The 211,924-nt window shown below is 38.1% G+C and overlaps 5 protein-coding genes, 1 long non-coding RNA gene and 1 pseudogene across 16 annotated transcripts in view; 2 read left to right on the forward strand and 5 right to left on the reverse strand.

Annotated features, from left to right (window-relative positions):
* Positions 1-15,981: 15,981 nt before the first annotated feature.
* LOC113657752 lies at positions 15,982-27,028 on the reverse strand (annotated as a pseudogene).
* Positions 27,029-27,198: 170 nt separating this feature from the next.
* Positions 27,199-44,935, reverse strand: arhgap45b (Rho GTPase activating protein 45b). 4 transcript variants are annotated; one of them, XM_027169770.2, is made up of 23 exons: positions 44,694-44,935; positions 43,078-43,474; positions 39,406-39,549; positions 39,162-39,246; positions 38,048-38,120; positions 37,816-37,873; positions 37,549-37,683; positions 37,106-37,167; positions 36,687-36,797; positions 36,299-36,379; positions 34,666-34,833; positions 34,414-34,551; positions 33,771-33,988; positions 33,031-33,152; positions 32,333-32,431; positions 32,117-32,218; positions 31,590-31,753; positions 31,249-31,437; positions 30,998-31,135; positions 30,403-30,641; positions 29,790-30,027; positions 29,580-29,682; positions 27,199-29,482 (listed from the first exon to the last, which is right to left on the reverse strand). In XM_027169770.2, the coding sequence occupies exons 1-23, from the start codon at positions 44,784-44,786 to the stop codon at positions 29,205-29,207; spliced, it is 3,435 nt and encodes a 1,144-aa protein (XP_027025571.1). In that variant the 5' UTR covers positions 44,787-44,935; the 3' UTR covers positions 27,199-29,204. The 4 variants fall into 4 exon arrangements, with proteins under 4 accessions (XP_027025571.1, XP_027025572.1, XP_027025570.1 ...); XM_027169771.2 differs by having other exon boundaries at positions 44,705-44,852; XM_027169769.2 differs by lacking the exon at positions 44,694-44,935 and adding an exon at positions 43,971-44,597 and having other exon boundaries at positions 33,798-33,988.
* A 1,497-nt stretch (positions 44,936-46,432) lies between these two features.
* Positions 46,433-68,353, reverse strand: tjp3 (tight junction protein 3). 3 transcript variants are annotated; one of them, XM_027169958.2, is made up of 31 exons: positions 68,096-68,167; positions 59,501-59,557; positions 59,084-59,208; positions 58,280-58,382; positions 57,849-58,113; positions 57,570-57,673; positions 57,283-57,472; positions 57,089-57,167; positions 56,903-57,003; positions 56,526-56,604; positions 56,337-56,437; positions 56,089-56,173; positions 55,385-55,482; positions 55,180-55,267; positions 54,049-54,125; positions 53,897-53,960; positions 53,639-53,724; positions 53,462-53,534; positions 52,675-52,739; positions 52,312-52,375; positions 52,068-52,224; positions 51,869-51,977; positions 51,073-51,292; positions 49,945-50,144; positions 49,679-49,774; positions 49,508-49,581; positions 49,190-49,400; positions 48,655-48,755; positions 47,742-48,260; positions 47,609-47,646; positions 46,433-47,503 (listed from the first exon to the last, which is right to left on the reverse strand). In XM_027169958.2, exons 2-31 carry the CDS (start codon positions 59,546-59,548, stop codon positions 47,368-47,370), a joined length of 3,756 nt encoding a protein of 1,251 aa, XP_027025759.1. In that variant the 5' UTR covers positions 59,549-59,557; positions 68,096-68,167; the 3' UTR covers positions 46,433-47,367. The 3 variants fall into 3 exon arrangements, with proteins under 3 accessions (XP_027025759.1, XP_047666200.1, XP_027025758.1); XM_047810244.1 differs by lacking the exon at positions 68,096-68,167 and adding an exon at positions 65,078-65,215; XM_027169957.2 differs by lacking the exon at positions 68,096-68,167 and adding an exon at positions 68,201-68,353 and having other exon boundaries at positions 46,434-47,503.
* On the forward strand, positions 59,217-63,348 carry LOC113657835. The gene is made up of 3 exons (XR_003444249.2): positions 59,217-59,373; positions 62,261-62,367; positions 62,786-63,348. It is a non-coding gene; the product is annotated as an uncharacterized LOC113657835 (long non-coding RNA).
* A 2,269-nt stretch (positions 68,354-70,622) lies between the features above and the next one.
* On the reverse strand, positions 70,623-117,350 carry si:ch73-63e15.2 (protein strawberry notch homolog 2). 5 transcript variants are annotated; one of them, XM_027169649.2, is made up of 33 exons: positions 117,154-117,349; positions 105,023-105,185; positions 104,408-104,481; positions 99,340-99,448; positions 85,898-86,032; positions 85,573-85,656; positions 85,098-85,197; positions 84,832-84,992; positions 84,298-84,431; positions 83,960-84,050; positions 83,686-83,829; positions 83,438-83,555; positions 83,244-83,349; positions 83,006-83,159; positions 82,323-82,499; positions 82,117-82,214; positions 81,842-81,924; positions 81,461-81,646; positions 81,094-81,215; positions 80,838-80,969; positions 80,557-80,692; positions 79,983-80,095; positions 79,176-79,247; positions 78,978-79,086; positions 78,775-78,843; positions 78,538-78,681; positions 78,348-78,442; positions 76,667-76,759; positions 76,287-76,418; positions 75,923-75,999; positions 75,600-75,787; positions 74,786-75,148; positions 70,623-72,717 (listed from the first exon to the last, which is right to left on the reverse strand). In XM_027169649.2, the coding sequence occupies exons 2-33, from the start codon at positions 105,128-105,130 to the stop codon at positions 72,662-72,664; spliced, it is 3,963 nt and encodes a 1,320-aa protein (XP_027025450.1). In that variant the 5' UTR covers positions 105,131-105,185; positions 117,154-117,349; the 3' UTR covers positions 70,623-72,661. The 5 variants fall into 5 exon arrangements, with proteins under 5 accessions (XP_027025450.1, XP_047661702.1, XP_047661706.1 ...); XM_047805746.1 differs by having other exon boundaries at positions 70,623-75,148; positions 117,154-117,350; XM_047805750.1 differs by having other exon boundaries at positions 70,623-75,148; positions 117,275-117,294.
* Positions 117,351-126,639: 9,289 nt separating this feature from the next.
* On the forward strand, positions 126,640-133,461 carry hapln4 (hyaluronan and proteoglycan link protein 4). The gene is made up of 5 exons (XM_027169686.2): positions 126,640-126,782; positions 127,946-128,063; positions 129,048-129,410; positions 130,223-130,525; positions 132,342-133,461. The coding sequence occupies exons 1-5, from the start codon at positions 126,774-126,776 to the stop codon at positions 132,695-132,697; spliced, it is 1,149 nt and encodes a 382-aa protein (XP_027025487.2). The 5' UTR covers positions 126,640-126,773; the 3' UTR covers positions 132,698-133,461.
* A 6,919-nt stretch (positions 133,462-140,380) lies between these two features.
* The window catches only part of ncanb (neurocan b), a 93,575-nt gene continuing 22,031 nt past the window's right edge, over positions 140,381-211,924 (reverse strand). Inside the window, exons 2-15 of one of the 2 annotated variants that reach the window (XM_047810437.1) lie at positions 210,669-210,742; positions 203,303-203,704; positions 201,262-201,436; positions 201,016-201,143; positions 197,874-198,167; positions 196,610-197,350; positions 190,846-191,901; positions 174,947-175,060; positions 159,589-159,702; positions 151,891-152,049; positions 149,687-149,769; positions 149,036-149,180; positions 144,332-144,514; positions 140,381-144,152 (exon numbers count right to left, since the gene is read on the reverse strand). In XM_047810437.1, the coding sequence (XP_047666393.1) occupies positions 144,034-144,152; positions 144,332-144,514; positions 149,036-149,180; positions 149,687-149,769; positions 151,891-152,049; positions 159,589-159,702; positions 174,947-175,060; positions 190,846-191,901; positions 196,610-197,350; positions 197,874-198,167; positions 201,016-201,143; positions 201,262-201,436; positions 203,303-203,704; positions 210,669-210,741 (3,786 nt within the window). In that variant the 5' untranslated portion in view covers position 210,742 and the 3' untranslated portion in view covers positions 140,381-144,033. Of the gene's footprint in view, positions 144,153-144,331; positions 144,515-149,035; positions 149,181-149,686; positions 149,770-151,890; positions 152,050-159,588; positions 159,703-174,946; positions 175,064-190,845; positions 191,902-196,609; positions 197,351-197,873; positions 198,168-201,015; positions 201,144-201,261; positions 201,437-203,302; positions 203,705-210,668; positions 210,743-211,924 lie in introns of both variants that reach the window. The other variant, XM_047810436.1, reaches the window with a different exon arrangement.

Raw genomic sequence — 211,924 nt, forward strand, 5'->3', positions numbered from 1 at the left:
AAACAAACGTGTAGCCAATGAGCAGAAAGGGGCGGGTCTTGTCAATATGCGGCGGTGAGAGTGTTCAGTGCACATGTGAAAGCGGTTTTAACATTGACATGGAGGATAAAAACAAAGAAAGAAAGCGAATAAAGGCTTACGATAAGGCCAGAAGTAGGACCCGTGTTAGTATAGGATCAGCTTTCCAGGGCTGGAGAGAACTGAAGGAGCAGGAAGTTGGCCGCATATTCACAGATTGGAGTTTACCGAGTCAATAACTCCTGAGCTAAACGCTGTTACTAGCACAACACGGTTGTAGCTGCTTCTTTACAGTACTACGATAGAAAAGAGGTGTTAATTATGTAGTAGCAGCTTTTAGCTCAGGAGTTATTGACTAAAATGCCACTCAGACCCTTAAACTCAGTACTACTGTTGTAAAAAAAATCTTAGTAGAAATAATTAAAGTATTTTTCCTTACAATACTATAACCGATATAAAGTATTAGGCCTTGCAAAATATTACAATTGCTGTCATAAGACATATGTGGGCGATGTTGTAGGCCAAAGATGTTTATTGTAATCATAAACTTGGTAAAAGTAATCAGATCCGGGGCTGTCAGGCCTAGTCAGTCCGAGCACATTTGTAATAACAAATACAAACTTATGTAGAATGGAAAAGACCATGGTTCTCAGACCTTAGCTCATAGCGATAATTTGTTATGTAGAATGGAAAAGACCATGGTTCTCAGACCTTAGCTCATAAATTATTATGGAGAATGAAGAAGACCATGGTTCACAGACCTAGGCCCTGAGAACTAAGGGGATTAAAATCCATAAATGGGCATATGGGGGAAAAGGTAATGGGAAATAAGGGGAAATTAGGTCAGTGTATTTAGAAAACATAGGAGGTGATTCCGGTAAATAAGGTGATCTGGCACCTGGGACTCCAAGAAATACTGGGAACCAAAGAGGAGGCTCCTAGGAGTGCCAGGGTATATATTGAGAAGATATCTGGGGTTCGGGGGCTGAGTGTGCGCGTGGGAGCGTGTGGGCGCGTCTGCGTGGGCGAAGGCGAAGGTGTGTGTCAAATTCTTCTGGCCGGATGAAGGAGGCAGCCCCGCGCTCGTGTGTGTGCGTGCGTGTGTGGTGTGTGTGCGTGTGTGTGTGGTGTGTGTGCGTGTGTGGTGTGTGTGGGTGAAGGTGGGTGTTTTTATTTTTGCAAGAACGTTGCGAGAGTTCTTGTTTTTCTTGATTGATTTTTGCATGACATGCTCTTTTTGGGGGTTTTCATTTGTTACTTTCAATTTGGCAATTTCTCTTAGAAGATTGTTGGCTGATTGACCACAATAAAGAAGTTTGCTAATTCTCATCCAGGTCTGAGGAGTTTTCTGAGTGTTTTTGTAGTAATTATAGAGTTAACAGTTAAGTCTAACTAAAACAGTTTTTAGTAACCAAAAAGTCTAAGAGAAGAGGACACCCTGTGATGTGTCGGCTTGGAGACCGGCTCTGAGTTATGACATATTTAATGGCACCCCAGATGGGACTTCAAAGGGGCTAGCGTGATCTGCGTCCGGGACCAGGACCACCCTCTCTGTGCTATATAACTTACAGCCGGGACTGAACTGGCAGGTGGAGAAAACGCGTTGATAATGTACGGTAAAGTGCATTGTGTACGGTAAAGTGCAAAGAATACGGTAAAGTATTCAGTATTGAATGTACGGTAAAGTGCATGGTATTTATAAGTGTTTATATACGTGCACGTTATCATCATAAGTATACGGCGATAAGTGCACATTCATAAATATACGGCGATAAGTACACATATTCATACGTGTACACCATAAGTATACAATACAATAAGTGTACGCCATAAGTATATGATACAATAAGTGTATGCCATAAGTATACAAAGATACGTGTACGGTGTGTAATGTGTATGAATTGTTTATGTGCACGTGTATTTGTGTATTGTCAAACTGAATGACGATTCAGTTTGATGTGTTATAAAGTACAAGCAATTGTGAAGTGTTGTATGGCACTTATAAAATCTTATAAAATAAGCTGCAACGGAAAAAAAGCGCTAAGTAACACAAGCAGAACATCCATTTATAATAGAGAACCGTATGGGACACAGAGTGGTACACTGAGTGAAAATAAGATTCACCTGAATTAGGTGGCGCTAGTTTACTTACTTTTAAACTCTTCCCTCGCTTCATAATTTTCAATATTTTTTCATAAATCCCCAAGGGTCCAAGAAATATCAAAGCCTTTTAATCCAAATTGCTGTGCTCGCCTTACAATAGTTATTTTTCTGACCGAAGACTGTAAACGGAGTTCACTCCCGTCCATTTTTTTCGGCAATAGGTGCCCGTAGAGCAGAGATAGACAGCTTAGAAGCCAATATCCAGAACACCCTCCGTTTGTTTGGCAGTTGGGCCAGCCGGTAGTAAGTAGCGAGACCCTGATATCTCTTTAGCCAATAAGGAGACAATTCCAACGAGGAGCGATAAGGGCAATCTGGCAAGGGGCCAGCTGTGCCAGCTAGAGCACTGTGAAAACAGTTATGACTGTCTGTTATGACTTAATTCCCAAGCTGTATCGCGCAATCCTAGAACACACGCACATACACACAGAACAGCTTTCCTGAGTTTTTTCTCTTTTTTTGTGAGCAGATGCCTAGTGGGGAAAAAACATTCATATAAAATCCATTCTTGGGCCTTTTTGACTTCATAAATCGTTTTTGTTGGGGAAAGTTTTTTTAGCCCCTATGTTTTGTTAAGTTATGTTTTGTTATGAGTGTTAAACCAGGAGTGTAGTTTGTTATTTTTTATTATTTTTTTAGTTATATGGATCTCATTAGCTGAAAGTCTACGCAATCCGCTAGTCTTCCTGGGGTCCACACATATGCATCCTCATACATACATAAAATCTGGTTTTAATTCATAACAGGACTAGACATAAATACAATATGATTTATAATTACATTAATCAAGACGTATATAAAAACCTAATGTAGTGTTTTTGTTTCAGTAAAAGAAACCCTCCATTCCAGCCTCTGTAACTCTGTGCCAGTAAGGCCTAGAATCACCCTGACACTTGTATCTGTAACTAAAGATTGTTTTTTCCAATGAGATTGTTTTTTTATCTCTGAGTGTCAGAGTTTTTGGGAGCTGAAAATTTGGAGCATTATCTAACCGGGTAGAGTTACATGATGTTATAAGTCGTTAGATGAGACAATTACCAACAAGTTAACAACAATTTTATTTATTTATTTATTTATTTATATTATTTAAAAAATTTTTTTTATTTATTCTTTTATTTTTTTATTTTTTTACAATTTAACAACAATTTAATTTTTACAATTTAACAATTTGATTATTTATCTAAGTGATTTAACTGGTAGTTTATTTGATTGATTAGTGAGTTAATTAATTGAATGGATCAATACTTGGTTGGGTATGTAATTATTTGAATGTGCAGTTGATTGATTTTAATCAATTTGAATTTAATTTTGAAATTTAATTGATGTTGTACTTATTGGACTTATATCCTGATCCTAATATCTGCCTTGTCTTTCTTGAGAATTATACTAGAAGGAATCCTGCACAACCATGTTTATCAGAAAAAGAATAAACGTTCAACTGAAATAGTCAACAGTACACAGAAATCCAGAACCACGTGACAGTGCCATGAGGGCGAGTCAAGGGTGCATGATGGAGAAAGGTAAAAGTCTAATCACACCAGCTGCAATTGTAATAATAAAGCACAAAGATGCTGAAAATGAATAAAAAAGTACATGGCAAGAACGGACAAGAGGAGAGTTGCAGTGGCTTGAAGGAGGGATGTTTGATGAGTTAAAATGTAGGAAGATGAAGGTAAGAATAAAATGCTGGGGAGAAGTAAAAAGAGAAAACATGAGAAATTTTTCAAATTTTTTACATTTTAGTAAGTTTTTTAGGAAAATGTTTTGTAATATTGCATTGTTGGGCTCTGCTAGGAGCAGAATTTCTGTACTTGTACTCACTTTGTCTGATCAGGTATACAGAGCATTTAGGCATTCATTTGCAGGGTTGATTGCTTAATGTGCATAATAGACTAACTGAAAGAGAGATCTACATATTATCCAGCATATCCATTTGCACCTGTTCCTGAACAATGCAACAGGCATCACCTCAAAATTCTGCTACTTGGGCAACACTCATAAAGAATCTCAGGATCGTTTAGTTAAATAACAAACAAAAAACTACAAAGATACAGGGAGTTTCAGATACTGCTCTATATGATGGAGTTTCAAATAGCACATAAAATGTATTCTTGTGTGTAATTATGGTCTAATTGAAAATAAGTATAAATTTAACAGAAAAGCACATTTAGAAATGAATTACAATGAATCATCTAACCCAGGGGTCGGCAACCTTAAACACTCAAAGAGCCATTTGGACCCGTTTCCCACAGAAAAAATACCACAGGAAGCCACAAAACCCTTTTGACATCTAAAATGAAGAGAACACTGCATATATCGTTTTTTTTTTTTACCTTTATGGAAAGTATAGAAAAAAACTGTAGTGTGTTGCATTTATGAAATAAATTAACTGCTACCGATTAAACGCAATTTTATTTCTGCAGGCAAACAAAAATATTTTGAACAGTTTGAACTAACCTTAAGAAAAAAAACGCTGGGTTGAAGGTTACTTTCAAATAAAATGTTTAATATATAATTGAGTCCTTCGTATTCATGACCAGGGCTCTCAAGTTTTGAACACAAGCAAGCATGACTTCTCCAACCCCTCGCTTTTTTTCATTGGTTGCTGCGTTAAATCTTTCCCCGATAGTGCTATTTTCTGATTGGCTATTGTGTAGCCTCTTTTTTGATTGGCTGATAAGTGTCAGGCTCGACTAAGAACTGAGACGCGCTTGATTCCTGCCCGGTTCCATAGAGACAGCGCTGCGGCTTAATAAATATATGATAAATAGTCAAAAAGATTTTCTGCGTGAAAATATGATGTGCGGCGGGAGAGCGTGAGAAAAGACCCAAATGCGTGACTGTCACTCTCAATGTGTGACACTTGAACGCCCTGCATGACATAAAAAATTTAACTTGCCGGCTGCAGCAAATCAAAAATGCGCCTATTTCTGTGTGTCGGATTTCGCAAGTCAGCAGTTATGACGCATATTTTGAGCGACCAAAAAAAAATAAAATTAAACACGGTTTACTTTAATGTTACAAGAGCATCATGATCTTAGAATTTAGAATTACTAACAAAAATAAAAAACTTAAATTAAATATTTATTTTCCAAAGCTACAGGGAACCGCAGCAGAGGGATGAAAGAGCCACTTGCGGCTCCGGAGCCGCGGGTTGCCGACCCCTGATCTAACCGTTTATGATGTGAGTAGTGCAGTGTCCTTTTGTAAGGCATAGGGTCCACTTTGGCCCAAAGTTGTAGAATTACAGCATGGATATAACATGCTCTAGTTTTCCAAAATAACTAAATATGTATGTGTTCTAGACATTGTAATAAACACAGAAAAAAGTTGAGGAATTTGACGAATCTTGACAAAGCCAGTCATGGGGAAAAAAATTAATAACTAAATTTGTAGGTAGGGTGAGTTCATGGCCAGGTGACTGGACAAATAAACAAGGTGGTGTTGTAATTCTGCAACAGTGGGCTTTACAGGGTTAAAGGGAGAACAGAGTAAAGAACAGGAGTAAGAGAAGGCTACAGCCCCACCCTCAGGTGAATGTGAGGAGCAGCTCCAACCCCCATCTTATAACGAACATTACAGATCCGAGTACAACGGGATCCATCAATACAGTTGGGAGAAGGAAGCGAAAGCACGTGAAGTAGAACTGGAGATCACAAGCGTGCAAGTCAAAGGGTTAATATGACAGCTATCAACAGGAGAAAAAGACATGAAAAGAAGACACGAAGAATCCAGCTCCCCTCTCCCAGATGACCAAGATAGAAAGTCAAAGGGAGGCAGGCACACTACGTGCCTTGGACGTTCATGGACATAACTGGATTGATACAACGGTTGCCAAATGTGTGTGAGGGGGCACAAAGATGGATTGCCAGATTTGAAGGGCGAACAACCGGACAACTCTTGGCCATACTCGCTCTGAAGGCAATCCTATGCCAGACCGTAGGAAAAGCCAAAGTGCTGGAAACACTCAATAATGCTGGGTTGGAAAGAATGGCTGACGATCCAAGGGGAGACGGAATAGCCTTCGGCCCATACAGGAATACCCTATGGAATGTGCTAAGGGATATTTACCCAACTAAAGCTGACCCAGGAAAGGTGGAAAAGATAAAACTGGACGAGGAAGAAGGAATTGCTCAATTCAAACTGAAATATCAGGACTCCTGGAGAGAAGAGATGGGAGCACCCTGGGATGAGACACCGGCAAGCATGACACTGTTTAAACTCGTGTTACGCACTCCCAGTGGATGTTCAGGATCAGCTGGAAACAGTAGTGGGCCTGAACAGTATGCCATGGGCCACGTTCGAAGCTAATGTAATGCAACACACAGAGCTACACAGAAAAAAGGAAACGGGAGGCAAAGAAGGTTGCAGAAGATTTAGTGGTGCAATTGCACAAGGCGCAGCTGGGAGAACTAGCAAGAAATAAACAAGAAAGCCATGAAAAGAAGAAGAAGGAAGATAAAGAGTATGCCTCAAAACAGGCGGCAGTCATGGTGGCTCCAACCGCTGCTCAGGCTGTGCCACCTCAAAATGGAGGAATAACACAGCAGCCTTTGCCCTCAGCTATGATGCAATATCCAATGGGATATCCAACGAATTATCCCCTGAATCTTCAGTATGCTCCTCAACAGCATGGCTGGGGACCAGGCTGAGGTTGAGGAACAAGAGGACAGTGAGACAGTTGCGCAATATCTCCATCGCCTCACTGACATACAGTACACAACACGCACAGCGGCCTCATTCCCCTAGCAGGATAGGAGGGGGGGAGTGACAGCGTACAAGGCACACTTGAGAAACAGTTTCATGAATGGACTGATTCCAGAAATATCTGACAAGGTGAACAACCTATGCATCACGTGGGACACTGGAAAGCTGAGCCTCATCATACAACATGCTCTGCATGCAGGAAAGCTGCAAAGACAAAGATACATAAAAAATATGACAAGAATACTCGGAATGGAATTCCATGATTACCTTACATACATCCGGATTGCTGTGAAGCTAGAGGACCATGGAAAACAATATGATATCAACATGGACAGTATGATAATTGGCCAGCAAGGAGTAGCTACATATGCTGTACTCCCTGAGCAGATTCAAGAATGGTATCAAGTTGGAGATGCAGTCTCCCACATCTCCCTGATGATTGGGCGAGGTTTTGAATCCAAAGATTTAGGGCCTATGATGAAAGAGGCAGAAAGGGTAGTGAAGTGGAACATGACTAAAGACCCTAGAGTACATATGTCAGAAGATAGAGATTTTAAGGATAGATTAGGGGACAATCATGTTATCATGTAATCATACACAACCATGTTAGTAAGTCAGCAAACAAACATAAATTCTAGTAAGAGTAGAAGTAGAGATACAGATGCCACAGGTGGCAGATAAGGAAGAGTTAACAGAGAAAGAAGTAGACGAAGCACTAAGTCAAGTCCCAGAGTAACTGTGGACTAAACATGTAACAGATGTAGGACTAGTTAAGTCAGCAGGATTAGCAAAAATACAGGTTAAACCCAATGCACCATTACTTTATCAGAGACAGTATCCATTGTCTGAACAAGCAGAGGAAGGGATAGGACCAACTATTAAAGGGCTAGTGGAAGCAGGAGTTTTAATCCCCACAAAAAGTCAGTGCAACACTCCGATTTTTCCAATCAGAAAGCCAAATTCAGATAAATGGAGATTGGTACATGATTTAAAGACCAGTCAATCAAATAGTGGTGGCTGTGACCCCAGTGGTCCCGGATCCACAAACGTTATCAAATATTCCAGAGGGAACAAAATGGTATACAGTAATTGATCTGTGTTAAGCATTTTTTTGTGTTCCAGTGCACCCGGACTCTCAGCACTTGTTTGCATTCACATATTAAGAGCAACAAGGATATTGTGAAAATCCATCGATATTCAACCAAGTACTGACCAGAGATCTGGTGAATTTACAAATTGAGAGCCTGACTTACTGATTTGTAGCCAATCGAAAGAGCAATGAGTACAGGATTCAATAACAGTACTGAAGGCCCTAGCAAACAATGGGAACAAGGTTAGTAAAGAGAAGCTACAATTCTGCCAGAGAAAGGTGGAATATTTAGGACGAGTTCTAGAAAGAACAACACGAAAAATATTACCGGCTCATGTACAAGCTATACGTGATGCACCACAACCTCAAACCGTGCACCAGATGTGTCATTCCTGGGCATGGCAGGGTTTAGTAGACCATGGATATGCGATTTTGCCTTAAAAGTACAACCAATTAGAGACATGATAAAAGCTGCAGATCAGGCTAAACCCAATACACAGCTGACATGGACACCAGAAGCATTAGCAGCATTCGAGATATTGAAATGCAAACTAGCCTCAGAAGGGTGATAATAGACACTATCAGGAAAAATTGGTGTATCTAGACTGTGGCAAAATTCTTGTGTAGAGAAGTAATCCCGAGGTTTGGTATCCCAGATCAGTTGAGTTCAGATAATGGACCTTATTTTTACCGTAATCGAATCACTTGCACAAGCGTTGTGCATCAAACATAAGATGGGATGTGTCTATCACCCAAGCTCACAAGGAAGAGTAGAAAGAGCCAACGGCGTGTCGAAAGAGAAAATTGCAAAAATATGCGCTAGCACAAGCCTGAATTGGCTACAGGCTTTGCCATTGGCTCTGATGAGAGTGCGTTCGCAGACAAACCGTACAACGCACTTGACACCTCATGAAATGGTGACAGGCAGGCCGATGCCTGTAGTATTTATGCAAGGACCCTATAAGGGCCTGTCGCTGGAACAAGTGGAAGGCGAAATATCAAGTTATGAAACACATTTAACCCATGTCCACAGACTCTTATATCCACAGGTGTTTCTACAGTAGGAGAGCCATATAACCAGGTAGAAGTAGGAGACTACGTGTACATCAGAACATTCAAAAGAAAACATTGGAGAGAACCAAGGAGAGAAGGACCTTTCAAAATAGTGTTAGCTACTCCCATAGCAGTCAAGGTTGAAGGTAAGGAATATTGGTATCACCTTAATCACTGTAGTCACGCGGCAGCTGTAGCAAACACTGGGGAGGAGCCCTCAACCTCAAAGACAGAGCAAGGAGCCGTCAACGTCCACCCGCCAGAAGACTTTGAGACACTTGACTCCTTATTTTAAAACTAAAACTGTGAAAGTGCACCTGTAAGCCATGGTGCAGTTAGCCTTGCCCCGAAACAAGGGCAAAGTAGATAAACTGATAGATAAATCCAATAAAATTTATAAACAAAATAAGGACAGACAAACTGTACAAATCTTTTATATGGCATGTGTGATAGGAGTACTTTTGAATCTGGCAATCACACAAAATTCTTTCCTATACCTCACAATCAGGCTACACTCATAATGACTCACTGCCCTATAACATTTCCAAATCAGGCTCACGGCTCAGACATAGTACAGGCACAGGTTCCGCCACTATAGGAGGACGCACAGTTTTTCAGGGGAAAAGCTCCTATCCCGTAATAGCGGGAATTGACAGTACATCAGCCAAGGCCGCTATTGAAAGTCACATGAAGTGTGCTCTAGGATTATTCGCCCATGCTAGCAAGCAAAGGAAAGTATTGAATGGCACGTTGTATTTTGTGATGTATTCCTTTGACTACACTGGTCCCTTTCCGGCAGTAGTTTCAGACCCAATACAGTGGGCGAAAAAACAGTCATCGTCCCACTACACCCTGACTCTAGAGATTCGACCAGGGGAAGCGACCCAAGATCCAACAACCAGCATTGTTGTCAATGGCCAACCTGCCAGTGGTGATGACGGTGGACAGTTAATCCATGCCTTATGGTATTACAGTCTCCATGCGGACTCGGTTTGTTCGTCCTCATTGCAGAAAACGTTATTCCTTGAAACATATGAAGTCCATGTCTACGTCCCTGCCTGGAGTCCTGGCTTTCAGTTTCACCAGGCAAGCAGTAATTTCTGGGCTGAATGTGGCAGTTCTGGCAATAGTGAATGCGAAACCCGTCGCTCCAAAGTGCGGCGGGAATATGGGGCACTCCAGGATTACGTTAAAGTGGCCACTATTAACCAATACCATACTACAGATGACGGCAGTGTAATATGCCATGACCGGTCTAATCAAACTCCCTATGTAATACCTATTAGAGGTGTGGACGAGTGTGACAAGTCCCCATATAACAATACATATTTATGTCCTGCACTTTGCCTGTTGGGTTCAGCAGCCAGAACACATGGGCCGAAATGGATTGGCAACATAAGTAGATCTTGTGCGTATCAGCTGGTAGCCTCGCCAATCCCTACAGATATGACTGTTCAGATGCGGCTTAACCAGAAGTTTCCACTATGTATTAAGTCAAGGGGATCAGTGTATGTCGGATTAATTGGATCGATCTAGACTGCGTTCCCACTGCTGGACGAGAACAATAGTGATTCGGACTGGAACTAGTTGCGCATATACAGGAGTGTAACATATTGGGGTGTGTCCCTGTTTATCTGTGTCCCCTATGTGTGTATATCTTTCATAAGTGTTGTGTACAGATGTACACGAGGCACCACAACCATTACTGGTGGTGGCCTTAATGCCTTAAATGTGGGGAAAAAAACTGAATCCAGACTGACTACACACAAACTTTTCTGTACATATGCTTACGTAATGCGTGTTGGTATTTTGTGTCTACTGGTCTATTGCCTGTCTCTGTGTTGTCTGTAAGGCTTTGTTGCAGGCCAAGTCAAACTCGTGGAGTGACCAGAGACAAGTCCAGCGATCCCTGTGCCCGGTTAGAGGCGAGCCCACGAAGTGTCGCTTGTTGCCTTGACAACGCTCCTGGTTACTGCTACATGTGCATCCAACTGGACACCAAAGATGTGCGACAAGGTCTACAGGATATGCAAGGGCCACCCACTTTCATGGACTCATGGGCAGGGGTGATGCGGATGCGGTTATTCCCATAACTCGAGCTTTCCACGCTTATCGCCACAAAGACATTTGGGGATCCCTACGTGCGGGCCGTCACATTTGGGCCCCCTTGCCACAGTGGATTCAAACCATGCATCACAATCACTACTGGTGGTGGTCGTAGGGACAGCTAGTTCTCTCATGCCGTGAAATTGGTCTTTGTTTATTTTGTCATATGTTTATGCTGTATGTTTCGGTGACCCTGGTGACAAAAAGGAAAATTTTTCACTGTCGCGCTATATATGCGGGCAGAGTGAGAATTTTCCCTCAAATATGGCATCTAGAGGGTTTTTCGCTCACTCCTGGCTCACCTTCTGAGAAAGAGCACGTGTGAATTGTGGTCATTGTAGTGGAGTAATGTTTTGTTTAATGTTATTGTGTTTATGTTTTATGTATTATGGGTTTTGTTTTCGTTGAGGAGGAGTAATATTCTGTTTTGTTATTGTGTTTATGTTTTATGTATTATGGGTTTTTGTTTTCATTGTGGGGGAATAATGTAAGTTGTTGTAAGTTGGGGTAGAGGTCGTCGCGATTAGATAGATATATGGGTATATAGTGGAAATGACAAGGTAGTCCAGAACACTGCAACATAAGTTTGGTGAGACTTTACAGTCTCACAGGGGGGAATAATGTTGTAATAAATCTTAGTAGAAATAAAGTATTTTTCCTTACAATACTATAACAATGTAAAGTATTAGGCCTTGCAAAATATTGCAATTGCTGTCATAAGACATATGTAGGCGATGTTGTAGGCCAAAGATGTTTATTGTAATCATAAACTTAGTAACAGTAACCAGATTCGGGCCTAGTCAGTCTGAGCACATTTGTAATAACAAATGCAAACTTATGTAGAATGGAAAAAACCATGGTTCCCAGACCTTAGCTCATAAATTGTTATGGAGAATGAAGAAGACCATGGTTCCCAGACCTTAGCTCATAGCGATAACTTATGTAGACTGAAAAAGACATTGGTTCACAGACCTAGGCCCTGAGAACTAAGGGGATTAAAATCCATAAATGGGCATATGGGGGAAAAGGTAATGGGAAATAAGGGGAAATTAGGTCAGTGTATTTAGAAAACATAGGAGGTGATTCCGGTAAATAAGGTGATCTGGCACCTGGGACTCCAAGAAATACTGGGAACCAAAGAGGAGGCTCCTAGGAGTGCCAGGGTATATATTGAGAAGATATAGGTTGCGAAGGTGTGCGGGCGCATTAACGTGTCCGTGGGCGAAGGTGTGTGTGTCAAATTCTTCTGGCCAGATGAAGGAGGCAGCCCCGCGCGCGTGTGTGCGTGTGTGTGTGCGCATGTGTGGTATGTGTGTGTTTTTATTTTTGCAAGAACGTCGCGAGAGTTTTTGTTTTTTATTGATTTTTGCATGACATGCTCTTTTTGGGGGTTTACATTTGTTACTTTCAATTTGGCAATTTCTCTTAAAAGATTGTTGGCTGATTGACCACAATAAAGAAGTTTGCTCATTCTCATCCAGGTCTGAGGAGTTTTCTCAGTGTTTTTGTAGTAATTATAGAGTTAACAGTTAAGTCTAACTAAAAGAGTTTTTAGTAGCCAAAAGGCCTAAGAGAAGAGGACACCCTGTGATGTGTCGGCTTGGAGACCACGTGTCTATTGTACAATAAATTATGTTAGTGGAGGGGTGTGGGTGCCCACATCAATATTTGTTCAGGGGGCCCCGAATACTCTAGCTCTGCATCTTGGATATAAAGACACACACTTTCACTTTCTGTCTAACTTTTTTCTCCGCCCTTGTTTTGTATCCGTCTGTATGTAGGTTATTGCTGTAGTTAATAATGACAACACGTTTCAACACATAAAATACAACTTAACAAAATCTTAATAAAAATCTAATCTAAAAATGTGCTTTGAAAATTCCGCAATTTCGTCAAATTATGTGGATTATTTCAATAAACAATTTACAAATTAACAAGCTGTTAGATTAAACGAGAACAGAATCAGTCACCCCCCCCCCCCCACATGCACACTCGCGCACACAAACACAGACACACTCACACACTATCTCTCTCTCTCTCTCTCTCTCTCTCTCTCTCTCTCTCTCTCTCTCTCACACACACACACACACACACACGTAATTATATATATTAATTAATATATAATAATATATATTAAGTAATATAGTAAGTAATATATTTATATTTGAATTCTTTTTAGTTTGCTTTACACAATTACAATGGATTTCTTTGTACTATTTACCCTTGGCATTATTATGTCATTCTACATAACACAACAACAATTTATTGTGAGCATGGACTTAATCTTGTCACATTGTGGGTTTAGTCTGAACTGAGGGTTTGCTTTACTAATGTCTCACTTCAATACAAAACAGATTAAAGTTACAGTGACTTATTGTCTTCCTCAGCATTTACCCCTTTTTCACATAATGACATTTTCATTTTTATTCAGTGAGGGAACTTTGCTGAATATCTAGCTGGCTTTTCAAACAGAAAATAAAATAAAATGTATATTTCCGGTTGGTTAATCCTGTGTCTTGCCCTGTTCATTGTAATCATCTCACTGTAATTTTTGCAGAAATACATGAAACGTCAGAGCCGAAACGTCTCATTGGTCAATCAGGTAGCGCTTCCTTTATGAATATTAATGAGGCTCCCTCTTATGTCTAACAATTAAAAATACAACATTGAGTCGAATGTTTTCTGATGGACCACGTAATTTCCCTTTTCGACCAGGAGATGGCAAACATTTGTTCGGTTTCATCAAAACAGTCATCAGAAGCTGAACTTAAAACAGTTTATTGATCATATTTAATTTTTCAGTAAAACTCAGTGTGGACTTTAATTTTATTAATATTTGATTAGCAACAAACATACAAATAAGTAAATAAATAAATACATAAGGTATTTAAAATAAAACTCTACAGCACTTTAAAAAGGAATGTGCATATCTAAATTTAAACAGAAACAGTTTTTTTTCCTCATTTAACAGATTAATACATTTGTAAATGTTTTAGAGGTGAAAAGAGTGTCCGACAGCATAATCAGTTTGAAGTATGAAATTGAAGGGGTGATGTTGAATGTCGTCAGTGGTTATGCTACACAAGTAGGCTGAGAGAAAGTTAGAAGAGCAGGAGAGATTGTGGAGTGAGTTTTATGAGGTGATGGAGAGAGAGTATTCCCTAATGGGAGAGAGAAGTGATTGGAACAGACTTCAACAGGCATGTTTGTGAAGGGAATAGAGGTGACAAGGGGCAGGTTTGGTGTTAAGGAAAGGAACCTAGAAGAACAGATGATGGTGGACTTTAGTTAACACTTATTTCCAGAAGAGACAGAATGTAGAAGAGGCCATCTGAGCGAGATTAGTGACTGCAAGGTGGTGGTAGGAGAGACAGCATCAGGAGGTGATGTGTAAGATGTCTCTGGTGGTCAGGAAGAAGAGGATTGGAAAGATAGAAAAGAAGTGGTGTAAGAATGTTGTGAGGAATTCAAACAGAAGCTGAAACAGGCTTTGTGTGATCAGGAAGAGCTTCCAGCTGACTGGGAAACAACAGCAGAAGTGACAGGTAGGAGGGAGCTATGTGTGTCGTCTGGAAGGAGAAAATAGGATAAGGAAACATGGTGGGGGATCAAGAAAGTACAGGACAGCATTTGAAGGAAGAGGCTAGGAAAAGTGGGATGTAGAAAGCTGTTTTTATCTAGATTGCACAACAGGTAAGAGAGTGAGAAGGTGCCTGAGGAATATATGGGTGGAAACAGATGATTCGCTGTGGCGACCCCTAACGGTAAAAGCCGAAAGTAGAAGACGACGACGTTTGTGAGGTGAAAATTCATTCAGTCTTTAATTATAGGAGAGATGATCAGTGGTGCTGAATTTTTATCATTGCCAAATAATGTGTAGGGCTTTTTTGTGTTACCAAAAACAGCTCTGACCCATAAAGGCACCTCGGCAGGGGTGCTATGGTATTTCAACCCAGAAAAACATTGCCGGAGCATCACACTTCAGAAGCTTATCTTCTTTTCATAGTGCATCCTCATGTTATCTCTTCCCCAGGAAAGTGATGTACACACCCCTGGCCATGCATATTATTTAAAAGAAAACAAGATTCATCGGACCAGGCCACCTTCTTCCATTGGCCCTTACGCAGAAAGCTATGATGCACTGTGTTCTGACTCCTTTTCATCATACACAATTTGTGCTAGAGTAGCTCTTCTGTGGGATTGGTCCAGCCCAGATATCATTCATTCCCTGCATACATCACTGAGTCTTTGGACCATTTTTCATACGTACTAACCACTTCATACCAGGAACATCCCACAAGAACTGCTGAAACTCTGACTCAGTTGTCTAGCCATCAGAATTTGGTTTTTGTCAAAGTATATCTTATAAATTTGTAGCTACTCTCACTATCCCCTTATCCCACATTACCCTTATGTTTCCAGATCTTGTGCTAAGAAGGAATGTTACCTTCTGTTATCTACCTACCTCCTTCCACATATAAATGTTCATATGAAATCCAGACAACCTAAAATTTAAGTAAAAGTTTTTGACCTGCTGTAAAAAAAGTATTAGTCTTTTATAGTAAATTATAGTCTTTTTTATTTTATAAATATAAAATGTTTATAGCCTCATGCATGGCTGTTTTGTGACTCTCTGTTTTAAAGGTACGTTTGACATGATGTGATTACAACAGTTTGTAAAATTTGCATCTTTAATCATTTTTGCTTAAATCATTTTGCTTGGACTAAAAGTAGCAGGTCCCTAAGGTTATTAGATATTATTATATTGTTAGAATATTTGGCCTGGGTAACTGTGCTCTATGGGTCACACATGTAGTACAGTGCAAGACAGTGACACACATAAGTAAGGAAGTAAAGTTTATTTATATAGCACCATTCACAGATAAAATCACAAAGTGCTTTACAAAATATAACAGTAAAACTTAAATGTACAATAAAACGATCTTACAAAGTAAAAAAGAGAAATTTATAGAGACGATAAAACTTCAACTCTAAAATAATAAAACACCCTACAACAGAGATGAAACCATAAAAGCCCAGTCAGCTAAAAGCTTGTCTAAATAGGAGTGTCTTCAGTTGCTTTTTAAAGGAATCAGCAGAAGCAGCCACACGCAGCGACGGGGGCAATGCGTTCCACAGTCTGGGGGCCACAGATTTAAAAGAAAGATCCCCCCGAGTTTTAAAATGGGTTTTAGGGATCACAAGCAGATTTTGACCTGATGACCTCAATGCTCTCGAAGAGCCATAAGGGGTCAACAGCATAAGGCCTCCCTACTGCATACCATCTTTTCCATCTAATAATTATTTACTCTTTAATATGAATGATTAGATATTTCTTAGAATTTTCCATTACTGCAGTATAAATGAAGTCATGAACCCATCTGCCGCCTAGCCATATTCTTACCTGCAGCGTAGCACATGAACTATTGTTGCACTTTTTAACATTAACATCATGCATTCGGGGTTAACAGGAACATCAGAATTTAAGTTATCATTCAATTTTTAATATACCAAAGCAAAAAAGGTTTTGTTATTTAATTATAAATGTCACTGAATCTATGGGCCGAATTAAGTGCTTCAGTAGCATCTGATGCTTATATGAAACAAGGGAATGACAAACAATCAATATTCTGGTTTAAAAGTGGTATTAAGAGCTTATAAGAGTTTTAATATGCAATAACCTCTTAAGACATTATTATGGTATCGAAGGAATAGGTTCTCTTCCACTTGACCGTCTGTGCGCTGGTGATCTTCCCATGAAGAATTGCACGCCAAACACATCAGGATTGTCCATTCCACAGTGTGGGTTTCAAGACAAACCGTCATAAATCTATGGGATGACACCACTGACTGCCAGTAGGCCACAGGAGAGGATTGGGAAGGGGAATGGAAATTAAATGCAAGGTCTACAGATATTTCAGGATATCTCTTTCTATTCCCTGAAAAATATAGACAGTCAGCATTAGACAGAGTTATTATCATGCTGTATTGAAAAATTACTACAAATTTTGAAATAACATGCTAGCTAACGTTAGCCTATTTATATGATTTTGTACAGTGAATTAATAGTAAGTGTTAGCCCGCATACTCCCAGATTGGTAACTACCATTTGCTAGAGGGAGATTGAGTTGCACTGGGGGATTTGCCACTGAACTAGGAACAAAATACATTTTTGTTGTTTTTAAGTAGATAGCTTCTGTCTCAAATGTGTTTTGTGGTCCAGAAAATCAGAATATATGTTCTACTTACAAATGGATCCTTCAGTGGTGAGTATCTCTTCACAACCTGGCCTAGTCGGTTAATGAGGAACTGCACAAATCACAGAACTGTCAACATTTCCTCTGAACCAAAAGAGTATTTAAGGAACTATAAATGAACACACTAAACTACAACTGATTTTCACTGGTAATTAGTTTAAATTACTAAATCATCTAGAAACAATGATTCCTCTTGTGAGTAGTTTATGTAATGTCCCTTGTGCTAATATAATATGCTAATATCAGTTTAAGATCAATTATAGGGTGCATTTTTTAAAAGCTAGACTGTCTCAATGTACAGTGTTTACTATACTGGGAACATATTTGCAACCCTGCCCATTGATCACTATCTTTATCCAAATGAGGCAGTTGAACTCTGTACAGAAGGAAGTTATTAGTTTCACATCATCGCTGGACTTCTCTTACAGTGGACGTTCTCTGTCCCACATTAACACTCACAGTTTGTTTGTTATTATATGTTATAGGTTAAAAGTATTTCTACCTGAAGTGTCTTGCCTTAATTCACCTTAAAAAGTAAGATAGATGTTAGTAGTTACTGTACTCCAAAATAAGCAAATTAAATAGGAACATACCTTTGTGAAATTCCATTTGATTCCACTGGGAATGCACAAAAAACATATTTTAGAGCCACCTGGTTTATGGAACAGTCATTACACAGTGTCAGTGCGGAAGTGAAGAACAAAACTTGTTCCAGTATTTAATGTGTGGTGTAGTGAAGAGGATTGGTTCTTCCTAATTGATTGCGCACCCCCCCCCCCCCCTGATGTTTTTATCCGTCCCAATGGGGTTTTCCTTTGATATGTCATAAGTGCCAAACATATGGCTAATCTAAGCTTCTAATCTTACTCATGAACTGCATTTATAATCAGTGTTTAAAAATAAAAAAAATTAAACGTATGTGCTTCCAATTCAGCAATACATTAGTCATCTCTCTATTTATCTATATGGAAAATACATACATCTGTCTGAAAAGTGCTGACTTACTTTCCTAGAAATCCTTCACCATTTGGTTGCTCCTTTAACCACTTCCACAGGCTATGAGCTTCTGGTCCGTTTACATTGATCTTGCTGAATAAGTCAAATTGCACAATGAAGGATTTCGCATATTGTTTGATCTGTTCATTTGTACCAGGTTCCTGATTAATAGATGAAGAGGAAAACAGTCACTATCTTGTCAGACAGTAACTATTAACAAAATTGTCAGACAGTGATAGTGAGTTTATTAGAAAAGCTTGCAGGATGATTCAAAATGTTAAGTATACATATTATGCATATTATGCATATAGATTTACATATTATGCATTATTCATGTCTAATGTTATCCTTACCTATTCTTTATACACATCAAAGGGAAAACCAACATAAAGTATGTTGCCAGAACAGCTGTAATTTGACATATTTCTCTTGGAGGTGTGTAAAGATTATAGAAGCATTTATAAACTCATTATACCTGGTTGGCAAACTGGTTGCATGGGAAAGCTAGGATGGATAAACCTCTCTCAGCATACTTGGCGTGCATCTGTGCAAACTGAGAGTAGTTTAATGGGGCTTTGCCTCATTTGGTGGCAACATTGGTGATGATAACCACCTGACCTCTATAGAAAAAAAAAAACAGTGTGGTGAAAAGCTCACTCACTCACTCACTCACTCACTCACTCACTCACTCACTCACTCACTCACTCACTCACTCACTCTTCTGCATTTATATGTTTACATTTGATTTGTTTCTACTGCTTGATCATCTGCACACACATATACCTCATAAAATAGACTCTATTATATTTTTAAACTGCAGTGACCTTGTATATATTGCATTGTTTTCCTTTTATCACACACTCAAGGCTTTAGTTTCTGATTTTTGGCACTGTTAGGTCACCACTGCAGTCCAGTGACCATGTGTAACCCTGTCATGTGATGTGGTGTTTCTTGCTACTTTACAAAACCAGTGGTAGGCTAGAATTCTGCACATTTACTAACAGTATAATCTCTCTCTCTCTCTCTCTCTCTCTCTCTCTCTCTCTCTCTCTCTCTCTCTCTCTCTCTCTCTCTCTCTCTCTCTCTCTCTCTCTCTCTCTCTCTCTCTCTCTCTCTCTCTCTCTCTCTCTCTCTCTCTCTCTCTCACACTTTTCCATGGTATAATAAACACCATATCGATGCGTCTTTGTTTCTTTCTGCTCTTCCTCAGAGTGCAGTCTTCTCCACCAAAGAGGTTTCATCTTGTAGAAAATCTTTCTGTTGCAGTTACTTAACTTACAGTTCCAAATTGTACACAGAAGATAATCTTAAACACAATCTGTTACAGGTCTGGACATGGCTGGGTAAAGTACAGAGTAAATGACAAGTAATTACTGAAATGATAAATAATGTGTCATAATCATGCTCATTTTAAAGTGGATACATTTTACACATTTTACTAATCAAATAAAAGTAAAATAGAAGTTGATCATTTTAAATGTAGTAGTGTTCATGTATTTTACAGTAAAAGTTGAATGTTTTCAACTAGTATGCATTTTCTTTGTCTTTTTGTATGTTAACATTTCACCTACTTGTATTTTTCCAGAGACACTTTGTTGCCATCAATATCTGTGGCAGTGAACTCATAAATAGACGTGGCTGTTTTCCATTCCTCCACTTGTGCAGACTTGGGAAGAAAAGAAAGACGAGAGGTCATAATTATAAAGGAAGTAAAACACACTTAAACTAACACACACACACACACACATGCACGCGCACACACACATGCACACTCACACACTCACACACACACACACACAAAACACTCAACTCAAACACACACACACACACACACACACACACACACACACACACACACACACACACACACACACACACACACACACACACACACACACACACACACACACACACACACACAAAAAAGGACTATTTATCTCCACAAATCTCCTGAACCCAATGCTACCTTTAAGTTCCTCTTTTAAAGGTTACGGTGTGTGTTATTTTGGCACTTAAAGTTCTCTTTTATGTTATCCCCTGTATGATATTTATTGTCTCAACTACAAACTGTTTCATGTGATGCAGTGTGTATCGATGCTGCATAAGAGCTCCAGGGTCCAGTGTTTGATCCTGTGCTCAGGTTACTGTCAAGTATAGACAAATATACAGGTGCTATTGACATAATATACAGGAATTTGTGGTCACCGGGAGGCAGAGTTCAGTAAGGTGACTGCTCTACTGAGGAACACCTACTGATTACACTACTACTAAACACTCTATAACAGTCTAATGATTACACTAATTTGCCCCAGGTGTGAATGTGTGTTTCAACTCAATTCAATTTTATTTGTATAGCATTTTTAACAATGGTCTCAAAGCAGCTTTACAGAACATGAGAAACATAATACAAGTAATGTAATATTATACAAAGATTTTTAACATTTATTTAAATGTGCTCGTAGTTATCCCTTATGAACAACCTTGAGGTGACTGATGCAACTGTGGTGAGGAAAAAATGTTGGGTTACTTAACGTAATCCTCGGTTCTTTGATAACAGAGTGAGGTGTTTCACTATGGGAATCGCTTTGGGCGTGACTAACTATGGAAGCTCTTCTGACACCACCTCTGTCTTTGACAGACAGGCCAACCTGCGACCAGACTCCGCCTTGCCTATATCAGCCAGGTCGACCCCTGTCTACGCCATTAACAAGATTTCTTCCCCTCCAAGTGCAAGGAGGGAAGTGCTGGTGAAACACCTCACTCTGTTATCAAAGAACCGGGGATTACGTTAAGTAACCCAACGTTCTTTTTCTAACTTCACTCAATGTCTCATTATGGGAGATATAGACAGCTCCCGGATTGCACCCATATTACTTTTTCCAAACGGGTACAGTAGCACCGGCTCCCAGCACTGCGTATGCTAAGAGCGGCTCCGAAACGTCTAGCCTATAGAATCGCACAAACATATGCGGCGTTGCCCAACTCGCCGCCGAGCAAATGTCCAGAACGGAAACTCCTCTGAGTAAAGCCCACAATGTGGCCATACCCTAAGTGAAGTGGGCTCTCAAACCCTTAGGGGGCTGAAGACCCCTGCAACCATAAGCCACAGATATCGCTTCCACAATCCAGTGTGATAGCCGCTGTCGAGATAACAGCTTCCCTGTGTGAGGAGTAGCCCAAGACACAAACAGCTAATCACAAGTTCTGAAACCAGCTGTCCTGTCCACATACGCCTGAAGAGCCCGCACCGGGCATAATGCATAATGCTTCTCCGGAGAAGAAAACAGTGGAGGATGAAAAGCCGCCAGTTCAGTAGACAGGCAACTATATGCTGACTCCAAAACCTTAGGCACAAAAGCAGGGTTAGGACGAAAATAAACTTTAGTGAACCCCGGAGCGAATTGTAAGGAAGACGGGCTAACCGACAAAGCATGTAAATCACTCACACGCTTGGCTGTCACCAAAACCAGGAGCAGTGCCATCTTAAGAGAGAGATACTTAAGACTCACCGCCTCTATTGGCTCAAAAGGATGTTGAGACAAGGCTTCTAAGATAATGAGCAGATCCCATAAAGGAACCATCCGCCTAGACACCGGCCGTATGCGGCGCGCCCCCTTCATAAAACGACTTATTAAAGGGTGCTGGCCTGCCGACTTGTCACCAAAACCTACATGGCAGGCTGAAATAGCTGCCAGGTACACCTTAATGGTGGAGAAAGCCTTCCTTTTATCAAGCAGATCTTGGAGGAAGCATAATATATCCCTAACAGAGCACTGTTAAGGGATAATCACTCTCCGCCCACACCATTCTTCAAAAACACGCCATTTATTGCTATAAAGAGCGTGGGTAGAGGAGGCTCTCGCTCTCTGTACAGTATGTATAACTGATGAGGGCAAGCTAGCCGCATTCAGATTCCACCTCTCACGGGCCAGGCCCAGAGGGCTAACATGTCCGAATGAGGATGGTAAATCCCCCCCCCCCCCCCACCTGAGACAGGAGGTCCCTCCGTGGGGTGAGGGGCCACGGCTGCCCCGACAATAGTTGAACTATCTCCACACATTTGGTAAAAACTCTCAGTCCGAACGGTATAGTTTGAAATTCGTATGCTGTGGGATAAATATATATGTGGAAATACGCGTTCGCCAGATCTATCGTCACAAACCAATCGCTTGCGCAAATTGATCGACAGCACCTTGTGTGTCAGCATTTTGAATGAATACTTTCTGAGGTGCTTGTTTAATGCACGCAGATCCAAAATGGGACGGAGGGCTGCGCCGCCTTTCTTTGGAACTACGAAATAACGGGAATAGAAGCCCTGACGGCTTTCCTCCCCGTGTACCAATCTTATTGCCTGCTTGTGCAGGAGGGTTTCGATTTCGGCCGTCAACACACGAGCCGATTCTCCCTCGCCCACCGACACGATCAGCCCGTTGAAACGAGGCGGTTTCATGGCAAACTGGAGTCTGTATCCCCGTGAAACTGTTGCTAAAACCCACGGATGAACCCCGTGGCAGAGAGAAGGCCCCCGTACACTTCCACCCCGCCATCGTCGCGCAGTGATGACATCATCACATGCATCGTGCGGGCTCCCGCTGACGGGGAAGTGAGCACTGCCCCCAGCGGTGGGACTGGGGGAGCGCATTTCATGTCTTTGCATTTTCCGGGGTTTTTTTAAACATATTGCCCTCGGCTGTTTGCCTGGCTGCGACAGTGCAACATTTATTGTCATGTTTCTTGAACCCGGGAGCATATCACCCATCAGCCCATGGCTTAGCTGCGATAATGCGTTTTATTATCAAATCCCCTGTGTGTGTTAGTGCTTGGTGACACCGCACATGGCTCTGACCTCCCTCTCTTCCCTCTCTTGGAGGAGAGTGAACATAATGAGCCCTTATCAAACTCAGAACAGAAGGGCGAACTCCTGCCTTCTTCTCTTTGCCGGCGGAGAGAGAAGTACCGGGGAAAACCTGTGCGTCAGGTCGAACGCTTTTTCATCCTTTCCTCGGGGTGGGGCGGACGGTTCCTAGCTGCAAATTAATGCTTTCCCCAAGGTCCGTAGTCATCCGTGCGCGGTCGCTGACCGAACTGTCTGCTGTGAGCAGGTCTCACAGCTCTCGCGGTCATTGGCCTCCCTCTCGATGCTGCAGCTGCTGGGAAGCCCTGCCGTGTCGGCTGAGAGGGTGGTCACTCCACCTGCTTGCGTGGCAAACAGAGGTGAAAACTCCTGTTTTCTGAGGGTGCTGGTTTCATTTTCTCTAGAGCAGGCCTGAATAAGCCCTTAGTCGGGTCGTAAGGGGCATTCATCACCTCCGCTTTCTGAGCGTCGCCCAGGCCTGACAGGTTTAACCACAGCACTCTCTCACCTGACATGGCCAGACCCATTACATGGCCGCAGCCCTGAACCGCACCGCGTGAGGAGCGCAAAATCAGGTCGTTCATGACACAGATTTCGTCCCAGAGTGCCAGGTTCGGTACACCTGAGTCCAACTGCTGCCCCATCTCCTCCAAAATCTCCGCTTGATATGCTGACAGTAAAGTCACAGCATTCAGCAAACATACATTTACATTACATTTACATTTACGGTATTTAGCAGACACCCTTATCCAGAGTGACTTACAACTGAGGGTTAAGGGCCTTGCTTAGGGGCCCAGCAGTGGCAGCTTGGTGGACCTGGGGTGGACATACGGACTGCCCCCCATATTTGTACATCCTCTAAAAGGTTGCGGCAGTCAAACTGCGATGAGGAGGAAACAGATTGTCGATTCGGATGGAGGTGATACGCCACCGAAGGCTCCACTGCTGGGGGTCCGGCCAACCCCAGCTCCTCCATCCCCTGAATCTCCACCATTGAATGTCCCTTGGTGGGGAGCTTACTCTTAAAGGGCCGAATCGGTTGTGCTAGGTGGTCTAGACTGTTGGACTGGGAAGGCGGAATTGTCTTCCTCCTCTTTGTTGTCCATGCCCAGATCGAGGAGGTCAGAGTTAGCATCACCGGCAATGACGCACAGTGAGCGCATGTCTGCGGGTCCGCTAGCAACGTCAGAGCGTGCTTCGGGCCCATACACACTATGCACATAGGATGAGGGTCCCTGCCCGAGATGGTAGCTCCACATGATAATGGACAAGGACGGGATACAGCGTCCTTAGTCATCCGGAAGAAAGCGTGAATGACGTAGACAGGGGTCGACCTGGCTGATATAGGCAAGGCAGAGTCTGGTCGCAGGTCGACCTGTCTGTCAAAGACAGACGTGGTGTTATAAGAGCTTCCGTAGTTGGTCACGCCCAAAGCGATTCCCACAGTGAAACACCGAGCGAAGTTAGAAAAAGAACTCCCTTAGATTGTAAAGGAAGAAGCTTTGAGAGGAACCACACTCAAAAGAGAACCTCATCCTTATATGGGTGACATTGGAGGGTGTGATTATAAATATACAGTCTGACAATCGTGTATTGATCAGGAGGTTGTTGCGATGATCTGACTGTGTTCTTGGCTTATACTCAGTGTTTACGTTTACGGGAACTGGCAGATGACCTTATCCAAAGCAGCAATAATTTTTATCTCATTCACAAACAGGTGAGCAATTGAGCATTAAGGGCCTTGATCAGGGGCCCAACATTGTCAGCTGGGATTCAAATTCATAACCTTCTAACCAGGAGTCCAACACCTTAACCACTAGGCTACCATGTCCCTTAAAAAGGCTTCAGATCCACCTCGACCCTGGCCAGATTAAAACAGTGACTGCTTCCATGTGTTCCTTGACATCATCTTCCAGCAAAACTACAGGAAAGTCAGAATCCAAGACATTGAAAAAATGTAGGTAATCTGGATTCTACTGCCTATTTTTACACCATACTGGATTCGGAGGCACTTGTAACAAATACTTAAAACAGCTAAATTGAGGAACCTTTTTAACCTTCCTATTTTCCCTGGGTCTTTTTGACCTGGCTGGAAGGTTTTTGACAGGTATCTGTCATAACTTGGGTTTTCTTCCACATATTTGCCTGAAATTTAACAGGATTGTTCCAAATTATGTACTTTGCACGTAAAATTAATTTTGTCTATTATCGTTGAACTATGTGTTCAGACCAATATATAATTTATAATTTGCGTTTTGGATCCGCTTGGGTCATTTTGACCCGGCCACATTTAGTGGGTAAATAGGTCACACTTTTGCCCTTTTCAGCGCAATGAACATACATACAGACACACACACAAACACAAATTAAGTTTTATTCACATGAACTTATGGCATGTTTTTGAGTGTGTGTGTGTGTGTGTGTGTGTGTGTGTGTGTGTGTGTGTGTGTGTGTGTGTGTGTGTGTGTGTAGCCTGTTGTTGGTTGATCAGATGACATCAGGTGGGCAAAATAGATATTACACACAGAATGGTAATAATTGTAGAATTTTTGATTTATAAGCATTCAAGTCAATTTGGCCTGGAAAAAAACAGGTTTTATTATTTGCTGACATTCAAAATGGTCAAAATGGTTTCAAAACAATCTCCTGCCCTTGAAATATACCAGCCTGTAATTGTGCATCAACTTTTGTGCCTCTATAGTGAAAATAATTCAAAATTTCTGGGTTTTTTTTTTTTACTAGAAAATGAGGCATTTCTGTATATAAATAAGGTTTATTATACCAAATATAATTTTTTGTTTTTTTTTGCAAAATATATGTTAATATGTTGGAAACAAGTTAGACTAAAAGGGTGAAAAAAAAGGCTATCATATATACTTGTCAAAACAGACAAGGTGATCAGCGCTCGTAATTTGTATAGGAGGACAACAGGAGGGTTAAAGTAGGAAGTCACACATTATCTGATTATTCTCTTCAATGTTATCAAGGCTATCGAGGGAGACTGCAGGGTCTCATTCAGGATCACATTCATTTACACTTACTGATACCTAATAAATGTTTAGTAGAAACTCATTGTCATTGGTAGAGACCATGAAATCATGAGATTCACTCGTAATTTTAAATTCAACAAAATTCCTAGAACCACGATTTTCACCTGTAGCATTGTAAACAAATGTAATTAACAAACAATTAACCTGATAAATAAATAATATTGACATGGTCACCTGTAGTGAAATAAGAACAGATGTAATGTTCTGACACTGGAGCAAACCAGTGAAATATTTTTCTGGTCACTTTCCCTCGGCTGTTCTTACTACACTTCTAAGCACACAATCACAACGCAAATGATACTAAATTAGAGCCTTATACTAATTATATATGAGGAATTTCTAAAAGTGTGTACAAAATGTTTTTGGTAAATGATTCTTGACCCTACAAAGAGTGCTCTTAGACTTTAATTCTAAGCGTAAACAGGTTTTCTGTTCTTTAGTCATTACAGTAAAGAATATCTAGTGTAAATGTGAGAATTGTTGTGCATTTGTTCTAACAATAAACAAAGTTGAAAGTTTTCTTTCGTAGAAATAGTTTAAAAATACATCCTGGCTAAAAATTCCCAGCAGTGGGTAAAGTTTAATTAAACAGAAAACACTAACCTTTTTGACGTTTCTGAAAGCCATCAGCTCGTTCAGGTCAATGACCGATTAGGAGGAAACACTATCTGTGATTCTTTGTGAACCACTATGTGATTCTTTGTGAACCAATTTGCATGAGGTACGTTCCTCCCTATAAAAAAACAACAACCTCAAGTCCTATATTTTAAAATACTGAGCGAACAGTAAAGTAACAAAAAATTAAACTGCAAGTAATATACTCCAGTTTAATTTTGTTATATAATCAGGGTGCCAATAATTCTGCATCTGACTGTGTGTTATACAACAGCATGACATGCTTAGTGAAATCATGAGTTATTTATTTTTTTTCCATCCCAACGTCACAATGTAAGAACTTACATGACAAATGTAAAAGAAGAACAAATTAATATTTTAGTCAAGCGAAAATGTTATGGATTAAACAATGACGGTGTAAATAAGTAATAATGATGATGCCACATACACTGCACATGCTCTTAATACAATATCAGAAATGACAGTTTCTGTTGATCTGCAAGAGATTTCACTCGTTTGTAAAGAACAGTAATGAATAATGCGTTTTACTTACAACATTACACTCAGTTAAATATCCATGTTCATTACCATTCTAGATGGATGTGTGATAAACCTGGACAACACACAGTACACTGACAAACAGGAAAAGAAGGAAATTTACATGGATAAAAGTGACACACTGAAAGCATATCATGTTCATGTGGTGTTTAATATCTGAACACCGCATTATTTCTGAGAAAAAAAAGACAAATGAACCCAAATAATCTGGCTCTGCTTTGACAGGTTTTGATCCAGTTAAAAGACTTCTGGACTGCTCATAAAAAAGTATCTGTTATCAACTCCAGCGAATGTTATGCCATGGTGAAGGTCTTCAGCTAAACTACAGCAAAACCGTGAACAAGGAGGGTGGAATTTATACTGCATTCACACTGGCAGCAAGACTTTAGCGTCATGTAGCTTGCTAGTTGCCATCGTTTCCCTGATAACATCTGTCTGACACAGTCTGGCAGCACAAACTACATACAGATCTATGAAACAACAGTCGAAACAAATCATAAAAAGATCTTCAATTTTACAAAAATAAAAATAAATAAATTATGTATTACCCTAAAAATAAAATAAAAATAAGGAAGGGAAGTGGTTGAGTATAAACTACATGCATGCAGATAATCATTGTGTATTAGTATCAGATTATACATAAATGTTTGTTTCTCCGATAGTAAAAAAAAAAATCCACCCTGGATCACTTGCATACAATTATTTATAATCAATATAATTTTTTCCTAGATTAGCAAAACTGCTGTGCAACTAGCTGCTGATAATGGGGCTATCTAAACAGAGTGATACAGCATGGTGTTAGTCTGTGCATCTCCTTCATCTGCTCACTAATACACTCTGCTCATACAGATCAGTTATTCCCTCAGTCAACACCATTTTACTTGTCATCTTTTAGAGCACTAACTATCTGAGTTGCGTCTCTGCGGTCACTCAGTGTCATCTAGCTGATCAGAGCCCCATCCGACAGATGAGCACCAGAATCACTGATCATATAAATATTTCTATATAAAGACATTTCATATGTTTCATCAGGGTGGATTTTTCTTTACATTTTTCTGTCTGGTTAGTTGAAATCACTCACTGTTCTATGTTGGTGCATCAAACACAAGGCTGTACGCACACAGGATAATGGTGTAGACTGAGTATGTGCCACTATTCTTTAATAGCCACACACACATTAGTAGCCACAGTATTTTTGCTTCAGATTTGCTTCTGAATTTTAATATTCATTTATTCTTCGACAAACTTTTTCATTTTGATCACCTTCACACTTTGCGTTGTGGTTGCTTCACTTCCCGTCATGCTAAATCAACTCTCATTGTAAATGAATTACCTCAAGCTGCTTTGTCATGTCGCCTCAGTGCCAGTGTGAATGCAGGGTTAATATTAGAGTTTCAAACCAGCAGCAGTAAAGCAGGGACGAAGTGCAATTTTAATTTCAAGCCTGTATTGTAACCATAAGCAAGCCACGATATGTTTGACTCACCACACATGTTAAAACAAAGCATCATGGAAATGTGCCTGTCATCCTGCATGTAACATCTGATATAAAACAAGCTTGTTAGCTAAACTGTAAAAATAATATTAAGCTGTAATTATATCAGATATCTTGTAAAGTTCCTGGTTGGCAGAAAAGTACTGACTCCGAAGCAGATTTCTGAAACTAAGGCCCAGGAACTAGTTTCTGTGGTGGAAACATGCTTAAAGTTCACGAGTTGTGCCACACATCTCTGTGGCTAATTATTGTCAGACTGGTTGATGCTGAGCTGTGCAAACGAGCTCGTTGGTATTACATCTGGACTCTCAAGCTCAGGAGGCTCACTCTCAGGCAATGCAGGAGGTTCGCTGTCTGAACCCAAGTGATTCTGGACCTCTGCAGTGGGAGGGGTTACTTCAGGATCCTCATTATTGATAGTGGAGAGTGTCTGTTCTTCAGTCTCACCTCCTTCCTCCTCCAGCTCTGAGTCAGAATCCAGACTATGCTCCATGGATCCCAGTGTGCCTGTGGAGCCCTCTAATGGAAAACAACATAAGGAGAAAAACACCTCAGGAGATGAACAATAAGGATTTGTTACAATGTGAAATTCAGAAATTCATCCTAAATACCTCACCTCGTCCCACATTTATCTTGTCTGCCTCGGTTCCTCCATGTTCTTCAGGGTGATCTGTTTCATCGTCATTTGTACCCGAGTCCTCCCCATCAATACTGCTCTCCTGCAAAGGAACATCACAAATTCAAGTGCGCTTTCATTGGATGTCAGTGTTGCTTTTGTATGGGTCTTATTTTAGAGATAAATATCAGTGGTGCTTCTTGCACACACCTGCTGCAGTGATGGCGAGTGAACCGTACAGACACCTCCTGTACGATTTGACTGAGAAGGGAAGATAGTGGAGTAAAATACAATGAGTGTCTCCACAATGCGGGCCTGATAAGGGTAATCCACCAGAGAAGATAGGGACACTGTGGCCCCTGAGGGCCGGGGCCGCATCAATGATGGCCCAAACACAATGCCCAGATTACTGGGGCTCATCTTATTGTCCTCTTCCAGCTCAGCAATCCTACAAAGTGAATAATATGAATTATTTAAAAAAAATCATTGAGCTTGTTACATGTTACATCTAGAGGTTACAGCAGATTTTCACATACAGTAAGTATGACAATGAGGATAGGTTCAAATGTACACAAAGATGTAACTTCTTGCTTCAGACTTTCAGTCTCATCTCTACAGACACTAAACTCTTTATAATATCACAAAGTAAACTGTTTATACACTTCGACCCTGCAACACATTTTGAAGTGTTTCAGAATATCATAAATAAGTAGTATATTTTACTTGTGGCATGATTGCAGATTTAGCTTGTGGCACGATTGTGACACAGAGGATAACACTTTTTTGAGCATTTATATATATATATATCTATAGAGTATATTACCTGCGGAGATGGCGCGCAATGTAGCGCAGTGTGGTCATGTTCAATTTGGGCAGCTCAGTGAGGAGCTCCTTTAGTCTGTCCACAAGGTTCAGAAGTTTAGGGTCTGTCTCTGGACCCAGATCAACCAGATCAGGTCCTTTCCCAGCCTCGGGCCCCTCAGGTCCCACCAAGGCCAGGCTTTCCTTTGCAAGGCCCATTAGACTGTTATACAGGCGGAAAGGCATGATAGGCTCTGGAAGCTGGACAGAAGTACAAAATATGAATTATTATATTTCAGTGTTTATGTATATAATTATATTACATGTAATAATGATAATAAAGCAGAGAGAAAATCCATACTTAATATTTGAGAATTATATTAATATATAGAATTATCTGTTCTGGTCTTTGTTTAAAATAAGACACAAGTTACTCCTTGGCCTTATAGTTATTTGTTCTTTATGTGACAAAATTTTGTAGAAGGAATTAAAATTTAAAATGAATTTTTAAAGCAATCAACCTGATAATGACAGAAATCTTCGGGTCCATAATTACGAAAGTAAACTTACAAGCTTAGGTGAGTGTAAAATTAGTGTGATAAAAATAACAAATCAACCTGTCTCAGATAGAGCTTAAGCACGTTGCTGATGTCATGTGGAGAGGATTGAGACAGCTCCACAAGCTCCTTGCCATTTTCAAAAGCCTGGCACAATTTCTCCACCCTGGTTTTCACCCCGTTCACCCGGTAGATGCCCTGTATTGGGGGAAAAATGAGGGAGGAAGAAGGGAAGATTTAGCAGGAACTTTTTGTAAACTGTACAATTAATTAATCAGTTACAAAAGCCCTATCACCGATTTGGGTCTCACCTTCATCCTAAGTGCTCTCCTTTCAATTTCACATGTGCACTTCTTGATGATGAAAGGAATTCCATCAGAGCTGCTGCTGGACACCTGGGAGAAATCCTGTCCGAAGAGCTGGAGGCGGCCCTGCAGTTTCTTATGTCCACACTGGATGGCCAGAGTCTCCAAACAGCGTTTATGGCAAGCCAGGAAACACTGCAAAATGTCAAAGCGCAAGCAAAACACTAATTACTTGTGTGCATAATCAACTATAATCAACTCACTCACTCATTTTCTACCGCTTTATGTAGAAGAGAAAATAATAGATTGCCTAGGAAGATCTGTTCAGCTAAACACCCTATCCTTACCTCCTCACATTCTGCCCCCTGGAAGTACACATAGCTGTCACACTGCCGGCATTTTGCTGGAGAGCGAAGTTTGCGCAGGCGGTGGGTTTGTGCAGCTCTGGATAGGCCCACACTTCTAAACGGCCCAGTCGGCACCACAATATCAGGCTCGATGCCATTTATATCTGGAAGAAAATGTGACAAAGATGGTCAGAACTAAATACATTTTGGGTTAGACTATAACTATGATAATACTTTAGACAAAAATACATCACTTTGTAGTATGCTGAATGATTAGTCTCAAATACAATGTACTATTAATATTATATATACAAGATATCGTGTGGTTGAGATCACAGATGCATGAGAGGACATTTCTGCAGCACCATGAATGTGTTTAACCCAAATTCACCCTTCAGGATTACAATCCTTTGTGATACACACAACAGCAATCAATCCAGGAGTCTCTCTATACATCATACATGTGTAATACTAGAAAAATTACAAAATAAAAAAATCATTACAACTGCCATAATATTCAGTCTTACTGGAAGATTCAAAGTTGGCCATGCCCCCATCTTTTTCATCGGCGTCCTCGTTTGATGACATAGTTCCTGTGGACGATGTTCGGGCGATTTTACTGATGTCACCTACAGTGAGATCACAGTGTGTGAGCACAATCTTATACTCCAAATGTTGCATCTGTGTCTTTTGTTGTCTGTTAAGTAAACTGAAAAGTGTCAAAACCTGAAATCTGTGTTTACCTGCACTGTTGGTGGGGGACCCAAGGTCATTTCCTCCGACAACAATGTCTGAGTCACTCACGGTGGAGCCCCAGGATTTGTGAGTCATGTGACCACGTGCTGAGGGAGTGACAAGCATAACAGATTATACCTCATGTGCTATGAGATATCAGTGAAAAAGAATGAGATGCTCTTTTTTCAGTCATAGTCTTTATTTAGTTTTAGTTCATCAAGTGTGTTCAAGAAGCCTAGTATAATAAAATGTCATCAGAGTATATCATGACACTAGACATAAATACAGTGGGGAAGAATATATATATATAAAACACTGTATAAATGGTTTCAAAACTCCCACCAGCTGAAAAAAGGCCACATTAACTACAGTATTAGCCTATTTGCCTGAAGAGCTAACATTTTGTGAAGAAGGTGTTGTTACCGCAAAAGTATACATAAATTAAGCTCTTTTATTATCACACTTTGTGCTGAGGTCTACTGCATGAGTAAGTTATAGAAACAAACCCAATTTTAAAATCACTGGTAGGGGAGAAAAGTTATTTTGTTGGTACACTAATGAATGAAGTATTCGAGGCACATTTTTTCTCCACAGATATAATCAGTTACATACACACTACATTTGATGATTATTAAGCAGTTGTAATGCACAGCTAAATGAATAATCCAGGAATTGTAATCTCAACGTTGCCTTAAACTGCACATACCTTTCCTCTGCTCCTCTTTCTGAGCAGTTGCGGGATCGTCTGTGTCTCCAGCTGTGACTGTCCCCTCAGAGCTGCTCGCAGCATCAGTATTGGAGCTGTCACTGCGCACTCTGGCTGCCTGACTATAGTCAAAACCAAAAATATACAGTCTATCACACCAGTTCACATGCTAGTACGCTTTCAAACTATTTTTGTATTTTTTAATTTTACATGTCATCTTCTGTTATGACTTCCTTGTTGGCCCACATTTACATTTACATTTCATGTACACCCTTATATCCAGAGTGACTTACATTATTTTATTTCAATTTATACAACTGAGCAATTGAGGGTTAAGGGCCTTGCTCAGGGGCCCAGCAGTGTCAGCTTGGTGGACGTGGGATTCGAACTCATAACCCTCCGGTCAGTAGTCTAACACCTTAAACACTAAATAAAGTCTCCCATACAGGTCATTTAAACTATTAATGTATGTGGAAAAAGAATACAATACACAATATACAATACACATTAAATATGGTTTTGAAGACTAAGTATCTTTCAATAAAATAGTCTTAGAACATCTTTTCTGACCATAAATATACTCATTTGTATAGCTACAAATATTTTATGATATCCACGTAAAAGCAAATTAAACTGTCAAAGTACTATGTACTATGTTGCTTGCTAGCTTTTAACTTTTAGTTTTGAGTTTTAGTTCTGCAGCTAATGTGATAACAGTGTGAAAGTAGGTTTGACTTTACTGCTTGAACCCTGTGTGTGACACGCACTGGCTGCTGGAGGCACAGTAGGGCTCAAAGGTGTAATGGACCTCAGGCTCCTCACTCATCTGCAGCTCTTTGACATGTGTGGCGTACTGCTGTCCTGGATCGTACAGCTTACTGCTCTCACACAGTGTCTGGTAGTGCACAGGCAGCCCCACTGTCTGCATATGCATGATCTGGTAGTAGGAAATAGTGGCCTGGAGACATAGGAGAAATTAATCATAGCACTTTACAAATAAAACTGAAAAATAATTATTTCATGCTTTATTTGTAGACTCACTGCTTTCAAGTATACCTTAGATAATATACAGTTAATACACTAGATAAGATACTACATAATTCAGTAATTATTATAAAAAAACAAAACTAGAGTACTATATAGTGACCAGGACATACAAGGTACTGTAAGGTATGTTGACCTGTCTTGCTAACATTTTACAGAGTAAAACCTTTCAAGTTTGTTAATCTCAACTTGCAACTAATAGGTGACATTTAGGCTAAAGTTATATTAACCCTGTTAGCAGACTTGTATACATGGTAAGTATTTGGCTTATGTTTGAAATATTTTGCAAATCTTTTTTATATCATAATTATTAGACAAACCCTACAGGTGGACACTCACAGAGCGGAGGGTCTGGTCACTTTGCTTGATGACCTCCTGGATCTGTCTCAGCACTGTAACCTTTGTGTGCTCCAGCTCCTGCTGCTGCTGTGTGGCGTCTGCAACACACACACGGTATGTGGCCTCCGCTTCCTCTGCCTGAAATGTGGGAGACAGGCAGGCTGATGTTTTTCATCATATTAACTACTGCATTAATGTTACTGTTTTATATAGTGACACTACAGCCTCGTGTGCGTTGTACATAAAGCAAACCTTATTGCGAGCCTCTTCCTCTAGACGCTTTTTCTTATCCACTGCTTTGGCCGTGGAGCTGCTGCCCTCCTCCTCTGCTCTGCTAGCTGCCATCTTGGCCTTCTCATATTCCTCATAGCGGGTGACATAGACCTGCTTAGCCCGCCGCAAATTAGCCTCAGACTCCAACTGCAAAAATGTGATCCCATTTAAAGCACAATCAAATCAAAGCCCATAAAGTTGTGTCTTAGTCTGACACAGCTTGTCAAAGTATAGACAAACAACAGAAAACAGCACCTACAGGTTTACTGTTACTATGTAATCTAGATTCTGATACGCAAATCAGAAATGCCCCAATCCACCTTTAGTGAAGCTGTATCATACCTGAGAGGATGTGTTGGAACATACTGGAGATAACTGCACATAACTGAGACTGAGAGCTGACACTAAAATACAAAGTAAATGATTTTGTTCCACTGAATAATATAACAAATATACTGTACATTCCTCTCTGAAAGCATTGCAACAACTATTGCTATTTATGCAAGACATTCTTTGTTTCAGATCAAAAGATGGGTATGATATGATCAGAAAGTCAGCATTAATTTCCTGATATTTACACCGAGACATTTTAAACAATTTAGTACATGACATCTCTGTTGGCATGATGGCATACCATCCAACTTTTTTGGTGAGCTAATGTATTGGAACAGAGAGTCAAAGTAATTTTAAGTAAATAACATTTAGTGTTTGGTTGCACATCCTTTGCTTGCAAAAACGCGTCAAGCAGCTGGTGACATCACAAAACAGCTTCTTTCTCAAGCATTCTTGCTTATACTGCAGCTTCGTTTTGTTGTCACTTGTTTTGGTGGTTTCTCCCTTCAGTCTCCTGTTCTAGGGTTAGGAGGTGAACTGCAAGCTAGGTTGCGAGACATGGCAGGGTCAAACAAAAGGTGCCATGTTCTAAGATGTATAAACACAGTTAAATATAAATATTAGTAAATTAGTGTTTGTGATAATCTCATATTCTTCTTTTGAGCAAAATCAATCAAAAATGTGATTCCTCAGACCAGACCAACTTCTTCCATTGCTACATGTGCTCCAATTTTGATGCTCACATGCCCAATGTAGGGACTTCAAGTGGTACACAGAGAACAGCATACAGTAAATGCTCTCACAAGTCGGCAGCTACAAAAGCCCCAAATGCAGCAATCTGAGCCTTTGGTGCCCATGAACACTGTGTTGACTTTCCTTGGAACACTTTTAATAATACTAACCCAGGCATACCAGGAACACCCCTCAAGACCTGCCAGTGTGGAAACGCTGTGACCCAGTTGTCCAGCTACTGTATCATCTTGGCCCCTTTTCACTCAGATCCTTACTTTCCAAATTTTCCTGCTTCTAAAACATCAACTTTGAGAACTGACTTTTCAAATGCTAAAACATCCCTAGCCATGACAGACAGATGTTATTTACTTCACCTGTCAGTGGTTTAAATGTTATGGCTGTCATAGTTGGGTGAACAGCATTCACCAGTCAGTCATATTCAATTTCTTTGCCAAATAGTAGAACAGCATCAGAATTAGATAATCAGATCTTCTGGGGAACTTGCAGTGGCCGGACGATAATAAGATGATAATACCACAGGTCTCACCAGCTTTCTCTTGGCTTTGAGCCACTGTTCCTTCAGCTCTTTTCGTTTCTTCTCATGCTCCTGCTTTCTCTGCATCAGAGGCTGTAAACAGAACAGTTTACAAACAAGCATAAATGTCATCCTTTGCTCAATATTCATCTCACACACACACACACACACACACACACACACACACACACACACACACACACACACACACACACACACACACACACACACACACACACAGAAAATCATCAGTCATCTTCTAGGTGTCCACCTTTAAAGGTGTTGATTAATATGCTTTAATAATGGGAGTGTTTTGTTAATCCAATGCCTAGAATAGCACAAATATTAAATTTAGCATTTTTTAAAATAAAAATCACAAGCAAATGTTTCAGCTGTGTACCTGTATGAAGGTCTGGCTGTACAGAGTGTTTGCAGCTTGCTGTATTGCTGAACTCTGCTCCAGGTCCTGCTCCAGTGCCAGAGAATATATGGAGAAGAAAGGCATGTGTGGCTGGGAGATGAAAAAATAAGAGTAATAAAGAGTCAAATACCAGTTTGAGTCAGTTTATTTTATACTACAATGACACTGAATGAATGATTCCAACTGGTCGGTTGGTGTTAACTCATTTTCTTTAATACTGAGAAAAAGACAAGAAAAAGGAAATATAAAGAATGTTTTTATGGGAAAATAAAAACCTTGAGATACTAACACTCCAATTTTTCTTAGGCTGCATCGCCTCACCTTTGCTAATCAACTGTTGCTGATTATTTTCTCACAAAAGCCTGTACTTAAATCCTTAAATAAAGACTTTAGCTTACCTGTGTGATTGTTTGCTTGCATGTCTGATAAACCCTTTGGAGGCCTTTGGAAAATTCCACCTCTGCAATACAAAACATATAATATGTAAAGTAATTATATTCAATTCAAGTTTATTTGTATAGCTCTTTTTACAATTGACATTGTCTCAAAGCAGCTTTACAGAACATAAACATAGAACAAAAGGTTATTATAAAGAATAATATAAAGATGAATAGAATAAAAAATTCAAGATTAATATTAGATATATTTAGTTCACAGTGTGTATGTATTTATCCCCGATGAGCAAGTCTGAGGTGACTCAGGGAGCAGTGGCAAGGAAAAACTCCCTTAGATGGTAAGGAAGAAACCTTGAGAGGAACCAGAGTCAAAGGGAAGAACCAGACTCGATATATATATATATATATATGCCACATGATATTAAACTGAAACATTCACATCTTACCAAAAGAGATGCGTTTCTCCACGTAGCCAATAAGGTCCTTTATGTACTTGGAGATGGCCTTAGCATACGTTAACGCAGAGTCAACTCCACCTTCACTGCGCTGCAGAAGGATGTCGACCTCCTCAGCTCTCATTGCTGTACACACACACACACACACACACACACACACACACACACACACACACACACACACACACAGAGTTTCAGTCTAAACAATCACATATAGTCATGCTTATATTGAAAAGGGAACTGAAGTTAAAATAATACCCAATTCAGAGTCGTGTGAAGTCTCCATACCAGAGATTCTGTACAGGTTCTCCATAGACTGGCAACACAAAGAGAAATTACAACCATACTTTCCAGAAAGTTCAGTTACATTTTCTTCCTATGCTCACACACACACACACACACACACACACACACACACACACACACACACACACACACACACACACACACACACACACACACACACACACACACACACACACACACCTACCTTGCTCTTCTCTGTGGGTAGTACTGATAGAAGAGTGCTGCTGTCAACCTCTCCCATTAACAACTCTGAGACACTGAGTAAGAGGAAATATAGTGAGGGGAGAATATAAACATATACATTGCTCTGTGTGCTCCATACACCACCAATTTTCTGATCCGAAACAAAAGGGTTTCATGGCATTATGAGTAATCTTGTAATTTTATTTGTAGGCCAAAATGACAAATATGACTAAAAGTGTAACAATGTGTGAAACGGTTGTAAAGTTCAATCAAAATAGTTCTTATTTGGCTGATTTCATTTTATCACACTGTACAGCACCGGCTAATAAAATAATAATAATAATAATAATAACAACAATAATAACAATAATAAACATTATTGTTATTATTGTTGTTATTGTTATTATTATTATTATTAGTAGTAGTAGTAGTAGTAGTAGTTGTTGTTGTAGTATAATTTTTTTCACAATGTACAATACTGGCTATTATAATTGTATTATTATTATTATTATTATTATTATTATTATTATTATTATTATATCACACTGTACAGCACTGTACATAATAACAATACTACTACTACTACTACTACTACTACTACTAATAATAATAATAATAATAATAATAACATTTCTGAGTCACTGAATACAGATCTATCTATGTTACAGATAAAATAGCATTGTGTTATAATAATGGATATCATAATAGAAAATAAGTGATGAGGAAGTGATTTACAAACAGCAACTGATGCAGTGATAATAATCAAACATCTGATTTTTTTTTTACATTTTTTTTTGTGGGCCAATTGCTGAGAAACAGAAGAAAGCCACGACTCCACTTCCTGTTATGGCACTAGAGCTACAACCTGTATCAGTGAAATCATCCTTTTTTCGACATATACAGTACACACTTTTACTCATACTGCTAAAAAGTGCAGTGTGTTTGTACAATGAAAATGCGTTTATTTCCATTTTCACACCACAGTGGAATCCTCACACAGCTAATCTTACTCCAAAACATCCTTCCAAATTGAAAAGGGAATACATTTCAAAGCCCCCTTGATAAGATTTAAGTATTAGATTAAATGTGAAAGTCTTGACAAACAGATGACTTACTTGTTGCTGAAAGCTACTGCAATGGTCTCGATGGCTTTCTCAAAGTCCTTTTTGTCTGTTTCATTGCAGACTTCATAATGAAAGCCTGAAGATAAACCAATATCTTAGAGATATTACAGAGATTAAAAAGAAAAAAATCTTCCGATAATACCCTGTGCATTTGTAACGGCTGAAATTATTTCAATAATAATAATCATATTTCACCGGCTGGCTCTGAATTCTAATGACTAAAATTTCATCTGACCTTTGACCTGGGAGATGAGTTTGCCGGCGGCGGTGAGAGTCTCCACTGTGTTGAGGAGTGGGTACATGTTGATGATTTGACGCAGAATCCGCAGCACCTCACCCAGACACTCGTGGGCCAATGGACGTCGGTTCTCCCGTTTGTCTGGAAAAAAACCAAACCCACATGTTACTAAGTGAGAGCAGCCGTTTTATACGAGACAGATAAACAGTGACTGCATAGCTTTACATCTACACCTGTGAATCACTATGTTTATGTTACATTTCAGTGGGTGGGTACTTCTGCAAAAGTTTTGTTTTTTTCCTCTGAATATTACAAATGAATAGATCAAAAGCAAGGATATATTAGAGAATATTTAGATCAGAGTTTGGAAGCAAACTTTTTTTTTTATTTTTTATTATTAATCTCTTAATAGTGTAGCATTGTGGTGCAGTAGGTTGTCCTACAGTCACACAGCTCCAAGATCCCATCACTGATCCTGAGCTTAGAATAATGTCTTTGAGGTGTTTCACATTTTCTTTCTGTCTGGTCCTCCCAAAAAACATGGACGTGGATTGTGGACACTATGTAAATATATGTTTATGGGTGTGCCCTGGATCTGTGGTGTCCCAACCAGAGTGTATTCCCAATAGTGTATTGCCCATGATACGTGCTGTGCACAGATAAACTCTGGGTCCTCTGTAACCCTAACCAGGATAAAGTGGATAGTGAAGATGAATGAAAGCTGGAATAATATCTATACCATGATCTCTTTTGTTATAATTTAATAATAAAGGAAGATTTGATCAATTCATTTTATATTAAGGTTTTTTAAACTTCTGCTCTCTGACTATATAAGTGCTAACTTGACTTGACAATTTCTCTCAATGATAAAATTCCAGGGCGATAAATTCCAAGAATGAGGTTATGAAGTGACTCCTATAGATCCAACAGTGAACAAAAAGGCAGACTTGAATAAATACATGTGTGATGTGTGTAGGAAAAGCATTCAAATTCTGTTTGCAGAATTGAAGTAAGAGTGGGAAAATGAAAGATGAAGTAATGTGACACCACAACACAATGCATCATGTATTGATGTAAAAAGAAATGCTCTAATACAAATATCTGGTGCCACGTGATACTGATCTGGGCGTATTTCACAATTTATGATGTCACTAAAGCAAAGCGGACGATAAACTGCACTTTATGATACTGTCAAGAGGATAAACTACAGCGTGTTCATCACTATAAAAGAATAAACATCTTGTGCTTTTCACAATACCAGTAATAAAGAGTAACAAGAATAAAAGCAAGAACATGGAAAGTTTTAAAGAAGCTGACTACCTATTTTCTACTGATATAATAATAAATATGTATCTGTGTTCTAACTTGGTCTAAAATAAATGGCACTGACGCACGGCTAATTTTATTTGGACATTCTATGAGTACGTCCTCATACAGCATGTATAGCCAACAACTGTTGATTAAGTGGAAGCACATGGGACACTCAAGTGACAGTGTGAGGCACTTTACACAAGATCTAAACCACATTTAAGTGTGCTGCAACACCTCGAAAAGCCACTTCCTCCTCTCTACACAAAGCAGCAGCGTATACTTCCCCCTGATCTGTCAAAACAACACAGCCACTGAGGCAAAAACAGAAAGTTAGTCAAAAAGGAATGAAGGAAAGCAACATAACCATTCAAAAGCTAATTCTTTGATTCATCTTTTTTTTATGTAAATGCTTGTAAAATTTTATATATATAAATACATTTATATTAATTAACATTTTCCACACACACACACACACACACACACACACACAAAAGAAAAGCAACAACAAGGTTGGAATGAAGCGCTGTTAAAGTTTCGTTTACATGAACCTTGTAAGCCTTCCTGATGAGTACGCAGGTGTGAATATGTAGACTGAGAGTGATTCTGACAGAGAGTACAGCTTCCTGTTTGAATGTGGTTTGCCACAGAAATTGTGCTCAGAGTAACGAACGGAAACTCAAGGTGCCTTCAGACTGAAGCCCTCCACACCATTTTCCCTCTTCAGTCAATCATGTGAGGAGTTGCCTTAAGCAAACTCTGGGACAAAACATCTTTTGTTATATGTATAAATAAGAACTGTTACAAAGCTGTAATGTGGACTGATGGTAGTCCACCATTTTGTCCAAATCCACCATTTTGTTTCAACCTAAATATGGTAAACGTGTGACCAAATGATGTAGAGGTGACAGCTAAGAAGCTGACAGACTAGAGTGCGACATCATGATAAACTGACACAATAACCAGACACTGGGAAGGCAATAAATGATTATTAATCTGTATGTATAAAAATGTAAACCATCAAAGTCTAACCAATGCAGTTAGCTTACATGCTAAAAAGGTTAGCTAGGTTACTTGAACTCTGCTGGTAAAGCTGAGGTTATGTAAAATATTCAGCTAGGACTAACTTTTAATACAGCTTAAGAAACTGATTGGGTTTCTCCTTTTTATTAAAACTTATCAATTATCGCTTGATAAGTTATTATCAATTGTTCCACTATTGTTCACTATGTTTCTATACTACAGCAAATTGTGATCCACGTTTTGTTTATCTTAAGTTGACTGAACATACAGTATGTCGGATGTGATAGACAAACAGGGACGATCTGAGGAGGTCAACCTTGCACCTTACAGGATTTAAAAGGGTTACGGTTATGGTTAACTGCTCTTGTGTCACACCTTCAGCTGCGTTTTGTCCGTACCTTGACGGGTCTGAGCTGCTTTTGAGGCACAAGCTACACGATATGGTTGGTGGTTTTCTTGTCATGGTTGAATGGTGTAATGCGGATTTATTCAATTTTATTCACAAGTTGAGCCTTAACCTTATGATGATCGAATTTCACACTGGCCTATAAAGTCAACAGTAACAGCATTAACTAAAAGTTAAATGTTAACTACATCTATCTTTACTAAGCTTGCTTTTATTTCACTAGAACCTCTGATCCAGCTAATCAAAAACAAACATGCTCAGTACTATAATAAGGCCAGAAACAACTACACTAAAACGGCAGTAATATCGCACAGTAAACATGAGATATTTTGCCTAATTATTTATTTGCTGAATTATTTGCCTTTGCACATGCTAAATTTGTCTCTCTCTGCTTTTGTTCATTGCTACAAGCCATAGCCTATGTTAAAGTTTTTACATGCACAAATACTGAAAACTTATATATGTGAGTCGTATCACGTAAAGGAAGGAAATTAATGGACAATTATGATAAGCAAACCACATCCTTTCCAGCTCAAATTACACAGAGAATGACAAATAAAAGAGCTCTACTGTAAAAATGGTCTTAGTGCCCTCTTTAGAAACAGTTATGCTCTATTTCTATTAGTAAGCTGATATTTTTACCCAAAGATAGCAGACTCAGTCCTAAAGCTCTTTTAAGAAACTCTGTGCCATCTGCTTAAAAAATCCTCCCAATAAGCAGAATAAGAGACGGCTCTGCCTTACTCAATTTGTTACCAATAAATATAAATGTAAATCTAAATGAGCTCGGCATTCTTAGAAATAACCGGTTATGCAGAAAGACTTTGTGTTACAAGTGAAAAAAGACAAAAAAAAAAAACTGTCAACTTGGACAGTTACAAGATGTAATCCACATCCTGTTTTACCACCCACATCATTTACATATATCTTACCTTCCAGAACTACATCTTTGAGTTTCTCCACAGCCTCAGCAAAGCGAGCCACGGAACGTAGCAGTGGGGGAATGTCCTCTACTTCGATAGCTATCGGCATTTCCACTGCCTCGGTCTGAGGGCTCTGGGCGATAGCAGCCCGGCCTTGGCCCTTACTGAACACCCAGGATTGGATCGGGGAGCCCGCGGCGCTGGCATTGCGACTCAGAGTTGTAGGCCTCTTCAGTGTGCCTGCTGGTGACGCACAACCCACCAGTTTTCCATGTGTGCCAGACGCAGTGCCTGAGCCTTCCACTGCTGATGGGCAAAGACTTGAGGTGGTGGAGAATGATGCAGACGAAGAGGAAGAACTAGCATCTGAGCCATCTTTTCGAGGCTGCTCTTGAAGAATGGACAGCTAGGTTGAAAGCAAATAAGAAAAACTGATCAACTAAAAGTGTGGAGACAGTAAAAAAAATATTATACTCAAAACTGTTTTGAGGAACTTGTGGTTCTGTAACCTTAAGACATTTGTGCAAATGGCAGAAGACAGCTGTTGGTAAACAGACCTTATTTCACAAGTACCTATTGAGTAATACTGTGGCCTGCTTCCTGTCGCACCCTAAATCTCACACAACACTCAAGTCTTACGTTTCTACGGCAAAAACAGCAAAGTCTAAAAGGAGCACAATTCTGTATCAATCCATCTTTAAAAAATTACAAACAGCACAAATTAACACACAAAATACACACTGAATAAAAAGATGATGTGAAGAAACAGCCTATAAGAGTATAAAAGGGTAAAACTATCCAATTTGTGTACAATCCAGAGTTTAAATAATGACTTACAAATAAATGATTATTTCATTATGTTAGTTAAAAAAAAAGAAAAAACACTGAATAAAAGCACCTACTTGTTTTAACCACACATTGGCTTTATTGGGCAACAGATCCAGTTTTGTTTTGCTCTCTACTTTCTTGACTCTCTGGACCGTTGAATACGGACTGTAGCTTGCTTTGGAACCTGTTCCTTTTTTTAACATCTTTACTTATTTTTTACTTCAGATAACGGAATAACAAAAACGTAAGAACGAAAGTGTGTCCATCTGGTCAAGTTCATCAAATGTACTTGCACTAACGGCAGAAATGAAAATAATAGTCATATAAATTCACATTTGAGTTCTAAAACAAACACCAGAATAATACATATGTATTATTAAATACGATTAAAATTGTTAAATATTATTGAAATTGTTCCTTCGAGTCTACAGTCGATGCGTTTACTTGAAAATAATAAAAATCTTCATATTGTGCTAAGCTAAGCTAAGCTAAGCGGCTAATATTTTCCCCAAACGACGCCATAGCACCATTTAGCGTAAAGTTTTTTTCACTTCTACAAAACAGATCAACTACTAAAAGACGAAAAGAAACTCAAATCCAAACCACTACGTTTCTGTTTTACAACATTTAAAGATAAATGAGTAGCGACGATCTCGCACGGTACTGAGGCGTCGGAAACGTTAATTACATCCCAGAATACGCCACCTCTGGTAACTATGGTGATGCACTATGTATCCCATACTGTTTAGTAGGCTAGTATGCGCTTGAGTGACAGGAGACTAAAATAAACGACTTACTGTTGACGAACCGTGAGGCGACGAGTTTCCGGTCCGGCTCTTCTTTGACACGGAATGAGTTTTTATCAGTTCTCTTCTCTTTTTGTTGAACATTTTATTAGACCTTGACTAATTTCCGTCTCAGCTCAGTCCCCCATGTCAGAGCTCTTAACCTTATTAATGATGCTGCTGCTCGCTCGTGCACTGCTTCAAGAGTGCTGCTCTTAACAGAGGTTCACTTTCCTGCATCACAGCTAAAACACATCCGCTCTGGATTTTTTTTCTTTCTCTTTGAAAGACAAGTTAACCACGGTTGCCAGATATGATTTCTGTACCCCTTTGAAATCATACTGTTCTATTTAGAGTCCCCTAAATTGTATATAAACAGAATCTGGGGTAAGGATCCCATTATTTACAAATAGTAATGTATAAAAAAGAACAATAAAACACTAGTAAAAATACACGTTTTTTCCCCTTTTCTAATAACAATCAACTTATAATCTGTTGGCATCTATAATATTGAATTTATTTACATTTATATACATTTTACAGAGTATTGCCAAGATTATGTTCAAGATAAAGGAATAAAGCACTAGGATGCTGTTATAATCATCACAATAATCATCCACCATCCTATAACTGATGTTCTTATAACAGCGTTGTAAATATTATATATATATACCACAAAAATTTGGGGAAATTTACAATTTTCCATTTATCACAGAGGGACATGTCATGATTTTTATCTATTTATTGTCACAAAGTTTTTCTGTTCTCATGCACGTTATAGAGAGTTTGACTCCTAACTCTAAGGTTGTGGGTTCGAGTCTCGGGCTGGCAATACCACGACTGAGGTGCCCTTGAGCAAAGCACTGAACACTGCTCACTGCTCCGGGTGTGTGTTTACGGTGTGTGTGTGTTCACTGCTGTGTGTGTGCACTTTGGATGGGTTTAATGCAGGGAACGAATTCTGAGTATAGGTCACCATACTTAGCTGTATGTCACGTCATGTCTCCCTTGTCAGATAGATTACTGATACAAAGCACTAATGCTGGAGTCAATTCTGATTTATCTTTGTTAAACAGCAACACTTTTTAAAACCGGTTTATTGCTAGTCTTATGTTATATAGATGAGCCCAAGACAAAGTCCCTGATGATGAGTTGTTTCTAGAGAAATCATCTAGAGGAATAATTACAAGCACACGTATCCAATCCTGTGATTTGTTTCGCAGGAATAATTGTCAGGAGTTGCTGTTGCAGGAAATTAATTGACACCTTCTTTCAAATCAGATTAGACAATTCATCAGTGCTGTAGTTCATCAAAAACGTTACAAATCTGTCTCATTGAGATTATTTTTCTTACAAACACACAATGGCGAAAGTTTGATTTTGACATTGGTGGGGACAACATTCCCCGTGTTTTGTGCATAAAACTGTTGTTATGAGAATACTTTCTTCCTCACATACCGGTAACCTGCATAATCACGTTGCATATTGCTTCATACAACGGAATATAACTGCAGCCGACCCCAACACATTAGCGAGAAAGACAAAGCCAATCAAACAGCGACGGGTTAGAGAGGCAGAACTCAAAAATGGCAAAGGCCAATACTTTTAGAGAGGTAAGTTACTATTATTTACAGAACGCCGTAGTAAAATATTTTCATCTTATTTAATGATTCCTGGATAAATGTTAAATGTAATAAGTAAAAAAGCACAAGACACAGACGGATATCAGTGGTTATGTATAAATATACATAGGCTTGTTCGAATTATTGCTAGGGACAATTGAGTGTTCCATGGATATTGGTAGGGACATGTCCCTACCCAAATCGACGCCCTTGCAAACACAGCAGGTTTATTCAAGTAAAACTGTAAAGGAAGAATCCCAATCTGGCAACCCGCCACATGTGCTGTACTCGTGCGTTATTTGTCTCAGAATGTCTTTAAAGCACAGGTAGGGTTAGAAGTTGTCAAATAAAGCTCGAATTCTTGATTCTGTTTGCTGAGAAGAGGTTGATTGATTTTCAATAAAAGAGGCTTTTCACAGCAGTTCTGGCTACAAGTATTATGGCTCCAGCGTTGGCACTTACAGTCAGGGTATTTTCCATCAAGTCTTCAGCATGGTTTGTGGTTTCCCTGTAACATGAAGTTACATTATTTTGCCTTATTAACTGTAAGAACCAGAAAACACAAAAAGCAGTAAGGGAATTAGTGTTGAAGTGCTTTCATGCAAGTGATGTGCTGTGGTATAAGAGGAATACAATGCTTTGTGGTTGGTTTATCTTGTCAAAGGCGCAGTGTGTGCAGATTTCTTATTCATGTCTGCACTTGATTCATTCAAACTCCATTTGCTATTCTTTTCAGAAAAAGAAACCATTACATAAATTAAATATAAAATATATTACTGACCCTGGAAGGTTAAACATTTTGTTAAAAGCATTTATTTTAAAACAGTTCAAAGTTAAAAAAAAAAAAAAAAGACAGGGCTGTAATGTAATACAGTGGGAAAAATATACATTGGACATGAACACATCCAGTGGTACAGGGTTTACAAGAACCCCAGTGTATCTGATATAGTCCAGTGGTAGGATTCAGAACATGTCCATGAGGAAAGGTGAATGACAGTAAAACCAAAAGATTTTCACATTTTTCTACTGATGTGTCAGGTTGTGTGTCTTCAAGGTTGTGTGCATTAGAGCTCTGTGGCAGGACCCCATTCCGTGTCATCGGATTCTGCTCCATCATCATTATAGTCATCGTCATCCTCTGAACTGTCGCTGCCTCTGATCTGGGTCCTTCGTGTCAACATTGCTTCATGATGTGCCAACCTAGAATTACAAAAAGGGTCAGTCAAAATGGAAAAGTCAGAAAAAACCTGGAATTTTGAACTAGCAAATGGTGGGCGAATACGTCTATCACATCATGATACTTACACAACCAAAGGGGTCTTTGGTGGATTTGTCATGCGTGCCTAAACACAGAAAATATATGAACATTTATGCATTTGTGTTCCATTTCTTATTTCACGAAGTTAAACATAAAGTAAAACATGTACAGATGTGATACCTGTTCTAGTTTATGCTCGATGGCAGACAGTGTGACAGGTGGTGGGCTCGTGCTAGGGAGCTCTGTAGGATCTGGAGCCCTAAATTCTGGAGGTCCATCTGAGGAGGGTGTGAGAGGTGGCTCAGGATCGATGTCTGAATCGGTAAAACTGTGCGTTGATGCCGATACTTCATTCTCCAGTGATGAGGCTTGGGACTTATAGGTATTGCGGATGTGAGACACGTCTTGAGGGGGTACAGCGTATTCAGGCTCTGCCTCCTCCCCCTCTTCATAGTATATCTCAGGCTCAGGGCTAGGCGCCTGCTGCCTGGCTGGTTCTGAGGAGCGAGCTAGCGCTGAGCTGCGGCGCCACATTGGCTCTTGTTGTGTCGGCTCCTCCAGGTCCTCGTTATCTGTGTAAGCCTCGCCATCAGTGAAGGGCTCACCGTCTGTGTCCTCATAGTCACTGGCACCACTGAGGTAGTCGGACGAATCATTATGGTTGAGCACATCCAGGTCCTCATTGGCACCTTCCTCCAACTACACACACAATTGTTAACTCATTAGTACGAGTTCCCATGAAGGAAACTTTTACAGTGCACTACCTACGTAATTGTACGCATGTTCCTCAACCTACTGTGCATGTCTCCACCTCCACTTAGTATGTTAGAAATACCATACAAGAGATCTTATCAGTGATATAAACGCTGGTCCAGGAAACGTGAATATTAAACACAGGCCTAAAATTAAATAATAAAGTCTACAATACACACATTGGATCTTGATGACCGAAATTCAAGTTGCAAATCTTTAATTATTTACATTCTGTAATTTGTTGAGAACAAAACAATGTGACAGAAGTCAGTGGAAACCCAATATCATCAACCCAATATCATTACATTTTTTGCATCCAAAGAAAGTAGAAATGACTTACCATCACTTCTGAGACCCAGACAGGCTTTGACTGTTGCTGCTGAATCTTCTCTTTAAGACTTTCGTACCACACATTTGAAGTCGGCTGCAGATCGATGTGTGCTGAGGGAAAACAGACAACTTATTTGGTAAAGTACAAAATATTATGCAAGTGATATGCATATGAATAGCAGTATTTTATAAAAAAAAAAAAAAGAGAGAATGACTTATTTTAATTAAACCAGTGATGATCAATTTTCTAGACCTTCATGAAGCACAGCATCATCGATTTAATCCAGACCTCAACACCCAAAAAATATATTCGAGTGACAGCTGGAACCTAATGCTTTCTTGGTGAAAATTTTAGAAACCAAAATCTCTAGGCCTCCGGTATATAGGAACGTTATTATTGAACATATTTAAATAATCAGACTAATATTTTATTAAAGTGTGCTAAGGGGGTCTGTGGAATTTCCCTGGCTACAAAAACTGTAAGAATCTTGGACGTAAGCAATTAGATAAGAGATGTGTGAAGGGAAAAGTCTGTGTGTGTTTACCGGCAAAAAGGTTGGAGTATTGTTTCTTCAGCTTTAAGGCCTGAGCGTACAGTTTTCGTGAGCTCTTTTTAGAATTGGGGTCATATCTCTGTCTCATAACTTTTACATCCTTGCGGCTGTGCGGCTCCAGGAACAGCACTATAGGGTGATACTGGATGTAACTGAGTCTCTCCACTGCAGTGGGTGTGATGTCCAATAGAGGGTGCTTGTCCTGCAACAAGACAAACAAAAAAACATGTGTTTTGGTGCTAGAAACAATTAATTCATTGTATACAGATTAGAGAAGGAAAGAGAATGAAGATGTATAACCAAGTGTACCTGCTCTGCTATTCTTTTTACTGTGTCCAACTTAATGACAGACGGTGCATCTCCACTACCCCTCGACACCATTTCTGGAAAAATACACAACAAATCAAACTCAGTCATCAATTCTATAAGATAAAAAAATGCTTGATTTAAACGTGATATGAATAAAAACATTGCACATACCTGCCACCTCAAACTCGTTGGGCATTTCTGTAGCCAGTTTCTCGTTTGCTATGTCATTCAGGGGACCCATGACGACGATTGGCCGTTTAAAGTTGGCTGGAAGAACAAAACAGCTTCATGAGACTGAAGCTGAGAAGCTGGTGCAGGTGGCAATCTTTTATCTTTTGAATCCCATGTTTGAAAATGTTTCTCAATTTTTTACTGAGCTTTATGCAACTGGAAAATCATGTCAGTTTCATAGAAATGTAGGTGTTCCATCTACTCACCTTCCCTCAGCACAACTTTCTCATATGCTGGAAACTTGCCCTGGATGGTCAGTTGAAGGAGGTCATCCCGTGTTCTTCGGACAGGCTTCTTGGCTCCTCGGAGACCCCGTAGTTTCCAAAACTCTGCCCTGGGAGCTGAGGCCTGGCGTTCTGCCAGTTGGATCCTCTGAGTCTGCTCGACAATGGCTAGATTTTCAGCTCTGACACACAAACACGGTGTTTATTGGACAATAGCGCATACTATGAACCTGGTTTAACCTGTTATCGAGTCTTCACCATGTTTCTCAGCTCTGATGTTTGCATTTATCAGTTCTAGAATTGATGCATTTTTCCACTGTAAGGCACAATACTATAAACTTTAATAAAGCTTCCTAAAATAAATCTAAATAAGGAGATTTGACATTGCAGATACATTTTCAAATGAGACTGGTCATTGTGTTGCCTAAGAAAGATAGAACACATAGCAGACTGGGCTGTTGTATGGAAACATGTATCTGGGTATGAAAGGCATACCCTGCTACTGCTACTGATGTGAGGAGCTTCCTGCATAGAGCTCCAACTTCCTAAAGCAAGCTAAGAAGGGGTGGAGGAAGAAAGAGGGGTGGAGAGATGGGGGGGGAGGGAGAGAGAGAGAGAGAGAGAGAGAGAGAGAGAGAGAGAGAGAGAGAGGAGGGATGGAGAAAGAAAGAGGGGCAGAGAGACGAAGAGAGAGAGAGAAAGAGAGTAGGGATGGAGAAAGAGAGAGAGACAGAATCAGATAGAGACAGAATCAGAGAAAGAGAGAGAGACAGACAGAATCAGATAGAGACAGAATCAGAGAGAGAGAGAGACAGACAGAATCAGAGAGAGACAGAATCAGAGAGAGATGTAGTGTATAACTGGAGCATATAGTAGTGCGGCGGCAGAGGGGAGGGACTCGGCTAAAAACTGACAAAGGAGCCATTTTGCTAACATTCGCTTGCACATTTTTAAAAATACTGCTTAAGTGGCCATGCGTTGACGAGATAACTCTTAAGTGTGTATATAATCAGGTACATTCATAAATATCTACATAAAGAAAAGCAAAGGGCTTGATTTGGGAACAGAATAGAGCATATGAACACAGGAATATGGCTGCTTTTCTCCCACCTGGTCTGGTTGGGTATAATGCCCTTGTCCAGCTCATAGAGGTTGGTTCCCATGCGAACAGCCTGCCAAGTTCCCAGCTTCCCACGGTGCATCGTATCTGTCACACGGAAAACCTCTCCCCGGGTAAAGCTCAGGCCATGACTCTCCTCTGACTGGTAGTCAAAGTGGGTCCGGATGTAGAAGGAATCACCCAGGTTGGACTTCGTGATCTTCTCATAAACTGAAGATATGAATTGTGCCCCATTAGAGTGTAGAACTCCTAAAACTCTGCCCTAACTACAATTTACACATTTCTTGACTCATATGATATCGCTGATGTTTGGCACTTCGTAAAAGCCAACATCTAGATTTCCCCCACCTATTGAGAAATGACTTTTTAGATTAGATTTAGATTCCTTTTTGTTTTTTTAGTCCTTAGACTCTTGACCCTAGATATCTGATTTCTGATACTTTCTGATCATCAGGTTTTCCCTCAGTCACAAGGGATTCATGTTTAAGGGGACAAATTCCATTATACTGTACATTATCCAAATCAAAGGTATTTCATCAGAAAATAACGAATGATCTCTTGAGTTTGGATGCAACACACGCATGCCTCTATCAGTTGATTTACACAAGAAATATCTGACGCTTCTAATGGAACACAATCTACAGTACAATCTACAGGATGAAAGTTACAGTACATGGCTTATGAACATGGTGAAATGCCTGAAATGATCTTTGCACAACAGTTACATCATCCTGAAGTGAAACAAGACAGTTATTGGCCCCCAAAAGAGGACAGGTGTGTACTCACGGGCCATTTTATTCTGAGTGACCATGTCAATGCGTTCCCCAGTATGAATGTTCATGAGGAACATGGCGGCCTCTTCTCTGGTGTGGCGACTGAAGTCAACCCCATTGACCTGAGGAACAGAAAAACACCAATTGTTAAAACAATATATGGGTGAACGGAAAGCGGTGTGGCATAGTGGAAATAGTAATAGAAATCCAACCTGCAGTATCTGATCCCCCTCTTTCATACCCTCTCTCTGGGCAGGGCTATTAGGCTGGACGCCTCCAACAAAGATTCCCACGTCGTTGCCCCCTATAAGACGTAGACCCAGATTGCCCTCCTTAATAAACCCAACCCTGGTTTGGTCTGAGCTGTAGCTGCAATGGAAAAAGATTTTTGAGCAAATTATAAAATTAAGTGTGTCTACATATTCCATCACTAGTTTGAATAGTAAACTTTCTTACCCCAGGTTCATTGTAGAACCTGCATCAGGTGGGAGGGAGTAAAGAGGCTCTTCTACAGGCTTGGCTAAATACACAAGCAACACCACAATGTTACTGCCTAACCAAGCGGAACATAAGACAAAGGGAACATGCTGCACACTTCTTTACTTGAAGTCGACATGTTTAAAAGGAAAACAAATCACTTTGTAGCATGAAAGTCAGTGACCTCCTTAATGTTATTCGTAATAAATGACTTATTTCAGAATGTGTGCATGATTGCCATTCTTCGCTAGTTTAACGATAAGCGATAAACATACGATAAACGAGGAGAATGACCTCCGATGTCTGATACTGGATTTAATTAGTGGTAGCTTTGAAACATACCCTTCAACCTGGTGCGGTTGGATCTTGATAAATCGGATTGGAGAGTACCGTCTGCTTCCGGCAAACTAGAGGAAGAGTATAAAGTATGTCAAGTAAACATAATTAAATTACATTATTCTCCATTAAACAGTCACACAGTTAAGACCTTAAAAGGCTATAGTGGGTAAATGTACAGACTGTTCTTGTCTAGGGCAAAAAGAATGACCTTTACACAATTTTCCTCTAACCCCAGAACATGTACATCAACCAAAATAATTTAATGCATTATGTTTTGTACTGTAGCAATGAGCCTAATGTAGAGAACACCGGGGCAACTAGGGTGTGCAGAACAAACCTCCAGGCTTTGCTGGGTAATTATAAATAAATACAGAAAATAAATAAAAGGAAAAAGGACTTCTTATTAATAGCCACAAAAAAACAAACATTTTATATCTAAAAGCCCCCAGGTGGTCCGACGGCAACAGCCGAAATAAATAAAGAAATAAAATAAATAAATAAAAAATTTAAAAAATAAAATAAGTGTGTACACACACACACACACACACACACACACACTATATATATACACACATGTGTGTGTGTGCGCGTGTGTGTGCGTCGTTTCAAATTTAGTTTAAATTCCCATCACAGACTCCATTCCCAACACGGACCCCCAACACAGGTTAAATTCCCAACACAGATTATTGCTTAGAAAAAACAGCTGGAGTCTTAAATACACTGACGCTTTAACCAAGCATCAAATTCTACCAATTATAAGACATTTTTTGAGAAGGTGTTTGAAAAGTACCTATGATAGCTGTCACGATCGCTGCTGCCTGATCTCCTAAATGGAGAAAGTGCTCTATCAGACTCAGCGTGGTCTGAGGAATAAAACAGTAAACAATGCAAAGCATTAAAGCATGTTCGAGACATGGAGGTGTAAATGTCTGTACAGGTGAGTGGTGCATTAAGACAGTGCACAGACCAGATGGAGTTCTCGGAGGTGAGGAGGATCTGTAACGAAACTCTGGTTTGCTTCTAACCGGTTCCACTTGAGTTTGAGCAACAACACTGAAACAAATATTTATGCAACTTATTCAAAACCGGAAAACCTTTTATTACGGTTTTAATCTTTACTTGTCCTGACCTTGTGTGGAAGAAGCTGAACATGGTATAGCTATTTTATTATATATATATAATCTACTGTTACAAGCAGGTTTTAATGCACAAGAGGACTGCTTACTTGGTGTCAGGGACCGATCTGGGCACCGCTGGGTAACTTGCATCTGACTCAGACTCTGATGGACCTGCATAAACATACAATTCATTATGTGCTCTGAAACGAGTTTTTCCAATCAGTTTAAGCTAAAATGCATGTAATTACACCATGCTCACCTCTCTGGATGGGTGTCGAGGGTTTTGACCATTTTGGGGCCGCAACCGTGGGTGTTAAAGCTATCTCGGGCGTGGCCCTGCCGAAGCAAAAGGAAGAGGTGAAAGAGTGAAAAGGTGGAATTTGCTTGTGTTCAGTGACATAGAAGGAAATGTGGGGGATTAAAATAACAACATTAAAGAGGTATTAATAGCCAGTTAAAAAGCAGTGGTTCTGGGGAGGAGTGTGTGTGTGTGTGTGTGTGCAATGAGTGTGTGTGCGTGTTTCATTTGTAATTGGTGTATTACAGCCTGCCTTCTGAAAAGTCATCACAGCAGTTGTAAAGAAACTGGAATCTTCAAGCCAGTTTTGGATATATGGGCATTTTCCTAGACTTTATTTTATATTCTCAAATGAAAAGAAAAAGCATATTTATTCTTTGACTATTATGAGGTTTTAATTTAATAAAAATGATAGTGTTTTTTATATTCAGATGCATTTTAAATTATTGGAATGGAAGGGAAAGATTTTAAGCCACGGCTGATGAGAAATGGGACCAAACTATTAAAAAAAAAAAATTCTATTGTATATGTTGTATATGATTTTCTCTGATCAAACATGAATACTCGTAGTCTAATTTAATATGACTTGAGTGAATCATATCGCAGCTCTATTATTGTCATAATGTTTGCTATAATCGTTGATTTGCTTTAAAGATGTAAAATGCTAAAAATTTCAAAGAATTCTGGTGATCATCTAACAGCAAAATCAATGCAAATACAGTCACATATTCAATGTGATACGATTTTTTATTTAAGATCACAAATTTATTACACTGCAGCATAATGCTACAAAAAAATATGCAAACAAGTATGAGCGTAACAATTGAAAGGAGCAAAAAAAACAAAAAACAAAAAAAAAAACACCATGTAAACAATATAAACAAAAAACAACAAAAAATAAATGCATGCTTAAAATGGCCTAAATACTTCAAAAACATGAATAGAAAATAAATTGATTCATTAAATTTTTCATTAAAAATAAAATTAATTCAATCTTGAATGCCCAGAAGATAAGTGGTCCTGTTTGGGAGGTTCTTGCTGGAGTTCAGCATGTTGAATGTGGAGTTGCAGCAAGACCTCCCTCATCAATACCTGTATCTGTTGCGTGAGTCCTGGCTGGACAGCGTTCCTGGTCTGATCGGCGCTCCTGAACTTCCATCTGACTCTGACTCGGATTCATCTGTGGAAAAACAGGGCTAGTCAAAACTGTTCATCATTATTACTTATTTATAATTAATAGCAGAGGTAGTAAAAAGGGAAGATGGGATGAAGGGGGTGAGGAGGGAAAGTGTCTCACCTCGCGGTGGGGGTCTGTAAGGGGAGGAATTGAGCAGGTCCAGGGAACGGCTGCGGGAAGACGACTTCAAGCCAGCTTGGGGAAGGTCAGGGAGCACCCTGGGAGAGGGAAGGAAGGACACGGTCATGATCTGAGTGATGTAGGGTAAGACAAAATGCATCAGATCACCGACAGAACATACAAGCTGGTCCATTTTGGAATACCCGTTATCTATTATTAAAAACAATAATTATCATTACAACTCGGCAGTTTCTTACATCGTGACCCTTCATCATATCTTTTAGCAAACTGATGTATACATTCAGTTTTTTCCATATAAATCCACCACCAGCCATGTCTTCAGTGGATGATAATGAATTCGCCTGCACTAAATACATTTACATTCTTAAGGGAGATAAAAGAAAAAAAGAATTAAAATAAAAACAAACAAAAAGGAGAGAAGAAAAAAAGAGAAAGAAATATGATGCCCAGTTGCATATAGTTATAACCTGCTAGTTCATTAGCCTTCTTCTTACCTGAGGGTGAAACTGATTACTGAATAATCTGGCTAACTAACTATGCTGTGTCACATAAGCTAGAATGTTATATAAGCTGTGGTGTGTATATGGTACAGTATATAACCTGCCAGGTGATGCAGTGGTGGGGAGTTGACGCAATGCTATAATTGCTGTATTTGGAGCTATAAAGTTTGTAATAACTCTTACTTGTATCTGCTCTGACCTTCAGTCCTGGGACTCTCGCGTCTTGGGGTTGGAGAGACACTGCGGTCTGAATCAGACTCTGAAACAGCTGAAAAGCACAACGTTTTCTTTACATTAACATGAAGGCTACTGACGATTTTAGGTTTCGTGACCTCAAATAACAAAGCAAATGAGATGTAATATGAGAGGAAGTTTAAACCAGAACATGGCTGACTGTAGTGTTTAAATTGTAAACAGTGTTCGGGACAAACCTTTACGTGGACGGGGTAATGAGTAGGAGCTGCGAGGAGCATTCCAGTTAGTCACAGGAGAAGCTCGAGGATTAGGCAGTGCTGATACTCCTGAGAGCACTCTGTAATGACAAGCACAATTGAAATAATGGGAGTCTGGGTAGCAAGGTGAAGACGTTTGTGGCGTGATGTGAAACAGCACAACTTTACCTGTACCGGTCTTTGTCGGTGCTGTCGTGTTTAGCCGGAGGAGGAGATTTGCTGTGGTCTGATTCTGACTCAGATGAGACTGCACATGAACCAGATAATCAAGCAATTATTAGCTATTACTATTCTTAATATAAACAATTCTCTATATTCAGAGCAATCGTTCTCTAATTACTTTTTTAAATCCTCTTCTATAGAACGATATAAAAAATGTATGTACTGTATATAAATTTAAAAAAAAAAAAAAAAAAAAAAAAAGACCAGTAAAGCAAAATAGACTCCAAAAATAAAATCTTAACTTTAGATACATAAATCACATTTTACACAAATTGGCTGCCAGATCAAGAACCTGACTTACAGGACAACTATGCGAGACTGACCTCTGCGTCGTGGCATTGGCTGAGAAGTCGGCTGTGTCCTGTTGGAGCGCAGATGGGGTGAATCACGAGCTTTTGAGGAAGGAGGAACTTCAATCCGGTTTCTGAATTAAAAAAAAGGCAGTTCTGTATGCACCATTTCCACCTTCAGCAGCACAGGCCTGACTGTCGTGCATGTGTGTCGTTTACCTGCGTGTGCGACGTTCTCGGGTCGCTGCACGAGACGTTCGATTCCGAGCAGGGCTGTCTGTATCCAGATCAGAAATCTCTGATGGGAAATAATATTTATGGATGTTTCCTGGCATTTATAAAAGCACTTTCACAATTGTAAACTACGGTGAGTTTTGGACTTTATTTGTTTTCCTCAAATTTTTGTGACTCACCCTCCAGCTCTGAGCTGCTGCCTCCACTCCTCTCCTCAGTACTGTTCTGAGGGCTGTCCGCCACCTCAGGGATACTGACCAGAAACTTCCTGTTGTCCCTCAGCACTACCATGCTGAGCTTTCCTCTGGACTTCTCCACCAGGTGCTTGGTCTCCAGCAGGGACAAGTTCTCTGTAGTCATCCCATTAATCTAACAAAGATTACATTAATGATTTAGATATATTATTAGCATTTATCAAAAGGAACAAAATCAAGAACATCACACCTTGCGAATGAAAGCATCTCACCTTGAGAACAAGATCTCCCTCCTGCAGTGTGCCTTCTTTAGCAGCCAGACCAGTGGGACTCATGTGCTTGATGAAAATCTGACTCCCTAACTTCATCCCGTACTCTAAAAGACAGTGAAATTTTGCACAGGACACATAAAGCACATATAAAGGATGTTTTCCCTGCTCAATAACACTACAGTATGCAATGAAGGTTGGGAATATGTGCTTTAAGGGATTAATAAAATTCATCCATGGTTCCCTCCATCCTGAAAACGGCCTTTTGGCTCGTCAACTCACCATCTGTAGGTTTTAGCTTCACTAGCGTGGCTCGGATGGGTTTATCTGGAGCATCCTGACTGGGCAATCTCTTGAAGCCGGACATAAGTGGCAGGTCGTGGCCGTTGTGTTCGGGTGTTGTACTCCGAGGACGCCGTCCGTACCCTGAGTCTGACCCATGCTGCGGTTTACGGTCGTATCGGTCATCCAGCAGGTTTGATTGGGAGGAGGCTCGCGTAGGCCTGCTAGTGGCTGGGAGCTGAATTGTGCGAGGCCTCTTCACTGTCTGTAAAAGACGACACCGGGCATATTAATTATTTCATCGATATAAATAGTCTGCTCTCTCAATTACCTTTCAGGTAAAACACCAAAATGTACTAGAGAAGTAAACCAGACACCAAAGCATGGTGAGTGACAGAAGAATCACTGGTGTTGTGGGTGATTGTACTCACAATGTTGGCTGTTTTACCACAGCTCTTGAGTTGCTGAATAGTGTACTGTGATGTGGTGTTCTCCATTGACACCCCATTCACCATGACTATCTGATCCCGTGTCCTGTATTGAAGTGAGCATAGATATATCTATATATTTATTCATATTTATTTCATTTGGGATTTAATCAAGTTTAATTCTGGAGTCAAAAACACCCACAATGATTAGATTTAGGGGCTTTTAAAAAAAACTACGGACAGAGTTTTAATGTTCAAGCATTTAATATTTTAAAAATCACTTGCATTTCTAAGCTGAAAGAACAAAAAGATTTAATATTACACGATTTTTAAAAATTCAGTTTGTCTCGACAGATTAGTTAAAACCAGTTCTGCCTAAAATGGAACTCTGGGTAAGTGGAGATTTCTGAGAAAATTCAGAGCGTAACCAGAGGTTTCAAATGTCCACAGTAGGACTTTACAGTTAATTCTAAAGTTAATAGAAAGCCAATGTAAACAAAAAACGATGGCGCAACACCCTCTGACACTACTTCCTGGTTAGGAACCGTCACACTGAGCTAAGCAGACGGTCTCTTTTTTTAAAGGCACGGCAGCCGGTAACACGACGACACACTAAATTTGCTCTAAACGTTTTAGCATCGAGCATTATAAATATCTTGGTCCGTTTTACAATATTGGAAAATTCTGCTGTGTTAAGCTGCATGATGAGGTGTTTAGGCTTGTAGGTTTTTCATACACAAACATGACAGGTTGGACCAGATTAGTCTAGAGGTGCAGAAGGAAGTGATGTGTACTTGAAGAACTTACTGTAGTCTGCCCATAGCTGGGCCGCCATGCACCACATCAGATACGATCACTGTAGAGTCTCCGTTGCTTGGGTTGGACCTGTCCCTCCCGCCCGAAATAGCAAAACCGAAACCGAATTTGGGATCCTATTAGAAAAAAAAACACAGAGGGGTGTGGAGAAAGAGTGAGTTCACATAAGCGAATGGGTTAAAAATCTGACAGACAATATAAATAGGTCACATGATTTGAGATGTTCAAAAATGCAGGGTGTGTCCAGGTGAGATGAAAAGTACTGCTCTGGTGAGCCACAGGTGAGTAAACATGCTCTCGCTTTTACATTTCCTCGACATAGCGTACCGAGTTTCAGCCTCCTTCTTAAGTCCTTAGGAATTCTAAAGCAAAATGAGAGAGTGTTAAACAGCCTGAAGGAAAACTTACTTTGTTTAGCGTCACTGTGTGCTGCTCCCATATCGTCATTTCCTCCATGTCTGCCTTCTAAAAAAAATAAAAAAAGGAGGAATTATGAAAGCCTTCCTGTAGAGTTACAGGTGCAAAAGTATCAAAAGGCGGCAGGTGAGATTCAAAATGGCTCCATGAGCAAGACAGGAACTTTGCCGAGAGTGCAATGATCGAAGGCTTTGGTGTTTTTCCTCCCACTCCCTGAATTAGAGGAAGAGTGACTCAGCCCAAGCACGCTCTCACCTACTCACCACATTCCTGGAGGGCAGGTAGAGGGGGCAGGGCCTGCAACATGACACCTCCCTGACCAACAAACACATAATGCACAGCACCAGACTCTGGGCACATTCTCTTCATGGCCTGCATACCAGCTCACTTCGATACCGAATGCTTCAAAGATTAAAACTAAGACAAGACGATGACAAACAGGTCACTGAATCACTCTCACCTGTACTGCAACACAAAGAAAGATGAAACCAATACTTAACCAAAACGAACTACTTCAACCCGAACAGCCGGAGTTTGTTTGTCTCCTCTCTACAGTAGTGCACACTGTACTGAAACTACCATCAAATTCGATTCCAGCCAAAAGCAGGAATTCTCACTAAATCGCTTGTATAAATATTAAATCTATACATGAAATATTTCAGATACTAAATCTCATTTGATTTATTAAAACTGGAAATGAACCAATTTCATTGTAAATCAATTGAGGGGCATTTAGATTTAAAACGTGGCATTATCCAGACAACAAACACAAGATACGATTATACACAATTAGAAATAAGATTGTCTTAATGTGCAAATAAATAAATAAATAAATCCAAAAATAATTCATTATTATTATTTATTATTATTATTAATAATAATCGCAGTAGTAGCAGCAATAATACATTTATATAATTTAACAATCCAAGTAATCCAATGAAGTTGGATCTTTCATTAAGGTTTACAGTAAAATGTTCAATGAGTCTCCCACATCTGTGACTTTGTACTGTTAAGACCCTGAAGGTTTTCCACTTGGTACTTTAAAACCAAACACAAGTTGCAGTTACTTTTCCAAGACAGAAATTTCAGCATGACACCACGGTCTTTAACTCAGACACTGAGCTGCTTCTTGTGTGTATACGTTTACATTTAGTTGACACAGGAGCAACAATTCGCTGAGCTGTCTGAGGATTTAACGGTGCTGTAAACTGAATCAAACTAAAACACAATATGACTGCGTCATACACAACACTCATCACACTCGTTACGAGCAGCCGTGATGATAGAGATTCTCTCGTTTGACTGCTGATTTCAAGAGCGTCATCATTCAGGTGAAGCGCGCACACAGATAATCTTTATTAAAAAGTAATACATACTCATTATGTATTCATTACTCAAACTACGAGCTGAAAACATACAGCGAGAGGCCATAGCGTGCACAAGCTCAGTGACACAGTCAAAGACTGGAAAAAGACCAGCTCATGTTTTCCCAGTCATCAGCTGTCCAGTCTGTGCACACCGTATCCTCACATTCCTGTTCTTTACTGAGAGAGGTGGGGCTTTTCTGCTCGACGTGGTTGTAAAGAGTGATTATGTAAATAAACCATAGTGTTTGTCAGTGGAACCAGACTGGCTTTTTTTAAACTCTAGATCAGCGGTTAAAATCCTAAAACTTCCTAGCGAGCGCCAACAACAATGCTGGGATGAAACTCACAGAGATCCCACTCTTCTCATTCTGATGAATGATGTGAACATTAACTCAAGCTGCTGCCACATTTGCTGATTGTATAACTGTATAGATGAGCAAGTGTACAAATAAAGTGGCTACTACGTGCATAGAAATACACTCCTGAACAAAATCTTAAGACCCGGGGAAACTTTCCAAGTATTTGCATTTCGGGCTGCTGGATCGTATCCAGGTTGTAAGAACTGCTTCAAAATGTCAAAAGAAGAAAAAGGAGAAAGAAAACAGAGATTGGCAATTTATTTAAAACTGCATTTAAACCTAAACAGGCTGATCATCAGCTGATCAAAAGTTTAAGACCAAAGCCCAAAAAAACCCAGAACAGAACTAAAAGTGTCAAAACAGGACTAAACAGTAGTGAGTATCCCCATGGTTCTTGTTGAGCACTTTAGGAGAAACACTCCTTTCTGCATGCTTGATGCGACTGTTTCTAGGAGGCTGGTGAGAACGTTGCTCCATGTGGTGAAAATGGCTTCACAAAGAGCATCCGCTGTCTGAAACTGATCTCTGTTTTTGCAAACTTCCTTTGCCATCCATCCCCAAACATTCTCATGGGGAATTAGATCAGGGGAACATGCAAGATGGTCCATAAGTGCAACGTTATTGTCCTGGAAGGAGTCCTTAGTCAGACAGGCGCAGTCAAGAGGGATGCCTGCTGCAACATGTCCACATAGCCAGCCGCCGTTTGACGCAGCTGCACAACCTGAAGCTCCGTTTTCCCGTTGAAGGAAAAAGCTCCCCAATCACAATGGTGCCTCCTACACAGTGCCGGGTACAAAACATCTCCAGTGGGATCTCCTTGTCATGTCAGTATCGTTGGAAGAAATCAGGACCGCCCAGGTTACATTTTATTCTCGTCCGAGAATAAAAATTTCTTCCATGTTTCAGTGTCCCATTTTTAGTGCTCCCTTTCAAATTCCAAACGAGCAGGTTTGTGGTGTGGGAGGAGACGTGGCTTTCAAAACTGTTTTTGTTCTTAACAAAAACAGATGCTGATTTTCTTGCAGATGCCGTCTTATAGAGCTGCAGTCAGCATCAGTAATAGCCTTAATTTGGGTCGAGGATCGGCCTGTGTCTTCACGGACAGCCCATCGGGTCCTCCGGCCCAGTCCAGGTGAGATTTTTTTGGGTTCTACCACTTTGATTATTTCGCCCAACCTCGGCAGCAATAGCACGTTGCGAGAGCCCTTGCTTGTGCACCTCAACAATCCTGCCATGTTCAATAACAGAACGCCTTTTTGCTTTTGCCATCAGGAGATCATGTAACAGTGTGACTGTCTGAAGGACAAATGACATTAAAGCCATATTTTTTGCATAGATTTGAACATTTAAAGTCTATGGTCTTAAGATGGTAATCAGCTGATCAAAAGTTTACATTCAAATGCAGTTTTCAATAAATTGCCTAATCGCGATTTATTGTCTCTTACTCTTGGTTTCTTCTTTTGCCATTTTGGAGAAGTACTTACAACCTAGTTATGATCCGCCAGTGTGAATACTGGTAATATTTCCCCTGGTCTTAAAATCTTTTGCAGGTTTGTGTATATATAAATAGGAGCAGTGGAGGCTCATGTGGTTAAGGCTCTGGGTTGTTGATTGGAACCCTCTCTGCTCCAGGGTTGCTGTATCATGGCTGACTCTGCGCTCAGACCCCAACCTCCAAAAGTCGGGATATGCAAAGAAAGGATTTCACAGTGCTGCAATGTATACGTGACAAAATAAAGATTTCGAACATGAGATTGTAGATTCTGGGTTCTGAAGTCGTTTCAACTGAAATTATTAGCTCCTTTGAGATTTCAGGCCACGTTAAAAACATTATCAAATAAAAATAAATAAATGCTAGTTTTAACTAATTTTTTTTTTCAAACCCAGAAAGCTGACAATGTATCTGTGCACGCTGTATCTTTTAGAAATGAAGAAAGCAAAATTGTGTTCGTTATAACTGCTAGGTAAACAAGGTCACAGCAAGGTGTTTTATTTTGATTGATTTTGCTGTTGATGCGATGAGCTCATAAATCCTCTCTGACCACAGAAAAGCCCCGTGGCAAACCCCGCCCAGAGTTTCTATCACACCCTCGCTGCTACTCTGGCAGTCATAAGGAGATAAGTTGACAAAAATATGAAATATAAAGTGTGCTTAAATGTCACAGGAACTCCATCTATGCAAGGAGCTGCACAAGTTCTGTTAACGTCATAAAGACTCGGCTCACGTTGATGCTTTCCTGGATGAAGTGCTGGTAGTGAGAACACCACCAACTCTTCCAGGACCGGTGGACAATACGCCAGATTCATCACATCACAACATGTAATATTACAACAACATGTATGAATCAAGGCTTTTCGGTTTGGGACCATATTTTATAAAGGGTTCTTCACTTTGTCCCTTAAAGATTTATGCAGCACCTTGAAAAATCAACTGAAGCTAAAAAGCCTTGAGAAATCTTTTTTTAAACTTCTAAATGTACCACAGGATGTGGTAGCTCAGTGGTTAAGGTGTTGGGCTACGGATCGGAGGGTCATGGGATGGAACCCCAGGTTTTAAAAAAAAAACAACATACAAATAAGCTTCTTGTTATTCACTAGTTCATTTACGTTATTAGTTAGCTAATTAGATTAGCCACTTTATGCTATAAAAAGTACTGATTATATACACAATAGAACCAAACCATAAAATAAAGTCTATTCAACAAGAATGGACTTTAGTTACTAAAATGCCATGAATGCTTTTTAATTCTTTTATGCAGAATTATATCTGATGTTGTGGAATGCACATGAAACAAAGTTAGGTCCTGTAGGTCCGGTCGCCCTTTTATCGGTCTGCTGCTTTCTTCTTTTTTTTTTTACGTTTATAAGACAAAAAACTTTAGCTGTTCATGATACATGATAAGTGCTGACACTGAAGGCTTTTTCCGTAAAATGCTAATAAAATTTCACCATACTGACAATTACGTGTGAGAGATTAATAAGATATGAATGAAAAACAAACAAACAAAAAAAATCATACACATCCCACACTGTTACAAGGTAGCTATAACCATTTAAAAAAGGTGACTTCATAGAAAGTGCTGCTAAAGGAAAATAATAATAATAATAATAATAATAATAATAATAATAATAATAATAATAATAATAATAATAAATTGTCAAATCATTGTGGTATAAGCAAAATAGACTATACCATTATAAGAAAACAACAGTATGGTCAACAGTTGTGTGTTATTCCTCACACATCACCCAGTCCTACTTTTTACGTTAAGTATTGGAGAAAGTCTTCTGAACAGCTGGACTATGTCCAAAACCCTGCTCGATGACCTTGTGGGAGACCAAGAAAATGGCACCAGAAGCACATTCACCCGTAACACAGATGACAGACATTTTTACGTCTGATGTGTGTTTGATCGGAGCCCAAGATCAGAGTTCCAGAAGGACACCGATGTGTTTGTGCTCCATGTTTGGGAGAAAACCCACAAACAAACTGCTCCTGGAACTGTTTAACTCTACAACCTGTCTACATCTGACCAGATTTCTGTTTCATACACAAGTGAACAGCTTTGTGTTGTCCATGGCGAAAATAACAATGAATCTCTCGATGCTCACCCAAAAAATAAGCTAACAGAGTAACCAGAGGTCACACTGATGAACCATATGGCAACAACGCTACAGGCAACAGGTGCAGCTTACCATCATGTCTCTGCATGACAAAGTCAAGCCTAACTGTCAACAATGTAAAAATAATGACCTACTGAGCTCTTTGTAACAGAAGGTAAGCTCAACTCTGACATCTCATGTGACAACTACGTCGAAACAAAGCCTGTCTGTGGACTCACCGGGTCTTTAAACCTCACCTCCATCTTCTTCAGGTCACATGAAATAACCACCTTGTAATCTCCTGAATCATAAAAAAAAAAAATATCACAGCTTTCGTCCCATTTTATACAAACGTATCCAGTGCGTTTTGGTCCACAGTGAAGCAGAGCGATCACAGGGGCTTTGTCTATGAAAAACACCTGAAGCAGAACCCACCTGACTCAGCCGAGCGCTCCGCCCACAGGCTTTCCCATTCCCTAGATGCTTTCAAGAGTGGGATTTGCAAGGAAATTAAGGTGGAACATGAATCCCCCTGGAAATTAAGGGCTCGAACTGAGTGCAAACTGCATTAAGGTGCTGAATAATGACATACAATCGTGGCAATGAAGCACCTGGCAACCAGGCTACATGAATAATAAGCAAAAAACAAATGATAACAAATGAATGAATTAACCACACGGTCATATAGCACCAAAGCGACTTCTGCTGGCCTAAATAGAAACGATCACTGCTAGGGACGACTGAGAGAGAGAGACAGACTGCTGTACTGTATGTACACACAATGTCGGCTGCACGAGGAATCATTACCGCGGCTGGTTAATAATTGATACAGCTTTTAGTGTTGAGGACATTTACTGCCAGTTCAGAGGAGGCTTTGGTATGTGCAAAATAGTTCCAGATTCAGGAAGCAGAGGCCTTGTGTTTCTCGCCATTAATCAAGCACGTTATCTGATCTTGGATAAATGTGGTGTAGAAGGGAAATTCGCTTTTGCTGCTCGTTCTCAGAAACAATTCAACAACCCTTCACGGATTTGTTCGACTGACAGATCAGCGGAAACGGAACGACTAGACGACCGGCGCTGAGCAGAAATGAATCTGCTGTTGGATTGTGTATTGATCTGGTGCTGGTGAACAAAAGTATAGAGGATTTATTGGTCTTGTTAAAAACCTAAAGATTACTGCTGCATTGAGAAACTGTCCACTGACAAAACTATTCAGTTGAGCTGTAATGTGCTCAGAACAAGACCACTGATACAAGAGTTAGAGAGACGTTTCCCAAATTGGGATCAACTCCAAGAAAGAAAGAGAAAAATGTCATAAACATGTTAGACTCATTCCCTGCTAATAAGCAAATCTAACAGATTTGTTAGATTTGACATGACTTGTGAACAACACAGGGGTATTTATAACTAGGGGCATGGCATACTTTTTATCTGTTTATGGTTATATTTATTGTTGTTCACCGGCTGGCTATTGTTGAAACGTCGATGCAATGTTCGACGTTTCTGATTCAGAAACTTTACTTACTGACACCAAAGCTGACTTCCAAAAATGTTAACTAAACATCTCGAGATCAACGTTTAGATTTTTTTTATTTTAAATATAACACATTTGGAACATGTTTATTAGTAGGTTTAGATGATGTGGAACATCTGCCATACAAGTATACAGTGTAAACTGGTAGTATATATATATAAATAAAAAATATCATTTATTAGAACAGGTGCATCAATATAAATACAGAAACCACAGAAAACTAATCGACTCCTTCTGACCAGTCAAACCAAGAACTCAACAGCTCAAGTGTCCAGACGATTGAACACACTGTCCAGATCAACAGATGTGCTGCACTCAGTAACTGTATACCTACAAAGTGCACGTCATAAACACTGAGTCTGTTCAGTGTATACAATGATCGGGTGTTAATGTTTATCACAGAGGAAACTACCCACCCTAGGGGCCACACGCTTGAGAGAACACAACTCTCTCTCTCTCTCTCTCTCACACACACACACACACACACACACACACACACACACACCAACACCACCACCACAGTCCTGATGTGCAAAGGTGTGTCCTTACAACAGTATCAGTAAACATCTTGAGAAGAATTCATGTTTGGTGCTCCAGGCCTGGCTGTTTACTTATGAGCCACTTCCTGTTACATAAAGACAGCTACATGGAGCAAATAGAGATCTCACTTCACCCTGTGGCATTATGTAGGTTTTAGTCCAAGAATGATTAGGACACATATTTACATATTAAAATCAATTTTTACACCGTCATGGTAAAGTACAAACCAAAAGGAGGTGTATATAAACCAAAACCCAATATTGTGCACCGATACTAGTCTGTGCGTGTATGTGTGTGTGTGTTCGTTTCGTGTCTGAGTGAGACGATACCTCAGATATTTGACACAACAGCACTCATAAACGCATGTGTAGCCTTTGGATAGTTTGCTGATGATGTATTGTGAAACCTAGTGAAACTAGAAATCAAGCAGAGACAAGTGAGGGTGGCTCAACCTGAATGGCAGGTTAGAAATTACAGGGACTGTGTGTGTGTTCACATATGCTTCATACACAATACTGTACAGCTATTCACTACTGCAGGTGTGTTTAATTGCTTATCCCCATTATTCTTCAGGAATAACACATTAAATGATGAATAAATGATATTGTTCTGACCCCCACCTCACTAACGATGGCTCGTATCCTAAACGGATCTATGTTTAACGCGTAATGCCTATAATGGTGTAAAACGACAATAGTGCTCTCTGTGGAAAGTGGAGATTGGTTTCAGTTCCAGCCCACAGACGACATGACACAACATGAGCAAGAGCATGTGGTAGCCTATTGGTGAAGGTGTTGGGCTACTGATCAAGAGGTAGTGGGTTCAAATCCCATGTCCACCATGTGGTCACCTAGTGGTGAAGGTGCTAGGCTACTGACCAGAAGGTTGTGGGTTCGAATCCCGCTGCCACCGTTGGGCTCCTGAACAAAGGGCCTTAAACCTCAATTTCTCAGTTATATAAACATGAGATAATGTCAGTCTCTCAGGATATAAAGGTGCCTGTTAAATGACATGTAAACTAAACTTTACTCAGGGCCGAAGGTCTTCTGCTTAACAGAAAAAACCCTGTTAAACATTTAAAGCAAATAAAAGCAGTTTGTCTGTATTTATGTATCAACACACGGAGCCATTTTCACTCAGCGGTTGAAAGCAGTTTAAAGTTCACACATTTAGCTACAAACCTTTTCACCAGAGATTTGAGCTCTGTTTCTGACTCCAGTGACACAAAGACGCGGCACGACAGACAAACAAACAACAAGCACATAATAAAAGACTAAGCCTTTTACCTTAGAAGATGTACAGATGTAAAGAGAAACGCTCTCAAATCCACCACTTTTCACCTCGACACCTGTTTCTCTGTGATTAGCTTTTCTGCACCTACCGTCACTCAGGTGCCGTTCACCTGAACACACGGTGGGCGTGGCTACGGGTGACGTCACCAGGAGGCGTCATGTAACGCAATCTTTAGGTACATTCGTATTCACGTTTATTTGTATACTTTCACTAATCTGTTATATTTAATAAATCGATTGTATCTTGTTTATTTCTCGTTTCTACCCGATCTTAATGTGCAGCTATAATGATATTTTAGACAATCTTAACTAATATACACATTAACCCAAAGTTTCAAATGTTACTGTAAGTTTTATAATGGTGTGTAAATTACAGACTTTATTTTATTTAATAAAAAAACATCATAGTGGCTGATTTAAGCGGGTTATTTGGGCTAATGGCACGTTATTTATGGCGAAATAGTTATTCATACATACACACATACTTACATGCATACTGTACATTCATTCATTCATTCAGTCATTCATACATACATACATACATACATACATACATACATACATACATACATTCATTCATTCATACATACATACATACATACATACATACATACATACATACATACTGTACATACATACAGTACATTCATTCATACATACATACATACATACTGTACATACATACATTCATTCATTCATTCATTCATACATACATGCATACATACATACATACAAACATACATACATACATACATACATACATACATACATACTGTACATACATACAGTACATTCATTCATACATAAATACATACATACTGTACATACATACATACATACATACATACATACTGTACATACATACATTCATTCATTCATTCATTCATACATACATGCTTACATACATACATACAAACAAACATACATACATACATACATACATACATACATACATACATACATACATACATACTGTACATACATACAGTACATTCATTCATACATACATACATACATACTGTACATACATACATACATACATACATACATACATACATTCATTCATTCATTCATTCATACATACATGCATACATACATACATACAAACATACATACATACATACATACATACATACATACATACATACATACATACATACTGTACATACATACTGTACATTCATTCATACATACATACATACATACATACTGTACATACATACATACATTCATTCATTCATTCATTCATTCATTCATTCATACATACATGCATACATACATACATACAAACATACATACAAACATACATACAAACATACATACATACATACATACATACATACATACATACATACATACATACATACATACATACATACATACATTCACTTTAAGTAACTTTTTCCTGTTCAGGGTATCTCAGTAACAATCCCAGTAACGTTGGATGAAAGATCAGGTAATTTCACCCCTCATTCACACCTAAGGGCTTCCTGAAACTGCAGATCCATTCAGGAGGCATTCAGTGAAAACATATGAAACTCCACACAGACAGAACCTCAAGCTCCCAAGATCCTGGAGTTGTCTCCAAATCCACAGACTGAACTAGACTGCAGAAAATGAGTGTCTTGTGTTAATATTCATCCCCTCGAACTTTTCTACAATTTGTATTGTTAGTTAGAAATGGATTTAACTGAATTCTACACAGAGTAGCTGATAATGTTAAAGGGTGCAGTATGGAATCAATATCTAGTTTAAAATGTTATCATTTACAAACATCGGTCCTACAAACATGGAGCTTATGTATATTTACTATTATATTTAATGTTACAACCTTTACCCCATTGCCTCTTGTGAATGTGACGTTCAATGAAGTGAATATTTATGACACTGTACAGTATGTTGAAGGATTCATACAGTACATCAGTACTGAATCTTTAATGAAACCTGAATAAAGTCTGCTGTTAGGATCCAAAAGAGTCATTTAAATGTGGCGGTTGGGTTACATTTACATTATTTGCAAATACTGTGGTGGACTACGTGACATAAAACAATATCATTTCTTTCTTTCTATTTTTGTCATGTAATAAATAATTTATTTGTACCGTTACTAACCTGTAGCTCATCTTCTTGCAGATTCACTACTGAACAAATAAAGCGAAAGGAATGACTGGTATAAATGCAAGTATTGCAAATTTTTCCTTAAGGAAACTCCTACTTCAGTAGATTAAAATGTAAGAAATGGAAATTCTGTTTTGTGCTTATACTGTATGTATTTTTGTTCTGGGTTTTTGCTTATTCACCCTCTGAACTCACAGCCTTCCAGTGACGTGTCTACTGTACACTCTCAGCTTCTGAGCTACTGTGTTGTATCTCTCATTACTGTCATCTCAATAGCAAGAAACTAACAACATTCAAGTAATGTAATCATTTTATTCACCTGTACGTTCATTTTTATACATAGAAAATTGATTTAAGAAATAGCTGAAAGGCACAAATTGTTATGGAGTATGTACATCAACATCAGATATAAAATACATTACGCAAAGCAAATAGCAGAATAAAATAAAAAAAAAAAACACCCTACATATATAATTTCAGTAGCACAGCTTTCTCTTTGTGTTAATAAATTAAGTGATTCAAAAGACAACTTTAAAAAAAAAAAGGTTTAGACAAAAATTATTTTAGTGCAATTTTTTACAAAGAACAAATGACTACCACACATTGCAAGATGACTCTGTGTGTGTGTGTGTGTGTGTGTGTGTATAACAGGTTAAGCATGTTCTTTATCTCATGTTAAAACCCCAATCAGAAATCAAGGGAACTGTGACAGCAGTTTCAAAGGTATTCTTTAAAAATAATATCAATAATTCATCCTTAGTGTACAATGTGTATGTTCCTTTGAGGTCAGCACTTTTCAGTCTTTTAAGGTGATTTACTATATGATTTAAGGATATTTATTCAGGTGTTAATCTGATTGGGGTATTAATATTCTTCATCTGCTGGAAAACAAAGACCACGGGGCAGGAACCATAAATCCATTTTGTCTTAGTATATTCACAAATATGCATGAATACTGGGTTGTGCCTGGGATATAGTATTTCTCCAGCATGGGGGAAAATGTTTAGAAGTTGTTTTGAAACAAAATTTCTCAGCAGAAACAATGTCTGTTTTTAATATATAATATCTGATCTGAGCCATTAGATATTTTGGCATACACACTACATGAAATCTGCCTTTTTTTGCATGCAAAGCCTGGGAAAGTGGCCGGAGTGTAAAAAACTGATAGAACATAGAAACTGGGCATGTATTCATCTCAACCAGAGTGGGGGAAAAAAAGAAAAAGAAAAAAAACATCAAGCAACAACACTAACATTTCTTCCTGAGATAAATGATCTGGTCAGATGATCTATAATGTAACTTACTATGATAAAAAGCCTCAATCAGGAATCACTGAAGGATCAACACACACAGCACATTTACTTAATCACAACGGTGTGTTACTGGAACACCAAGACACACCCGTCCTGTCAGAGCTATTCCTGTGCCATTGCTAATGCTGTGTCCCTGATTTCTGATTAGGGCTTCAAGTTTTTATGTACTTGGGTAAAAAAAAAATCATCCCAACAATATATTACTACTACTATTACTACCAATTATTAATAACAATACAGTTATTAACATTATATTAATGTCGTGCAGAAATCCAGAACAGTGCAATAGTATGGTGCAAATGACTTAGGGTTGGGTGATATGACTAGAAAATCTCACTTTCATGATAAATCGAGTCACAATCCTCTTATTTTTTTTTAAAGGTTTGAGATATTCCAAGTTTTGTTGGTGCTTTTATAACAGCAATTTCTTTATTTCTTTGTTGAAACAAATAGCAGAGTGTATTATTATTACTTTACCTTTTACAGTGTTATATAATAGTTCTTTTTGTATTTAAATTAAATGAATTCTTCTTCAGTAATGGCTTTATCCTGGGAACTCTGTTAGTGAGGTGGGAATACATTCTGAAGTCCCGTCACATGGCAGGAAGGAAGAACATTTGTAGAAACTCCATACAGAGCTCTGGCTGTTTTGCCCAAGCAAAGGCAAATATAGTGTATTGTGTATAACTAATATTAAGAATTGTGATATTTTTGCCACATCACCCACCTACTCTGTCTTCTTTAGGTTTTTTTAATAATTAATCTCATCTCTTTCATTGTCTTCCCTGGTACAAGCTGTATAAGCATATGTCAGGAACAGAAGCTACAAACAAAACTAAATCATTATAGAAGAAAAGCTACTGAAAGCTACTGCATCATCCCATCACCCAGATTATATAATAATTACTACATCTCTGTACTGCATCCCTGTTCATCTTTTTGGTCAAGTCTTGTTGGTCAGTTTTGTTGCTCTGAACCGCTGAAGCATCTTTGTATACTTTGCGTTGTAACTGCCCTGGCAGGTCTACATCCATCTGTAGGTGTCATACTGAGTGGGGTTGAACAGATTCTTTGCGTTACCTGAGAGCAAACAATTAAGAACAGGAATCACATTTTTTTAGATTAAACGCTGAAGCTGAAAATTTTGGTATCAGCCCTGAATCACTACTGTGTTATCTTGTTAACAGCACAAGCACAAATGCACTAATTACTCTGATGTGTAAAGAAGACAGAAGGACATTCAGGTGGACCGGTAGGGTTTGTCCTATGCGCTCACCAGTCCAGTAATGAGGTCAGATAAATAAGAACAATAAATAAAATGTCAATGGATTGTATACAAATATATACTGTACAGGTGTCTGTTTACAAGACTACATTCCCTACTATGTTCCGAAGGCACTGTGCTAAACAGTAGTCTGTTATTTTGCTCTCTGTAATAGCAAGAGCAGATTGTGTCAGAAAGCTGTGAAACATGTAGAGTCGTGTGGGTGCGGTTCTTTTCCAGTTTTGGTTTCAGCATGACAGAAGTTTCACCAAACAAAAAGATGACGTGTGACAGACATATGCCAGTAGAGGGCAGTGTGACTCAAATAACTGATAATCTATGTCAGACTGGTTTCAACATTTTTGTATCGTGTTGCATTTGTAACCCCTGGTCATTTTTTCTTCTTCTTCTTTTTTTTTTTTTTCAATATTTTTGGTCGGTTTAAATAAACACAGAAAACACTTAAACATCTAAGCTGAGTAAAAGTGGGAAGATGTCAGGGTGATGGACTCCATCTAATGAACACTGGAGATCTAGCTAGAGTGTGACTGAGTCCAGTGAATGTCTGTAACATACAATAAAGTGATTTAGTGGCAGACCAAGCAGACAGTTGAGTGACTGGATTTTGTGTGACATTTCTGTGACATGCCAATCTGTCCTGAAGTGCTCAACTGCTGTTAGATGGCAGAAATATAGAGTTCAGTAGAAAGGAAAGTAAAAGCAAGCAAAGCGAGCTACCTTTCTTAGTCACACAAACACTGTACCTCATGTTCTGCTCATCTTGCAACTTCATAAACTTTTTCTTGCAACAAAACCAGAGTCAGAGCAAAGAGATTAAACAGGTTAAAAGTGGTGAGAAAACAGCAGCAAGGGTTGGTTTGTGTGGCTGGGCGTACAGGTAAACAGAGGTCAAAATTCTATACCACTACGAGCAATATCTGAGGTGCCAACAAGAAAGTCATACTAGAGTGACAAAAACGACCACAAAATCCATAGTGTACACTGGGGTCGGACAGCTATTATTTCAACACGAAACGAGCAAAGCAGTTAGCTTTCTATTAGCTCGCAAGGGAGAGTTTTTAAATGTCGACATGCTATGAACTGTTCTTCATGTAACTACTAGAAGAAGCAAAAGTTTGTTCTTTCTCTTCAGTGAATTTTTTCTGACAGCTGAAATCAATTTTTGCTTTATCTGAATAATAAACTCAGTGGTTTCAGGTGGTGTCTTTAGTGTCAAAATCATAAATGCTATGGCTAAATTGGACATGTTGGCCCCTTTGTGATAGGTGGTAGATGGTATACTGTTTTGACATCTAATACAGTAGGACGTTAGCCACTTCCGGGTATGGACAGTTACATGAAAACGAATGCATGTCGTTTGAATTTTTAAAGATGACTCGATTTAAAAAAATCAGACAATCTGCTCTTTTTTTGTTGGTGCTAATTTGACTGTCAGCTTGGTGTGTCACTGCAACGAGTTTCAAACACTAGACCGTGTTTAGGACATGTGCTCTGACTCTGGAACTCTGAAGTGAATGACAGACGTGCGGGAGTCTGAACTCCTCAGCATATTGCTAAGCACCTCTTTGGCGTTGATGACGGTGTCATCATTACAGTTAGCAAACGGGTGCTGGTCTGATGGAGAGAGAGAAGAAAAGAGTGACAGTGAAGAGCTGGAGGATGATGGCGTGAGTGAAGGAGAAAAAAGGGATGATGAGGAGGAAGAAGGGTGGATGGCAGAAGTGGAGAAAAGGCTTGCTGCGGCAGGTATGGCAGTGTGCAAAGAGTCTGGTGAAGAAGAGGGAAGAGCAGAGTGGTGTGATGGTTCATGATGAGTGACATAGTTGAACAACTGCTGCACAGAGTCTCTCAGAGCCGACTGACCCTGCTGCTGCTGGTGCTGCTGTTGCTCCACCTGTGAGAAAGCCTCTATGCTGAAATCGGTGCTGTGCGGGGACAGGCGAGAAGAGCCACCCACTGTCAGGTCCAGGATTCCCTCTGTGGAGTTCAGGGATGAAAAAGAAGCGAATAAGGGGTCATTGAAAATGGTGGTCATGCTGGAGAGCTGGGGTGGATGGGAGTAGAGCGTATCCCTGTGCCGTTCTTCTAACATCCTCCGCCGCTGTTCAGCCAGGAGCTGCTCCTGAGCCTGTAGCTTTTTCTCTGTATGCTTCCTTTCCACCTCCTTGTCCATACGGTCAAGCTCATCTCGCACTTGAGCCACACAGTTCTCTGGGATCTTTATGCCTGTTCAGAAGAGGATGTAAAAATATACTTAATCAAAATTCAATAATTTGACATCAGTGTTCCCTTTAAATCTATACCTCCAAACACATGAACACACTGCCTGAAATGCCAGTGGAAAAGCTTTCTGAATTGAAAGACATAATTAAACTCTAGACTTTTATTTTTTATATATATTTAGTTAACATTGGCTGTTGAGAAGAACTTTAACAATTGTTCTGGCTTAGTAATAACTACCTCTAAATTAGTTGTTATACATTAATATATCGTGTGTGGGATGGAAAAGATCAGTTTGTTTGAGGACTGAAGAGATATTCCTCAATTAGTGTCATTGCAAATTCCCACTCACAAGTTAGTCTTACTCTGATTTACATGCAAAATGTTAACACCATTCCTCCTACACTCTTAACCTAGCTGTGGATTTTCCAGCTCCACTTGTCTAGCAGACACTCACCCACTTGTTTGTGCTCCTTGGTTTTGAGACGGACAATTTGCAGGATGCTGGAGCTGGTGACGTCTGCCACCACGTCAGCTACACGCTTCCACACACACAGAAGTGCGCCACAAAGGACGTGATACTGCCGCAAACGCTTACCCTGTACACACTCCTGACCCTCCTCAACCTTTTTACACCTCCCGGTCCTTCATAAAACACACAAACACACACACACACACGCTTCATATTTGCTACATCTGACATGAGAGCGAGAAGAGAAGAAACAATAGTGTCATGATTAGAATGATTATGGCAGGAGAAATAAAGAGATCCACACTCACCAGTTGGCATGGCTACATTTCCTGAAGGAGAAAGTGAACTGATTCTCCCAGCTTTCCTTTGCCTCCTCTGGAGTCACCTACAGTTTGATTTTCAGAAACAGCAATGTTAGGAACTCAAACAATGTCACATGAGACTACTTAGTATAACAATCACTGGTGTATACTATACACAGAATAATTGATCTCTGTATAAATCGTGTCTATTTACACAACTGCATGATATCAGTCGTGTTCATAATGAAAAATGAACACGACTGATTTGACTAATGACATTTTCCTTTACCTAGCCATGTAAAAGTAATTCAAACAGAACGGATCAGGTCACAGTAAAAAAAAAGAACAGGGACAGAAAAATAAAGCAGACCTTGCGGTACTTCTTTTGGATGTTCTCCAGATTCTCTGGTTTCTTCTGTTTGCCCACATTGGGCTTGTAAACAGTCAGGTTGTGACCTCTGCCCAGCTCGGCTAGCAGCACACATGGGTGACTCCCTCTCAACTGCAGGAGCGACAAACAGCAAATCTCACAGTCTGCTACCAAGTTTGTGCTGTAAAGTGAACCCTATGCACTGACATGTGATTTATTTTGTTTGTTGTCCAAGCATTTGTGCAGAGTGTGCTAATAATAAACTCAGGTTTACCCCAGCTACCCTTCTTTATCTTAGTTTGATAGTACTGATCATAAAGGAAGCTGATTGGAGATGTGGGAATATGAGACAGTGTGGGGATTCTGCTCCAAAGACTCACCTTGTGGGACATGTAGAAACCTTCGTCTGGGTTGCTGAATGTGTGAGACTTTTTCAGAGCCTCTTCCCAAGGCATGCCTCTGTCCACACTGATCTGCAAGGCACAACAAAGTATCTACATGAGGTAAGATAATTAGAGCAGACTGACAGAAAACACTGGGGCAACTTTGCCTTATATTGAGGCAAAACCACAAATGGAAATTAGCTTTGGGTGGGGCAGTTGAACTGTGAACTGGTCGGTGCTGCACTTGCTCTTAATATTATCTGTCTGTTAGTAGAGGAAGAAGGACATTTTGTAAAATGTTAAACTGTTAAACAATGACGAGTTTGTTCTTGGTGTATAACAACTGAAACATCTGACCCATTCTCAGCTAAATGTTGGAGCACATGCGATATATGCTGTAAAATGTAGATGTCCACATTTGCATGTACACATACAAAGCAGCTCTTTTACAGCCACTTTTACAACACATTTAAAAAAAATCACATAAATTTCATCATATTTATTTTCCGGCATGAATAGTAAATTTCTTTCTAAGGGGTTTTTTTTTTACACCTGGTCACTTCATGCGTTTTCTGTGATCGGATAGCTATCCGATGGTAAAAAGACCAGGTTCTAAATGCCCTCCGAAACGTTTTTGAGACGGATATAAATCTGGTCGTTCAAACCACTTCAGGAGGTGGTCTGGGAGTCAGCACTATACTCCTCCCAAACTGAAGTACGTCACTCGCAAGTGACTCACGAGTCATGCATTGCATCGCGCCAGAAACAAATAACATGGACGACATGCAGGCACTTATTGCTCTTTGGAGCGATGAAAGCGTCCAACAAAAGCTTTGTAAAACATATAGGAACAAAAGTATATTTAAGTATATACACCAAAGTGTGTTCCATTTCAGTTACCCCGGAAATGAGGTAAAATATATTTGCATTGTGGGCGAGAGTAGAAAGATCGGATTGATATCCGATTCGCCAAGACGCATTTATGTGGCCTAATGTAAATGGAACAATTTTAACAAATCAGATAGCTATCAGATCAGAGAAAACACATGAAGTGACCAGGTGTAAAAAGGCCCTAAATTGCTAGCCTGTCACTGTGTGAGTCTGAATGCAGATTCAAATAATTTTGTATCATTTTGCTTTTTGTAGTTTTTGTAATATTATTATTAAATTCAAGTTAATGTGTTTTCATTACTGAGATTTTGATACAATCCATTTAGTCCAAGCAACCAGTTATAAATTATAAGGAAATAATAAATGAACTATAACAACTAAATGATAACTTTTATTACTATAAGAGCTTTGATTTCCAGTACCATAATATCATTAATATGAATAAAATGACAAAACCAGCAGGGAATGCTTAAAGCAACTTAAACAATAAAGCAAACAAAATGTGAAATAACTTTTTTTTTGGCTCAGATTTTTATTAATTGTCCAGTGGTAAGCTTGTTAATATTCATGTAGATTATTATGGAAAGGAATCAAAATAAAAAAAATTCAAGTCATGAAGTCAAGTAGGAAGAGGTTAAAATGAACAAAATGACTGCTTAACAGTGTATACAAATACAAAACTGCCCATTTGTACCATTAGTGGTTCTGATTCTGTTGACATGACAAGATGTGTACTTCAGAGTCTATCATTATGTTTGAGCACACTAAATGTTTAATCCAGACTGACCTTATGGAGAATGACTTGGCCTTCCTGTGGGTTGCCTGGAGTCCGAAACTTCTCTTGAGTCTCATTGGAGATCTCATCATTACCAGGAGCCAAATCTGTAAACAAACAGGAAGAGGGCACATGGTATTACAAACTGACAGCTCTTTAAAAGAGGGAACAACGTTCAGTACAAAGTTACAGGCACACGTACCCAAGATCCCCATGTCATATTTGCCTTCCTTCTTGTCCTTTTCAATCAGGTAGTCAAAATTGTCACTGAAGTACTGAAAGAGAGAGTTCTGCTTGAGAACTTCCAGACCCAAAATACGATTGAGGAACTTAGTGATGGTGCAGTCTGTCGAAAAACAGAGGAGAAAACAAGAGAATAATATAATATATATGTATATATGAGTGTATGTATATTAAATATAATGGGTGGGGAACTCACCTTTCTCAGGGCTGATAAAGCGAGTCTCCTTACAGAAAATGCCGACATCCATCATGCCTTGCTTCATGTCTAAGAGTACAAAAAATGAGTGCAAATCGATACCATACATGGATAATAAGTAAAGGACTGAAATCTTCACCCACATTTTGCTTTTCAACATATATAAGATACATTAACACTACAAAAAAATTCCAAAGTTTTACCTCTGAAGAACACAGCATCACCACCTGGATAGCCCTTGGGAGGGGGCACCTTACTCTCAAGGTGACCTAGAATTGCTTTGGTGATCTTCTCTAAAGCCCTGCTACCATACTGGAAAGGAAAACAAACACTCGTTGCATAATCGAGAACTGGTTTAGATTAACATCTGCAAATATGTTCAAGATAAGAGGATGACTCACTTTATTTTCAAAGTTGTACTTGCTCAGGTCTCTAGACTCTGTTGCTCTTCGGTCACCGTGTGTCAGAGCACCCTGTGAGAGGATACAGATATTACAGCTCCGATAATTAAAAACACTACATGTGATGTTAAATTTAGCTTACATGCTCGGCAAAATAAAAGATATTATAATATTCCACCATGTCAGCTGCTGTCAGCTCCATTGAAGTTTAGAGCTAAAATACTGCTGCCACAACGAGTTTAATAATCTACTTAAAAGTCGAAACAGCATCAAAAGTCTGAATGCAGCAAAGGGAGAAACTCTAATCAGCAAATATTAGCAAGGGGACAAAATGAGATTATATGGATTTGTTTAGCATAAAACTGTACTAGATAACACTACATCAGATTCACTTTCAGTTAGACTGAAAGTGAGTAGGATGTCACAAATCCTGAACATCGCGTCTTATATCAGTTTTGACTTCCAAAATGACTAATATGACCTAATTGCAATTGGTAGACCCCTTTGAAGTAAGAAATGAGATTATTTCCTCTACGTAGTAAGAAAAAACATAATACACAATGGAAATACATTATTATAAAAATATAATATATTACAGAAAATGCCACATTCGGATAATATGTTCAGTTCAAATGATTTTGTACTGATACAGTCTGAAACTATCTCTAGGGAGACCAGTGGACATAAACCATGTCAGTAAAATGGTATTTTTTTGTTTTATATTTGATAGGATGTGAAAGAAAATGAAAGCAATTAGACTTTAAGCTGTGTGGCTCAGATGGGCATTTGAGTGTATTTGTGACCTACCAGGCTCTCCAGCCTCTTAGCCACAATAGAAGCAAATCGTCTTTCGCCTGCCAGTTCAGAGATGAGGAAAATATACTCTGGTGGTGTGACTTGGTTGGATCGGTGAGTACGACCTGGATATGAGTGATAAAAAAAAAAAGAGTAAGGTTTGTTGTTTATGGGTCTGAGGTAACAGTGTTGTGCTTTACGAGAAGCTAACTCTGAACACTCGATACAAAGCTGCACTTTGGTGGAGTTATTATCAAGTCATTACTCAAGTTCTTTGCTTCATTTATCATTAGGTTTATTTACACAAACATGTATATTTATACAGCAGATTTCCATTGCATACTGTATGTGAAAACAAGAACTGGACCAAACAGAAGTCAAGAAAACTAGTTTTATTATTATTTTTTTTTAGCATTTGAATGCTGCAGCACTATAGTGCATGACAAATGTTAAAATGACAAACTGCTAAATCCAACTGTTTTCACTCCTTTAGTGAAAAAATGATCTGGAACATTTTTAGTAGACATAAGGACCACTAGTGATAAGCACACAAGACTGAGGAGTTGGACATGGGGTCCTTACTCACCAAACTGCTGAATGGCCCGGTCAGCACTCCAGGGCAACTCCAGGGTCATGTGGACTCGCCTGCGTTGGTTCTGCACTCGCCTGTCTGCCTGTAAAGAGATTCCTGAACTGGCTGCCTCAGAGATTATAGCCACCAGCTGAGAGAGGAGGAGAGGAATAGAGTGAGGGGGAGAGAAAGAAAAGATTCATTTGCTCAATGTTTCAATGATGTAGTCAAAAAGGCTTTTGCTTTTGAAATGAATTATAGAGTCAACTTTTTAAACCACGCTGCACAGTTCTAACCTTCCCTCCATTCATGAAGCGATCCTTTTCTTTGATGTTGATTTGGTCGATAGTGTGACCGTGTTCAGCACGAGACTCATAGTGCACATTCCCATCCGGCCGCCGAACCACTCGGCCCTTTCTTCCTGTCATCTATACACATAAATAAAGAGGAAAAGAGATTCGTTCAATTTTATGAAAAAATAAAATCTATATACAAGAACAAATAACTGTGATCAGCTAAAACTATCTACATAGTTTTCCCCCTTTGCCTTACCTCCGAAACCTTCTCTGGACCTCCAAATTTATCTATGAGCTCATCCAAAGTGTTCAGAGGTAGTTCTTTCCCAAGCTCAGCGATTTTATTGAGAAGGCTTTGCTTCATCTCCTCCAAACGAGCTAGTGATCAGGAAAAAAAAAGAGGAGTTAAACAATTATTTAATTTCTCACAAAGAAATTACGCTTTAGTGAACTGCTGAATTTATTTTTAAGCTTTATATCAATTTTAACCTTTCGGTTTTTGTAATGAATGGAAATTTACACCATATGCAGAGCTGAATACAATAACGCCTAAATGACTGATTCTATAGGTAGGAGTATTGAATGCACCACTGGATATACACCAGAATGACTAAACACTGTACCAGCATAACAGTTGCTTTGTGTAATAAAGATGACATCGTCGTTATTGTCCTGTAGTGAATCTGGAGACGAATTGGAGTCACTGTCCACTCCATCAGACTCTGTGCTGCTGTCATCACTGATGTTAATGAGGCTTTTGGCGTCCATACCCTGTTTGGGGCACTTCGCCTGCCGGCCTTTGGGCTTACCTACACCACACACAGGAACAGTGCAATATTTGTACATATCTAGAAAGGAGGTTTCCAGTTTGAACCAAATTAAGACCATTTCAAGAAAGAGAAATAATATGGCAGGGAAATGTGATGGAGGATGAGCTGAGGCATGAGAGAGTTGTCATGAGTTGAAATGAGGACATATGATGTTCCACACAGAGAAAGACCTACGTTTTCTCTTGCTGACTGTTCCTTTCTCTCTTCGCTGTTTCTCTGAAGGGAAATGCTTCTGTACCAGGGACTGGAACACACCCCTAAGAACAAAGAAACAAATCCTGTTACTAAGAATCCACGCTAAGCATTCACACTGTGCTTCATATTACCGCTACAGACAGAAGTAAGCAGCATGACAGCAATAGCAAATGCAATATAATCAAAATACAAGCACCTTCATCTGTCAATTTGAATACAGTAAGTCATAATGAATTGAGAAATGCTACACTTACTCTGCAGCAGAAACAAATTTGTCGAGGTGCCCTTCGTTTTCATCTAGAACTTCTCGGGTTCGTGCTTCACCAGTCGATTGTAGTCCAATCACAACGCACTGCAAGAGAAAAAGAAAATTAGCTGAATTTTAGTTTGATAGTGTCGTTCATATGCTTTGTAAAAGAACACTAACGCCTAATGGCTTCAATGGTGTGATGAAGCTCACCTTGCCAGCTTCTAGCTCCTTCTTTGCCAGCTCGACCAGACAGCGCACCTTCGAGGCAATACAGAGGTATTTGAAAAATCGCTGGTGGGAAGACCAGAACTGACCCCACAGAGACTTCCTGGACACCATACCGAGAAGATCAGCAGCTTTAGTGAAGACAGTCAAGGCTTCTGCCCACTGAGGACCACAGACAGAAAGGGTCTGTTTCATTTCTACAGCATGACCACAGTTTCTCATAAGCCAAAATCTCTCATAGTACCACAAAAAGTAAGCATTTAAATATGTTTTTTTTGTATAGCACAGACACTAGTTCTGGTTGTAACATGATTGGTAGATGTATATAAATTTTCTTGTTATAATACAGTATATTATACTTTCTCTATGTGGTGAAGCTGTTTTTTAAAGAGATGTTTAGGTGAAATGAATTGAAGCAGTGGTAACATGTCAGCAATTTGTAACAGTCATTATTATGCTTTGTAAGTTTTCATATCATGGAAAAGTGTAAAAGATAGATGAGAACGAATTTTTCCACTATATTAAGTGTACTGTTTATAAATGAATTAAACTTTAATATTTGAGAAATATCTGGAAATCCCTGGTGTGCAAAAAAACCCCAAAAAAAAAAAACAATTACTCTTAAACCACAACAACAACAACAACAGTGGCTATTGTGCATTCCTTACCAGTTTGGCAGCTTTGTTGTAAACAAGTATGAAGTCATCATCCAAGCTGATTTCTTCGATGCGGAAAGACACCCCAGAGAAGCTCAGTTGCCGTGCAATGTACATCCCACTCACCTTCATGTCCATGGCAACAATTTCCATGGCACCCACACCTCTACCAAAAGGATGCAAACAGCCAATGAGAAAACCTTTTCCCACATCCACTAATTATCTAGCAAACCGTGTGCATTTTACAAACCTCTTCTCTATTGCATGGAGGAAATCGTCAAACGTCCTAAATTGTGTTCCTTCTCCCCAGATGCCCAAACGACTCATGTAGATCATGTTCTTTGGCTCAGAGGCACCTGTGGAATGGAGAACATGTTGACCTTTGTTTCATAAAGACTTCAAACATTTCCATGTCGCTGTAAAGACATCTCTTTAACCACTCACCTGTGGCACTGGCATACACAACCCTGGCCAGAGGTAGCTTGTTCTGCAGCTGCAGCACAGCTTTGCCCATTTTGGTGGAGGTGGCATTCTTGGCTTTATGGCACTCATCAAACACAATCTGTAATTATGTTGCAGTTAAGGAAATTTATTGCAATCAACTAGAGATGTATTACTCTTTAATATAGTTTTCAAATCGTCATAATTGTATAAATGTCAGATTTAGTCAGAACTCAAACAGTAAAGGATACGACTCCATCAAATTCAGGTCCACACCAATCCAGAATCTGCTTGAGTCTGGTCCGAAGCTGGCCTCCTGCCTGGCTCTCTCCAATCAGAGCAGAGTAAGTAGCAAACAGAACCCCTTCTGAGGTAGCTGTGTCTCCATACTTTATCTGACAGGACACAGTGATACACAAAGAGATGAGGTCTTAAGTGGAAATTTATTGTTAACAAGTTACAATGTGCAAAGCCAGAATATGAAAGTTCAAAGGTCAGCTATATTTAATGTGTGTGGACCTTTACCTTATTCAATGCATGTACTAGAATATTGGGAGCACCGATGTCCTGGAGATCTCGTTCAGAATCATATTTAAGGTCATTGGATACACTGAACCTGAAAGAGACAGAGGATTTATTAGAGATAGAAGCTGTGCAAAGGGAAAAGTGCTAGCTAAGAAGAAGCAATGAAAATAAATAGGTCAGTGATTATAAATCCCTGTGCTGATGAAAGTAACCCTAGTTACACAGTTTAGATTAAAACACAGTTTGCTGTTAAAGACTTAATTTGATGACACTAAACTGTATGGTGCAGGAGTTCCCTAGGACCGTATTATATGTAAAACTGTTGATCAACTGCTTACCAAAGTGCTTTCCTCCTTCCCTTTATGTAGTTCTCAAGGATGATCCCGGCCACCGTGCGGCCCTTTCCAACTCCAGCTCCATCTCCTAACAGAAAACCTGCTCTCTGCTTGTTCTGTAGAATCACCTCATGTTGCTAATATGCAAAGACAGAAACCATTATTCTGGAAATTATTATGGAGTTTAAATAAGACAGAGTGCTTCGAGTGAATTCAAATGTGCCCCCAAATGAATACTGTTGAAATAATCTGTTGAATACTGTACTGTACTATTTTATAACATCCAGGAAACTACAAAGATTGCTGCTAAAGCTAAAAAAGCCTGCAAAAAACCTTTATGTCATCCATCTATCCGTTTCTAAGCAACTTCTAATATCTGAAGTTGTTGATTTGAGTAATAGAATTACTGCTATACCATGATATTTTACCACTGCTAATGCCATGCATAGCCAGCTGAAGTTGTGCAGCTTGTGTGTGTTCGATTATGTGCTGTATGTCTAATAGGAATAGTGTAGACACATGTGTCACTGCACATACTTGGCATGCATAGAGGATGGCCTCCAGCTGCAGGGCAGACAGCATGCTACTGTCTATGATGGCCTCAGGAATGGAAAGAGTATAGCTGATGTCAGGTGGAGGGACACTGGAAAGAGTGCTGGTCTCCACTACACGGTCAGGATGAGAGTTTCCTATAGTGGCTGGAGGAAGGACAGATAAGGGGAGAAATCAAGATGACTTTAAAAAAAAAAAGACGGATGGACAGACAGACATGATGGTATAAGAAATGAGAGGTTTGGCCCTACATTTTGAAGGTTTGTAGTCAGCATAGGTGTCTACATGGCCTAGCTCTTCTGTCTCCTCTTCCTCTATCTCCTCCTCCTCTTCTGGCTGTGGCTGCAAACTCTAGAACACAGATACACATGGGCAAATCACAATTACTCAAAGAGAACTGGTACAATCACTTATCTACTGAGCTAAAAATGAAAGTGAAAGCAAAATCCGTCAAAACACTTGAAAAAATGTACATACTGCCAGTCATACAAATAATTCAGATGATTAATTTACAAACTCAATTTCTAAAATGTACTATAAACCTAATTAATTACCATGAAATCACTATAAATTTGCTATAAACACTGTTTGATGTGTTTTAAAGGTTCAGTCAATTCAAGTAAAAAATAAAAATATGCACAAGCAGAAGTTAATTCTACTAATTTCTAATACAGACAAGGATGATTTCATTTACTTGTTATATAATATAATGTTGTGAGATGCTACCTGAATGCTCCCCTGAGATGGTGTGCTGATTATAGCAGTGATATCCTCTAAACGGCATAAACCCTGAAACCGGCTGGAACACAGCTGGAAAAAAGAAAAACAGAGCAAAAACATAAGACTGAAAGTAAATTAATGGCAAAAGAAAATGTGTGAAATGTGCCATGTCGACTGGTTTCACAACATCTCTCAAACACCAGCTACACTGAGCATATACAGAGTGTTTTAGTGTAGGAGTGTAACAAACAATATCGGAATTCAGAGGAAACCTGCGGTTGATTTGTTAGATGTCTTTCTGTGGGTGGGGGAGCAATTAAATGAGTCTCACCTCCTGATTCTCTGCTGGTGTATTGACATCCCATATGGTAGGCACAGTTGCCAAGCTGTCGTCTACATACTCAGACAGGGAGTCAGAAGAAGAGAAGAGGGAGTTGTTGGACAGCTCATCTATACACACAAGGTCCTATGGAGGGAGAGAGTTCCAGAGAAAGAGTAAACCATTGGATTAAGGCCACTGTATACAAAACCTTTCAATGTATCAAGGCAATTATTTTAAATCGCCATGACTTCTATTGCAGTTTAAAGATCATTTCTTCAGCCATCCAGGTCATAGAAAATTTTACAAGTAGTTATTCAAGCTGACAACATGTTGACTATCGGTTTGAATACTGTGTGGGGCTTATGCAGATTATCTCCAATTATCTCAATTTAATGCTGCGAATAACTGTTGCAATCACATAATCAGATATGTTTACACTTCTGATATCTCATTTGTAGGTATGTTCACAGATCCTTTTTTTGCATAATGGTACATACTGCTATTTTTTCTATCTGTCCTGTAGTATATTATATTGTCTGCCTGCACTGTCCTTTGTCTTGCACTGGGTTGTTCACTATGCACTTTATGTGGCTAGGCTAACTTAGCCATAGCACTGTGTTGTTTTGTGTACTGCGTCAGCTATATATAGTTGAAATGACAATAAAAGGCCCTTGACCTGATGTGACTTGGTTGATAGACTGACTACTCTAAATTGCCACGGGGTTCTATCCCAGTTACTGAAGATGATATTATTTTGAGTGAGTAAATCGTAATATTCTTTGTATTTCACACAAGAAAGATGGTTCTTGTGACAAGACAAAAAAAAAACACAAGAGATGGGTCTTGGACAGAAAAATCAATTCAGTTCTAGATAAAACTGTCCCTGGAGATGGAATCATTTTGTTACCATGAGAACAACTTCAGCTACTACTACTACAGAAACTTAACTGAATTACATCAGTGCTTGTGAAACCTAATTGCTGTTTACTGATGCTGAAGGATGACTTTTAATGATAACGTATGGTCAGAAAATCCATTGGATGTTGCTGTGAAATTTTAGCAAAAATAACCATTAGCCATAGCTTAATAAATCAGCTTTTGGAAAACATATACCTATATATTGTATCATGAACAATTTTGTGAAACAGACACAAGCTTAATCAATTCAGATTGTAATCAGACACTGGGCACCATACGACTAGTAAAATCCTCCATGTCCTACATCAGATCATGTACTTGTTTGTCTCTATAGGATAAAGAGTACAGGGCATAACCTTTAAAAATGTCAAACCCCTTCAAAATAATGCTTATATGTTTGTTCATTTGATCACAACATTCACAAAGATTCAGGCATTCAACAGATTCCAACCAATGTTCAGTCACAGCTTGAGATGAAAAAAAAAGGGAGTTTATTCACTGTCAGGGATGAGGAGATGATGACCGGTACAGTCTTTAATTAAAAGCTTTTTTCTAAGTGCATACAGTAAACATTGCTTCAATCTCATAGCTGCAATCAGCCGAGAGCTAAATTCACACTGACGTATTCTAAATGCCTCCATTTAATCATTCAGTTCAGAAACACAATGTTTGAGTCAAAAAAGGAACAGAAAAAAATACTGATGAATCACTGAAGGAAACCTAAAAGAAAGACAACCATTATTAAAAAAAAGAGTCAATAATTTAAAATACATAGAGTAAAGCATCTGCTACAAAGCTAACAGAGTCAAATCAAACTAAATAACTGGTCAAAAAATGTTGAGGTTAAATTAGCACAAAACACTTCGGTTACCAGAGATTAACTACAAATTTTGGCTCCCTCAATTAAACCCTTCATACATAAAATTTACATTAAAAACACATTAAGATTCTTTAGATATTTTTTTAGGAATCAAAATTATTATATAAATTTATATAAATCTAAACCGTGTAAAACATTTAATTGAAATAGATTAATTATAATAGTTTCTTTAAAAATAGAAATAAAAATACTACACATCTAAAACATTTATAAACATGTTTCATTCATTTGTTAACATTCTGGTGTAAAATATTTTTCAACTATGAAATAGATAGATAGATAGATAGATAGATAGATAGATAGATAGATAGATAGATAGATAGATAGATAGATAGATAGATAGATAGATAGATAGATAGATAGATAGATAGATAGATAGATAGATAGATAGATAGATAGATAGATAGATAGATAGATAGATGATCATTTCACATTAAGACTACCTTTTACCTAATTTAGGATTTTGTGTAGAAGTCCGGATAATTACTTATGAAATATAATCATATGTTAAAGTGTCCTCAGGTGATTTGGAGAGTATTATATTGGATAGATGTTGTTGTTAAAAACTTTAAGGACTGTTCATAAGTGTGGACACTTGCATGAAAGGGTTATATTTAGACATAACATTTAAAAGATATACTCATTCTGACTCAAGATGCTTATTTTCCAAGTCAATGTGATCCAAGTCAAAGTCAAAATAATTTTCATAAGGCAAAGTAATTATAATTACGTTTATAATGCACAATGTACATGTATAATTAGGCATTTTGAATATGCTCTGTATGCTATAAGGAGACATGCAAGCTCCCTGGAAGCTGTCACTGGAACAGAAAAGCAGGAAAGTCACATGCTTGGATGGTCATGGCAGGTAAACTCTAGGAACACTTGCCTTGGAGAACATTTTAGCAGAGAAGCTGAGGAGCTTTGACAGCCACGTCTTTACTAAGTGAAAACATCACATCCTGCCCATCGTACTGAAGCCAGCTCTGACTCAAACTAGAGCAGCTTTTTTGTTCCTTCCGCAACAGAAAACACCATGAACACCCTCCTGTTTCCATGGTCAGGAAAGTTCAGTAAACCCGATTAACACGATATATACGAATATACGGATGGAGCACATCTTATATTCGGATTACAGCAGTGTTTTCAAATGCCTCCTTGTGTGTGCATGAAAGTCAGTGTAGCACATATAAACGTGTAGTAGGATTTATGTCAGTTTTCCGATGAAGTATTATGCAAATTGTCACTGTATGTATATATTAAATATATTAAAGTATATTACCAATGTTAAAATAATGATCACTTCTATTCACTATTAATTTGTAATATGCTAATTATAAGATAATGATTTAAAATAAATATCCTCCTATTCATTGTAAATTTAGTATAGATTTTATATTAAATGTTAGATTTTATTCTACTGATTTTATTCTAAATATAATAATTTTCATACCACTATTAAAGTTAAAATCATTTTTAGAATCAGTTCTAAAAAAAAAAGTTAGGATTTTCTTTTCTTTTTTTTGAAGACACCATAGTTTTGGAGATACAATGTCATTTCAATAAAACATCTGTGTAGCTCTTTAGTCTTACTAATATCACGCCTATCATTTTAATGAATGGCGCTGTAGAAAAACTTTCACTGCAAAACTCTGCCAAGCGTGTAGAAGATACAATGATTTAATGAAGTTATAAATGGTTGAGAATCAGAACGCTTATTTGGCTTTCAGTAACGGTCTGTTCCTCTTCCAGTTCATATTCTCTGTTTCCTGCTTAAACAAGCAATTTGTGTTTCCCAGCAGTGTACTCAAAAAAAAAAAAAATTATGACCATATTTAGACCATGTTTTCACAATCAGAGAACTTCTCCATCCCTGACTGGTATTTAATCAGGTCCACAAACTACAAACACCACAGCACAGACGTTAGGAAAGTCAAATATTTAGCATCAGTACTAATAAACATTGTGTTTTATGCTTCAAGTTAAGATTTGCAGCATATCCTTGTATTCTAGCAGCTACAAGAACAATTCCATGCCAGGGCCCACGATAAGTGAATAAAAGACAGCTGTATTGTGTAAAATTGCCGTTTCTGGTCAAACGTGGCTTTGTTTTGTCCTTTAACCACATAAATGTGGTGTAGGTTTTCAGGAAAGCTGAGCCACTGCTTCACTTGTTTGTGCTGAACCGGCTTGCAGGGAATCCCCCAGCATTCCACATCAAACATTCTTCCATATAAAATACCTTTACTTATTTGTTACAACATATTTCTAGCCAAATGTACCACAGGACTATGAGAAAAACAACCCTGCTAACATTTGTGTTCAACCTGAAGCATATGGTTCCTTCTTTATTCTCACTTGGTGTTGGAGGTAAATGCTTTTTCAGTTTCCGGTAACGTTCAACTGCTTTAACACAAAGCTGGTACAGAAATTAATCAGTTTACAAAAAAGGTTCAGGGATGAATGGAAACAAATGATGTGGATCAGCATTTTCTGACATCAAAATCAATCGGTCAAAATCACTTAGATCACATTTTCCCACATTCAGAGAGTTGCGCAGTAACTGAAGCTCTTGACCGGGAATCTGCATGATTTTATGCACGGCACTGCATTGTAGACGTCAATATCGTGTGTACTGTAGATGACTTATAAAGAGAACTTTTTTAATTTACTAAACGTGCACAGAAGTTGAAACAGTATGTAAATAAGGTAAATGAGTGCATGCAGGAAAATATCTCAGTCTTGTCTTCTGGAAGATTTGTGTGAACAACAAATAAACAAACAAATAAATAACTAAATAAATGTGCAGACATAAGTTTATTACATTAGGTGAATCAAGCAAATGATTGAAAACCTTTACATTCATCTAAAAAAATGTCAGCTTGAGCAAATCTTATTGAATACTCCATTTGCTAATAACGAGAAGGTTTGTATGTCTTCCAGCATTAATTTTTGCACTTAATAGTGACTTCCAAACTAATTAAAATATGCAAAATGAAACTATTTACATTAACCCTGCCCTTTTGCATTTTCGGGTAAATCTGACATAATACACATACATTAAATCAAATGTGCAAACGAACAAATCATGCTGCTTGGCTCATTTGAATGACCATCCTCTGTTGACTCCATTAGTAAACCAGCCTGCGCATGTATTCTCAATTGCAAATCCTCACTGCTGGTTAACATGTCATTGCTATCTAAAGTGTTTTTGTACAAACATGCCCAGAGACGTCGGCTGAGCTCTTCACAACGGGAGAAATGATGTGTCTGCTCACAACAAAATGTCAATTAATTTTTTTTTAAAAACTTAAATAAAATATGAATTAAACCAAACCCACTATAATGCAGTCAGGAAAAACACATATTGGCTAATGAATTAAAATCATTTGCCTGCATAAATAAACAGAACATGTAGGAATGGCGCACCCTGTTCATGACCACTTCATGCAGACGGTAACCCAGCAGTGCTCTGACACTTTCCACTGAAAACAGATGATTTCATCTCTTTCATGGCGTCAATGTGGTCCTTGCTAATTATCCAAACCTTTGAAGACAGCTAAGGTGGCTCTGTTTACTTTGGGCTGTAGATACTACAGTGCAAACACTTGGACAGTTAAGGCGTGTTAAAACGCTGTGTTAGCTCACTATGTTAAGAGGAAGCTGAGGAACGAGGGGGGGGGCTTCTTTTACCGAAAGTCACTAAGAGTCTGTGTGTCGTTTGAACAATGAGAAAAAGAGAGAAACGTGCATAAAAACGTGTTCGCTGTGCTGCACTAAATGCTAGGGCGATAAATAAAATAAAACCAGTCTGTGTGTGTGTGTGTAAGTAAGAAAGATACATTTTGAGACCTTAGTATCCTCCACGTCAGCAACCTGACTGACGCTAATCCTCCTGTGACATTATGCCTCATTATTACAACAACAGATTAGATTACACCACAAGGCTTGAAACTAACTGAAGCCTCTAAGCAAGCGATGACGGGAAAACAGCAGCCAAGAAAGAGCTTCCTGATGCATTTTAAATAAAGTTAGCCCAACAGGTGTGGTTAAGACAGTGATCTGAAAACGATGTCTTTACAATCCATGGGAAAGAAAGTACGAAAGAAAGAAAGAAAGAAAGAAAGAAAGAAAGAAAGAAAGAAAGAAAGAAAGAAAGAAAGAAAGAAAGAAAGAAAGCAAGCAAGCAAGAAAGAAAGCAAGCAAGCAAGCAAGAAAGCAAGAAAGAAAGAAAGAAAGAAAGAATGAAGGGGTAAAAAAGGAAAGAGTGATAGAAATAAAGGAACAGAAAAAAGAGAAATGGAAACAAAGGCTAAAGAAAAAACAAATGATTTCTGTGTGGGTCAAGTAGAGAAACCACAGGTGTCCGTGTTCTAGGTCTCTACACAGCACCTTACATCACTCGCTTCCAGTAAGGCACGTGCTATTGAGCCTCAGGCCTAAAATAGATCTGTTTGCCCACCGTTTACTGACAGACCTTGGTTTTCTTTCCTTTAGAAGAATCTGAAGCTTTATAGAGACTGATGACCCCAAAAATGCACATTAACTTAAACAGATGTTGTTCTGAGCTATTTACCACGACAGAATGACATTTATTAAATATGTCACCTATATATTTTTGTGCATCACATTTATCCACGGACAAAGACAATTACTAACTGTGTTTTGATTTAAACTATTTCATGGTCCAAGCTACTACTACTGGAAGTTTGAGACAATTTACTAGATACGCTTGATTGCTCACATCAAACCATACAACAGCTTATGCAAAAGGCTCCTATGCAAACAATCTCTAGATACATTCAAATCATCAAGTTGTCAACTAGCCAGAGGAGAATCCAAGAAGCACCTCCTTCCACCTCTTACTGGAAACCGGCACAGATTGCAGTTTGTCATGTTGACTATCGACATGCATTGCCCTGAGTATCAACAGCGCTGAATGTGAATGACAACCGTTCAACTTATAGAATAACTCTGATTATAGTTCGTACAAAAAAACTATGGGGTTTGTATTCAAACAAAAACAAAAACAAAAAGCAAAAAAAATCAAGGCATAAGCTCAAGGACATGTTGATGAGGAAGTTTAAATGCTTATCTCATCAAGGATATAACACAAGAAAATTCCTGGAGAGAACCAAGATTAAATTGTATGTTGGCAATGACTTCTCGGAATAACATTCATCACCTGTCAGTCATCACTACGAGATGAATGTAATCAAATAAGTTGGGCAGTTTATTTTTTATGCATGCAATTGACAAAAAAAAATAAACAAACAAAAAACCCACAAATAAAACCCTTTTGCATTTAAAAAAAAAAAAAGGCAGCATCTACCTTGGGAAGTGGACGTCCCAGGTCTGCATAAAACTTAGTCCAAAACTGCATGAGCGACATGAGTCCAGTGCCACTCCGGGAACTCACTGCTGTTTACCTTGAGAAAGCAACACATCCATCTATGTGCTGGAGAAAAGCCTAGCACCGTCAGCACTGCTGTAGCATTCCCAAAGAATGAGAACGCCAAGGAAAGAGTGAATGACAGAGATAGAGACACCCAACACAGCAATCCCAAAGCGCCGCACCTCCTCTCTCTCACTCACACACCCGGACATGCGCGCATTCACACGCACACACACATGCACACACAACAGGTAGGAACTAGGCTCATACTGAAGAGCTCCTTGGCCTTCCTACTGAGCGTACTCCTCTTTTTGCTAAAAGAGGAGTGACAGGTATTTGCTCAGAATATTCAGTCATATTGATTGTGGTTTAGTTCCTCAGTGCTGAAGGTGGCAGGGAGGGGAGGGGAGAGGAGAGCAGAGGGGGAGGAGGGGAGGAGCTTTCAGGAAATGATGCTTTTGTTGGTAAGTGACTAGAGTTCCTGGCAGTCAGGCCCTCTTTACTGTACATGGTGTAACACAACCGCATTTCTAGTGTAAACAGCGCAGCGCGCAGGATCTCCAGAGCACTGTGGCGGCTGTGTGGCCTCTGTTTAATGCTCACAAATCAGCATTTAATGATTATTCTCTTTAGGCCAGTGGCTCTCTGGCATGCACATTATTTCAGCCTCTGTCTTTTTGTGTTGAGCCACATGAGGAATACCATGGTTTCATTCATCACTTATGAATGGGGAACAATCGAGATAATTAGTTTTACACAGCCCAGGCAGCAAGCAGAGAAACGAGTTAACAGCTGTGTGGAGGACTACTACGGCTAAAACTAAATGCTTTCTGAACAATCTGTCATTGCAGGAATGGAATGATCCTGTCAAAATGCAAGCTACACCATAACTACTTTAAGCAGAAGTTACAGATTCAGCAACAACTATGACAGCAACACCATTACAGACAGGAACACTGTTTAATCATGATTGAATACTTAAATGAAACGTACAAACCTAACCCCAGGATTTCAATCTATTTAATCCCATATAAATGTTATAAAGCTGAAATTGTTTTATCGCTTTACAATCAACATCTCATCGTCGGCAGGTATGACATTATAGTGTTATTTCAGAATACACTTCTTTTAAAAAAAGAAATACTTCTTACATTATTAATACTAATAGTAATCTTAGTATTTTTGAAATATGTATATCAAAGTATATATGAAATGTATTTGAAACATTTTTGCAATGCAAATATAAAATTATTTAGAGCCAAAAGAATCGGATACAAAAGCGTGATGCCTTAAGATCCTAATCAGTTTGGAGCCCGGCAGCCGTAGCTCACTGATCAATGCCTACTGGAAGAGGCTGCTCATGGCAATAAGAAGCCCCGGGACTGTTATGACTGTTAGTCTGAGAGACAGAGTGGCGTCGTGAGTGGGGTCATAGTTGGGAATCCACATGAACGAATAGTCATCCGGTACTAATAGGATATCAGAAAGGATGATTCAACCTCTGCAGCCCTGCATTACATTTAATTAATTTCCCTTCATGTTGTGGGTGAATGGGAAAAGATAGTCATTCCGTTCTATTCACATGCTGAATTTTTCATAACATTTTTATCTATTTTATTTTCATTATCAATTTTATTTTATTTTATGGTTGGTCTGAATGGGGAGAAAAAGCCACATGGACAGGGCGAGATAGCTCTTTTATTAAAACTCTGTTAGCCCGAACTGACTTTTAGCCTCAACAAAGCTTGAAAGAAAAAAGTATTCATGGCTTACTATTAGAAAGTGTTCCACAGAAGTTTAGCCTACGCATTGCATAGTTGACAGTAAACTTCTTGTCAAATTCTCTTTTTGTATAATGTTTTTCTATATTTGACCAAACTCAAAACTTGCCCACATACTAAAGCTACCATGGAAGAAGTCACATGATGATTCATGGGCATGTTTTCAAAAGCTTTGTAAGCGTATTGTGCATGTGTGTGTGCATGTGTGCGAGTGTGTGTGTGTGTGTGTGTGTGTGCATGTGTGTCTGTGTGTGTGCATGTGTTTGTAGTATGCACATGTATTGAGGCCCCTCTTTTCTCTGTGGTTGCATTGTGGTTTCGTGTTTTCGTTGCTCTCTAGTTCAGGTAGGGTGTACTTCGTGCCTGCTAGTTAGCCACTAGTCATTAGCGCTACACACTCCACCACACAGCCTGAACAATCAGGAGGAAACAAACCCTTTTGCTTTAGGGTTTAGAAACAGATTTGCACAAAGAGAAGCCCTATACTGAGAGGAACTGGTCTAATGTTAAAAGATCACTACCAGATAATTTCTGAATCTGAATGGGAGACTGAGTGGCATCTTAGACACTGCACACATCTTAGACACTTCATCTATCAAGAAAATGAGCAACAATTAAGATGTTAAACAAGTGACAAATGCAATTAGTATTGTTTTAAGCTAAAACATATAATGTTACATATGAACATATAATCCCCTTTTTACAAGTACAAAACATTTTTTTCTGCAAATCATTGGATCATAATTATCAATTTGAGATGCAAGGACAATCTGGAGAGAGTAACAGCTCTGAGTCTCAGCACAAAGGAGGCATCTGCACAGAGATCTCGATCCACCTCTATATGCACAATACCTTAGCATCCGTTATATTCTTTGGTTTGTGCTTAAAGAAATAGTCTTTATAAAACAGATAAACTAAGGTTTTGCTAAAAATATACTTGTACTGTGTCTTGTCAGTTTTCACTGAACCACTAGCCATAAAACAGCTCCAAATCATCACCAGGCACTAGACCACAACACAATGTTAACTGCACATCTAAGTGCTTGGTGAAGTTTAGGCACAGAGTTCAGTGACCTGACATCAGGGAGGACTTCTTTCATTCAAAACAGCTTCTTATGAAAGTGGTGTTTATGCCCAAATACTGGAGTCCAGACTCAGGATTTATTTTAGGCTCAACTTAGAGTGGGGCTCATGGTCACAGGACTAATTTCACATATCACTCCTTCTGAGCCATAGCTAGACTGGGTTATTCAACGCAGAGCTAAAACCTGATCTGTCTCCTTTATATATGTTTGCTTTCATTTTTAAATGTTGCATGGCATGTTAATAATCTTGGCACGCAAGGAAAGACGGAAAGAAAAAAAAAAACGCTTAAAGGTGTGGCTACAATTTAAGCAATTGGATGATGAGAACACAATAAAACCTTCGATTGCCAGGAAGGAAATGTAAGCAAGTGAGCAAAGTAATGCACCCTTTATGCATTGATGGCTAATTTCACGGTACTTGTGACCAGCAACAATAAAGGCTACTACTACTACTACTACTATGCATTCGTAGACCAGATTTATATAAAGAATAAATATAAGATATAGAAATGTACTGTGAATGCTCACAGCTCACAGCTGATGGAACCCCTTCAGAGCATAGTTTCATAGGGTAATAAAATAAAAAAACCTGAATAAAACACGAATGCTAATTTTGCTAGGTTAATAAAATGAGAACAAATATACCAATACTAAAATGTAACTGACTCCATCCAGGGTGTATCCTGCCTTGATGCCCGATGACGCCTGAGATGCACAGGCTCCCCGTGACCCGAGGTAGTTCGGATAAAGCGGTAGAAAATGAGTGAGTGAGTGAGTGAGTAAAATGTAACTGCTTTGCTAGCTACATCCTCTACACAACACAATATGAGGAAGTACACTGTCTCAAACGAACAACAAACTAGTCACTTGTGTTTTTAAGTCTCTTCCACTGTGTGTGTCTGTGAGAGAGAGAGAGAGAGAGAGAGAGAGAGAGAGAGAGAGAGAGAGAGAGAGAGAGAGAGGGAGATAACAGGGTAGTGTGATCTTTCCTGTTGGTCAACATGGTCAGGATTAGTCACAGCACAATTATGATCTCATTTCGTCAGAGTTCATATCATAGCTGAGAAAGATAGCTGCATGGACTGACGTGGTCTTTACCGCCACAATGAAGCTATAAACAAGGATTTTAGGTCATACATTTAAAGGTCACACACATTCATACGACACATCTGAGGATGTGAATAACCTTTCTTCCATTATTGGTTACGTCTTAAAACCAATGTCCTGGTATTACTGAAGGACAAGTCAAGCAATTTTTAAAACTGGTTTGCAAGTTCAGGGGCGCGCAAGGAAAACATTCTTTATATTGATAGTGAGAAAAAAGGACTTGTTGAATTCCATTATTGCAACATAAAAAAAAAAAAAAAAAAAAAAAATTCTATAACAACAGGGCATGGAACATTCCATACCACCTAATATGACATCCTAATGTAAATGCAACTGCAAAGTGATTTTATGCCTCCAAAGCTATAACAAAGGCTAAAGTGCTCATCTTTATTTCCATCTTTATAACTGAGTTGAATTAATCTAATCCATCACCCTAACATTACATACTAAGTGTTTAAAGCATTAAAGCTATGACACTATCTGTAGCTGTTTAGTGCCTCTAATATCTGTATCCTGAAGTCTGAGTGGGTGTGTCCTAAACCAGAAGTTCCAGTTCAACTCACTGGAAAAAACCTAGAAGTAGAAATCCTGTCAGCGTGGCCTGTCTGACTCTGCCATGACCTTAACTTCAGATACGTCACTCCAGAAATGAGCGTACGTTAACCCACTCGCCCAAAATAAATACAAAATACAACCTAATTTTAACTACCCCTGACCAGACAGTACGGATGAACACACATGTGGTTCACACGAATGTATTAAAGCTCACTCACACCCGCATGAAAATCAAAAACCTCTTCAGATAGCACAGCATTCTGTTGTGTGCAGTGGGATACAGTGCTGATTGCAGGTGTACATACTCCCAAGATGCTGCTTAAAACCTCATCAGGAGATGAGAGCAATATTACATCTAGATGTTAGTGTTAATACAGTCATGTCTGTAAACCACTCGTAATACATGATGTCATAGCACATGTGGCCAATCACAAGTACCACAAACCTGCACTACAGTTATGATCCTGAGGGTGAGTTGCACGCCTCTACAGACATAAATGCAGGTGGACACCATCCAATCAGGACACAATTCAGACACATGTATAAAACAAACAATCTAGAGTAAAAAGAGTCAGTGATTCTGTGGATTAGTAAAACTATTATTAGATGAATATGCTGAAGCATGCATGCTTTGAATAAGACAAACAAACAATTCTGAATGAGTTTACTGAGTTTCTTGTGGATCAGGTACAAGCCTCATACACGTATCACACACTATAATTTATTTATTTAATGAAATAAACAAATAAATAAAAAAATCCATCCATTAAAGAAGAGACGAGAAGCAAGAAATTCAAATGTACGTATTATGTAAAATAATGCACAGCAGTCAGAAAAAAGGCTGAATGAAAGTTACAAGTGCAGGATGAAAACTAACAGGTTAATTATTATTCAAATTTCAGATTCCAGGCATTTTCTGGAATTTGTGTAGAAAAACAAAACAAAACACGAAACAGGTGCTGACTTGTGAACACACTCTTTCATTCAGTCAGCACATCAATAAGAAAAACCAGTCCAGTCACCAACTGCTTTGTAAATAATAGCTTTCTTAAACACAATCATTAAAGTGAGTCAAATCCTGTAAAACTGCTCTTATATAAGCTATCAATCACTACATGTACAGTCTTAGCTCTGTACAATTTCTAAACCATGTTCTATATTATATGCTCAGAAGAAAAATATGCATGAAATATGCATAATCAGCCTTCAGATCCAGAGTGACACAATAGGAAAGCATTCAACCATCCACTCTGATATCACGCGAGTTCATATCCCAGTAAGCACAGACCCAGTCATGACCAAGAGCCAGCAAAGCAAAACAAAGCCAAGAATCACTTACTTTCAAAGCCAGACTCGATCCGACTTAAATGTCAAATGACCAACCACATTTTTTTTTCACAGACTACAGACAAACCAGCAAAATCTTTGTAAATCATAAAGATAAGATTCTTTTTCAAACCTGTGACTGTCTTGCAAACTTTTTCAATCCATATCCAGTCGTGCTAAAAAGCTCACGGGATGCAGTGTTCAAATGTTTGTTATGTCTCTGTCTCTGTTGAATGGAGGATCGTACAGTATACATGGAAGTGCAGAGTGCACAAAGCAATTTTCAAGGTCGGGGTAAGCAACAAATGATGCTGAAATGTAGCCTGATGCTGAAAACTGTCACTCTGCCAACTTTCTTTCCTTCCAATTACCCCGGTTAAGTGCATAAAAAATTCAAAGCTTACCTGAAAGAAGTCTTCATTGCAGGGAAAATTCAACATATCACCGAGATCAGGAAAAGCGGAATGACTGATATCCATGTGCATCTCTGGAGTGATGCTGGAACTGTGTTGCCTAAAAAAGTGGATGAAAGATTGGTGAGAAATTAAAGGTACTTACGTAACATTTTCAGTCTCAAATTCAGAATCAGAATCAGAATCAGAAAGGTCTTTATTGCCAAATATGTTTTCACATACTGTACAAGGAATTTGTTCTAGTACAGGAGCTCCACAGTGTAAGCAGAATGGCACTGATAGGGCATGAACGGTGTACAGTGGATTATAAAGGCAGTTTACCGAACATGTAACACCTATGCAACAAATATGTTAGGTCTACTTCTCTAACAATACATACGCTTAAGGGGAATTACCACAGTGATGTGAAACTATTCCTGTGAATCAGTAAATTAGGCTGCAAACTACTCGTCCTTATTCATTATAATATTACAGAGTAAGAAAACGTGCATGTAAAATAGTGCAAACATCACACACCTCATACAAAAGAGGTTTTGATCAGACTATACTGTGTTTTCATCTCAAATCATGTTTTATATGTAATTTGTGAACCTTCACACCCTAACACATCTACAAATCTAACTTTTCTGTCTTATTCATGTCTCATGAGCATTCAATATATTGTGTCTAATTCTAATCATAATGTAACAACACACTATGTGTCAAAGGTTTTAAAACACCACATGTAAATGTAATACCTTACACTCCCTTTGTCTGAGTCTGTTATTAATTACAGTTTTTAAACACTCATTTGGATTTACCTTGTACCTTTACAAACACTATTTGATCAAAAGGGCTATGTTGCACACTATAGAAATTTAAAATGAAAAAAAAATTAAACCAAAACTATCATGATAAGGGAAGAATATATACACCAAGAAGACTCAATGTGTTCTCTAGAAATTAAGAAAGTCATCAAAATAAAAAGAAGAGGACGCCTAAGAAGATCAGATGCCTACCTTTAGATTTGCCTAAATGCATAAACACCTCCCTCACTCCCTTAGTCCATGACTAACTCTAGAGCCTTTCAGCATGTGATATACAATAATTCCCTACCTACCGAGTCATGTTCACGTCATGTGACTCACTTTCAGTTCTTCCTTTTCAGCCTCTCCTTAATGGGAAAGCACCACATTCTTTTTAAGGAAATTTACGCTTTTCTATTGCTCTTTGCAGCAGAACTTTTCGTTAGTTAAAATAAAACGATAATAATAAAAAAGACTATTTAAATGCCCCACACTATGAGTAATTTCAAAACATAAACCACTACAGTGGGCTTAGTTTCTGTTTGACCACAACACACACACACACACACACACACACACACACACACACACACACACACACACACACAAAATGAGTAATACTTAGTGATAGCTACCGAGAAATTCATTAGAATTTTGAAAAAAGAAAACAGAGAACAAGATGAAAGACACGAATGACGCTTTTTATAGAATCAAACTTTTCCATGATCCTCAGGATTTAAGCATCTCAACAGATTATTTTATTTTATTTTTATTGACAGATGTAATTATTAAACCTGATTTTTCTGCAAATCTGTAAACTTATGTTGGTCTGATAAGTGTGTATAATGTCCATCAGTCTTCTATCTCTTGCCTCGATCACTTAAATAGCTGATCTACCAGTCACCTGTATCTCCAAGACAGCATGCACAGCTAACTTTGCAGCTTGTGGTTGCACTGCACCTATTGAGTCCCTGTCTTTCACCCTGCAACTCTTTCCACTGCTGGAACATGATAATTCTTTAGATGTAATTAATGATAGGTTGATTAATTAAGATTAGACACAGGTTAGATTATTTAACTCAGCTCATAGACAGTCAGAAAGAAACACAGAAACAGAATGATTATTCATTAATCATGTGGTAAGTACTAAAAGGTACAATAGTCAATATATTTGAATTCTTACTAGAACAAATAATGTAAAAATTATGTAGAAATGATTTAGAACGCTCATTATCAGTTTATTTTTGTTTATTTGTAATTGGATTGGCCTCTTGTCAGTCATTTTATAAATTATGCCACCAACACACATGGCAATTATATCTGTTCGGTTATGAAAAGAGAGCAATAAAACATTATGGGCCTTTTTACACCTGGTCACTTCATGTGTTTTCTCTGATCCGATAGCTATCTGATTTAAACTGTTTTAAACAGATAGCTATCTGATTTAAACTGTTCCATTTAAATTAGGCCACATAAATGCTTCTTGGCGAATCGGATACTAATCCGATCTTTCTACTCCCGCCCAAAATGCAAATATATTTTACCTCATTTCCGGGGTAATTGAAATGGAACACGCTTTGGTGTATGCGGGTTTCAGAATGCAATCAAACAGAAGACGAAAAAACTTGTTACGAAGGTTATGCTACAAAAAACAGCATTTACTGTTTGCTGCATTTTCGCTGGCGGCAGCAGTGCATTTTAAGACCCAAAGAGACACCTGGGTAAAAGATCACTTGCGAGTGATGTACTCCCGTTTGGGAGGAGTATAGCGCTGATGTATGTGGCTTGAACAACCACATTCATTTGCACGTGTCCAGTTTCATCTGAAATGCGTCCCAGACCACCTTCTGAAGTGTTTTAAATGATCGGATTTATATCCGTCTCGAAAACATTTCGGAGGGCATTTAGACCAGGTCTTTTTACGATCAGATAGCTATCCGATCACAGAAAATGCACGAAGTGACCAGGTGTAAAAAGCCCCTATGTTAGTTAGTGGGCAGCTGTGGTTACATAGTGGAACTTACAAACTACTTTTCGATAGACAACTGTTTATTGTGGCCATAATGTCACAACAGGAACTAACTTGTTTCCCAAATGTTCCACATCATTAAAGGTAACTCTCACTTTTGCACACTCACTGACTTTCAGTAACCGTTTTACCCTGATCAGGATTCACAGAGTGGCATTCTTAAAAAAAAAAAAATCATTGGCAAGGTGCTGTGGGTTAAGAGAATTAAAACACTACAGAATGTGCTGTTACAGGACAACTATCAATACTGGGGCTGCATTACACCATCCCATTGTTGATTACTTTCCTAAAACAGCAATCTCTCTTGTGGTTTATGGGTTTATTCCTTACGTATCACCCATGCATAATGTAAAGGCCATGAAACGAAGCAAAGAATAAATGATAAAATATTTTCCAACCTGCCATCAATGTTGATTTAAAAAAAAGATTAATACAAATCACTCAAATCAATTATTTAATTTACAGATGTTCAGTTTGTTTGTCTTGAGAATATGATCGTTTATGCTCAGTGGATTTGTCGGCCTTAATGGTTTTCTGTTTTCCTACTGCAGGACAAGCAGAATTCAAATTAATTGGAAAATTAGAACCACCACAAGTCTGTAACTAAGTGATTCTACCAGAGACTTGAGTGTTTGTAGTGGACGAGAGTGGCGCTGAGACGAAAACCCCCTCTCCTGATCTGATAGCGACACTGCAAGCCTGGCATAAAGCCACGACTTTCCATTAATACAATACCAGCCTCTTGGCATGGCTTTGCATGCCTCTGTAAGCCTGAGAGTTTCCCGGAATGTTTTGGCCATGGACTGTGTAAAGCCAGTACCCTTTCACTACCTGGCCTTGCATGACACTTATCTCATGCTTCATCACAGACTCACAAAGGAGAAAATCTAGCCTGAAGTTCCTTAATAACACCTCAATGTTTGAGCTGGAATTAAAATTGAAGTCAAACATTTTAACAGGACAATAAAATAATAATCTCTTTAAACATGGACATTTTCCAAGAAATGAGTCACAGACAAATAGGAGCAATTTCCCGTCTTGAGTATTTATAAAAGTTACACACAACAAAGACGGAGTAATTACAAAGAATACACAACATAGATAATGAATTTAACATGAATAATTTTCCATATTTCTTATAAAAAATGTTTACTAGAATATATTGATGTCCCTTTTACCCTTACACTACATGCACTTTACTCCTTCACATGCTGTTTTCCTCCTTCATACCATAAAAATGGACTTAAATCTGAACATTTTGTTCATGCTATTCTTCCAGTAGAACATGTGGGCAGACAGGATGTAGCATTCAGAGTGACGCTATTTGTTATTCATCCTAAAACTGAGATTGTACTTTTACTGGTGTGATGAACAAAGAAACCGTTACAGGCATACAATCCAGATCGCCCACTCAGAATGTTCAAATTTACTCAAGTGGATAGCATCTTCAGCTTTTTCTTTTAACACTGAATCGTTTGTGCTGAGCGGTTGCAAAAACAAAAACAAATAAAAAAAAAAACCCCCACAGAAATCAAATAGAATATTTCACACCGTCATTTTCTTATTAGATGTTGCTTCTGATTTGCAGGTATGTGATCCAATATTTCACATGACTGCAAGGTTTTTAACTCACAAATACATGAAAAACAGTTGGACCTTTGAATTACAGAAATATCAGCATCATATTCATAAACTCATAAAGAAGCCGTTTCATGTGGCTTTTATTCATGGTGCTTCTAAATTCTCCTTTGGTCATGTGCTATAACAGCAGCTGTAATTCAAGGCTAGTTTGTTATTGTTTCTATAGCTACAATTCATTCACATGGAATTGCATGGCAAGTTTACCCCATACACTAATTATGACTAATTGATACACAAAACAAGGTGTATGTTGTTATAATTATAATTTATAATTATAATTTGTTGTTATACAAAGAGTATAATTGTTGATATACTGAACCTTGTGAACATTTATGTCATATTCAAAGAGGGAATCTCCAATGTGAGTGTTCTGTTACAGTGGAAAATTCTTCAGGAGATTGCGTGTTTTTGCAGTTTCTTGCTGTTTTTCTGTCCATGGCCACATTTGCAGCAAATTTTGTAACAGGTATTGTTATAAGGACAGAATATGAGTTTGCTGTGCCACAGCAGAAGCTGTGTTTGAAATCTAATTAAAAAAGTCCTACAATGGCAATGTAAATGCTGAAAACAACCCAAAGATAATAAGATCCTATAGAGTACTTACTGACTCCCAGACTGTGCAGGCCAACAGAGGTTGAAAGGTGTCTGTGAGAAACTCCATGGTGTGCAAAGTGGAGTCTGAAACAGAATTCATGCTTTCTTAGATTAAGGAAGTGAGAATGAGAGTGATATAGTCATCACTGCTAATAAGTGCAGGCAAAACAAATACATAAATCTTGGTTTCCCTAATTTTTTTTTAATCTCTGGTGACTACTTGCCTACTGAGACTAAATGGTCTACAGTGCCATTATAAATAGAAAATCATTAGCCTGAACGTGTAATTTTTGCATCCTTTTGGTCTGCACTTTTTATTTGTACGCTCTAATATGGTTTTAAAAAAGCTTTGTAAAAGCATTTGCCATGTGCCAGAAATCTTGTGCTGAAAAGTCATATTTTTATAACATTTCGATCAATGCACATCATTGTGGTGTACACAAACGGATACTATATAAATACCATTCTAAACATATTGTGATATCACAGCACACCAACAAACCTTTATTAGAAGTATTAAAAAGTATGGTTCCAGTGAACTTTCTCCATGCTCACTCTACCAGCTCCCAGCATTTCCAGAAACAGACAAATGTGTAACCAGCATATAAACCCTGTGAAACATTACCTCCATAGCAGAAGAGGCCAGGCCCAACATTCCAGTATCCAGCTGAGTTCCCTCTGTATGAGAACAGTTCTGCCCTTCCATGGCAGAGGAAGCAGAGAAAAACGGCATCAGGTCAAAGTCAGGAGCATACTGACTGACCTATATGTCTTATGTGTGCCATGTCCTAGACACAAACAGAAAAACATTGATCAAACATAAAGCAAAACCAAAATGTCACAGTGGTATAATTAGACAGCTGATGTGGCTAAGGGTGTGGAACTTTTTAGCCTCTTATTTTTCTATTAAGGGCTAAGCAGCAAGTGGTAGTAGACTATGTTTATTAGTAGTACAAGAAAATATGCCTTCATCAAGAAAATGGAAACACACTATTACAAAGGGAAAATTCATTAAATCTTGCTAATTGTGGGTGGGTTTACATGGGAATTAGTAATTCTCTTTTTATTGGTTTATCAAATCTGTTATTATAGTTATTCAGTGCACATATACCATTATACACAATAACTACATAGAAAAGAGCTGTCCTATAACATCCTGTAACATCAGTAGATACAGCAGGTATGTAGAAGGATATCAGATAACTGACTCACGTAGGCCCATTGTGAGTAAATGCATGAGATAAGTTACCACATAACCAAAATGCTTGTACCTTTCAAATTTCCTACTCGATGTCTTAGTATTAAAGCAAATGAGAATATATAAAATAAATAAAAAGGAAATGGAGTGTGTAATTAGGAAGGAGGAAGGGAGTCCCTCCAAAAAGCTTCATAGTGAGTCAGAAAGAAGAAAAAGATCAAATCTGTAGTTAAGGGTGAAACCACAGAGAGGAATGTAAGGGGAAATGTTGAGCAGAAGGCATCTTTGTACAGGTTTGTTCTGTCATGTGACGGCTCTTAGGCTTGCTGCCCAGCAGCTATAGAGCAAGAGACTCTGTGAGAACAAATACAGGGCCTGAGACAGATACAGGACATTAGTAAAAGAGAATCAATTTAGCCCTAAAGAACATTAACCTGTGAATGTGTTAAAATCTCTCATTTTGCTTATGGTTGAAGGTAAGCATGATTTGCACCACTATAACTTTACCCAGATGTGGTTCAGAAGAGTTTGTATAAAATAAAGAAAAAAATAAATACAAATCAATTGTATAGTGCTTTCAACAAATCATGACCCTAGTACAGAGTTATTTAAAATCTAGGATATGCCCCACTGACTAGGTGAAGGGTAAGATGGAAAATACAAAAACAAACAAACAAGTCTGTAAAATGCTTGCTAACATTTATGCTTTAACTTTTAACTGTGCTGGAATGAATGAAAAAAGGCTGTTTTTTCTAGAAGAAACAAATGAGCCAATCAACATTTGTGCAGGAGTTTTGAACTATTACTTACTATTGATATCAGAATCAGAATCAGAAGAAGAATCAGAATATTAACTGACACATCCAAACCCTTTCTCCAACTCTCACTAACTCAACTAAACAGATCTACAATGAAGTACTAAATCGAACACCCTAAAAATAATGTTAACAGTCAGAGATTTGCTCTCCTTTTACAGTCTGAGTTTAGATAGAACTAAATCGGTGTATATAGACAAGGTGCAAAATAACATTTCATGCGTGAAAATGAATAAAATATTTCCATTTGTTCATTCACTGTGAAAAGGAATGGGTGCATATCACTGGGAAGAGATGTTGTCGAACAGCTGGAAAAATTGGGAAGAACCCATCATGATGACCTCCAGTGTAGTTCCTCCCTCTTCTCTGTAATTGTTTACCGTGAGTCTAATGTCAGCACTGTGATGATACGCAGGCTTTTCAACACACTAGGATTCCACCACCAGTTTTGTCTTTTCACTATTAGGCTTCAGGGTGTTTTCCCTGCACCACAAGTTCTTTACCAATCCCGCTGTACTTTGTCTCATTGCTATTGCAACTCACAATGAAGTAATCAGAGAACTGCAAGTGGCATGAGCTGTTATTGTGTGTGTGCTTGTGTGTGTGTAATTTATTAGCTAGTTCATAGGTAGTATTTTTTTAATTGTGTATATTTTGCTGCGATTTGTGTTCTATTCAAGAATATATATATATATATATATTTATATATAAATATATATATAAATATAATATATATATATATAATATATATATATTATATATATATATATTCAAGAATTTATATATATAAATAAATAGGTATGTATGTATGTATGTATGTATGTATGTATTTATGTATGTTTACAGGTTTCAAAATATATTCGTTTTACTTTTCCACACTAAAAGTAGCTTTCTCTTTTTCTTTGCATTGTAGCAAAGAAAGTAACAGTGCTCTGTTTCAGTCCTTGGGGTCATATTAGGGTTAAGTGCCTTATAGCCAAGAGCCAGCCAGGAGTGGTCAGAGAAACAGAATCAATCCACATTCTATAGCACACCAGTAACTGAACCAGGACTACCATGTTGAGTGAAATATTATTTTGCTACACATCTCGATCCAACCATCACAAGCCTAGACACAAATCTTCAAAGTGCTCATCAGGCCTCCAACAAGCTTCAGATGCTCAGAGGGTACATTCATGTATCTGCTGCCTGACACTTCCCAGACATCACCGCGGTTAACACATCACACTAACCAGGTGTCCATCTTTCCCTAGGCCCATTTTGTAGGGCGATCAATAAGCTAGTGATCATTACTGGGCTGCAGAATGACCTCTTCCTGTAAAACGCCATTATCATTACAGGAAAACCTATTGAGCAAATACAGTAAGTAGCAGAATTATGGCCACCCGTGAGAAAGATGAAGTAAACAGCCATAAATAAGGGGCCTGCAATCCAATACTGTATTTAATTTCAGCCAAGTTGTTTTAAAAAAATGATACTGAGCAAAATTCATTTTTTTCCATTGAATCTAAAAGTGGTTTTCAAATTTTAAATAAAAATAATAAAATAATTATGATTACATAACAGGCATCTTACAAATCTGCACATTTGATTGTTTTGTTACTATACAAACTTAGATTCCATCTATCTGTCCGTAGTAAATTGACAACCTGATGTTAATATTGAGTCAGGGGAACAAAAACTCAAACCAAAACATGATGTTCCTAATCTGTTATGAGCCGCCTCTACACTCTTGTAAATACTCACAGAAATTTTCTGTCGAAGCTGTTCGGATCAAATCGGCTGGAAACGGACATGCAGTGCTATATCTGCACACCAAAAGCGGTACAGTCTGGTACAACTTTATCTTCAGCACCATGCATAATAAAAGAGAAGCATTTACCCTTATGAAGGAAGCCTCCCTCCCGACAGATTTTTTCATCACGTAACTTTAAATAATTTTGCAGTGGTATGAGTTTGTTTGATATAAAAAAAAATCACATCACAATACTTTTAGACAATACATTCCTACAATATGTGTGACAGAATATACGATTGCTAGGAGTACTGTTGCATTTGAAAACAAAATTAAATGAGTTGGAAAAATAAAAACCATACACTTTATAGTTATAAAATCAAGTTAGAAACTTAGCATGCAATCAGAGCTTGTATTAAATTTAAAAATTAAAAAAAAAAAAAAAAAAAAATTATATTATATTATCATCTTGGCCTTTCCTATGCAGTATAATAAGAAAAAGCATATGGTAGTGTAGCTATGATAAATGTTGCTGGTTTGACAGGAAAAAAAGTGTGTAATGTGTTGAATAAAACCCTGAGGTATACAAATCAGTCATCTAATTTTTTTGCATGTTCCATAGAGAAAAAAAAATATTTTGCAGCTGGAGAAGTTTGTTCCAGGTCAGAACCCCTGCACCATATTCTGTCTTTTGGTTACCAAAAGACTAAATGTATGTACAGCATTTGGTGGTTCTCTGTGTTTTCTGTGGCTGTTTCTGGAGATCTGAAGATTATTCTAGGACCTAAGTGCATCTGACATTCTGACTGACTCATGGTTCCTGTTTCACATGCGTCTGATCCTGTATGATATTTGTCTGCCCAATACCTTCAGTCTTCGAGAAGTAACAACACAGCAAGTCACTGAAAAACCCACACTTATACCAGTGTGAGTTACACATTTGTGGTTTTTCAAAAAAAAAAAGAATGACGTGTTTCTACAGTTTTGTGATAAATGCTCCAAGTTTTCAAAGCGCATGCTTTGTCTAATCCTGAAATTAGAGTATAGAGAAGGGGCTTTCCATCCTGTGTTTCTTATTTTCCACTCTAGAGTTAAGCCCCAGACTCAAATTCTGTTGTTTTGCAAGTGGTGTTAGCAGCAGGAGAACATGGAAGTCATCCAGAGTGACTGGGAATCTTCCCTATCACAGCTCAAAGCTCAAGTCGAGTCAAGAAGCTTTTATTGTCATTTCAACCATATATAGCTGATGCAGTACATAGTGAAATGAAATGCTTTTCCATGACCATGGTGCTACATAAAATGACATAAAGCAACAGACCTAAGGAATAAAGTAAGTTTTCCTAGCCACAGGGACAGGAGGACATCTGGCCATGAAGAGAGTGCAGGTTTAGTTTAACTAAGTCTGAATGGCACATAAAATGTGGCTGTTTGTGTGTTTTCACTCACTCACTAGTTCAACAATTGTATCTTAGGTGGAGCCAGTAATCTTTATGCAATGATAATAAATGTTTCAATAGATTTCAATAGATATGATAATCTAAATTATTCAGCTGTGAGGCAACACTATTCAAACCTGAGTGCAGGAAAGGTTCTCTGGTCCACTCATATTTGGTGGTCTAGTGTTCTCTTCAAGTGAATTTATCTGTTTATTTGAACCAGATATGAAAATGACCTGCTCAGAAGGATTGGGTGAAATATAATATATGAAGGTTACATGTCATGCCCTGTCTGTTTCAAAGTGGTTGATGTTACAATAAAAACCACCTGACTAGATGTGCTGCATCTTGACTGTTCCTGAGAAACTGAGTAACATATTCACATGTGAGAAACAGGCTCCGTTTCTCTTCTGTGTAGAGGTTTCATTCTTTTTTTTTTTTTTGAACAGGTAAAATAAATATTTTATATAAACTGCCAATAAAAAAATCAAATTAAGTGATTAAAGAAAACAACATTAAAGACCTTGCTGACTGGCAGTTAATCATTTCAGACCTAAATTAAAGTCTGAGTATGTTACACATTGTGGAGCTAACCATGCTAAATTATTCCTGTCATACAGAAGGATATACAGCATCCTGAGCAAATGAAATATTTATGCATTTATAAAACTGGAGCTTGCTAGTTTGCCTGAGAAGTTAGTGTGACAACACCTGGTACAGTTGCTGAAAAATTAGCATCAGGGCTCAAGTATGAGCAGAGGCCAATACAATAAAAGATGATTTATTAATGGCTATGGAAGTAGACATGTTTACAACTTTTGAGTAGAATCAAGTCCTGATTAATTAAGATGCAGAATTTATATATGTGATTAAATACAATTATATCAGTTCATGCAAAAAAGACAAGCTTGCATGAATATTATGTTCTGTGATATATATTTTAGTCCTATTTATTTTAATATAAGCACTAATGAGTGTGTCTTGTTCATGGTAATTTACACTGTCTTGGTTTTTGTCCACTCTCTCAACCTTGTGTCGTTTCCCATGGGATGCCAGTTCTGAGGCACAACCAAATGGCCTGTGAACTTTTCGGGCAAAATAATGAACATTAAACAATAGCAGGCCTCCTACTTGTATCTCTGTTTTTATTCTTATCTTTTTTTAGAACATATGACCTGTTCATTCTGAATAATATATTTTTTATTTGCTGTTGAAATGTTCCTATTGCACACAAATGTTTATATGTGTATAGCCTAATGCGCAATATTTTACCTTGCTAAAAATAATCTAATTCATGACCATGTTATCAAAAACATTTGATGTAGCTATGATAAATGTTGCTGGTTTGACAGGAAAAAAAGTGTGTATTGTGTTGAATAAAATCCTGAGGTATACAAATCAGTCATCTAATTTTTTTGAATGTGTTCCATAGAGAGAAAAAATTATTTTGCAACTGGAGAAGTATGTTCCAGGTCAGAACCCCTGCACCATATTCTGTCTTTTGGTTACCAAAAGACTAAATGTATGTACAGCATTTGGTGGTTCTCTGTGTTTTCTGTGGCTGTTTCTGGAGATCTGAAGATTATTCTAGGACCTAAGTGCATCTGACATTCTGACTGACTCATGGTTCCTGTTTCACATGCGTCTGATCCTGTATGATATTTGTCTGCCCAATACATTCAGTCTTCGAGAAGTAACAACACAGCAAGTCAGAACCTGTTTCTGTAACACCAACCTGTAAATTATTAGAAAGTTTACATAAATGTTTTTTTTTAATAAACAAAGGCTATCCTTTCTTTATAGCTTTCAGTCTCTTCACTTCAGACTCTTCGATCTGTCTGGGTGGGTAAATTTTTACAGTTTATTTTCCAGCCATCAGCAGCAAATTCAATGCCTGTGAAATGCCACTGAAAGTAAAACAAAAGATGTGCCAAAACATCTAATTAGTGACCAGATATGTGCATTCTGAAATACAGTATTTTTTGGTCAGCTTGAGCTTTTTTTTGTCTTTCCCCTCCTTTACTGCTCTTGGCCCAGTAACAGCTTCTTCCTGACCTCAGTGTGATGTTCCATTTTGGGTCACAGACACCAAACATGCCTTGTCAGAGCCTGCAGTCCGGCTCCAGGCCACAGAGCCAGTGCTTGACCCCATGCTTCTACAAGCTGATAATTATACAGTGTAGCCACAATTGCATTCAAAATGCAGTGCACATTGCCAAAAAAGATTACTAGACCTTCCAGGAAAAGGCTGTGTGAGTTGGAACAGTCCAAACCAACATGACTGGGGAGAAATAGTAATTAGGTAAAACTAAGTCTATGTAAAAAATATGGCTAAGAAGAAAGACGAGGAATCCATTTATTATGACTGCAGAACAATAAAGCATTATGTGTGTAAATTTCCAGTATGCAACATTTTCTGATTCTGTTAGGATTAGCTTTTTGCTTTGAGCCCAGCTTTTTTTTTTGCTTGTTAGTCTAGAATTACAAGGGTGGACACCATTATACTAGCAAATAGTTTAAAACATAATGTTATTTATATTAACTGTGAGTTCAGAAGGTTTCAGAAAAACATCAAGCAGACTGGGCAAGCAGACTGGAACTCTGCCCTACTTGCTAGGCTGGGTTATGAATTTATACTGTGTCCAGCTGATGCACTACTATCTAGAGTAATCATTATCTGAAACACTTGAAGAAACTGGTCTAACAGTGTTTAAAGCTGGTCAGCTCTGAAAGAGGTTGAACAACTAAACACAATGAGGAAACGATGTGAGCGGGTCATGGGAAAACTGGAGGTGGACTAAAGCACTACTGACTCTGAGGCTTTAATTCTATTTAGCTTTAACTGTGAGAATAAAGACCAAAGATAAGATCTTGTCATAAAGACGCATACATTCAGTTTCATACTTGATTTCTCATCACATCATAATAGACAAACTGGCTCACTGTAATGATGTTAAATAATTTATTTTACTGACTTCAAAGAAGGAACTTTTAAGCACACAGCTAAAAATTACGGTGGTTACAGTGCCAAGGTGACAAGTCTCTAACTGTTGTCTTCATTCAGAGATGAAAATACACCTGAGACTTTTTTATTTATGTAAAAATGTTCCTAGTTGTACTTGCATTTCAGTGTGCCCACATGCAGCACATTAAACTAGTTGTAACGTGAGTCTCTCAATGAGTACTAAATAATTTCTTTCTTAAAACCTACCATGCCTCACCAAAGAAACAGCCCACAGCTACTGTAGCAGAGCAGTCAGGCATCGGCAAGATTCGGTCTTGCATTGGAGCAGAATATAGAAATGATTATCTAACTGGAGTTTATCCTTAACTTTAGTAGTTCTTAAGTCTATAATTGTATAAAGCAGAGTGTACTAGGAAGTTTATCTGATTTTTTATTAAATAGAGACAGTTACTTACACAGTTAACAAATTCACAGGGATTAAGTTCATATTGTAAACAAAATGCTAGTGAAAGCAAAAATCTTTAAGAAATAAAATAAATACATAATACATAAATACATAATACTGTTTTTGCTATTGAAATGTATATATAAAATAATCTGAATGAAAATGAATCAAGCTGTGGAAAATTCAGGCACAATAAAAACTCTATCTGGTTCGATAAAATAAGAATAAATGGTTTCATTTGAAGCCTGCGTTCAAAAGTAACGTATGTCAACAGGCTATGCTGATGTTATCCCTGTGGTATCACAACATCCTGTTTCCCCTTCAAAACGTTGTACACAACCATTTCTTACAGATTAACTATTACCTAGAAGCTGAGATTCGATGAACGGAGAGACGGTCATGGCTATTACACACAGCTGTTGCTTCCACTATCCCACCACCAATGAAGAGAATTTGTTAGTGAGTTTTGGAAAAGGACACACCAAGCAGTGTCAGAAGGAGTTAAGAGTAGGCAAAGAGCAGAACAGAGCTGTTTCCAACCAGTTAAATCACAAACAGGGTGTTTCCAGTCTTATTAAGAAGAAAGAGGCCAAAATGTTTCAGAGGTGATGATTACTCACTACATTCGAACAATAATAATAAATAATTATGTCGCTATTTATTCTAAAAGAATAATAAGGGATTGAGTGAAGTCAGATGTAAAAAAATATACTGTTGATGTTAGGTTTTGTTTTAATTAGACGGAAAGATTAAAGATTAGATCTGTGCATTCTGTTTCACAACAGCTCTTTACTGATGTCATCACTACCAATGCAGAGGGGAAAAAAACTGACAGGAAAATAGCACATGTAATAATCTGTAGTACTGATGGTGATGAGAACTGATTTACTTTCAGTTTAACAAACTAAATTCTCATTTCAATACGGCAATAATAAGCAATAGTCAGCAATAGTCTCTTTAAATAACTAGCTACCACAAATAATGCACTCCTGACAGTAATACAGCTAATGTGATTAAATCAATAGGACAATAAAATCAAATGCCCTGAAGTATAAGCAACACAAAAGGATAGAGCCATTGAATATTGTGCGGTTTAATGAATCACCCGCATTCCTCAGAGAGAGAGCGAACCGTGCATTACTGTTCAAGCCGCAACTATATGCTTGAAAACTAATAAACAAATGGATGAACACACGGGTACAGAGATACTCACACACACACCTATCACACACACAGAGCTCTGAGCCCAAACGGTAAGTTGTATAATATTTCATTTGTTATTTAGTGTTGGATTTTTAATGCAGTGGAAAAAATAATCCATACTGACATTTAATCCTACTTTAACCCGTTAAAATTTTAGCTTATTATTTAGTTATTCATCTTAAAGCATATTACACAACAATAATTTTTGGTCCACTAATCTGAATGAATAAGCAGTGTGTAAAAGTGCTTATATTTCCAATAACTACACTGGGAAAATTTAGTGTGTGCATCACATCACATCACATGTATTCTCAACACTTTATAGTTTAAAACGGTTACTACAGAAGTGTTACAATCATCAGCGGACATGGAAAAACCATACAATTTTTTAGAAATATACCTATTTACTTTAAATAATAGTTCGTCTGATGATATTAATACATTTTGAATAAAAAGTTTGGCCGATGAAGATGACAAGTAAGAATGGATACCAATTTCATTGGAAGCATTTTTAACATGTATGTACAAATCAATGCAAGTAAGATAACCATTGAGCTAAAATAGTGAGTGTGTGTTCTGTGGGATCTGTATCTGTTAGCGGATAAAAAGTAAACAGAACATTTGGCCACAATGTATACAATCTGCACCGTGCTGATATTCATATACGTATGCAATATTGCAGAATTTTAATTTTCAGTAAACATGTTACAACTATTACCAAATGCATGTAATTACACAAATAATAATGAATAACAATCTGGAGCTGCAGCTGTAGGACAGGGTATGATAGGCTAAGAAAATAATCAGTCATGGAGGGCGAAATGGACACCTGATGCAAACCATGAAACTGATACGAGCCCAAAAGTATTTTATTCCTCTTTTACAACAGCTATTTGCCCACAGTAACTTTCCTTTGTTTATTACAAAAATTTTAGACGTCATACATTTACAGACGTCATACATATGTTTATAGTTATATTTCCCATTGTGAAATCCATTGCAAGCAAGTTCCTGTTATCAACTCCATTATAAGAGCAATAAAAAGTCAAATTCTCACAAACAAATGCACCTTGGCATGTTGTCTAGAAACTGCAAAGCCTTCTGTCCTGAAGACTTTCCCGAGGCTTTTAAGAGACTTAATACAATTGAATCGTGCTGATTCCAGTCAAGAGTTAACAAGGTTAAAAAGGTCAGCTTTGGATTATTTTGGGGCTATTATATGTCTGCATTCTTGTGAGTATTATCTTGAGAGTTTCAGCCCATATCTGAATTAAGCACCTCGCAAATTCTGCATCCCAGAAAGCTCCTAGTACACGTGTGCTGTGGAGACTAATGATGCTGCCACTGGATAAAACACATGTTATTTACTTCCTGAAAAAAGTAAAAAAAAGCCAAGTAAGAGTTCAGTAGATATTCATGGCAATCGCAGCACAGTTCCAGTGCAACTGAATTCACATCACCTCTTACAGGAATTCTCTGGTTGAGTACCACTTTGGGCTTCCCAGTGAACATAAAAACATTCATGTTACCAATCATGCAAACCTCCATATTTTTCAGAATAAACTGCCAGTATGAAAGACCCCAAAATAAAGAAAATAAAATGAAAAACTATTTGTTGTTTTTGTATTATAGTCCTAGGTTCCTAGGTTCAATAAAAACCTAGCATTATGGATGTGGTATTTTTCGTGTGATGGGTCAGAAATAATTTTGAGTGCTGGAATGAGAAACTGAAACAAACTGTATCACTGTATCTGTGAATTTGTGAACACTGATAACCACTAGAATATAGACACTTGATTTATTTTAGGTGACTCTGAACTAAATAATAAAAATAAAAATGAACTTGAATATCAAGGCGGTTAACTCAAAACAAATAAGATCCCGAATTATAGACTTAACTGCTGGGAATTCAATGACAAACATACAAGTATTTGTCTCTTTATTACTTCCTAAAAAATGTATATTCATAATGGCTTAATGACTTTTTTATGGTGATCTGTTTAAAACTGTCCACATAGCAAAGAAGGAAACAAGTCAGAAAACATCGATATTACAGCTAACTGGAATGAAATCTAACTACACTGATGCTTATGCACCAAAAAATGTCTTGGTTGGTTATTCCACAAATTATTTAAATTTTGTTATCAGGACAAAAACACACAACAGGAAATATCTCTGTATGCCCTGTGTCTCTACCGCAGTTCTCCTGAAGTTTATTGGAAAGTGAATCTACTTCTGTAGAACTCTTTCATCTTCTATTAATAATGAACCGTTAAAGGGAAAAGTCATGAGTTTGGGGAGTTCAGACCCAAAACAGACCATATGGACATCTCAGAGATGTGACTCACTCAAATGTGCTCTCTCTCTCTCTCTCTCTCTCTCTCTCTCTCTCTCTCTCTCTCTCTCACACACACACACACACACACACACACACACACACACACACACACACACACACACACACAAACACACACCTCTTGCTGTCTATTCTATGTACCTCACATTCAGAGCTGATCCAGAGTCAGACTGGTACTGACTGTAGAATACACACAAAAGAGGATCTATATGATCAGTAAACACTTATTAAAACATGTGTGCGTTGTGAAATATGGGAACTTTCATTTTGTCGACAGTCAGTCAGCTGACTCTCCTTACCAAAGTTTTATATATATAATTTTATAAATGAAATACACTATAAAACACTACTTGCTCATTTTAAATTTATTTTATACTTTAAAAACCGTATATATATATATAAGTGCGTGTGTGTGTGCCTGTGTGTGTGAGTTGGATAATATAAGTCAAAAAAGCTCTTTTTTTAAACACATAAAGTTTGCTAGCTATTTGCTAACACTGTTAGCTTGTGGCTAATTTACACTGTTAACAGATTAACGTCAGAATATTTGAAAAAAAAGCTCGTTATTCTGTTTGTCGGTTACAAGCAGTCTATTTTACTTACCTTTCAAAAGTGACACCTTCCCTTAAACTCTATTAGAACCAGCCAGAGGTAAAGTTTATTCCTTTTTTGTTGAGAGTAAATAGTGATGTACTTTCTCTTAGTTAAGTTAGCGAATACTCGCCATTTCTAGACGCTTCCACCGTTGCTAGAAAAGCTCGCGACTCAGCTGACGGCCCTGTTTCTTTCCCCACTCATATTTCTCACTCTTAAGTCCCGCCTCCTGATATACGATTGGTCAGTACGCGCTATGAAAGGTTGAACTGTCCAATTAGCGATCTATTCGTGTGTACGACGACCTTGATCAGTAACCACAGTAACTTGAGTACAGGCGGAGAAAAGAAAGTGTTTGCGTTTTTCAACCAATGAATATTACTCTCTGAAAAATTCGAGACAAATAAACACTTTAACAAACATTTTAACTGTGAATATTAAAGTTAACAGAAATGGTCAGCGTTCGATAAAATAAAAAAATAAAAATAATGTGTATAGAGCGCCATCTACTGGTTCCTCAATAAAAATAATGAAACAAAAAGTTCTGTTTAACTTCTTTAACTTCTATTAATTTATTCATCAGATATATAATACAGTACATGGACTCTTAACTAGGGATAATAAAACTCAGTAATAGCATTTTAAATCATCATCATAAATCATTGTATGCTTTTTAAACACTACTAACCCCACATTTATTAGCCATATAAGTTCAGGTACAATCTTAGGACATTGTGTGATTAATAAAGTGTTTATATTAATAATTCGCATGTTAAAAAATAAAACCACAAGGCTTTATATTAATGCAATGATGTGAAGAAAATAACAAGAGAGAAAAACAAACACAAAAAAACCCAAACACACACTATAGGGTAAGTTGATGTGACCACTTGAAACTATTCATCCATTATTCATTAGTAATTACTATAAATAACTTAGACATTGATACAGTATTACTTGTGCAGCTTCATCCAAAACTTCTTTAGCTGGTAAAGTTTTATTTTATTTAATTTTATTTTAAATTTTATTTATTTATTTATTTATTTACTTATTTATTTATTTAGCTATTTATTTATTTATTTTTAATTTAATTTAATTTAATTTAATTTAATTTAATTTAATTTAATTTAATTTAATTTAATTTAATTTACATTAATGCTGTTACATGCGTCATGCACACATTATTGGACATCCACATACGGAGATTTTATGCCTGTTTTCTTTAATAAATCAGCAAATTGCGGTTTTGATTATTTTAGACACAATCTCTGTACATAATTACCAAACTGAATAAAAGTGGTTCATAAAAGACAGGGTTTTTTCCATGACATCTATTGTAGTCACTTGAAACATAAGAGAAGATAAATTTTTGTTATTATAGCACAGAACAATTTGCACAAGCAGAATCGAGCAATAGAAGATTTAGAAGACATTTTATTTAGTAGCTCTACTCTAAGCACAGGACAGCAACGTTAGGTAGTTTGTTGTGAAGTTGTTATTACTCAATGTTGTTACCACTATTTACCACTACAGGGCGGTATGAACGCGCATTTGCCTCATCAGTGACTAGTGGCAAATTTTATAGCCCAACCTACTCTATAAACCATTTAACCAAACCAAACCAAGAAAACAAACAATAAAACAAACAAACAAACGAACAAACAAACAAACAACTAGACCAACAGACAGAAAGACAGACAAGCAGACAACAACAACAACAACAACAACAACAAAAGAAATTTAATTGAAAAATTGAAGAATTTGACAAAACCCTATTCTAAATTGCTTAACTGATACCTGAAATCATCGGAATGAAATTGCACAATGATATCTTAAAAAACAAAAACAAAACATAAACCAATTTATCAACATGCAAAATATACGCTTACTTATATTAATTTATTACCAATATGTAATAAATATATACCAATTACTTTTTTATTTTGACATTTTTTTACAAATTAAATTTTTTGACAGTTATATTCCTGAATGATAATGTGAATAAAATCTCTAACAAACATAAGCAATAAACATTTGTGAATAAGTCAACTTTATTACTAAAAAGTAAAATGAAAATGGTAAATAAATACACCATTCTGCTAGTTTTATAACTACAATCAGAAGCAGTATGTTCTTATGATAGCAGATAGCATTTCCAATATAAATGACTTTTTGGGGGGCTCAAAAAGTCATCTGTTATAGCACAGAACTAAACATTAATCCTTCGCTAGAATGGAGAATCAATAATCCCTATCTTACCTGTTAGGTAGGTGAGCTAAACCAATCTCTCCTGAGGATTGCTGCAGCATATCTCGAGAAGACTTTAAGAAAGAAAACAACACTATCGGATAGTACATCTCTGCATCTTACAGCCAGGAATTGTGGCTCTTCCCTGTTCTACCGTGTATCAGTAAAGTCTCTCCATCAGGTGCCAGCATGCAGACAGTTTATAAGATCTACTCTAGCAATCCAACCATGAAATTGTTTACAGGGACACAAATCTGTTGCACTAACATCACACCATTCTCGTTTCTTATATTGCAGCTTAATGTTTCTATCATTTCTATATAGGATGAAAAAGACTTTTCTTATTTTTTAAACAAAGCACTAGTTGTATTAATACAGTCATTGAATCAGAGCAGTCACTGAGGAGATGATTTATAATTTTCTCCTTGCTGCAGGTGTATTGACAAAGCAATCATTTATTTAATTCATAAGTAAAGGCTATGTAAGGGAAGTATAACAATCCTTCATTAATGACTTCATCAGTTAAACCCTAAATTAAGATAAAAATTATGAATGATAGACTTAGTGCTTTGCAAAACAAATGTTATTTTCTCATTAAATAACTATAATATTAATCCTTATATAACTATAATAATGATCATTATTTTTCCAACTATAAAAAAGAAAAACATGTGATATTACTGTTAATGTTTAGCTTTATTATTGTTCACTTTAGATTCCTATTCTTGGCTGACAGGAGTGGAACCCAAAATTCTACCTGGCTTCCTTTTCTGCTAACCACAGTTATAAAGAGTGATTATTTAAATTTTTAATAGGTTATGGAAAGGACATGATAAACGGAAGGTAACTGTTGGTGCATCATTAAGATAACCACATTTTCACTAAGCTATCTCCAAGCTTGCTCTTCCTCCCACCGTATCTAAACAGAAAAGCAGCACAACCTAGAGACCATTACTTATTTAGACATAGGAGGAACACTGAGAGTGTCACAGTCACCCTCTTCCTTCAGCTGTCACCCAGCCACTCGGTCTTTACTGTCAGATCTCCTCAGGTGTCAGAGCTTTAGTTTTGTTTGGTTTGGGATTTTAGCTGGGTCAACAGGTTATCCAGAGTCCTTGCTCTGACTTGAGTCCAGGCATGATGGCAAGCTATCGATTAGGCAGGAGCTGCACTGTGGAGAGTTGATAAGCTAATCTATCCCCTGAGTCCTGACTGAAGCCCTTCAGAGGCTTTAGAGAGGAGACAGATCTGAGTGTGTGTTTGCAAGAGTGTGTGTAAGTATGTTTGTGTGTTTGGGCTCCAGTGCCCTTCTAATTCACTTATGGTGATTGGTGATAAACTGATGCAGACGTCCAGACCTTCACCAGGGCACATAGAAGGGCATATTTGACAATATAATATAGATATTGGGATAACTGATGTCACAGTATGCTTGAATAAGATATTGAATTTTTTATATTACTTTTTTACTTTTTTTTGCCAATAAATATATATTTTTAAATTATTGGATGCATATATATATATGCATATATATATAATTCATACTTTTGTACTATATTACTCATACTTTTGCATTATACTTAATTGAGTCAAAATCATCCTCTTCTGTCTTCATGTTCATTATGGCCTACTACAGTTTTGTCCTATTACAAAGGCATGATTGTGACATCTTGGGTCCTGTGGATCTTTTTTTGTCATCTGCTTGCTGGATGCCATGTTCTTCACAGTGTGTAAGTTTGGATTAACGAGTTACATATTGAAAACATCACAGTGGTCCATTTTTGTTGCTGCTGAGAAGGATTAGGTTTATACTCTAAGCTGCAACATTCATTCATTGATCAACTGCAGGGATAATAAACCCTAGATGTGATCTTAATCCCCAAGTTCAGACAGATGAACTAATTTGCATGATTAATAACATTGATTTGTATTTCTTTCATCATGCCGCAAACCAGAGTAAGTTACTCCTTTCGGTCAGAAGACAGTAGCTCACTTTAATACTGTAAAATCTGCATTGTGATTGTGATTTTCTTAGTAAGACACCTAGAATGGTTGAACATCATTTATATTGCTAAAGTATACAGTAAAATAGATGGATAGATAGATAGATAGATAGATAGATAGATAGATAGATAGATAGATAGATAGATAGATAGATAGACAGACAGACAGACAGACAGATAGATAGATAGATAGATAGATAGATAGATAGATAGATAGATAGATAGATAGATAGATAGATAGATAGATAGATAGATAGATAGATAGATAGATAGATGCCCTTAGGTGGTCCAGAGTCAGGATCCTGTGCTCTCATTGCTGTGGCTCGGGTTCAATTCCAGGGCAGGGCGCTAAACCCAGCCACTGAAGAGTTAACTCTCAAGCGCTGGCCCTAAGCCTGGATAAGAAAAATGGGACGGTTGCATCAGAAAGAGCATCCAGTGTAAAACCTGTGCCAAATTTAATATGCAGATTGTGTGATCTGCGGTGGCAACCCTGAACAGAGAGCAGCCAAAAGAAGAAGAAACAAACAAAACAGATAGATAATCATCCCAAAGGAAATTTAAGAAATGCCACTCAAATGTAACATGGCACATGGATATATGTCAAAAATATGGGTGAAAATACTAGACTACCTGTCTGTCTTTTTACAGTTTTTGGTAGCCGTCTGATGGAAATAAGGAACAAACCCTCATTTATAGAGATAAAACTCTGTATATCTCTAGTCTCTTGGGAAACATATGATATCTCTCCCTATAGAAACCATGACAAGCAGTAAGGTGAATTTTTTCACTAGACATGTTTGCTGCTGGTGCTATATTACAGAGAAAGACGTACAAATACTGATTACAATGCCAATATCAGAGAGTGTTTACTCCAAAGCTTATGACTCAGCAATTTGAAGAATCCAGTTTTTTACACAAATCTAGAACAGATCTCATTCGTTACACCGTTAGAAAGATTTGTGAGTGTGTATTGCATTCAAATAACCTTTTCACATTTACCACCGCTAACGCACTGAGAAGTTTTAAAGGTGAAACGATTGTTGTGATATTTGTTTAGTCACACAGAACTGTGTCCGCATGAGAATTTTAATATCTACAATTGACACTATTTAGTGTAACAAATTAGGGTACAGTCTAATGTTGTAGTTTATTTATTTTGAAAGCAATCTTATTTCCTATTGTGATATTATGTGATATAAATATGATGTTACAGTATACTTGATGTTCGTCTACAGTCATCAGGACTGGGGTGTGTTAGAGAGCTGCTCCAGTACATAGCCACAGCTTTGATTTGAAAGGCTGCATCCTGTGGCAGATATGTTCTAATATAGAGAAAAACAGGGGGAAGATGAACTCCTACACACCAGGGCTTTGATCATGCTCATGTTTGATGCTCTATTTTCTATTACACTGCCACAGGCACAAAGCTGCAGCTTGGGCTCCTAAGCAACGAAAGACAAGAGAAAGGAGTGGGCTGCAGCTCATGTAAATATGTATTACATGCAGTCATTAGTTGGAAAAGTCTTAGATGACTTGTCTTAATAAAAAAAGAAGAAAGTAACAACTAAACAGCTTTGTTCTGATCAGTAGGAGGATAAAATTGCTTGTGAAATGTTCAGTGCTGTTTTATGGAGGACCAGCTTTCTCATGTGGAGTAACGGTAACCAACTTTATGTGTTCTCTTTGTCTCAGCAGTGTCATCATCAGTGTCACTATTTACCTGCACTTTGTTCAGGTGTCTCTGGGTTCCTGACTTCACACTGGTGTTTGTTGAACAGACAGGTTCTGTTGAATCTGCTCTACGAAGCGACTCTGCGGCTCCATGCACGTGACTCTTTTCTTTCATGAGCAGAACCAGCTGTAGATTAAACAGACAGTTTCAATTTCTGTATATATTTATTTATTTGTAAAAAAAAAAAGAAATAAAGTGGACATAAACATAACTGACTATTCCCTTTACTGAAAAAGTGCTTATTTAATGAGTCTAAAAATTATATTATTCATATTGCATGTATCGTAAATTACATAACTGTGATGAGCAAATCTACTAAAAGTAGACATTTTAAAGAAAAATAGTATACAAATAACAGTAGATGGTAGTAATGATGTTCATTTATGGGTCACATTTCACTTTCTCTAATAGCGCAGTTCCACCACAGAGGCTCTCAATCCCCTTCTTAGGTTTGTTGGCAATTTGAAAGACTGTGAAACAGGCATCATTAAATCACAGTTTTGTTCACCTGCTGGAAAACAACACAATAAATGACACTGTGTTTATATGACCTCTGGCCTCAAATATATTTATTTGGTGGCTTCATGCTTCCAGTTCTTGAGGTTCCACTTTTTTTTTTACAGATAGCCTGCTTGCTTAAGTTAGAGAACAGAGAGAGGTAAAATCAGATCATATGATGACGAGTTGCTTTCTTTGTCATTACAAGCTTCAATTGGATTTTTTTAAATGGCTTGATGACAACCGTAACTGATGTATATCATCAACCAGCCATCAACAAGGACCAAACCTTCAAGGTCTAAATTGATCAATTCTGTTTCATCTCCATTGTCGGTGGTGACCTTGCACTTGTAGCGGCCGTAGCGATGACCGATTTTCTCTTATTAAGTGGATATTTATGCTGATGTCAGAAAATGCCTCACTGGCCCAAACAAACATTCTTGTGAGACTTAAAACTGGATCTCTCTTTCAAAGCACTTCTTGCCATTGATGAGTCCCCCTGAAGCAAAGTGTCTTTCCAACATCACATCAGGATCTGCACCTATGACTGCAATTAGGGTTAGTTGTTGTCTATTCAGCTGAAACAGAGCAGAGTTGGTCAAGCGCTCCTAGAAGGATGTGAGCCTTCAAAGCTGATTACGAATAACTTAAAATTTAAAATGAAATAATAGTCTGATATATTACATATTTGTATAATAATATTAGAGATAAACTTGTGGATTTCATCAGACAAATCAGTAACTGTTGGAGGCCTTAATAATAATTTTGATAATCCGCAATATTCCACGTTGTGTGCATTTTCAGGATCAGAATCAGAATCAGAATCAGATTTATTGACCAAGTGTGTTGACACACACAAGGAATTTGGATCCAGCAGTTTGTGACTCTCAAATATATAGACATAAATAACACTATACTATACAGACTATACAAGACAATGCAAACGATGCGATACAATATAGAAAGAATGAGTATTAAATATGAATATAGAATATGAACAATCAGTTATGTACATAATGTGTTGGACTGCAAATAACAATATTGTGCAATATTATACTTTTTGTCCAATATACAGCAGCAGTAGTGTGTAATATATACAGATGATTTGATGACTGACAGTCCTGATAATGCAGTACTTACTGTATGATAAAAATGGGGGGGATTGTGGTGGAAATTTCTGATCTTAAGATGTTCATAAGGTTTTGTTCTTCTATGCTTGTACTCTGTGTGCGTCATAACCAGAGACTGACATCGTTATCAGTAGGTTTTGTTAAGATTATGACAAGGGCAGTAGGGACTGTGGACGAGTTGTCCATAAACAATGTCCTACAGGTCCTCTAGAAGACCTTGGCCTGGTCAGATTAGCTTGATCAGGAGATGCATGAAGTAATGTTGAGCCAATTATTGATGATGTTTTGCTTTTACATATCTTCTGTTCTTCTTGGGTTCTGTCTATAAAACCTTGATGTAATCAATGAACTTGGCCCTTCATCTCTCATGCTACATGTGGAGTGTTGGGTCCTGCTGCGCAGCTGAGCACAATAAATTGTATAACCTTTTTTACTCTTGCTCGTGTCCACCAGTGTTATACTTTATTCTTTAAATCTCTTGAACCGCAGAACTTCCACAACAGCAGTGAATATAGTTATGGTGAGTTGTTGATTAGGGTGATTGCCTGGGGAAAGAAACCGTTCCTGTGTCTGGCAGTTTTAGTAAGCAGTACGTTCTATAACGCCTGCCAGAAGGGAGGAGCTGAAAGAGGTTGTGTCCAGGGTGCGAAGGGTCAGTAGTGATTTTTTCTGCCTGGTTTTTGGTTCTTGTGTTGTACAAGTCCTGGAGAGTGGGCAGGGGGGCGTCAATTATTTTTTCTGCTGTTTTTACTGTGCATTGCAGTCTGTTTCTGTCCTGGTTTGTTGCTGCTCCAAACCAGATGGTGATGGATGTGCACAGGACTGATTCAATGACTGCAGTGTAGAACAGCATCAACAGCTCCTGTGGCAGACAATACTTCCATAATTGACACAGAAAGTAGATCCTCTGCTGGGCCTTTTTGCTGATAGACTTTATGTTGCACTCCCATTTTACACTCAGTAGGGGTTAATTAAAAGGTAAATAATATATTAACTTGACCTCACTACTGTATCAAGGATACAATCATATTAGCTGACTAGTTCCCAGCCTGACCCCCAAAAACACCAGGATCTGACGAAAGAATTCTTTCAGTTTACATTCCACTCCACTGTAGACGAAACAAATAAGTGGAGAAAAAATATAAGCACCCCATTATAACAATCATACTGACAAAACACCTGAAACGAAAAAAAAATGCAAAAATTAAATGGCATGAAACTAATATATTCTCTACTCACACATTTCCTCAAATGGACACTACCAAAAGTTATCAATCAATCCTTCATCAACATTAATCAATTCCTCGCATAATGCTGCCTATAAACCAAAATTGTTAAAGCTAACAATGATCAAATCCTTGATGTTCTACAGTTTGTAGATGGTGACATCTCAATGCATCGTAATGTTTTGTGCTCCACAAGACTCCCTGCGCTTTATATATTGTATATTTACTCTCTTGAATATTATTATTCATTTTTACTTTTACTTTGGTTGTTGAAAATATTTAAAAATTCTAAAACATTTTTAAATAATAAAAAATGAAATTCCAGAAGAGTGAGCCTGGTTTATACTTGGTACATAATTTTGTGTGTGTGTGTGTTTGTGTGTGTGTGTTTGTGTGTGTGCAGAAGCAGGAGCGGTACAAGCCACATTGTTTATGCACTCTTTAATTTTTTCAGGAAGTATAATATGAAGTGTGTAACATAAAAAGAGTATGTTTGTACAATAATAAAGCATCCTTTATTGGTATATGAATCATGCCAAACCACAGGGTGAAATAAGAAGTTATTTAAAAGTTAATTATTAAAGTCGTTTAAGAAAAGGATTAGATCAAGAGAGAGGAAGTGCAGCAGTGAGGAGGAGGAAAAGAGGAGAGGAGGCTGAGGGGAAGAGGGAGATGAGACGAGACAGGAGAGCAGCGTCAGTGTGTTTCGCGACTGAACTGCAGCACAGAGCATTAAATCCTGACTGCACTTGAAGAACACACACAGCTGCACTGAGCCACCTGAGCATTCATGACAGCGGTGAGTGTGATAATGCCATTGCACGCTGGAGAGCAGATTATATATGGTAACCTTGATCCGGGCACACTGCGGCAGTAGACTGTTAAGACCAAAGGTATAGCTGTGATTTACTTTGTGTTACTGTAGCATTACTGCATGAGTCTCTGCAGACTGAGCTAGGGCACTGAGAGAAAACAACATCTAGAAACAATGTTATTATAGAATAAATTTATGCAGCATGTCTAGGTTAAAATGACATAACTATGTCTGCACTGTCATTAAATAAAGCATTTATGTTCCCTAGTGTACAAACAATGTAAACATTCCCATCAAGATAGTTATTTTATCATTATATGTAATTGTTTTAAAGGAATTCAACTTACAGTTTTTAAGTCATTTAAGATACGAATAAAAAAACCACCCCAATAACAAACTTTACACCTGTGGGCTCCAGGGACCAGTGTCAGGGTCAGTGAACTCTTTATATGTTAACAGTCGTAGAAAAATGCTATTTTGACTTCTTAAAGTTATTAGAAAGATTGATTTTGCAAATCCAAACCTCAAGAACAAAAAAATCTCTAATAAATAAAATATTTTATATATATATATATATATATATATATATATATATATATATATATATATATATATATATATATATATTAATATAAAGATGTTCTTTACTTTATGTTCTGTTGGTGGAATTCTCCAGAACCAAAAGCTCCATAACACCAAAAGTGATGCACTCTACCTGTGTATGTATGTGATGTTTATGTCTGTCTAGAAGAATCCAGGGCATATCTGCAGTGTACAGTATGTCAGCAATAAAGTACGCACAAAGCTTTCATTGAAACGTGACTATCTATCTATCTATCTATCTATCTATCTATCTATCTATCTATCTATCTATCTATCTATCTATCTATCTATCTATCTATCTATCTATCTATCTATCTATCTATCTATCTATCTATCTATCTACTTGTATGTCATCATACAAAAGGAGTTATAAATATGATCTTCAGCAGCACCTCATTATAAAGTAAAAACAGGGACTGTGTATAATGAAAAAAAAAAAGGATTACCATTCAAAAATCCTGCTTAATCTCACAGTAAGTCTGTGTTTGTTGTTATGCATGGTAAAAAAAAAAGCTGCCTCTTGACTGTGTGTGTTTTGTCTAAAGCCCGCAGTGAAATCATGGTGCTTGGCATTGCTAAGCTGCAGCATGCTGCTCACCCCTGCCGTGACTGCGTACTCAGCTGACTCAGACAAGGGCAGAAGGAAAGTAGTGCATGTGCTGGGTAAGATGCTTCTCTCTGAATAACAGCATACACACATTGAGATTTCACTTAGACTGCATACCAAAAATTTACAAAGGGAGGAGAAAAAAATGTCATGTCATGGTATGGTATGGATTTAGTGCTGTTCAGTTTTTTTTAGGGCTTGTAATCTTTAAGACCCTGGGTAGAGCATGTGTGTGTTTTTGGAAACTGAGAATAATTTTCAGTCAGTTCTGCCAGTTAGTATGTGGTGTCTTTTGCTGTCCCAATTTTCATGCTGTCATATACAGTGAAACAGCACTGAAGATCCCATCAGCGTGCCAGACTCAATCGGCAGCTGCAAATTACTCTGAATTGAGTCACTGGTTGCCATGACACTGCTTTTCATTTATGTCTCTTTTCCCCAAACACATCTGTGACTCTTTAGATGTCAGAAACTGAATTAATGCAGGATCACTTTACCATTTGGCTTTCGTTCAGCTAGTGTTAGTTAGTGACAACATTTCAGACAAGCATTCAATGGAGAGTTTTAATGAGCAGATGTCAGCGCTGGTTTTATTTTCACTGATCAGGACTGAAAAGCTGAGACCGTATTAAACTGATGCTTTGTTGAGCTGCCCAGACCATTCAGGCTGAGGGATGGAGAGGCCAGTAGCGTGTCTGTATGAAATCCAGCTCCCAGGCAACTCCAAAAGCTCTAAAAAATCTCCCAAAAGACAACAAGCCATAGTCCATTCAATGAACAATACAGTGAAGCATGCAGGCTTGCTTAAATAAGAGTAGCCACCAATCTTCTATTTACTAATGCTAAACCTCAACTAGACAGACAGGACTGGAAAACACTACATCATCCTGTTATTATAACTGGTCCAAACACTAAGATGAGAACTCAGAGAATACTAGATCAGGTAAAAATTCTCACTTTTTTTCAAGAAAAGCAGGTCATGATGTGGATAATTTTGGAAATAACTCTGGGTAACTTGGCTTCACTCTGTTCCGCTTTAGAGGACGATACTGGAGCAGTGATTGTACAGACAGCTCCGGGTAAAGTAGTCACGCATCGGGGTGCCACCATTACTCTGCCTTGCCGCTACCGCCATGAGCCGGAGAATGTGGATCCGGACCGCATCCGTATCAAATGGACCAAGGTGACGGACGATTTCCAGTTTGAAGATGTGTTTGTGGCATTGGGCCTGCAGCAGCGGACGTTCGGACTCTACCGCGGTCGTGTGGAACTGGAGCAGGCAGGACCAGACGACGCCTCCATCATCATCCACAACATCACACTGCAGGACTACGGCCGCTATGAGTGTGAGGTCACCAACGACATGGAAGATGACACAGGATTTGTCAATCTAGACCTTGAAGGTTTGGTCCTTGTTGACTGTTTGATGATATACATCAGTTATGGTTGTCATGGTAACCGTAGTACTATGGGACCACAGGTTATGAGAATTTATTTGGTAATATGTACATAACTCTCAGTACCGTTTGGGCTGTTGACAGGGAAATGGAACGGTCAATGGCAGCATGATATGATACAGGCCCATTTATTTACATGATACAGGACAACTGAACACCTGCACATTATCCATTCAGCCAATCACTGGAAAAAGAGCAGGCAATTTCAATTTAAAGTTTTCTAACCATTAACTGTCCAGTTTTGTGAACTCTGTAGCCTTTGATTCCTTTTCCTGGCTGACAGGATTAAATCTGATACGGTCTTCTGTTGTTGTAGCTCATCCACCTCAATATAAATCTACCTTAAAGCAAAAAGATGCCTTTCTGCTCATATTAGAATTACCATAGCATGAACCAGTCTGGCTATTCTTCTCTAACATTGATTTTCACAGAACTACTGTTCAATGGATGATTTTTGTTTTTCACTCCATTCTTGTTTTTGTTGAGTGTAAACTCTATAGATTGCTGTGTATGCATATTTCCAGGAGATTTCACAGTGTTTTGAAATACCCAAATCAGTGCTTTGCACAGTCACCGAACTTATGCACTTATCTGTGGCTGTTAACCTCATCTATCACATGATTGGCTGTCAGTGTAATTGTATGAATGTGCATTTGTACAGGTGTTCCTAATAGATGTAAGTAGAAGTAAGTAGTAGTTTATACTACTGTATAATCAACTGTAAATGTGAAATCACATTTCTAATGTAAAATTCACAGGTGTTGTCTTCCCGTACTACCCTCGACTGGGTCGCTACAAACTAAACTATCATGAGGCTGAAGATGCATGCAAGCAACAGGATGCCATCTTGGCCTCTCATGCCCAACTGCACAAAGCCTGGAGGGATGGATTAGACTGGTGCAATGCAGGCTGGTTGGAGGACGGCTCAGTGCAATACCCCATCTCTCATCCTCGTGAACAGTGCGGCCATAAAGACACTCCTGCCGGAGTTCGCAACTATGGCTACCGCCACAAAGAGGACGAGCGCTACGATGCCTTCTGCTTCACCTCAAAACTCAATGGTGAGTGCGGATGCATCACAGGCTAAAGATGCTCTCTGTTCTGTCACTGTGATCACCTAAGGCCAGAGGACATGCACTTTTTTGTCCATTAGTCCCTTCTGTGTCTGCTTTCTTCACTTTGAAGTCCAGGCTGCTGCAGGCAGGCACTGATTAAAGATCCTGAAGGAACATCATACACCAAATGTGGCTTTGACAGAATGATGCATTTGTTACAGCACTGTTCTCCAAATCAAATTTGGGATGAAAATATGATTTATTATGGTGGCCTGAGGTATAGAGTCAAATCGGCACAAAATAGCCTAAACACATAAGAGAGCCAAACTGGTTTTACATTTTAGATGGATTATTGGTGTGTGTGGGGGCTTTATTTTAACATTTGAAGTGCTGTAATATCAAAATGGCTACATCATGCTGTTTTATTTTTGGTACATTCACAATTCTGGGAGCTAACAGACTTTTCTATACAGCACCAACTTAGCTATTACTGAAACCATCTAGATCAGAAATGCTCTCAGCTGGGCAGATTGTGACTCATAGTCCAAGAGTGACCAGCTGGAGGACCTTTAGAGAAAGCCTTTAGGGAAATATGGACAGATTCAGACAAAATCCCAACTAATTGATGGACAGCAGCAGCCATGCTTATAAACAGAGCACTGATGACTGGGGAAGAGAAAAGCTATTTTCTTCTATTCTCTCAAATATTTACTTCTATTCATTTCCCAGATTGCTTAATCAGCAACTTCTAATCAAACGTTGAGCTGAGCTGATGAGGATTAAAGCAGGAGTAAACATTCCTAAATGAATTAGCTTGTCCAATGGGTAAATGCCAATGTTCTGTTTATTCCCATGTTTTTGGCCTAGAAACCAAATCTCACTTATAAGCAGTAGCTGACATAATTTAACTAAGACAGGCTAGATAAGTACAGTAGTTAATATGGTCGGATGTACATAGGGATGCATTTGAGGAGTAAATGTGTGATCACTAATATCCTTGGGAACAGACAACGCTGTAGACTATGACTATTACTCTAGCACTCTTTTAAACAAATGTCACATAGTTTTATAGTCTTGTGTTTATTGTTGGATTTTGTGTTGAAAACATTACTGTACCAATACAATTCTCCCAACTGGTCAGACTCAGTGATAAAGTTTGACTTGGTGAGTTCATCAGCAACAACATCTCAACATTTGAACTTGGATCAACAATGGATTTTGTAATCTGTGCGATTATTGGTAGATTCTCCTATTTTTTGTTTCCTAAATCAAACACAGTTCAGAGATAATATTGATAATGTTTGATTCACTGATCGCCGATCCTGTAATTTCTGACTTGTGTGTGAATTCACTATTCATGGCTCAGGGCAGGAACAGAGCTTTTTCAGACAGTTTTATTGTTAAATTGTGCTGAAGATCTTAAACCAATAACCTAAACATTGCCATGTAATGATTGATTCAAGTGTATTTCTAAATCAAATTCATTAAATAGAATCCTGTAAAAAAGGAGGTTTTAATGATTCAGAACAGCACCTTAAATATTGACCTACCCTATAAGACTGCACATATTTTAGTAGAGTCCAATTTAATGATCCCATTTTTTTTTTTAATTCCACAACATCAAAACAAATTGACAAAAATGATAGAAAATGTGAAACATTTGATAGTCATTTCACTGAAAAGCTCTTGACTCACATAGATAAGGATGAATACTTTCACTGTGGTATGACTGGAAATTCCAAGCATTTATTTATTTATTTTTCCTGTCTATCATACAGAGGAATGGAAAACTATCTTCTCACACTCTTTGTGTTTATTTTAGGCAAGGTCTACTTCCTCAAGCGCTTCAAGAAGGTGAATTATGCTGAGGCAGTGAAAGCGTGTCAGCATGATGGTGCTGCAATAGCGAAGGTTGGTCAGCTCTATGCAGCCTGGAAGTTTCAGCTGTTGGATCGCTGTGATGCAGGCTGGGTGGATGATGGCAGCATACGTTACCCAATAGTCAACCCTCGTGCTCGTTGTGGTGGTTCTGATCCCGGTGTCCGAACCATCGGCTATCCTGATAAAAAGTTCCGTCTCTTTGGGGTCTACTGCTTCCGCAAGGATTCCGGCAGCACCAAAGCTCAGCCCACGGAGGCTCCAGTCCCCAGAACCACATCATTCACTGGGAGCATTTGAGGTTGCAGTTGCACTGCATTACTAGCACAGCTTTTGTAGCTTTGCCAAATTGACTGACAGATAATGCTATATTAGTAGCTACGCTAGCTGAAGGGTGTCTTTAAGCCAACATTATTTCCTTCGCTTGCCTGAAATGAGATGTCAGTCATATCAGAGGAGACAATTGCAGTCATCTGACGTGCTATGAGTCGCTAGCTAAACCCATTAGCTTCTTTTCTTTAGTGTGCTTCATATGTAGCATGGACAGCTAATGAGGATTTATTTTCTGTTGTTCATTTTGTCAACAAGAGAAATGATTCAGATGAACCCCAGACACTGCGCTAATTAGAGCAGGAGTCTGTCGGAGTTCTAATTTAGTTCACGTCAAAATGTATGTGGGCCATTAGGCAGGGAACCTCCTGGTCTGACGATGATGGCAGTGAGAAAAGAGAAGAGCTCTGCTTGGCATGACATGCTCATAGTGTGGCACTTCTTTTTGCCATTGCACTTAGTAGCAGAAATAAAAATGCCATTTACTAAGCAGACAATAGCCAGCTGTGGCAACAATTACCTTTTACAAGCATCATTAGATGAGCATGCCTCAATAGCAATAACTTGATAAGCATGTCTTTGGTAGTTGAACATACCAGCGAGTGAGTTTCATGTCGCCGCTGCTTTACTACCTCATTAGTGGTTAAAATTGCACTATTCATCAAACTGTGACATGGCACAATGTTACCTTGAGTAATGTACTTTAGATTAAAAATATTTTACCTGTTCATGTATATCTCTCTGCTCTTTGTTGGCACTTAGTCATGTAGTATTGGTTGGGAAGAAAGAACAGCAGTTGGTTGTTAGTAACCATGACGATGGCTGATTCTGTCTCCTGCAACCTGCCTCATCCATTTGGCTCTTTTTCCTGGAAACATTTCCTGGCAACTCAAGGTTGAGTGTCTAGCCGCATGGATGACGCGCAAGAAAACATTAGTTTGAAGGGAAAAACACTAAAAGTGCATTTTCATGAATTACACCTGTAATTTGTTAACTCTTCATAAATAGGAAACAGTTGCTGTTATATTTTTCTTTTCTTTAATACATATTGCAGACAAATGTCAGTACTGAGATCAAATGAATAAAATATGCTTAAAATCATTAAACTACAGACAATTTAGACTGTAGTACAAACCTACTCTGATCATACATCACTTTACAAAGTAAACAGCTTTCCATCAAAATCAAAAGCCTCATTGCTATTTAAAATCGGGGAAAATTTCTTTCTTGGGTAGAAAGATCACATACTTGACTTACACACCCGAGAGGCTTTGACAGTATTTCAGCCATATTAACCTGTTATCCCAATTCATATTAGGAACAAAGAGAACAGCAGAAAAGCAACACTGAGTGTGAGCCAATGTGACATATTGCTCTTGAGTGTGTACTTTTTTTTTATTTCATTTGATCCTCGCCTTTTTTTCCTCTCAGCATAAAGTGAAATTAGGTGACCTTTGAGCGATTGAGCAGAGCCCAAGGGTAAGTAGAGCTGAAGCAGAAGAGCCTCCATATGTTCTCATTTCTCATTACTGACAGGAGGCTAAAAAAAAAAAAACTCAAACATGGTGAGATATACAAGCTCAGAAGGAGCAATACAGAACAGAGTACAGAGTAATATTACACAGACATGTGGGTGATGCCTGAAACCAGTGATTGGTTTAGATACGATTGGAATATACAACAGAAAGGAAGAAACCAGAAAAGCCAGAGATAACTCATAAAGACATGGGAATAACATGTATTTTGTATTCAGGATTGAATCAGAGGATGCTAGAGCTGCGATGCTCTCCACCGCACCGTTCCACCCACTTCTACAGTATATTAAAACAGCTACACAGCGACATAATGTGTTCGCATGATCCGAATTGTTTGAAAAGTTATGGATGAAGGTGAGAAGCAGGCTTTTTTGCTCTTTAAAATGTCTGAGACCAGATCGGTATTGCATGACTAGATCTTTTACCCTTGTTCACTTGTTAATCGTTGTTAAGCTAACTAACTAGCTAAATAGCTAGCATGCTTAATCTTAATAGGTAGCTAGAAGTTCTAAAAGTCACCAGTTAAAAACAGAAATGCTAACTGGCCAGATAGACTTTATGACTACAGTATGTTTAAAAAAAGTGCATTTTAAAGACAAAATACTTTACAGACAAAACCCCTTTCAGCATCTAGAAAACAGACTGTGTTCAAATAGATAACATAGTACAAAGTACACATCTATTTATTTTTTATTAGTACTTATTTTATTACTTATTATATTCCTGGTAAATACATTCAAGTACAAAAGATTCATGTTTTTTGGCTGAAAAAGAGACAAATGCAATCAACTAAACAATATTCTGATATCTGGCATTAATAAAACTATAAAAACATACATGCCTTATCTTATATACATAACGTATTTGTAAAACACAGTATGAAGTAAAATTTGTCCAAGGTGTATAAAACATTTTTGCTCTTGAATGTAATTGTTAATTATGTGATCATTGTGATAACTAAATACAAACGATCAAGAACAATCAACACAAAATAAATCTGACTTGTGATTATGTTTGTCGTCATTGTTTGATGCGGGGGGAAAAATAAAGATGCGGAAATTGTTACCTCAGCGGGGAGTCTTCATTTATTCTGCAAAACACAAATAATTCTCATTCAACCAACGATGACACATCTGAGTTAATAATATCATACTTCATACTGTACAAGCACTGAGCAGAGAATAAAGATACAAAATAAATAATGAATAAGAAGCAGCCACAGAATTAGCTCAGTTGTTTAAAGAAGATTCCTTTAACTTCAGGAGTAATATGAAGTGTTTAACAACTACAAAAGTGTTTAGATAATGAATGTGCACACATCAAACTTCTTTGTAAATTCTTCCAACAGAGCGAGTTCATTCTTTGTTTACACTGTGTGTTTGTGAAGCAGGAATCCAGCTGTTTAGTTGTGATTGTTAGCTGTCAGGAGCACAAATTAAGAATAAGCGCTGCACAGCGACGGAGATTGAAGCGGAAATAAATAGTGCGGCATTAATAAAAACGTTCAGAGAAGAAGCATGAGGAACAAGGTCATCAAATCTCTATTTAAAAAAAAAGAAAGAAATATTTGTGGATGTGTGATTCCCTTTCATGCCATTTAACCATTGTAACACTTTAACAGAGTCCAGGGACATTTTTCTTATATGCAATAAGAAGTAAATCGTTCCCTATCAAGATGGTTTCTTTACTGCAGCACCTGAAATTTGTTGTTAAAGGAAAAATTTTTTTTTTATTTGTGTGACAGGGATAAATGTTTAAAAAGTGATGTTATGAGTTAATAGGACAGTGTCATAAATAAAATAAAGGGGAAAAAAGATTAAGTAAACTTACTTTTCTCCTTTCAGGATCTTCAGGAAACTGATGTCACTTTCTGTTTGACTTCTGAAATGTTTGAAATCTTTTACAGGGGTTAATGTTCTGACACTAAAATGTGAAAAAGGCATTTTAAACATGAGATCGGATTATTATTGCAAAACAAATAATATTTTTAAAAGTATTTAATAATAGTATCCCAAGCTAACATGTAGCTACATTATACCAGGACAGGAAGAACACTGTTGTAGATGTATTTATTTTTATTTTTTCAATAAGTTGTTTGTCTGAAATATTTACATAGGTTGTTGTGAAGGACACTGTACCTGTGTTTACCTGACACCCAAACTATGGAAATCAACATCTTCTATCAAATGTCTTGGTGCAAAGAATAATCACCGATATTCAGTTGAAGAAGTCAGGAACCATCATGCTGCGCATCAGGAAGCCATGCACCAGGCATGCATTTTGTCTGAACCACATATCCAGAAAAAAGGCTGATTTGTAACATCTGCATACAGTATGTCAACTGTAGGTATGAAGGTTAGTCATTCACCTGGAGGATTTATGGAAATCAGCAGTGAAAGGAAAAAGGCAAACAGTGCACTTGACAGATTTTCTGGTCGTCCCTGTAGCCAGTGAGGCATAATAATCCCTTCGTATGGAGGATACACTAAGCTGCTTAATGAAGGCAATTTCCGGATCATCAGCCATGGACCTTGAATAACAGTATGCAGGGAACATGTAGAACACACAAGCTTGTGCCAGCCTATAATGGACTAGCAGAACAACACTCTGGATTTATCTATTGCCTGTATATTTTGTTGTTGCTGTTCTTGCTTGTTTTGCATGCCATGAAATTGTAAAAGCTATTAGAGGCTGCAAACTCACCATCTGCACAATCATTAGCCTGTTGAAGGCAATTGCACTTGCAGGAATTAGTGTACTTGCTCTATTCATCAGGGTTTCTGTTACAATGATAAATGGCCTTAAAAACGTATTAATCTTTAGGTGGCACTGAATCACGTGGTGTTTATGACACACTGTTTGATTATGTTGCACAGCTGAGGAGATATGGAGTCCTCATGGGTTTTGTGTTTTATACTTAAATGCACAGCTGTCTCACTAACTATTTGTTCATCCCTCAGTTTATTAGCCAAATGGCACTAAAGCCAAATATATGCACTGATCTACTGTATAATCTGTAAGTGTTTACATGGCAGTAACAAGTTAAACCATAGGGCTAAAATCTGCACTTACAAAAGGTTCCCCAAGGGTTCTATGGGTAGTTAAAGCTTCTTAGCTTCCTAAACATCTCCTAATTGGACCTCCTAACCTTTGATAAAGTTGCCATAAATGTAAAAGTTTACCCAACCCTGGAGGTGTGAGGTAAACGTGTTAACCACTAAGCCACCTTGCCCCTGGTAATAACATTCTTAACAAATTATTATTCATTCAAAACAGTATCAACAACAATATTAAAATCAGTATTACAAGGCTTATGATATATCAAATGCTCTGGGAAAGAAAACACCTGAAAATTCTCAAAAGTTTATTTCTGAATGATTTTTTCACATTCAGTGCACTAAATATATTGAGTCCTGCTATTTTATCCAGTAGAGTGAAACATTTCAATCTCTTTTCTATCAGTGTTAACCCACCTCCACTATAATTTTTTTTACATTTAATGAGGATGGAGTGTCCTTGAAACCTGCAGAGCCGAGTACACATCAATCACCATCAGTTTCTCTCCTATAGCTCTGAAAAACTGCATGTGCTGGGTATTTGTGCCAGACATATCCACAGTTAATGAAATTGTTTCCCTGTTTTCCCAAAGAGAAATGTTGCTCTGAAAACTCGTGAATGAATGAATATCACAAGATTCCTTTGAGATTCATCACTAAGTTTTTGTATATATTTCAGGTGCACTTGCATGCTTCATGTCCTGTTCTACCAAGCCAATGAGAAAATGGTTAAAGCGTGGCCATGATGGGAAGCACATGGCCGGCAACGATACTGAAATAGGTTGCGGCATTGAAGGGATGATTGATTAGTATTAACAGGCCCAAAGTGTGCCAGGAAAACATTCCCCACACTATTATTCCACCTCCACCAGTCTGGATTGGATCCATGGATTCATCCTGTTGGCACCAAATTCTGATCCTGTTGTCTATCTCAGTAAAAACTGAGATTCATCAGACCAGGTTAAATTTTAAAGTCTTCAGCTGTTCAGTTTTGGTGACCAAATGTCCAATGCAGCTTTCTGTTATTCTCTGAGAGAATTGGAACTCAGTGTGTTCTTCTGCTGCTGATGTAGAGTATCTGCCTCAAGGCTGGACGTGTCGAGCATTCTGAGATGCTTTCCCTCTCACAAAGGGTCTTTTTCTTAGGTACAATAGCCTTTCAACATTGTCCATTGGCCATTGTCCATTGACCTCTATCATCAACAAGGCGTTTCCATGAGCACAGCTTTAAATACTGCTGTGCTGAAAATCCTACAGTAGGAGATTAGAAGTTAGATAGAAATACTCAGATCAGCTCGACTGGCACCAACAATCATTCCACGGTTAAAATCATTGTAATTTTTCCCCATTTTGATGGCTGATGTGAGTAGGTGATTGGTGAATAAGTAGGTGTACAGGTTTTCCTAATAAAATCTTCAGTAGGTGTTTCTCTTACCCTGTTTCCTTATATTGTATGCTGGAGTACAGTGTACATGCAATTTGTGTAAGTATCAAGATTGACTTTTGCCATTTTAAGATTTTGCCTCCAGCATAAACAAAATCTATGGAGAGTGGTGTATTAGTGACATCAGTGATGACCTGGCATGAATACCAGAGCCCTGGAGTCTGATATGGAGGGAGAAATAAATATTGGTATTCAGAGCCGCTTGCTGAAAGAATTTTTCACTGAGGAGCATTTATGTGATAATATGATAAATTTACTTAAAATGGAAAACAAACATTATAATGAATATACAGTACATGTAACCCAAACATTTCATCTGTACATTTAAAAACAAACTATTTCAATCACTTAAGTAAATAATCATAACTAAATAAATTCTTAACTGGTAGCTCACATCTACAGGGTTTGATCCTTAGCTCAGGTTACTGTCTGTGTAGAGTTTGCACATTTGCCCCATGCCAGTTTGGGCTGCCTATGGGTTCTCAACTTTTCTCCCACCTCCAAAAAGCACAAAATTTGTCTATGCTGAATTCCCGTTAGCACTGACTGTGTGTGCGCATGGAGCTCTGAAATGAACTGGCATTCCCTCCAATGTACATAGACCCGGACAGGATCGATAGGTATTGAAGATCAGTGAATAAATGATTGGGAGCCCTCTGTGACTTCCTACATATTGTAGTCTTTTCAGTGGTTTTAAGGCTTTCACTTTTAAACCTTTTGAAAAACCTCCAAAAAAAAAAAGAGCCATCTAAACAAAAAGCTACTCCAAAGAGTTCTTTGTATTTCAAAATGGCTCTTTGGTTCAATATCCTATACTATTTAGTTCTTCAAACGTTCTTTGGAAAGTTTTCTAAAGATGCTCTCTAAAAAGGAAGCCCCTTGTTCCAGATTTCTCTGAAGCACTTTTATAACAGTTCCCTCAAATGGACAAACCAAAGAAACTTTTGTGTGCAAGAAGATTTCTTAGTTTCTTAACAGTTTCTTAACAGTGTAGCACCACATGGAGAACACCAGAATACAACAGTCTTAGAAAAAAATAACCCTTCTTTGGTTCTTCAGATGTTCTTGCATAGCATCTTTAATAGGTTCTATTTGGAACTCTCTCTGAAACAGAACCCACTTAGAAGCTTTGACCCAGATGGACGATCTGTAGCCGTATAAGCTTATTTAATCCTCTAAATATGTTTGTTGAACATTTGTTACATTAACATTTTCTAAACATTCTAATTAGAACCTTCGGAGAAATGATTCTTTAGAACCCTGTATTGTAATTTACTTACAGAATATAAAACTGAAAAACAAAAAATAAAACTTACAGAATAGTCTTTAAGGGTTCACTCAAAGGCTTCCTAAAAGTGTAGTAATGTACTGCAACGCTGCAAGCACTCAGAATAAAAACATTCTTCAAGCTGTCATTGGATTATGATTAAGAATTAAAGGCTTTTAAAAAAACTAAACTAAACTAAAGGTTTTCACCTGGAGCAATGTACGATGATACGGAGAAAGACAACACACTGTTTACAAACCTCAAGGGCTTTCCAGGAGAGATGAGCAAAGGACACATTGGGGTGCAGAATTTTCCAAGAATCAGGCAAATAATTGAAACCAAAACAACACGTAAGAGCTGTACTGATCCAGCCAAATGATTTTAATCGATCATTTGTCAGATAAAGAATGTGATACAACGACAGGACTAGAATTCATCAGAACACCTAAATACCGATCAATACACACGGAGCACATTCACACAGCCTGACTCAACATCAGTAGCTAGAACAGAGAAATAACACTAGAGAAAAAAGAAACCTGTTTCAAGAGGTTAAATGTTTCTCTCTGCTAAGTTACTTTTAAAATTGTCCCCAATTTGTTCGTTTAGTTTACACTGGGTGGTATTGTAGGTCAGACTGTGTGACTGTGATCCAGAACTCTAAGTAATAAACACATCCAGATTTCATTAGAAAAAAACAGAAATGACCGTAAATGAAAAGTACAAAGATACAGTTTATGTACAACACAGAGGTGAGGAAAGGTGCAGCAGAGCTTTATACATCATCAGAATGGTGGCTGGTGTTTCAACTAAACTCATGCTTGAGCCAAACCTTCTCTTTTCAGAAAAAAAGCTTCTAAAAACTAATTTACTAAATTGTTCTACATGTGGATTAAGACAAAACTCTACATGGGTTAAAAAAACAATTAGAGCACCTCACTGAAAAAATTGCATGATTCCAAAGAGAACAAAAGCTAATGTAAAGAGTCATTTGAGACTAAATCGGATACTGACGAAATGAACCGGGTCTTGAAGTCAAATATGTACAATAACTAAAAGCTAAATCTGTGCTTTGATTAACAACCTCTACACTCATCTGTGACGGTGATTAGTCAACTAGCACTGCTGGGAGTCTGTGCTTGCACAGTCTCTGTGACAGTCTGAGAGATCTGTGGCAAAGCACACAGTGCATATGCCAATTATAATACTGATAATTGTCATTGTCTATGATTCTTCTGCTTAGTATTGGGCAAATTCCAAAAATAAACATGACAAACCTTTGGAACTAACTGTGCCATTTAGGTTTCACTCCTCTTCCTCATCATGTAACATCCCCCTTTATAAAACCATAGATCCAGAAACCCCAAACATAATATAATGAGAAGGAGATAAGCTTCATACACTGCTCATTCCAAGTGGCATAGTCGGCAGATGATAGATGTGCAACTCTAACGTGGAGTCTAGACAGAATAAAGGACACCCCAATTCCCTTAGCTTGCTCCTGCCCTCCTTTTAAACACCTACAATATAAATACAAAGAGGTACATGTCTTACAGTGTGCACTTCTGGACATTTTGATAGCAAATATTAAACTAAGACCTTTGAAAAAGCTGCTGTCTGTTTATGCATGGTTTAAATTTCATATTTCATAGGAAACAAATGTTCCTTAAATGGGGCCATGATCCAGAAACCTAACTAGTTTGTGATGCTGCCCCAGAACCATCTGGGATTTCGATAGCTCCGTAGTAATTAGTCAGAAGTGTTGCCCCCAGGAAGCCTCAGCTAAATCTTAGAGCTTTGAAAAACACTCTCCAACAAACAGCTACGAGCATCCTCCATTCAGAGACTCATTTTCATAATTATGAGTCACACTTCAGCCTGCTGTTAATCATCTGACTCGCCTTTATGGTTCTATAAAGAGTTTTAAGCTATTTATATGACACAATGTGAAGGAAATGTAAATCACAGAGTGTTTCCACTAGTGGTCGAGTCTGACAAATTTCAATAGAACCAGAATCTTAAAAATTCTGTATGTGGTTTAATTCATTCTACAGTACATAATGGCTTTGAGAATGTCAGTTTTAGAATCACCAAATGCAAGGCTGATATTTCCCCAAAACATGTCATAAACTAACATCTAAAAGTCACTGGGATGAGCCACTGTTTAAATGTCCATTACGCCATCAATTAAAAACGGATGATGAAAAGATAAGCACTAATTAAGCATGCTTGAGAATGAAAAAGCATGCTTTTTTCATCACCCTGCACACGTCCTTTTCACTGACAAGCTGAATAAAGGCAGCCGTGTAGACGAGCAAAGAGAACGCAAAGTGGAAAGTCTAATCTCTAGAGGAATTGAGTTAGGACAGAGGGGGAGAGATAAGCACAAGCAGTGCTGGCATACTGGGGACAACGTATGAAAGCATGGCCTTTTTCTTTTGTGGTAAGCATGAGAGAAAGACAGAGAGCCGGTGCAGATCTTATTCCAGTCAGCTGCTGCAGCCACGTTTAAAAAACAGGACACGCACCTGGTCCTTAAAAAAAGAGCTGAAAAGTTATCCAAACCACAATGAGCCTCTAGTACGCTTCGATTAGAAACACAAATGTTGAGTCTCTTGTGGCGAGTCTTTTTCCTTACATGCCTCTCTAGACAGCTTTTACTAAATGACCTTAAGTGTAGCTCAGAGTCGAATGATTCCCCTATACAACTGAACAATTAAACCAGAAGCCACTTTGGCATGCATTTGTATCTGGCATGAGATCGTCTGTGTTTACTGCTTTGTAGTGATCTCTTTAATTCAGTCCTGAACTATCTCATTCGAACTGAGGAGCTAATTACAGGTACAGAGCATTACTTAAAGAATGACACAAGTCGGTGGTTAAAATAGGGTAGAGTTAAATGTGTATGTGTTCCATCAACCTTTCATTGTCTGTCTTTCACTTTTAGAACTTTCATGCTTTCATACAACTAGTCACATAACAATTCTCTAACAATCAGTGGGGAAAAAAATCATTTGGCCTTAAATTAACAGCTACTTTTACCATTTAAATTATGAATGATCAATTCACCAAATAGCATAATAGCATAATTAGAAGTGTGTCACCTCAGAACTCAAAATCGTCAGGAAATCGATTAGTGTTGTGTGATAAATTCAATAAATTGTTAAGGCAATAAAGAAATGACAGGTTAAAGGCATTGTACTATGACACGATAAATGACCGGTTGCATGAATAATTCTGATCTGTATACTAAAAGTATCCGAATGTTGGAGCGTCACATTAAAACACTCTGTACCAGTTAATATGATCTTAAAATTTAAATGCTTTTGGGAAATTAGACACTGTCTATTCTTGGTTTATTGAATGTGTCAAATGTGCAGTGTGATTACTTATATCATGCTAATTTTGGCTAATACCTGTTTAGGAGTTATTCGGTACATGTTAAAAAATGTAAATGTTGAATAGTGCAGCTAATATAACTGACTTCTGGCCCAACTATCCTTTAATTTATTTAGTTGACCTTTGAATTAGAAAGTTGAAAAAAGATTCCTCTGTTTTGCCACTGTGGTAAAAGATTTTATACACTAAGTCAAAACAATGCTAAGCATTCTTTCTAAATCAAATGAACTTAGATCCTCTTAATGAAATCACTACAACCTAATCAGAATTTTTGTTAAGTTGCGATACCTGTTAATGTCAAAGTACAGTACAGAAACCAAAAAGGGTTTTCCACCCTTAGGAGTATGAATGAACTCCCAATGAGTGTAGTTATAGCAAAATAATTGACAGATTATGAGAGTGAAGCTGTCAAAAAAAGTAGATAAAAAAAAAACGATAACAAAAAAAAAAAGCAAAAAATAAACATTGTAGTCATTATAGTCTATGTGGGGTCTAACACTGACCCTCTGATCACAGGTTTGAGCGATAAAGGCTGATGAAGAAAACAGAATGTTTTAGACAGTGCAGGAACTAGGAGAACCTCACTGGGACATAGAGGCATGGGTTTAGAAATGGCCATGACCCTCTTGTCTACCCCGATGCCCGCCTGAGCCATGTTTCTTGTGCTTTCTGCGCTCGTGATGAGACTTGTGATGATGGCGCCTGTAGCGATGGGATCTCCGAGCTGTAGATAGAGATGGAAAGAGAAAGCAAATTAGCACAGAGTCGCCCAGAAGAACCTGTCTGAATTGCTGGAACACTTCTATTGTGAACTTAAAAAAGAAGTCAAATTAAGTTCATATATAGTCATTTAACATATAAGATACAAGATAAGCGAATGTGTAATTACACACAGTTACTTACATTTTGTGCAGAGGATTTTGGGATGGTCCCATTTACCACTGGCACGGCACTTGGTGGTGGGAATATGGCGCTGGAGGAACCCGTCTGCACACTGATAACGCACAACTGAATGGATATCATAGTGTGAACGCTTGCGGCCAATCAGGAAAGCATTGTCCAATAGGGGTGGTGGGCCACACAGCACTGCAGTGACAGAAAGAAACAACAATGGTAACTAAAATGTGTGTTATTCTCTCTATTCTATCTATACGGCAATAATAAGAAATAGAGTTAGAGTTAGAAATAGAGCTAGGTTATTTCCTCACATATGATTTTGTTCAGGTTATTGGACTGTTATGTACCATGGTGAATTTAATGGATTTAATGGAGTGGAATGGATGGTGCTGATTATGCTGATAAGTGACTGCACACTTTCCATCATCAACTTATAATTCCTTGATAAACTTCTTATAATCAGTACATGTCTTGCATATCAAATTAAATGCAAATGAAATCACCGAATAGCAGTGCTCTTAGATAGTCTGTGTGTTTGTGGAGATGGAATGGAATATTGAATAGCAATTTTTTTCTATTTTAACTTTCTGTGGTAACCGAAATGTTTTAAATTTTGTAGTTTAAAGTTTTCCATATAAGGGAAAATGACAAAGATTTTTTTTACCAGGTTATCACACAGTGTGTAGTGTGTAGTGTTTATGCAAACTACGTGTTTGTAGAAATTGTTAAATACTGCAGAATTTCATTGTAGTAGTCAGAAAATAAACCTCAGACACATACTGATATAGCATTACTTATACAAGTCATATGTTTGCACTGGTTGAGCAAATCTATAATCTACAGTGCTGAACAATGCCAAATGTCAACCTTGATGCTCCAGCTAATTATTCAGCTACATATTTTATTCAGTAACTAAAGTAAAATAGGAATAGGCATGTATTCATAATCAAATTTTTAAATTCAAAATTCAAATGTACTGTATAAAAACAGAAGAGAGAGAGAGAGAGAGAGAGAGAGAGAGAGAGAGAGAGAGAGAGAGAGAGAAAAGAAATAAATATATATAACAATAATAAGAATAAAAAAATAATAAAAATAAAGAAATGAATATATACAATTAAAGTTTAAAACTAATTGAAAAATATTAATTTAAAATTTAAAATACTATATACTGTATATCTATCCCTATCCTAATGAGCAAGCCGGAGGCAACAGAGGCAAGGAAAAACTCCCCGAGATAAGAGGAAGAAACCTTGAGAGGAACCAGACTCAGAAGGGAACCCACCCTCATTTGGGTGACACTCTACAGTAAATAATGTCCTTTCTACAACAGTTTATAATAGTGCAACTGAGAGCTCCTGAGGAACTGATGGAGTTCAGCGCAGACCTGACTTCTGATAAAGACCAGACCATACAGCTGACTGACACAACAAGGGTATTCATAAGGAATATGATTCAGGGGCCAGTGACATCAGGAAACAAAAATAACGTGCCATATTCCCGGAACAATATTACCTCACCATATTTTCAAAAATTCTGCAGACAATTATTATTATTTAATTATTTTTTATAATCCATCCATCCATCCATTTTCTACCGCTTATCCGGGGCCGGGTCACGGGGGCAGCAGTCTAAGCAGGGACACCCAGACTTCCTTCTCCCCAGACACTTCCTCCAGCTCTTCCAGGGGGAATACCGAGGCCAGGCCAGCCAAGAGACATAGTCCCTCCAGCATGTCCTAGGTCTTCCCCGGGGCCTCCTCCCGGTTGGACATGCCCGGAACACCTCCCCAGGGAGGCGTCCAGGAGGCATCCGAAACAGATGCCCGAGCCACCTCAGCTGGCCCCTCTCGATGTGGAGGAGCAGCGGCTCTACTCTGAGCTCCTCCCGAGTGACCGAGCTCCTCACCCTATCTCTAAGGGAGCGCCCAGCCACCCTGCGGAGGAAACTCATTTCGGCCGCCTGTATCCGGGATCTTGTCCTTTCGGTCATGACCCAAAGCTCATGACCATAGGTGAGGGTAGGAACGTAGATCGACTGGTAAATAGAGAGCTTTGCCTTGTGGCTCAGCTCTTTCTTCACCTATTTTTATAATTTATAGTTATAAATTTAGTTTTGCACATTTACAGGATGCAGAAATCCTTGATTTTTGATACTGATGTACAACAAAATAAAAAAAGGTTCACTCTGATTTCAGCTCTATGAGATCTTGTAGTTCATTTCTCTTTCCTTAGATGGCAGTCTTGTTGCTTACACTCTGTGTCTCTGTTTACTGAGTCGGCAAAATTAAACTGACCCACGTCTGCCGTGGCGAGAAATGAAGCACCACAGGGAACTAATTTGCAGACAGAACACGTGTTCACTGGTAATTTCCTGACAAATATCCAAACATCTCCTCCAAACATCTTTACAACATTTCCAAGCAAAACACTGAAAATCTACTAAAATCTATGACCGTTAATGTTTTATGTCTATATGAACTGTTATTGTTTCATCTCTCAGCTGTTTCTTTTGATATAATCTTTCTTTATCAAGCACAACAACTCTAGATCGACACTCAATGAACACATAAGCTGATATGTTATCTGTCCAGATAATTAGAACGTATGAGATAAAAAAACTGATCTGAGATGTTTCATGCCAGTGACTGTTGACATGCATCATCCAGCAGCTCCTCTAGGTTCTTGAGATTCCACCGCCTGCATTTGTGAACACACGACAAGAGCTTTGTGCCTCTGTGGAGAAGCATGCAGCCAAATGCCATGTACGAAAAACCCTTCTGCTGCAGAAAATACATAAGATTGAATCAATATCATCTAGAATGGGCGAGATCAAGTGTAGTTTTTCAGATTCTGCCATTTAGCAAAAACATTACTCTGTTTATCATCCTACCTGGGATGTTATTGCTGGACAAATAACACATTTACACCGAGCTTATTGTGCTAGGATGGTGAATGGTGTCATTCTCCAACTGTTGCTCCTGAATTAAGCTGTGATTTCACAGTTAAAAGTAAATTATAGCAGCGGCACCAGGGAGATTTTTGGAAAATAATGCTGTAGGGTGTTTTTCAAATGCCTCCAGATCCAAGCAAAACACTTCAGGATATTTCCTGCTGCCTTTATAGTGCTGTCAAATCTTGGAAGGTGATTTAACATTATAGTCACATGTAGGACATTGCCTTACTGACTCAGGTTTTAGTACTGCCTAAGGGCAGACAGAGCTTCTTAACTGCAGCAAAAATCTTGTAGACTGGGTGTTCTGTAGGTTTTATAAGAACACACATTGCAATGAACATCATCTGTCTTTTAAGAGAAACTATACTCCCAAAAGTGACATCTTAGCAATTGAAACTATATTGAATACAGCCAAATAAAAGAAACCAATAAACAATTTTCCCAAACAAATTTCAAGCATGAAATACTTCATGAAATAGAATCTAGAACAGCCTTATTGATGTATAATTATTTGCTTCACTCACAGAGACACCAGAACAAACTCTTTCATTTAAGCATGAAATTTCTGTTTGAATACAATATGCTCATTCTGGTTCATTTATTTCAGAATGGCACAAAGCACCTTGACCCTGTGGTGCATGCTAATTTTTACAAATCCCACCACCTGATGCACAATGGCAAACCTATCATATGATCGTCCTGTTGGTATAACAGCAATAACAACAACAACAACAACAACAACAATAATAATAATAATAATGATAATAATGATAATATTAGTACTAATACTACTACTACTAATAATAATACTGTAATAATAATAATAGCCTAACTCAAATAATGTCATTGTGCATTAAGAGAACTCCACTGCTCACAGCCAAAATGTTATCTAGGACTTTCAGCCTTTTTGTTGCACAAACTTATTCATCACTAGGTTACATGAAGTTATTCAGGTCCTGTTTTTTTTTTCTATAGTCACCCAGTAGAGCTCAAAAATGTTCAGTGTTGCATTTTAGCCTTGTTAATTTAACCTTTGTGCAAACATACATACCATGGGATCGACCAGCACATACTGTAGGAGCTTTCACTTACCTGGTGGGCTAGCAAATGATTTATTACTTGTCCAATGCTGCACTATTCAGCCATCAGGAAAAAGAGAGCCAGGACTAGTGTAGCAATGCATGAGTGCCATTTGTAAAAAATGTTGTAAGCAGCCAGAGTAACCACTCACAGTCCAGCCATGCAGCCAAATATGGCTATTCTGCAGGCTCTGTCTGCTTCATATGCAAATCTTCAGACAAAATGAGTATAATTGGCCCACAACGGAGTGAACTGAAGTGCCTGTGATACTACATGAGGACCACAAAAGACTTCATCCTATGTTAACGTTTTTAAAAAAGCCCCTCCTGACAAAGCCTATGTCATTCCTTTGCTGATTCCCAGACTGACTTTTATCTGAAGCGGCACAGCAGAAGGTAAACTAAAAAGCACAGGTCACACTCTCCAAGAGGCAGATGAAAGATCAAAGGTGATCGAAGATATGATACTGTATATAGTAAGAAAAGACAGGAGTTTGAACTGATGTAAAGAAGTAGCATTAATATAAGTAGACAGCAATGCTGTAAGTATTGCAAAAGTACCTTGAAGGCTCATGGCAGTGTATTAACGTAAGTAAGACAAAAATAAATAAATAAAACACAACACACATTTGAGCTACAGCACTTCTTTCCACTCTCTCTCTCCTTCTCTCTCACACACCTGTGCCTTTCTTGCAGATGTAGGGCAGCTTGTAGTTGCAGGGCACGTCATTCCATTTGCCATTCTCATGGGCGATCATCACCACACAGTCCTCTCCTCCCGCGAAGAAATTATCAGGCTGGTTCTCCCTCCAGTTCTCATATTGCTGCAGGAGGCACAGGGATATTTCAGACACAAACACAATCCCTTGACTTTGCTAGATGTTTAACACATCCTGCCACATACTGAGCATTTTTACAAATTCATGACCAGATACAGCAAATGGATTTAAGGTCTTGGACATACAGTAAACAGGAATTATGGCATTACAAAGTTTGGACAGTGAAATATGTTCTGGCATAATTTGTCTCAGAACATGCACTAACTGAGAGCTGTGCTATTTAAAAAGCCTTTAAATTGCACAAGAACAGAAAAATCCCACCATAGGCAGTTTTTGATTAAACACTGCAGCTGTCTCATGTCTTGACCCAACCTCCTGCTTTCTTTTAAAAAGATTCTGCAGTGTAGCTGTCTTGCTTTTTTCAGTCAGCAGACTACTCATCAAAAAAGGCAGCTGAACAAAAAAAAAAAAACCCTGACAAAGGGATATGTCAATCAAACAAATTAGATGGAAACATCTACTGGCAGACAGAGCGCATGGTCTCGCCTCACCAGGTCCATGTTATCAGTCCAATGGAAATCTTCCTCCACTGTTCTGTCATTCAGACCAATCCAAGTGTTTTCATGGCTCATACCTGTAATAAAAGTTCAAAATATCAAAAACAAGATAAAAAAAAACAACACACAAAGTTAACCAAAAACACTTTCTCATTTGTTTTTAAATCTTTTTAAAAACCAATTTCCTCCCAATTAAGTCCTAACCAATTCCCACCCTAGCTTAATCTCTGCTATTGATTGGCTCTGGGAGGGTGAGTGTTTTCTTCCTCTAACACATGTTCAAACAGCAGTGCAACATAATCGAGAAGCTAAACACGCTTAAGGGGGCTATTATATGTGAGATTGGATAGTATCACTCTGATCGACAAGATAGCAAACAGGGCCAAATTATATCATCTTGGAGGTATCAGGATTCAATCTTGTAATCTCTGAATGAGAAGAAATTGCTGTGAACTCAAGAGTTGAAAACATACCATTTTATGCTGTACTCTAGGATAACCCGCAAACCCAAAGCGCTTAACAAACAGTATCCAGCAATGACATTTTAGTCCCATACAAAATGTTTCCACTTGCAGACATCATTCAAGACTTAAAGCATGCGTTTCTGCCTGCTCATAACACTGACAGGCAATAATACACGAGTTTTACATGCTGTTGTTACAATAAGCCAGGCTACCTAGTCTCCTTAAAGTGAATAAGGATACTGCAGAAAAAAGAATAGAATTTCGGTCACAGTGTGGGAGATGAACATCATTATAAGGACCATTCATCTTACTAATGGCTGAGCTTCTTTTATTGAAGGTGTAGATGCTTGTGTTTTCTAGATGATTAAACACATCTTTTGGGCTCCCAAATGGTGCAACAGAAAAGCATTTGTCTAGAGCTGGAGAGTTAGCAGATCAAAAAGATGTGACTGGCCTTACACATCTCAAAAGAAGCAAGTGATAACCCACTCCCTCACTGGGAGGTAGCTTTATAAAAGCAAAAGTCTAAATTAGCAACAGATTTATGGTCAATCTGCTGAGAAGACAAGATGTTTTCAAAAAAGTGTCTCTACAGTGTCATAAAATGCATAAACTTTTATAAATATATATAATTGTATATCCCACTACATTATTGACAGAACATTGTACACTGTAAGAATATTAATACACATTATACATATACTGAATATACTGTACACCAGTTTACACCGAAAGCATAGTCATGCACAAATGTCCCTTTACCCAGCAATTAAATGCCGAGCAGCTGAGACATGCTGCAAATTTGTTTAAATGTTTCTTTTATGAGCACATAAACTCCAGACATCCACCCAAGTCTAGTAAAAAATAACAATACTCTTTAAAAACCAATTTATTTACAAAACCCTCAGCAGTATAAATGCTTTTAGGATACCAACACCATTTGCAATTCTGCATGATCACTTCCTTTTTCACTGTCTTCCGTTGATGTTTTATATTTAGCTACTATCTAAAGATAATCTCTAATGCCTTATTAACTATGCATTTGCCTGCATATATGGAATAATAAATGATGGACTTATTTTTGGTGTTGTGCTGAGGCTCTCATACAAGGGGCTTTAACTGGAGCATTTCCAGTGATAAAAACACAAACTCTGAATCTTCTGTTAGTTTTGTATATATATATGTATGTATGTATGTATATATGGATATGTATACGTATATTACACTATATTTCATTTGTCTATACTGTACCTTGTAAAGCGTCCTTGAACTTGGGAAAGGTGCTATATAAATTAAACATATTATTATTATTATTATTATTATTATTATTATTATTATTATTATTATTATTATTATTATTATTATTATTAGTTTTGGAAATACATATATTGTTTAGATGCTCATTCAGTTGTTGGCCTAGACTACAATTCAGCTTATAACTTGCCTTTTATTATTATAATTTTTGTATTTCTTTGTCCAGGACTTCAGGTAAACTCTGTGGGACTCCATAAATATTCAATGAATTGTTTATTTTAAAATGTTTCACCCTGCACTTTCTACCTTAAGTGAATTAAGTTGCTAGCTATGAATATCACCCAAAAACAGCTAACTTGATTTTATGAATTGTAAAAGGTTTGCACTAGACATGTTAGCATTTTTCTAAAACATGTATAAAGTTCTAAGGATGTCATGCAAAAGCATTCCAGAATTTCTTAAATGAATAGAGTGACTAACCGTTGATAAAGTCCTGCTCTTCTCTGGTGTGAATGCTAGCCAGATGGCCATTGTGCTCTCTGCAATCTTTCTCAGCATCTTCCCAGTTGAGTCGGTGAGTAAAGTATCTGTAACAATGACCATGGAACTTCCTCCAGTTATGATCACAACCCTCAGTGTCTGCAGGAAGGGAGGGGGGGGGGATGGAGAGAGAGAGAGAAAGAGTTTAGTTAGTGTCACTCAAAAGCCAAAGCTTCTTTTCATTCTTGTGCCATTAACTCAACTGTCAATCAACAACAATAAAAAGACAAGTCTAACTGTTTCATTTCCTCTTTTTGCCATCTATGTTCTCTCTCTAATCCATGTCTGTGCACTTTATGAGTGCACAGATTAGTATTAGCACAAAAGACAGCAATCCAGAGAAATGTCTTCCACTGCTGTGCTCAATGGTTAATTAAGCCCTGTCACATCCTTGTCTGAGCGTCTGAGCAGACTCTCTCGAACCCTCTAGGGCTTTGAGCATCTGTTCAGAAGAGGAAGCGTAATCTGCACAGTTTTGTGTGTATTCACACTTGAGAGCGTATATGTGGATAAACACATACTGTATGTCTGTGTAGGTTTTATATGCAAGCCTGCTTCAATGGACAGCTCATAATTTTAGGAGGCTCGGAGCACTGCACCACAGCTTTCTTCTAGCATATCTAAAGCGACACCTGCAAATTGGCCAGTGCAAATTGGGCCGTATGGGCTGTGATTAGCATGCATGGCTGTAGATGCCGGGCTGAGAGGAAGGTGTTATGAGCCAGAGAACTGTAAAGTACTGTAAAAAGGTGAAAGAGACAGGTATTACAATGTGCCTTTATCAGATGTAATTTTCTCTTCAGTATTAGTTCTTGTTCTTATTCATAACATATCTGAATACTTCCAAAGAACATTTATACAGTGTGGACATGACAAGGAAGATAAGGTGCCCTTGTTTTACACTACTTCACTAAAGTGTTCAGTAGTGTTCTGCTTGACTTCATTCTCTATTCTTTCTACTACAATGTACAAAAAAAATAAATAAATGATTCTGCAGAGTTAGAATGGGTTCACATGGCATGCTTGCCTCACACTGTTGGGATTTGTGGTTCAATAAACCCTGCATTTATTTTGTTTACTTTACCAGTAAACAAGATATAGAATATACATCATATTTCTGTAGCATGTTAGCTCTATACTGTACCTAGGATGCACAATAGCACACTGTTTTCATAATACACAGCATTTTGATTCACTGCCTGTAGCTGGGTTGATTGCTGTGTTCTAATTCACCTTTTTCTCCCTAAATGTTATTAAAAACCTGTAGTGACTAAGAGTCAAGACAGTACCAGTATGCCCTTGCTCATCAGGAGCCTATTAATAACAATAACAGAAGGTCTTGTCTCTTGCATTAGGATTTTGGTGGTTAGGAAAAGGTGGTGCCACATGCATCCCTCTCTCTTCTCTAGTCCATCACAAACAATACACAGCACATCATTTGGTTTATTATTGTCCTGTGGGAGCATGTCCAAATCAGCTGGCCCCAATGGAGCCCAGTCCTGCTATCTCTTGCAGCAGGTAGAATACAGATATAAACTACCATAGGCATACAGTGTGAGTCAGTGAGGGAGGGAGTACAGAGTGGTCCACACTTTTCTCGCTAACTGCCAGGCTTTTCCCAAAGTTATATGGAATTTTACATGGGACTATTCAACATCTCATTTCTCTTTAACTATATATATATATATATATATATATATATATATATATATATATATATATATATATATATATATATATATATATATATAATTAATAAAAGAGCCCCGAAAACAGATCTGAGAATTCCCATGTTCATTTTTTGTCATTAATCAAAGTTTTGAAAACTCACCCAATTAAAAATCAGCACCCCTGCTGACTCGTTACTCTATTTTGTGATTAATATTCATCCACCCGAATGAGCAGTAGTTTAAATACAAAATGGGGAAATGCTTCCAAGTGAGTGATTGGGTCATTTATCTCCATCACAAGGTGATATTTTAATGCTTAAGCGTTCAAGACCTGTGATGATAAAAGGCTTAGCAAGGGGGAGGAGGGGTGATTTTAAGGACTTGTCTGTTGATGGCACTCCGTGGAGATTGGTGGCTCACTGCCATCTGTAAGGGAGACAGTCAGCTTTGCTAGCGCTCTGAACATGTTTTTTGTAGCATGCCAAGATAAACAAAAACACATCATTAGCATATTTGTTAGGGATAAAAGGGAACAGGGAAGACGCTCCAGTCTGTATGATGTACTAATGTGTGTGGATTCTCACAACTCTCTGTAAATAGATATGGTGAAGAAAACCTGTGCCAGGTACATTAAAAAAGTGCCTCGGGCCATTCAATGTATAAGAGCAATGGAGGGACATCAGAGCTAGAAGAGAAAGAAAGAGAGTTGGACACATGGGAGAAGTGGCAGAGTTTATAAACAGCACTTGGAAGAGGCAGTGAAGAAGATATAATTTCATGGTTTTGTTTAGCATTGGAGGTACAGTAGGTTGCTGTTTAATTGTTATGCTCAATTTAAAGGTCTTGGCATGATGGATGCAAGTCAACCAATCTGTAGAAATGGTATACCTGCACTTCTGCTTTAGTAACTTGGTTACTGTAAAATCTATTAACACCTTTACTGTGTGAAGAGTGAAATAATAGGAATGGCCAAGTTCACTGCCCAACTCCATAGAGATATTGTGGCGGGATGTTTAGAAAGCTGTGCATTTTTGAAAAGAAGCAATGTTGAAAGAAGAGTGTCCCAGAATTTTGCTAAAGGTGGTTCTACATGGTCATAATTATAGGGTGCACTTCTTTATTTCCTCACATGGTTTCTCGTAGGTGTGCGTGTGTTGCTACATACAGTAATAAATCATTCCAGTAGTTGGAATGCTCACACCACTGATGTTTTTGGTCTGAGAAGGTTGCAGTTGTTATCCAGTGTCCCTGTGCTCCCAGCTGCTGCTCTGCCAAATAGGCCTGGTCTTAAACACTCAGCTGTACTCATGCCCAAACCCACCAACAGAAAGCACCCATGTGTGATGAGTCTCTCCCTTGATTAAGTAAGCGCAAGATGTGCTCATCTTCCCTCAGTGCACTTGGCACAGATTATACTTTAGCATATGGGCAAGAAGCAAGTCTCTAGTGCAACATTACGACTATGCAAAAGTAATTAGTTCTAGTTCTATTTATGGTGTGAAAAGTTTTAAAACTGATTTGCACTTGTACAAGAAAATGTTCAGGGACAAGGTAATGCATATAAATGATAAAACAAACATCACCTGCCAAATTCTTCTCAATACACTATGGGGGTTTGTGCTGCTTAATCATGTTTATTGACAGACATATTGACAAATAATTATTTAGTTTTAAAATCAAATGAGAAACACTGTGGCAGTGAATGTGTTCAAGCACCAGCTGTGAGGTTTCCGAGAACAAGCTTATTGATGTGTTTTTAACTCTTACATAGGCTGCCGGATGTGAGAGAGATGGAGCAGTGAGCAGTGAGACGCTAGGAACGGTTGTCTTTTCATTTGCTTGAATGCACCGATAAGTTGTAGCTCTGAAAATGGCCACTTAAAAATTTAAGAGACTAATAAACTGAATTCGGATAAAGCGGTAGAAAATGAGTGAGTGAGTGAGTGAGTGAGTAATAAACTGAATAGTAATTCTGAGCCTTACTTCTGCATCCATTCCAGAAGAGTACAAAAAAAATCCATATTCACATAAAAAAAAACAAAAAACAAAAAAAAACAAACAAACAAACACACCACATTAATAAATCAATAAAAAAAATAAATGAAAAAAATAATTGATCTACTGGTATATTATAAAGCATTGCATTTAACATACTTTCTCTTCTGATAAGCTGTTAACCAAGTGATAATTCCAGCATTTTATCTCCTCCTCCTTCTACAATCACTTAGTCCACTTTCCCAAGATACAGGACCTGAATGGAGCCAATCATTTCACTGATTTTTTTTTTTTATAGTGAAACTATCATTCATGGGTTTCTGCTTGTAAATGAAAAAAAGGAAAATCTGTGGCTTGTCAGTTGATTTGTCTTGTGATGAACTGATTGTTCCGTGGCACAAAGAGGCTCCCATAATCCACCTTTCTCTACCTGGGAATTCCTCAATGTGATCTGTGTTATTACAATTAAGAAATTTTCATTAGTGTAAATGATGTCTAAGGACTCAAGTGGCTGAAATTAATTTGCTGGTGCCAGAATTTTTGATACAGAACCCCAGTGGAGCTGTCTATCTCAATTATTTCCATATCTGGGTCTCCATCTCAGTCCTGTTCCTTCCAATCTGCTATTCAATCATATGTCTTTCAAACAAATGCACAAAGACAATGGCTTATATGATGTCATCCAGCATGTGAAGCCAAAACTTTAATTAATGACAGTCCCTTGAAAGGCATTTGAAACTGTAACAGGTGAAATCTTAATGCTGTTCGTGAACTGTGTGTCAAGAAACGGCCTGCTAATACACTTAACCATATTTAATCCTTAAGTCAACAAACACCTGTGCAAAGACTTAAGTAAATAAATCTTTCATCTGCTGTCACTCAAAGTGACATTTTCATTTATTTTTCTGGATTAAGTGTATATGTTAGCACTGTGTATATTAACCTTATTTAGGAATGCGTACTGTGCAGAGAACTGAACACACTGTATATACAAAAAATGTACACCTCCTCATTTGTCAGATCAGTCAATCATGTGGCATGATTGTTAATGATCACATCAAACATTCAAATAGGGGGGAAAGGCTGCATTAAAAATAGTCTCTAAACTTTACACAGAGTGCTTCAAAAAACATACAACAGCAGAAACAGCTTCAAAGGAGAAAGGCCAGACTTCTTCAAGTTGTCAGAAAGGCTACGGTAACTCAAAACCTCTTTACAACAGTGGTGTGCAGAAAAGCATCTAAGAATATGCACTGATCCTTGAGGTGAATGGAATACAACCACATTGTGGTGGGAAAGATCTGTAGTCCACAATCACACTGAAAATAGATAGGTAAAGATTGGGGAAACATCATCTGAACTGACAAATGGCTGATGAGTCCAATAGCATCATTACATTGCAATGTACTGTATATAAGATTATAGTAAGGACTGGTGAGGATATTCCTTAACATAAACATCCAGGAGATTTGTGCCTTCCATAATTATTTAAGCAAAAAAACACACACACACACACACATGCATGCATGCACGCACACACGTAAAAACACACACACGCACACACACACACACACACACATACACACACACACACACACACACACACACACACACACACACACACACACACACACACACACACTTGCCTTCTCTGTATATTGTTTATCCTAACACTTCAACAGTACCTCAAATGCCTATAGGCAATCCTGTTTTCTGAATATTCATGTTTGTGTGGCACTGAGCATTCAGAAGTCCAGTGTACACAGTGGGAAAGATTGGCTCAGTGAGGCAGAAGCTGAATTAATAACTTATCAGACTCACATAACAGCACAAAGGGATTTCATACATTTACTCAAGTTCATCTCTTCACTAAATGAATATTGTATTGCGAGGGGGGGGGAAGGCAGTTTTAACCATAGCATGAAATATGGTTTTGAGAAATAAACAGTATTCATTCAATAGCTTTGGGATTAATTATCTTCTATAGCTGTTTTTCCCCTAACAGCCGATTGCTATTTTATTGTATGTGACTAATACCACTAGGAGCACATAAAATAAATTCTTTATATTTCCCTGCACTTTTCCTCTAGTAAATTATCTCAGTTATTGAATTGAATAGTTTATTCTTCATCCGGGTGGTGGGGAGGTAGGGGGAGGACAGAATTAGCCAGGTATGCTTTCAGCTGCTACAGAAGTTGCTTTTGCTGAAGTAAGCAAAAGGAAGGGAAAAAAAAATCACAGCTCATGCCACCAAAAATCCTTCAGGGTATTCCAGCTAGTAAAACAGCAATTTGTGTTTGTGAATGTTCAGTAACATTCCGAAAGGACACCTTCTAACTCGCCCATTTAACATAATGAATAAATATAAATAAAGTCAGCATTTAGAGTGCGGTTTATATTTATTACCTCATTGGTCCACACTACATTTCTCATGTGAGTGAGTGTATTTATAGAGCCATGAACACAATATGGTTCCCGAAAGACTGTAATTAAAGCAACACTATCTCACATGTGCTGGGAGCCAGACTGGAGTTAGCTGGCCTCCAAAGCATCGTGGTCACTTGTCAAGTTTGGCAATGGGAAACTTATTGACTCTGGTCTCCATGGAAACTGGAAGGTCTTGCTGAGGGAGGCGTGTTTGAAAAGACCAACGCCATTTGTAAGATAGCAGGCAAGCTTTGAGTCATATTACATGAGAGACCAAGGGAGCTGGTAAATTAACCTGACATGGGAACATGGCATCTCTTTGATTATCCTAATCAAAAGGGAATGCCTGTTTGTATATTTAGCACATCACCCATGAAACAACACCAAACTGTTTTTTCTCAGCTCAAATTCAAATGTGTCCAAATAAAATAAAATAAAAGTATCTGTTGTACAATAGCCCAAATAAAATAAAAGTATTGTTCTACATTCTGTTGTACAATAGCAATCTATACATCCAGCAGTTTGGTAACGATTGTGCAGCTTTAGCAAGCTTAGTACCAATAAATGTCTGTAAATATTTAGATGAGTATCGTTTTTATACGTAAGTAATAATGTCCATGAGAACTGCTGTACTATAAAGCAATGGGCTTTAAAAGGAGGATAATAATGCATACATTTGCATATTCAAAAACAGCAATCTCAGTCTTGTACATTGTAACACTAACATTTTCTGTTATCCATATTTCTGCTTCTCCTGTACAGCATGTCAGTCTTTAAAAATTCATCAGGCTGCTTTATGAAGGAGGCAGAATGGACATAACCGCCCCCACAATGTCCTGCTGCTCCAACTCAACCATGAAGACTCTACCACAGCAGGCTGCTTTCTAATACAATTTCCAAAAAATGAAGAGTATTTGTGTGTGGGATAGGGATGTGCAGTAGGGGTTCATTCTCCTCTAATCTGTGTTTATACACCATGTCTGTGTGTGTGAACTGGGGCCCTGACTTGAATCAAGTAATCAATTAAAGGCACCTTTTCGACCAACAGAGTAATAATATGGACCACTATACCGCCTTCCTTTCCATTATACTAATTAACTTTTTCTAAATCTTTCTCTCTTTCTCTGTCTCTCTCCAAATGAAAAGGATCACCTCAATGCTTTGTGCCTAACACGCACGCACACACACACACACACACACACACACACACACACACACACACACACACACACACACACACACACACACACACACACACAAACAAAACACACACATAAATACACACAAACAAAACATACACACAATAACATTTTGCTTTTTTAAAATGAAGAAATCAGCTTGCACTTTTTTTTATTGCTGTTATAAAATAGAATTGAATGCATTTTATACTAAGAGAATAACAACTACTGATGTGTGTCAAGAATTGCAATCACTTAGCAACAGAATTGTAGACAAGGATTTTCTACACAGTAAATATCAGCTATGGACAGTCTCCATGTGTGTTTTCTTGTGTCTTTGAGTGGGAGTGAGTGCACTATTCAATTACCTTTTTCACACGTGGCTCCTCCATAGCTGGGTAAACACAGGCATACAAAAGAGTTGATCTCATCAATGCAGGTGCCTCCATTCTGACATGGATTTGACTGACATTCATCGATATCTGACAAAAACAAAGAAATCAAACCTTCAGGTAAACGTACTGGATAAAAGACTCTTATAAGTGAATGTGAGTGTACAGGCACATAATTTCTTGCCTTCCAGATGCCTTTTACCGAACAAACTGTTTACGAATAAAGCGATTTATTCGGAATTACTTTAATAAATGGACCTGCAGGCCTAAAGATAAAGGTCTACAATATCTGTGTGCAAAGAAGAAGTCAATCACTTAAATGCAGGAACATTTTTCAGATCCTTCATTAATTCATTAAGTCATGATTGTGGTCCATGATTGCCTAGAACACTTTATATAAGCATTGCATTATCAAGGCTTATTGTTTTGCTCAAGCTGTAATTGCCATCGAAATTGACATTTTAAGTTTTGCTTTTCAGGCTGTTCATTTAGTGTCTGCAACAATGGCATAAACCTGGTGCCTATAATATGTTACTGATTTCATATGATAACAAATGAGTGCCTTATAACAGCAAACTATGACCTCAGGCTTTCTCTCATTTACACTTAATCATGTCAATAAGTGGTACATCAACTAAGCAGTAACGAGTGATATCAAAAGCATTTAGATTCAACAATTAGACATCGATTAAGATTTCTGAGAATACGTAGGACATAAGATGAATAATATTTATCTCTCTCTTATCTCTATATTTATAGGTCTATACATATATTGACCATACTGTACTTCTTGGGTAATCTGCAAACTTTTACCCAAAACAATTTCTTTAGATAAATATCTAATCCCATCCCTAATCATCAGTGTACAAAGGAAAACCTTTTATACTTCTTGGTGTTTACAAATTAATGTTAACCTTGATTTAATTTATTTTTCTTTATTTGATAAGTAAATGGCCACATAATGTCATAATTAGAATCAGCATAAAATTAAATGCAATTTACTCATACACACATTAAAATGCATTTTTTCCTTGTGAATATCAGGTGAATGTCCCCTCAATGTAGCTGTGAATGGATTTATTTTAATAAATATTTTAAATTAAATATAAACCCCACAACTATGCCCGGGAAAAAACTGAGAGGTAGTAAATGTAATATACCATAATAAATCATTATGGTATATGATGTGAGCTCCAGTGTAATAATCCATTTTAGAGACAGGACTTTCTTAATCCTGCTCATGCAGTTTTTTTGTACATGCCTGTATTTTTTTTAAACAGATTTCATTCCATTTTTATAAAACGATGAATTAAATCAATTAAAATCATCACGACTTGGAGCAGGCGGTTTTTAAGGAGGATGCATAAACATGGCCTTTATTTGTCTTGAATGCTCACTCATGTCCACATAAAAGGCTCCTGCTTGCACAAATCTTTTGCACAGGATTTCATAGGACCTTATTCCTTAGGGCCTGATATACAACACTATTGAAAACTAATGTCCTGTAAGCCTTTCTGGCAAGATTAAAAATAAATGTCTTTATACATTCATTTAGGATGGTAGCTATTCATTTTGAATAGTGTACTCATATTCAATTATGTGAAGGTAAAGCTAAAAAAGGAAAAAAAAATGTAACAGTGTTTGGAAATTTGGTACCCTTTAAAAGATAAAAACATGCCTACCCACACACCCCAAAAGTTCAAATGGTCTGCTTGCCAATAACTGTACTTTTCTTGCTGATTTTAGACCGTAGGGAAAAATCAATTTCAGCACAGCTCGTATGTGGGAGCCATTAGCCTACACATCTGAAGCTATATCTCATGGGCTGTGAGGTAAAGCCAAAGGTGAAAACCCAGTGGATCATCTGTTTTTTTTTGCCTGGAGACTGAATTTTCCCTGCTTGTCCAATGAACTTCATATAGTTAAGAGAAATGTGCAAGGATGAAAGCTGTACTCTCTCATAATGGCACGCTGCAGCAGCAGGAGATAGCTGAGAGTCAAAGAAGCAGCTAATTTAATGCAGTGCAGGTGTAACATGTCTAGACAGACAATCCATTGGATCATGGACAAGGAATTATGCAGCCAATCTACAGTATGTGTGTTCTCTATTTAATCAGAGAACACCATGCAGTGAAAAAAAGTGCATCTTTCATTTCTCCACTGCACCATAACACATCCACATACGAGTTATAAGTTCATAATCACATACTCGATTCTTAATACAACACAAGACTGCTGAAACACGTTATTCAGTTTTAATAGGTTCTTCTAACATGTGGCAAGTTAGGGTTCTGCAGCATCACAGCAAATAGAAAGTAAAGATGACGCCTTTATTTGTCACATATTCATTAAAGCACAGTGAAATGCTTTTTATCTCATATCTCAGCCTGTTAAGTTGGAATCAGAACACAGGGTCAGCAATGATACAGAGCCCTGGGAACAGAGAGGGTTAAGAGCCTTGCTCAAGGGTCCTAAAGTGGCAGCTTGGTAGTCCTAAGGGCTCAAACGTCTGACCTTCTTATTAGCAACCCTGATGATTATAGTAACCCAAACCTGTTTAACCACCATTACATCTCATGAAACTCAACCATATTGTGGCATTCTGTTATTTTCATTGTATTTGAGATCTTAGAAATACAGTACAACTAGGATGCACGATTTTACCAGCATTTTACCTAATTGTCAGAGTATTTTCTTTATTAAACATTTGCATAATATGGCTTGTATTTTTTTCTTCATATTTTCCAATGCCAAAACAATGTTACACCAATTTCTGACATCAGCAGTAAGCACTACAAGATCCTGACTGTGTTGAAAATGCAAAATAAAAATAATTGTGTTTATATCAATGTTTTCCTCTTGCTAGGCAGTCAAGATTTCTGTTAGAATATGTTAATAGTTTCACCTACTGTAGACAACAACAAGGTTACATGTTTTCTTCAATATGCTATATTTCAGCTCTGATTCCGATTTCTGTTCACTGTTCTACATGACACTAAGATGCTTATTTATCTGAAAATAAATATTTTTATATGAACTATTCTGCATAAATCATGTGTCCAGGAATGACATGGAACACTGAAGATTTTAAGAAGATTTTAATGAAGATTTTAACGATCCTGGAAAACCACGATACAACCATAAGATCAAATGGTAAGTAACATACTGTAGGACATTAAAAATAGAATATTTCAAAGCCTTAAATTCTCTCTGAATGTGTGTGCCATGAGATTAATCTGAGCGATGCAGCACAACCCACGTTATAACATTCTATTTCATAATTAGCTTGCAGTAGCATTTTCTACAAAAAGTCTTATATGCAAGAGCTTTAAAAATCTTCTCAGAATTAAATGGCGCAAGAAAAAATGCATGAACATTTCTATTGTATAAAGGAGTAGGCTAGTTATGTAAACATCACAAACACTCCAACTTTACCAACGAAAATAACAGTGCAGCTTGGAGTAAGGCCCTTGTCACAGTGGACTTGGTAGAGAATTGAAAACATTTTAAACAGTCTTAATAGTGGAATATGATATATAAAAAAACTTAAATGTCTCACTATGCACACCTGTGGAAATGTACATCTCTATCTACCATCCTTCAGACCTCATGATTCTCATCTTTACCCACTTGTTTACCACAATTATGTGGTCATGCAAAAAGCACCAACACTGTCACCACGTTGCTGATGGCATTGCTGCTGTGTGGATGACATTCCATCAGGATGAATTAGCTTGTGGGAACATGGCAACCTGCCTGGTGCCTCGTATAACAACAACAATCTTCCAGAATGTTGACATAAACAAAGAACTGATGACAGATTTTGAAGACAGTAGACATGTTGTCTATTACTTTATTGGCAGGTATTGAGGAAATAGCTCTTACAAACTCACCTATCTTATTTTAGATTCTCTACCTTCCTTGAGATAACGAAGCAATTGTGTGCATCAATTTTTCAAAACCTATCCTCCAAAAGCACTCACATTTCTATAAACCCACTGTAGCAAGCCCATTCGCTGACAGTTCCATGGTTTGGTATGGCAGCTACACCATATCAGACTGCAAAGCCCTGCAGAGGGTAATGAAATCAGCCCTTCACATCATTGGGTCACTGCCTCCACTCAGCTCCGACATCTATAAGAAATGCCGTAAGAGGAAGGAGAGCGGTATCATCAGTGACCCTGTGCACCCAAGACCAGACCTCTTCTCATTGCTGCCATTCGGCAAATAATAATAGAGTTTTTGGTCAAGTACCAATCAGAAAAAGGACAGTTTCAACCCCAAACATTCGGAGATCTAAATCTGCCTCGGATTAATTATTTGCTCTAATATGTCAATTAGCACGGTTTCATATTTCATTATTAAGTGTATTAAGTCTATATCATTATTAAGCATATTAAGTGTGTGTACTACTTTCTCTCTTAGTATGGCTTATCCTTTAAAACCTTTTTCTTTGTGATGTGGCACACACAGTTCAGGTTAAATAAATACACTATACAGTTCGGTAAGTTCTTTATTTTGTGTTTGTTTTACTTTTGAAGCAGTCACATGAAAGGTGCCCATTACATGGTGACTGCTAGCCATATGGAGCATCCAAAGTAAGGAGAAATCAATAAATGTTTGTGTATTAATGTGAATGTTTGTCTTACCGATTCAAGGAAAGGCCTAAAAGGGAGTAGCCTGCGAACAGGAAGCCAGTTTTATAGCATCCTGAAGGGGAGGAGTCACCAGGTCAAGCATGCAAGGATTAAAAATGTCTTGTACTGTACAGTAGATATTTTGGTGATTTGTTAAAGGATAATGCCTTTGATTACAGGTAGACTTTATTTTGGTGCGACTTGTAAAGTGATAAGATCCGTGAATTGTAAAATATAGTGTTGCTAACAAATGGAGTGTTATGATTGGTCCGTTTGCAACATTTCCTATGTTCTCTTATAATCCTGGTCCCCTCCCTTCATATTCACAGAGTGAGAGAGGGGTGGTTGTTGGAACAGTAGCTAACTATTTATTTATTCCCTTTTGTGTTTTGTTAAGGGTTGAGTTGTACTTTGAATAGTTTATTTATTTATTTATTTATTTTTTGGTTAAATTTTGATTTTCAATATAGATTTTGATTTGGCTTCTTTCATACCTGTTTGAAAATGGTGGCTCACGTAAATAAAAAGAGTTTTTCTTGGATTTTTCCAGAGTCTTGCCATTTCTTTTGCCCCCAGTTAGCCACTGAACTGACCATCTTACCACAGTCTTGTTTTATATCCTTTTTTTTTTACCTTTACAGTTGTTTAATAGTTATCAGTGTCTCTTGTAATATAATATCCTGAAAGAGTGGATTTCATTTCAGTACAAGTCTGTGAAATTAAAGCGAGCTTTGTCTTTTGAGTTTGAGGAAAACAATCTATGATTACTAAATAAACAGACAGAGTAATTACCAAAACTGCTGAGGATGCACAGCCCCTCACTTATGCAACACCTCCAGCATCACTACAAGCTGTTCCAAATAAGGGTCTTCTGGAAAAACAAGCTGAGTATGACATGAAGCATTGTGCAATATAAAGGGAGAAGCACTTCTGGCTGAATATTTAGAAAAACAAGTGTCCTTTACATTAGCTGCAATAGCAACAGCTGCAGACAAATGGTGGCCATGATTGGGCTGAAAACATCTGTAGGCACTGCACAAGAGAAATATGTAAAAGCAGCCCTGGCTATTGAACTACATCCCAGAGAGCAACAGCTTATCATCAACTTTCCGAGCAGGGACACATTTCTCAGTGCCTCATGCAGGTCTTGGGGCCTGAAGTTGGGTCTTTCATTTCACGGTCTTCAGATTTATCCTTTCGATTTCACTGGCTGCCAAGGCATTTGTAAACAAGTAGCCATATAAAATGTAAACAGCCCCCATCTCTACTAAATGAGACCTCAAACGCAATCAACAATTTCAGTGACATTTCTCCACGCAGGATTTCTTCTGGGTTTAGTGTCCACTCGGTGGGTTCTAATAAAATGCTAAAACTTTGTGAGGCAAAAATAATAGATCGATATGATCACAAAAAAAAAAAAGAAAATAAATCCTTTGAAAGAACACAGAAAGCTCCGTGGGATTACATTCTATCAGCCAGTGCTGCTGGGTTCAAATGCTGATGATTAAAAATGTAAACGCTCCTGACAGAGGCAGGCAGAGCTCACTTGCTATGCAGTGGCTGTCTGCAGTCTTCTCTTGGCTGTCAGCCTTGTCCTACCATCAGTGAAAGCTATCAAAGAGCGTCTCTTCTTGTCCTTCTTATAACACAAGCAACAGTATTGACCACATGGCCTAATGCTGATGTGGGGTGCACTGATTCACCAAAGGTCTTATCAGGCCATAAAAAAAAAAGAAAAGAGTGGGACAGCAGAAAAAAATAAAAATCTTTTCATCTGGACATTTATATTCTATTCCAAACATTTTATAAGTGCCCTTAGAACATGTTCTGATTGCTCAAACATTTTCTATAGACTTTGGATTTTTAGAACTGCATTTGTAAAGCTGCACACACAGTTTGTGCTCATAAAGAGTCAAACAGAATGCTGTAAACATACTAATAAATCGGAAAGATTTGTCAGCAGTGATGGTGTTATGGGAATGCTCTAAATCCTGACACAGTATTTCTATTATTTAGCATTTATTATTTTGCTTTTGAAGGACAAATTGATCTCTCTGAGGATGGCTCGTGTGTCCCGTTGATGCTGATTGCTTTCAGTGTAATTGCTTTGGCAAGCTGAGAATAGGTTTTTCAATGAAATTGGCTATGAATTTTAGCTAGAATCAAAAGTGTCAGAGGGAGGAAGGGATGTGTGAGAGAGGCGACAAGTGCTCAGCGGTGATAGGTCTCATGTTGCGTCTTGCTAAGATGAAATTCTTTGTAAATGTTACTATGCAATTAGTGTTCCTCAGTAAACAAGGCACTAAGAATAACTATCGCTTCCGAGTAAAAACAAATCATAAAAAATTCATAAACAAATCGATTCTGCACAAGCCTTCCTGCCGCCGCCTTGTTCTGAGATCCTTTTTCCTCTTTTATATCACCTGTATGCTTACGCTGAGATAACAGTGCAGAAAGGACACTAGGGAACTAGAAGTCAATGCTTCTTGTGACTTGATTAATTAAAGGCCTTAGAAATGCCAGCAATAGAAATCTCACATCACACTGGACGGAAAAAGGGCAAGCCTGAAGATGAGGATTAAAAGCAGAAGTGTCCTGCTAGTCTCAAAGATCTGCACTCCTGTGATAGACAAAACATCCACAATCCATTATATTACTTTTATATTGCTTAACAAAACTTCCGAAATATTTTCGGTAAAGACTGATACTCTTGAATCAAACAGGTTTAATCACTACTTTGATCAGTTACTTACAGAGCTTTATAAAGTGTCATTTCTAGACTGGATTACTGCAACGCACTGCTGGCAGGTCTACAGTACCTATGAATGCAATCCGTCCTCTGCAAATGATCCAAAATGCAGCTGCCCGGCTTGTTTTCAACCTGCCAAAGTTCTCACACACCACCCCGCTGCTGCGATCCCTCCACTGGCTTCTGGTACAGTAGCTGCACGCATCAGATTCAAAACACTGATGCTGGCCTACAAAGCCAAAAACAGACCAGCTCCCTCTCACCCCAAAAGCCCTCATCACTCCTCGCATTGCACCACACACCCTCAGATCTACCAGCACTGCTCGACTGGTTCCACCATCACTCAGGGTAAGAGGCAAGTATACTACAAGACTCTTCTCTGTTCTGGCACCAAGGTGGTGGAATGAACTTCCCCTAGAGGTCCGGACAGCTGAGTCACTGGCTATCTTCAAGCGGCGGTTGAAGACCTACTTATTCAGGAAACACTTCAACTAGCACTTCTTTCCCTATCTTTTGCATTTAAAAAAACAAACAAAAAAAAACCTTTGACACTTTTTCATTGTAACTTTGAGCAAATGTTTTAAATTCATGGTATCTTAAGTATGTAACCTAGTGAACCAGTATTAATGTATTCAATGGTAGAGATTTAAGCACTTACACTATGTACGTCGCTCTGGATAAGGGCGTCTGCCAAGTGCTGTAAATGTAAATGTAAATAATTGCAAACGTTTAAAGAGTGCCTAACAAGAGGCCTTAAGTTGTAATGTACTGCAATGACAACTATTCACACCTACTCCATTTGGTCGAGGCTGATTGTATTTACTGAAATTGGGCTGATTTTAGAAATAGGTTATGTATCTGTAGTGAGGAAATACTGTAATACTAAAATTGCACATATCAGCATTAAGACCTCAAACATAAATACACACTTAAATGTTGTGAGAATTCTAACAGTCCCTTGAGTTTGTGCTCATGTGGCAGTTTGCCAAAAACATACTGTAGGAATGTCTAAGTTACATGAGATTTTGACCATTTTCCTGATCCTTCTTCTGATTTATTCTTCTTATCTGCTCAAGCATGGAGCAATACTAAGTCTTTTTTTAACTTGTGACAACTTGTAACCACAGTTTGTATGCAAATTTGAGTTAAAATAGCCTAAAAAAACTATTGTATGTCATTCGAAGCCTTATAAAAATGCACAAATATAACACTATTAATTACATCATAGCAGCACCCAGAAACACTTAAACATGGATAAGAGGAAAAATGATTTCGTAAAGATGTAAAACCACCCAAAACACTAGCACAACCCCAGGATTTTAAATTAGGAATTCAGGAATTCTTGCAGTTGAAGCAGTGGTCATGCTGGTGCATTGCCCTTCATATGAGAGGCTGAAGGCAAGTGCTGGACAGGTTCCAAGAAATCATTGGCTTCACTCAGAGAGAGCAGCTCTGGAGGTTAGAGCCAGCCATGGTTGTGGTTTTAAACCAGACAGGCACAGGATGCTGTTGACATGGCTAGTGCAACAACTCAGGGAGCATTTCAGAGCCTAATGAGCAGACGTGTCACAACTTCTCAAACTGTTGCTTCTCTGATCTGACAGGCCCTCTGTTCTCTGCATGGTAGGGTGAGGTCAAGCTTGCTGACTTTCGTTGCTGTCTTCGTTACTGTCTTCAACAGCATGTGCGTGTTTGAGTGTGTAAAAAAAAGGGGGGGTGATGACAGAGACTGATACAAACACAACATGCCATAAGAGATTTGAAGTGATTTAGGAAGCTATGCTGAAACCAAACAAAACAGATATGAAATCACACGGAAAACAACTAAACATTTTCACTCTTGACAACTTATTTTGAATATAGTTCACTCCTGGGTGTAAGGATTCCAGAGTGTCTTGCCATATAGAAGCTAGGCTATTTATCTAGTCTATTGTACTAGAATAATAATTCTTATGGTTATTTCATGAGAAGAATAACATAGCTCAGAAGGCATCACAAGAGCTAATCACAGATTGGGTTAATTCGAGGTGTGCTTAAAATGAGCTATCAGGCGACACTTGTGGGCCTGTAATGTAGAGCAGATAACTGAGGAGTCTGGAGGAGGTACAGCTTCATTGCCCTTTCTACCTCACTAATTATTAACAACGTAATTACATAAAAGCTGTTTTGTGGCAAACCATTTTGTATCAAACCATTTTTTCCCCTTTCTACAGTACCTATTCGATTGTAATTGAAGCAAAATAAAAAAAAAATTACAGAGCCATTATACTCTAGCATACATACATATTTTTTACAATGCAGATTAATGCATTTATTAAACTTAGTAAATTACCTTAATACTTTGTGAAAGAAATGTTGTCATTCTTTCAGTTTTTTTTTATTCACTCACTAAGAGTTTGTAATTTACTGCAGGATGGCACAAACAACAGCGGCATTCGTACGTCAAATAATCATAACACTTTTTTGTTAAGATTATGGAATCCATATTTTCTCCAAGACACTTGTTGGTTAATAAAGACTTCATGGAAACTATGTTTGTCTCCACATACAGTACACTGTGTATGACAAAGATTTTTGTTTCATTTATGGTTCATTTAGCTGCCACAGAGATTATAAAATACAAGCAACATCAGAGCACATGTCTTACATCAGGAATATCTGAGAAACATTGAGAAACCTTTTCCTTATTGCTGTAGGGAACTTGGGAAGTTCTTAACAGTGCTTCTGCATAAAATGCGGTTTCCTTCCACCTTCCAAAAACATGTCAGTAATTGGATCAGCTCTGCTACTTAGCCCTTAGGTGTGAATGTGTGTGCAATGAGCCTTGTGATGGATTGCTGTATGATCCGTGATGTACTATTTCATCTTCATGCCCATGTTTCTTAGGATAGGCTCTGAATCCAAAGAGCAGTATAAAGTACAAAAACTGTTTATTAATACATAAATAAATAAACGAATGACTGAACAATGGCATCAAAGATGATGCAGGGCAAATGATGTGTAGCATCTTTACATTAGCAAGTTTGATCTCATGTATAGGAAACTCCATGGACCAGCATGAGACGCGGCACCGCTTATATAAACCATTGGGCTTTCACACATGAAGAAATGGCAGAAAACTCAATAGTTTGAGTTACACATGTTTCCATCCTATAGCAAACGAGGCTTGTTCTTGCCCTTTAATTTTGGTAATAATTTTGCCACTAAATCTGGAATCAGAAGATTGTGACTGCTATAATGGCAGCAACATTACTCACTTACAGTCGAAGGTATTTTTAGCCCATAGATTACCATACAAACTTATTAATAAAGCAGCCTGCATGCATCATTCAAATGAAATTAGGAGACTGGTGTCTATGCATAGAAGCCAGGGAATGTGGATATGGGAATGGAAATAGCTTCATATTCAGTGCTTCATCTGGAAATATATAAAATGTGGAGTATATTACCTTATGCTGCCTGTCTATAAATTAATTTTGTGAGTTTACCTGAGAGGTATGACAAGTTAGGGGTGGAAGAAATATACCGTACTCTGGTGAAGGCAATGAAATGAATTTTGCCAGAGAAAAAGACCAGAGAGCCACAGGGCTGCTTTCACCTCATCTGTGCCGCATATAGCAATCTCTATTCAACTTCTGTGCAAAATAACAACAAGCCGGCAGGGAAGAGGAGCTGCAAGAAGAAAAGAAAATCGAGTTCTGCAGCAAAAATGAGAAAATGCAGTGAAAGAAGCAGTTGTACCAGCTTAGTAAATGGGCTGGTTTTATATGAGAGATGAGTCATTCTGAAAAGAAACAAGCATTTTCAAGCTAATCCTGTTTCAGCGTTTAATGAAAACAGTTCAGATTAGATTCACATTAATTTTAGACTTAACAAAGAAAAATAGCAAAGAAATTAATAACTTTTGATGAAGTTGGAAATGAAAGAAGTTGGTATTAAAATAGTTCTATCCGCATCAGCAACGGTTTGACTACACCGTATATTACTGTACATTTTACATGTACAGTAATCTATACATTTTAAAATATATGTACATCTGTTGTTGCTAAAAAAATGACAGTAAAAGTTACATTCAGTGTTTTATATCTGAACAGTCATAACAGTCATATAAACTTATTGTTTTGTTTTGTTTTTTAATCTATAAGAAGATACAGATTTTAAAGTCCTTGGGAAGATGCTTGGAAGGATCGACTGTTTGAGAAAAGTTCTAATCCCCCAAAAACTACATAATGAAGCCAGATAATAAATTTGTACTCAAAAGTGCAAAGGCAAAATCTGAATCTGATTATGCTACACACAAATATTTGCCTTTAATTAAACAATCAAATTATGAGAGTGTGTATTAATTTTGTAATTCTCTATGAGATTTGGATTGGGAGAGTGTAAAGGACAAACAGAAATGATAAAGAGAGATAGGGAATGTTAGATGCTAAAGGTGACCTTGCCAACCTTCTCTCAACTACCCCCCAGCCCACCTCCCCTCCCAACTCTATTATTGGCGAATGCAGTTAACTACATGAACAAGACCATCTAATAACATTCCCTGGCTTGTTGCTGACCCAGACCACTGCATAATGACTTTGCATCAGCACCTGCCATTTCCCCTGAAGGCACAGTTAAACTGATGGATAACATCTGCATTTCTTTTTCCATTGTCTCAAAGCACCAATAGGCTTGTGCTGATTTCTTCAGATATTTTTTGGCAGGACAACACAGTAACTCTCAGGTAACTTAATTTGGTTTCCTCTCAGACAACGCTGATTTGTTGACCCAAACTCAATAAATAGTGACTGCAGCTTAACATAGTTTCCTCTGTGAAGTAACAAATGCCATGAGAAGAAGGAGTGTATGTTGGCGTAAATGAGCCATTCTTTAAATTCAGCATATCACTGAGGATTCCTATTCCTGTATATTCCGATTACCTCATGTGTTTCCATCCTGGAATTTTTTACTGTTTTACCGACAGCCTGATCCAGGGGAAACAGGCTCTGTCCCTGTGGACACTGTTTGATTACCTCATAAATATTTCAGCTGCATAGTAGTAAGGTAGTCTATGCATTATGCAGGAATCCTAAACACCTCTTCTCAAATAACCGCTGAGCACAACTTAGCGAAACCTAGGGAAATCCTCTGAGAATAGCATGCCTGGTTTAGTGTATTTTACTGTGAAGAAAGAAAGAAAGAAAGAAAGAAAGAAAGAAAGAAAGAAAGAAAGAAAGAAAGAAAGAGGAATAAGTGGAATCTCTTACCACTCTTGCAGCAATTGTGGTCAAGCATTTGTGCTAATATGCAATTAACCTACTTGCCATTATGAGTAATTAATAATATACAATACATGTACTCACAAAAGAGCACGACCAAAAGTCAAGAAAAGCTAATTATAGATTCCAATTTTTAATAGCAACATTATCTATCTATCTATCTATCTATCTATCTATCTATCTATCTATCTATCTATCTATCTATCTATCTATCTATCTATCTATCTATCTATCTATCTATCTATCTATCTATCTATCTATCTATCTATCTATCTATCTATCTATCTATCTGTGGTCTATGATGGAATATCCTTGGAGGGTCGCATTGAATGACCAACAGTACCCTTAGTGCTGTTCAGTACTAGGATGAAATCAGAAATCAGGAGTCAGTGTGAACATTGGTGCATGACAATACCTAGTCTCATGTGGCCAGAATGTATAGGCAATTTCCGGATGACAAACACATTAAAAGCCATTGACTGAATGACTCGCCCTCACATTCCCCAGACCTTGAGAACCTTTGGAAAGTTATTTATCAGAGCATCCAAAGACACCAAGTAGCACCACAGATGGTCCAGAAATTCCCTGATGCCCTAATCCAGGTCTGGAATTAGATCTCTAGCACATCATTTGCCATCAGGTGTGTATGCCCAGATTTTGTCGGAGTGCATACAGGCAAGTGAGGACTATACACACTACTGACTTATACTGTGAGCTGCCATGATGAAATTCATGCAAGGTGGATCGGCCTGTGATTTAAAAATTTCACTTTGTTTTTCAGTGTGATTTTGAATCCAGCCCTCAATGGGTTGATGATTTTGGCTTCCATTGACTACTGTCATCATTTTTTAAACAAATGTATTGCACAATGTATACAAGTAAAGATTTAGATTTGGAATATTTCATTCATTGAGAAATATATGAGATTTCAGTGTGAAGTAGTTAGCATAATTAATGGCACACATGCAGTTTAATAGATTGAGTGTCCCTTTGGCCTTTATTAGTTAACATAATGTACATATTGATTGTGCAACTGCTGTTTTAAGGGATTGATAATGATAATGAAGCCTTGGTGTCTTTTCACACAATCGAGCACAGCTGTGACCTCTGACCTCAAAGCATGTGCACAATTACACATTTACACAGATTTTTGCTTCTTTTATACTGTGATGTTATGGATTTGCTGAGCTGGAGCTGCTTCAATAATATGCTGTAAGTCATTCAGAATATTCTCACTTTGGTGCAAACTGCAAAAATTGCAGGAATTTGTACAAATGAACAGATAAAATGACAACTGTATCAGGTCTTAGGACAAGTTTAGTAGTTATTTCTAATCATGTTATGAAATGACAAAGAAGGTTCCTCCTTCTTCTATTCTATACTTCTATTCTATTTCCCTGATCCTCTTTGCCAGAACATAAATGATAGCAAAATTGACATTTTTTCTCTTTCATTGCTCATTCATATCACTAGTTGTACTGTGCATAATTCAAAAGCATCAATCATATTATTCGTTGTATTTACTTAATCTTCTGTCAAAATGCAATATCTCTAAACATCGTGTAATATTTCAGTACATAACCATGCATGAACCTGTTAGAAATAATCTAATGTCAAACATCATAAAGTGAACTTTACCAAAGAAAAATATCGTTCTATTTTTAGATATCCGTTTCGGTATTATACCCAGTCTGTATTATCACTGACCAGCTTTAGTCTCCTGTTTAATTCTTCCATCAGCTTTCTAACTCAGAAAGTAATGTATATCTTACGGGGGCATGTGGTAGCCTAGTGGTTAAGGTGTTGGGCTACTAATTGGAAGGTTGTGAGTTCAATCCCAGTCCACCCAACTACCATTGTTGGGCCCCTGAGCAAGGCCCTTGACCCTCAATTGCTCAGTGAGATAAAATGAGATAATGTAAGTCGCATGTCGATATGTTAAGAATTAGGTTGGGAATAGTCAGTTTAAAACTAATGTTCTGTAGCATTCACGCTGCACATTAAACGTATGGGTGGTGTAAGTATAAATAAAAAGAACGAACGAAAAAATAAATTGATGTTAAGAATCAATATATGATCTTTAACTTGTGCATGGTGAACATTTGGTTTACAATGAGTTTATATCCATGAACTGACAAGAGACTTAAGACCATTTGATCAGATGAGAGTTGATTAATACCATGCCATAGTTCTCTCTAATGACAGCTAGGGGATTACCAAAGAAGATCAATCTATATATCTTATGGGTGTGTAGGTTGCATCACCCTTTCTACACTCTGAACAGCTGTCCATAGTCACAGAGAGACAGCAGTGTTGTATAATGACAGTGTAGTCACTTTGGGGCTTATACGCTTCATCAAGCCAAAAGAGGATAAAGTTAGTGAAGTGAAATGTAAAAGTAAATTTGTTCATTCTCACAGATTCATGTACTACTTGGCGCCTCACTTTATTTGCCACACACTGGTTTTGTCGTTATAATCAATCTCCTGTGATCTACATTATTCACTAAAGGTAGCACTGGCTGCATTGTCTACATTGGTATAATTTGTGTAATTACCAGCATCAGCAGTATCATCAAACATCTCCAGATAGCAGACAACACCAGACAACCTTCCTTCAGAGTTTGTTTTTATTTCACTCAACCCTTGACCTTGAGTTGTGATCTTTGCACTCATTTGTTCGCTCACCAATCTCACAGCTCTCTCCGTAGTATCCCAGAGGGCAGAGGCAGCTGTACCCTTCTCCTTCTCTCAAGCAGCTCCCCCCATGCAGACATGGGTTCGTCTGGCAAGGCTCCTCCTCTTCTGAAGAGAGAACACAAAGGACAAAAAACATTACAAAGAAAATAATGTGAAGAAATTGCTGAATTGCTTAAATGCTGAATTAGTTTACGTAAATAACTAAACAATCCTTGCATAAAATCACTGCTTAGTTTAGACACATAATCTGCTTTGTGCAGATGCTTTTCTCAAGTACAGATTTTTTTTTTATTTATATTTGGTTAAAAGATGTATCTGGGAGAGTAGGTGTAGATGATTTTGAGCACACTCACTATAACCAAATATATGACTCTCACTCATTAAAGGTGAGTCATTTGATTTGTTGTGTTGTTGAGAATATAAGTCCCTCCGGCTAAACAATAAGAGGCATGTGTGAAAATACTATGACACTCACATGCTAAAACAGGGGTGTCCTATCTTATCTGGAATCTAATGTAATCTAGTGTGGGTTTAGGTTTCATTACAAACAATCTGCTGTGATGCCTGAGTTTACTGACAGAGAGAGCAACTGAATAAACATGCATTCAAAACGGCCCTTTCTGGATAAGTTCATACAGTACATCCCTGTTCTAAAATGTGGCTATCTACCTAATAGGGGTGTAACATAATGACACTGTAAGTGTCTGTTTATTGCTCCAATAAGCATGTTGTCTTTAATTTAGACACAAAGTGGGTATGATCTACTATATCATGTGGCAGCTGGCTTCCATAAAAAAACAGCAACAATAAAAACAAACAAACAAACAAACAAACAAAAACACTAAGACATCGACACTAAGTTTTGGCATTTTACCAGTGTTTCATATTCAATATCAATAAGCATGATCATGGGTATAAACAGCAGGACTAAGATCTAGCCTTACAGGAGAGAAATAGCAGGTCCATACATGTTTTCTCTATCTGGCATTACTCAGAATGGCAGAGGGGAGTCCAGGCACATGACTTTCAGCATGGTGACAGATCGGCATGAATTTGTTGTCGGCACCCTGCTTATCATGATGGATGCTCCCTGGGGAAGGACAATGTGATCCAGCTCTTCCCACTTCACTGATGTGCTCGACTCTCATAAATTATCCACTCATCGCCTTGTGGTGCCACACACCGCTGTCTGCTTTTATGCTGCAATTTTGAAGTATTCGCATGTGGTGTAACTGTGAAATGGCTCCTATATGCGTTATATAGGGTCAGCGAATAATGAGAAATATAACAAATTAATTGCCATAATTATGATCACAATAGGAGGAAACATTACATGGACAATGGCCCAGTGGATGTCTCGCACACTCTCTCTTGGCTTGTTCTGGAAAATTGATTAAGTGCTGTTGCGTAATCCATTTGTAGCCCAGACTGCATCACACACTGCGTAGCCTACATTATAATTTCGGGCTCATATAATAATATATAGCCAGGAGGATAAATCCCAGCATAAACCAGAAAGAACAGAATGTGGCATCTTGCCACAAGCTAAGACATTCAGACTGACTTCTGTTTTGCTCTTTTTGAAATCGATAAGCTATGAATCTATGAAAAACAAGCAAAACGGCATTTTGTTATCAAGCAGATGGATTTGGTAACTGACTGTGCAGAAATGGACTGGGTGCACGGGGGAGTCTAATGAGGACAGGAACGAGGTCAAACATCAACGTGTTCAGACTAAACATATGAACCTAATGTATAAATCTTACACAGTACACTCCAATTTGGTGAGCAGGACTAGCATGCAATTTTGTTGGTGTAAAATATCAGTTAAAAAAATGCTTCACCATCCGCATTATTAGACTCACAGCCGTGTCAATATTTAGCATAACTGCAAGATTGTGAGTATGTGATATCTTTAATACAACAGTTAAAAAAATAAGAAATGAAAAGTGATTAAGCAACATTTCAGACACAATATAGCCAAACATTCTGCTTATTTTTGCTCTGCTAGTTGAAAACTGGGGGTCCTTTTCATCTGCATCTGATGAGCTTTCAGATTTTAAGTCAAAAGTTACATCAAGAAATATATCATTTGTCATGTCCAATGATATCACTAACACTATTGCAGTAATCATTTTTAAATTAGGAAGCGGAATTTTATTGGGTAAACACAGACAAGCAGAGTAATATAAACACACCTCCCAGTGTGCTTAAAAATAAATATCATCACTCATGGACTGCTGTGCAAGCATTCAAATTAGTGGACCAGAACTAACTGTTGATAGTTGTTGAAGATGTGCATTTCAAGTACATAGATGATGGACTTATTCAAGCGAAAAATTGAAGTGTAGAATGTTGGACGGTTGCAGTTTTGCTTACTCTTCAAATAGCCAACAACACTCTGGTGGAAAAGACATCTAACCAATGGCTCAAAGGCTTCAGTCCATGGTGTATGATTTTTTTGTTCAACATTTAAAAAAATCACTGTATTCTTCTTAAGCTAGTGGCATCACATTACATCTGTTTGATGTCATTTATCATCGACTGGGAAATTACATATACTTCTGGCAGATTCCAGAAATGGATGGAATGATTTACAGCAGCTTCTAATTGGCCAAATGTCAAAATTAGGACTTAATATTTCCATCGTTCTAAGTAAATTGTAGAGACTGTTGTGCAGAAAAAATCCTTATAGATCATTAGTTTATGAACTGATTGATTATGTATTATGCTGCTGTCACCTAATTGGTTGAAAAGGTAACTACATACATGTATAAAGGTATTCCTAATAAAAAAGTTGTATGTGATGGTACCTTAAGGTGCATTGGTCCTTAAAACTTATCACCACACTTTGAAGGTTCCCACTATAAAAGTTATGTGATTCACCCTTAAAAGCTTTTGATTCACAAGTCTGGTGTAGACCTGTTTTGGGATTCTTAACAGGGATTAAGTTGCATTTAGAAATAGTTCTACCCAACAGTAAAAGTGTTATCTCAATCCTAACATTATTTCCCTTTACAATATTCAGAACTGCTTTAAGGCCAGTGTGGTAATATGTGCACATTATAGTCTTTTGTCATATGGATCAATCAATCATTCATCCATTTCACAGTACATCACTTTGACTCACTCACAATATCCATTTTCACAGCAAAGGTGTTTAGCCATTTATTTTCAAATTGTTCTTTGGGGGAAGAGAATATCATTATAAGAGAAATTTAACAGATGAGCACACAGCTAGTGACACAAAGGTGCCCTGAGGACTTCAGTGAAATAAGCACCAACGCCTTTTATGAAGCAGCAAAGATATTCCCTCAAAAGGCAGCTGGCAAATTTGTATTCTAAGAGTAGGTCATAGCCATACTGCTGGTTCACTCTGCCCAGTTTAATGAGTCTTTCCCAGACCTGATCACACACTCCTTCACTCACATAATCATTCTTCTCACAGAGCATGACCACAGTGGCAGAGTTCAAGGGCTTCCTATCATTGTTATGATGAAATAGACTCTTCATTGCCTACTTGAGTGCATTTCTTTTTTTCCCCCAAAATCCTGTCAAATGGATAATTCTGTAAGTGGACAGATTGCTCTCAACATTAAGTGGGGTTTGGTGCAAGCTGCAGAGGAATAAGACATTGATTCAATTTTCAAACAATTAGTCATGACTTATTGCTTACAAATGAGATTGGGTTCGGTTCTCTAAGCAGTGGATGATGTGTAAAATACACATATAATCAATATTCCATTAATTAAAACACAAACTAGCTCACTGTATCCCATTAAATAAAATTAACCACGACTGAACCACAGCTCTCTTTTCAGATACAGATCAGTTGTTAATGAAGAGAAAAGCGATATACTGTATGAGTATCATCGTTTACTGTATCATGTAAGAATATTAAAAAAAAGAGAGAAAATAAATATAAATAGGTATAAAATGAAAAACACAGAAGGTAGCAAAGACAGGACGCTATAACAGCAGTGATTTCTGCTTTAGATCATTGGCTTATTAACTTCACAGTGTTCTTAAAATAATCCTGCTTCAACAATTATGCTGTTGTCCTTCATAAGTTCTGTGATTTGAACTAAGGAGCAAAAAGAAATTTCAGTGTATTGCCCATCACTGAATGAAACTTCCAGTAACACAATAATTTAGCTACATAACATTAACTTCAACATTCCCTGTCTATTTAACCAATGGGCATGTGGTAGTGGTTTAGGACTTTTACACTGATTAGATGTCTTACACACAGGCAACCTCAAAAAGCCCCTCTCTACAGACAGATCACATTTTTCCTACCAGCCTGAATCGTTTTCTGGTCTATAAGTGTGTCACATATGATTTAATAAATCACATTTTATACCACCCTCTCAAATCCCAGCACAGGAAGGTATATTTTCTAAGTAAACAGAAAGAATAACAAATGAGACTTTAGAATTTGACAAGTATCAAGTATCTCCTGACTTGCAGAACTTGATGCACTGATCTGATCTGTGGCTATGAGACTCAAAGTCATATTGGAAACATATTAATAAACTGCTGGTATCAATTGTTAAGACCAAACAGTGACATACATCTTGGCTAAAGATATTCATTTTAATGCATTCATATATATATATATATATATATATATATATATATATATATATATATATATATATATATATATATATATATATATATATAATTACACACATTTCATGTTACCACACATTTCTTTTGGCAAGTCTGCAAAATTAGGGCATCTACTTTGTTCATCTCAGAGGTCATTTGACAACAATTGTTTACAGACAAATGTATTTCAGGTTTAGTTTTCTATATCAGAATCCCAGCTGTTTACACCAATTTGCCTGTATTTAAACAGCTTAATTCTGGGAAACTTTTAAATGCTTCTGATTGGCTAATTGTCATAATTAGTTAATTGGGAGTGCACATGTAAAAAGGCTTTAGAGACACTGATTTTTGCTCTTTATATCATGGGGATTTCTAATCAACTCAGTCATATGTGCCTCTGTTTTGAATGCAGTGTCTGTGCAGTCCCAAGATTTTTCTATTTACATGAAACTGGTTGTACAGTCGAGTTGAAAAGAAAAAAAAAAAGTGTGTTGAGGCGAGAAGTTACACCATTTCTGTCTGTTGGAATAGAAAATAATTCTAGCAATTGTAAAAAGCTTGTCAATAGCTGCCAAAAGTGTTTGATTCATATTAAGGCAATATCACCAAATATAATAAAGTGTAAGTACATGTTTGACCCACTGAGAATCTAATATAGTAAATAAAGTTGAAATAAATTTGTCTCTTAGCTGTTAAAAGCTTGAAATAAAAAAAAAGATAAAAATAGCTTAAATAAAGTAGATACCCTAACTGATTTAACAAGGTAATGCACATGAAATTATATTGTATATTGTATGAAAATTTCACCTACACAGTGCAAAAATAACATAAATGCATCACTAATTCCACTAATTGCTATGGCACACATGGTGTGAACTCCTGATAGCTGCTACATCCTGCCAGACATATAATAAGGTTTCATAAGCAGGAAGCATTTGATGAATTTTTATTTGAAAGATTATTGTATCCCACAACTGAAAGTTTTGCTTTAATATACTGCAAAATGCTATTATTATCCTGTAACATTATACTTTATGCACAGACATTTTCAAAATTTAACTCACTTCGAAGCACAAAAAAGGCAGGCAAAAGCAGTGGTAGTGAAGAAAATTGGTGATAATTATGAATCATTTCTACAAAAGTGAATGCAAATGAAAATGAACTAACTGTGTATGGCAGTGTCCCAGTTGTACATGCATACTTTATTCTTGAATAAACATTTACTGTATAACAATCCAATAAATGTTGATAAGGATAAAAGAAGTATATGTCTGATCACAGCTGAAAAAAAACAACTGATCAGTAAAGAGTTTCTTTAGAAAAAAAAAACTATATTTCACAGCATACACTACAACAACAAAAAGTTCGAAGGACAAGACATACAAGTTTACAAGTGCACTAATATTAAATGTACCTAAAATGCTGAAAGAAATTCCTCCTAAAACACTTCCCCTTAATTCTCTTCACCAGCCTCATTGAGTCATCCATGCCATGTACTGATATAATTATTATAATTTTAACTTCACCACCTATATAACCCTATCATAAAACAGCGCTATTAATAATATAGTATATGAGACAGCTCCTCTTGTGTGTGCTGAGTGGAATGCAGCAGCTTTCATATCTCTACATGAAGGCAAAAAAACATTATTCAGACCTTTTGCTATTGTTATCATCTTGTGAGCCTTTGACAGTATGGTTAATGGAAGATGCTCCATATTGAAGATCTTGGTGTAGCTGCTCAAAGCATAGCTTAAAGCTACCCGGCATGTCAGTTCACCTCACCTCTCTCTTCCACTCATCCCTTCACCCCATCTTCCGCTAGGGTGAAAGCCTTTCCCGTGTGCTCTGAGTGCTTCACTCTCTGGCTGGTAATTACCAGAAAATAGTGTCTTAAGTGGGTTCAGGTCTATAGAGTGCTGTGAAGGCTGTCTGACTTGTCTGAATGTGCTTTAAAACACAGCTGCTCTGCCCAGTCATAACAGTGAGCGAGCGAGCTGACTTCATATCAAGTGCACTTCTGCTACAATATAATAACACATTGTGGTCACATGGTCGAATGCAAATTCGAAGACGCTTTAGAGGTTGTGCACACACAGACAGAGTTAATCATGATTCCAAATGAGAATAGAGGGGCAAAGACAAACAGCAGGAAATACTAGGACCACAGAGGAATCACAGATCTAGGGAACAAGCAGCAAATGACAGAAATAAACCAGGCTTTACAAACTATAAAGTAAACTATATGTGTGTGATTTATTGAGTCCATGGAACAGGTACAGGTGCAGGTGATATATATATAGTATATACTACATCTCTCTCTATATATATTAAGGTATAGAGAAGGAATAGACGAGAGAGATGTCAGCTCTGTTCATCACACATAATACAGCACCTGGTGCCACAGCAACAGTCAAATACTCCATTATACCTTTCTGGAATAGTATGCACAGAAGCACACATTGTGTTAAGCAGAACGGGGTAGCTTGTGATTTATCAATCATTTTGTTTTGACTCCCCATGCATTGAGAATTTTTCAGAATATAAACAGCAAAATGAGATGGTTAAAAATTTATAAAATGACTAGATAAAGCTGGTTTTACACTGTGTGATTTCAGCAGTGTTATACAATTATATGTGTGTGTGTGTGTGTGTGTGTGTGTGTGTGTGTGTGTGTGTTTTCTGTCCACTACCACATTTCATTTACATGTCATTAATGCTTCTACACTAGCTATCCTGAAAAATTCACACATACATATTCTTTCCTTCTCTTGGTGGCTTTCCATTGAGTGATGTAGCTGCACTTACACTCTCAGATGTACAGTAGATCATCTTTCTGACACTGCCTGAACTTCTGCCTACCCATTTTCTCCCTAATTTGGTCAGTTGTTACCCACCAGCTGGCTCTCATACGACAGGTACCAAGCAGGGAGAGTGAAGGCTAACACATGCGTTATCTGAGTACAGGAATCCAGCCAACCAGATCTTTTCGTGCTGCTGCTCATGCTGTGTCATATAGCAGCATTACACTCTCAGACAATGTTCTATCTGCCCTCATTGATATGCATGATTGGCTAGTGTCACTGTGACTGACAGGGTAAAGAGAGTACTCCATCCCTCGCACCCAAATACTAGGGAAAATTATGCTTTATGGTACTCATGGCTAAGAATGGTGTCTTTTTGTCTGCAACGGCTCTGAAATTTATACAGCACAATCCGGACTTAAAAGACACAGCACATAACACACTGCAAGTCATTCATTAATAATTAAAGCACACTCTACAGCATTTACAGACAGTATCTAGTGGACCACACACTAAAATGTGTAGGTGGTGCCATCAGTAAACAACAATAAACCGTCACAAGGTGTTATGATGTCTGACAGAGGAGAACTTGGCAGATCTGTCAGCTGAAAGCACAACATGTAAGCTTTCCTGTTAGGAGCAGAACTACCATACCACACATTCTGTATGATCAAAGACCATATGTAGGACTTTGCTGAGACATTGTAAGTGTTCACACTCACTTTCACACCTCGGGTGAGATCGTTATCTCCCCTGAATCTTGCTTTCAGCACCAGTGTGAAAAACTCAATAGACTCTGCAGGCTGTTGCACATAAAGAAAAGCTCAATCTTGTTCCGCTCGGTTACTCAATTTTTAAGCCAAGAGAGGTTAGGGGAAGGGCAGGAAGTCAAACTGCAGTTTTCAGCTTCAAATGTACTCTATTTTGAACCGTATTTGAATCGGTACTGTGCACACACCGGTGTGGATCCGTGACCTACCTTGAAGACAGGATCGATATTAAGTCCTGGGGCTCCTGAGTGGCAGAACTGGTTAAGCACCAGTCCTACCATCAGGCCATTAGGTTGAAGTGAAACAAATCCGATTTTCTGCTTTGTGAAACAGATCTGGTTTTTATTAAAGACATAAATGGCATACAAACTGATAACCTGAGCCCCTTTTTTATGTGGTTGAAGATTAGATGGCTATCTGCTACATGTCTATGCGACATGAATGAAAAAAGTCCAAACTGAAATCAAAAACCAATGGAGGACAGCAACAGCAGTGACTATTTAAGTGAAAGAATAGGGAAGACAAATCCAAAGACCCTCTGTTCTATGTGTGGGATGGATGAAGTTTCTCTCTCCGTTTATTAGAATATTTCTAGCCTTCTATACTTCTATACTTCTAACTTCTATACTTCATGTTCATACTGTAGGAGAATGCAGTTACTGCTGCAAATGCATTCAGCTGCACCAGGATGTTGTAGTTTGCATAATGTGGCTTGACTTTACTTGTTAGCCTTTATCCTCACTGAATTGTAGCTTTTGTGCGATATAAGAAGAACCAGCCATTGAGACAGAAATAGCAGAAAAGAGATTGGGGAAAAATGGATAAAATAAAGAATAACATATCCCACATCTCATGGAAGTTTAATTGCTCTTCTTGATACCAATCCTAAGGGGATATTTTTAATCAGGATTGAACCATTTTGTATGAGATCTCAAAACAACATCCATCAGCAGTTCTGCAATTAAACGTTTATTATTGGGTTTTAGTTTTTGGTTGTTGCTCTAAATGTCAAGACTAATAAAGATGCCCAGCATGAACATTTAACTTACTATAAATATAAAAGGGAAAACAAGCACTGATAAACCTATTGAGAGAACTCTAAAGCACTAAATATAATTTAAGATCACAACTTTAAATTTCACATAACCATCATGTGTATTTATGGATAACCCTGCAGTGATATTGACAATGCAAACATCTGCCGAGTTCTCTATCAAAACAAATGCTTCTCACAGTATATATGCTGTTAGCGGATTTTATAGGATTTGATATGGTGTGAATGATACATTTACGGTATTAAAATCAAAAGAGAGTAAATATGATGATGAATATCTGCTTACAATGTATTTATAAAATAAATACATTTATATTCTTAAGTGAGCAGAGGTATGTTCATAACCACTTGCAAGAAACAAGACATAACAGTGACTAAAAAAATAAGCATGCGAATGCATTTGAGCATAAACCTGAAAGAGCTGGATGTAGCAATAAAGAAAACAGTGCAGAAAATCAATAGCCTCCTCACATAGAATTCAAGCTCTAGTAGGCGTTTAGAAGCAGGAAAAAAAAAAACACCACCACCAACAAAATCCCGGAAAGCAGTTTATGTAAAGCTGTAAAGTCAAGCTAGATTTTCCCTTGCACTGGATTTAGCACACAGATTATATATTTATTGTGTATGACTAGGTGGCCATAAAGATTAGCTGGAAAGTTATAACTCAAAGGTTTTCCATTTTCCATCTGGAGCATTTATTTTCCTGCCAGTGCCGAGAGCACAGGATTCTGACTTCACACAAATTACTTTTCCTTTTGGACCAAAATATATGGGCACACTCAAATTTATTCTGCCCTTGCACGGATTTGCCGGGATTATGCCCGAAACAGCATACGCACACTTGTAAATGATGTTGTTTCCAAGCATAATTATTCCTTGACTTTATTTTTTCTACACACGTTTATATTTCCTATGCTTTACTCTTTAATTTCAATGCAACAGAAATCATTCACCAATTATTCTAATCAACTCATCAGCTCATTTGCAAAGAAAATTGACGAGAAGCCCCTGCTGCTCACATCGAAAATTTCTGTTTACAAAAATTTTAAGTTGGCAACATTACAAGATCTGCACACATTTGCTTTTCACAGACAGACACTTAGGGGCTATTTTTTGAAAAATATGAAAAATAACTAAAGATAATTAGTGCCACTTTAGTATCAAGCTGTGAGATCATAAAAGATGACAAGAGAAACAAGATTTCATTTTGCCTTTGACAGGGCAAAGCATCAAATCCAAACGATTGGTTTGAACAATTCCTTGGACCAGTGCTATGGCATATGTTGCCCTACCAAAAATAAATAAATAAATAAAAATAATCAAACTTGGAAAGAGGTAACAGATTGTTGGTGCTTCGAGTGATTGCAAATAGCTTGTAAAGTTAGTTTACTTCTGCTAATTCCAGAGAAATTAGTATGTAGACAAGCAAACATTTATATCATACAAACAATTTCATACTTTTTAGTGGATTACTTAATTTGGATTTATTATCTTAAGGAGCTTTTAAGGAGGTTTCTACTCACTTTTTTAAACACAATTCACACAATTTTAAAGCCTCTAACTCATTCTTATTTGTTTACATTATTGCTATTGTAACAAAGAACAACTAAGAATGAGAAAGAAACTGGAGTGCAGGAGTGTAAAGGGTTTCATAAGTGAACAGGGTGAATTTGAGTGTATGCACAAGCTAGGAGAGCAACTTTGTGTGAAAACAGTGTAAGTGTGATTGTATGAATAAAATGTGGATTTGGACATAGGATTCAAACTTACAACCTTCCAAACGGTAGTCCAACACCTCAGCCACAAGTCTACTGTACCACATCCCTACAGTATGTAGCACATAAACAAACAAACAGGTGCATGAGCAGCCAGCATAGATTCTTTTTACATTAGAACAAAAGGAAACCATGTGAGAGCCAAATGAATACTGTTCTCAGGTGACGGATTAAGCCACCTTGTTCCTGACAGTTGCCAGTAAAATAAAGCGATACCTATCAGCTACTCCTGGGGAAAAGCCACAGACAGAAACTGAATTAGAGTCTGGTGTATGTTTAATTAACTTGACTTAATAAAAAGCTGAAACAAAGTCAAATTCTGAGCTGGACCTGGATGCAGTAGAAGTGCACAGTATTATGTGAATTTCCTTCTGGTATTAAGAATGTATGAAAGAAATACTGAGTATACAATAGTAATTGTTTTTTAAAAAATGTCTTGATTATTGTTCCATGTCTCGATTATTCCATCCTATTTTGAACAGATTGTGTTATTTTGATTGTACAACAGTGATTTGCCAACAAATATATATAGGCAAGGCAAGGCAAGTTTATTTGTATAGCACATTTCATACACAGAGGTCATTCAAAGTGCTTTACATAGAAATTAGAAAACAGTTTATAAAAGAGAAAAAGAAATATATATGAAAAATAAGAAACACGATAAAATCATAACAAAAATAAATAACAATTAAAGAAAATAAATGTGATTTTAATAAAAACAGTTTAAAATATGTAAAAAAGAATAAAACAGGAGTAAAAGTGATTTGGCTAAAAAGTGCAGTCAGTGTGAAGCAGCACAGCGCTCACTCAGTAAATGCAGAGTTAAACAGATGTGTTTTTAATCTTGATTTAAAAGTGTCTACTGTTGAAGCACATCTGATCTCTTCTGGAAGCTGATTCCAGCTATAGGTGGCGTAATAAATAAATGCTGACGCACCTTGTTTTGAGTGAACCCTTGGTATCTCTAACTGACCTGATCCTAATGATCTGAGTAGTCTGCTTGGTTTATATTCAATTAGCATATCTGTAATGTATTTCGGTCCTAAGCCATGAAGTGATTTATAAACCAGTAACAATACTTTAAAATCTATTCTAAATGTAACTGGAAGCCAGTGTAAGGACCTGAGGACTGGAGTGATGTGCTCAGATGTTTTGGTTCTGGTCAGAATTCTGGCAGCAGCGTTCTGTATGAGCTGCAGCTGTCTAATGGTCTTTATGGGGATCCCAGTAAGGAGTCCATTCCAATAATCCACCCTGCTGGTGATGAAAGCATGAACAAGTTTTTCTAAGTCCTGTCTTGAGACAAAACATCTAATTCTGGCTATATTTCTGAGATGGTAGTAAGCTGATTTGCTTATCGCTTTCACATGACTACTGAAATTAAGGTCAGACTCTAAAATTACACCAAGATTTCTGACTTTATTTTGTGTCTTTAGACCCCTAGAGTCAATGTGTGCGTTAACCTTGAGAGTTTCATCTTTATTTCCGAATACAATGACTTCGGTTTTGTCTTTGTTTAACTGGAGGAAGTTTTGACGCGTCCAACTGTTAATTTCATCAATGCACTTACATAGAGAGTCAATGGGGCTGTAGTCATTAGGGGACAGGGCTAAGTATATCTGGGTGTCATCTGCATAGCTGTGGTAAGCAATTTGGTTCTTTTTCATTATTTGACCAATTGGGAGCATATACAAATTAAAGAGAAGCGGTGCAAGAATTGAGCCCTGTGGGACTCCACATGTCATGGATGTCCACTCAGATTTATGGTTACCTATGTTCACATAGTAACCTCTCCCTTTTAGGTATGATTTAAACCATTAGAGGACCATCCCAGAAAGCCCTACCCAGTTTTCCAGTCTATGTAAGAGTATGGTGTGATTTACCGTGTCAAAGGCAGCACTAAGATCTATAATGATCTAAACAAGATCTATAATCTATAAGCAAGCTATAATGTTGTGGAATGTCTAGATGAAAAGTTAACTCCTGTTATCGCTTACTTAACTAAAGCTTTAAAGACTCATTGCCTTTACAGTCATTTTTTTTTCTCCCTGTTGAAGCAAATACAACTAAAACCTTCAGCAGGTCATATTACAGAGAAACAGCAAAACAAAGCCCTAACACTGGAGACTCTTTCCATAAAAATGACAGTAATGTCTCCTAAAAGAAAACGTCACCATATCAACATTTTAAAATGTTTTTCGTTAACGTGTTTATTATTAGATTAGCTTAGATTATGTTGAGCAGTTGGTGTTACAAGTCCATGTAAATTAGCTAGAAGAGCTGTCAGACCTTCAGTAATTTAGAAACACTGCACACTTTTATGATTCATGAAATCATCATTGCTATGGTATAACACTGAACACTGATTTATCCTATTCTCTATTTTAAGTGATTGACACCTTTAACTAATCATACTCATTTCTCCTCAGAGGCATGCATATAGATAGATAGATAGATAGATAGATAGATAGATAGATAGATAGATAGATAGATAGATAGATAGATAGATAGATAGATAGATAGATAGATAGAGGGAAAAAGAGAGAGAGAGCGAGAGAGAGAGACAAAGAGAGAGAGAGCGCGAGAGAGACAGAGAGACAAAGAGATAGAAAGCGAGAGAGAAAGCGAGAGAGACAAAGAGAGAGAGAAAGAGAGAGTGAGAGAGAGAGAGTGAGAGAGAGAGAGACAACAAGAGAGAGAGAGCGAGAGCAAGAGAGACAAAAAGAGAGAGCGCGAGAGAGACAGAGAGACAAAGAAACAAAGAGAGAGGAAAGCGAGAGAGAAAGTGAGAGAGACAAAGAGAGAGAGAAAGAGAGAGTGAGAGAGAGAGAGTGAGAGAGAGACAACAAGAGAGAGAGAGCAAGAGAGACAAAAAGAGAGAGAGCGTGAGAGAGACAGAGAGACAAAGAGAGAGAGAGAGAGAGAGAGAGAGCAAGAGAGAGACAAAGAGAGAGAGAGAGCGAGAGAGAGAGAGACAAAGAGAGAGAGAAAGAGAGCAAGAGAGAGAGAGAGAGAGAGAGAGAGAGAGAGAGAGAGAGAGAGAGAGAGAGAGAGACTGAGCTGCTTTTGAATAGAATTAAACCATAGCAAAAATCCTGCAGTGAAAATATCAACAAATGTGATAAAACTGATTTCAATAAAAACTTTCCAGTCTATTACTTTCCTAAAGATTTATGCCATAGCTGCCATAGCACTGTTGAATCAGAGAATCAGAGGCTGTTGGCTAGGTATGTAAACGACAGGTTTATATTAAAATGCTTGTGCTTACATTATAATTTTTTCAACATTTTTTGTACTAACAAATCATTCAAAACTTACTTGTATGCTAGATGTTCCACATAATATAAGCCTTATAATAAACACATGAACGAAAGATGTTGTAATTTCACAGAGGTAAAGACAGAAGGTCTGATACTGTGCCATTTATTATTGTACTGTAACCTTCATGGAAGGAATCTCCTGTATGAGGGTTTTATAGCATCCAGTACGGGATTCTTGGTAATGTAAGTCGTACTTTTTTGTTATTACCTTCAAGGGTAGAAAAAAGAGCGGTTGGTGAATGAACAAGTGAAAAACACAATTTTCTCATGGCTGTCGAATATCAATAAGTGGTTAAAAAAAACTACAATGATAATTAATAATGCTGTCCAATTGCTGCAAGATATCTGTCGTATAAGAAAAATACCACACTTTGGGACGTGCTTTTATTGGAAAATAATCAACGTCAGGATTGATACAGTACCAACTCAGTGTGGCAGTGTGTGTGTGTGTGTGTGTGTGTGTGTGTGTGTGTGTGTTTGTTACACATGTCCTATAGGCACACAACCTAAATACACTATTACTCTATCTACAGTACACCTGTAGAGTCCTTGTTATGCTCCTAGCTAATATGTTTTTGTGGGAGAATCCTCTATCCAGTATGTTCTGACTGTGAATCTTTGCATACATCTATCTATGAATATTGATTGACCTTTGAATGTTCACATAGATCCTGATCACATCAGTGAGCTTGTCAGAATGGCACATGTGAGACACAGCACCTCTTTATCCTATCACACGATGATGCCTATTTCCAATTAAGAGCTGACAGGTACTGCGCTGCTGTTATGACTGTCATGAAAGCAGCCATTTTTCAAAAATACCCTTCTGTGATGCCTAAAAGGCCTCTTGGGAGATAGCTTAAGTCTCTCCAACAGCAGATCATTGATTAAAAAGGCCAATGAACTTCCACCTGCGCTGCAGGAAAAAAAGGAGACGATCTAGGCTCTCCCCACTTTACTCAAAGCATCCGGCTGTTTGCATTCATTCCTTTACTTGTCAGGTCCTTTTTTAGTCAACTGGAGTGTCAACTGTTTTCTCTAATGTACAGCCAGGCTAAAGGGAGCAATGATGAATACAGGATGAGACTGATTCTTTTCAGCTGTCAGCGGTGCTAAAAATAACGTCATTGCACAAGATGAATTTTACCAGTGCCCACCGCAATACCCATTGCAGTGTAACAATATTAGGAGGAAAATTGGAAAAAGGTCTTAAAACACGTACACATGTCCGTAAATGACAGAACTTAAATACTGCACACATCTACTGGCTTCAGTCAGCAGTGATTTGTCAAGGCCTAAGATCTTTGCCTTAGCCAGCTTCGCTAATTCCACTTCGTCTGACCTAATTAGATTGCTAGTGCTGCTTCAGTCCAGTGTCATGCTCCTTCTTTGTTTACATTTATACCTGATGTTGCAAAGAGTGAGAAAGAGAAGGTAAAAACAGGGAACAGGCGAGGCATGACAAATGATGCTTTCGTGGTGCTCAACAAAGAATAATTGAATCATAACAGTATCCCACAAGCTTCACAAACAATGTAAAAGAAACTCACCCGATGAAGGTGCAGAGTTGTTTTCATAGTCGACTCCAGTTTTGCTTGTGTTATCTCCACTTGTGCTTCCTGTGGTAGGAGCTGGTTTACTCTCTGTCTGTTGGGATGTTTCCTCCGCATGTGTGGTCAGTATAACCGTGTTACTCGTAGTCTCAAGTCTTACATCAGTCACTGTAGACACATGTGTCTGTGGTTCTTGAGTTTCTTCTTGAACCACTGGTACCCAAGTAACAGATATTGTAGGATCTGTAGCGGACACAATATTTCCAGAAGTGCTTGTGTCTGTATTTTGAATATGACTGTTAATGGTTGTCATGGTACTGGTACCTGGCATTTGGTCAGTTGTACTTGAAGCTTTTGTGGTGAGTTCTGAAGTGATTGCCACATCAGTATAAAGGGTTTCGGATGCACTGGGTGTGTTTGGGTTCATTTTCTTCTTGACCAAAGGCACTTTCATCGTTTTAAAGGGAATGCTCCCAGATTTTTCTGTAGTATGATGCATGTAGAGGATCTCCCCCCTGGCCTCCTCAGGACCCATGGTGTCTTTGGAGACACTGGGACTGTGAGAAGGCTGTCTAGATGGTAGAGGTAGGAGCTCCCACTGTACTGTCGTTTGTATGAGAACATTTTGTACTTCAGAGGCCTCCGGAGTACCCTGTTTTGTTGGACTGCTGATGATAAATAATTCATTTCCTCCACTCACCTCAGTATCGTTCTCCTCTTCTGAAATCCCTGTTTGTGGAGAGGACTGTGATGTAGACAACTTTGGCAGTGAGTAACTCTCTTCAATATGATCCTTGCCTTCCCCAGAATAGTTCTCATGGTTGTCCCCGATGACTGGGATGGTCATGATCTCCATTGCCTCTTGTTTAGTTTCAACAGGTCCACTGGTCTGGGTTGTAAGGATCCCATTACTGCTTGGAGTAGCGTATACACTTAGAGACTGGAGTGCCCATTCCTGCCCCACTCGCATGGAGCCAAAACTGCTTCTGGAGCCCAAGAGACTCGTTGCAGCTGTGGGATTCATCACCTTCATCCGTCCTGTTGCAATTAGTCCTGCAGGAACAACACCATACTGCAATTAACATTGTTAGAAAGAAGAGATTGCTTTAAATGTGTGTTTAATTAGCAGCCAAACATGCTGCACCACCAAAACAGCAGCTATTAACTTTATTGCATGCAGCCATGCAAACTACACTCATTATCATATTCATCAGACCCCTTCAAATATCCTGACAGCCCTATACTTTAGGTTCTTGTGGTATGCATTAAAAATACACAGGCATATTTCAACAAGACTTGCCTGTCATTTAAATGGAAATATTTGCACCAAGTTGATTTTTGCAGCAGCAATACATTCACAACAATTTCTCTGACTTTGTTCTTAATTAAGTATAATTCATACTTTAAAATGTAATATCTCATTGTTGTTTGCAGGTACAATAATATCTCCCTGAACAGCATTACCTTTCAGGGGCTTGTGTGCACACACTGTTCTCTCTCTCTCTGTGTGTGTGTGTGTGTGTGTGTGTGTGTGTGTGTGTGTGTGTGTGTGTGTGTGTGTGTGTGTGTGTGTGTGTGTGTGACAGACTTAAATAAAATTGTTGAGATACCAGTACATTATACTTACAATATTTTTTCAACAAGACAGCATAAAGCAATTCTTTATTAAAAAACATTAAAATAAATATGACGATATGTGTACAAAGGGGACATTTTTTCTTTTCAGAGTCGATAAAGCAGGATTTAATTTAACAAACCACAAGTCATTCAGTGTCATACTGTGCCATGATTGGTGTCATTTTTACTGTCTCCATTGTGTTTAGTACAGCCCTAAAACACTGCTCTCAGATACAAAAAAATAATGCATGTTCATAAATATGTCCATTATTTACTGCAAATTAAGACTGCATGGATAACTTGGCACACTAGGTAACATGAGCTGCCCTGAGGGCAACATGCTGTGGGAACACCTCATTAAGAGATATTCACACCACATAGTCTGTGATCCTGATAAAATATTTAATCAATAATGAATTATTCAGTACTCTGTGGTTACAGCGTCACATAATTGTAGGGCAATTTACATGGCCAAGTAGCTGTCCACTTAATGAGTTGAAGAATAAATTAACTTCAATCATACATATGAAAGGAGATTATACGTTCATCTGACTTCTAAAGCAGTCGTATGGTCAATTTACCTTTATCAGTAGGGAAAAGGATGGAAGAAAGCAACATATAAAGTAAAGGCGTAAATAATTACCCTCATTGTCTCAACATATATTCGGTGGCATGCTTAATGAAGCTGAAATTGTCATGTTTTTCAAAATAAAAATTCAAGGAACCTTTTTTTTTTTATTACATTTCATTAGAAGATTACATTGCAAATCATTCACTTAGATCTTAAATTAATAGAAGGTGTAACTGTTTTTTAGTAATTATATATATATACACATTTTACAGTATTTTTGTAATCACTTGAATATGGTTATGTGCAACATATATTTAGCACAATGCTCCAATCTAAAATAGTATAAATAATAGATGTTTATATACGTTATCTTAGCTATGTTAATTAGTTCAGTACCACTATCCGAGGACTGTTAGCTCATTGGGTTAGCTCTTTTGTTAGGATCTGGTTTGTTTCTCTGTTTATGTCTTGTTGTCTTATTGTCTTGTTGAAGTCAAAGCTAATGACAACAGTTCTAATTCTATAATAATAATTTTTGGCATATACTCTCATGAGTCATGTGGTTTCCCTGGAGTTTTAAGTGCCTAATTATGCGACCTGCTTCTCACTGCATGACACAACCTGATAAAATTCATTACCTACTAATAATTCTTCTCCTGTTGACTTGGCATGAGTTCTAAGTCATAATTTGACTTATCAGTATAAAAGTGTTGCTTTCATTACTTAAACATAAATATTCCCTCTTGAGTAGCCATCATATACTGTATGAGCTGTCTCCATCTGAGCTTAATAGCACACCAGAGTTCTGGTACTAAACAAATGAATTAATTTATTCCTTGTGACTAGATGATCCAGTTAATGAAGCACATTTTAGAACATTTTAACAAAAGTGTGATTTGGCTATAGATAGTCTATAACAGTGTCAGAATGCATTCTTAATATTAGGCTTTGCTTATTCCTTTTGCTGTCATTTGTAGTAATGAACATCTGTCAGATATCCGTGCATGCGTCTTTCGGTCATAGTGCTGGAATTTTTTTAATGCTTCATGTTATTTTCATTAAATATGATTGAGGTAGATCTATACAGTATGGTTCATGAGGTGTTTTTTTCTTTCCTAATGCTTGTATATAATATTCGTTATTTGACATGGAACTCTTGTTTAACAATGTAAAATAAGTACAGCAAAATCTAAACACATGGAAGCTAGTTTTACTTGCTATTTTTTTATGCAGCGCTAAATATAGATTTTTTTGCCTTACAACTCCAGGGTTGGGGATTTGATTTGTGTGTGAAATATGCATGTTCTACCCACAGGGGTTTCCTCCAGGTAGTCTGGTTTCCTCCCCAATTCCAAAGCCTTGCATTGTAGGCTGACTGGCATCTTTGTTGGTGTGTGTGTGTGTTTGTGTGTGTGTGTGCATGATTGTGCCCTGCGATAGACTGGCATCCTCTTCATAGTCTACTGTGTCTCCTGTTTCTCCAGGCTCCAGGTTTCCAACTACCAAGTAGGATAAGAGTTGTAGAGAATGGATGGAATGAATTGCCCTACAGATGTGTCTTTTATTCTAAGAATAAAATGTTGTCTCCTTTTGACCTTTTTGTTTAGACCCCATAGACAGACGTGATAACAAGCAGCTCAGTCTCAGTAAGTGAAGTTTAAACTGTCCATTGTCTCTATTGAATTAAATGCAAAACTATACAAAAGATGAAAGTCAGGCCCAGTGAAGGATGAAATAGCCACCAAAGCCCAATTTGCTTAAATGGCCCTTGCCTGAGAGAAAGCCAACTGAAGTAGCTTTCCCTGCAAACAATGTTTCAAAGCATTTCTGGCACTTCTTCACACAGTGTATATGAATTTATGTGTGTTTATACGCTCACACACACTTATATAAAGCCGTATAACTCACATTCTCATTGGAAGAGACCCAGTATGCTCTGGCTGAACTGATGGTTTGGCTATGGTACATTAATTATATTCGGGTGTAAATAATTCATGTTGACTAAAGCTAAATTCTTACCCGGAATTAAATTTTAATGCTCCCCATAGAATATAGCTTGCAGGAGAAGGATAGCTGCATTGATGCTGCCTCAAGTGGGAATTCTGTCCCAAAATATTTTACCAATCACAGCTTAATGCTGGAAGCCATTAGTTTTCATGACACAAGATGATTTGTATATATAATGTAAAAAAGGGAATGCAGAATCACAGTGATAATGTAACCTCTTTAGCCCCTCCGCTTCTCCCCACATCTCTGAGAAGAAACTGATGAGTCTAAGAAGTATACTCTATTCTGTCTGCCTGGACCACATGCAGTTTTTGGATGCTACACATCCCTAATTTACTATTTACCCTAATAATGTCCAAACATACAAAATAGTGAACTACCTTCATCATCATCAAGCTTCATTTAGTCTCTGTGCAAAATGTTTGCCATACTATACTGTATGCAAAGAATATAACTACAGCAAATGAGATGAGGGAAGCTAAGCAGATGAACAGAACTTGTGAAATGTTGAACAGAAGTTGAAAAATGAGATATGCTATATGTGTGCTCTCTTGAGAGTATCATCTGCTTGCTTTGCTCAATTCCATTCCTTTTTTTGCACTGTTTCGCTCGCCTGAACATCCTAAAATGAGGACTCTGGGAAGACCCAGTAAAAACCAGGAAAAGAAATGCTGTACATGTATTGTTATGCATAACAGCATACTGTTTTAACTATTAGTGCAGGGAGGTTTGTATGTTGTATTTGAATGACCTACTTGGAATGGAAATGGTCTGTTTGTACATTCTGGAAACATGCAGGTGAGCAGAAAGTAAGAAATTCTCAGGTCTTACAAGTGGCACAACAACAAAAAGTCCAAGAAAGAAAAAACTGCCTGAACTCTCTGGGTGGAAGAAATGACACACCTCTCACCACACCTTGGTTACAATAATAACTCATGGGAGTTTGCATGTTTGTGTATTAAGAAGAAGATGGATATTACTTTCCTCTAAGTGTGTTTGGCTGGCTACACAGTAGACAATGTTTTGAGCAATTTTGGGTCAGATAGTGATAGTGGGGGCATGGACTGATTTGAGACTTGTTGGAACCGATTATTTGTCTAAATAAGTGTCTGGTGTCAATGTGATTATTTTACTGCTCCTGATCAAATTGGAACAGAAACGTTTAATATTTAGAATTCCTGATCAGGGAAGGCTCAGACGGAATACCCACAATAGCTAATAAGATCGAGCAGCCCTGAAATAGACACCAAGTCTGTGAAATTGCCAATGTGAAATCGGTACTACAAATAGCATATGTGTGGTCTCCTGGTGCAGTCAAATTGTCTAGAAAATTTGAAAAATTTGAAGATTTGAAAATCTTCTAGTGTGTGACTAGCCTTACACTGCCCTGTGATCCAGCAGTTTGAAAAGACAGAAAAGGCACACCCTACGAGAGAAAATAAAAGAAAACTCCAAAAAGAACTTCTAATTAATAAACGTTAAAATCATGTACAATACCATGACCACCTTAGCCCAATGTTAACAGTACAACATATGCTGACTTTATACATCATACAGTATTTGTACCTCTGTATGCTGTTGGTTGTGAAACTGAAGGTTCAGGGTGTAGTTTGCTAGGATTCTTCAGCTCAGTTACTGGTACTGAGAGAACCATCTCTTTCTCCTGCTCTAAAAGTCCTTCCTCTGAATATAGTGTGGATGGAGTAGTTGGCATACTCTCAGGCTCCAAGATTGCATTATCAATACTTCCTTTTGTCCCTCTAAGCTCACCCCCTGGCTTCACCCTGGTTGTCTGGAATTCTTCTGATGTCTCCTTCAATACACTTGACACCATTGAAGGGGCAACTGTCTCTCCATTGCCTTTCCAGTATTTCCAGGGCCTCATGATGGATTCAACAAAGTTAAAGAGCATGTTGTTGCTAGTTTGAGTCTCTGTGGGTGAGGACGCTGTGGTCACTGAGGGCTCAAGAGACAGTCTATGGTCCTCAGTCACTTCTCTTTCATCAGATTCCTCTCTTGCTGAACCCCCATTGAGCTCCAGGACATGCAGAGGCTGATCATTGGACACAGGTATTTCCTGACCCACTGGCATCTCTTTAGACCTGAGATGGATTACTACATGCTCTCCTGATATTTCAGAGGACTCGTTGTCTGCAATAGAATTAAAATCTTCCTTATCCAGATCTACCAGTCCAGTCCAGGTGGAAGGGTGAGGAAAGCCTCCATTCTGCTGGAGTTGTTCCCAGTCACCTGTGGAGTTTGAGCTTGAAGAAGTCTGCACAAGTGCCATTGCTTCTGGCTGATTCTCTGCAATACACAAAGAGAAATAAGATCTAATCACCACTATCTTTGTTGGCTTTTCTTGGCTTGAAAAAAAGTGGCATGCTGAAAAACAAACAAAATGACTAAAATAAATATCCAAAATAAAAAAAAGCAAAACTACAAAGTTAAATTTTAGACTGAAGCAGCCTGCATAAAATAATGTAAACAAAGAAAAAAGAAAAAAGCCAATTTAATGTGCATGTCACATTAAATATTTGGTCTATTGCCTGTGCTGAAATTGGTAATCTGATTCAAACTGAGTCCAATTTAATAGGAACACCTGCACACCAGTTAATTTATACAATCAGCCAATAATGTAGCAGTAGCACAATGCATATACTGTACAGGTCAAGAGCTTTAATACAGGAGATCCTAATAAGTATGCAATGATTGTATTATTATAATAACTTGCGTATGTTGTGAGTGAATTCTATTTATATCTCTCTATCTCTCCAAGGGGAATCATAATAATTAGAATAACAAGTCGCTCGTTCAACTTGCAGCATACCTCTGTAGCAGTAGGCATCAAAGAGGCTGGCACTGTCAGGAAATCCAGTGCGGTTAGGGTTATGGTAGAGGGTGCGTACTCCTGGCTCATCGCCTCCACAATTGCGTCGTGGTTGATTGATGGGGTAGCGAACACTGCCGTCAGCCAGCCAGCCTGGGTCACAGCGGTCCAGTCCAGCCTGCCAAGCCAAGTAAAGCTGCCCCACTGTGGCTAGCTGAGCGCCTAATGTGTGACAGTGAGTGGAAGCTGTGGACAGACTCAACTTATCTGGTATGCTGGTATGGAACACTTCACCTGAAACAGAGAGGAGAGGAAGAGCAAAGAGTCACTATCGGTTATAAAGAAATAAAGAAAAAAGAGAAGAAGGGATTGATGGGACATCAGCATAAAAAATGGAATCTGTCCTTGGGGTAAAATTTGAATCACAATATTTTCCAGTGAAAAATTAAATTTTTGATATGATATTTTTAGACATTAATCAGCATTTAAAAAAAATCTCAGTGATAAATGACCAAGAAAAAAAAGTCTTTAAGGAATATAATGGTTTTAATATTATTTCAAGTGTTAAAATGGATCTAATAAAAAATTATGATGTAACAAAGTTAAATGATATCAGTACCTTTTTGTATCTGTAATGTAAAAATGACAACCTTCAATACTATTGAAAACCAAACTGATATGTTTCACATAAAAATATAAAAAAAATAAAAACAACAGAGTAACATAATTGCACCCCACTGAGATACAGGACCCTTTGGTTTTATTATAACACACGGTCTGTTGGGATAAGTCTGTAAGCTTGGCACATCTTTACTTGGAAATTTTTTTTGAAGTCTTCTTTGCAAGAACGTTCCAAATCTGTCAAATAGCAAGGGCATCTCCTGTGCATGGCCCTCTTCACCACCACACAGATTTTATATCAGGTTCCTGGCTCTGACTGGGCCATTCCAACACATTAATCTTTTTTTGCTGAAGCCATTTTTTTGTTTGGATGTGTGCTTCGGATCATTGTCATGCTGAAAGGTGAAAGCCATCTTCATCCTCAGCTTCATAGCAGATGCCAGAATGCTTTTTGCCAAAATACACAAGTACCGTATTTTCCGCACTATAAAGCGCACCGGATTATAAGGCGCAGTCTCAGGGTGCTTTCACACCTATAGTCCGGTTCATTTGGTCCGGACCAAAAGCAAAAAATTATACATTGCATCATTTTTAGCAGTTTTGGTTTCTTTTCACACCACACTGATCGTTCTGTTCCGCACCAGTTGAAACGAACCAAAATGCAGTCATGTGATAACATCCACATCACTCATTGGCCACATGTCTTTGAACGTATTTCCTAAACTGCTTCTCGATTGGTCAGAATAAACGTGCGGGAAATTTGAACGAAACTCCGGAAGTAAACAAAAAGAGGAAAATACAGCATACAGTACACCATGGAGAGACGACTGCGCGCTGCGATTATGTTTGTGGTTGTAATCTACTACATTGCTTGTATACAGCATTCTATGCAACGTCGTAATTTTCAGAATGAAGCGCGGATTCGGCTTGAAAATATCATTTTAATGCACTGCAAACGGCGAAGACGCATCGCAAGACACTTCAGGAGGCGGCGAGCATTACTTTTGCGAAACTGTGACATGCTTATCTTCCGAAAATATTGCCAACGACCCACTATGGCAGCTGGTTTAGTCCAAAATGCGCAATACTTTTTGCAGTTAGGTCTATTCGATCTCGGACTGTGTTCTCACCACAAACGAACCGTACCAGAGTTTGTTTGAAAGCGTACCGAGACCACCTCTTCAAGGAGGTCTCGGTACGCTTGTTTGGTCCACTTTTGGTGCGCACCAGAGTTCGATTGCTGTATTCTCACCTGCCCAAAACGTACCGCACCAAATGTGCAATCGAACTCTGGTACGATTCAACCGAACTAAACAAGGCAGGTGTGAAAGCACCCTCAATTACCGGGTCTATTTCTGTACTTAACCCATACATAAGGCGCACTGTATTATAAGGCGCATGCTAAAACATACGGTCTACAAAAAAAGGTAACGGAAGCAAAACAGTGAGTTTAGTTGAACTTTATTCTACTATTGATGTTGAATTCTTTCAGCTGCTCTATTCCCATTTACAACCGTGTAACTGATAGCCTGTAGTTTGAATTGTGCCTCGTAAGCATGTCTCTTCACTGGTGCCATTTTGGGGGTCCTTAGACAAACGAATGTTGTTTTCTTCTTCTTCTTCTGACTTTTTATTTGCGGATGACAAACCAACTTAAGGTGCATTTACCGCCACCTACTGGACTGGAGTGTGGAGCGCATAATGGTTAGGAAGAAACAAATGTTGTTTTGCAACATACCGGTAGTTATACCTAGGAGTTAAGCGTACGTATTGTACGTATTACGTAATGTTCTCTGATTGGTTTATCGCTGCCAGCGTACGTAGTGTATGTATTACGTCCCTGTGTCAGCGGGAAATGGTCGGACAATCAGTCAAGCAGAGCGCTTACCAAAGTCGCACAACATTTTTACAGATTTTTGGAACTCGGTGCACACACAAGGTGCACCGGATTATTAGGCGCACGGCCGATTTTTGAGAAAATTTAAGGCTCTTAGGTGCACCTTATAGTGCAGAAAATACTGTACAGGGAGCTGTTCATAATTCTCTCCTCTGTCAATAAAAAAGTGTGTAGAATTTTTATATCCATTGTATATGCTTTCAGGTCTAAGTGAAGACAAAATATTTTGACACAATTTACATGGACACATTAGGCTCTTAATCAAAGTTTATCCTCTAAATAGTCAATTAAAGTTTTTATAATTTAATTTGATATTATTCAGCTTAGAGATTTGTACTGTAGCAAGTATTTTCTGGTGGAAAAAAAATCCATGGATCATACAGTCTATGCACCTGTGAGTAGGACAATCTTGTTCAAATGTACCCATTCAGGCATGAATGGTGGAGCAGAGCAGAAAAGATGGTGACCTAGTTTGACGCACAGTACAAGCAGCTGGGACAGAAGCAGGTGCATGAAACGTGTGTGTCTGGGTCATGACTCACATTTGTTCCTCAGAGAAGAGACTTAAAGAAATAGTTTACAAAGATTGAGCATGACTAAACTACCCCTGATCACCACTCATACCTCTGAGGCTCTCCGCAAAGCAATACACATCAAACAGCTCATCAGTGTCACGATTGCCATAGTTTCTCACACCAGGTGAGTCTTCCCGGTCTCCAAAGCAGCCAGGTCGTGGAGATTGGATGGGATACCTGTAGAGAGGGCCAAATAAAATAAGAGAACTTCCAATTGAAAGAAACATCAAGAGACAATAATGAGAAATCAGTGTTACTGTATGGAAGTGACAGTTTAATCATCTCTTAACCTCACCTCACAGTCTGGTCAGAGAGCCAGCCTGCATCACAGTTATCATAACCATCATCAAAAGTAGACTGCAGCTGCCCAGGTGTTGCGATCACTGCAGAGTTTTTTACACATGCCTGCTTAGCATCAACGAATGACAAGGCATAGCGGTCGTGAGGGGCTCGGTAGTGGAACACCGTACCTGTGAAGGTCATATATTGAAAATAAAAAAAAATGTCTCAAAGTGTATGCCATCCTGTAAAAATAAAACAAGAAAAGAAAGAACAAATATTGTGAAGAATGAAGTGTGAGCCAGGCCTCCTGTTGACTATGTGCTGACCTGGCAGCGGATGGGCTTCCACTCTGCTGTGCAGAGAAATAAGAATTGTGATTGTTTTTTGAAGTATCCTTATGCTTTTCCCATCTTGTATCAGCCAGGTACATTACCAATTCCCCACTCTTCTTGACCTTTGTACAAATCACCTCTCCAAGTAAATCCCACCTCCAGTCGCAGGAGGACATATAAACATGAAAGGGATGAGTACAAGACGGCCGGGGCTGCATTCTTCTAAATGTTTATTTTATATTCAGGAGCTCAAAAAAGAAATGAGAAAACTGTCTAGGCTGCAGTAGGATGAGGTGAGGTGTGGAGTAAAGGCGGTGCTATTTCTGGGGGAATGCTTGAGGCATTGCCTAGAAAAAAGACCCTATTCCTCAGAGGGGTAGATGCCCCAACACACTTTCCCTTTGGTCTCTATGTCAGTTTTCAACAACAGACTACTTCGAAGACACATGGGATGGAAGCAACTCTTATTTTTTACTCCTACCTTCCAAAAATTATGTCTGTTTCCGAATAAGGTTTAAAAAAAAGGGATTGATTGATATTTCCTAACATCATATTTACATAGAAATGCGTGTGTAGCACACTGTTTGTTTTTCAAGTTACAATGTTAGAAGCAAGAGTGTAGGCAGAAATCTAAAACATAGTACTTCTGAGTGCAAACAGTTGAAAAAAAAAAAAAGTGAAACCAGAATGAAGATACCATTTTTTGTTTGTTTGTTTTTAGTCAAAGCAATTAGCAGTTGCATTAGTTGTTGCACGTAACTGCTGCAATCATTCTGGAATCAGTGAAAGCAGTAATTGCTGGCTAACCTGTTACTGCTGAAATACATGCAAATGACCAACATAAACCCAAGAAAATTGTATAATAGAATCATAAAAATTACCCAAATGACTATAATACAGATATTGGCCTAGTGATATTGATTTTTGTTGATTATTATGTTAGGCTGCCTTTGTGTTCTTTGACTTGTAATTAAGACTAAGCTCTCAGGATTAGAGACGGGGATAACGCCTCTCTTTCCACAGAGGCGGCTTTATGTTTTGTTAATCGATTCCTCGAATGGGTGATCTCTTGAGCTCCTGAGCATCTTAAAATTCAGGGAGCTTCGTACTGTTTAGCTTTTCAGTGCTGAATTTCTAATACCTTGGTGTAGGTTGGGTCACTTTACATTATCCATGTGGTCTCTAAGATTAAGTCAAAAGCCGTCTCATATAAAAGCTCTACTAAATTTACATTTTGGTACAGATCATGCTGCTGGTACAGGTTCAACCTATTTTGTGAGCTATGTACCTTCTAAAAATATTCTGGAATGATAGATGACATAGCACACATATTGCTGGAAATTATTGTGCAACCGTGGACAAAAAAATAAACCCTTCATGTTGTGCATGATGTACAATATAATTACAGTCATTTTTAAAGATGGAAAAATTACTAGTGGTCACAGAGACAACTGTGAGTTTATTATGCCTTTAGGTGCAATAAATGTTTTTTAGCATAAGGATGTGCCTAATAGCAGTTAATTATGATGCTGCTAGGCTAAAACCCAGCCAGTGTTTACAGGCAGACACAAACCTGAAAAAGTAGGTCAGAAATAGATAGTACAGTAGAGTACAGATGGCGATAGCTTTCATTTGACCTGAAATCACCCTATGGCAGAAGGCTCATATTACTTCATGGGCAAGGACAGACACACACATTAGCATTCAATGGCTTTAACTCACCTACGACCTGGAGAGGCACTGTGTCTTGTTCGTCGTTAAGGCCCACCACTACCTCACAGCGGTACATGCCCGAGTCGCTGGATCTCAGGCCTGCCAGAGCCAGGCTGGCATTGTAGCGGTTTTCTGTGTAGCCAGGCAGGGTGACACGTCCCTGAAAAGCCTTCTTCACTTTCACAACATTGCCTTTTGCCACCAATACAGACTGCTCCCTCTGCAGCCCATCAAGCCCACGGTGGCCCCAGATTTTGGTCCACTTAATGCGTGGAGTGTCATGAGTTTCATGAGATGGGTTGGGCCGTAGAGTAAAGATGCAGGGCAGCAGAGCAGTCTCTGACAGAGGTATCTTTTCTACCTGGTGAGTCACTTTCCGCATGTTCACTACAGTTTCACCCCATACCATATCTAAGGGGGAGGAAAGAGAAAAGCCAATTAAAATGAGTATGCACTTATATCATATTCCAAATCCACACTCAAAGTACATATAAAGGCTGGTATATCAGGCAAAACACAAACAACATCAGACCAACACCAAATGAAATTAGGTTTATACTCTGTTAAGCAAGGTGCAAAACTCATGAGAAAATGCTCATACAGGCCTACAGCTGTCACACATCTGCTGCTAGATGACACTACAACTGGCTTTTACAGCTTGCTACAGGTACCATGTTTTCATCCCTTCATTAAATTCACAAGCAGCAACAGCTATCGTAGGTGTCTTGACAACTCATAATGGATAGCAGGCATTGCACTAGATTATTGGTCATTGATTCAAAATGGCAGGAGGGATATGTGACCTATGAAAGATATACAAAACTGATTTTCTGCTCAAAGAATGATAAATAATGTATATTTTCTTGCCAGAACTGGGTGCTGTATACACTCAATGAAGTGAAGCCCAGAGACAAAAAGCATTATCAGGGTTATTTATTAATTTTTTTTTTTTCAAATGACATACATTCCCTTTTACTTTGCCAATGTACATGTCATATTGCATGTTTCTTATATTACACTGTTGGAATCACAGCTTATAAAAAAAAAAAAGGTTTAAAGGAAAAAGATGCCATGTGAAACAATGACATGCTAATCCAATCAGCATTATGCCTAATCCATAATTAATGTTTCCAAGAATGTAAGGTACTTATTTTAGCCAGGAAAAGCCTTTTTAATAGTCTGGTAACATTCACTAGTAGCTGTAATAATATAAGGGAAGAATTCATTAGGTGTTCATTAGTTGGGGCACTGACAGAATCACTGTGCCTCGGGCCATCTCAGAATCAGATCTTGTTTCCAGCTGCACTTAAAAGCAATCCTTATTACATACAGTGTCCATTATCACAGATTACAGTTGAAGTCAGAGACCCACTGGATACAGCATCCACAATGATTCATTATATCATATAAACAGGTCCAGGGGTTGAAAAGAAGCTCTGAATCCATTTCCCTCCTATCTCACATAAGGAGAGTGAAAATGTAATTTCCAGGCAGATGGAATATGTGAATTATGCCTTGTATAAAAAGAGGGAAAAACTGAAATGGGATGAAATGCCGGATGAAAGCATTTCACTCATTAATTTAAATACATTGGATATGGTTTTGTACCTTTGGTTTACATCTTCACAGAATTTATATATTTTTTGATTTAAAGTAAAAAGGATGGCTTTAATCACACACTGAAAGAACGGCATGTCTCAAGGTTGTTTCTGTTTGAGGTGCACTGTATCTATATTGGTGCAGCAAAATGTTATCTCCATCGAATTTAACATTTCGTTACGTTTGCTATACACGAAGAGACAGCCTAAAAGAAAGTTAAAAATAAGGGCAACTTGAATTTAACCTATCCAGTTAAAAAAAAAAACTGTACTCATTGTATGAGAGTGTTTGTACCTTTAGTATATATTTTCTACCTTGGAAAGTGTTTTTGGTGTACCATTAGGTAGATTTTAGAAAAAAGTGTTAAATATACACTGAGCTCCAATTATGTCTTTAAATTGTTTTGAAGACATGCTCCACCAATCAGCCTTAACATTAAAATCACATTTCAGGTGAAGCAAATAACATTAATTATCTCATTACAATGCTATTTGTCAAGGGTTGGTATATACACAGATCAGCCTTTACATGAAAACCACCTGCTAAATACTGTGTAGTTCCCTTGTACTGCCAAAAACATATTTGGCCTGTCGACATGGACTCCACAAGACTTCTGAAGATGCTGTTTCTGCCACCGAGACTTTAGCAGCAGATCTATTAAGTCCTATAAGTTGCCAGGTGGGTCCTCCATGTATCAAACCTGTTTGTCCATCCCATGTCACAGATGCACATTTGGATTATGATCTCGGGAATTTGGATTCCAAGTCCAAACCTTGAACACTGACCTGTGTTTTTAATTCGGAAAGATGCATTATCTTGCCTGGTGTACTTGTCTGCAGAAATGTTTAACTGTGTTATGTATCATTAAATATTAAGTATTAAGTAGGTGGTATGTGTCAAAGTGACATCCACGTGAATGCCAGGACCCAAGGATTCCCAGCAAAACATTGCCCGACGTATCCCGATGACTCCTTTGTTTTACCTTCTTCCCATATAGTTGACCCAACTTGCACCCAGTCATCTATCTGATGTACATGTGATTCATCAGACCATACTCATGTGCCCTTCAGGGACAGCTGTTCACTTGCTGGCTAATATACCTTACCCCCTGACAGGTGCCATTTTGATGGGATAATCAACGTTATTCACTTCACATGTCAGTGCTTTTGATGTAATAGCTGATTGGTATATTCTGCAAATATGAAGAACAGTGTGCTTCTTCTAACAGATGCCCACAATTCTGGATGTTAATGGAGAACTGAGCTAATAAATGCTAAAAGACTTTACTTTTAATCGTCAGTTTAAGTCACGGTCACCTACAGTAGATGTTTCAGCCAGAGGTATGGTTAGAGTTAGGGTAAGATGGTTACATGGATCCTACTTTAAGCTGATGTAAGAACAATTTCTGTACACTAACACATGCCTCACTATATACAATAGTCAATCATTCCTTAGTACCTGAGAATGCTTTAGATGACCTACTGTAAACAGGTCTTACATGCTTACACCAGCCCCCTGAAGTACTGAAGTATAATGCTGAATATCAGCTTCCTCTGCCTTCTGGATACTAATATACATTAATGCAGTTGGTACAGAAAACACATTTCTGTCAGGAGTTTAATAACAGCAGCACAACAATGCTGTTGGTATAATACCAACATTTATAAGTTAATGAAAGCATGATCTTGAACCCTTACAGTAAATATCACCGACAATTTAAAGTCTTATATGCAACAGAATGTCAACTAAAATGGTCTAATACAGAAAATACAGACTGTGTGCATTTTATATATGCAAAATTAGCACCCCAGAGGTAAATGTGATTCTATAATGGCATCTGGGATGACATTTCACTACGGCTTGACAGATAATGTGTTTTCAGCCACACAGCACTCCATAGGGATAATGGCTCAGCTCATCTTGGGAATGATGATGGCTGCCCACTCCTCTAAGGGCGGCTAAAGTAGCACACTCATCTCCTGTGTTTAAAGAAAGCATTGCCATACAGTACTCTCAGTGCAATAGCTTGGATTCTCACAAAGGGACAGAGCCTGAATTGTATTTTAGTGTTTGATCAGTCTAGAATTTTATCTGACCAGATATATATTGTGCTGTTAAGAAATAAGAAAACTATGATAAAGCACACAAATAGAACTAGATTTGAACCAATCTCCGGATGGATGAGTGCAATCCATCCATTAAAATCGCTACCCAGTTCTTCTGAAGAATTTACCCTTTAGCATGACTTATCATAATTACTATTTTAATAGAACATATAATGAAGTAAATTTATGCAGTAAAAGAAAGAATGATTAAACATGCTCTTAGGAATCCGTTCTAGCTCAATGCGATACGTATTTCCCAGTGGCAAAGTGACATTTTACCTTGCAGATGTGTGGTGAACATAAGGCTCCGGGGAGAGAGATACTGATGCACACACACACACGCACGCACACGACCCCTTCACTATCTCTCTCCTCCCCCAGGCATAACCACGTTTACAACACACCTCTCCACAGAACGTCACACTTGTGTGCTGGGACGCGTCCTGAAGCCAAATGCAAGGAGCCAAATCTACCTTCATATTGCTAAATTTCATGCATGAGATACACAAGCAATTAGTTATTAATTGTACTAAATATAATGCATGGCAATAATTGCCAGAGGTCATCATATATTCTGTAATCAACTGAATACACTGCAATGACAAAAAAAAATACTATTTATATACCAACAATAAAGCCTCACACACTGGTGTTATTTTCTGAGAACAGATCATTCAACATTAAATTAAAAATCAAATTCAGATGCCATCTTTAAAAATCAAATTACGACCCAAAAGAATCTAGCAAAATTGCTTTATTCCCACATGGTTAAATAATGAATGTGTATTGGAGAGCCATGTCATAGCAGATATACCAAATCTGCATTTAGATGGAAATGTTTCAACAAGCCAAACTCCCTTGAGACTCTCTCTTTGTTTGAGAATCTGCTGCTGTTTTTTTTTTTTTTTTTAATCTTTAATAATTCCTTTTTCAAATAAGACACAATCAAAACAACAGTAGTGAAGTTACAGTACATTACATACAAGAGAGACAGATACAATGAATGAGACAGGGAACGAAACACAGTCAGTGTGTTGTACTGTAATTGTCAACTTTTGTCTACTCAACACAATACAAGTATCTTTAAAGGCTGTGCATCAGGAACAAAAGCCAAACTCACAACAACACTAAAAGTATCTCAACAATAAGAGAACTATCTTATGTAGAACTATGCTATTCTGTGCTGACTTTGGGTTGGCTAACACCACTTATATCCACTTATATCCAGTTACTGTGTTTGTGACTGATCAATAATCTGCAGTCAATTCATTCAGCTACTGAATCTGGAGGATTTTATCTGTGTGCTCTGCCTTTTTATTGTCAGTTGAGAGCTCAGACAAAATAAGTTATCCCTTTTGAAAGGAATCATTATAGGAAAATATATTTACTGTCCCTCCTGCTCTGTGCTGCATCAATATTATGATTAGCAGATATTTGCAGCCTACCAAACATGTGACCTTTTATTACAAAGCAAGACAATAGCCCTTTAACACAATAGACCTCATACCCAGAAACGGGGAGCAGATGTTAGCCCCCTTCTTACACATCCCTTAATCATTACCATGGCAACAGAGGTATGTATGGCTGGGAGGAGGATAATAAGGGTGTGAGGAAGGGGAGTGAAAGTTTTTTTTTATTATTGTTATATCTCTATAATAACATTAATCCAAGATTTTAAAATGAAAGTATAAAATGTTTTAAAAAAGTATACATTCTGACTGTGTTTTAATCTGCCCACAGTTGTGTTTCTATCTATTTTGTGACTATCCTGGCCAGGGCTGTGTTGTAAAATACATTTGTAACCCACCCAATGCATAGACCCCATCAATATTAACTGAGGTTGTAGTGAGCCACCACTGCTTTACTCTCACAAGCTCATAAAGACTCAGAGGCTGCATTCATGACTAATTTCCTCCCTTGTGTTAGGTAATAGCACATTTATCAGACCTAGCAAAGGATGGCTTTGTTCTGTCTGCTTTTTTTCCCCATCAAAATACCAACCCCTTCTGACACCCCCACCCTTCAGCTCCACCATCTTCCCAAAGTCCCCAGTCATCCATTTCCTTATTCATTCCTACATCGTGGAATGGACATGAGACATTGGCACATCTTTGGGGGTATCTGGAAGCTAGGCATGACTGAAAGCACCTATTTACACTGCAGGCATCCTGTGGTGTGTGTAGATGAGAAGGATGAGGAACTGAATTTCTTTTCTTTTTTTTTATGTCAAGAGAGTTCACACTTCTACCAACTTAAAGCAAATTTTTTCCTGTTCAGCCCCAACCAGATTTCACTGTTTAGCCCACCATACGGCCTGCACAATGACTACAGATGGCAGCAGATTGACAGAAAGATAGGGATGGCAACAGATGCAACTTCTCCCAGCCCTTAGCATGAGAGACTCTCTTCTCACTGTCCCCTGACCCTGCAGATATGGACATTACCCAATGCATCGTCTAAAAATAACAATAACTGTGATAATGTTTACAAGTAGAATTTCTTGATTTTAGAACATAATGCCTTAACATATTTATTCCTCTCACTGAAAGTTCTTTGCAATTACCAACAACTGGATGATTTAGCCTCAGACCTTTGATTCGTCACTGTGAAATGAATTAGGCTTTTTGTTATTATTTTCATGCCACTGCATTGTTCATGTCTCTAATGATGGTTTGTTAATAAAATGATGCTATTCTCAGATCTCTGAGGTTCTTGGTTAAAAAATGATCACAGACCATGCTGACGGTGCTAGCATTTCTACCTTTCCAGTGTTATGTCATGCCCACATCAGGTTAAAATCCAAACAGCGATACAGATATTTATAGAACTAATCCACTACAAATAAAGATTATGACATTGTATTACAAACAGATAGATAGATAGATAGATAGATAGATAGATAGATAGATAGATAGATAGATAGATAGATAGATAGACAGACAGACAGACAGACAGACAGACAGACAGACATGATAGATATGTCTTAGTCAGATATCCGTCCACGAGAGTATTAAAATTACCTGTAAGCATTAAAATGACCTGTAATCCAGTGTGGTTTTGGCGGAATGCTGTATGCTATATAAAGAGTGTGTATCATGGTTTTGGCCCTTTCTTTCTCTCTCTCTCTCTCTCTCTCTCTCTCTCTCTCTCTCTCTCTCTCTCTCTCTCTCTCTGTCTTTCTCTCATGGCTAGGTAAGCACACTCACAGGACATAGATGAGTTGAGACAGTTAGCTATAGGCATTATGGTGACTGATGATAAGTCTTTAGGTGGCAATGCCGAGAAATGAGGCTTTCACAGATGAAAGTGTTCCTCGTGCACTCTCTATTTACTGGCCGAGGGCCCAGGGAGGCAGCCTGGGGAAATTTGTCTTTATCCCACCTACTGAAGGTCTACAGCAATTATTATGGTATGAAAGGACAAAAGTAAAACTTTTGCAGCAAGAAAGGGAAAACAATGCTGTGCCAGTTGACAAGATGGCCTAATATGCTGTGTAGGCTTAATACCTAAAAGTTAAGCTACTGTAGAGCCATGATGGTGGACAGAGGATCGGACACACTGCTACCCAACTCTGCTGAAATCCAATCCTCTAAGTCTAAACTGACCAAGCTCTGGGGTAAAAATTTCAGGGTGAAAGTACAGAGGTCTAAATGAGCACGAAGAGATCTTACCGTGTTCCAGAGTGACAAGCAGAAACACAGTCAAGAGAGACTGAAGCCCAGACACACGACACTCTGTCAACATCCTGAGAAAGTAGATAGATAGATAGATAGATAGATAGATAGATAGATAGATAGATAGATAGATAGATAGATAGATAGATAGATAGATAGATGGGGGTACAGAGAGGGACATACCTGGTTAGTAATTTCAGTTCATTTTTGACTCTGGCTGTAAAATGGCTTGTCTTTGAGAAGAAGAGGGGATTAATACTTCTTGTACTAAATGTTCTTAAAGATTATAAGATAATAAACCAATTTTGTTCTATGAATGTAAATCCAATCTGGAAGAACTGAGTTAAAAAAAAAATCAATTGATTGATCAATTGAAATTTGCAAAATTATTCACAGAAATCTGTCTAAAACCAAGAGCAATAAAATATTGACAATCATTAAATCAGGCTGCCCCACTTTATAAAGCTTTTCTAAATATAAAGTGAATAATAAAGTATAAAGCGCTACTAGCCAAACAACTCTCTACAGAGTGCCTATTCGCCCAACATCAGACTAATCAAATAGATCTGAAATCTTCCTCCTCCTCTAGAAACATAACAAGCATTACAGAATAATTCTCATCCTCAAATACAACCATATTTGGAAAAAAAAAACTTAAAATTAGAATTTCTTCACATTAGAAACATAAAAAAAAGACCTGGAAGTTGAGAAAGGACGACACCACAGAAGCTGAAGGTTGAGAGAGGACAGGCTGTGTAGGCTCCGTCAGTTATTACAGGCAGAAGATGAAACACACTTTCTCCTCCTACTGCATGAAATATGAATCCATTTGAGACACGGTCTTTAAACTATTTGAAAGAATTAATAATGCTCTCCCTGTTCTTTGTGACTCAAAGAAGAAGCTGAACAAAGCTCAATCTTTTACAGAACTTCATCAATACAGATATAGTGCATACACAGTTTCTGTGTGACTTGCATGTTTCATTTTATATGATTTATTGTTTTTGTACAATTCAATCGGTTTAGTGGCTTGTAATGTTTTTAGAAAACTTTTTTGCACGGTTAATACTGATTTACTATTATCATTTCTACTTACTGTTACTCATTTACTACTTTACTGTGTCACAAGTTGCTCATCTATTTTATACAGAATTGCTTTGAAAACACTGTATAATTACAGTTGTGTCAATAAAGTTTTAGGAATAAGAAGAGGAAATGACAGAAAGGGAGGGAGAAGGGAAGGGTGACAGATA

This window comes from Tachysurus fulvidraco, chromosome 2 (genome assembly GCF_022655615.1).
Source record: "Tachysurus fulvidraco isolate hzauxx_2018 chromosome 2, HZAU_PFXX_2.0, whole genome shotgun sequence".
In the NCBI taxonomy this organism is placed as follows: domain Eukaryota; kingdom Metazoa; phylum Chordata; class Actinopteri; order Siluriformes; family Bagridae; genus Tachysurus; species Tachysurus fulvidraco.

Coding starts and splice junctions, on each gene's coding strand:
- arhgap45b (XM_027169768.2), bottom strand. CDS start 44,099: ATGTTAAAAAAAGGAACAGGTTCCAAAGCAAGCTACAGTCCGTATTCA. Junction 36,380..36,686: donor ACAGCCAGACCTTCATACAG/GTACACAGCTGA, acceptor TTCTGTTTACAG/CCTCTGATGCAGAGAAAGCA. Junction 30,642..30,997: donor TTAAGCTCTATCTGAGACAG/GTTGATTTGTTA, acceptor ACTTCTGTCCAG/CTTCCAGAGCCTATCATGCC.
- tjp3 (XM_047810244.1), bottom strand. CDS start 65,101: ATGGAGGTGAGGTTTAAAGACCCG. Junction 53,725..53,896: donor AGATCGGTCCCTGACACCAA/GTAAGCAGTCCT, acceptor TATTTGTTTCAG/TGTTGTTGCTCAAACTCAAG. Junction 49,775..49,944: donor GAAAGTTGTGCTGAGGGAAG/GTGAGTAGATGG, acceptor TTGTTCTTCCAG/CCAACTTTAAACGGCCAATC.
- si:ch73-63e15.2 (XM_047805746.1), bottom strand. CDS start 105,130: ATGCCGTTTTTCTCTGCTTCCTCTGCCATGGAAGGGCAGAACTGTTCT. Junction 99,449..104,407: donor CCTGCACAGTCTGGGAGTCA/GTAAGTACTCTA, acceptor CCACTTTTTTAG/GCAACACAGTTCCAGCATCA. Junction 81,925..82,116: donor AAATTTGTTTCTGCTGCAGA/GTAAGTGTAGCA, acceptor CTTTGTTCTTAG/GGGTGTGTTCCAGTCCCTGG.
- hapln4 (XM_027169686.2), top strand. Junction 128,064..129,047: donor GAAAGTAGTGCATGTGCTGG/GTAAGATGCTTC, acceptor GTTCCGCTTTAG/AGGACGATACTGGAGCAGTG. Junction 129,411..130,222: donor TGTCAATCTAGACCTTGAAG/GTTTGGTCCTTG, acceptor TAAAATTCACAG/GTGTTGTCTTCCCGTACTAC.